Here is a 288,358-nt window from a genome sequence, read left to right on the forward strand (position 1 = left end):
TCCTGCAGCACCGGCATTGTGAGCCCCGTCTCTGCTGCTTTTAGTTATCTGTTAATTGAAAAAATGCTTATTGACGACATGAATCTGATCAAACAGGCTCCTGAAGCCTGAATTTCAGGCTGGGTCAGCATCTAGTGTAAACTGGCATGAAGTTGGTATCATCGCTGGAGGCATATGACAATACCAATGTCACTCCAACACTAATCATTTCGCCTTAAAAAGATTTTGTTATAACTCTCAGGACTCTTTGGTACATAGAAATGTGCACGCCCGAGTGGTAAACAAAAGCTTCTTAGTGACAGTTCTGTTATTTGTTCCAATACCGTATTCCAAACCTCCTCATCCTCTAAAGCCGCTGAGAAGATAATACTGTTTTTTCAAAAACATTGGTCCCAACAGGAGATGCTCTGCAGAAACAACCGGAGAGGAGATGTTTTCAGCAGAGATCGCTATTTGAATTCCTGCATTATGTACGAATGCAACATGTGATGGTTGTTTCATCCTCTATTACACGCAACACAAGGAACCTTTTATCTTCTGTTTACTAGGACGGGAATAAATACAAAGAGTTAATATGTAACCGTCCTTTTGTGGATGCCTTTATTTTTAAGAGAAGAAACACTGGACCAAGGGTCATTTGGGCTTGTGGACTGGCAGCAATGTACTCCCTGGCACTGGTTGCGTGCGCAGTTGCTCTGAGCCACTGTGCTCTTGCAGCGAAAGGTAAGCGTCTTCCACTTTCTAACAACCAATACTATCCTGAAGCGTGAATGAGGGAAGCTGGAGAAAGCAACAGGATTTTAAAGCCTTCGGAAAATTCTGGTCAAGTGTTTTGAAGGGGAACATTCTCTGAAAGCTATTTCCTCTCTTTTCCCCTTCCATTCCTTCCTCTGTCTCTTCCTACGGTGAGGTGAATTGCTGTATACGAAAGTATAAAATGGAGGAAAACAGAAGAAATATTGACAGAAGTGGTGGAAACCAGGTTGCCTGCATGCCGGGGGCATTGCGTGTGCCAGGAGTTAACCTCGCTCCATCCCTCTGCCCAGCTCCCTGCTCACCTCACTTTCCCCTCCGCTGCAGGGGCTGCCTGGCATAGTCCTGCCTTGCTTTTCTCCTCCTTTCCCCCACGCCAAAGGCTCTGGGCACTGTTTCATGTACTCCCTCCCTCTGATTGCCATGCATTTCTACAGCACGAGCTTTGTGTTCCTCTGTTCTCTCCCCACCATCTCAGCAGGAGCCTCTCTCCATGTCCTTTGCAGGAGCGCAGTCTGCACCCTCCATTCCTCCCTCACTGCTCCCCTCCTGTTCGCACTCTCCAGGGGATGGGTTGTTCACGCTGTCAACATGTTAAAGCTGTTTTGGAATCAGAACTGTCTGATGTAACAGTGTGTTTGCCCCACTGAACAGAAAAATTGGGGAAACCAGAGAAAAATAAATTTCATTTAAAAAAGTAATAATCTCATTTCAGGCTGACCCCACCAAACTAATTCAGATTAAAAATGAAATGTATTAGATTGCTTCTAAGTCCCTCTCACCCTCTTTTGTCCAAGATAATTTACCATAATTGACTCACTTTGCAGAATATCTTCATAAATCCATTTTGAAGCAAAAGTAAATTTTAGTAAAAAAAAGTGACACAAAATCTAACTGGGGCCACTGGTAGATCCGCCGAGGAGAAGAGGAAGAACACATTTTTTTCTGGCTAATACTTATAGCAGCCATCAGCTGCCTCAGTAAGTTACGTACCTGTAGATTACAGAAGGACCGTTTAGCTCCGTGCAGGAACATACTATAGTCGAGGATAATACAGAAACCTGTGCTTCCAGTTGAGAAATAAAATCAACTCCAACTTTCTGCCCAATTTCTCGTAAAGCGTCTCCTTTCCTCCAGTCTGTCCCAGGCCACCAGAAGTGCTGTTTGCCACAATTGACGTAAACAAAAGCGTGTATGATGTGGGTGAGGAAATAGAATATACCTGTAGGCCTGGGTTCGTCCCCAATAACGGCCAAAGGAAGTACACCTGCCTCCCGACCGGCAAGTGGCCTCTCAATACGCTGTTGTGCCTACGTGAGTAAAACAAAGTAAATCCTCTTCCTAGACTTTACGCCACCTTGCTGACATGCCATGCACTGACCTGAAAAGGATATTTTGTAGTCCACGTGATTAATCATCTGGTGTATTTAAACTGATATACTTCTGTTTTCCGACTGTTCTTTCCTTACTTGTCGGAAGACAACTGGGTGTGGGGGAGAAGAGGGGCAAGTAACAGGGGAAGGATCTTCCCACACACGTCCCATGCCTTCCCTTAAGCCTCTGCTCCCGGAAGGGGATGGAGATTGGACCCAGACAAGGTGAACCTTAATCTGACTCAGCCCAGCACTGCTTATACTCTAATGATATATGCTGCTTGGTAACACCTGCATTTATCATATCCCTCTTTGTTCATTTTCATCATTTCATTGCATAGAAGTCATTTTCCTCAGACAATCAAGTGTTAAAAACTACTTAATCACAAAAACTTTGAAACTACTATATTTTGGTAGAAATGTAGAATAGTTAGACTTAACGAAATGTAGTACACAGGAGTGGAGAAACATGAAAGACAGCAGGACCCCTTTAAGACCAACTCGTTTCCATTATCCTAGCTTCATGCCTCATGAAATAATATTATCCATTTTTTCTTTAATTAACAGCAAAGAGATGTCCCAGTCCTGGACCCTTGCAGCATGGAAAACTTGATTTTATAGACCACCACTATCAGAGTTCTATAAATTTTTCATGTGAACCAGGGTAAGTGTTCCCTTCCTCATGCTGTTAAATAAATAACTTAAACCACAATATTACGTTCTAGTATCACCTGCTGCAGTATTGCAAGCCAGGGAACTTAGAAAACTGCACGTAAAAGCCCACCTCCACTTCAGAAACTAAAAAAAAAAATTGCATATCTGGTGATCATCCTGTTCAGTCTTGGCTATAACATTCTGGAGCTTTGCTACTCCAAAGCAATGTCTTACAGATATGGAAACCATCAAAATAGCAGAGATTTTATGCAAAGATTTATTCTGGACTGCTTTCCCCTACATTTTAAATCCTCTTATTACATCATGAGATGAAATCCTACAGCAGAGAGAAGATAATCTCCATCTGAGTTGTTATGCTGTTTGGCTCTGGAGACTGAAAATTTTGTTTCTATCCCTTTCCGAGCTCAGTAAATGAAAACCTGAGGTTAATCCTAATTTGGTCCCTGAAGCGAATGCATTTTTACTCAAGGCTACTTGCCAGTTTTAGAAATGGGGATGCATTTAAAGAAAAATAGTTATGGTAAATGCAGGAAAATATTTGATAGTAGCACGCAGTTCATTTTACTTGGGTAATTAATTAATAAACAGTGCTTGCCTGCGAAGGTCATAGGTGAGACATAGCCTAGAGTTCACTGAAAAACATCAACAGCCTCAGCTACCTCCTTCTTCTGCCAAACAGGAGCAAGATAAGGATTAAATAAATTCAACTATGACACCAAATGTAGCAATGGGATTTGATTTAATTTTGCTAATTATAATTTACTGGTTTTCAGCTGTGTGATACTGAAATGATAGATACACAATGAACATTTCTTTAAAACTTGGAGTAAGTGCTGATAATGTAAGTACAGAGGATGGGAGAGAAGATTTAGAGTGCATCTGGAAATTATATTGGGCTATCTTGGCATTAAAATAAAATAATGCACCTCAGTGACTTTAGTTCTAAAGAGCGCCGAGTTCTTTGCAACAGTTTGATCCTAATTGCCATAATTAGCTAGGAACACCTCCCAGGAAACCATAACATTTACATTAGCAATCACAGATCAATGCTCACTACTTACACATATCCACAGTATTAATCACTTGTAGAAATTAATATGTAAGATAGAATGTTATTTGAAGCCTTTTGTCTGGGTACTTGCAATACCTGAATACTAACAATTTTCTACATTTGAACCTAAACTTCCTTTGAGGTCAGTACGTGCTAGAACTCGAGAAGGATTTCAGAACTGGACTCTTAATGGTAACCTTTCTTGCAAAGAACAACTCGATTCTCCTCCGTGTTCGTTAAGCTTTCTGATAACCAGGTCTTCTTGTTTTCAGTTACAACCTTGTTGGGACAAGAACGAGCCAATGCATGGCAGATGGAAAGTGGAGTGGAACTCTTCCACAGTGTCAACGTACGTGTTTAAATACTGAAGAACTACTCTATCCTTATTATAGCAAGATTCCTTTGCATTGCTCAGGATTCCATATACTCTTATTCAGAGGCCTCCTATAGTGCCGTGCAAAAAAATGGTTAGGAACAATCAAGCAGAACCCTGTATGTTTGGTTTTAGATGTGTGGATTCCAGTTTTAGAGAAATAGAGTTTAAAGGTCCGTCCAAAAGGCCAGGATCAGGGATGCTATTTACAGCTGAACGTAAGATGCTTATCCACTCAAATTCATTCTCCCTGTGTATAAAAAGGGGATATTGTCATGCTTTTGCAACTGTTATATGTGGTTTTGCTATAACCTGTCCTGCATAAACACCTTGCTGAAAAAGCAATATACTGCATAATATTCTCTGAAAAATATAGCAAAAATCATGAATTAATTACATACTCTAAGGCTCCTGAGACTTTTAATCTGAACTTTTTGTTTTGTTAGCTACGCTTCCGTAAAGGGCAGTGTGGGTCAATTCGGTTATAAACATGTTGCTCCTGTAATTCTAGTAATAATTTGATCTTCAAGCTTTAATTTCTATGAATGCTGTGCTTTTCTAGCGGTGACTTGTGCACCTCCCTCGCTTCCTGAATTTGGAGTCCTTTCCTACCGCCGCTTAAAACCTGGAAATATTTCTAATTTCCTGGACACGATTACTTTTGAATGTGTACCTCCTCTCGCACTTATTGGGAATGAGACGGCTACCTGCATGGCCAACGGGAACTGGAGCAGCATTCCAGAGTGCAAGGGTAAGTAACTTATTTTTGTCAACACCTAAAAATATTCCTAGAATTGTATATACAAAACTATATGAACAACCTTCGTAATTTATTTTTACAATTGTTATTGCAAACATACAGTAGAATTATTCTGAAAGTCAGACTCGTGAATGCAAGGCGATCGCTAACAAGATTGCACGCAACATGGGATTGACAAAATATTTGCTGCAGGTATAAAGTTTATATAAACAAAACCTGCTAAACGTAGTTCACAGTGGGGAATCAGAGCCTGGCCTCCAGAGCGCTGCGAACATTTTATTCTACTAAGTGCTGGGATTAATCTAATCTAAGAAATAGACAACCTTACCCTTAGTCCTAAGAACTTCACTGGTTTCAGTGAAACTATGCCCCATTTAAGTAGTTTTTGGATATAACCACAGATTGCAATAGATGTATATTTAAAACAAGTAACTTTTATTTATTGTGGTTTTTTAAACTATCTTTCCTCTGGCTATGTTTTTCTGTGCAAGAGGCTGAAATGAACCACCGTGAAAGTTGCATGTATTTTTCAAAGTATATAGTGTGTCTTTCAGAACCGCAACACTGATCAAGCTTTGTTTTCACTTTTGTACCGCAGTTGTCACATGCCCCACTCCAACAGGAATAGAAAATGGATTCATAGAGTTTGCTGTTCGTAGAACATATCACTATAATGAAAGCGTCAGCTTCGGCTGCCAGTCCAGCTACGTGCTGGATGGACCTAAGCATTCCCGATGTGAAAACACTGGAAACTGGTCCACAAAGCCAACCTGTAAAGGTATACATACACTATCTGTTAGAAACCACGTGTCAAATTGAATTTTCCTAAAAGACCGCCACTCTGATTGTTAATGAGATCTTATACCTTTGTGCAAGAGCTGTCCTCAAAAGAAAACCAAAATAGTAATTTCAAGGCCCTGATATGCTAAGACCGCTCCCAACACTGAACGTTGTATGACATGATGTATCTGAATTGACTTCAATAATCAGCCATGTAACTTTATTTGTCTGAGGATTTTCTCTCCTCTTATTTAATATAATTAGAAACTTTACTGAGGCTGGATTTTCACTGGAAACTTTTGACCCTATACTTAGGGGTATACCTAGGGAAGTACCATGTACATGTGGGACGCATTATTTTTCATTCCCAAGTGTCACCTGTACAGATTTCTGATGGGATCTATCTACCCGCTTTTCAAAATAGAGTTCTAATTATCCTTACATGTTGCTTATAACTGGATTGTTTTACAGGACCATGTAAAATACCAGTTAAGAAAGCTGTAGTATTATACAACGGCGAGAAGAAAAGAGTTCAGAACGACCTTAAGGAAGGCATTCAGCATGGTGAAACTATATCCTTCTTCTGCAAGAATAAAGAAAAATCCTGTGCCTACACCGTAGCTGTTCCATGTGTGGATGGCAACCTCACTCTCCCCGCCTGTTTCAAAGGTACGAGCTAGGCTAATCATAAAACAGCTTCTGTTGGTGGAATAACAAGTACTTTAGTGTGGGGGCACTGTCATAATTCATCTTCGAGCCCTATTTGACTGGCTAATTCATCTGCCTTGTACTAAACTTATTGGCTATTTAGGAAGAAATGGCCTGAGAGAAGGAGAGAATGCACAGCAAGACTTTTCTCTTGGGTATGTCAGAGCCCTGCTTTAATCCCCGCTCTGTTCTTAGATGTTATTTAGAGGTGGCCTAGCCCAAACAAAAGGCCATACGTAAAGTATTCCGGGATTTCATGAATCCTCGGATCAACGTCTTCTACAGGGGAAAAGAGCCTGAACGCTGCTGCAGCCTTGAGAACCTGATGTACGCACTCCCATTCTGGTGAAACACTCCCACGTTATGCTGATTGCTAACACACTGGTTCTGACTTTGGGCCAAGAGTGTTAAAAAGCAGCTGACAGCTGTAGTGAGGAATTGATGCTGGAGGAACTCGTTCACAGGCACACAGGTTTTTAGAATAAATAAACAGACTAAATACTGAAGTTTGTTAGCAAGAGGAAATGCTTTGCATTTGTTTTATCAATATCCCTTGCATAGAATATTCCTTGTAAGTTTTGTTTTCATTTGTAAGTGAAGGAACAAACACAGCCTATGCATGATGAAAACATCTTTCCTCATATTTGGCTTGGCTTGTGATGGATGTAGCTTAGCTTTCATTAAAATAGAAATTAAAATAGTGTATTTCTTCTAGCGCTTTTACTATGATGCAAAGATTGATTGCTCACCTAGCAGGGTCCATGAGACTTACTGTTTTCAGCTATCACACGTTTCAAGAATTTAGCCCAAGTTCTTAACTTGTTTTCAACAGAACGTGGCTTTTTTTCAAGTCTTGTGAAAAAGGACCCATCAGACATGAAACCATGTGAAGATCAAGCATGAATCAGAGAATACAGCACTACATCTCTGCCTTACTGAGACAAAACGTTATATACGAAAGGAAAACTTACATTCTGTGAGTGTAAATTTCCAGGTGAACTCCGGACTCTCTGTGAATGTGGTCTCAGCTATTTTCCCAACCACCATCCCTACCAGCCTCTTCCACAAGCTGTCACACATTGTTTCAGCCATTAACTTCCATTCTCTTTTCTCTGCCTTCTTCAAAATCCCCTCAGTACTGCTTCTCTTTCCATATTTCCAACATTTATGCAATTGTAAATGACTTTCTCAACAGCAGTCCCTTTACAATAAAGTAATTTTCAGCCAATAGTGTGTTCTTATTTAATATTACCTAATCATCAATCAAATTATTTAGCTCTTTACTGATTTATACAGAAAGGCCTTCATCATTAGTAATTAGCTGGGTTCTGATTCCATTACCGCTCCCCTGTGACAGGGAGTGGACCTTTAATTATAGATAAACAGAGGGTCATCAGCCTAGGATTTTCCAGAATTTACGTAAGTAGAAAGACTGAGATTTCCAAATGAGTTTAGAAGCCAAGTCTCCAACCATGGTTTAAGTGTCAATAGCATCAGATAAAGGGGTCTTTTACACTTTTAAAAAAAATTCGCTGAAGTTAGTAAGACTATTTATGTTTTTGAGATTCTAACTTCACCTGAAACTGTTGTTTTAAACAACTGTTAATTTTTACCACTGTTTCAATATTACGCAATGTAACAGATTCCTTTTTTAAAAAAAACCAGAAGTGTACACCATTGAGCAACAGTAATGATTTCTGGTCATTAAGTAGCTTTGAAGCAAACTGTACTTTTAATTTGATTTATGATACAGGTAGCTCACTGGTATGATCCAGTCTGGCAAGTTTTGTGCTTATGTCTGTATTTCCATTCAGAAAAAATAAGTATAATTTCAACACACTAGAAAGTGATAGAGAAATTTTTGTTGTACACTTATAATAAATTGTCATGAGTCATACGTGGTTCCCTCTGAAGTACAAAAGCTTTCTCTGTGATTAAAAGCAGTAGACTACACAGCAAGCAAGCTACTGTAGAACTTTTTAAAAGGACCATTTAACATTAAGATCAAACTACTTGTAAGATGCTACAGCTACCGTTAAAAAACTCTGAACGTACTCTAATTATCTTTTTTTTTTTTTTGAAGGCTGCACATGAATATTTTAATAGTATGACTGATATAATTTGTTCTTATACTTCCTATTTTTAAGGAGAGATTGAGGCAGCTATTATTAAGTATTTAATAGTTTGTACTCATCAGCAATTTAATTCTCTAATGTAGAGAGAGACAGACAAATTCACGCTGGCAACTGAAGGGGGTATTTCGTTGGTACAATGTGTGCTGTGTTTTGGTTCCTAACATGTTTAAGTGGGATCCTTGAATGACGTTTGACTTACAGGCCAAGATATTCCTAACTACTTCTAACACATACATAGATCAGCTGGCAGGAACCTGTCTGTTTGGAAATCTAGTCTAAACGTTGTGTGGATACGTCTCTGGGGTCGGGATGTGCAGGACGGCAGCTGAGATACCAAACACAGTTTAATATTAACTTGTCTTTCACAGCAAAACACCGTGAAGTTGGCGTAAGTAAAGTTAGTGTTCACTGCCACAGAAACACTACTTTTCCCTGAAATGATTTGTATTTTGCACAAAAACAGTTGCCCCAGCAATGTTCAGATTTTTCTAAGCAAATTTTCCCAGTTCTACTCACCTGTACAGCAGGATAACAACTGATCACGTCAGCTGGCCCTGCTCCTAGCTGGATATGCAGTATTTGCACAGTTAAAAGAATCACCCTTAGGAGCCAATGTTCATACACTGACCCGGTAAGTCTTTGAAGTACTGAGGTGTTTGTGAATCACAACTTTTCAGACATGAAAGGTTTGCTTGGAAAGTCTGAAAAATAATGTGTTGCAACTAGAGGTGTTCCAAAGGCTGGTACGAGTGAGTGAAACCCGCCTTTTTTTCTTTTTTAAGATGTTTGAAAGAACGCCTTAAGCTGTGCTCATGTTACTTGTGGCAACCTGCTGAGACGGTTACAGAGATAAGAGAACATGGTAAAATGAGATGAAAAAAAAAAAAGTACTGAATGTGTTTTACTTAAATGAAGATATTTTTACAATTCAAATTGGGAGTTTGTTCTGTATTCTGGTTGGGATATCTATGTGTATCTAATTGTGTATCTATAGTGATTGCCTCCGGGGGGTCAGTGCACATCAGTACTCATCATGTCCAGGCTGCAGCTTTGGCTGGGGACGAGACCTCGGTCACTTCTTGAATCCGTAGTTTTTCTTTCTTTTTTTCAAGAAAGCTTCAACCTCTCTGGCCACCCTGCTCTGCGATGGTAAGCAGACCCAGAAACTGGATCTGTTCTCTCAGGAAGTTTGTCCTGGAGTACTGGTTCCAATGTCGTTGGTTCTGCTCTGCCTCATGTTTTTTCACCACATACCAGCAAATTCAGTTTTTCAAAGTATTTTGTGATGAGCACGACAGAGATACATTCAAATCTGAAGGCACTGCACAGATACGTATCAATGAACAACAACATACAAAAAAGTTGGCTCAGAAATTCCAACCCTTTTCGGCCGTCAAAAAGCAGATTTGCAAAGCTGGACAGAAATGCAAACCTCACCGTATCACCCGGCCAATATGGTGCCCTCGAAAAACCTGCCTGGAGAGAGTCATGTTGTTAAGTCCATTCAGCCTCCCATATTCTACCAACTAACAAAACTGTTGTCTGTCTCCTGTGATTTGGACTGACTTGGACAAACTGATTTCATAATGATCACAAAATTCCCATGGCAAATCTGGGTATCTATCTGAAGTGGTGATTCAGAGGTGGAAAGTTCTGCAAGTTCAGCTATTTGAGCAAGTCAGCCAGCCGGTAGTCTTACTGTGTTGCAAGAATCTACCACCACTATTTTAAAACAGATTAAAAGGAGTCTTAACTTCAAAAATATATTAAATGGCAATTATTTTAAATTTGGGATTTAAAGAGAATAAATAATCTTTGTAATCTACTCATGAGATTCTACCATGGATTAAATACTCCATCGCTGATTTTTGCACTGCCTCTATGCAAATGTTGATTTAATGAGCTATGTGCAATCTGAGTAGGCAACCAGTGTAGCTGTCACAGCTATCACCAAATGAGCCCTAACGCAGAATCATTCTGCTGAAGATCAGCTGAGAAATCAAAGAAAACAGACAATTTTCTACCATACATTTAAGAAATTCTTGTTTGATGTATATGTGCATGTGAATCAAGCTTAGAAGAGTTGAAGGGTTTAGTTGTTTGAGATAAAAGCGCTTTAGATGCTATACACACAGTAAGGTCAATGACAGATTTTGGGGAGAGAGAAATAATTAATTGACTCAAAGAAGTCAGATGTTTTATTTGGGATGATACATACTTACAATTATTTCATTGACTCTGGAAGAGGCTGAAGAGCTGAAAGGACTGGAAGATTTCTCTAATTCTTTTGGATTAATAGATGGTTTTCTTGACACGGCTACAAAACAACAAGTGTAACCTATGTCCTTTGTGTAGAAACGTCAGGCACGCGCTTTTAAATTTTTCTATCCCCTCCTATTTTCTGTCCTTGGGATAGAACATAAATAACCCATGAAAAATGAGCAACATTGAGCATATTAAATGTTTTAAAGTGAACTCAAAATCACCCTATTATCTACAAGGCTATACCTGAACAAATTTTGCTTGGGAATACTCAGAAACTGTGGCTAAAATTGGCTCTGCACCTGCAATTTCAGTCTCATATCCGCTGACGTTTCTGACACCCACTATGGAGCTACAAAAACATCGCTCAGGCTCAAAAGCTACTTCTGATTTACTGACCTTTAATTTCAGAGTGGCAAATATTTTTCACTAAGCTTTGAGTGGAAGCATTTTTCCCCCCCCCGATATTGATCATAACGAAGATATAAAAATAGACATAGCCGATATCCAACTAGCAGCAATTAAAACAAATAAACACATCCCAAACAACCCGGAGTTATCTCCCGCTGCTTCGGCACCTTCCCTTTCCTAGGCCAGGCTCTCCTGCGGTGCTGAGGCGCCGGCCCTATCCCCTGCGCGACGAGGACCCCGGCCAACCTCACGAAATTTCTGGCATCTCCCACTTCTCCCTTGGTGCCCCCTCAGGCTCTTGAGGTTTTTAACGCGTGTGCAGGATTGAGCGGATAAATAAGTATTTGTCAGTGTAGGCACATGTATTTTTGGGGGGGGAAGAGCGCTGGGCGTAGCCATGGGCGCAGTTTGGTGCGGTGGGCCCCGCTGCGACAGCCGCTGCTGACGGCGCGCGAGGTGACCTTAATCACTCCGGACAGTGATTAATGATCACAGGCAGCGGCCGCGTTTCCGCGGTGTAACGGCACCGCCTTCACCGCACAGTTTCACTCTCTCAAGCCCAAAGAGGTTTTTTTCCGTACCGGCTTCTGGCCACGAACAACTCCCCAAACTCAACCGCTCCCCCCACACCCCTCAGAGCTCTCCTCACGACCGGCGCCAGGGCGACCGGTCGCCTCAGGCTTCCCGCCTCGGGGCCGCCGCCCGGGGCCGGGCCGGGCCTGCCTGTCACCGGCCGCGTCGCCTGGCAACCGGCGGGCGGCCCGCGGAAACGGAAACGCGCGGGGCCGGCAGCCGGCGGGGGCCGCCGGGAGCGGGGGTGGGGTCGGTTTGAACCGTTGGCCGCTCGGCCGGGCCGGCTCTTGCGCGGGGTGGCCTTTCCCCCGCTGAGGGGGGCCGGGACCCGCCGGCCCGGCTCGGCCCCCCACCCCCCCCCCCCTCCCCGGAGCCAGGCCTGGGAGCTGCGGAGAGCGAGGTAAAGTGGGCGGCGTGTCGCGGGGGGCAGTGGGGGGAGAGGGGCCGGGGTGCCGGGCGACGCTGGCCGGGGGGGGCGTCCCGCCGGGGTGCGGGGCCTGGGGGCGGTTTGTGGCATCAAATCCCGCGAACTTTATCACGGCAGCGGGCGGGAACGGGGTCGGGTCGTTCGCTGTGGTAAATCGCTGCGAATCGGTTCCGGGCGAACGCCGGGCTCCCAGCAAGCGGCTTGATAAAGCACCTGAAGGAAGGGAAGTAGGAAGACACTTGTTTTCGCCCTGCAGGGAAGGCGGCTGAAGCTCGGAGCCGGGCGGTGAGGGGCCCCGCTGCTCGGGGAGAGGGGCGGGGGGTGGTACGGCCGGGCCTCGGCCTGGGGCCGGGGGTACGGCGGGGTTTGTCTGCGGGGAAAGGCCACGACGGCTTCAGCAGGCTGTCTGCTGTGTGCAGCTTAAGTTGGCAAAGAAATGTGCTAATTGCAAGCTCAAATGTCCAAGAAAAGATGCGTACTCCAGCGGGGAAGTTAATGACAGATGACCTTGGATAAGGAGCTCTTGTTTGGCTGTCTTTTCAATACTCCTTCGTTAAAAAAACATTCTGACAACATTTGTTGGTTCTGTTACTTTTAACTCGTAGGTCTAGTTGCTATTTTTCCACCTTTTCTCCCTCCTCTTTAAAAAAAAAAAAAAACAAACTAATTCTAAGGAAGAAAAACTTATGAATGCGGATATGAGACAAATGCCATTAGGTGTTTGATACAAACTGTGTGTAATTGAATACATTTTTGTGTGCTTGACTATTCATTTTCAAATCTAAACAAACACATTCATGTAGATTACACTGAATATCTGTTATTTGCAAAGAATCACTCTTATTTTTGTGTTTACTTGAACAAAACAAAATATTTAGTTTTATTTTCTGTATAGTTCCAAAACATGTCTTTGCATGGCCTAAGATGAACAGAGACTAACGTATAGTGGTATTTGAACTTTTCTACTTCAGTATGAATAATTTTGCAGGTTACTTGGTGTTCTTTCAAAATGAATGGTGAAGAGGAAATATGGGAAAAACTAGATGCAGAATTTGATCACTGTGTTGTGGATATGAAGCCTCATGTTCTAAAACTACAGCATAGGTCAGGTAAATATGGTAAAATGTGCATATAGAGAAACGCTAATAACAAAATTCTAGGTTACTGATAATTATTATGTGTACTTGTATCACTTTCTTTAACCAGATGCTTAATGTCTAATGTTACAAGGCACTGTTTTGAGGGGGGGTTTGTACAACTTCTAAAGCTGGATTTTTTTTTTTAGGTACCTATTGCTATTGTTTGAGCTTATCTGTCTTATCTTGGTGATGTAAATGTGCTTTTGCATAAAGACATTAATGTCTCTATTTTTGAAAGATTACTTCAGTAGAAACTAAAAGCTTCTAAAAGGCATTGTTTTTGAGATGGCACTTACAAAATTGCAAATATTTTTGAGAGATAAGCTTTTTAAAATTTGGCTTAGGAATGTGTAATATAAACATCAATTAATAAATGATGTTTTATAAATTTAATGAGAACAAACTGGTTATTATTAAAGGCACGAACCCTACAAATTAAGACCTTGCTTGTAAACATTTAATCAAATGAATAATTTCATCATCTAGCAAAGCTTGTGTAAATAGAGATTTTTAAAATGAATGAAGATTTATTGTGTATTTAAAATATTAATGCTCATGCAAGCTGTACGTTGTAGTTAAAGGCAGCTCTTGCAGTGAGTTCAGAATTCCTGGCGACTTATGTGTTCTGTACTTATTAGAGGTTGATTCCAAACATAGTATTTCTAGAAATCATGTAAACTTCTGGTAAACATGCTGGACGATGTAAATTTGAACTGTTGCTAAAGACTTATTTTTCATCCAGGTAGTTAACTATATTTTCCTTTTGTTTGGTCATTTGGGTTTTTTTGTTTGTTTTGCTTCAAACTTTTGAATAGAAGGGAAACATCTACAAAATTGGTGACCAGTAATGGCTTCTGTTTTTTCTATGTGTTTGATTTGCTCTGAAAATGTATAGTGATTATGTATATCTATATTTTTAGAACGACAAAGATGTGCACTGTGGATTAAAAAACTATGCGAACCCTCAGGAGCAGGCACAGGAATAGTGGGAAGGAAGAATCGGAACCTATATGCAAAACTTTTGCTCCACATGCTAAAGCGAGGTGTGCTGGAAGGTCCTTTTACACATAAACCAGAACCAGGAATACTGAAAACTTTACCTTCATACATGGTGGGTGCAACTTCTTTATAAGACAAACTTGCTTAAATATATTCTGAAAATACTTTTAAGTCTTCGATTTGGCATAAAGTTGAAAAACAATTCTGAATTCATTGAGTGGAATTGCATGTGGTAAATACAGGCATTTATGTTGCATATCTTGTAATTGGCGTTGGAAAAATCTTTCAATGCGCAAAACCTTTTATGAGACCTTTTTCTTCTTCAAAGTTCAGGTTCTAAGAAGGCTTATAAAAATAGGCCTTCTGAAGAAAGATAACTTTTGTCTAATTCTTTGAAAGGATGTAATAAAAGACCCTTGAGGCTATATTTTGTCTTAATCAGCAGATAGTTCTTCTAAAAGGAAAAATGTGCTTGAATGAGGTGACTTTAGTAGTCTGCCATTCTGGCTTTTGCTACACACTCCAGCTATTTAAACTCTATGAAAGAAAAGATAACAGTATTTCACATAAATATTGTTAAGCTTGCAGTTTGTTTTCTGAAGACCTGGATATACTGTGTCAATCATTGACATCAGCTTTAGTGAGATAACAGTCCTAATTTATGCTAAAATTACCCATACTGAAAGAAGTGAAGTACTGGAAAACATTTACACCATTGCCTGTTGTACTAATTTCCATGGGTTGGGAAGGTAATATTTGCATGCCTCATTGACTTCATTGGAAAAAGAATTTTTATACTGCAGGTATTCCTGCAGGAAACGACAATAGCAGTGTAAAGAATATATTTGTGTAAATATATTCTAGTGTTGATTTTGCATTTATTTTATTTATAGTCAATTTATTTTGATGAACCAAATTCAACGAGAGTTCAGAGTAGTAGCCCAGACTGCTTACCTGACTGGGTAATGGGAGAACTAGGAAACAGTGAATCTAAGCATGAAGAATCATGGAAGAGATCTTCTAAAGAGGAATCATCTTTAGCAACACCACTTACATACGGGTAAGATTTCTGTATTTTCTTTATTCAGTATTTGATTCATATTTAATAGATGTTTGATTTGATAAGCTCTGTATGTTTGAATTTGTATGTATGAGTTTATTACACTTCCTCATGGACTCATCTTGAATATAGCTTTATAGTACTTTATATACAGAAACTCTGGTAATAGCTTCTAATTTAATGATACCTTTTATACTTTTCTATTATTACATTCCTCCATTACATTGTCTTCTCTAGCTTCTGTTAAGTCTTCTTCCATGTCCCATAGCTCTATCCTCTTTCCCTTCCTCTTGTTCTCCTTCCCCTTTAAGTTACAGACCCTTAGCATGGAAAATCAATAGGCCAAACTGATAGTTTGAGAAATTTAGCAGCAACTGAAGAGGGGGCTTCATAGTGATTTGGACTAGTGGTTACCGTGGGGTACTTGTGACTTGTACAAAGAGTGTGTTTTGCTAATGTAGAAATAATCACTCTCCACTTTTTTTCACGTTTTATCTCTCTTCATGTTAATACTCTCTGTAGACTTGGTTACCTCTTCTGTAGACTTCAAAAGTAGATAATAGCTATTGTTCCAACATTCTAAGTATCTATCAAATAAGCTGGTACTCTGGTTATGTTTTTCAGACCTCAGATATTATGGTGGCAAAGCACAGTGGTCACAAGGCAAGAGGCAGAATTCATACAAAATTACTTAACTGGGAGAGGGAAGCACAGACAAATGTGGACAGGCAGTAAGAAAGAAGTGATGTGGTAAAAGACTGTATAGATGCAGAAGACTCTCAGGCCACATTTTTCTTAAAATAGATCAAAACAGTTGCTGTCCCCTTGGAGTTCTTGTACAGTCCTGTTTTCTGCATGCTGATGTATGGAAACTGGAAAGTGGTATTAACTAATGAAGCTGAGGTGGATTAATCTTCACTATTTCTGTACAGTTCAAAATAAAAGGAATGTACAATAAGCAAGTGACAAAAAATGTGGGGAGAGTAAATATAATAAAAAGTTGTAGTCTAAGGTCATAATGCTGAAAAGAGCTCGTATATCAAATAGTTTTTAATGGCTTTTTTCTATAGAGAATAGAAATATAAACAAGCATACAGATGGTAGATTAAGTGATGTTCTATCATTGTTGCTCACAGGTTTTTTTAGAGGAAACAGCATAGTGGCTCCCTGTAGATAAGCAAGTTTTGCTGTTCTGTGACGAAGGAAAGTTAGATGCATATAAAGAAAGAGGGACTTGATCCATCTTTTTGCAAACATGTTAGTTCTTATTAAATACTTACCAGTTTGTCTTGTGTTTTATCATGGTTTCTTTATGAAATAGTAAGATTTCTTTGTATTTCCCATACGCTCCGTGAATCTTGGATTACAGAAGGTCAGACCGGACCAGCTATACTTGTTAAAACTTACGAGGCTAAAAATCAGAGCTGCTGCCTGTGGGATACTCTGCTGTGTTGTTTTGTTCTACTGTGTGTGGAGGATTGTTTGCAGTGACTCCATCCTTGTCTAAACAGTCTCTCTCTGAGTTTGATTTAAAATGTTTTGATTTATATCATGCTGTCTACTACAAATACACGTGCTTTGTTGGTGACTAGCACCCCCTATGCCTAGATCCTGCGTATTTGTCATTAGGATAACTCAAAAATTTCAGTATTGCTTATTTGCAGCTGTACAGCAGAGTCCTGAGTATCTGTAGCGGCATCTTGTTACGGCAATCCATTGGACAGTCTTTCTGTAGCTTTGCAGGAGCCGGTAAGCTTAAGCTGCATCCTTAGTTCCAATCTTAGTACCAGTTGGGTATAAGGTTGTTTACAGAGCAGGTAAAGGGCTTGTTCTCCTGTTGGCTTAGAAAAACGTCCCTGCCATATTGAAGGTGTGCCAAGCTGGTCAGTTGGACACTGTTGAAAATCATAGGCTTTTTCTCCGTCCTATTTTTTGGGAATCTTAGGTAAATTTTGTATTAATCTACATTCTGTTCTTAAATATTTACTTTCTTCTAGTTTTTCTTATGCAGTGCAACTTTGCACTGATTATCAAGATCTATGTTCCTTTTGTTTTTTTAATCTGGCTGCATTGCAGTCATGGATGGAATTGCCTCTTGTTTGCAGTTTAGTTAATGTTTAAACTCTCTGAAGTGAAAAAAGCACTCTTAGAGGTAGGGCGTGCATATTATTCAAAACTCAGTAAGCTCTGTACAAGAGGAAGTAAGTGTTTGCTCTACTTCTATATGAAACTTCTGGTTTAGTTTCATTGCATTATAAATAGGCTCTCAGGTTTTGTTTCAGAAGTCTAATGCTTTTTTACTGTGTTCACTTATTTTTCATAAGTGGTTATCATTAGCTGTTTATTTTTTTAGGCACACTGATATTTATGCTATATATCACAGTGCTGAGTCTTGCATTTTTTAAATTTTTCAGCTGTGATTTGGATAGATGACATAGGCACTCTTGCAAGTTACATCACGTCGATATTGAGTATCTTGAAACTTTTCCTCTTATGTATACATTAACTACATGTAATTCTAACAGTCATTTAAAAAGTTGCTCTTAGGACTGATGCACCTCCTCCTTCTGAGTCCTACAACATTAATACTAAGGGGTCTTCTGGTTGCTTACACTCAAATGCTCTGATATGAACCTGTGGTTTTGATAGCAGACTTGCGGTTTAGGAAACAAAGGTGGAGAATGGAGAAATTGCCAGCTGTGTTACCATATTACTGCTTTAGGCTTGATGATACAAAGAGCCATTGGGAAGAGCTGTCCAAATACCCTCAATTAAAAAAAATTAGGTTTGACCTTATGAAAACAAGGAATGTATTATGCTTTAGAAATGCTTTTTGAGACCTCAGCTAAATCTGTGTGAGATGGCATTGTGCCATGTCAGGATATACCCAGCATAGATCTGATCAGATTGTCTTGGTCGCTGGGAGTAGCATCATCATGATAAAGTATCACTCTGAGTATTAGAAGCAATAAAGCAACATCAGCACAGCTCTCCCCTATTGAGCCCAATCTAGCATATTGATATCTCTACAAGGCCATATGTGCGGCATAAAAATACACCTAATTCCTCTGAATTCCTTCCTTACACTGTCAGCTAGGGTGTTATTGAGTGGGATGAGGCAGCATACTCCTCCCTCTGCATCTAACTGGTGCTTGTCCCCATTTGAGGAAGGCTGAGATACGATTCTACCCACTCTGTCCCTTGTATTATTTGCCATACTTTTTCCTGTCTTCACTACCTGGATTATAGTAGAATATTGGGAATCTGACCCCTTTTCCCATTCAGTATCTGAACCTAAGATCCGGCTTGGTCTGGCAAAGTTCCCTAAGTTGTGGGTGGGGTAGTGAAGCTTTATTTCATTTACTTTTTCTTTTTTGTGCTGTGGTACTGTAGCAGTACCTACATTGGTGATCAACAGATGGTTCCCAAGGCTCTGGTGAGTTCTCTGGAGACCCGTGTTGCATATTATTTCATGCCAGGAGAAGCAAGTAAATGTGATGGAATAAGTTACTGGTTTAAAGAAATCTGGAAGTGAAACTTAGCTGCATAGGCATGGCTCCGCTAATGAGTACTCATACCAGAATGGGCCTGTGTCTAAGGAAATCTGAATTTGTGTTGGCAGTTAGAAATTTTGATAGCTCTGTAGATTACATAAATTAATCTTCTTAGTAATGAGAAACTAATGTAAAATGTATGAGTTATGCAGGAAGAAATACTGAAGGTAAATGTTTCAGCTGTTATGTTTTGTAGAAATAGCTTATTTAATACTTATTTACATGTGTCTATCATAGAATAGTTTGGCTTGGAAGGGACCTCTAAAGTCATCTAGTCCAACCCCCCGCTATATTAAGATGTTAGCTTTACTAAACGTATAGATCCTGCCTTTCTTTGTATTTGCAGTTTTGAACGAGCTATCAGTGCAAGCAAAGATGTAAAGTATTAAATATTTCTGGAAGCTGCAGTTTGTAGAGAGAGCCAGCAGATGGTGATCTTGTTACATTATACTTGTCTCTCTACTCAGAATGTGTATTAGGAAAACTGTACCCATAGGCATGTAATATATGTAGTGGGATGAAGATTTTGCATTCCAACTGTGACTCAGTTCTTACAGATAGTCTACAACATTTTCTCAGGGCAAAATAGATAACGTCAGTGAGAAATTTTTGAGTAATTTTTTGGTGCTTGTTTATCTCAAGATTCCCCCCTTTAAAAGAAGCAAACAAATGGAGAAGGTTCTTTTCGTAGTTATTTTTATCTTGCAATATACGTACTTGTATGTATGAAGATTTTGGCTTTTCTATAAGACGTTGTTTATCATCTGGCTAAATAAAAAAAATAGATAGACAAACCTTACTTGCAAACTAGGGTGTAAATGAATAAGACCAAGCCAGCTGGTGCTAGAAAGGTGCATCTTTATTTTGAAACATGAGAAAATTGTTTTTTGGAATGTGTAGTTTGGTTTGAACAGAAACCTGGTCTTTCTGACTCCATAGGAAAATTCTACTGTATGTTTATAGATTACGCCTGAAAAACATTGTTAAAGGTTAGTGCATAGCTGTGCTGTACCAGGAGGAACCAGTGAGTTTCCCTTACTTTGTTTCTAGTTGGAAATTATTTACTAATCTCCTTTATTAGCAGCAAATTGCTTCCTTCTCCCATGCTAGCTCACTGTTTTGGCTGAAGCAGGAGGTCACAGGGCTGGTGTTAAGACTCTGACCATTCTCCACTCACCTGCCGTGGGAGGAAAAAGAAATAATCTTGTGATTTCTGGAGCCTGACTCATATTAGCAGAAGGCTGGCAAAGGGAGTGAACGGGTAGTAATGCTTGATATGAACAAAATTGCCATCCGTCCTTAACGGTGTTCTCAAATTTTGTTTATAGAATCAAGTAAAGCAACTTCCTTTTCAGTTCCTCTTCAAAATAGCAAATATAGAACTAAGAACATATCTGGACTTTTTTTCCCCATTTTGTCAATTTAAAAATATTACCAGTAACTTGGGTTGGTTTGAATATTTATTGATACTCCTTAATCTCTTAATGATGGGGCATGAATTCTGTTTTCTCTCATTTTAAACAATTGGAACTTTATTGAATTGTTAGGTAACCTGAGTATTGTTCAGAAAAGAAGTCTGATAAAAGTGCAGATTTACTGACAGGCAAAGATTTGTCTCCTTTTAATGAAAGATCATTTCGTCTCAAATGAAATCTTGGTGAGAAACGCATGATTTGGAATGCTAGAGACAGTCGTTGTATTACTATATTTCTTTTAGTCTTTTTTAACCTTTAAGTCTTTGCTTATCTAAGCTATTTACTGCTTTGTAACTGTTATTTTGCATCCATGTATGTTGTTGGTATTTATTGGCGCTGGAAGGGAAGGTATGCTCCCATTTGTTGTATTTCACTGTTCCCTGCTGTTTTAATGAAAGCTGGGGCAGTGTGCTTCATGAAAAGTTTGTCTGTGTTTGTCTTCCTAGAAGTGACTAGTTTACATTGTACATCCAACAGTTGTCTTTCTGTTCATAAACACTTAATTTGTCTCAGTGTCTTTTTGGCATAACTTACTGTCTAATTTGCTGCCGGATGGAAAGAATGAAAGGTATTTTAATGGTCTGCCTTGATTTTAATACAATATAGCTAGTCATAGGAAGGTGAGTGGACTAACAGGAGTTTTTAATTACTTTAATACATGTGGATTTGACATTGGAGTATATGCTGAAGGGTGTTTTGCTACTGTTTTGGATCTTTTGTGATATCAACCTATCTAACAAACTCATAATTTTATTTTATTTTGTTCTAGGCTGTTCTTTTCTTTTACTGTTCTATAGTTGAGAAAGGTCTGTTGACCAGGTGCATCAGTGAAGGCTATCTTCACCTACCTGCTATTCTTAATTTCCTTTTGTTCAAATGCTTTTTTTTAAATGATAAAAGCTTGTCTAAAAAATCCCTGTCCACTTTTTTCTCTACTGGACAGAGTACTTGTTCATGCTGTACTCGTGTCCTGTCTTGTGGGCCTTTCTTTACCATCCCCCCATATATACCACTTTAGTCCATAAAGCAGAGCTGAAATGAAATGCAGCTAATACAGTCTTTATGACTTGTTTCTTTGACATGTTACTCTCCACCCTGGCCTTTCAAGGCATCGCTTTTCTATTGAGCTGTATGCGTAGTTCTTGCCCTTGTCTTTCGGTTTGTATCTTACATGAAGATATACCTTGATCTAACCTCTTTTTTGTTTGTTTGGTTTTTTTGGCCTTCCCAAAGTCTTCTCCCCTATGGTGCAGCCAACCATCACCTTCATTCCTTTTTCTTCTCTGAGTTGCTGGACTTTATCCTATGCTGTCTCGTATGTTTCACGGTTTTGTTTCAAAAACATTCTCTCAGATCAGCCTTCTCAGTTAACTTAGATTTATTATAAAATCTTTTGGGAGATGTTGGGTCACGTAGTAACTGAGAAACGCAAAGAACACCTTTTAATATACTGTGATGTACCCGATATTTCTGGTGGTTTGTTGGTGTGGGGTTTCTGGGCTGTTGTTTTTTTAATGGAATGCTTAAGGCTTTTGTTTGCCTTTAACATGCCTTTAATAAGAAATTTTTCTTTTTTTATTCTGCTATTTTTGATCCTTACATCTTGACAATTATTTTCTCTTGTGTTTTTTAAAAGATTTCATTTTAAGATTAACATCCTTTGTGTGCCATAAGTTGTTGAAAATGAATTCTTCTCTTTCTGCTTACTCTTTTTGTTAACAACAGGGAAAGATTCAAGTACAATGAGAAGCCAGCATTAAGATCACATTCTATGAGTCCTCACCGGACAGATGCAGATAACCTAGCCACACCACTGTCTGTAAGATGCTTCTCCTTTTTTGTCATAAAACTTGCTCTAGTTTTTAATTAATTGTTTTTGTATATCCCCGTAAAGCTGTTATTTCTAATTGCATGAGTCATGATCCCTGTGTACAAGTGCAGATATTTGGGAAGGAGTGATAGGAAAGACTAAAGCTCATCAAAATCTGCCCTCTGCAAGTGCAGGGGGAAAGAATTTCTTGCAGGATGCTCTCAATTCATCCTAATGGTTGACCTCTGTTTAGTGTAGTGTGTTTAATGTCCGCTGCATTGTTTTCCCTAGGCTTGGCAAACTGACTGTATTGACATCATCTTGTATTTTGCAATAGTAGATTAAAGAAAGCTGCATAGATGTCTTTGGCTCTGTTTAATGATGGTTGACCTCTGAAAGAGTGAATTTTGGACAGTTTGTTTTATCGAACTTTCCACAACTAGCATTATGGCTGATGGAAGGACGCTAAACAGACTTCATGTAAACCCCTTTTAGTCCAAAATATTTCATGATATTGTATGTATAATTGCAAGCATTTAAACTGAAAATTAGTCCTGACAAATATATGTTACCAACAAGTATGCTGTTTTTCTTCGTGAATATGTTCTGTAGCCTTGTAGTGCCCAGTCTTTCTTTCTGGAGAGGTCTGTCTCCTATGGTTCCTTCACCATAGCCAGTGCATCTATAATAGCTGTCATTCCTCCATGAAACACTGAATTTGCTGTATGTATGTTGTAGGTCTGCCCACACTTATTTTTTGATTGTATGAGGATCAGTTTAGAAAGATTGCAGCTGGAAGTGGGCTGTTGGCACCCGAGCAATTCATATAGACTGTTCTTACCCTTCTTTACTGGGCACAATCAAGAACTTACGAGGACATGAAGTGAGAGTGGGATAAACTGGAAGCTTGCTTCTGAGGTCTATCTTTCTGGGGAAACTTGTGTTCTGCTGTGCATTTGGAGTAGAGGACTAGCAAGGGGATGCTTTATCATGGCAGGCTACAAATGGTCTGTGGGCAAAAATGTCTCTGCTCTAGGCTCTGGTTGATAATGAATGTACTTACGTGTGCATTGATTGTATCTATACAAATGTAATTTAAAAAAGAAATGCCATAATTAAAAATAAAAAATAAAAACAGATGCTGGATTTACTAAATTTCTCCTTATTGGTTTCCTGTTTGTTTTACTTGAGTTAAGAAATATTTCTTATGGAACAGTTATTGTAAAGAAAAGGATTTCCTTCAGTTGAAACCTGGATTTGGGGCTTTAAAGTTTTTTGTTGTTTTGTTTATTTTTTTGTTCCTGGCTCTGCCACAGGCTTCCAGGGCAATGTTAGACAAATCACTGCACTTCATTGTTCTTCAGCTCCATATACTGGATTCTACTGTGATTACAGCTTTAAAAGGGCCTTTAAGTGAAATAATCCTCTCTTGCTTTGCCAAACAGTTTGATGAATGTTTGGCTGGCTGGAACAAATAGTATCTTGTTCTGTTGTCAGTGACGCACAGATGTTCTGGCATAATTCAGGCCCAGGTAGAGGAACAGGGAGTCTTTTAAGAAACATTAAGAACTGCCTCAACCAAGTGTTGATTAACTGAAGTCCAAGCTCCGTTCCCTGTATGTTCATAATGAATGAGCAGGTTTAAAAAAAGAGGTGCTTGCATGTCAATACACAAACCTCTTGCTAACAAAACTTAATGCGATAAAGTAATTCACGCTTCAATATTCTGTTTTTCTAAATAGTGTTATATCTCGGTTAAGGAAGATTTTCTGTACCAGCTCCCCTATTTGATACATTAAATACAATCAGTAGTTACTGTTATCCTACAGGAGAAACTTTCTTCTGAAAGACATAGCCTTGAGCGACTATAACTACAGTGCTTACTGATTGTTGGAAATTCTTTCTGCAAAGAGGACCCCTAGCCCTGAGCTGGGCAGCAGCTCCTCTGTCCTCTGCTTTTGCAGCTCTGCCCACTATAACTATTCCTGCCTTGCTGTGGTTTCCTTTAAATTTTTTTTTTATTATTATTATTTGGAGGCTGATCAGGTGATCTCTGAATTCTGGATTAGCCCCACAAAAGGTACTGTGGAGATGGATCATTTCTAGAATAAGTATGTTGCCTACAGAATGGAGTATTTTGATTTTTATTTAGTAAACTCACCCTTTGTAAAGGAGGCTGTTGCTTTGGAAATAAGTAAAATAAAGAACAACATTAAAGTGAGGAGGCAGGCTAATTTATCCTCTGAATTCCTTTCTTAGCACAGTATCCTACTGGTAACTGAGCTGTTTAGATTAAAGCTGTCAGAGGTATCATGACACTATTAGGAAGTGCAGTGTAGGCCCAGTCAATGAGAAGCTTTTTTTTTTTTTTTGACTATGTATCTGCCAGCTCTTCTGATATTTTGTTTGACTTTTTTATGTTCCAGGACCATCGTCATAAAAAACCCATTTCTTTGGATGACAGTGACCTTGAAGCACGTCTCAATAGTTGGAATCTTGGGGTAAAATAAACAGAGTACATCACTTATTTATTGACTTGAAATGAAAACTCCTTAGTAATGTAGCCTGCATCTCTGAATTTAGTCAATGAAACTTTATGTAGGAATCAGTCTTTTAGAAATGAATTGATAGAGCTTGGAAAGGTTAATTATGAATACATGTAATCTTGAGAAGAAAATGTTAAAAATACCTCATTTTTAAGCAATAATAATCTTATTGTATTTAATACAGTTACTGATAAATCAAGCAAAATAGTAATACCTGCTGGTCAAAACCTAGTGTCTTACTCTGGTAGAAATTCAGACTGTTTCTTGATATGTCGATAACATTATTTTGAATTTATACTTGTATAAAGGAAAGAAGAGTTTGGCTTTCTATGTTGTTGTTTTTTTTTTAAGGAATACAGAGTTTGCAAGCCATTAATACAACCGAACATTTTTTTTTTTGCCAGAGTTTGCCTCCTTTTGGAAGTGTTCAAGAGGCTTTTCAGTGTGTTAACCTCTTTCCTTCCCTGTTAATAATTAGAATCTTTAGGCCAGCTCTGTGGCTCTTACTCATGGAAAGAATAGTGTGTCTTTGCGAATTTCCTCTGCTGAGGAAGGATCTACCTTTGTGGAAGCTTCTGCAGTGCTTTGGCCTATGTTCTTGTGTGGCCTTGGCTTTATAATGTGTTTGTGAATACGGTACTTTTGCTACGATGCTGAGATTTGTCCTGACTTTGATATATCAAAACTAAAGTATCTGAAAGAGAATCTACTGTGGGGATGGAATAAGGAGGAGTTCTTTCTTGGACAGCTTGACAACTTCAGAACTAGTATTTATTGGATCTCAGCAAAAATGTAGAAGATACCTCCCCAAAGCTTTCAATGTTTACAGCTAGGAAGGCATTAATCTGTATTAAAAATTTTTTTTTTAGACTCTAAACCACTTTTGTAAACACTTCTGTAAAATCAAATCTATTTTCAAGCTGTCATCTTTTCTTTGCATTTGAACACATCCTCTATATTTTTGGGCTGGTGTAGCACAAGAGGTAAATACGGTGAGGCAGTAAATATATTTTTTATAAGGAGAAATGAAAAAATTGCTAGCTAAAATTGATGCAAATATGCGTTACTCTTCTTTGATGTTTGCATGTACAAATTCAGTATGTGCAGCTTGATCTATGTGTTGTTCCTGAGCAGTTAATCAAATATTTTGGACCTAGACATATTAGATGAATTTAAATTTCATTTAAATTTAAGGCTACTGTTATAATAAGACTTTATTCCTGCGGTTGTATTTTCTGTGGTATTAGTCCACGACAATTCTGAGGTCATAGTGAAGTTCCTTCTCTCTGTAGCTATATTCCACTGTATTTTTTCTGTTGTGGTGTTCTGTCTTTTTTTAAACCCTTTCCCCTGTACCACCAAATCTTTAACCTATTTGATTAGGATTAAAAACCTCATAAGAGTTTAATTTTATTCAGATCACTTTTAATAAAGAGGTTTTTTCTTTTGTTTTCCTTTCTCATTTTCTGCTTATTCTCACAGGTTGAAAGCTCACTCAGTTGTGTTTGGAGAGAGGGCAGCTGAATTTAGGAGGGATGAGAGCTAGTTTCTAATGAAATACTTCAGCTTTTTTTTTTTTTTAAATAGTCATGTATTTTCATGTTGTCATTTTAATCAGTTACCAAATAATCCTTATTCTTCCTACATTATTGTCAGTCCAGAGGGATATGACAGGATTTAAAAATCTTGCCTACTATACTCAATGTTTTGCATTGATGGCTAAGTTCTCTTCAGTAAAAACATAAATGATAAGAGAGAATGTTAACTTTTTTGTGTCCTTCTTGATGCTTCTCTTGCTGTTTTGGTGCCTGTTAGCATTCTAAATGCAAATTGCTTCCTTGCTTTACTTCTGAGGGGGAAGGAAGTCTTGGCCCTGAGACAATCCAAGAGCTGCCTGACTGCTTTCTCCAACCTGAAGGTGGAGATTAATGAAAATGTTAGTCTGGGTGCATGGTATTGCTCCTTGGAGCTCCTTGCCTTTTGTAGAGTAACGCAAGATTAATTTCTAGCGCTTCCAGACTTAGACGAATGTATTTTTCAGGAATTGTAGTTTTGTAAAGTGGGGAGAGTGGATCTCCAGAAAGGTTTTCAATAGCAGTCAACTCCAGTTTGCGAAAGCACTATGCAGGTGTCTGAAACAAACGTGCAAGCAGTCACTTGCAGATTTTGGATATTTGGCCTGTATAAATACTTGGATTATATGAACACATAGTTGTAATACCTTGAGCTTTTAAAGCTGCTTTAAGGGGAAAACTTGCTCATGGCCATTTTACAAATTGTTCCAATTGATGCTGACAAAGAATCTCTTTGTATCCAGCATTTTTATATCAGTGTTGATCTGCCTGCTTGCTTATCTCCTTAATTTTATTTGTTTTTTATTTCTTTTTCTAATTGAAATTCCAGTTTGCAATCACGTTGTGTTGATAATGGATGGTTATTAAACTATGATGATCCTCCACTGATATGGGAGCTCTCTTGGATAACAAATTGGCTACCGTGACACATAAATCAGTTTTTCAAGTCTCCTCTCCAGGGATGGTAATTAAACAAGTCGCTAGCGAGAGACTTTGATTGCCTGATAAGACTTGTTGGGAGTTACCTGACAAAGAGGATTTGAGGTTGTAAAAGAGAGGGCTGTAGGTGGTTGCTGTTGAACAGTGTTTCCCTGCTATGGATCACGGCCTCCAATGGGTTCTTAAAGGGTCAGGAAGGTTTAAGTTGAGTTTCCTACTTAAAGAAGAATATGTAATTATGAAAAATAAAAAATGCTTACTAAATGATGGCAGCACTACAGAATCTGTAAGGTTTGAGTGCAAGATGTGACTGCTATTATTTGTAAGCATTTACATTGCCATAGGAGCATCTAGTTATCTTTTAATTGCTAGCCACATTTGCAGACCGTTTGAGAAACTTAGTTTACAAGCGATCCCACCTCAGATACAGAAGACCCTTGACCCAAAAGAATACTTCAGTAGTGGGGGAAAGTTAGGAAAGGAAATCCAGAATGGCTTTCACTTTGAACTGCCTAATATAAAGAACGGTTGTTTTTATAAAGCTTTTCAAAGTTTCCTTGGGTTTTTTTTTCTTTGAGTTTTACTTGTGTGTCAAGGAATAAACGGTGAATCAGGGTTGCTAGACTGGCAAAGAACGTGTGCTTCTATACGTTTTTCTTGCAATGATGAGGACAGAGCCGATCCTGGGAATTTTGGACAAGTCCTTATACAAGGATTTTTCTCAGTAAGAACCCTAGAAATTTTAGGAAGCTATTCTTATTTCAAGCAAGTATATATGGAGAATATGCTTTTATTCAAGAATCTGCAAATATCTAGATAGGTGCTCTACATAAAGGTGAGAAAAGCTTAGCATCTTCCAGCTGTGAGTTGCTGCTAAGCCTTTGCTGTTTCAGTATAGGCTTGTCTGGATTATAATGTCCAGTTATAAACTATTAATTTATTTTTACCCTTATCTTTTGGGCTTCTACTTCTTTGATATATTCTAAATTTCCTCTTCTTCAAAGGTCGTGTATTTTTAAGGTCACATACTGAATGTGTTTTCACTTTTCACGATATGCTTACATCAGTGGCTGAGATTTTTTTATTATTATTATTAAAAATATTGTGAAAAGTTTTGAGAAATAATTTTATGGTTTCTCTACTAAGCAGAGAGGTCAAAGCTTAACAGACTGTAATATGTAGGCTTCAGATATATTTGTTATTAGTAGTAATAACATTTTCTACACGAGAAGTAAGACTGTTGCATTACTTTGCTAATATTGTTGCATCTCATGAGTAATACAAGAATTTTTCCATTTGCCTTGCAGCATTCCTAATTATCTCTATCAAATATTTTATCGTTCAAGTTCTTTAGATTCTAGTCATGCATGGGTAAATGTTTAAAAAAAGTTGAGTTTTGATTGTAATAAATTTGCCTTTCATACAGGGAATACTAATATAAGGTAATTTTAAATACATTATAAAAATGTGTTTTTCTTAGCACTTACTGACTCTTATCTAAAGTGATGTGGGGACTATCCTTTATTAAGTGTTCATGCCTTGAAGTTGCATTTGCAATGTAGAAAAGAAGAAATCCTTTTGTATTGCTGTTTGAAGGGAAAAGTTGCAGAGCCAGGACTTTAGACAAATGCAAGTAATCTTTGGTCATGTTGTTACTTTGAACTTTCTTTGTCATTCTTTAGCTATTTTAGCTGAGGGATTTTTATTATATTCTATCTTATTTTATTAACAGCTGTCAATAAACTTCTACATGTTTTTGCAAACTTAGTACGTTTCATAAATGGAACATCCTTACCTTCCCTTTAGTTATGTCTCAAAATAATTAAATATTGTGAAATATATGTAGTGTCAGGAAAAGAAGCTTGCTGGATAATGGAATTAAATTTGCTCTTTTTTTTTCTTAATTTTTCCTCTTGTAGTTGCTAAGCTTTTTAGATTGTAGACAAACATAATTTTTGGATATAAAATTTAAGTTATGTAAAGGAACAACAATGAATTAAACCACTGCATTTTCTTACCTGACTTGCCTATATATATTTTTTTCATGATGCTTCTGATACAGTTTCATTTGTCACTGAATTGTAGCCAATTTTAGGTGTGACAAAGCAACTCTTTTCAACGTCCCAGGAAATTCAGCACTTCATTTTAGGTAGAAAGCATACAAAGAGATTGTACTCTGGGGAAATAGCAAAGGGTTTTTTAATCAGGCAGAACATAATTTTTCATCACTGGAATTCAGCCAGGACAAGAATTAACTCTAGCTTTTACCAGAAGTGATGTGGGATCTTCAGTACAAAGAACCTGGACACTCAGGTCTTGCCCAGAAGAATTTATCATGGGAAGTGTTATTGCCTAATAAAGGTTTAAGAGGACTTAGACCAAAGAAATTCCGTGGTCAGTGGCTTGCATTAAGTTCTCCTTTCTTGGAGAGATTATATATAACACTGGGTTAAAGTAGAGGCATGCGTAGAGAATTCTTGGGTGGCTACAGCAACAGTGTATGTTATGCCTGTTTTGTGTACTTGGCTCACATCTGCCTGTCTTTCCAGTCTAGTTAAGCTCAACCATTTCTGTACAAACCATTTGATTATCTTTTGTTTGGTTTCTTAGTCTGTCTGCTTACTATAAACATACCTACTGTATATGTTGTGGTGTTGGAGGGCAGCAATGCTGTAAAAACTTTCCCACAGTGAACTCCAAGTGGTGTTGTGACTTCAAAAAATAAATGCAACTTCCATGCTGACAAACAATCTTCATGTGCTTTAATGTCCTTCCACTAAGACTGCAGAAGCAGCATTAAAGTGAACTTCCCTACAAATTATGATGTTAGATAAGAATGTCCTTACTCAAATTTCCTGAAGCTACTCAGCAGTTATTTCTGTAGGGAACATGCTGGCTGGCTGGGTTTGTTAGATTAAAGTAAGAACTTAGGGCAAGGTTCAGTTTAGCTGTTTACCATTTCAAAATCTTAAGTGTTCTTAACTTTCATGTGTGTGTTTTCCATCCTTGTTTTGAAAACAATCACATTTTGTCTTTGAAGAAGCTTAAGGGGGAATGTGCAACAAGCTTGCTGATCCAAATGTGTGTGGGTTGTTCCCCCCCCGGCCCCGAATCTTAATATATACAACATACCTTCTGACTCTGTTACTGAACTGTAATAAGCTACAGTTGTGCGTTATTGAAGATCAGTATACCTCGGTAAATGCCTTCCAAAGAATGAAATGTGACTTCGGAAGGGGTAGAATGAAAGCATAACATAAATGTTGTTGTCATCATGGTATTTACTGTGTCAAAAGAGCAGAAGCTTTGGTATAAGTTTCTGGACTATGACAGATACAGAGCCTGTACGCTGTTTTCATCCTGAGGGGTGAAATGTAGTTGATGTCCTGAGGATGAGTCTTGTGGAAGTACTTAGTGCTCAAAGTTGTGCTTTTTCTGCACTGTCCTTGCTTTTGGGGGAAACCATTTCAGCTCAGTTTACTTATATCAGTGCTTCACTCATGGCTTGCATTGGTAGCTTTAAAATTGTATACTTCAAAAATGTTTGGTTTTACCGCTTTATATAGAAATTGAAAATACTAAAGTTAAAAATTATGGCTAACTTACTTCAAATTCAGTTTTGGAATCTGTCTTTATGCAGATTTCTGCCATACATTTTTCAACTTAGGAGAAGAAGTATATTTTCATAAAGTAGATTATTTCTGTTAAGTAATAGGAATCTCTTAATAGGGATCTGGCCATCCAAAGCCTTCCCAACTCTGGTTTACAAGGACTCAAGTGCTAGAAGGCGACTGCGCCAGTCCTCACAAATTGAAACATGGTTTGTTGTCTGTTTGACTGCCTAATAGAACAGGAGAATCCAAAATCTTTTCTACAAAGAAATTCAAAATGCCATTTTTGTTAAGAAGTGGTATTTACAAATTAGAGTTCAGTTCTAGTTCAAATAAAGATGTCTTTCATGATGACATTTATTTGGTTCATACTCTTAAAAAAGCATGTACTGTTCTCCTTACGGCAGTCCTTCAGTTTCATACATATGTATTTTGGTTTGTCTTTGACCTTTTGCTTATTATTTTTAAATTTGCATGTTTCTCATAAATACAAGCTTTTTTCTTTTTTGGGCATTCTTTATTGTGATATTCCCTCTTTAATGTGGTGTAATTTTGAGAACAAGAAGTTTTGCAGAAGACCAGCATGAAAAGAATGAATGTTGAGACATTAAATGTTTACAGATCAGTTTAAGTGGATATAATCCGCAACAAGTAACAAAGTGGGAACATTTAACTTCAAAGCACATATGGCTGCTGTTACAAAATCAAAAAATGCAAGACTTAGGCCATTCAAAGTATTAGAGACATTTTCCTTCTTTCTCATAAACAAGTAGGATATACCTTAGCTTTTTGGATTGGTTTTGAAATGAAGACTGTAAACAGCTTAATTTCATGGTCAGATAAAGTATCTGAATTAATTGTAAATATTTAGAATAATTTTTAGCTTTAAAAAAGCAAAAGTAAAGGGTGATTGTATTCATTTTGCATGAGAGCGCGAGCTTTTGGAAAATAATTAAGCCTTTGAAATTTGGTTCTGCAGCCTTAGCCTTCTCAAAATTCCACTAGGTATTGGTGAAGGCTTTTGATGTTATCTGCCGCTCAGGTTTCTGAGGAGCCAGGTCAGGGATCTACCTTGAACTTCTGGCAAGCCACCTTCAGTCCTGGGTACCTGTACAGGTGATGATTAGGCATATGGGATGGATGGGGAAGTAGGCAAAATGAGCTAGAAGGAAGAGTATAATACTAGTGAAATTAGAGAGTTTTAGAGAGAAAATACTTTTGCAGGTACAAATGTGTAGGACAAAGAAAATCTTCCTAAATTTTCCTGGTTTAGAATTTCTGTACTTTATATTTCTGTCTCGCTCTCCCCCCCCGCCCCCAGCCCCTGTTATCTGTCTTCTGTAGTTAATGCCCCATGATGTTCTCACTCCTGTATTATTCTCCTCACCAATCTCCTCTTCTTTGTCCAAAATTAATAATTTTTTTTTGCAGTAGGTGCATATGGGATTCCTTTATTCACTAATGTCTACCCATGTTTTTTGCATGCCAATCATTGTGGCATATTTTAAAAAAAAAAGACGCAAAAAAAATCCTGAAATAAAAACAACCCAGGATGCTTTACATGAAAGAAAGTTTAGTGTATCTGTTTTAGTAAACTCATTGACAATAAAGAGAAATAGGTTATTTGTTAAATTATTGTTTTTATATACTTTCAGCTATGGTATTAAAATATTAGATAATACTATTCATTGACATTGAATGTATGTGTTAAACCTGCTAATATCTACAACTACTTCTGGGTGAAATATGACGACTCTTCAACAGCATATAGAAATCCTACATAACCTTTTAGGACAGGAAATGAATAATACTACATCAAATTGAAATTTCGGAGGGATTAAGTCTCTTTTTTCACTGATAAATTCAACACACAAATTTATTTAATAATACTGTAGAAAGTGCAAGCATTTGATATATTTGCCATGCCTTATAGATCAATTTAATCTTTTTGGGGGAGGGTGGGAAGTCTAAATGTTGTAAGATGTGTATTGTAATCACATTCGTATTCCAAATCTCACTGCCACATTTTACAAGATTATACCCTTGAAGGCTTTTCTGGGGTGTTATGCGTTCTCTGTGATGTGATGTTTGAGCCTCATCGTCTGAGAAAATTAAAAAGATAGCTGTCTGATAGAGGAAGTGGGTTGTGAACAATGTTTTATATTCAGTTCTTAAAAATAGTGATTGAAAGAGCTGCTTTAATTATACAGTACTGTTAATGAATTATTTCCTTATGTTTTGTCTCTATGACTTACATATGTGGATATAGTTTCAATGCACTCAGCTGTAGTTTTTCGAAAACACTAGATTAAAATCATTGTAATCTGTAAATTTATTCTAGCTTTACACTGATTTAAATGACAGTTTATCCAATAAAGTTGGAAATCTTTCGTATAAGCTATGTATTTAGCTGCCAAATTCTTTTAAAACATGCATTGATGGAATTTATACAACCACAAGGGTTTGGAAAGAAAAGTGCAATTTTTGATCCATTTGCATTAGGAAACACTAAGATTTTAGAACTTGCTGAGTAGGTCATGTCCAACAAAATGATCTCTTAGGAAGATTTTCTATTTCTGTGACTTGTAAAAGATGGCAGTATTTTATTGGACCTTTGCATTCTGCTAAGTGCTTTTCTTAAGGATCATTGAAATGTTGTAAAGGAGAAAGAATTATGCACAGGAAAATTAATCTGTGTGTTACTTCTAGGTTACAGCTGTGTATCTAGAGACAGTACTGTTTTGATGATTCGCAGATTAATAATCAAATTTTCTAGTGGAAAGCAGTTCTTGAACTCGTGTGTACATCTGAAGGCATGCTTAAATCTGTTCTATTGTTGTTCTTCTGAGTGATGTAGTTACTGTGTTAAGTATACCCTCACTGATACAGATTACCTCTCAAAGTATGCACGCAAAGTTGTCATTGCAAACTTTTTTGAATATTTGGAGATGATACTTACTGTTTGTAAGAAATAATAAGACATTGCTGACATGATTACTTTTTCTCTAACTTGTTTTTCAGTTAGAAAATCCAAGATATTTGCGGGAAAAACCGATGCCAGTGTCTTTAGTAGGTATTTTTATTCCCTTGATATTTTATAAGGGCGAACAAACTTGCTTAATATTTTTCGTTTCTGGTTAGGATTGATTTTACTTGGAGTTACTGCTTTGAACTTAATAAGTTGGTTTGAACTTTTTCTCATTCAATAGATGACACCCAAAATCGGCCTAGGAAAAAGTAGCACTTTTTGTGATGAACAGCTGCTATTTCGAATGCATGAAAAAGAGGTAAGATTCTTTTTAGTCTTTTTAGAAAAAGAAAATTACACCCAAATTAGTAAGGGCATTTTCTTTGGAAATTGGGTATTCACAAAGCAGTTTGTTATAGCAGAAAATCTCATGTAAGACAATTTTTGCTGAAGTGACAGGGCTTTTCATTAAATAGATAATGTATTTTGCAATTGCTTAGGGATTAAAAAAGACTTTCTGAACATGTTTACTGTTCCTTTGAAGGAATTTTTAGTGTAGAAGAGTTTGAATTCTAGGAATTTTCCAAACTACTTTTTAACAGAAGCAATGGAACCCCTGATTTAGTGAGGATTTTTGTTTACTTTCTATATACCTTTAAAAATCTGCAGCTCTAGACCTTATTTCTATTAGGACCTACATTATTTCTATATTTGCCTCATCTAGCTCCAATCCTCTTTTTACTCATATGGGTTTTTGTATTATTTCTTTTGAACATTGTTAATTGGTGAGATTACTGTCAAAGCTTGCCTATCTAATTCTCTCATACCATGTTATTTTGTTTTGAGCATGTACAAAAGTAAAGTTTTGTGGTCATTTTTACCTTTTTCGTAGTTTAAGGAAGTTGTATGCCTATGATATTTTTGTTGTAATCTCAGTTTATTTAAAACATCAGTCATGAGACAAAACTCAAATATACTATGTTTAGCACACAGATATTTCAGATTCTTCTGAAACCATGTAAGCCATTACATATTTTTTTTGGAAAGTCAGTGAATCAATGATCTGGTGGGCCAGACTTCAGGAAAGGAAATTCAACATACTTTAGGAAAACAATTAAAAAAAAAAAAAACCACCAAAAACCCAACACTCTTCTCTCTTTGCCCTTCAAATTTCTGTTTTCAGCCATATGCTCTTGGAAAATTGAGGCATATGCACACAGTTCCCTAGCTATCCACAAGTACTTAGACCTACATAAGACTCCAAATATGTACGAGTTGGAAAGGAAGGGGCATCATCTGCAAACCGTGAAATCGTCCTTCCTTTTACATGGTACGTCGTAAGGACGCTTATGAGTTAGAACTGTCCTAAAGTTACTTTCAAGGACACTTCAGAAGACATCTTTAACTGAGATACAGGGGAGGGTAAATTTGGCTTGCAGATACTTCTATTGTTAATAAAGTAATGGATATGAAAGCCTGCTTTATGTTGATAGCTGGCAGTCTAATTTGATGCTTAAACAAGCAGCCTGATATGGCAGTTGCACAATACATGTGCCTTTCACTTTCTCTGCTCTGGTCTAATATTGACTGTTCTTTTGTATTGACAATATTCAAACCACCATTGCCTCAGGATGAGGCAAGGCAAGGTTTCATAAGATGTGAAAATAGACCAAAAAAATAAATAAATTGAAAGCACAATGTTGTCATTTAAATAATATTTTCAAATTAAATAAACAGGAATGCGTGCCAAGTAGCTGCATAAAATACTCAGCGAATACTTTGCTGGTTCAGTGGAAAAATCCTCTAAACCACACAGTAAAAATCCAGTACTTTTTGCTAATGGTACTCGACTGTGGGCTAGTTTAAACTGGAAAGGTTATAGACAGTATTTCACAATCACCATGTGTGTGCTATTAAGTAGAAGACTTAAATGTGTTTTTGTCTTATTTTGTTTGTGAAGCTCAATTAAGAATAAAGCCTTTTCATTTATAGAATGTAAATGTATTAACAGAAAAATAGTGCTGTACAAAAGAGGTTTGGTAAACCTTTAACTGTTTTCAACCTCTTTGTAGTAGAACGGGAGAACATAAAATAGGATAACTGTGGTTTTTTGCTTTTAACCTTTAGACCTTTGTTCATAAACCAATCCTGCACCTGTTTTGACTCTGTAACGCTAAACACATGGCCATTTGCAATGATAACCACATCACAGATTTATGAAAATGTGAGTATCGTCAGGCAGTGGTTTTTAGTCAGATTTTCCCCAAATACTTCTGACATGGATTAAACCACTTGGGAAACTGTCATTACCAAAAAATCATGGGATCGACCAAGGAAGATGCAACAAAACAGGAATATATCAGTTTTCAGCAGTACAGCAAAACAGAACAAATGGTATGACTGGCTTATCTTGATAAATAGGAAAAAGCCTCCCTTTGAACTTCACCTTCGGTCATCCTGAGTGCCACCCAATACTCCACACAGCAGAGGAGGGGGGAAAGAAAAAGTTCTTATTTGTGATTTTTCAGAAAAACAGAATGGATACCGCTGCTAAGATAAGGGTTTGAGATTCTTCTGGAATTAAAAAACAAATTTAGCTATGTCAATGAAATATGATGTTTTGTTAACCTTTCTCAAACAACTAGTTTATCTGATGTATCCTTTAAAGAAGTTTTGGTGTTTCTTTAAAGAAGTTCTGTTTCTTAATTTTTCATTTTGTCAGTCTTAATTTTTCTTAGCATTTTTCTCAATTTCCTTCTGTTTTATTTCTGTAAGCAAAGATACTTATCTAGACTCAGCAAATGAAACCTAAACAAATTTGAGGCAAGAATATTGGAAATAATTTTCTTTTTTTATTCTTTTAAAATGAAGGTTGTAATTAACATCAGGAGTAAATTTGTACTGAGCTATATACCAACTCTTAAATCACTTTTTCTAGGCAAACTGGCAAGCTCGATGCTTTGTGCAATAACTGTGTTATGAAGCTTCATCTGTCTGGGTTAACTGAGAACGTCGAGTGTTTCCAATGTTTTTGTTGACTTTATCACTGTGCTCCTGTCACTTTTCTGTTTTGACTTTTGGAAATCCAGTGACAGTCTTTGGACACTGGAGCATGGGTGCTTTTCCAGCTTACTGTATACTAAAGCAGTCCGGCAGAAACGGTTGTCTTTCCTACAGTCAGCTGGAGTAGTAGTTAGTGCAGTGCAACTGGAGGGAGGAGCAGTTCTGGGGAAGGCAATGGGTGAATTTTCAAGAGGATACAGAATACCTGCAGGATAATTTCCACCAATTTATCATGTGGAATGAGGACTGAGGAAGAAAGAATACATGCCTAGGGAAAAGGAGAGATGAGCTGGGTAGGGAAAGATAACTTAGAGAGTAGAGAATGGGGAAAAAGACATCTTTATCCCCTGAAAATGCATTTTCATGGATTGAAGACCGAAAGTAAGATGAAAAGGGAGAGAGGGGTTTTTTTTATGTATTCAAGAATTATATCTTTAAGATGCAGCCTTTTTAAAAAAAGCTATTTAGAACCTTTATCTTCATAATCTTTATTTATGTTTTTCTCCTTTTTTTAATGAATGAGCACGCCCATTTGTTGCATGACACAAGATCATCAAGCTACATATATAGTTTTACTGCACCAAAAGTGTTGGGATCTAGTGATATATTTACATTAAGGTAAAACCAGCATGCTGCCATGATGGTGTTATAGTTAAGTCTCAGTCTGGCTAAAAGTGTTCTGAATTTAAGGTGTTGAAAGCAGCAGATTTACTGTGCTTCTCACTTATCTGGCAAGAGATATGTCATGGGACTGGTGATCCTGTTTAGGCTTTTTAAGCTCAGAGGTATTTACTAATAATAGGAGGAGAGTGTTTTGATGGACTTTCTGAAAGCATTTCAGATGCAAAGACATCTGTAGGTGGGCCCAAAACTTGAATCTTACAATGACTGGAGCTTTGTGTGTTGGAATTTTTTTTTCTTCTGATCCCTCTGTTCTTCACATCCATTTGTCTTCTGTTACTGTTCCCCTTCTTTTGTCGTCTTGTTCATCCAGAACTGTCCAAGTCATACTTCTGCTCATAAACTTCTTGCTGTTTTCCAAGGGGTAAAAATTCTTTAGGTTTTTAATTCTGGTGAATGTTCCTGTTAAAATGTAGGAATGCATGTTGAATTATGTTCACACAAGTGTGGCCCATAAGAAGGGGCAAGAAAATGCAAAAAGGCAGATAAGGCATAATTATTGCTTTTATCTTGATTTTTCACTTTTCCATAACTTTTTTTCTTGTGACAACTTGGTTCTGAAGATACTGTTTTATTCCCCTTAAAATTATTCCAAGCAGTGTGTATTGTGACCTTTAATATTCTGTGGTTCATTTGAATTTTCTTCTTTATCCACAAACCTGATGTCTATTTTGAATGCAGTGTCTGATTTATATTGAGAATTCAGTTGTAAACTGATTCTCACCACCAAGTAATCATTCTGAATAGTAATCTGTTAGTTCATGTTTAAAAACGCAGCAATCTTGACTTCTGTTAACATGATTCCTGGCTGATTAATGTCCTGTTCCTAAGAACATATGCAAGTTGTCCATTGTCTTCCGTGTGAGGAAATCACATCCTGTCTTGCTTTGATAACTCTTCAGAATGTAATGTAATAAAACCCAAACCTTATTTTATTGCTAGACTGGTGTGAGACATACAGTGTATGTCAGGATGAGACATGTTTTCATAAACTGACTTGTGATTTATAATTCCTGATACTAATTGGTCTGGTCGTGGAGATATATATGTACATGTACAGTTATTTATTTTTTTTGCAATAGTTTGTGAACTATGTCTTTAATTATTGCACATATGTGCTGGAGACATTGAGAAAGATCAAAGAGGTAGGTTAGCAATTCAAACTAGTGTTTTAACCAGTAGAATGTCCAGATGGTTGCCAAGCAGCTGGGAATTAATCTTTTGCTGCATGATTAATCTCTACCTCAAAGTGTCTCTCTTTTTTTTTTTAAAAAAAAAAAGTTTTTTTTTAACATGTATAGATCCTGGTTTTTAAGGGAGAAAAGACATTGACTAGAAAAAGTAAGTACTATACATTGTTATTGCTACATGTTGCACTTGTGAAATAAAGGTAGGAGTACAGTTTTAATGACTGTTTTAGGAGACCCTGAAATGGGTGTGAAAAGTTCAGTAGCTGCTGAAATACAACATATTAAAAAAAAAAAAAAAAATATTACACTGGGGGGAAAAAGTAAGTGTTGTTGACTCCGTGTATACAGACTCATTTACTCCACTGGACTTGGCACTATGCAGAATTATATGACTTTTCAAGTAGTATCTACTGTTTTGTTATACTCAAATTTTACTAACTCCCTTTGAAATCAGAATGATTTCTGCATGTTCACAAGGCTCAACCGGGTTCAATTTTCAGTGCTGGCAATTGAAGATACAGTTTGTTGCATTTCTGAGCTGTCTTTTATGAAAGTGCATCTAATAAGTTATTGCCATGTATGAGCTTTCACAATTTCTAAACATATTTTGAACTTTTTTTGGTACTTACTGATGTCAGAATCTTTACTACTAGTGGCAGACATATTTGTTACATATGGAAGTGGGACACTTGCCACTCCAAATACAGCTGTTAAGTAATATGATGTGCTGTAGTGCTAATATGCATGTTATGTTTTTTAGCTATATAAAACATCCTTTAGAGTAAAAATATCATTTCAAGTTATTGCAGTTGTTGGGATACAAAGCTGTATGCTTTTCTCCCTATTCCCACCACCCCCAACTTGGAAATCTATGAAAAATACATTGTTCTCTCTTGAAAGAGACTAATAACATTTACATATGAATAAGCACAACTGTCCATTCAGTTATTTTTCTGTATACAGCAAATGTGTATTAATGTTCAGTGTCATTTAAAAAGTCAGACTTTTCTTGATGGGGGAAAGCTGGTATGATTTGATTTCGGACAAAGCCTTTCATTTTTACTGGCTATAAAAATGGGGCGATGTCATATTAATTTTTTACTTAAGCGAATATCTAGTTTCTCTTCAAAGAGTACTCTGTAAAAATATTATAACTGGAAGTAGCAGTTGTAGTGTTTTTAAAGAGTAAAGATACAAAGAAGGTTAGATACGTGGAGAGAAATGTAAATGTTTGTTAGGTCAAATAATGTAGTCCAGATCATAAACATAGACTTTTGTGGAGGGACCTTTGAATCTGGGCAAAATGCCATGTTTATAAAGGGTCTTTTTACATTCTAATTTCTGGCTTGCATTTTTCACTTGTTCGATACTGCTTTTCTTTCGGTCTGTCTCTGGTTTGTCCAGACTGTAAGCTCTTCGCAACAGAGACTTTACAGGACATTTATTTCACCTTAGGCATTGCATCAGATAAAAATGTTGATGATATTCAATGCAGAATTTGGAGTGGTTAATGATCTACTGTTTCAAAATGTAGTTATAAATTTATTTTTTTTTAAATTTCTGTGTTACACTCAGAGGATGAGCACAAACATCAGGAAAAAAGCCCAACGTTAATGTGAATCCCAGATGGAAAACCTGCTTTTATTGTGTGTCATGTTCCACTAGGAAAAATACTATTTATGACTTCCTTTAATTTATAGGATTTGTTCTTAAAGTCTGATAGAGCCTTGGAAATTTCAATCAAGTAAAACCAGCTAGGTGGCAAAAATACACACCACCATCCCCACCCCACCCCCTGGCCCCTCCCAGGACATTTTTGGGAAATGTCTGCATCTGAAACAGTGAGAAACAATGACCCTTGATACTTAAAAGAATCTCCTTTGGATATCATAAAAATTCTTTATGTCAAAGACTCAAAATAGTCCTCCTTTATTTTATAAAATCCCATTTATCAAGGGTACCAAGCTGAACCTCAGGGAGATGCAGCAGGTGCTGCTTCTGTACCTGGAACTCCTCTTGAAATCTTAACCTGTGAAGAAAAGCAAACTTCTCAACAATGTATTTTATTTTTTTTTTTCTCTCAACAAAACATTCATCCTTATACTTTGCTTATTTGTTTGTAAGGAGTTTTAGTAGGGCTGCAAGCTTGTCTGTAGACCTACATTGCTTTACCTTGGCACAGCTTAAATGTTCTCCTTGTTTTAGCCTTCCTGGAATTTTTATGGTGAACTGTTACACACGAGGTCACCCACACCAGGTCTGTCTTGTTTTGTTCAAGTCTTGAGACTTTTTCACCTGTTATCCCTCAGAAAGGTTTATTCTAAGTAGTTTAAGCGAACAACACAGGCTTGAGGGTCTTAACTCTTCCAGAAAATAACTTTTCCTCTTGCCTGTCTCTTAGATTTTGAGTAAAGATCACTAAACTCTCCTGTACAATGTGCTCCTAGCATACCATCTGCACTTGCAAGGAAATCAAATCCATTTGCACTTTTAAGACCTGTGGTCATATTTGATACTTCGGTCGTGGTATGCGCATTTCACTTTGCTATAGACCCAGAACGTCAGTGAGTCTTCTCTCCTAATGTACTTTGCCTGTTTTAATTGTGAAGATTTTCCAACTCTTGGTTGTCATGAGAAGGGAATATGATCACCACATTCATCAATGTGTGAAAGATGAGGTGTATTCTGTATGCATCTTACACATTTTACCCTTCCCGCTTTCTTTTCATGCTATAATGCATTTCTCTCTTCAGTTAAAAACACTTCAAGAATAGATACTGATCTTCAAAGTTGTTTGAGCAAATGGGTAGAGGGTGTTCATTAAATATAAGATGTGATATTAAGTTATATATCATTGACAAGTGTGCTGGTTACAGACATCTGAATGCAATGAAGTTGGAAATGAACAGTATTTTTTCCACATACTGTAAACTCAGTGCAAGTTTTTCAGCAGTTCAGTTTTGAAAATGGAAGATTAGTTCCAATATGATTAAATTTTATATTTACTGTAGAAATTTCTGTTCAAATAAATTGTTATAAAGTATGAATTTGTTTCCTTTTTTTCCCACCAGTGATTTTCTTTTAGATATTTAGGTGGTCATTCTGACTCTTAAATTGCTCTAAATGTTAAAAGTATTAGTATACCTCAAAGCTAAACTTAAAAATTTTTGAGGGTACAATGTAAGATACAGAAATAACACAATGAAAAAAGATAGCTTGTTAATTATGATGTGAGATACACTATTCCAAATTACTTTTGTCTGAAGTCAGCATGTCTTTATGTATAATAAATCTTGAATGTTTTGCAAGTACATTATCTCCTGCCTCGGCCTGCCTATATAGTTTAAAACACTGTATAAATTATTGATATTTATTTTTTTTTAACCCTGGATGCGAAAATTGAGTAAACACGATTCAGTAGAAAGTTCTAGTTGTTTGTTGGTTTTGGTTGGCTTAAGAAACCTTTTTCTTCTATGAAAATATCAAAGCTTTGTGTTGTGCACTGATTTCTTTTAGCAGCTGAATAGCACCAAGACAAATAAGCTTTGTCGTATATTGTAAGATATACAAGTCATTGTTCTACATTGTTAGTTCTTACTTTGAAGTTCTCATTTATTGTTTACATCCTTCTCCCCCTTCCTCACTTCCTCCCTCCCTCCCCCATATATTCATAGACTTGGAAAAAAATCTGGCAAGCAACAAGTACTGTTTTGTCAAATATCCAAAAAAAAAGTCGATGGATGTTAAACCTTCAAGATGCCACCTCTGGCCTAGGGGTGATCCCTCTAATGAAGACAAGTGAACAGTGATCAGTAGTTCAAAGCGCTCTCTCATTAATATTGTTAGTCTGCTTATTGATTTACTTTTAAATCAGGTATTTAAGTATTTCTACAAATTTTTGTAAATGGTGACAAGATGAATGTTTGTTTTCTGTCACGACTGAGATAGCACCTTTTTTTTGCCAAAGATTTATGACAGTTGCAGATTAGACTCTATCGGTTTAAGTTTGACAGTTATTACTTAAATTTTCATAGCACCTAACCTGTGCTATGAAAACATAGGACAGTGATACGATGAAACCCTGTTTTCAGGTAACTATTTGCTGGTTTTGGTGGTGTTTTGTTTTTTTAAATTAGGAAGAAAGTGTGACTAGGCACATAAAAGCAGTTCTGTTGATACCACCCTCCATGGCTTTAAATAACAGGGACAGCACAGATGTTTGACATCAGTAATGTTTACATGGCCTTAGGGTTTAATTGCCTCATACTCTTTGTAAGGAGAATAAACAATGACAGAAATCCAAAGGAATGATGTTCAGGCAACAGCAATGGCTGCATTTCATACATCGTTGCAAACTTCTCAGCTATAGCTATCTATCTACACTTTTTTTTTTTCTGAATGGTAACATGCCATAAATTTCATGTTCTCTGCTGCCTCTTAACTGGTAATAAAAGGTAGTAAAACTGATGAGCATGAGCGCAGTTAATTGCTTTTAACAAGGGGAATGATTTTTCTAAGTTGGTTTTATCTATTTTCTCTAAAACTTATGAAGGTCTTTGATACCGTTGTAGGTTATTTTGTTTCTCAATACGTGTTTAATAAATAAAGTAAAGCTGAAGTGGAAAGGGCGCTTTATAGAAGAGTAGCACGTAAAGTTACAAAGCGCTATTCCACAGGAAATTGAGACTAACTTAGCAAATGAGGTTTGACATTTGGTAGCTACAGATATGTGGTTGACTCAGTTTGGCATGGTTTTAATTTGAAAGATACTCCTTTATTGAAATTAGTATTTAATAACTTGTTTAAACTTTAAAATGGAGGGGGAGAAGTTTCATTCCCAGTTATGAAGTGATGAGCCCATTTGCTTCAACCCCAGCCTTAATGAGATCACTTTTTAAAATGTGTTTACATGACTCAATTTTTTTATCTACATATGCAGTGAGATTGGAAGTCTGCCTTACACAAAGGGTGGGTCAAAAAGCAGATTTATAAATGAAACCAGTATTCCAAGCTTTGCTACATGACACTGTTTTGTTGTCCTTGTGCTTTCTGGCTGTTCCAGCAGTTTACCACAGAAGAAATTGTAAGTGTAGGATTTTTAAACTAATATATCTTTATTTTTACAGCAAATGCTCAAATTAACACTTCCAGAAGTTGTGATGAAGATACATGTGTGTCTTGGAACTATGGACCATTATAAAATTTAAATATTGTTGGAGATTTATTTTATTTTTTACCAGTTACTCATTACAAATACAGTTTTCCTCTTAAGACTAGCCGAAAACTCCACGTGCATGTCAACTGTTGAATTTCAAACACTTCAATATGGGGCTCCTCACATTTATTTACATAGTAGGTCCTGGAGGGACAAAATTATGTAGGTTGTGGACAAAGCAGACAGGGCAGGAAAATGTCTGGGGTGCTGAAATTTCAGAATTTCATTAAGTTTATAGAAGTTGAGGACCTTGAGTGCTTTTGAAGGTATCACCTCTTCAGCCCTCAGCTGATGAGGAGTTGGTCTTTGGGATTTTTCAAGTGAGAGAGGTTTTTTTTAATTCTTTATTTTTAATTATTCAAAGAAAAAGAAAGTAAGTGGCAATGTGTTACTGTGTCGGAGGGGTTCAAGTACGCTACTTTGAACAAACACAAGCAGAAGCAGGAAACGTATTTTAGCAATCAAATTCAGCAGCAATATCCTTAATCCCATTATAAGTAACCTTTAAAAGGAAATGTGTGTATAATGTGAAATCTATGAATAATAGAAAACAAACAAAAATAAACATGCATCTGGGCTAAAGGACATTCTTTGTATAAATGTAACACCTGCCTAAAGAATAAAAGCAGGTTTACCATACTTGGTATATTAACAGAAATATTAAAAGTTTCATTCTTAGGTGTTTATTTAAATAAAGGATGATCGCTTTTTCTGGGCAGTAGCAGTTGTTTTTATTGCCAACTAAAACATCTTACAAATTCATTTTCTAAATAAATATTTTAGGTTGAGATCTTTTGTCACCGTTTTATCAAATAAATATGAAAATACCGAGAAACTGAATATAGGTTTTTTCATAGCAGTTATTTGTTAGTGACTTCCCATTGCCTTCTCAAAGACAACTGAATAATTTAAAAGTTATGCAGAGGTCATTAGTGTAATTTATTCTTTATTTTAATTAAGTTCTATATCTGTTCTATTTTGCTTTTAAAGCTGGACATGAAAATGAAAATAGCGGAAGGTAAATTCCATGAAGAAAAACTTAAATTGCAGCAGAAGCATGATACTGATGTTCAAAAGGTAGGAAGTGTTTGTGTTTTTTTTCCAAAGACTGTATGTAAAACAAAATAATAGAGAATCTGATTATAATAATTTGCAGTTGTACTTTAACTTCTTCACAATGGCAATTAATGTTCCTTTACGATTGTAGGTAATGGTTTGCATAAGCTGAGGGGAATGCAGAATATTCTATGATAACATAAACTTAGGAAGGGAAAAACGCTTGCAGAAAGCAGGTGAAAATACAAGGTGGTTTGTTGGAACAAGGCAACCTATTTTACCAACCTAACAGCTTCTATGGATTCATACGCTGATGAAATCATAAACTCATGTTTTTTCTTTTAGAGAGAAAGCACTCATATTATAGAAAAATGTGAACAAAAATACTTAAAACAAATTTTTATGGACAAAAGGCAAAAAATAACAGTAGGAGAATCTGCAAGTATACCACATATGTTCCTACTAATACAGCAATAGTGCTTGTTCTCATGTCTCTGTTTTGACACTGTATCTTAAAGCATAGGCTGGTCAATAAACAGTTCGTTATTTATGTTATTGCATTGTTAAAGCTATATGTGGCTTTCAATTCTTCACAGCAATAAAATGACACCAGATATACTTCCTTTGGGTTAAGTTGGATTTGTCTTTATTGTGTTGCATAACACCACTTTTGGGAAGATTACAAGAAGACTATCAAAGACCGTACTGTGACTTTTAATACCATGTTTTAAACATGTGGGGTCAAATTCTGCGAGGTCCCAAGTGCCTTCTGAAGCACTCTGATCCCAGGAACGTAATGGGAGTTAAATGCTCAGCGTCAGGATTGTGATGACTTACCCTACTGTAAGCTTTGCATTACTGAGTACCTCTGTTTTGTTTCTTAAGACTGAGTCACAGACTTGGAGGAAGTTAGTTGACACAACACTATGACACATCAAAGCCTCCTGAAAGGATGTTAATATTTGGTCAGGTGCATATTTGGCTCATCTGTTCTCAAACTCTGCAAGCATAACTAGCTAGCAAAGCTGAGAGTCTAAAGGAAACAGCTTTGTGAGAATAAGAAATAGGTTAAATGCTTTCTCATCCCTTGAGTTGTCATCCTTTTCTAACTGATGGTAGAATTCCGTCTTTTGAAGTTGTTTAATAACGCTGGCTATTTTAGAAAAGGTTAAATAGTGTCGTATTAATCTTTAAAGACATAAAACATTTAACGCAGATTGAGTTATATTGTTTTAAGGTGAAAGCTTCTGTTTGAGAGATTTGGGGCACTGTTATAAAATTTCTGTGACTTTAATGTTTATCTTAAACACAAAGTTTAAACTAAAATACTATCTCAAAGTGTGCAAATATTTCAGCATTTTTTTTCCAAAATGAGCGTGTACAGAAATGTGCATGTAGTTACACCTCATATACTTGCTCTATTCTAACCCATTGTTTCCTGGAATACATACAAAGAATTGTAATTGGTGAAGTACAAGAGTATAATGAAGTTCACCAGTGATTTAAGTATTTCTTAAACCTGCTGAGAATTTTAGGGTTTTTTAAAATAGTATTAGGCAACGTAAATATGAAAAGGGAAACAAATCCTTTCTATTTGCAGTAGTAGCACCATGAAACTTCCAAACTCCATAAAAGCAACATTAGATTTGTGCAAGTTTAAAGGAAAACAAAAAGACCCCCCCTAAAACATGAAACTCCTTTTTAATCTACTGCCTGCATTTATCTAAATCAATCCTTTGTTTATGACTTGGCAGTCTTAGCTGTGAAAATTACTTTGATTTAATCACTTAGTCCTGCACGACCTAAGCGCTTCTTCAAGGCAGCTCCTTTGACAGAGATCAGTGTGTATTATTTTGTGCACCGGTTGTAGTTTTGGTTTTTTGGACTTTTGTTAAAGCATTGTGAATTTTCCCTACAGATTTTGGACAGAAAGAATGATGAAATAGAGGTATTGAAGTCCCTTTACAAAAACAAACAAAATGAAGCTGAGGAGACGATTAGAAAATTGGAGAAAAAAGGTGATTTTTGTACTCATGGTTGTTGTTTTCTGCATGGTGGTATTGTACTGCATCCTTCTTGTGGCTATGGGCTTACGTGTTCCTTCTAGGCGTAGATGTCCCTTTCCTCTTCATTTGCAGGTCTTGATCTAATTTTTCCTTTAGACTTTTAGAGGCTTGTCTGGTTGTCTTTGCTGTCCAGTTTCCAAACCAAATTTTCCAAGAAGCAGTGTGATCTTGTTACATAAAAACTTCCAGGTTTTATGAAAGTCACCAAAAAAAGTTTCTTTGATGATACTGAAGTATTGTGACCACTTATTTCAAACTTTTTCGAATCTCTGGCTCGACGTTAATTTATTTATACATTCAGTACATTTTAATCAAATCACAAGGTATTATTTATTTAGGACTGTTGCGGCAAGAAATTTCAAACATGAGTAGTAGTCTTGAATATGTCATAAGTACAAAACTTGACCTGAGTGTGGCTTGTCAGCAGTTTTTGAATGTTAGTTTCTCTGAGAATCCTTGGAGTCCGTTTATACTATGGACTAAACCACAATGTAAAATACGCAAGTGTGGTAACCTACGTACAAAAAAGGAGAGAGTTCCATGTATATTGTTTCCTGCTCCTTGGCAAAGTAAATTGTCCAGCAAGGGATCTGGTGCTTCTGTTGGTGGGCTGGTGGTTGCGCTCAGCTGTAACGGGTTGTGTTCGAGTCACCTACACTCTTGCCAGACAGTGAAAATCATCAGTCACTTTTGAAAAGTGAATACGTACCTGCTTTGTTTTCCACAAAATTTGACAAGACTGTGAATTCTTGATGCAATCACTTGCAATTTAAGTTGGGGAACTTAATTTCTTTCTATATCTTGGGCATTCAACCTTCACAAGAACCTTTTCTCTTAAGGATGCACGTAAAATCAGGTTAAAAATGCCTGTTTTCTTTAGGTTACAGAGTTTTGTTGATGTATATTTTCTGCTTCAGTAAGGAAAACTCATTATGAAATATTTTGTAAATAAAGTAGAGAAGAGAGAACACCTTGTAATATTTTAGTGACACAGAATCTAAGTGCTAAATTTTAAAGAAGCACATGCATTAGGTATTTTTAAGAGCCAAAAAACATCAGAAAGCCATGTCAATTGGAAAACTGATGTAATCTGATTGCCTCTGTTGCCAAAACTGAAAAATCCCAAAGGTATCTCTTGAAAGGTTGTTTATCTTCCTATTTTTGACAGTTCAGACCCTTGTTCGTGAGTCACAAGTTGTCAGAGAAGCAAAAGAGAAGCAGATTGTGGAGTTGAAGAAGATGTGTGAGCAAAGCAGTGATTCTTTGAACAATGAGTGGGAGAAAAGGGTAATGAATAATACTTGCTTTCTTTGAAAGACTCCTACAGTGTATATCTGGGATAATACATTTTGTCACTTAAATATTCCTTATGTGTATTTTTTTTTACTTTTAGTGATATTTTCTTATGCTGATTTTATTTTTTTTTCTGGAGTAATCTCGCAAGACTCTTTGCTGATGCTTGCACACCCACACCCACCCGTACACCCGCCCAGCTGGTCACTCTGTTCCTGGGGTTCATCTGGCCCTCTTGGCAAGTCTCTGGATGTATTAGGGAAGTGTTTATTTCTGGTTGACCTGACATGGAATTTTAATCTCTGTAAACCTGCTGCTACCTGCTGCCACGGTGATTCCTTTGAACTATTATTTTTGCATTGGGTCATGAATTCTTCGATGTATTTTTATTTATTGTTAGACTCGAGACAGCAGCAAAGTAGAGAGAAAAGCGTGTTTATTGCAAGACAGCTTCACCTTTGCCCAGATTATTGTCAGTATTTGTCTTCCTTACCCCTCTCAGGAGAGGGAGGGTCACAAAAAGGGCAAAACCACCTCCCTTCGTAGATGAAGTATGCTGTTTAATTTTATTTTTTTTTTAGCCCTGCATCTGGAAGTGATGTTGGTTTTAATTCTTGTCTTGTAAGAGATAAATCATAAATCTTGTCCTTTGTGCTTAAGACCTTGAGGCTTCAGTGTTAGGTGGTCTTTTTTGGTTTAGAGAAGCATTATTTTCAGCCTGAGGTCATCCCACTTTTTCAGTTACCTAGCAAGTGCTGTTTCTACAGCTGTAACTGTCATCAATGATGCCAGTGTGCAAACAAGAAGGCAAATTAAAATACTAATACTAATTTCAACTTAATGAAATTACAGAAGTGAAATCGGAGCATGTATCTTACGGAAAAACGTGGATAGTGGGAATTATGGCGGAAATATAGTAAAATTTAACAGTACAATATTTTTTATAACTTTATATACTACTTTCTTCTGTGTATTTTTTCCTTTGAATAGATGCAGGTTATTTGAATAGACATTGCTGACAATAATGCAAATATTACTATAGTCTGTTGTACAGGAGGTAGAAACATTCCCAGAATTTTTGCTTTTATTTATATCTTATGCACCTGGAGAGTAAACATTCATTTATTTATTTTCCCAGATTATTTTAAAAGGATCTCAAATTCAGCAAATCTTCTGAACACTGCAGTATATACATAATACTTATAATGATAATTTATTAGTATTCTTATCTTTTGGATGAAAAATTTTATGTAAGTTACTGCACACTGTTGAAGGCTGTTAAATAATGGTCCAGACTCACAGACACCTCCATGATTTTGCTAGTCTATATGTTGGAGAGAAAAATCTGTACTTGTGCAAATTAACCTGATTTTAGCAGTGTGTTTAGAATGATGCTTTTATTTTATGTATTGCAGCTTTCTCCTTCAGCTGTGAAATGGTTTTGTTAGAAACCTGAGGAATACATAATAGCTGTTATATAACCAATATACCATACAAGTTTTGTATGCTGATTTGACATGACATTATTCTTTACTATTGTATAGATAGAAAATTTAGCTTTGAGGCTGCTTAACTAGAAAGGGAGGCCACTGGTGTTTAGAATATAAATTAAGGGTTATTAATGACACAAATAATCCTTTTATTAGACAAGTAGGTAGTCAAGGCTCTCCAGCTTCTTACAAACTGAGAGGCAGATAAACTGGCAGTGTAAGTATCTGGAGAGAGTATTAGTGTTTCTGTAATGGAAATTCATTAATTTTATGCAACAGTCATTGGTGTTCAGTTTAAATATGTAAACAAATAGAATAGCAGAGAATGGCAAAAATATGTATGTGTTTTAGTATTCTGTACGGATAAGTTATGCCCTCTATACATTTTTAAATGACTTCTACTTCTAAATTACCGCTTAATAGAGTCATAGTAGACCTATTTAGTGAGACAATGATCTAGTTTTGTTACAGAAGACAGAAATGTGGCCTGTGCTTCTCAGTTATTCTATTTAAATGCTATAATAATATAATACTTATAAATGCTAGTTATATATGCCATTTATTATTTGGTAATATTTTTGTGATGCAGCTTCACAATGCTGTGGCTGAGATGGAGAAGGAGAAGTTTAATATTCGGAAGAAGCACACAGAAGATATGCAGGAACTGCTTGAGGACACCAATGCTCGTCTTAGCAAAATGGAGGAAGATTATTTGGAACAGATAAAGTCAACTGTAAGTTTTTTGTAAATATGTCATGACAGCAAGTATCTCTTGCAGTATTCAAATTTCATGCATTTGTGCAAAAGTGTACATACTGTTGGGCTGAGAAATATTTTTGATAGTGCAATGCAGTTGTTCTGTCTTGGGAGAGAACAGTGTCCTGGCAGCCAGTCCAACCAAGGATTTTTCCACTGGATAAAATTCATCGAAGTACAGCCCTTCAATGAATACTACGCAGATATATATTTGTATTGAAGGACTGTTTCTAGCATTTCTCATTGTTTTTGATTCAAGTTAGCAGAACTTTTGTCTCTGTAGGCTTGTAGACTATAAAAAAGGATTTATATAGTACATCTATTTTCATAGATACATGTGACTTCTTACTTACCCACCTCCTCTTTGAATGATCAAATGCTTCTGTTAAAGATCAAATAAAAAGGATTTTTAAAATAATTATTATATTATTCTAATTTATTGCATTTCTTTCCTAGAATAATTAGAAGCATGTAAGCAGGTGTAATCTGGAGTTTGTGCCTGCTATATAAATGATGTAAAAAGCAAAAAATTAACAAGCATCCTCAAGAAAGCATCCTGTACTTTTTATCAGGATGAGGTATGAAGAAAATTGAATGAGTGAAAAGACAATGTGAAACAAAATTTATTCCTTTACTAATGAATGTTGAATTTAAAAATTAGCATTCAGATCATGTCATAGGTAACAGTAAATACAGAGAAAAATGGACACAGTCTGTCAGCAAGATTGAATTTAAGAACCATCAAAACTAGACAGATCTTGCTGAGCAGCTTCTGATTTAATAATTAAACAAGGTAGAGTTCAAGGCAGGGCTTAAGATGAAAGACTAGACTGTCACTGGAAATTAGCTTTCTTTTTTTCTCTCTCTCTCTCTCTCTTTTTCTTTCTCTCTCCTGATTCTTGTGGTTTGGGTTTTTTTTGTGTGTTGGTATTTCAGAGTTTCCTTGTTCAGGGTTTCACGTTGTCAAGAATGCCATCGCTGTTAGCAAGTGAAATTGGCTGAACAATTTAACTAATACCATAGAACTGATAAGTAGGATTTTGTGCATTGAACAAGTATTAACTTCCTTGAGGGGTGGGGGGCCAGGGAGGAATTAATGATATTTGGTGACATGTTAAGTACAAATTTTTTTCGTGTTTGTGTGGCGGTGGTGTTTTATAAAAAAAACAAACCAACCAACCAAACCCAAACAAACCCTGCCCCCCGCAACCCATACCCTGCAGCTGGCTTTGTATTGATGGAAAAGTTTGCTGTACTACGTTCAGGAAATGTCTTAAGGCACTTGACAAAGTTCAGGTGACCGTTCTGGCTGTGTGAGGTTCTTGCATTACTCCAGGCTCATTTAACAGTTCTGTGACAGTTGGGGCACTGACTTGAGATGGCAGATGTTTGAGTTTTTTTATTTTACTTTTAACAGAGGGTGAAAATACTCTTCCACTTCCCTCATCTTCGGACCTTTGTTAATATAAAAATAACTATGATACGTACATCCTGGAAGGACAGCTGTGTCTTATTTTTTGACTCCAGCCTCCTGAGGAATTCTTCTCTCATTTCCGTGCATATTAACATAAATTTAGGGAAGAATGGGAGGTAGTAGAGTAGTCTCATGCTACCTGCCTGTTCTCATTCTGCTCATTTTTAAAATAGTTTATATTAGGAGTTGAAGTTGTTGGAAAAAGATATACCTTTTGATAGATATTTGTAATTTCTTGAAAAGAAATCACTGTAATTAAGCAAATGATATGGAGAAGTGGATTAGGGAAAGGTATACCAGCAGAGACTTGAGGAATGCGCTCTCAGTCCTGATATGGATTTGCTATATTTCTGTGCACACCACCTTCCTTCTCTGCGTGTCTCCATTTTCCAGTAATAAAATGAAGATGGTATACTTACCTTACAAGATGATGGTGAATTATTTAGTTAATATTTGTTAATTGATTTGAAACACAACTAGATAGCATTTGCACTGTTGATGTAGCATTTGTATTATAATCATTCTTCTTGTATCCTCCAAATCCATAGCAGATATTACTGTATCTTATTGTTTACAGCCTTAGATGTGGTTTTGCCAAAGTGCACATAGAAGGCAGTTGTTTAAAATCTATAATTCTTTAGCAACCTAAGTGCGTTGCTCCTTGCTTTAGTTTAGAAATTTGAGAGAGAGAGATATATATATAGAGAGATATATTTATGTCAACATACGATGGTCATAAAAGTACTCGGAAGAATATTTCAGCATGAGAAAGCTACAGATTTCACTAGATGCCATATAGTTTAATATGTTTTCTAGCTGACTTTTATAGCTGCTCCTCACCATAATGATCAGTAAAATATTTATATATGTATATATAAAAAAAAATTGTATGTTTTTTTCCCCAAAATACTCTTTCCCACATGAGGTTGTGCATATTGCTAATGATAACACACTTGTTGGTTAATGGAAAGTCTAAAAATGCTTTACGTATATTATCATCCATTACAGTTTTCATAGAAATATCTGTCTTCTCTCCTATTTTAAAAGATTTGTAGTTTAGAAATCAGCTGCACATATTGTTTTGCTTAGGGGAGAAGACACGTCACTTTGGGGGTGTGTGTGGTGTATTAGACATCCATATTTTGAAGATTTATTTTTTGTATACAGCATAGAATTTACTGTCATGATTATTGACAGCTTTGCTATTGTAGCTCTTGTGTCTCTGGACCACCAAAGAACCTTGTTGCTCTAGGCTACTGAATAACAACAGGGGTATACCCTAATTTATTCTGGTTTTCTTAACAACGACCTATTCTTTTAGAACCAGACGGTCAAAAAACTGGAGGCTCGTGTCCAGCAGTTGACTGTTGAAGCTGAAAATAGTAATTTACAGCGTCAAAAATTATCTCAAGAAAAGACTGATGCAGAACAACATTACCAGGCGGTATGCTCTGAACTTCAGGAAATGAAAGCAAGGTAATTAAATAGCTGTTTTTAACATTGAAGAATATGGAATTTCCAAAAGCAAACATTATTAATTTTATTTCAAGAACTCAGTGAACAGTAATTGGCATTAGAAAATTGTCATGAAAATGTATTAATTGATGTAAAACTCATTTTGGAGCTGACCCAAAAGACCATTGTAAGGAGTATGTTATCTTTCCATTATTTATAAGTATTTCATTCTGTTACAATCAGCATGTGGTACAGGCAGACTTGCATACTCCGTAGAATTGATACTGAGCAGGTAAGATGCCAAAATATGAAAGCAATTTCCATATTCTCTTTGCTTACTACTTGTAGGCACAGCTCACTTCAGAAAGACAAGGACCATATTATACAGGAATATGAGGAGAACATTCAGCAACTACAAAGTAAATATGATGTTGATATAAATTTTATAAAGCAGGAACATGCTCTCTCTGCAGCTAAGGTATGCTTCCACGTATAATAGGCATTAAAATGTTTATTTTTTAAGTGGTCTCCTAAATATAAATGTCATGCTTATGAATAAATCCAAGGAACTGTTCAGTTCCCTAAGTTATTCATGTGCATAAGTTTAAAACAAATTGGGATTCAATTTTTCATTCCCAAATTTGACCGAAAAATCATCTGAAGTTGACTGATAATTCTGGGGTGTGTGCATATGTGTACATACAAGTGGTATTTCCATAGCTGATTCAGATAAGGTACAATTAATATGCTGATTTTGTTTGTGCTTCTGTAAAAATTCTGGATACCAGAGGACCTCAGCACACTTAAAGACTTAATGTTTTCATAAGGCCTCTTGAATGAGGGAAAATATTTTTTTCCAGAAATAAACTGTCTCGCAGGCCTCTTAATATGGAATATTATGTTAAATACTTACGTGTTTAAGAAATCATTTTTAAATTCTGCAAGCGTTACATTCCACCCAAAATGTAATAATTCTGGTTTGTTTCTGTAAAAGCATCCATCAGGTTGATATCTACCAATATGCATAGGTAGCTATAGAGTATATATTTAATATAATTTTCAAGCTAAATAATTGTAGAAAAGGCTCATGGTTTAAATACCATCTGCTAATCCTTAGAGCCATAGGACAAATGGGGTCTTTTGCATTTATTTACTGGAATTCTGGGAGCTTTGATACTTTTACTCCATTTAATTTATGAGGTAATTTTCTTTCTTTCAATTGTTAGTGTCAAAGGTTTTTTTATTATTAGTTATTTTTGTGGTTTTGTTTACATTTCTGGGTTCACCAGACGGACAGAAGTGACGTATCCCGAGTTGTAAACTCATACAGGTTTTTTTCCCCAAGTTGATAATTTTTTTTGATTTCCAAGCACCTTTGAGAAATAAATTTAAAAATGCAAAAGATGTAGCTGTAGAGCTAATAAGGAATGCAACACAAAAATTCCTTTTTCTGTTAAATCCCTACAGGCATCTGATGTGATTGAAGAATTACAGCATAGCACGTCTCTATTAAAACAACAGTTACAAGATTCAGAACATCAAAGACAGCAACAGCTGAGGGTGAGCCCTGAACTTCTTACTCAAGAATGACCAGCCCTTTTCACTTGTCCAGTGATTTGAATGTTTAGATAGCCATACTAAAATGCATTTACATGTAACATGCATCTTTGTGTGTATTTTATTCATAGAAATAGATAAAGTGTCACCTTATGCTTAAAGGTTGATTTAAAAAGTATGACTAAAAAAGATCACTGTATGGGTAAGAGCAGAATTTTCACAGGAACTTTTTGACTGTTTGTTGTGATTCGCATGATAAAACAGTATAAACGTGTTTCAGTGGATTAGAGAAGCATGTCAAGGAATTACGAATATCTTTTTTTTTTTCCTAAACTGTAAACATTTTTTAAGTAAGTTTCAAAATTGTTTTTATTTTTGTTGCTATTTAACAGTTCAGTTCAATATTCTGTCTTCCTATAGGCATTTAAATTAGTCCTATCTCAGGATAATGAGTTCCACATCTGCACCATGTATCAATCCTATTTGAGTTTTGGCATCTACTTTTCCTCCTATGTCTTTCATTTCACAGTTGATGTGGTACAGAATGGCATTTTAATAGCTCAGGAAAACATGTTGCTGTTTCTCTTTAGAAAGTGACTAAAATCATGACTTTCGAGATAGTTTTGTTATGTGTGGATATTTTTGCTGTTCATTGAATTTTTTTGTATGTCAAAGAATTTTTTAATGACTATATAAAGTGGATTTTTAATTTTTACAGACTGTTCTATATAACAGCAACTGTTTGTGTGCTTAATGACTGCTTTGAAATGAAAGAAAAATGTGATTTGTTTATTTAGAATACACATCTCTTCCTTTGTAGGATCAAGAATACAAGCTTCAACAGGACAAACTTCACTTGGAGCGTGTATATGAAAAACAGGTAATGTTTTCAGGAAAATATACCATCTTATGCACATTTCCAGTTTTGTTGTATACAGAAGCTAAAGGTTTAAATTCTGAAATCCCTAAAGTAGTAAATTTTGGAATCCAAGCATTTCACATGGGTTGGAAAAATAATTGGACAAATTCAAGGAAGATTTTAATTACAGCTGTTTAGGTACAGAGATATCGCCTCTGATTCTAGGAACCTGTTGCCAAATGATGGAGGCTGGGAGAGCATTACCAAAGAAGTGCCACTGTAAGCCTGTCCTGTTTGTATACGCTTCTTTTGTTGGCATCTGATGTTAACTGCTGTTAGAGAAAAGATAATGGACTAAATTGAACTTAGCCTGACCTGTTGTCAGTGTTCATATGTTCTTCCATACTTCTTTTTCCCCAATATGTCTTTATTCCATACTTCTCCATGATTTGAAAGTGTTCTTTATATATTGTCAACATGCATTGTTTTTACATCAGAAGCTTAAATTAAAAAACGTAATTTTCATCAAAAACACTTCATCTTAAAGCACTTTGTAAATACTGTCTACTCTTTTAGACTTCAAACATCCATAGGTTTCAAATTAAACTTCCATTTTAGTGACGTTATATGTTCAACTCATGCAGTGTTTAGTAAGAGGGTGCGTTAGATGCCTGTTTAATTGAAAGGATGTGTTATTCAAACATGTCATTTCCAAATGTGGTAAATTTATAACATAAAATAATGAATTGTGATCATAGCTACTTGTCACTTGGTAATAGCATTTGTAACATGAATTGTAGTGAGTTTTTGGTTTGAGTTAGTGCCTTCTGCTGACTTGAAGTCAAAGACTTTTTCGTTCCAAGATATGTTTTGGTCTAATCCTAGCCTACATTTGTCTTTTTAGGCAAGTTATGGTTTGTATGAATGTTGGCCTCAGGAATAGCCTAGGATTGGAATAATATTGCAGGTCAAAATAAAAATTAGCATAATTTGGGTATCTTCTGGCTATTGAAGTATAGTGGATATTGGTTTATTGCAGTACATCACTTCCTCTGCAGATAAGTACAGATTAAACGTGGCTGGTAATGTTTCCAGGCACCAAGTCCAAATGCCATCAAAAGGCTCACATCTACACCATTAAACTTTACGATTCTGGACAGTAAGGTGGACGCATCTGTATTACCTTTCTGCAGCGGTGCCTGTCCTGTGTGAATCTTGAATGAGGTTTGAGGATCGCTTGGGAGAATGCTACTTAGCATGGGCTAAGAGCCTGTCAGCAATCACTCTACACCAGTAAGCACAGATATTGAAGTTGTAACTCTGTATCAGTAAACAAGAAAGCAGACCCTTTATTTTTAATAGATAACTTTACAGCAGTTTGCCTATTCATAAATTTTGATGTAACTGTGTTTTTCAAAATCAAATCTTTGAGAAAGAAGGAGAAAAAATAAATGTGAACAATCTATGGATATAAATCCATAAAATAGTATAGATTGGCCCATAAAATACTACAATAAGCTTGCTTTCAAGTAAAGGAATCATGAAGTCTCTGGTGCAATCTGTTCGCTTAAGAACCTACCCATTATCTAATAATCTTTATTAGTCTACAGTGGCTATTGCCTGCTAGGATATTTAAACATCAAACAAATAATAGGTAGTAACCCTAAATGTCACTGTTTGATTAAATGTGCTTATCTGCTGAATCAGGAACCAGTTAGGCTAAATGGTTTTACAAGCAAAGGAAACACCTGCTTTTTATAAATAATCTACCGCTTGTTTTCCAAACATTCAGCTAAGCGTAAGAACAGTGACAGATTATTCCTGAGAGCCATTCTCGAGCCAGCTGTTAAATATATATAATTTTACCACGTTTAGCAATACCTTCTTTGCTCTCTGATAGACAGCCCATCGGTTTGGAGGCTCTTTCAAACCAAGTATTCGGACTTCCATGTAGCGAACACCTACGCGGAACTGCTTACAGTAGTAGAGAATCTCTAAATTTGTTTTTTTTATTGCACTATACTCTTATGCTTCTGACTTATATACTTATTAAGACACGTTTTTCTTTACTGTAGTGACTTAATAGCATGTAACATTGCAAATGGTTGTAGGTGAATAAAGGATTTCCTGTGCTCCCCATCCGGTAAAGAAAAACATGCTTAGTACGTCACATTGCCACATTGTTACTTGAGCAATCCTAAAAGCAAAACAAACTCTTGTACTTAATCTGCCTTTGGCAAAAAAAAAAATTGTGAAAACCCATGGTTTGGACCATGTTGGGGAGGTTGCCAAATTCTGAAGCCGCTCTCCTCTCTTGATCCAGAAGTACCAGAGAAAAGAGTGCTTCATAAAAATGCCTACTCCTGGTTAGTGAATTTAGGAAGTGGGAGTCAGATTTTGTTCAATGCTTTTTGCGACTATATTGCTTTATAGGGAGAGAAGCAATTTCTCAGATTGCTAGGATGTTCCTTGTGTGGTCTTGAAAGTTGCCATTTTCATTCTGCGTTGATTAAATACTAATAGGAATTAAAATAGTATTTCAAATTTAAATGGGAAATAAAATATACTGGGAAAAATACAAACATTTAGAGGAGAATTAAAGGGCCTCAAAGTTTTTTTTTGTAACTGAGTATTTTTAGGATGTTTATGTAGAGGTCTGTTTGTCTCACTTTTGTGTGCAAATGTCTTAAAATATGTGTGTATAGATATTGCCCAGTGTAATGGCAGTTGCATGGAGGAGAATTACTTGGAAATGCAGTTTGCTTGGGGAAATGGAAAGGAAGAGGGATAAGCAGCGTGGCCGAGCGAAGGAAAATGGAGAGAGGTGTTGGACCCTGTGATGTTAGACAGTAGTGATCCTCTGCTGTGTACTGAGGTCACGTTTAGTGATGCGGAAGATTTTTATACTGCAAGATTATTCAAAGTGAACACATACACTAATGCTGATCTAGGTAAGAGATGATGGGGAAGAGATAGGAAGATGACGGGGCAGGTTTTTTTCTGTTGTGCGAGGATGCAGAGGCTTTCGGGTTGCACTAGGATTGATTTCTTGCCACATCCATTGGAGTGACGGATGACCTATTTTTCTGGATTCACACTGTATTATAAGCAGCACATGGTCACAGTTTACTATGGAATAATAATTGTTAGCTAAGATGCTCTATCATTTTAGAGGTGTCTGTGTGCTTTTTGTGGGTTTATTAGTTGTACACTTATACAAGAGTGTATAACCCCCGCATTTCCAAATGGCATTTTTAATATCTGGATGCAAAATGGAAAAATGAAAAGCTTTATATAATGATTCAAGCGCTCCAGCTTGATTTCATTTGAGTTTATTAGTAGTAAACCACTTTGAGGAAAAGTTTTACTTTTTCTTAAGAGTATCTACCCTCAGCTAGTTAATGTTTGAGTATGTATTATTCTAAAGTTATGTTATTTACTGTCATTACGTTTGGTATTTTTATTGTTGTAAGAGTTGATAAAAAGTAGTTCACTTTGGGTATTCACAAATTGCTAAGTAGGAACTCTGTACCATAGAGAATACATGTCATTATTTTAGGCAGACTTCTATATGCTTTCCTGTATTTATCTAAAGAAAAATCCAGTTCCTTTTTATGTAATTACTGATAGTTCTTTATTCTAGAGAATAATATTCATTGTGAGAAGAGAAATAGCTCTATTGGCTATATTCTCATACTTCATCTCTTATTCTTGCATTTTATGTAATTTTAGAAATATATAGATGCTCATCTACATCAGTGCATAAGAAATATGCAAAATAAATAGTTTTTATAATTTAAAATAACTTTTTTTTAATCAGACTTTGTTTTAGCTAAAATATGGTATTTTTTTCCTTCAAATGGTAGATTCATGGCATCCGGAATGATCTTGATAAAGAAAGAGGGGATGCTCAAAAGAAAATTCGCAAACTGGAAGAGACTTTGAAGTAAGTGAATATGGAATAATTGTTGAACCATCCCCAATTTTTTAGTCAAACTTACTAAATAAATTTATGCTTTGTCTCAGCTAACTGTCTTCCTATAATTTTTCTGGGTTATCTTCCCACTGTAAAGCTGCATCTTCAGGGTTCTAGTCAGCCATAAAAATTAAAAAAGTAAAGCAAGAACCAAGCCACCCAAATTTGTTGACTTTCAAGTTCGTAGGAATAAAACAGAATTGAAGTTAGTGATGTCAGCTGGTCTTGCCCTGTCAAATAAATGGAACCGGCTTCAATTTAGAATGGCTACTTAGTAGGCAAATAATCCAAACTAAAGACTAGTTGCTTTGGTCTATTTCAGAGGAAAGGATAAATTTGAAAGATGTATTTATTTAAATTATATTTTCACTTGATTTAGTATATGATGTTTGTGGTTGTTGGGTTTTTTTTAATATCCATAAATTACAACTTTAATGTGGATTTTTCCTCTTTGATACCACACTTTTTTGTGTGAATACTTATTTTTCAAATGTAGCTAAGGCTCGGAAATATGGTCTGCAGCAAACAGAAGACACTTCTCATTAACTAACTTGGAACAGCTTTTATGCTGACCTTGTACATTAAAAAACTAATCAGGACGCAACAAGTTTGATGTTTTCTGAGCAGAGGACTGGTTTATATGCAGCAGATGCACATATGACAAGATCGACTCTTGTTATGCTGCTTCCATTTTTGATTATGTAAAATATTATTTCCATATGTTTATCCAGTTTAAATTCAAAGTTATGGAAACAATTTCTAGGGAAAACAGATTATTCTGAAACAAACCAGAAGTTATTTGCTAAAACTACTCAGTTAAATGTTACAATGTATCTTATCTGGGCTGATAGGGGCATTGTGAAGATACTTTTGTTCAATAAAAGTCACAGGGCTGCAGTCTATATTCCTTTATTTCTATAATCTCTTAGGTATTTGGCATAAATAGAGACTTAAATCTTAAATCACTGCAGACATTAATAAAAACTCTATGCTTTTAATCTTTAAATTCTTTATGCTGACTATTATTTATAATTTTAGGGAGATTGAATTGTTATCAACTAAACTTAATCTTTTAGTATCTCAACGTCTGATTCATTGATAACGTGGTTGCATTAGTTATCTTCCATGGCTTTCAAATAACGTGTCAGTTTGCACTTACTTGTGTTAATAAAATAAGTCTGACTTTACAGTCCACTGGCTGCTCAGAATTTATTCCCCATGTGGGTGCTCTTAGTGCAGAGTAAACATGGTAGTGCTCCACTTCAGGCAAGTATTTGTAGAGTGGGTTGGTGTGCTGTGGATTTTGAACTTACTTTTAATTAACAGCACTGCGCTGAGAAGCTCTTGTAGATAGCTGAGGAGGTCCTCGTTTATTTCAGATATTCCCTAGCTGTAATTAAGCTTAGGTTTAATGTTTGGGTTAGAGTAAGGATTTCAAAGACTAAAGTTTCAAGATCCCAGTTGACTGGTGGATGCTTCAGCGCCCACAAATTAAGATGACGCTGACAGAGGCCAGTCTCAACCTTGTGCTTTGTGTGAGTGGTTCCCTTGGCCAAAACTGAGGACGGGTCAGCCTCTGGGATCCAAGAGCCCTGGAGACTGCATGACAGGTTAAAAGTACGTCTAGACTATTTCCCCTATAGCAAGTGATTAATACCTATTCCCGGTTTTCAAAGTGTCTTCCAATATAAGCTACTTGCATTCATATTGTAGAGTACTTTTCCCAGGTCGCTTCCGTGTCCTCTGGCACTCTGTTTCTGTTATGCCTTTTTTTATTTTATTTTTTTGATTCAGGGTGTTGAAAATAATGTAGTGATTTCTAATATTAAATGATATATCACTCTCCTAATTTAAAATGCAAAATGTTTTAATTTTGGAGATAGCTTATTCTTTAATAATGAATCTATGCTACTGTTCTTTTGGTTGTTTTATACCAGTGATTTGGGGTTAATTTTAAGATTAATGATGGAATTAGTAATGCTACTAAGTAATTATTTTGTAAGTGAATGGAAATAAAAATTAGCTTTCATCCTTGTTTTTGTCTGGATGGAGACAGAAGTTGGCAGAGTCATTGGGGTGGATTTGGGCTCCTAAAGATTGAAAATATTGTGTTTACAGAAATATAGTGCCCTAGTTTAAGCCCAGCATATATTCTGCTGGCTGGTTCTTTTCAGTGCAAAACCTCTGCGTCTTGCATCTGTACATTTCTGTTCATGGATGTGTCAGTGCACGTTAATTTAGCACCAATGTTTCTGGACAGTATTAAGATTTTACATGTATGTGTTATATATGACATGTATGCAAGTAATACATAACAAGCAGTAATATTTTTGTGTCAGAAATGGATGGCTTCCTTATGGCTTTTTTCTGCATTGCTGCAAAAATTAGTCCTTTTAACAGTCTCTTGCTATTAATATGAATCCACAAGACCTAATGTTTTATGTGCAAATGCTTTATTTTTCTGTATTTCTTTGACTATTTGCGGAATCAAATTAAGTAATTACAAGCTAAGGCAGACACAGTAAACCTTTCGAACACAACCTTATCTTCCTCGAGATGGGTGAAAATACAGTTCACCATCTTCAATAGAAACGATGCCTTGTGGAATTGCAGCTCAGAACCCAGTAGGTGCATCAGTGATTTCTCATAAACTACTTTGATCTGAATGCACTTTGATTCTGAAATGGCCACAGGATTATATCTTGAGTAGCTAGTCGGCTGCAAACACATAGAAAGGGAAGCGGCAGGCATCTTAGTGGGGTTTTGTGTTGTTATTATTTTTCCAGTGGTGTGACAGCAAACAGTGCTATTGCAGTTTCAAACGTATCCACACAGATGCATAATGAAAGTGATTTGAGGCATTGTGTGGAATAGCAAAATCCACATTTCTAAAAGTATCCTTCATTTCAAATAAATAGTGTTGCCAGAGTTTTAATACTGAATATGGGTTTACATAGTTTATGGAAGGTCGGGTTTTTTTCTGAAGTTTATGGTAGAAATCTGTCAAAAACAAATCTTTTGCAAAAGAATTGCTTTAATACTCATGACTATTGCTGGTGACTTGTAGATATAAATTTTATTTTTAGTTTAGCAACGCATGTCATAGGCATTGCCTAATAGCAAAAGTGACTATAGGAAGTGCTCCGAGGATTTTTCTAGAATGTCATTTAAACTGCATTTATATAATAACAAAGTATTCTTAAAAAGCTTCTGTGTAATTACTTGGGGGGAAAGGTTGTTTCTCTATTCCCTTTAGTTTGGTTGCATAAAATATGTCATGAGAGTGGGTTACAAATAGGCTAAATCTCTGGTTCTTATCTTTTTTTTATTTTAAGTAGAGGAATAGGAAATAAAGAGGTATAGTTGTATTACAATTTGTCACACTACAGTCTGAGTTGAATACGACAGAAGAAAATTAAGAAAAAAATCTGGATCCATTTGTTGCTGAAGAAATGACATGGAAGAGAAAGAAAAGGTCTTGCTGACTTTATACAACACTGTTATCTAGAGTAGCTCTCAGCATGATCTGTTGTGTCTTGCTCTGTGAAGTTTGGACACCTATTTATTAAAAATATTTATTTTGCCTCTGCTAATATTTTAATATCCAATTATTTCATAATTTTAATTTACTAGGCTGTAGGGAAATATTTCCCATTTTATTGAAGAATTGAAATACAGAAGCTTAGAGACTTGTGGCAATTTAGGGAACTGGAAACAGGCATGGCCTTGATGTCATTTAAAAATGAGGCTGGGACGTGTGTGTTAAAGCCTCTTTGACTGTTTTCACTCATTTCTATTTCAGTGATCATTTTTGAAGCAACTTTACTTATCTGATATGCACTTGAGTAAAGTTCCCAACAGTAGTGTTGCAGGTGGAGGATTTATGCACTTTTCTAAAGACCTAACACAAAGGTATTAAAGACCTCTTTTCCACAATAAATTGTGTTTTAAAAATGTTTAAGTTCCCTTCAGTTTGGACCTGTTCTGCACATTCTCTGTCTGTGAAGACTCTTGCTGTGTCTCTAAGTAGCAGTTTTTAGTAAATACCTGTCCCAATTACTAAACGAAAGCTCTAAAGTTGTATCTAACTTGTTTTCATAAAACGATGCAAGCAGTCTGAGCTGTTAATGCTTTAGTCAGCTTGATGTGTCGATCACAAATATTAAATTATATTTCTTTTCAACAGAAGGTGTACTAAATAATGATCTCTGTTAATATTAGTCCTCAAAGAACAAGATGAACTCTAGCCCTCTCACTATAGAATTGTTGGAAGACATGTTGAAGGTACTATTAAAAAAAAAAACAAAACAATTCCTCTTTTACTGTTTCTTTTGGTTCCAAAATAGCATTGTAAACTACAGACAACAGTCTTCCTAGTCATTGCAAAAATTTCAGAAATAATTATAGTCGTAATTTTGTGAAACACCAGTGAGAATGCATGTTCAATAAGGACCTTGGAGATAAGTGTATATTACATTCACAATTTAAATATTCAAAACTTAATGTTAGCAGGGTAGTCACAGCAATGATCCCGAAGGCTTCCTGTGGAAGTATCACAGTTCCGTGCCAGGTGTTATTTGCAGCCAGCAGAAGTGCATATACTTTAAGGCTGGCCTCATTTATTTGCTGATAAACAGAGAAACTTAGAACATTGTTGCTTAAGATCAGAGGTAAAAATCTCTTTTATGATCCAAAGAAAGAGCAGAATAGTCATGTGCATTACTAGTATGTACAGGAGGAAATGTTTGGTTTGCAGCATTTAGTTTGAAGTTCATTTATATGTTATTAGGACCATAGAATCAGTTAGGTTGGAAAAGACCCTTAATACTGTGTCCAATGGTAAACCGTAAAATATATTAGTAGTAATAATATATAAAAAACCTAAAGATGAAACAGTAAAGAAGGGAGGATTTGATTGTATAAGTAAATAGTTATAGTTACAGGGTTTTTTTAAGTGTGAATACAACATATATTTAGACCACCTCAGTTGTAATGTGGTTTGGTTTTTGCCACTTCCATTCTGGAGTCCGTAATCGCTTTATGACTGCCTAGACGTACAAAGTTTGTCCGTCTTAAGATGGAGATTTTGGACTAAACTATCAACATATGTAAGGGTTGAGGCTGTTACCATCTGTCACCTGCATGGAAGCGCAGACCACCTTCTGCTGCTGGTTCCTCAGGATAATGGTTGTGATGGTTGTCCCATACTAGAAATAATTATGGGATCTGATTTAATGCTTTCTGGTTTGCATGTCTCATACACAAAGTAATATTTCATTATGCTACTGAAATACAGCTTTTCTGAGTTCTAACTCTTCTATTCTGTAGTGTGATTGAAGGAAACAATTTTTAAAAAGTCATGTTAGGAGAAATGAAATGAACTGTTGCCTCTACAGGTGCAGACGTAATTGAAGTGTCAAGGAATGCGTGCACACTATCTACAGTTAAATGCTTTGTAACATTCTTCCTCTCAATCTTTGCCTCTTTTTTTTTTTTTTTAAACCTGCCTGTGGAGCCAAATCTCAGCACTTTGCAAGTGGTGATGATACAGAGCAAATGTTTAGCAGCTGGTTTATTGAAAGTCACTTAATAAAATTGTTTGTTTACATAAGAAACTAGCAACACTTCTTTTCTCCATTGCTTCTCTACCCCTCGTCTGAACATGTATGAAACTCTTCTGGGGAGGAAAGAGGGGCTAAACTTTCCAGAAACCAGCAAAGCTGCTCCTATCTATTAGCAGATTTGTATTTTTACAGCAGTTTCTAAAGCATTTCAAAATACAGTTTTCACAGTATTTTTGTGATTTGGTTCAGACAGCAGACCAAAATGTTTCAAAGTCTTTTCAACCAAAGGCATGGTATGAAGATGATGCATGTAGATGTTCAGTAAAATATAGAAATAAAAGCACTTGTATACATGCATGTATTTTCTCTAGGATCCTTGACATGAGAATCAAGGAAAAGAAGTTGATTTCTCTTTGGGGATGGTGCCGTGGAGTTTCCTCACTGTAGACTTAAAAAGACTTATTTCATTGCTTTTCGTTATTCCCAATATGACAGTTGTGTCAATCCTTTATAGCTCAACATGCTGATGCCGGACTCTACTGTTTCTAGGGACTTTGTCAAGTGTAGTTCAGTGATACTAATATATATTTTAAATTCAAATTTTTGTGTGTAGTACAGTTATTACTACTACAAGGTTTTGTTTCATAGAAAGTATCTGATAAAAATGCATTTGCGCTTGTATTTACTAAAACAAGTGGGGAAAAATGCTGTTTTGGGAAAGAAATAACGATTTTTTCATACCAGTTACTCTTCTTGAAACCTTAGTCATTTCTTTATTCAAAGGGCTTCTACTTGTCATCTCCTAGTATGGTTTGCCAGTCATTTGGTTAATCCCTTCTGAATCATTTGTTCCCTACCTGACATCGCCACAAGATATACGGAGCGGTGGAGCTGGAGCTCTTCTCAGGCTTGTCCTGAGGTTTTAAACTTAGTACTGATACTTGTAAAGGCTTAGGAGAATGGCTTTTATATCACGCTTACTCAAAAGCAGAAGCTACTGTCAGTACATTCTGCAAGAAGAAATCTAATTATAATTGTTCTGCAACTTCAGCCTGAATCCCTGACAAAAGGGGTGCCTGGATTGCAGCTACACGGAGGTTCAGTACGTTCCCATCTGCTCTCGTTTTTACATCCACAGGGCTTCAGTCTGGTTTGGACTATGGTGCAGTGGAGTGATTTCAGTTTACGTGATCCTGTTGTTATGCTGCCCTGAGTATTTGTTTGTTTGTTTGTTCTGAGACTCCTTGGCCGCCTCCAGCAGGCATTCTGTGTGGTGTTTGCTACAGTTCCCCTGTATTGGTGAAATGGGGACAAGACAAAAATGGGAACAGGGAAAGATGGTCCCTTGCAGAAACTCTGTTCTACTTTTTCCTACAGCAGTGGCTGTGTAATGACTCATTTTTCATTGTATAGTTTTCTTTGATATACAAAGAGAAGGCCCAGATTTGTTTGGTCTGAAAGGCTCTTTTTGCTTTGTTCAGAATATGTAAAACTATCAAATTTTAGCACCAGAAGTTTTATGTAAGGGTCTTCTAGTCTTTGAGATTACTAATCTCTTGCAAAATTCCCATGGTGTTTATATAATTTTTCTTTTCTCTGTATTATCGTAAAAGGGACAATGTAAAAGAAATGAGGGTATGTAAATCTGAGAGAAATAAATGGTATACATAATGCTTCTGAGCTAATAAAGAGGGAAACAGATGAAGGCATGAATAAATAAAAACATGAAAATAGATGGCAGAAGGAGATAGAATAAATAGCAGTGAATATAATTTCATTTTGTTTTGCAGGTTAGAGTTGCATAATTTTGCATTTACTGTTATGTTGGATCCTGGTATTTTTAAAAAAGTTGAATTTGGACTTTCAAAATATACAGGAATTGTATTTTTAAAAACCTGTGATTTACAGTGAGTTTTGAGAATTTAATGATACGAAACCGTTTGAGAACTTATTTTTAAACAGCTTCTTCAGAATAGTATTGTATGGATTGTATTGTATGGACTTCCCGTAGGGGTGGATGTCATCAATGCCACTGCACACAGAAAAATACAACTGCATGATAATCGTTAATACGATGATAAATAAAGAAATGGAGTGATAGCTTTAACCGCAAGTTGATTTTTTTTTTCCTTTCTTGCTCCTCAAAGTTGAATCCAGATTCTGAATCATTACTTGTTGTTGTTAATATTTTTAGGATAATTGCCTAAGTGTAGCTGTTTTCTTGTAGTTAATTCCATTTTCCTTGAAAATGAAGTATTTGTGTGTGGAGGAATTCTTGTAGGAATGGAAAAGCTATTACCATTTAAAGCCGGAAATAATTAAAGAAATATGAGAAGGCATTGTCTTTAATTCCAAATGTTGCAATAAAGAACACTAAGAGTTTATACTCATGTTTGTTGTGTTCATCATTCTCTTTTATTAAAACGTTTAGTGTTGTCTTGTTGCAACAGTTGCAGTATGATGAAAAAAGTAAACTTTGTGATTTAAAACCAGTGGTAATGTTAAGTGGCTGAGGAGTTTGGATATAATTTTACTCTTTAAAACAGGGCTGTGTGTTTTGTGGTGTGGTTTTTTTTTTCTCCTCTAAGAATCAGTGGAAAAACAGCCAGCTGTTCTCCACTTGGTGCTCTGTTTGAGCATCTGAAACCTTTTAGAGCAAAACCAGTCAAAGTTTCCAGCATATTGTAAACATTCCTTTAGCCCTAGTGAACATGCTGACATAACCCTCACTCTAGGGGGCACAATGTAAAGTATGAACAGAGGACAAAAAAATGTGGTAGCTTTATTTAATAGTCTCACTTAAAAGAAAAAAATAAAGTGTTCTATTAACTATTTACAGCCTTTCATTTTCTTTCACCAGTTTCTCTGGAGACCTACTGGCAATAATGAAATATGTATTTAAAGGAAAGCTTCAGTTGTACAAAAAAAAAAGTAACAGTTGATTTTTTAATCCTTGTCTATGGGACCGTTATGTCTCTCAAGATGGTTATAGAGATATCATATGACATCTTTTTAACGATATCAACTATGAAAATGCTTCAATATAATATATAGCTGTATGAAATGAAAAGTATTGCCTTGTGAGATGAACAGCATTAGTGTATCATGCTATAACGCTTAGGTTAACTGCTGAAAATTGCTATTCTAATGATTAATGTAGTTAAGGGCTATGAATTTTGATGTCACTAAATGAATATAGAAATAGTTAACACAAATGTCAGCATTGTTCCCTTATTATTCCTAAAGGCTTCCCTTTCACATTAGTGTATCTTTTAGATTCAGTACGGTATATTTCAAGATTATATAGTGCCCAAAACATTGATGAAATGAGAAGAGCCTTCAGTTGGCTAAAGAAAGTCTTACAGATGACTGAATTCAATTACCAATTTTTAATAAGCATGAAATGTTTCAGGCTGTCACCTTTTTTGGGTCAGTTAAAAACTATCTACAAAAATAGTACAAGGAATGACTTTGTTCTTTTGTTGTTGCTAGATGATTATGATTGCTAGACTTAAGATTACCAAGTGTAATTGAAGTTTACTTTTAATTTTATGTACTTCGTACAACTTTCCTCCAGCTTCATCAACAACACAACTAACCTTCATTGAGGAATTAAAGTTAATATTTCAAACAGTACTTTTATTGGAGGAAAAAAAAAAAGTTAAAATCCATGTCCACCATACCCTGCCTCTTAGAAAGAAGACATTGATGAGCTGAGTAGATACTCATCGTTCCTCAGTATTGAGTTACTATATTGTCCATTACAATATGGACATTATTATTCTGAATCCTAAACTATAATAGTACAATTATTTTAGCCATAAAAATAGTTACCTTCATTCTGTCATTCAACATATTTAATACTGTATCCTTGTACCTCCTTGTATAGGTGAGTGATATGCTTGCTTTTTGGATTCTTTACTTGCTTATTCAAAACTGGTATTTGGTGGTGTAGCCATGATTGTCTAAGAGTAGAAGAGAAACAGGAATAGTGGGAAATATTTTATTTTATTAAAGGTTTTTTGACCCAGGGTGTTTTTATCAGCACCTCTTTGAAATAACAAACCTGGCATGCTTTAAGCTGAAGTAATTAATTAAATCTTTCATTTAGAATTCTGTATTGGAAAAAATGGAGACAGTCTTAGTACTGTTATTTCATCCTTGTCGTCTTTGATTTGCCAACCACTGTTGGCTCTGCCACTCATAACACATCTTGGGCTGTTCTTTGTTAGCGTTAAGTGATTCTTCTTGCCTGGCTCTCCTCCTCTGCTCCGTGATCTCTCCCATAGTTTGTCCTTCAAATGGTTTATTTTATTTGCTCTCCAGCTTTCTGTGCCACAGCACTGTTCTCTGATCCCTATCTTCTCCTTCTTTGCACCTCTTCTCTGGGTATCTCATGAATCTATTTACTATCTGTGCTGCTGACTTTCTGGTCCACCTTTTAATTACAGTCTTGTCTCCTTTTATCTAAGCCATTATCTACACCTGTCTCTCTAATTCTCCCCTCCATGTGCTCCTTGTTGAGGTTTAGCTGTCATCTCAGCATGTAAAAGCCATGACTATTAATCTCTGTTCTAATCCTCCTCTCTTGATAACTGAGCCTCTGTGGCCTTTCATATATGTGGTGTATCTAAATCTTGTAGACAGTTTCTGCAGTGTTGAGCAAAATTATAACATTTTCCTTTCCAGCCACATTTACAACACTTGCCCAGCCTTTTAACCCACATCTCATTCATCACTTTGCAGTTGCTGTTTTTATTCTGTTTGCATAGCACCTAGCACAACAGTACCCTGTCATTATTATAATGAGAAATAGTTATAATAATTATTAGTGTGTTTAACCAATGTCTAGTTAATTTGTGAGCCATTAATTTTGAATGCAATGCATTATTATTCTTCTTATTTCACAGAATTGTGATATACACATGTGGAATATTATTTACTCTAAATTCATTAACGGCTCTAAGTAGTGGTTTAGTTTGTTAATGTTATCTCATGATTTATTTAAAACAAGTATATAGTTTAAAATAGTAATTGTATTGTAAACATCATTCATTGTTACAGCTTACTGGAAGGCATGCAGACCAGCTTTTTGATGTTAACATCTCAAATTATGCAAACTGTAAACAATTTATAAGTGGATTCATGCTTTTTCCCATAAAGACAAGCTCATCTTATACTTAAAATCAGGGAATGAAAGATAAAATGGTTCTCTACTTTATTTTTTTGGCTTTATTTCTTTGAAATGATGAAACAAGTTAGAATGCTTTCTAACAACTTCGAAATATTAAAGTGCCCAGGGACAGGATAGGGATGATGTTTTGAAGGCAATAGATATTTCAGCTTCACATTTCAGTCTTTCTTCTTCGTTCCTTTGATCTGGCTTTGGGTTAGTTATCATTCCGCTTGAATGACTTCACACTGTCTTTCTTCCTCTCCACACCAAAAAGAAGTGTTCTGCACATATTCCATATGTTTGGGCACTCATATTGTAGGAGAACCCTCGTTGTTCCTCATTGTTTGATGGTAATAACTGCCTCTACAGTGAGATACTCTAACCACAGCTCAGTGCATTTAGGCCCCATATGGAATTTACACAGAAAGCTGTTCCTTAACTGTCACTGTTTGTTAAAAATAGTAGAGCAGGAGAAGTAAAATTGTTTTTTGTGTATTTCGGAGAATTGTTATTACTACTGAAGCATTTTTCTGTAACAATAAACTAAACCAGTAACCCCTTCTTTCTACAAACATGTGGTACTTTAGGCCTTAATGCATTATTTATGTAGTTGAAGTAGTCTGCGTTCTAGAAATTAAATTAGAGGGGCTGTTGTGTGGAGTGTTTCTTCAATGGTTATCACACCCAGCTAAAAAGTGGTGTCATGGATCTTGCATTTGGCTATAAATCAATAAACTGCTGCGTTCATGTGGAGTCCTGCCAGTATCCGGGCACTTCCGTGTGAGAGTCCCTGAGATCGGGAGCAGGACTATAAGGGGTCACGTATATAAGATTTTGTATACGGAAATATATGTGTCTGTATACTGGATGGGTACTCATGTCTGTACTTTTACCTTAGTATCCTTTGTGTATAATTTCCTGAATTTTGCTTTTGCACGGGCAGATCATACATGTTTTGATGACGGTTATGTTTTTAGCTACTCAGTATGCTGTGCCTTATGTTGTCTAGTGAGTTGTCTTCTCCTTTGGGAACATATGTTTATATAGTCTTTTTGAAATCGCAGTGGGCTATATAAATGGTGGTAACGGATTTTGTTTCAACACAGATTAGTGAGAGAGTCAATTTTTTATTTCTTGTGTCAAGAAATAAAAAGGAAAGCTCTTTAGAAACAAACCCAGCAATATCCTTCTTCAGCTGCCTTCCAGCAAGTGAATAGTTTGCGGTTTGATGGGTAGTGAAGCAATTTTCCCTCAGAAGTATTAATAGTTGGGTAGGAGAGGAAGGAATGGGCAGACTTGTGTAAGTACAGCAAATCTACATACATAGGGTCAGTGCATATATGCAATGCGGGATCATCAGGGTAATCAGCAGGAGAGCCTGGCCTTTCCGAGCAGATCGCCATTTGAAGACCTCGGCTTCATCAGTGGGACTGAAGGCTCAGCCATTACTCTGCTTTTCCATGCCTCGACCTTACAGAGCAAGATTCATTTTTATCTACAGGCATAAACCCAGACTCATACTAACCTGTGATAGACAAGAGATGAAGCCTCTCCGTCTTGTGGAGTCCATCAGAATCTGAGTTTCAGAAGCTTGTTCAGTGGCAAAATGTATCCTTACCATAGAAATTCCTTGCTCTGCTTCTGTGCTCCACTAAACTCGGGAAACAATGGTCTGTTTGGACACGAGTGGGTTTTCGCTGCTGCCAGCAGTATTTAAAAACCTGGCAAAGAATTTGCGTATTCATGAATTAAAGCCTGGTATAATTTTTCTAAGAAAATATCAGGATTTTCACAATCTAGTTATTTTTCACATCAGTGAAAAGCTCTCTAAACTGTGCACAGGGTGCCTGTGTGCGGATTTGCTAATGGGATGTGAAGCTCGCTGTCCACAGAAGTTGTCCACATGTAGCCCATGGAGGTACACATTTTGTACATCTGTATGTTTACATGCTGTCTAAAATGTTTTAATTTGTTGAAGGGGCTGTGACCGAGACAGGTGCATCTTCTGTTCTTGTTTGCTGTTGGTCAGCCCTTGCTTTTGTACAGGGACTGGTGAGAACCCTGCGAGTGACAATACTGGTTCATACCACATTTTCTGGGACATCTTGAGTTTATTTAACCTCTCACGTAAATCACTGGATTGCCCTGTGTTTCATTAACTTGACTTGCAGTGCTGTAATGTCTTACTGTGTTTGGTTGTTACCTCTTGGAAGACATTTTACCAAGCAAGGAAAATATTTATGATTAAGCATGAAGAGGAAGTATGCAAGATGTTTCTGTTTTTCCATTTATCAATACACTTCAGAGTGCTGCTTTCTGAAATTGCAATTCTGGACTTCATAGTCAACTTTCACTGAGATGGTTTGCGCTGTGTAAGATTGCTAATTCTGTTGCCATATCCTTTATATGCTGAAACAAGAGGAATTTGCTGCTTTTTAAATTGGGGCCAAAGAGTAAATTCACCCTACTTTTATATTCAAGCCGGCTCAGCTTTAGGGGATTTAAGTGATGTAATTGTATTGTATTTGGCCCCACAACTAGTCCAACTGAAAAAAAATAATCTTCAAAGTGAATATTTTAGTGCTTCATGCAAGGCACATCGCTCAGTGTCTTGGGAAAAAAAAATAAAGCTTTTCTTATATTTGTGAGCCATGGTCCATTGTTGTACATGCTTTCTAAGCTTCTGTACAAATCTTAACTGCACTAAAAGTAGAGCGCGCTAGCTCCCACACCTTTAAAAAATGAAGTTTTATCCCTGGTTATAATGAGATGTTGTATTTATTCATAAGTCCTTAGAAGAAAGGAAGGTGCATAAAACCAGATTCCTAAAAGTTTACATCATGATATTTCAAAATAAAAATATATTCCTGAGGAACAAGGTGCATAAATTCAGAGGCTCACTAACAGTACAAGGGCTGACATCTTGTCCTTTTACGTCTAGATTTGTTGCTTTTCCATCTGACTGGGCCAAAAATGTTACTCCGATGTCTCTTGACACTTATCAGTGTGTATATGTTTGAATAAGCTTCGGGTTTTGGTTTTGTTGCCAGTGTGGATTGGAAGTATTAGCTGTATTTTGCGGGAAGGGAGATTTGTTACTCGGTGCCCATAACTGAATTAAGGATCTTTGGGAAGAGAAGTTGAGGTTTTCCCCTCTCGGTGTTTCTTCCAAGGTAACAAATGTGGGTAGTGCTCTGCTGGTGAACCGTGCTGCTGCCCGGCTCCCATCTTCTCTTTCAGGGTGTTGAACCATACGTAGGTCTCGGAAGATAGTTCATCCTCTTTCCTGTGAACTGCTGGTAGATGTTGCTGTGGGAGAGGGGAATGATGTACTCACAGTAATTCAGTATCAAGCAGCTATTAACTTAAAAAGGTCTATATTCAGCAACCCCCTAGTACATGGGTTTCAAGGGAATAGTTGAGCCAAATGCCTTTGCAGCTAGAGCTGATGCATAACTAACTCGCCAGACAGTTCATACCATTTTTAGCTCTGGAGGTATCATTGGTGTGCCCATTCTGAGGAATGTCTGAGTATTTTTGTACTTGTAATTTTGATCGTTTGGATCCTCTGTAGTAGAAATTTAAATTCTAAATGCTCTTTTTGCCGGTTGAACTTAGACGGGGAAAAATGTTGCTTTTGGTGTTGGGGTTTTTTTGCTGTGTAATTTTTATTGTCTTGTAAATGAATGGAGAATATGGTAACTTAGATTAATACACAGATATGCTTCCCCCTCAAACGAGTTTAGAAAATGGAATTGCAGGGACAGCAGAAATAAAGGATATCTGCGTAGGTGTGACAGAAGCTCTCTAGCAAATTTGAAGAAAACTTGCACACGTTCTTCTATGAACACAAAATCAAAAATGCTAAACAATTACCACTGAAAATGTGGTACGGGGTTTTGTTCTGTTTTGCTCCAGTTTCTGCTGGGTAAGAACGATATTTTCCTTTTTCGGTAAGGAAAATAGCAGTCTCCTTGTGTCTCAATTACTCCATCAGCTGTGAGTAAGGTACCAGAACCAAATATTTTTTTTTTAAATATGCATAATGAAAAAACTATAAAAGTAAACAGTAATATATTTACTCGGGGCTTGTGGCATTTCTTTGATCTCTTTGCTAATAGAATTACCCTGCTCTCCTACCCTGCAAACGGACACTTTGTGAAGATGTAGGATTATGTTCTTTGTCCCATTGTCAAAGTCTGGTATGAAAACCGCAGAAGAGGATGTGAATACTGTAACTTTGGGATTGGCAGCTTCCTGACCTTTATAAAAGGCTTGCTCAGTGCTGTAATAGCTAGTTCAGTGCTGGCAAGGTGACAGACTAGATGAATTAGCTGGTCTTTCCCATCTCTTATGTGTCAGATTCTTTGTTTTATATGGAAATAATTTCTGTCAAAATGGGAAATTTATCATGAGGTACTTCCTCTGCCTGTAAAATGAAAATGTCAACCACAGGTCTGTTTGAATGTGTCTTCTGTTACAAACCACTGCTGGAGCCAGCTTTGTCCGTTGATACCACTGTTGTGTTCCCCTCTGTTTTAACACAAAGTCAGGCAACTCCAGTAATCTGTGATAATAGAAATGTGTAATAGAAAGTTAATAACGCTGCCTGATTGTTTTCTACATGAGGAATCGCATCAAAATTTCTTAAATATTTACAAGTTATCAGAATTTTTTCTGTGATGTGTCAATATGGTGAATGTGTCTTTTTTAGATGTGTATATATATGTGCATGTACATAAAATGTTACATGTGCATTACTATTGATATACTGTGTTGTCTTAAAAAACCCAAACTGATTTCTATGCATGTATCGACATTAGTGTGTCAAATAGTATAGGCTGTTAATATGAAATGTCTTTGCATAAAGATTTAATATCTGTCATTACTTTAAAGGCTGAATAGTTATTACAGCATTATGGGTTTCTAATAGATTAAGAAGGTATCATATGTCACGCATTACCCTGCTTTGCATTTTGATACGTGTCAAGCAGTGAATAATCCTACATCTTGTCTGAGCAAAGATGGCACTGGGATAATTTTTTTGTTTGTTTTTAATGGGAGAAGATGATCCTGCTAAAAGGAATTCATTTAAATGTTGGGGGAGCAATATACTTTCAAACGTGAGATTCAAAAAAGGGGGTTATACAGCGGGTAGTAAACCATTCAAGTCAATGCAGACTTTGAAGATGGAGGTATTGTCGTAAGCTATGAACACCATGTTTAGGTGTGTGAAATTCAGTAAGAGAAAGCCAAAATAACTGTAGCCTTCTGTTCCCTTCTTCAAAGTATTGCTAAGGGAAGTTTGGCAGAAGCTGGGACAGGAAATTGAAATCTGAATACTATTTTAAACTGATAGGGTTAAAGGCCTCTCTTTTACACTAGCACACTTGTTCTTTTATTTGATACTTGAACTCTGAAAATTTTCTGTGACTTTCTAGGGAGAAGGAGGAGCAGCTGACTCGGGTGACAGAGGTACAGAGGCTGCAGGCCCAGCAGGCAGATGCTGCCCTGGAGGAGTTTAAGCGGCAGGTGGAGCTGAACTCAGAAAAAGTCTATGCTGAAATGAAACAGCAGGTGAGAAGGTCACAATGCCAGCCTTTCTGAAACTCTGTCTCAGTAGGATAGCATATTCTGATCTTATAATGCCAGAAACATGCTTCACTTGAGAGTGCTACATCAAAATCTTTCACAATATAGTGTCTTTGCTAGCAAGTCAAAAAGGGATGTTAGCAGTTGTTTCATCTTTCTAACAAAGCCAGAATTGTCATTGTTATAAAGATATCTGCAGTTATGATACTGATTAGGGATTTTTCAGGAGTGAGAGTATAAAGTGTTAGTTTATACACCCCTATGGAACAACGTTTGTAATTTTCCACTTAAATGTGTGTCTCTTCCTACTCCTTTCGGAACGACTCTGTCTTCCGTTAATGAGGTCTTGTAATCAGTTTAAGCCTAAACAGGGGCAGAGCCATTGTGGCTGCTGGCAGTCATGTGCAGAGGACAGAAAATTCCGTTTTTCTGTCCCTGAAAATTAGTAGCAGGAATTTATGTAAAAAGATTTTAGTGTCTTAAATGCTGTATGGAGCAAACATTAGTTAAACTGTTGTCCCTGGAATTTTACAAATGCAGCGCAATGAGTGAAATAAGGAACAAATGACAGGTGATGAAAAAGAAGGGGAGAGAAGGGAGTATTTCCTTAACTTGCTCATGTGGTCGAAATCTCTCTACGTATTTCAAGCTTGTAATTCTGCCTGACCATATACTCAGTTTTCCAACCTCACCTATCATAACCAAACCTTGCTGTTGACAGTAGGATGCTGCAGTCTGATATTGTAATGGATTTCTAAGGATGCTGGCTTATAATATGACAAATTCTCTTCTTGTTGTTCTCGTGAAGTTTTTTTTCCTGAAAATCTTCAACAAAAGTGAGAAATTAAGTACGGCATTGCTGATATTAAGACCCATGCAGACAGCAAATAATAGCATTTGAAAATAAAAAAGGCAAGAACAAACTTATAAAAGTAAGATTTGTTCTGCAAACTAGCCCCATGAGGGCAATACGATGAATCCTACAATTTTTAATCCGACATTTTCTTTGCTGTGAGAGTTTACTCCAACTTCTTCACGATGACTTAAGATAATATCTTATTTCTGCTCCAAAAGGGATATAGTCTAATTCTAGAAAGACTAATAATGGTTTCATTCACTTAAAAGAACCCAGCAAACAAAACCAATCCAAAACAAAAAAATGTGCAAAAGAATTTGGAAAACTTAGTCAATTGTCATTTAAAAATGACTGCAAGTTTCTTTTAGAATATTGCTGTGTTCTTGGAAATTTTGAAAATAAATTTTGCTGTACTCCAAGAATCAGCCGTGGGTTTATTCTGTCCCTACTTGCATGCTAAAATATAGAAATAGGAAATGGTATTGTACGATTGAGCAGTACTCTTCTACAGGAACCAAAGTTCAAGGAAATACATCAAAGAAACATTACTGAAGCTGTCGTCATAGCTTTGTCCTTTCTCATTCTTCTGCACGCACATGCTCTTTAGATAAATCACCCATTAGGTTGTAACATATTGGAAAATTCTATTTTTTGTGGTTAGATGGAATGTATTACTTATAAACCAAAACCTGTGGTAGCTATAGCAACACTACTTTTAACTACACTAGAAATATTGGGCTTCTAAAACCATTTTTCGGTGTGTGGTAAAGTTAAGTATGGAGATAAGTAGGATAGGGTCTGGCATTTTCAGTTCTTGTAATCAATATTTGATTCATTAGTTTGGCTCTGTGATATTTTTCTGTCATCTGCTTCCTATTTTGTCAAGTTTGTGATTATTGAGTTGTACCACCTGCTGCCCATTGATGGGCGAGTGGTACATTTTTAAGTGTAAGATCTGCGTTTTTTCTAATAGTAACTAGCAAAGAGAGAAACATTACATAGACTATATCATGGCACTTGAGATCTAGTGTTTCCTGGGTTTGGCAAATAATGATCAAGAGCCCTCATTGCACTTGTAGGAAATACATGAATGTGACCTAACGAGTAAAGCACAAAAGCTAGTAGAGTTAAAGCATCTTTGCATATGTTTTTACTATTTCACTCTTTAGAATGTTTTCATTCTCTTAAAAATAAAAATCCTTTAATAAAGTAACAAGATTTTTTATTGTTCTGTTTCTTACTGAGCTAAGTAAAATATGGCTATGGACATGCAATTTGAGTAAGTTTGGAGGCGGAAGAAATTATTCATAAAATATTCACTGAAGTCCCTTTTCTTAATAGCAGATAGTAGCAGTGAGGTTGAAGAGCTACTGGAAGGATAACTTGTTCCTTTCTATTCTATTTTTCCGCTTTCTATCTGGCCAACTATTCCTAGTCCTGTATCTTCCTCTTTTGCTGTAGTATTTTCCAATAAAATGCTTTTCCCACTCCGAGTACTGCCTTTTCTCCTCTTTGCCTGGCTTAGAAGTGATGTCCAGGCCGACTGGCAAAGACATCTGTTGGAGACAGAGCAGTCCCTTAGGCCAAACAGGATTTTTGGCTTGTGCTTCAGGAATTCGTGTGTTTCTTCTTTTGGTACAGCAGATGGGCTTGTGGCAGCACTGGTCCTCCTGACAGCTACACCCCTTTTCTGTCTTTTTTAGGGAGACGGTTTATTCGCTGCTTGTGTTGGGACCTAGGTCTAAAAGTAATTGATGAGTATGCACTGCAGCACAGTACTCTGTGTGTATGTATATACGTATATATATTCCCCAGGAAACATGCCTGATGTACAGCTAACAGTGGTGCTTTTGATACAAAAGCCTTTGTTAATTGGGTTATGAAATTGCTTCCTTGATGCTGTGTGCTGGAATCTGTGGGTCTCATTTTTCATAGGCGATGACTGTCTTCAGAGAACTTTACTTGCAGCCAAATAATTATCTTTTAAGTTATTTTACTGATTTACTGTAAACTTACTTTAAATGTGTAGTTTGTGCACTGACTGACACATGATTTCCCTTGAATTTCCACAGGCAATATATTTTTAAGTGAAATATATTTGAGTCTTAAATATGTCTAGAAAAAATACTCACTTAATTTTGATGGGATGTTCACCACTGTCAGGTGAAAAACTGAGCCAGTATTTTGTAATCGGGGAGTGGCATGGTGTAGGTGATCACTATATCCTTAAGTAACTAATAATCTGGTATTCATTGAATATTAGTTTTCACTCCATACAAATAGTAGTATTATCATTCTCAGCAAGTTATATTCGTGTCTTTGATGGCTTACAAACAACTATAGAAACATCAGGATGTTTCAAGCTATGCCTTTTTAAAAAAAATTAAAATATTCCCTTTCTTTTACCATGTAGATGGAAAAGGTTGAAGCAGATCTAAGCAGATCAAAATCGCTCCGGGAAAAGCAATCCAAAGAATTCTCCTGGCAATTGGAAGAGCTCAAGCAAAGATACGAGCAACAGGTCAGTCAGTTTGCTCCTTCGGGTGGAGGGGAGAAGGGACATCTTTTCATGCAGATGTAGGTCAGTTCCTGTGGCAGGCTTAATCCTGTTCTCGCTGTGCGTTGCTGTTCTTTGTATAAAGACAAAATTTATAGGTATGCAGAGTTTATGCGATGGGGGGTGGAGGGAGAAGAGTCTATATAGAAAATATTTTTGTTTCCACTTTGCAATCCTTTGTACCTCTGACTCTTTCAAATTGTTTCCCAGGCTTACAGGTGGCAACACCTATTTTCATAATGCCCAGATGAAATTATTTAATGTTATCTGGTTTTCTTCTTGTCAAGAAACAGTGTTTTATTCTTTTTTATCATTTTTAACACGGGGAGTGTTCATATGAATGCTTGTTTTGGCCCACTGATTGTGATTTTCATTACTGTAATGTAATTTCAGGGTTGGGAAATGTTCAGGAAACATTTGGGTGGAGACAAGAAAGTTGAGTTCAGAAGCGTTGCAAAGTGTAAAGGGAAAAAACAGAAATGGAATCAGACAAATTATTGCATGATACAGACTTGAGAGCTACGCAGCTGAAACAGCCCATCAAAGGCTTGCATAAGGTGGTGCTTTGTCATGAAACTAAAGTGGTGTCTGTTTGGTAACACCTATTAAAGGATGGAAAAAAAATTTTTAGCAACGATACAGTTAGTCCGTAAGCTTGAAGTTCTCTCTTATCAATGTTTGTGCATGGATATAAGTTTACATTTCCACCAGGGAAATGTGGTTTCATTTCTGTTTATCTTCTGTGCTGGTAAGAGGATGAAATACTGCAGTTGGCTTGTGGTACGAGACCTGCTCTGGTCCGTCTGGAAGGGGCTTTTTCAACTAATAAAGGAACGGGATCACTTTGGTAGGTGTTGAGAGAGACCTTCGCCTGTGCTTGGGGGGAACAATAGTGTGTTTTGTGCACGGCTCTCAGATTTGAAGAGTTTGTTGGTTCGGATCAAAGTATTTTCCTTATCCTCACTCAGAATTGTCAACATTACTAATTGTGTTGTCACCTGACAAAGGGTGAGAAGCTGTCCCCTGTAATAGATACATCTCCACAGGTGTTTTGTTTTACTGGGTGACATGATTTAAGATTCTTCTATTTAAGGTTTCGGGAATAGTCCAGGTTGCAGAGATATTGGGGGGTTTTGTTTCATGGGTTTTGTCTTCCAGATGACCTCATTTGCCAAAAGAACAGTAAGAATTCTACCTCTCTGTCATGATTTAGTATAATCTCTGGAATAAAGGCTAGAAATCACAAATGCAGTCACTACTCTATAATCATGGCAATAGATTTTCTTCAAATTATTTATTCATGTGAAAGCCATTGCGATAATTGCTTGCATTAAAGGTGAGGAAGTTTGACATGTCAATTAAAGGACGTACTGAAGGGAGGACGATGGGAAGTGTTGGGGTTAGTTGGGCGTCCGCCTTAAGGTGAATTTTTTTTGTGGAATCTTATATTCACATCATTTTAGTGATACGGGTGGTTCACTTTTTTCTTTACAGTTCTCATAATTTGTGGTGCATCTTCAAAGTCCAAAGTAAGCATTTATTCAAAGATTTTGTTCTCAGGTTTAGGAACATGATCTACAGAGATAAGTACTAATCTGCAGTTCATCAGATGTTGTGACAACCCTGTTCTTACCTACAAATGGTATTTTTTTTAATTTCAGTGTACATGGCAAAGGCTCCCAAGCCATAGATGCAATCTTCTGCCAAATAACCTGCTGGGTTTGCGCACTAAAGAAAAATGATAATGCCTAGTAGTGTCATGGTTTATTTTTTATTTGTTTTCTTGTATTATTATGCCTATTATATTCAAACCTTCTGAAGACTGGATCAAAAAAACCCAAAAAACAAGAAATGAATGTGATACTTAAAACTTTTTTGGTGAATATTTTTACATTGGTATTCTGTAACAATGTTGATATTGTGGTAAACATCAGTGAAAGCATTTTGCACTAAGAAGAGATGTTTACTGCTTCACTTTTATTTAGGATAACTACTTTTTACTGTAAGAAAGAACAGCTAGACTTTATGAAACATCACTGAAACCTAAGAAAAGGGTTTCAGCACTAAACAGCTAAACAATGAGAGCCTCAGAAGAATTTTCAGAAGAACCCTGTTTATGCCATTTTTTAAAATTTATTTCTCTTCATACATCATTTGGAATGTTGTTTGAAAGCTTGCGAACATGAAAAATATGTGACCCTTCCTGCAGATTGCAATGGGTTATCATTGGAAATGACATTCTTTTTGTATTGTCATTTCTGCAGTAACAAAGCTCCTTCAGCCCAGCCACAGAGCGGTATGAGCTCAGTTCTTCCACTCTTAAAATTTCTTTTCAGTAGTTCCAACTTCTGTTTCTCTGTATTACTCTCTATTTATGCTTCAGAATGTCTAAACCATTTTTAAAGCAGACTTTTACTTGCCTTGTTTTACTGCATATTTATGTGGTGGTTACTTGGTGAGGAATAGATTGATTTAAACCATTTAAATAGAGCAGTAAATTAGAATTGGTGGTGCATTTTAGCAGGGCTCTAGCAGACTTCTAGTCGGGAAATAGACACCCAGCCAAAAACCAGATACTTTAGTTACCTGAGAAATGTAGTAATTGCTTTGAGATGTTCTGCATCAAGTATCTGAATCTAATTGTCAAATGGAGTTTATACACAAAGGGAAAGAAAATTGACTTTCAGATATATTTTGCGTAGGTTGGCATGGTGAGTGGCAGAGGTAGCACTGGCAGCATACTGGACAATTCAGTTGCCCATACATTTAATCAAGTTGGTAATGAAGAACCAAATGAACTGATGGGTTATCCAGTTCTCCAACCTGAGAAACATCTTGGAAGTGTAGGAACTTGAGAGCTGTGGTTTTACCTCTGCTTTACATGAATGGTTGCCTGTGCTTCACAGGGCTCTCCTTGAATTTTGATTTCAAAGAGATTACTGGTATGAACATGGACTGTTAGTTGTGGGGCTGAAAGATTGCTCTGCCTACAGATTAGATATACTGATACATTAGATATTGATATTTATCTGATATTTATATCAACAAATAACCTGGTATATATTGACGTATATAATTTTTTTTGCCTTGAAAAAGAATTAGGAAAAAAACATACCAAACTGTGGCAGTTAATACTTCGTTAACTTTTCAAATGCATTTGAATCCATTAATAAAGCAAAGAAGAAATTTTGGATCTTGCAGTATTTGGTTTCAGCTGTCACGTGTCACTCCTGGTTCCAGCTTCATCTGATTCAGTGCCACTTTCTTTTGAAGTATCCACTGAGAACACTCTTAGAGAGAAACTGGTGGCTTTTTTTCTTTAAATATACTTTAACTCAACTTTGTTCTACTTGCAGCTGTTAGATTTGAAAGTATATTTTGAAGAAAAAAATAACTCCAGCAGCACCACAGTTCCTATCTGCTGGGAGCAGCTGCTTTCGGCACTTCAAAGCCAGTGGACACCACAGCGAAGGCCTCAGCCTTTCCTGCCTTTGAAATGGTTGCAGTATCTATAGTCGGGCTTTATGGCACCGTCAGCACAGGAAAAAAGGTTGTTTGGTTTTTTGCACTGCCTCCCTTTTTTCTTTTTTCTTTCCCCCCCCCCCCTTATTTTCTAATTACATCCTCAGTTTAGCTCAGAATACCTGGGAAGTGTTTCTTCCAAAATCATTTTCCACAAGCCCAAATGTTTGAAAGAGCACGTGCCCAAACTTCGCAGTAACGGATTTTAGGCAGGCAAATTTGACAGAAAAGTTAATGAATTTGGTTTTTTTTCCCATATCCACATCAGCTGGGCATTTTCTGAGAGCATGTCTCTCGGGGCGAGCTGTGGTACCACAGCAGAGCGCTCGTGGTGGAGCAGGGCTTCACGCAGGGTCGTTTCGCAGCAGAGTCAAGTACATACCTTTGTTTCAAGCAGATTTTCATAAATGGTCATGAATGAAACACTTTCAGTGAACTTTTGGAGATCTTAATGTTTAAAAGGCATTAACTTGTCCTTTTTTTTTTTTTTTTAAGAAAATTACAATAATAGATCACTGATCACTGTTACACCCATTTTTTGCTATAAACGGTTGCTGAAGTGCTATGACTGAGTGAGTGTGAAAAAAGTGAGATGCAAGATTAATAAGAGAGCCAAAGTCTATGAAATTTCATTTTCCTGGCAGGGAGAATGCACTATGAAAAAGCTGATGAATTATTGTGATAGCAGGATGGTGTTACTTGCTGAGTTATAGACATACTTTCTGAGATTAGATGCCAACCTGAATGTATAAATAAGCCTTTTGTTTTGGTTCATCTTTTCTTTAATAGTGTTTATTCCATTTTAAAATAATAATGATTCATGCTTCCATAGCAAAGTGGGAAGCTATTACGTGATAGCTGAAGAATCTCCTCATATCTCAGGAAATCCTTTCTTGCGACTTTTATTGTTGAGTTCTGACTTCTGTAAAACTTGCGAAGGAGTAATTAGAGTTGTCGTCTTGTCCTATTTAGCCAAATAGGAAAGAAACAGGACACCTTCAGAAATATTTTACTGGGTATTTAACAAAATCACTTTGCAATCATGTTAAAGATGAGAGAAATAGTCTACACTTTTAAGTTGGGAGCAAGACAAAGATGTGGTTGAGCGTAAATATGCCTTTTTATATTAAAGAAAGAGAGGTAAAGTAGTGCAGAATCATCTGGTTAAAAGTGAAAAAAGCATGGCTGTAATCTTACCTGCCAGCAGCAAGGACAAGTATCCAAGGTAGTGTTGGGAAATCATTCTTATTTTAGCAGTGTGCTGGAGCAGAGGAAAATGTTATTAGGAGGAGAGGAAGAATATTCTTTAGATCTTTCTGTATGTCTTTTCTTTTATAACTTTCTAGTGAGGTTAATTTAAAGAAATGAGTGATGTTATCTCAGGTAAAATATGAATTTTGTAATCACAACCATTGTTTTTATACATAAGTGTATATATTTAAAAACAAACATCTTATTCGGTGCTAGCCTAATGTTAAGGTTCCAAGCACAATCTCATGCTCAGTTGCTAAAAATATTCTAAAGTATTATTTAGATTAACATTTGACAGTTGGGCAGCTCCCCTGATAATTCTTAACCGTTTAACTTTTTGTGCCAAGAGATCTCACCAGTGTTTGGGTTATCAAGGCTGAGATGACGTTGTTTTGCTTTTGCTTAAAATTGTAGTGATAATTCCTTGAAATGCTGGAGGTAGGGTATTTTTGACCTGGGTGTGTTTTATCTGAAGGTAGGGTATGTTTGACCTGGGTGTGTTTTTATATTTTTCCCTTGAAAATCTACTCAAGTGTATTTAGGTAATAAACATTGTTTAATTCAGACGTTCGAGAGTTCAGCAGCTAAATGTTCTGAAGAATCTTACTGAGAATTTCCATGTCCTCTCTGGGAAATGGAGCCAGAACAGTTTGTGTATGAAAGAGTGGTGTAAAGGCTGTGACCTCATGAGAGAGGGGAAAATACAGCATAGGTAAGGAATAGAGCAAAAAGTGGGGATTAAGCATTAAACCAAGAAACTGCTGTTACTTGGGGATGGGACTTGGAAAGGAAGCTCCTCAGGGAAAATAAGTTCTGTCCGTGAAAAGAATTTGTGAGTGGCTGTGAAAAGCCAGCGCAACGGAGCATAGAGCTATTTAGGCTGAGAAATGTCATATAGTCCCGTGGATTGGGAGCACTGGAGAGGCAAGTCCTGCAGAAGGGGTCAGTCAGAGGGGTAGTGTGGGCTGAAGGGTCCATTGAGCATGAGTTGGCTCTTCAGGAGCCAGCATTCCTTACTACCTCCTGCTTTAACCATGGCCGCTCTGCCTTTCTAAGGTAGGAAGCGGGGAGGAGGAAATGCATCTTCTACATTGGATGCCTTGAGTTTACAGTCCTTTCGTGTTTCTTTGGCATATTACTTTTAGCTCAATTCATCTTCCAGCTGGTGGTCTTGTCTTCAGAACTACTACAAAACATCATCAGTCCTATCAGAAGACACAATCACCATATATGCACCTTAAACTCTGATGCCAGTGTCACGCTCAAGCCTTCAGAGACATTCAGCCGGACACACTAATAGAGATAACAAGCTTAACATTCAGCTTGCTTTGTCCCCGTACCTTTTCTCAGTTAAAAGTTCCTGCCACCGCACTTTTGTCCTAGCTTTTCTTCTGGCCTCATTCTTCCTTTTCTGTTTCTTCTAGCTTCTTTTTGACTGATCTGTTACCCGCTCAAGTGAAGAAAACATTTGCAAAGACGTGCTTGAAATATGGTATTCCTCAGACAGACCAATGTTCCAGGCATTTCTTAGCTGTACTTTAAACAGTCCAGTTATATTCAGAGATTCACGATCCATTTTTAGTATGCTGGTTTAGTTATAAGGATGCAGCCTTTGTAAAAAGCTTTGTTCCTCTCCTCTTTGTCTATAGTCTAAGATAATTGAAATACAGTCTGTTCTTGCATGGAGGCCAAATGAGCACGTTAGCAGAGGCTCTAAATTTTTCATGTCATCAGCAACAAGCTGCATAAATTTCATTTAATAAATTAATCTAGGATGCACAAATGTTTCCTTTGAACCGTCCTAACACACAGATGAATGCCATTTGCGCAGAATATCTGAGGCATAGTTTCTTCAATCATCAACATCAACTTTCCACTTTATGATATAGCTAAAACTCACAAATGGGAAAAGGGTATGAATTTAATCTCCAAGTAAAGAGTGGGTGGAAATCTTGCTGTACCATTGCTGTTTACAGAATTGTTAACCAGACAGATGGGTATTTACACTATCTCCTTCAGGCATCTAACCTGTGTGTGATTCAGAGTTAAAAGCCTGAGCTCCCTGTATAGTCAACAGAATCAACTTTGGAGGGAGGAGGGAGAGGAGAGACTATTCCAGGAACATAAATTGGTGCCTGCAGTAAATAGCAAGTCAGGCTGTGAACGCCTGTGAAGTCGGTTCTGTGTTCAAAGAAGGTCCCTGGATAAACTCTGAATCCCTAAACAAAGACTATGTACAGTAAATTCTGTTCCAGAGCCTGCTACAAACAGGCATTTGCAGTGACTCAAGGTACATTAGTTTGAAAGAAATATTTCTGTTTGCAGGCCACATTGGCTTTACTGGAGCAGGCGGGCTGGGGAGGGGAGTGGGACCTCCTGACGTTCATCACAACGCTAAGTGTGGTTTAATCACAGGGATGCAACTTCATTTCCAGTATGTTGGTGATTTAAAAACAAATTTACTCATGGCAGGAGGATTGGGAGGATAGGAGGATTGAAGTGAGGTTTGTGCTGCCCATACTAGAAAAATATTAAAATTCTGGAAGGCCTTTATAAGTAAAAACTTTACAGATCAGGTATATAATTTTATATACATAGTGAGACCATTCAGGTGTATTGTTGTAGCGGGGAGGATAAATCAAACTGCAGTTTGGCTGAGACCAGCTTGTCTCTTTTAGAGAATTTCTTGCAGTGCTTAGTTTGCAGTTGAAATACAGTTATTAGCGGTTGATTACAAGGTGAAGTATAACAGGAAACACAGTTATGCCAATTAAATTATTGCAGCCTGCAATGAAATAGACAGTAAAATGCATTTGCTATGGATGTACATTACCCTATATACATTTGCTGCTTCGGTGGTAATATGTGGTTCTGCACTGATGCATTTTTCACTGTCCCATTTGCCCTTGGCTCATTACAGCCCTTTTATCTTGGGAGTACTTTGTGTTCCAAATTATAGCAAAATCTCAAGAAAATGTGTACTTTTAAAATCCATTTAATTTATCTGCTGCAAAGTAGTTCTGGTATGCTCCCTTGCCTTGCAGTGAAGATTCCTCTTTTCTGCCCAAAGTTATGCTAAGCCAGAGCCCAGCGTGGTTAATACTCGATCCTCCAGCCGGTTATATCAGATTACTTTTAGAAGCAGTGTATTTGCAGAGATGGGTAATCCCCATATCCTCGTGAAACACGCAGGTTTATTTATAGGCTTAGGAGACAGACAACGCTAGATTTTACCAGAGTTATTGTTTGGGGATAGATCATGTGCTGTATCCTGTGCTGGGCAGAGGTTAGGGCTGGTTTTGAGCAGAGTAATGATAATGAAGACACCTGATTTACAAACACTCTTAAATGCTAATAAGATAGAACTGCTGCAGAACAGACGTGCTATATGCATGCTGTATGAGTGAGCTTAGTTCCGTTCTTTGCCATGACGCGTGTAACTTATTGGTGGCTTCTCCAGCCCTCAGAAGTTCAGTCATGCCAAAATAGCGCTAATAAAATCATCCTGCCATGCAAAACTATATTTTATATAGGTGTTACTTACAATATTTCTGGAATTGTGGACATAAATTTACATGAATTTTCATACTTTGGTGTCAAATATTTATTGTAGCAGCTACATTTTTCAAAGAGGTAGTGAGCTAACTAATTTCCTTTCCCTCCTTTGGGGACTATAAAAAGAATTTCAAAGGCATACTTGTTCTTGAGAACAAGTCGAAATTGTTCTAAAATTGAAAAGCCTAAACTTAGTGCGTGATGTAAAAGCAAAAACTGGATAGTAGAAGGTCTTGTCTGTATTAGGGACTTTAAAAAGGTATTTGCTGATGTTGATTATGTTACAAGTATTTGGCTTCTGAAAATATCTTCTGCAATCAGCAGGCTATTTACTGTAGATCTTTGTTCTTTAGATGTACAAACTGAACCAGTGCTAACAGCAGCATGACTTCACTTTTAGTCTTTATTAGATCGTCTCTCGTTTTAGCAGGTTGTTCTAAAGCACCTCCACATTTAGGTGCAGTGGAGTCTGCCTGCGTTAAAGGCCATCGTTCATCAGCAGCTGTGGTAGTCGGTGTCCTGCATAGGATGGGCATGATCTACATTGCCAGATTTGTTTGGCAGTCGTGTGTATGCGTGTATTTATGCTAGTGAATAGTAAAAGATGGTCACAGTTCTTGGATTAACCTGTTTTTAGCTTTTTCTTAAGAATTTTGTCTTCTCTTTTCTCTGCAAGAGAAGTAAATATTGTTAAATTTCAGTTAAAAGCAGAAATTTAAAAATAAATGGGGTAATTCTGGTGATGGCTTAGTAAATCAGCTGTTGGCTATTGCCTTGAATATGGTTCTGTCATGCTGGTGCGGAAAGAATTAAAAAATGAAGAATTCATGTAAGAGGAGATCATAATTTTAAAATACTGGTGTTACTTGGTAATAACAGTGTTTCACGGTAAGAACAGCTATGTCGGGTCAGACAGTCCTGCTTGTTTTAGTGTCCAGGCCACGGCTGGAGACAGGAGCAGATGCGCAGAGAAGAGAATAAGAGATTTTCATCTTTGGGAGGGCAAAATGAGGAAACATCTAAGCCACAATGAATATGATCTGATTATGGTAATAGGGCGCACACTATTATTTAATGAATGTTTCTTTTCAGTGTCGCCCCTAATTCCCATTGTGAATATCGTGTTGCTTGTCTGTCTGAAATGTATAGCACCTAAAACTGTCTCTCTTCTAGACACTTATATGCTGGATTTGAGCGGACATTTTAATGTAATCTGATGAAGTGCTAAGCATCTAGGGGTAGATGCAGAAAGATCTCAACACGATACAATTTTTAAAGGAAGTGGTTTCGTTGTATCATTCATAAGGGCGCTCTCTACCTCAAAGAAGAGACAGAATCCATACTGATTTATGAAGAATTAATATAGTTTTCACGCAGCTCCCTGTGATGAAGAAGTCCTGTTGTTGCTGAAAAACAGCATGGGTTTTTTTTCCTTTTGTTGGTATACATTGATTTTTTTTTTCCTTTAAAAAAACCAACAAACCAACAACAATACAAGAATGAGAGAGGGAGGAGTGGAAGAGAAACCGTGGTGCTTGGCAGCAGTTCTGAGGAGAACAGGAGGTTCAGTGAGTGTTCACCAGTGCAGTCAAATAGCTACTCAGTCACTTCATGTTACTGGTACAGGAAAGCACGTTCTGTTGCTTACAAATGCGGGGTGGTACTTAATATTCATTAGGGAAGATGGGTTTTCTAGGTCTCTGAACTCGAGGGAAGAAAATGCTCTCGTCCCCGTCATTTTTCTCCTCTCCTGTCTCTCCACCTCTGCTCCCTGCCAGAGATCTCTCAAAAGCAAAACAAAAACATCATGGGGAATACTTTGCTTGAAGTGGTGAGGCTTTTTTCTTCAACAAATTTGCCTTTTATAAAGCGCCTCCCCTCACACTGCCATCCTTTCTCTTCCCATGTAGCAGACTGGGGGGAACACCCCTCCTGCATGCAGAAGGACCGGTCCCTTTTAGCTCTTTCCGCCTCTTGAATTCAAAAACGTTGTGCCTATAATATAACTGCTATAGGTGAAGAGATCACTAAATAAAACTGTAATTACTTTGGTTACGTACACGTGTATCGCGTAACTGGTTGAAGAAGCAGGATCTGTCCCTTGCCCCCTTCCAGCACACATACCCTGCCTGCTGCCGTTTCTTGTCTTCAATTATTGAGGTTTTCACTTCAGCTGAAGTTCCCAACAACAGTCTTACCCCAGACCTTACATGGCACAACCAGCTGACAATCCAGTAATTAAGAAAAGGTTTGAATAAAAAGACTTCTCTTGTTGACACAATTTCTTTTTAATCAGGTCTGATTTATGAAAAACCGCTGAACATTTTCTCCCATAACTCAGGCAAAGCCATTACAGTTATCTTAGGGAGGAAGAATTCTTTCGTTTTAGGCACACTAAGGACACCGATAGCATCTGAAAAGAAACCAGTTTTGTACACAAACCTTGGGCAAAAACTGACTTAAAGAACTTTGTGTAAGGATCCCAGGCCCAGTACAGATAATGTATGCCTCCTGGGGGGTTAACTCCTTCAGGGACTTCAGATGTCTGTTAATGAGCTCTTTAGTATTATTAAATAATGTAGATACGTTAAACCGTAGAATATTGCATCTGCTCGACTTGCTCCATTTTCGGAAGGACGCTCCCGGCCGCAGCGCGGATGACATATTTTACTTTTAAACCCAGAAGACGCTGATCCGTAGTTTGAGAAAATGTGTTCTTTTTTACTTCGCTTCAAATTTTAAACCCGAAAGCCACGCAAACAGCTAATATTATTGCAGAATTGAATGCTACAGCTTTAAGATAAGGTGCCGGGGCGCTCTCGGCGCACACACAGCCGGCTCCTCCTGTTCGCTTTTTTTCTCACGCTGAAAATAACCCACCATATTCATGATAAGAGCTTTTTTTTTTTCCCCCCTCCCCCCCCCGGCTCCGAAATCCACCAAAACTGAAGAAAAATCCAAGTGACTGTTCTTAGCAGCTGTGTGGCCCGGAGTTCAGTGGGGAAGCGGCTTCCTGCCGTCCCTATTCATCACCTGCTTCAAAGGCAGCCTGGCTGCTCCAGTGTGCAGGCCAGGTAGGGTGCCATTGTGCGCAGGCGGGGAGGATTAGTATCAAAGCTGCGGCAACCAGGCCCTTGGTCTCGGGCTGCCATTCAGTCTAGCGGGGAGAGGCTAAGACTGGCCAAGGTCACAGCATCCAGTGTGGTGCGGACTGGGAAAGGATCCTGAGAATAGAGGGCTTCTTATGAAATCATGGTGCAGGCTTGCAGCACAGCAGGTGCCCTTCTGGAACACATACATCTGTTTATGTTGGGATAGCGTAGCTGACAACGGGATAATAGAGCTTTGTTTTTTATAATTTTCTTTCTTTTTTTATTAAAAAAAAAAAGACAACTGTATATACGACAGCGTTGAGGAATATTGAAGGAAGAGGTTTCGCTTTGGAAATCATAAAGAAATCTTTAAAAGATTTAATTGCTGGGGTGGGGGGGGTTTGTGTGTATACTTAAGCGAAGGGGAGAGCAGGCTGCCTATTAACCATTTAGGATCCTCAGCCCTGCTGATGAGCGGCAGCAGGATATGGGGGGGACCGTACACAGAATGCGACAATGCTGCTTTTTTTTTTTTGTACACCGACATTTGTACCAACAAATTGGTTAAGGATGCGCTGGATTTGCTCAGTTGTCTCCATTGTTGGAATTGTCTGGAGGAATTCTGTCACAGTAACGGTGGCTTTTTAAAAGGTGAGGTAATAGTGACGTAAAAATAAAATTGCCAACTTGATGAAATTAAGGGGAAAATTAAGCTGTAGACGAGTTGTCATGACGACAAGGATGTTCTATTGATGAACTGTACTCCTCACTGTCCAATCAGATAGTGGAGCTGAAGCTGGAGCATGAACAGGAGAAGACGCACCTATTCCAGCAGCACAACGCAGAGAAGGACTGCCTGGTCCGAGACCATGAACGGGAAATCGAGAAACTGGAAAAACAGCTTCGCGCTGCCATGGCAGAGCACGAGAGTAAAACTCAAGAATGCAGGAAACGAGATGGACAGGTAATGATCAATAACGCTTGAAAGGCGTACGCTTATTAGAAAATGCTAATAATTAGTGTTTCCTGTTTGCCAGCATTGTTGGTGATGCACGCTGTGTGAGCATTTGCGAAACTGGCACATAAACGTGATTTTGTTTTTCTTTTTTCTTTTTTTTTTTCCGCTTCCCCCCCTCCTTTCCCACTGCTGAATAGGGCTTTAACTGCAAAAACCACAGGTAGCCAGATTAAAAATCCCATGGTGCGCTATAACTCGGCCTATTTATAATCTTGTCTCATTTTCTTTCATGATGGATTTGTTTAAGAAAAAAAGGTATCTGTTCTTCTCTTCCCTCCCCCCCTCCCCAAGCCCTCACACTCACCCCTCCTTTTCTCCTTCCTGGACAAATCCATATGAATTATATCTGCTTCAATCGTATGCTTTTTGTGTTTTAAATCTCTGCAGGTAACTCACAAATGGCTTTATTTCATTTTGTTCATGTCTTTTTGTTTCAGTTTTGTATTCTAGATTTGCATTGTGTGTTTGGCTACGTATGTCGGATATTTGATAAGACGATGTGGGTTTGGGGTTGCTTACCATCACGTTTATTTTCCTACACACACACGCACCCCTCCCATCCTCCATCTCTGTGGTCACTGTTGGAAGCCATTTGGCAGAATAACCCCCAGCTGGGGTAGCATTTGACTCTTCAAACTTCTGGATGAAATGCGCACTGTCAGCATGGAAAATGATCTTTATGAGTTTTCAGTTCAAAAACCATCTTAGTGCATTTTTTCAATGTATTTTGTAAGGATGGCATGGTGTATTTTCCTGAGAGCCTATATTAAAAAGGCCTGCAATAGCAAGATTTAAAAATTTAAGGTGATTTTGTAGTTTAAAGAGTATTCAGAAAATAATCTTTACTAATCAGCATTAGAATTACTTATCACGCATGGATTATTTTATACCAAAACTGGACATTTTGGTAAGGCATTTTTAATGACATATGTTTTCCGCGCACCACCACCTTCCTTATGAGATGTAAGACTCTGACATTGAGGCATTTTCACTTTACTTTCCTGTAGACTAGTAGGCTGTGTCTTTTACTGGCAACTATAATGTAGCTAAGTGAAACTGAATATTTAATTTTTAAATTAATTTTTTTTTAACCTTTGGATGACTTAAACTCTATCGAAATCTGGCTTAAGTAAGTCTATTGGAAAACAAACGGCTTGCTGGGGGAGGATGAGGGACATACTGCAGAGCCAGGACTTATTTCTCCATTTCCACCATTATGGTTTTCCAAAGAAAATGAGAGACACTTTTGTGAGAACGCTTGGGAAGAGGACCTTCAGATGGCTTCTGAAAAATTAAACCTTGCCCTTTATTCTCCACTTTCTTGTAAGAGTGAACAAAGACTTGGTTTTTATCTTTGCGTTTTTTTCTTTGGCCCAAGATAGATGCATCTTAACTACAGCTATTTGCGAGTACCTTTTCAAAGTTGTATTGTCCTCTCACCTGCATTCCCGATGTTGTGTTTGCGTACAAAGGCAGAGCTATAGCACTCAGGTTAAAAAACAGCTTTAGAATTATGTATAGAATTATTCTCTCTACACGCCAGCGTTCATTACAAATATTGTGTTGCTCTGTATAACACTGAATACAAAGGTAAAAGGACTATTTTAAGCAAATTCAGACAATCTGGGAGGTGTCTCGTAAGTGTATCTCTATTTAGTTCTATTGTGGGTTATTTCTGGCAAAGATTGGAGCTCAAAGTTTGGTTGTGCTTTCTATTTGCAATGGGATATATAATGCTACTACAGGCGCTATGTAAAAAACCTGGAAATTATCGCAGCTATTAGGAAAATCTGAACAGTCTGAATAGCAAAAACTTTGGCCTTTTTACAGGGCTTTTCTTTGTAGTTTGAATATCCCTGTACAGTCATTTGAACATTGCTGCCATGAGAATGACATGTAAATCAGGCAAGAAAATGTGGTTGCCTTTGACTAGAAGAGCTGTTGTTTATTTAAATTCTAGTAAGAATCTGTCTGCTTTCAAGGACGCATATTTTTTCCATTTTGGAAAATAAATTGTTCTTTGTTCCTTCCTCTGGTCTTTGTATTAGAATTTATTAGAATTCATTTTTGTCTTTACAGTGAGCTCAACAGACAATACTGGTGTTTCTTATGGAATTATGGCACATTTTTAATAAAATTTTTTAATCTTTGCATGTGTTTACTGAAATACGTGTTTTGGACATCTAATGTGACTAATGGCCAGTGTCCTTTATGAAATATTTGGCGGTCTCTTAACAAAGATAATCACAGTGATTTAATGAGTTTATGTAGACATAGCTTTTTAAAAACCTGTTAAAAGTGTACCATGTTTGACAGCAGTAATTTTTAGGACTGCTTTATATTACAGCGAAGGTGCTATGAGACAGGAGAAGAGGCCATTTTGCTTTGCTAAATGAAAAGTAGATTTGCTGGGTATTTCAAAAAATTTAAATAATAATTAGTGTTAATCACTTATGAGTAGCTTGGTTTGAAGGACCTATCTGTTCAATGTTTGGTGACTGATGTGAAAGCACCGTTATTAAAGGTATTCACTGTTCTTCTTTCTTAAATCCTTTTCCATATGAAAGAGTAGCAAATGTTTAAAATACATATTTCTTACTACATTACTAAAGACAGCAATGATTGAGTACTGCGGAACAATTTATTATAGTGTTACTGAAAAGATTAATTTATTTTTTTATTGTATATCCAAGGTCTCTACTTTCACAGAGGTCTTCAGCTACTATAAAAGATAGTATACAACACGGTTAGATTTTGTTCAAATATGAATACACTTATTAATGCTTTACTCAGAACTAAAGTATAAAAATTAAGATTTCAGTGCACTGCCAGATTGTAACTAAATATAAAATAATGTTACTGCTTCTTTGATATATGTTTAATACATTTTCAGGAAAGGAATTTGATTTAAGTGCATCACCTTTTGTATTGCTGATGAATTTTTGGATAACAATTGCATTCCACTTTAGCTTTTGGATTTATCCATTTCTAGGAGGCTTGCTTTGATTTTTTTCGCCTAGGGTTGTAATGCTTGGGGAGGAGTAAATTGACATGTAGGTCAATAAAAGTCAAAGCAGTACAAAGGCTTTTATACCATGCTGTGTTCTTGTAGTCTTTTAAATCCTATACGTTTTCTATGAACTGCCATAATATTGTTATTCTTTAGATAGTAGCTAATAATACAGGAATTTTTTTTTTTAAGAAAAAAGGTACTTTTGAATCACTACTTCTATTTAATTTAGTTTTTTTATATTATCTGGATTATTTTTTTTACAAGCATTTTTCCAAACCATAGTTTCATTGGTCATTCGTTCCCCACCTCCCTAAATAATTTTAGTGCATGCCTTAGTTCACGAAACAGGGAAACTCCTTGGATGATAGAGATCTTCTTGTTTTAATAAAAACAGCCTTGCTACTGAATCGGCGATTTTCTGAAGCAAGACTTCTGATTACAGAGAATAATACATCTGGTTTGCTTCTGTGAAATAAGATCGCAAGGTTAGGAAATTTTAATAACCAATGCCCGATGGGCTGTGGTGGCTGTGGTGCCAGTTGTACTCTTATATTTTCCCTTTATCCTGCGAATGTCACTCTCTCCCCAGCATCTGACACGTGCCCTCAACCAGCTCAAAGATTTTCATGTTCCCGCTGCCATACAAAGTTGGATCATTTTTGTGCTTGTTCTTTGACTGTTGACCTTCGGGCAAGAAGAAGAAGAAAAAATGTACCCCTGTAACTTCAAATATAGCGCTTTACACTAAAGCAAGAGGGGGGGAAAAAAGTTTCCGTGAGGAAACTGAATTCTCTTTCCAGGTTCTGTTATGAGCTAATTGGCGAGTCCACTGTTTTCATCCATTCGTAATTGGGTCAAGAGCAGCTTGAACGCTGAGGCATGTTTTGCCGATATTTGTCACTGATGTCACGGTATTTAATTTTAACATACACTGTTTATGCTCTCAAAAATGAGGCTGCTTTAAGAGAAGATCACTGGTGTTTGGGGGTGTCTTTCAATAAACCATTACTGGTTGGGAAAGAAAAGCCTCGAGCTGTTCTGAAGTCATGCGAACACACAGATTAGGAATGGAAGTTGTTATAAAAAAAGAGCAGGCTGAAGGTGGCGAGAAGAGTTAATAAGGTATTTTCCCATGGCCGAAGTATCCGTTTCCTTTATCTTCTCTTGCTTTTTCACTTCCCATAATCCCCTTGGCCTTTACCATCCCAGTTTGCGTTACCTTCTCAGAAATCAGCAGCTCCTTCCCTGGGGCCCAACGTATAGGGCATCCTTTCCCTTCTCTTCTGGCTTCTCCTCTTTGAAAATTTGCTTCTTCGCACTTGTAAACAGTGATCTTTCTGCAGCTGTTGCTTTGCACCTGGTTTTGTCTGAATGAATTCCGAGCTGTTTGAGCCTGTTGGAAAAAAAGAAACCAGTAATGATCATTATTTTCATTCCAGCAATGATCGCTATTTTCGTTCCAGCAAATCCTTGGTTATATGTTTATGGTTCTGTATAGATAATTACTGTATCAACAAAGTGGGAGGAACAGAAGAGATTTATCTTGCCTCCATATATGTGGTGAGTCTGAAGTGGTACTGTGCTGATATGTTTGTCTGATGGAGAGCTTTATCAACTATTGACAAGAGAAAATACAGAAAAAAAAATATTATATACTTGTTTAATGATAACTAAATACCCCAACACATGCACAATTTCTGTCTGCGTGTAAATATTGCTGTAGCACTAACTTTTCAGTGCTATACTAATACAGAAGGAATTTGGGAGCATTTGTTTCACAATAGGAGACTTTCTTAAACTTTGATCTGAAAGACCCTATTGTTACTGTACAGATAAATCACTGATCAACTCTTCCACTTCATGTAATTTTTCTAATATCTCCAAACACCAGTGTCCACAGAGATATTCTTCTAGTATCTGTGGAAGCAGTTTGCTTGATCGTGTCTGGAGGGTACAGATAGATGTAGCCTGTGAAACATTCAGATGTTGATGGTGCCACTGAAGTCGCTTCTGTATACAATTTTGAGTAAATAAATTCTATGATTCATGTTTTCTTTTACTTCTTTTTTTCTCAATAGAAGATGTCTCTGGCATGAGAAGAAATGCGTTGTTTGCTATGCAGGCTTTCTCTTCAGACAATCTAAATGATGGAGTTGCAATCTAAGTATTTGTTATATTTTACTTGGAGAGTAGCTATTGGGCTGACAGTCAGAATTCTGTAGACAGACAGTCGTTCCCTTTTAGCCTTTCCTAAACAAAAGCTTTTGGCTATATTGCAGCACGTTTAATTTACCACCAATCAACCCAGGATAATGAACATGACTGTTGATGTAAAATATTTAAAGTAGCAAATATTTGTTGCAGCACTTGCATGGTTTTCCTTGGTTGTTATTCATAGTCTGCTGACTCAGGGTTGGGATGGATCCCATTGATGGGGAATATCTACTAAAATCAAGGATCTGATAATGGGTCCTACAGAGACATTCAAACTAGGCTTTAACTAATAGCATTGCTGTGAAGCTGAGAGTTCAGTGAAATGGCCAAATGCACCAGTTTCCTGGGTAAATACTCAAATACTGCCCCATATTATTGGGCTCTGGTAATCAACGCAGCTAGTTTCAACTGTACTTGAGTAAATGCAGAGGAGTTTCAGCTGTGCTTGAGTAAATGCAGAGGAGCTGTGGGAAGAATTTGGGCTGCAGCATAGACATAATCTTTGAGATTAGAGGAAAAAATGAGCCTTTGCTCTAAAACTGAAGCACGCAGTTCAGGCTCAGGGTTCCCTCCATCAAGCACCCCCATCAAGGCGAGGGTCTGGGCCTCCTGCGCACCTTCCCCTTCCCTGCTCAGATGAAGCCACCTTGCCACGTTTGTTGTTTTGCGTCAAGCACTCTGCTTCTGGTCCCCACTTCTAAGCTGCTGCTTCTGTTTGAGATGCCTTTCAAAAGGCTGTTGAACAAGCTATAAACATCTGCCACTTCCTCGCTTAATGGAACCATCAAAGTGTTCTCGTGCTGTAGTGGGTGATCGTCTATGATCTCTTCCACATTTTTCCTTGGCTCTCACTTTTTACGATATGACTGAAATTAGTGAGGAATTTGGTGCAGGAGGTGTGACTTCACTTGCTCCTCGGTCCTTTTATACTTCAGGCAGTTCAGCGTTTGAAATGTTTACTGAAGACATGTTTGGAAGCCATATATAATGGTGCATAAATTATCATTTGCTGATTAAAAATGTTAAGTTAGCTTAGAGAACTGACATTTTGTGCTGTCTACAGTGTATGTAAAAGAGAAAGCAGTTGCCATAGAAACTAGCTCATCACGTAATAAGAACTCTGATTCAGAGATGGAGTTCTTTTCAGCAAAATGGACTTTCTGTTCATATAATATGAAATTGAATATATATGGTAGTTGTTATTACACTGTAATCAACATTTTATATTAAATTTTTTGTTTTAATTTTAAATATTGGCAGCTAAAAAGGTGGAGTATGTAATTTCACTTCTGTAGGGGCAGGGTGTATATCACATGGCAGTAATTTTATTTTATACCAGTACTCCTTGTTTAGAAAAAAAGTGATTATTTCCTGCACAGATGTTAATAAATACAGAATAATTTCTCTGAGAAAAAATGAGGTCAGTCTTGCTCATCTGCAGGGTAAAGGATCTTTATGCCAGTTTTTAACACATACACTAGGTGTGGCTTTGCATATAGGGTTTGCATGTGATGGTTACAATGAATGATTAACACTAATAGACAATAAGCTATATCTAGTGTGAAATTATTTTTAAAATTAAAGTTATATAAAGAAATACTGAAGTAATAAATGATCAAGTACATTAGTAAACACAAAACAGGTGATACTAACTGTAGCATTTGAGATGGTGTAACATAATTTCTAAGCAGAGAGGCAAAAATACTGTGTTACTTTTCTGCAGAAATGGTCAACTTAGAATATGAGCTCTTGATTTTGAAATAAAAGGAGCATGCACTTTCTCTTTGAAGTTCAGTGTATGGCAAAGCCAGACTCTAAAGTTGCTTATTGATATTACTTCCAGTGTAAGAGTCGAAATCTTCTCTTTTGAATGTAGTTTCTGTGATATTAGATTGTTCCAAATATTACTGCTAAACTTGTTGTTTGGTAAATGTTGCTGTACAGAGAAGGGGGTGCTTACTCACAACATTCTTTGTTAATGTTTTTTAGTTCTTTTGAAAATTGCTTTTTAGAGTTATCTTATAATTTGCATGAGAGAGTTGTTGAATAGAAGGGACTTGGTTTCTTCTAATCCATAGAACAAGTACAGCAATTTGGAAAACAGCAGCGATATCTACTTCAAACATTCCACTGAATGGCTGAAGGGACATGCTCTAATGGGAGATCAGGAGTCATATTGAAGTCTTTCACAGCATCATAGAATAATTTTGGTTTGGAAGGACCTCTGGAGGTCATCACGTCCAACCTCCTGCTCAAAGCAGGTCTAACTTCAAAATTACATCATGTTGCTTAGGGCCAAGTCCAACTGAGGTTTGAAAATCTGCAATGACGAATCTCCCTGAGGAACCTGCTACAGTGCTTTGCTAATCTATTGTGAAATTTCTTTTCCTTTATATCCAGTTGGAATGTCTGTTGTTACAATTTGGATCTGTAGCTTCTTGTCCTTTCACCTTCAAGAGTCTGCCTCTGTCTTCTTTACGCTCAGTTGAAGATGGCAATTAGATTCCTCTTTAGTCTTCTGTTCTCCAGGCTGAACAAACCTAGTTTGCTGAATTTCCTGAAGGTCCTAGTGGCCCATTCCTCCAGCTTGCAGAGTTTGAGGTCCCTGTGAATGGCAACCTTGCTCTCCAACGTACTGACCACTTCCCCACAAGAGATGCCATCCACAGTATTGCACAGGGTTCATTGTGTCCTATCATCCGGGTCATTGATGGAGATGTTAAGCTGTATCAGCCCCATTTGACCTCTGAGAAATGCCACTTATAGCTGGTTGCCTGTTGACTCCTAGTCTTCAAACCCAGTGGTGCAGTGAGTTCTCCACTCACATTGTAGTCCACCCATCCAGTCTGTGTCTCTTCAGTTTGACTATACAGACGCTATAAAACTGTATCAAAAGCCTTGCTAAAGTCAAGATAAGACATTGACGGTTCTCCCCTTTCCACAGTCAGTCATTTCACTGTAGAAGACAATCAGTTTGGTCGAGCATGATTTTGCCCTTGGTGTATATCCAGGTTGGCTGTTCCCAGTGACCTTTTTATTCCTCATGTGCCTGGAAATTAATTTCATGGAGTTTTACTCCATAATTTTTCCAGGGATGGAGGTTAAGGTGTCCTGTCTATGACTACCTACTATGGTGCTATGTATTGCAAATTAAGTAGTTAATTTTTTTAGACCATACTTTTTCTCTTGTCCCTGCTTCTAGAGAAAGATAATCCAAAATCAATTTAGTCTCTTCCTTAGGTCAGCAGATGTTAATTCCATTCACTCACTGCCACCATAAATCAAGTTTTGAACAGTAGTCTAGCTGTTAAATGATTTATCTGATAGGAGAGATTTTATGATCCATTCAGTTACTCAATTCAGAGGTATTATAAATACCAAATGAAAGAATGAAACACTAGAAGAGAAATTATGACAATCTGTAGTTTGGAATGTTAACACCACTTGTTTTGGCAGTATTACTGGTCTTAAAACAATAGGATCCATATGGATGCTAATTTTCCCAATTTTGAGTAATAAATACAACCTTTTTATGGTTTAAGTAATGATATTACTCAATACCACTGCAGGGTCCAGTAGACGGTTTCATGATGAGGTAATAAATAGCAATTTTGGAGAGCTGATTATTTGTATTTTTCTTTTATGTGGTTTGTGATGGGGGAAGAAGAAATCACAAAGGCAGTGAAAAGCCTTGCCCTCTCCTGTAGCTGACATACTTTGGCTGAAGATATGTCAGCTGAGAAATATGAGACCATCCATAAAGCTCAACACACTCCCACATTAAAGTATTCTAGAGAAGCCTTCAAGTGGAAAACCAGTAACAAATTGCAGCTGAGATGCTTATGGCGTACTGCACTGTCCTGGGCACCCCACCACTGCTCTGCTTATTCCTCCGTATATTGCTTTACTCGGGAAGAAGAATGGAAGACTTCTCTGGTTTTCCTCTATTTCATAGACAGGAGCTATGAGGGGGGGAAAAAACCCCCAAACCCCGTGATGGGCTATCTGCGGATCTGAAGATGATGTTACTGGCACAGACACCAGGCTGAGTACTTCACTGTTAAACATCTCTGCAGCTGTTTGCCCACTGGCCCGACCCCGGTGTCTGTAGCAACTCTTCGAAGTCTCCATTTCTGCCTCAGTTGTTAAGAATTTGCTAACCCATCAGCTGGAGGGGTAGCCAAGTGCTCTGCACTCTTTCAGCACCACTCCTCATGCCAGTGCCGAGCTCAGTGTGTGCTCCCAACTCCCTCCCCTTGTTTCGGCTCCAGGAAGGAGTTTCTGATCCACCCCTTCCAAGCTGCTAGATCTTTTTTCCTACCAAAACACCAACTCTTGGCACGCCACGCCATACCATGTGCAGTGTAGGCTCGGTTTTGTGTCCTGCCAGTTCTGAGCAGTGAGTAACAAATACGTGCCAGCGCAGGTCTCCTGACCAGGCTCCATGGGATGTGCAAACCAAAGAAATGGGGCAACTCAGCGCAATGCAAGGAATCATGTTGGACCTGGGTGGTGGAGCCTGTCGATCACTAGTCATGTGCTCTGGTCAGACCCGCTGTGACCCATCTCCTCCGGGGAGTCAGCTCAGAAGAGACCGTTGCCTGCCTCCTTTTCTGAACTGGAACTCTGCGTTTGGTCCTCAGGCAGGACCAGCTGCCCTGGCAGAGCCTTGGAGGGCCCATGTAATCTTTTGTGTTGCTCCACATTTCCCATCCTGATTCATTATCTCCTTGTCTTTTCTGCTGCCATTTTGTGTTTCTGTTTTCCCTCAAACCCAGATAAGAGCAAGGATTTTAGGTTCTGCATTCGGGGAAATTCCAGATAGAGAAAGCTTTGTGTGTCCTCAGCTGTAGGGTTTGGACATGTTAGGCATGTATGTTCAAGCTAACAAAACTGTTTATGCCCTTTTTTCAAGTTGTCTTTTTTCTTCTTGGAAACTTACCTTTTTTTTTCCTATTTTATTTCTTTTTTTTTTTTAGAAACAAATTAGAAAGGAAATTCATTATTTTAAAATATAGTATTTTCAATATGAAGTCAGACAGCAGAACTGTTCTTTGGTCAAGTCACCTTTGAAGAAATGATTGTCATCTTTAACATACTGTTTCTTCATTTTGAAAGAGTGGCACAGACTGACAGTGATTTAAGGTCTGTAGTGTTGATTTCATGCGGAAAAAATATTTTTCACAGTATGACTTTAAAGTAGACTTTTTTCCCCCAATTACTCTACATGTTGGCAGCAAATTAGCTTTGAGGAAATATTGTGCACATCATAGTTCTCCGTTGATGTACTGGGGAGTCATTTTTGGATCTTTTAGCTCAGTCAGACCAATGACTGACGTTGTTCATGTCTTCCGCTTCTGTAGATTTGAAAGACTTTCTTTTGACAGGGAAGGTGATGTGGAAAAAAAGAAGCTAAAGTACAAGAAATGATTGGCAAAGTGATGATATCATCAAATGTTCAAAGACTTTGCAAATTGAAGCTTATTAGGCTGACATTTTGTCTTCTATTCTGCACTAATTGGAATCATGCCTGGGTGCATGATGTGGAAGGTACTTAATACCTGAGTGTTTATCATGACAAAATGACAGAAATCGATGTCAAGGATGCTGTAGATTTTTGTTTAATGGAGAAAACAGTATATTTCAAACTGCAATTACATATCTCATGGTAATTTGTACTCATATGTATGAAAGTCCTCCTGAAATATTGCGAATAAGAAAACTTTATTTTTGACCCCTAAAATATTGGCCTGATTGTGAATATTCCATTTTTGGATTTTAAAGTTGTTCTTCAGAGTTCTTAAAAACAACACTGATGTAGTTTTTTTTAAAAAAAAAAAAAAAGACAAAAAAACCTGACACTGTTTTTACTTGAAACAGATCTGAAAATCCCATGAAGAGTGAACTCCGTCTTTCACATGGGTGATACAATTCTTCTAAAGTTGTCTCTGACAGCTTGAATTCTTTTGTAGTCTGTGCTTTCTGCTGTATTGGCATCTGTAAAATGAGTTTAGAAAAGAGAAATAGCGAGGAAAGTGATTTTGGAAAGGCAGCCACTGCAAACACAGAGTACGCTGGAATATTTGAAAATAGCTGCATGTTCTGCTGTATTTGGTATCATTAGGAATTTCTGAGTTCAGGGTGCCTGCCACTTTCAGGGGGCGCATGCGTGCCGTCTGGCATAGCACACATGACCAGTGTTTTATTCTACATCTTCACCTTGGACCTTATGAAATTGAATTCAGATCTTCAGTTAAACCTCTAGCATAATAGTAAATTAAAATTTATTCAACAGTCCACAGAAAGAACTAGCTGTTAGTTGAAATCATTACCTGAATTACTGTTTCTAATGAAATACAGATTGATATTGCAAAGTGATGTATTTAAAAAAAAAAAACAAACCAACCAAACACAAATCAATGTAGTCTGGATGCTCATAGGAATTACTGGTCATTATGTGCATTGTGTGACTAATACAGCTGCCTGTGTATTACTGTAAACTCCAACAATCCCGTAACTAATAAGGTGTTGACAAGCAGTAGTTTTGGGGGCTGATGGTAATTATTTGTATTGCTGGAATCCTCTCAGGTATCTGAGTCTACGTTGTGTTAGTGAAAATATATAACAACAGACAATTCCTGTTGCAGTAAGCTCATAACATAAATGTCCTTATAGGATATTAGAAGCGGGTGCAGCAAGCAGAAGGTTGAGGACCCATGATAAATAATGAAGTTTATCAGTAGCTTGACGTGGTTTGAGCAAGAAAGCAGAAGACACAGAACGCGTGTCTGTGTCTTCCCTCAAGCGGCTCTGCTAATGACATAGTAAAAATGCCTTTCCACGATTTGTCTGTGGCATTAAGAGACATCTAAAGTATATTGGATACTTGCCATGTCTGCAGTTGCTGCTGTTATCAAAGATTTCTTATGTGACTGAATAGAAAAGGAAAAGTGTTTGACTGTAGGTGGGAGATGAACACATGAAGAACGTTTTTGTCTGTTCAAAGTCTGGGAACCCTTATAAAGATTTACGTGCTTATATAAATGCTAGTTGTTCAATCTATTCAAGCTACATTTAGTAACAACTAACTGTAAACCTTCTAAAACTATGTATTGTATTGATTTCCTTGTAGGAAAGCAAATTTAAAGAATAATTTGTTATTGTAACTTTTGATCTGTTGGATACTGTTGTTGGGGAGTGGAGAGGGAGAGAATGGAATAGCACCCAAGCTGTCAATATACCATTGGTAATATTAGAGAGAAAATACTAGTTTTCCTGCCGAAGTCAGTTGGGGGTGTGTGAGAGAGTGTGTGTGTTTGTATGTATATATGTATGAGTATGTGTGTGTATGTATTATTGCCCTCTAATGGATAGAATCTGAATGGCTCAGCTTTGCATGCTTATATGGGTTTCTGTAGCAAAACATTTTCAGGGTGTCTGGTATTTCCCATTTTCAAAGAATCTTGTAATGTTTATTCATAAGTCTGATACATCTTTTGCGGATAACGTTCCTTTAGTTTGTAAAATTAATTTGAAATTCGGCAGAAATTCCCACAGCTTAAAGAAGTGCCTTTTCTTCATTCTCTGAAGTTTTAATTCAGCTAAATTATAACTGCTTAAAATTTGCCGTTTTCTTTTCCTATTTTTACCATAATGCTAAAATAATAACTGAATATGAACAGAAAGTACCACATCCCTGTAGAAGGGCAACATCAACGGCCTTTGGAGAGAAATAGATGAGTAGAGCTCACTCCCCTTGCTTTATTACATCCAGAGCGTGGCCCTGTCTCGTAATGCTCCTGCTGAGAGCCCCACGTAACCGGGATCTGCCAAGCTCCTGAGCTGTGGGTGGAAGAGGGAGCGAGATCTTCATCTCGCTTCTCTGTTCGACACCCTGGCTGTAGCGGGTGTTCCCTGTGGCCGCTTCCACCCCGTCCTGCTGAGCAGATTCCTGGCTGCTCGCTCGTGTAGTTTGTTTTCTAGGAAAAGTGGTGAAAGTGCGTAATGTAACGTTCGTAGATTGCGGTTTCAAATCTTGATGAGATTCATGATAAAGTCAAGTATTCTAGTGATACACGACAGATCAGGTTTTGTTTTGCTTTAAAAATAAAACTGTCTTTGAAAGTAACTTTAGAATAACACGAGAAAGAAGACTGCAGGTTAGTTGGAAATTGGATTTACAGTTGTTTGTACCGAAAGTAGTCCACTTCTACATGTTCTTTATAGTGCAGTCCTAAGATAGTCGTGTTTTTTCCTAGCAGGACTCTGTTTTCATTCAATAAATGCCTTTGGGAGAATTAAATTTCAGAATTACATTTCTTCTCTCTGCAGACGTAGACTTTTCCTTTTCAAAATTTCCAGCACTTGCTTTTGCAGTTGGGTAACTATACAGTGTTTTGAACACATAGCAGAACATTTGTTGCTAACAGCTTTCTTCATCTCCAGTTGTAGATGCATGCGATTTCAGAGTAGCAGTGAGTATCCAACAGTTATCTTCCTCCCCTCGAGGAGGTTATTGACGGTGGTGGTAGGCAGCATGGTTATTACAAAGAGGTTCCTGATGGATATGGGTTGCAACAAGCCAAATAATCATACCTATGAAATCGTCTAAATGTTCTGGGGAGACCAGCAACTGATTTCACAAAGCTCTGCTAAGGTCCCTCCAACCTCTCTGTACATTGTTTTAGCTGAGTCCATCATATTTCTATTTATGATCCAATTAACGAGCTGAATCTAGGTTGGAAGAGCAGAAAGAACGGTACGTTAATCAAATTCCCTTGTAATGACTGTGTTTTCGTATGAGTGACTTCTCTAAGGTGTGATACAATGCAAGGCCTGCAGTACTGGCTTTTCCTGTCCCTCCCCAGGGCTGGGGTGCTTCCCTGTGCTCTGCCTGCTCGGCTTGGCAGGCACACTTCCACAAAAGACTGTTGTAGTGATCCGAGAGCTTACTCCTGGGAGCAAAAGAAATTGTCCCTGGGTTTTGGGCTACTACATTTTTCCATTCATGGTGAAAATAGAAAAAAATTGCATATCTTAACAGAGAGATGAAGGATATTGCAGGAGCATCTTCTCAGCCCAAGATGGGGACTTTATCTGCATTTATAAATATTGGTGTTTTTCTTCTGAACATGATGTTTCCTAGCAATATGTTTTTTTCTGAGAAAAGTTATTTTCCACTTACAATACATTGGCAGCCATTGTTTGTATTGTTCAGGATCAACTGAGGAATTTTTCTAAATGTTATTTTGATTTGATGACTTTGTTCATCAGTGAATTATGAAAGCTCTGATTGTTTAGTGCACAAGAAGGGTACAATACATTACTGGGTCACATGCTCGCTTAATGCATGCACGTTGTGATGGCAGTAGTAATAGCACCATTAAAGAACAAAAGGTAGCAACACATAGTAACTCTGTATCTGGCCAATCCCCTCAAATTACCATAAATATTTGAGCAATCTGAATAGTTTTGGACTCTGTAGTAAAGCTTTCCTGTTCTTATCTGGCACTGAAGGAATGTGGAATAAAGTATTCATTTAACAAAGTATAAAAATATGTATGCTATGCAGTTATAATCATGTGTCATTAATCAGAAAATACTGCAGAAACTCTGACAAATTAAAAACACAAGGATGTGTCTGCAAGGGCTTTTTCAGTCATTAAAAAGCTGCTTCACCTCTCAGGCAAACTATTTAATGGCAACTTCTTGCTCAGTGTACTGACATCTTCAAAGGCTCTGACATCTGTCGGCCTTTGAACTACCATTAAAAAATATTATCCCATTTCCATTCTTTTATGCCCATTTTTTTAATTATAGCCCTTCTTTCAAGTTAGGAACATGGTTGGTTTAAATGATGCTGTCCTTTCGTTTTCAGCCACCCAGCTGCGGTTTGAATAAATTGATGTAGAATCAAAGGCGGGACTTTAAAGGGAAAAGGTTTGATGGACTTGGACTCCGAACCAGATGAGGTTTTATGATGAAAAGGGTTTAATCCCAGCACAGGCATCGCTTCTATCAGTCGAGCAGTACAAAGCGATTCATATATATAGGTTCATGAGAAATGATCTATTTTTTTTTTAAACAGCAAAGATCTCTTCAGGACTTGCAAATGTGGCATTAGCTAATATTCAGAGAGCTGATTTCCTTTCATCCACCAGAAGCTTATGATTATAGTACAGTTCTCGAATTGGAAATGAGAGCTGCAACACAGATTTAAAGCTATGCTGTCTGATTTGTATTCAATATACATGTCACTGCGGGACAAGCTAGTCTAGGCCGAGCTGGTTCAATAAAGGGAAAAACAGTTTCAGCATCTGAAATTCTGGGGGAGGAAAGGTACCAATTAATTCTTACCTGCTCTACCTGAGTATTGTGTCGGATACTTGGTAGATTACTATCATTTCTAAAGCTGTGCAAACAACCCTCATGATAACGTTTCTTTGGCATCTTTTGCATCAGAGGCTGAGAGAAAATACGCGGCATTAATCAGTAACGGCTTCTAATGTAGTCATTTATATGGAAGGCAATGTTTGTTTTTCTGTGCATGCGATTCAAGGAGGTTTAGCAGAGACAGCCTTGCTATTCCTTTATAGCAATAGCCTTCATTAATGTGGTAATTAGGCATGCATATGGACAAAATTGAAATGTCTGTCTCAACAAATGCGTCAGATGCCATTTGTCAAAAATACCACCTCATGGTATTCAAGAAATAATCTTACTAATAGTTCCCTGATCTTTGTGCTTCATGTTAGTAGAAATGTGGTACGTAGTCATGACTTCTTATTTTCACATAATACGATTGTGTCCTTCCAAACAGTGATGCTTTCCAGAAAAGTAAAAGCAGTAGATTTCAAAAGTCTGCAAATTATGTCTTCTAAGAAGACTATGCTTCATTGTTGTACAGAAATGAGACTGTTCCATTTGGTGCTCTGCCTCCAGTCAACAGTTTCTCCTTCAAGCCCTTCCCACAACCGTTGTTCCCTGCCAGAGTATTCAGTTTAGGAGTAATGCATTGTTCCTGATCTCTTAATGCAATTTTGAGGGTTGGTTGGGCTTTTTTGTTGGTTTGGGGTTTTTTTTGGGGGGAGGGGGGGTAGTAAATATAAACGTGGACCTGTATAAATGGATATATTTAATCGGTTATTTTATTTTACTGGTATTTCATAGAATTTGCATGTTTAGAATGTATTTAGATTTTACATTTAAACTATATATTAATATTTATTCCAAGTACGGTAGATTCAAAACAGTTGCATAAATAAATCTGAAGAAATTCCTGCCCCAGGATGCAGTGGCCTATTTGTCATTCAGAAAATGAAGTGGCATCAAGTGAATTCAAGGACAAACTGGGTAGGATGAAAAGGATAGAGATCAATGTAAAGGTGCCAGAGGAAGATACTGAGCCAAAAATACTCTCGATTCCAAGAAAAGAAATATTATGCAGACAGTTTTCATTTATTTTGTACAGATCATCCTGTGATTGATCTTGTCTTTCTGAACTGGTAGCTGTGGAGCATGATGCTTCCAAAAGGTCTCTGAACTCAGAGGAGCCACTGTCGAGATGATGGGAATAGTGCAACCAGCACTTGAGGATGAAGGTGCAGAGAGGGAGACTAGAAATGGTGTCAGCTGTATGTAGTGCACAAAATACACAATAGGTACCGTCAGCTGATGCCTTTGACTCCAACCTAACACCTAGGTTGCAGTAAAGAGTTCCTTCTCTAGGACTTTCATCCTTAGAAGGAGGTGACAAATGTATCTGTTTGATATAAGGATTGACACTAGTCAACTAGAATATGCTTCTTCCAATTAGGAGTTGATTTCAAAAAAGAGAAAGTCAAAAGCTGCACATGTGTGTAATTCTGCATCTTATTTGTGTAAGCAGCTAATGTACAAATAAGAATTTACCACAACTCATTAACAGAAATACTGCAACCATTGTTACTGGACAGAAATGAGGGGTTTTTTGAACGTTAGAAGCTGATTATTGCTTTAAAGTCTAAACCTGTAAGTGACACAATTTTTATTTCTGAAGCTGCTGGATTTCAGGATTTCTGCGCACACATATTGCCATTCACGAGACCGAGAATGAGGACTTCATGCTTTGTTAAAGACTGTCATCTTCAATATAGCAGCATGACATCAGTAATGAGAGAGTTTCCTGGTGTATTAGGTTCTGTAGTAGAGCAGAATATTACACATAGGCTGGTGCATTTAAGTCATCTTTAGTCATCGGCCCAGAGAATAACAGCGTTAGGTTCCTTAGTTGGCTTCCTGTAATTATGCTGGCGTTTTGAAAAATTTATCTTTTTCACCTTGATTAACAGTCAGGGCAGAGCTTGGACAGTAGCATGAACTTCAAGTCCTCCTTGAGTCCCTCAACTGCCTGTTGAGGAGATAGTCATGGCAGATGAGCTGAATGGGAGTTAGTGTCCAAATTTGCATTTCTACAAGTATTAACTTCAGAAGTTGAAGATGGGAGATATCTTGTGCATGAACAGCTTATTACTTAGGCTTTGTATCTGCATCTTGTCTTATGTTTGTCCTGTCAAGTTTTGCAACCGATGCCATTTCCGTAACAGTCACCATAAAACCTTTACGGGATGCATGGGGTAAAATTTCTGGAATACTCAAAAGATGTATGTTTCAAGCAGTAATTTAAACAAATGCATCCAAGAGAGAAGTGTGTGATGCTTTTCTGGGTGGTTTTTTTTTTGGGGGGGTGGGATTGTTTTGTTTTTTTTTTACTTACAGTGAAGTCTTTTCATTAGTTGACGGGGCAAAGACATTTCTCATTGACAATACAGCCTGTACCTCTTCTGGGGACAAATTAAGATTTATAATACGTTTCATTTTGCTGCCTCATAGAGATGACTGTCTGTAGTAATCCTTAAATCTGTATACATCATGTCTGCATTTAAATCAGAATTACATGTTGTTCAGGAAATGCTAATGCTGTTAAATTTAATACGTGGAAAATTTAAATGTAATTGTTTTTTAAAAGCTTTGATTTAGAGGATGCTGGACACAGAAATACTCTTATCAGATTGAGGGGTCCAGTCCACTGCAGAGATCTTCAGCCTCCATTTCTGTTTTCCATTGCAGGGAAGTCCTATCCTTCCTTAAATATCAGTAGCTTTTCTTCACTTTCAGAACAAGCTTTGCTCCAATGTTATTTCAGAACTAATATATCTTTAACATTCATCTGAAAGGAATATTTTCCTTTCACATGCTGAAATAGAAAAAACAAAGCTTTGTATTTTTTCACAAAGGAAAATAGGGAAGACTAAACATGTTTGGTGTAATTTTCATCAATCATTGTTTAGGGATAGGTTGTTATGGTTTGTGTGATGCAGCAAACCTGGTATTAGATACACACTTTTATTTTTTTTAGCCACTCTATTTTCTCTATATTCTGCTCTCACAAGTCATTTTAGGGGATCACTGCATTAAGCAGCTATCTATGGCTGATTTTTTTTTTTGCATCTCCATCATACTTAAATTACATTAATGCAGTTATGTAGATTACTAGGTGCCCAGTTGAGTGTCTCCGTTAAATTTCTTAGAAAGACAGAAGGAAATGAGTCCTCCAACTAGTCCTTTCCAGGTAGGTCTCTTAGTAGTCTTATTCAAATCGTTTTGTTTGTACAAAGAAAAATACAAATGTAAACATTTCTTTCATCAGGTAAAAAGAGAGGAGAACGAAGGCTGGATGTTTTAATTTTTGACTCGCTAATCTATTTCAAAGCAAATACAGTAAATCAGGTAATAAGAAACTGTTCCGGATCTGTCTTCCAGGCAAGAGGGCCAAGTCTTTTCCAGGTCTTAAACTGTTAAATGGAAAACTTATTTACATTTATCTCAATTTCAACTTAGTAAGTAGTCCTTTCACTCACCAGTGCACTGTATTGTTTAGTTACACGTGTAGGTTTGAGGTTCTTCCATTTGACTAAAAATCATTTTATTGGGAAGGCAGTGACAATAACCAACCTGTATGAAGTTCTGCTTTCTAGCTGCTGTTAACTAAATTAGAATCAAATGTACTTATGTAAATTAAGAAATCAAAATAAGCGCCAGTAATTTTAAGCTCTTTGTGGAGCTGTTCAAATGGATGCCTGATTTTCTTTCTCTCTGCCCCCCCCCCTTTTTAAAAAAAAAAAAAAAAAGCCCAGTAGTTTGTAGCTTAAGTGCCATTTACATTAACTGGGATTTAGGCAGTTAACTGGCCTCTTTAAAAGTCCAGATCTATTTCAGTGCACTCCTTTTGGAAAAAAATATCAAAATTTGTGTTTTGCTTAATACCATGTCACAGCAGACCTTGAGAATTTGCTACCCCTTTCTCACATGTAGTCGTAGATACAGAAACAAGAATGGTGCTGATACTCTCAGTGTAATTTTTCCTACTGGCATTTTGATACCTGGGTCTTGCATATTTCTTTTAAGCCTTCGGAAATACATGGCAAAGTTAGTGAACACTTTGTGGTTTAGATTACCTATGCAAATGTTGCCTAAGCATGTTTCTCTATAGCAATGACATGGATAGACTCTTTTTTTCATTAATTTTATTGAAAATGGAGCTCAGCAGAAGGTAACTTCTCTTTATTGTTCTTCATGAGTCAACACTTCCACCGTGTTTCAGGAAAATGCTTAAGCTATAGAACAAGAGTAGACAAGATACAGCAAATGCATTACTAAGAAATAAAATTTAAAGGGCGCTGGGCTTTTTGGGGGACTATGTTAAGTGCAGGGGAAAAAATGAAGTCTGCTGTGGTTTGAGTATGAAGAAGAGAGTGATGTTTAGCCTCCAGCACCACTGTACAGGTAGGGTGGTGTTAAACCTGCCCCTGCCCTTAACTATTACATACAAAATAAGCAAGGTTGGTAGGAATATACTTCTGTCAGATTCATAAATGTTGAGAGGTGTTTTTCAGAGCACGCACAATGCTGAAACAGTCCAAGTAAAGAATCTTACAGAGGAGGTTTGACGTTCAAAAGCAGCTTAATGCTGTTAAAATTAATAGAATAAATATGTGAGTTAGCAGCTCAACACCTCACTTTACAAGTCCTAGTGGATTTTTTCAAGAGATGTCAGAGGTACATTTGCAAAGGTGAGAAAAGCTGGGGTTGTGTTGAGGTGGAGTTGATATTCCTTTGCATAAGCCCTGTAATATGGGGATTCAGATTTTACACTTCTGAACAGCAAACATTTTACCATTAGTACTGTAGTTGCCATCTGCACTGCTCTTATGTAAGTTTTTTTGACACCGAACATTTATCTGTTTGGGCCTAGAGAACTGCCACTCGTTGTATGTAGGGCAGGTTAGTGAGTACATCTTTGGTTTGTGTAACGGTTTTCCTACAAGAGTATACCTAAACTGCTAGAATACCTAACTAAATACAGCCTGATTTATAAACTGTGAACATTTGATTAATGAACGTATTAATAACTTCACCCCATCACTGCAGTGTAGTCTTATATAGGATAAAGATGTTCTGTAGTTAACAAGTTGTGCAATAGCACCAACAGTATGGACGGCATTTTCTCCCTCAAGAACGAGGACACTAAGTATGCACAAAATACTATATAAGCATGTAATAAAATGCATCTCTTTTGAGTATTGAAGTTTTAGCTTTGCTGATATTTTAATGTTTCCAGGAAGTACTAGACTACTGATAATTCTGGTAGCGCTAGCAGAGCTCCAGCGCTCCCGTGATTTCCTCTGGAAGAGCTTGCACAGCCCCATGCTTTTTGGAAAATTCGATCAGCGCTCTTAGGAGGCGAGACCAACCTGTTGGTCACTGCACTGTTGTTCATTTTCACTTCATTTCACACCATTTCATTTATCTGCTCCCTTAATTAACATATTTGTGGGCCTGTGTGTTCTTACCCAAAAGGCATTTAAACTCGACAGTGTAATAGATTGCACTGTGAAAGCTAAATAGCTGTTTATTACTTATCCCTGTTAATTTACGCTCTGCCATATCATTACCCATGTGATAATGTGCGTGACGTTTGCGGAAGTAGTGTTCTTTGCAAATCAAATCTATCTTTTTAAGGATTTATAATATTGACAAATTGTTGATTTTACCAGTCACAAGAAAAATTGGATAATACATTCTTAACATATTCTAATTGAAATTGCTATGGTATAGAAAATATTTTCAATATAGCTGGTTAAAATGGAGATAGTTGCGTTAATTACAAAGGTTTATTTCGAAGATGAGATTGAAAAGTTGAGTTACTAGATTTTAATGACTCTTGCTAGTTCAAAATTCTTTTAAAGTGTCGGTTTTGATTTGATATCTCTCCAGATTTAGATTGTCGCTTCAACAAAAAGATGGCTTTTTTCAGCACTGCTGTGTACCCTTTGTATCATTGTCATGTTACAAAGGAGCCACAAATAGAGCTGCCAGCTGGCTGAACTGGCCACTTGAAATTCATCTGGCATGGAGAAAAGCAGAGGTATACTGGGACCAGCGAGTCTGACTCAGTAGGATGCTTTGTGGACAAAAAGATCAGAGAGCCCTTAGGACTGTGCCTGGCCCTCGGTACTGCACTTGGTTGCCGAACTCTTTTATCTCTTGGGGGTAAAAATCATGGGGATAGTTCCCTAAAACCAGAATGAGAACAAGTGTAAGGCCGATTGTTGTGACTTGCTGAAACTGCAGTAGTAAGACTCATTAATATAAACCAATTTTGTTTTAAACACAAACCAACATTACACATCTTTGAAGTTTTTACAGCTATATTTTTTCCAAGCTTAGAACTGCAAACAAATAGTATTTGTTTACTTTTTTAGCATTCTTTTATGTTAGATGCATTGCTTATTTTTGCAATGGTAGAGAAACTTGTCTTATCTGTTTCTCAGCAATTCATAAAGCTTTGTTTATTAATAAGAAAGCTAAAGTAGTTCAGATTCCCACTTTCAACAGATAGTCCCTTCTAAGGTTCTTTACACTAAATATGTCACCAGTTGCTGCATGACTGGGATGGGATACTTCACCCACCTCTTCTGGGACGTTGCACTGATTGTGGGTAAAAAGGCAGTCATTGTCACCATTGAATCACTGGGTGTTTCTACTTTGTTCCTTATTTTCCTTTTAATTCTTCTTCATCATCAAAGTGAGATTTGTTTTTACTACAGACTTCCTTTCCCTTGACTGGACTGATCTCCTTTCAAAAATAATCCACTACCCGATAACAAATGTTATGTATACCTCATCCATCTCTGTCACATCGCGCCAGCGTAACAAGACACAAAGAAACAAATCTCCCTTTCAGAAGGGTTCAGCTGATGGTTTCTCAGAGCGCACTGTTCAAATGCATGCACTAATTTTAACGTTCTTCCAGGTGAGAAAATGCTGAGAAAGTATTGGCGCACACAGAGGCAGAAGCTGCATATTGGTGGTTCAAATAGGGCTGTTTCTTCTGGGCTAATATTTTGGGTTATAATCCTAGAAAGGATCATTGTGATCATGTAGCCTAACAGTTCATGTCTAAGCTAAGTCCATGGAACTACTCAGAGGTTTTTGGGGTTTTTGTTGTTTTTTTTAAAATGTTACATGCAGGCAAAATTAAACACAGCAAATTGAGACCTATGCAGTCATCTGCAACTGAAGCCAAGTTAGCCCAATGCGGAAAACTTGTGAAACTCAGTTTCAAGAGTTGTCATGATCCATTTGAGAAACGCAGCGGTCTTTAAAAGTGATACTCTCTTTCACCAGCTTGGGTACACTCAGCAATGAAGAGCAACGAAGGGTTATTGCAACTTCATCTGCTGGGAGATGTTAGTCACTTACTGTAAAAACGGCTGAAGCAACACCGAAATCACTCTAGATCTGAGCCTCAGGGAATAAGTTAAGAGTGGATTTGATCTTAACTCTGCATTGCCTTGTTTTTGTGAGTTTAAAATGCCCTCAACACTATTTGAAGCTAAGTATTGTGATGGGGTGGATGTGGTTTGGTGTGTAATACATTGAGAGAGACAGTGAAGTCCGTGTGTTCCATCGCTGTGAGTATAAAAGATGCGGTCATGCTCCAGCTTCTTCCTTAGAAACTGATCCAAGTAAATGCTTCATGGGGTTGAAGTAGGAGCTCCTGAACAATAAAGGGAATATATCTTTTTTTTTTTAATTAGACTGTAGTCATTTGGTCCATTTCTCATCTCTCTTGCATGTAACTAGCAAAGCTTCAGACATCAGCAACAGATTTTAATTTAAACTTTTTGCCAGCTTTATATTTTCTTATGCAATTTACTTTTTAAAATTAAGAGCACATGTTTTCCTTCCAAATAACATGCAGAACATTTATTGGCATTTTAAATAGGCCAAAGTGAGTGAGCAACCTTCTTTTTTTCTTTCAAGTCTATTTTTTCCCTACAGGCAAATTGCTGTAGGCTTATGACCCACCCTTTTTATGACACTATTTCAGCACAGATATTCTTAGTTAGAATTCTAAGTTATTCCTTTGAAACAGGAATAGAAATCACCATCTCAGCTAGCAGTTTCTTCAGCTATAGGATTGTCATTCGTGCATACACATATGTACAAGTATGCCATATAAATTCATATGAAATCTCTACCCTGTCGCACAGTTTACTTTACATAATTGTATTTTTATTCCATTTGGGATAATCTGTAAGCTAGTGTTTTTTTTCTATTTGTTTTTCTTTATGTGGATTAATAGCCATTTTACAAAATGCTTTCTTGTTTGGGGCATGCTGCTGTGGCATGGCCATCCTGTGGAATTGCTATGAACTTCTGTATTCTTTGTAAAAAAGATACAGATCTCTTTTATTTAATTTACTCATACCCACACAACTGAAATAAAGACTATAACATTTTGATCCAAAAAAAAAGGCAGCAAGTAGCAATAAAATTTTGGATCTATTAATACCATGAAGTCTATTTCTTATGTTTAAGCCTTATGTTAAGCACAAGAATAATTTGCTCTGGTGGAGTGTTTAAGATGTGTATTTCTCGCAGCAGCTCTTGTACCCAAGTTATTGTTTGGGCCATGCAAACAATTCAGTAAGCATGGTTCACAAACATAGATTTGAGCAGCTAGAAGGAGAATTTAAGAAACCAATACTGAGAAAGAGGATTCAGTTTTAGAAACAAACCAAGCAAGCATCATGACTTCGGATCTCAGGCATGAGAAGTGAGACTTTGTAATTGCATCTCTTGTTTTTCCACAGAATTGTTAAGAAAAGACTTGCTCTAAAGTTTTATATTTCATGGATTTTTTACAACTGAAAATTATGTCATCTTGTTTGTGTGTGTTTTTTTTTCCTAGTAGTACTAATGTGCCTACATTTAAGTCTAATAATAGTTTATTAAACCTGGCATGTGGAATAGCAGAATCTTAGTGATGGAAAGTTTGGGATTCAATTCCTTTAGCAGTTTGAAGATATCCGTGTCACACAAAGTTGTCTTATGCGACAAGTTGTTCGGTTGTAAGCTGCTTCTGCCAGTGACTTTGTTTATAGGAAAAAATAATCTGGCTGTGAGAACTAGACTTATTTTAAAGTAATTGACAAGAACTGTGTTTGTGATCCCCAATATAAGCTTTTTCCAGTCACTTTGGAGAGATTAGATGTCTCTTAACATCATCTTACTAGCAGTGAAGTTGCTCCAAAAGGACTTCTTTAATCATATTAGTTTCGCTGCCACCAACCCGTCTTCAGATTCTTTCTTCTTTCCTAATAGAACCAAATCTGCTTTTGCCATCTATTAGGTCCAACATTAATGCTCCTTTGCATATTAATTACTATTACTTTACCTATAACATCCAGCCCACTATCTTTTGGCTCCCCAGTTTTGAATCGGAATGCTTGGAGCTGTTACTTTTTCCATGTGGCAGTAGAAAACACTATATTGTGCTATTTGATTTTCTAATGGCTTTGTATGAGAATTATTGAATATATAACGAAGTAAAGCAGAAACACATAACAGCTGAGTCAGGAATTCACCCAGTCTCTGTTTTGGCTTGTAGTATGATTTATGAATGAATTTTCCCTGTATTATAATAAGTTAGCCTTGGCTTCTTATCCTAAATATTTTATCAAACTTTTTAGGAAACTTCTGAGCAATATAACATCTTAGTTTCACTTACGGGGGCGGGGGGAAGTTTAAGGAAGTTTTTTGTTTTAAAAAAGAAGGGGAAAAAAAAAAGTGGTAGTAGAGCGGGAATGAGCTCCCAAAAAGAGCTCTCACAGATTAAAAGATAAGTGTTACTATTCCAGACAGGATTTGCATTGGAACGGCTATTAAAAAACCCAAATGCTACATATGTCAGTTTAGAACTCAGACCATATCATCCTATAGAAATTGTAGCTCTGTAGCATTTCTTTGGTTAAGTAAAAGCCAGTTAGGCTAACATTTTGTTGTTATCTGGAGGTGAAATTATTTTCCGAAAGAATTGCAAAAGTATATTGTAGATCATAATTATTAAAATGTATTTTGCATTTTAGTCTATATAATTATATACTAAAATGTACTTTACATTTTTAGTCTGTATACAGATTTAAGAAAAAATTAAACGTGTGGAGGAAAAGATCAGGAAAGGAAGGAAAGGATCTAGTGCAGATTACACTATATGAAACATATGTTTGAGATAATGCTGATAGAGCTGAAGTATGTGGGCTGTGTTATAATTCCGTATACAAATGCTGTGCTCATTCCATCTCTACGCATACACACACAAAATTTTACCTTTGACATAGTAGGGAATAATGCCAATGAGTAATTAAGAAAGCATGGAAGCAAAAGTCAGTCTTGTATTAAAAAATATTAACCATCTCGGAAATTTATCATGTTACAGCTGTGCTAGTCAAAGGACACAATTGAAGGTTTGAGGGGAGATGACATGTCTTTTATTACACCGTATAGTTCAAATAGTTTGGAAAAAAATAGGCTAACTTTCAAGCCTCGATTTTTTTTCTCTCTCAGATCACAGTATTTATAACAATCTGTCTTGGGATATTAATGTACAAGGCAATGTTTCTGATAGTCATTCATTTCCCAACTTTGGTCAGAAATGAATGTTTCTTTTTCAAAGATTTGTAGTAATGTGGTTCTCCGAGACTGCAAATAGATGGTTTAGCTGAATACAGACAGTGCATTAAAAATGTCTAAAGAAGAAAAATAGTAGTTGGAGAGAGAGATCAGTTCAGAGCTCTAGAAGCAGTAACTGGTGTTCCAGGGCAATGGGTTCTTTAACTACACAGTAATTTTCATCAGATTTTCTAATGAAACCTTTAATAAGCTTGAGCTGAGTCACCTACATCTGTTTGGTAGAACATCAATTTCTCATCTCAATATTATCACATCCTCTGTGAAAGAATTCCAGGGAACTGCACAGTTACTTGTGAAGCAGGGAGGGAAAAGGGGGAAATACTGTGTGAGGTTTTTAGTGAAAATGCTAATCTTTAGGATTGTATTTACAAATGAAAACATATGTGCTTGCAACACCATACATTGCAATTAGTTGTAAGGACAATGGTTTTATGTCACAGACACGATGCTCCTATAGTTCATTTAAGAAGCTACAGAAGAAATCCAGTTGGAAAAGTAACTAATGAGAGTTATATGCAAGTGTAAATCTAAAATAATAAATGTATACTCCACTACTACTGTAAAATAGCAATGTATATTCTGTATGCTTTAGGAATTACACAGATTTACCACATATAACTTTCATTCCTTACCCTTTCAAGTTCCCCCGTTGAAGGCAGGCAGTGAGCCGACTCCCCGCTGTTCTGCTGCTGCACTGTAGTCCCCCGCTTCTGATGCCACTGTTGTGCGTCGCACAATGTGTTTTGCTCCCGAGGACTGAAGGATAATCTGTGATCACATAAGAGAGTTGTGGATTCTGTAGTCTGCCTTGCATTCTGAAGGTCGTGTATCTTATCTGTACTGTTTGCAGAGTCTTAAGGGTTCTCTGCATTGGCCTGTGTCATCCTCTCTCGGCGTGCTCTAGTTCCCTCGCCCAGAAGAGGATGTTCTTTGATACATTCCTGGTGCATGTTAGCACATGATGATGAAATACAATCTATAATCTGTAGCAGTGATTGATAAATGGTTGATGATACACTGATATCATTAGAAGGCGGCAGGTTATTTCTTAAGGCGGGGGGCAGAAAAAGGCATGGACATTATACATAGTGATTATATGCCACAAACTACATTTCTTCACCTATGGGGGAGAGATTTACCTCCAAAAAGGTAAATCTTGCTCCATCCATGCTTTGGACAGGGGGGAGCTGTATTTATCTGCATATATGAAGAGAGGAGGAAGAGCAATAAGAGAGGCCAAGAAAAAGGGATAGAGAATCCTTTGAGTCTCCTTCCTACCCCAGCTAACAGCCTGTCTGAGAAAATCAAGTGTTTTATGTTTTGGGGTTTTTTTTTTACTTTGTTTGTTCTTTATTTCAGGTTATCTGTGATATGGAGAACCAAATCCACAAGCTGAGGGAAGAGCTTATTCAGGTAAACGCTCAGCGGAAGCAACAGCTGCTGGAGCTGAGCCATCAGTGGGAAGAAGAGAAGCAGAGGGCAGCTCGAGACCATGAGGCAGCGGTGAACAAGCTGAAAGTGGAGGCAGAAAAAATGACATTAGACCTGAAAAAGATACATGTGGCAGAAACAGAGAAGGCCTTGGACAAGGTAGGAGGTTCACATAGGGCTGCTGCTTGTGGCATGGCAAAAGGGGAGCAATTGCCCCAAAAGTCAGATAAGCAAAGTTTCACTGAGGAAAAATGTTTAGGGTCACTTGAGTTGAAAAAACAGATGTATGCTGTAGATCTGACATTGGATGCCGCAGTCGCGGCACGAGTATGGAAAGTTTTGTGGTTCTATAATGAAAGACGACTTCTCTTTGAACACGCAGTGGCAGTGGTCGCTGCTGTAGCTGTTCTCCCCGAGAGCGGTGCTGGGGCAGCACCTTCCAGCCTTGGGGACTGTGGAACAGGGACAAGCGTGCAGTGCTCGGGAGCTGACGGGACTTTAAAAATCCAGATGATTTCAAAGGCAAAGCCGGCCAAGGACTAAGCTAATCACTTTTCCTTTGCTGGAATAGATAGAGTAGAAAGGGTGGTTCTATCTCACCAAGCTTTTTCTCCCTTAAAAAGAGGGAAAGTTCTTAAGGAGAAAAAAGTTCAGGCTAAAACTGCAAGGAAATTGGGTCTAGTTGCTAACAATGGCTGGTCTACTTTTGCCTGTGTGCATTGGGTGAGCAAGTACTGTGTGAAAGGCTTGAAAATAGAAATTAATGTTTCAGATATATCAAGGCTTCCCTCCCCATTCTGTTCAGTGGGGTCACTGACTGCGCATCAGTGCTTGCTGAGCATCCCCTTGTACCGGCATCTTGAAATCAAGTGTTTCACCACATTAGGGATGACATGAGCTAAAACATGTGAGTTTATTTCAAAAGCTGAACTAAAAATACCCTACTTAATATTTATGGTAGACGCTGCGTATATGTAAGCAGGTAGTTGTTGAAGTATCTTTTATATGCGTTAATGTAATAAATCATACATTTTATTGCAAAGTGATGTACCGTGGCACAAATTAACAATCTGCATATACTGTTTGAACAGCCTTTGTGAAAGTGACATTTCATTTACCTGCGTCAGGTTCTCGGCCTGTAATTTTAAACAGCATTTGGAGGATTATGTTGGAAATCAGCCAGCCTGAAGCCATTAAAATGGCTGTGATCAACAATTCAGAATCTTTTCTGAATGTAAGGAAAGCTCCGCTTGGCATAATTATTTAAAGCCAAGGTCACAGAAAGTATTTAAACCTTTGAAATTCATCGTTAAAGGATTAATTTTAACTCAGGAAGACATTGTCATTTTTGCTTAAAAATGGAATTTGAATCTCAATTCTTTTCTTTCTTTGATCTTTTTTTACATGTGTAGTATAGCAAAAGAAAAGTTAACTTCTTTACATCCTCAAATTAAAGTTACAAATAATCCTTCATAGGGCAATAGTCTTGAATTGTCATTTCTGTCAGAAATACTATTTTTTTAATTTGTTGGATTTTTTCTATTTAAAAAAAATTGCTAATTTTAAGCTATATTAACTGCTATTGAAAATTTTTTTTATTTAACCGACTTCCCTATTTTTATTTCTAATCAGAAGAGCATATGTTGAGTAAAAGATGGGGGGGGGAAAGTATCTCTGTTGGAAAGTCTTTCACAGACATGTGAAAATACCTTGCGTTACCTTCAAATCTCCCTTTACCATTCTGCTTCGTTTCTGTCTTTCAAATGCAGAGCTGCGGAAATTGGCCACAAAGTCCAAAAGTCAAAGTAGCTTAGAGGGCAAACTCCATTTAAAGCTCAAAAGTTACAGTTTCAGCTAACTTAGTTCAAATCTTGATCCTATTAAAGTCCACAGAACTTTGATGAAGGAGATTTTATCCAAGGGGGGAAAAAAGTGCATCTTAATTGCAGCATGAGTCTTGAAACTTGTTTTTAAAAGCCTTTTTATTTTTCTAGCAAATCTTGTTACCTTGAAACTTAGGACAATATGGGAGAAAAACTTGTCCTCTAAATCTACTTTTTTCTGCCAATTCTGTAAAGATTGCTTAAAAATCCAAGGGGAAGTTGAATTTCACTATTTAGGCTTGGAACATCTGACTGTCCAGATTTTCTGAAGGTCAGTCCGTTCCCAAGTGAAGCATCTCATTCCTCTGTGGTCTATTTTGTGAGTAATACTGATTTCTGTGTGAATTGCTTTGTGTATCTGTGGACTGTTGTTCACGTGAACATGATGAAATACAAAAGAAATGGCTAATGCTTATGTGAAAAGAAAAACTGAAGTAAAAATGGGTAGAAGGAGATACAGGATTGATATGGTATTGCCTTCCCCATAGCCCTGCTGCAGCGGGGATGGGAAGGAGGAGAGTCGGGGGCAGAGATAGAGGAACAGTTTTCATTGCAAGCGCACTGGACATTTAAATATTTGTTGGTATTTGTAGACAGCTTTTCAATATTTAGGGACACATAATTTAGAGGTCTTTAATTTTCTGTTGCTTCAAAATCTCAATTTTAAAGATAGTACGTAGTTTATTGTAATACTTTATTTGATTCATGTTGTTCGTGATTACAGCATACGATGCCAGAAAGTTGCTCAATAAACGTAGTACGGTAATATTTTTGAACCTGTGATTCTAAAAGCAAGTATCTTTTGACAGTTACTGCGTCTCCCAGTAACTAGGGAATGATAAGTGGGAAAATATTTAACAGGTTGCCACTGTGTAACCTGCACTATAGGAAAAATAAACATAGCATCTGTTGTTGTGGAAATAATAATAAAGGGAAAAGTCCATAATTTTCCAGTGACCTTCCTTGTTGCAGGTATTATTTTCAATTAAACACTGCTTTCTTACAAAGTGAGCTATAGCTGACCTAAACATGCACATTATGAGTAGTGTTGAACCTGTTGTGGGTAAGTTGGGCACCTCTGAGACTTCGCTGCGCTGAGTGCTGCCCCCGAGCTGCAGGAGCGCTGGAGAAAGTGATGGGGGCTCTACCTGAACTGCAGTCAGAAGACTTCTGTAAGCGAGGTCCTTATCACCAGCCTGGTACGTAGAAACAGAGCTGAGGTGGTACAGGAGCAGCTCGGCGTGTGCTGGGCTAATGCGATGCAGAGGTAGCTGTTCTTGCTGGGGCAGTGCAGTGATTCATCTTTAGCCTTGCGTTTTGCTAGATCAGGTGCCACAGCCCGATCGCGCATAATCACCTTATTGCTCACCTTTTAAGATGTAACATGGCAGTTATATTTGAACACAGAACCACCTTATCAGATAAGGATAACAAATTTTAATGTCCTTAAGGTTAGATAAGCCATGCTGGACATAAATCAGACAAAAATTCAAGACGATAGCATGGAGAATTTCAAACAGTACTTATCATGTTCTTAGGACTTCAGTACTTTCATAATATGTTATCTGTCTCTAACATAAAAATGACTTGAGAATATCTCCAAATTATTTCTTGTCTATTAGTTAAGGAATCTTAAATACCGTTTCAGAAGAACACTTGTATTCAGTCATAATGATTTTGATTTACTTTTAAAGTATAGATTTAGTTTGCTTGCATTTCATTATAGGAAGCGATTACAGCATTTTCTGATGTGGTGGTAGTTTTATTTTTTTTTATTTGAAGTCATACCTCATTATGATGAAATGAAACATAAACTGTTGAAGAAATAAACATATTAGACATAGTACTGTAGTTAGGCTCCACTAATGACTAATTTTAGCAGGGAAACAAGTGTGTTGCAGGTTGTATCAGCAGCACTTACAGCATGGACACTAATCAGCCAGGTGTAACGGACTGTACAAAGCTTATGAGCATTTTCAGGTTTGCCAGAAATTACTAAAAGCAAGAGACAAACTGCATTTCTAAGTGCGTGCAGATGTGAAGCTTGGCTAACGCAACTGTTTGTAACATTCATCTGTGGTATTTTCTTGGCAAAGAAAATGAGCATTCAGAAAGCATGACCCGAGCAGATCAGTAGACATGCTAACAATGCTCAAAGGAAGCAACCTTGGAACTGAAAATATCTCATAAAAAAAGCTCTCTTTGAGCAGCGCACATGAGTAAATTGGAGTGGGAGAAAAAGTTTGGTGGTTTTTTCCCCCCTCTAAATAATTTTCAATATTTAGCTTGTTATTGATTTCTCTTTTATATTTAAATAGATATTTTGACTCATCCTGTTAAATCTTTATGCAGGTTCCAGGAACGCTAATTCTTTTTCAGTGCTGCTTTTCTTGTGGAGAAGTAATTTACATTTTTGTGTATTGACTGTACTGAACGCACATCATAGTTGATTACAGGTTGAAGCTGTAGTCAAAAAAAAAAAGAAAAAAGGAGAGTAAAACATTGTAGTTTCTGGACTGCATTTCTTCTGATTTCAGTACAGTTGCGAAATGGTTCACTCTGGATAGATGGGACTCCAAGATGGCATGCAACATGGCCAGAGCTGTGCAAATCGTGCTTGTAGGTTTTAATGATGTAGCAGTTAGTTATGCTCTGAGATTTCTGTTATTTTAAATAAAAATTGACATTTACAGTGTTTTCTAGTCTATACCTGTTATGATCACTCCATCTATGTCTGGTGGGAAGTCCACATAAGACTAAAATGCCCAGGAAATTCAAAGTTAAGGTTAAAATTTAAAAAAATATAAATCAGTTAAAAGTATCGTACTCGGTATAAGTGACCGCTTCCCTAATTAAGAATAACTATTTTATATAATAATTGTTGTAATATAGTGTTTTTGTTACGGGGCCTTTTTCAAAAATCTGCAGTGTCCTATAATTGGATGCTTGATTTTTGAACAACTTCTACCTGCATATAGTTTGCAAATAAGGTACTGATAATGTGCCCTAGAGAGCATTGCAGTCCTCCCTTTATTATCAAGCTTTGATGCTGGATTAATTAACTAGCAAGTACAGCCCTAGGATGCAGTCCAGTTGGACATGCTCGTTGGGCATACTTTCATACTGCATATGTAGGAATATCTTTAATTTTCAATATCTGTTCTGGCACTATTGTCAGTACTCATACAGATGATGTCATACTGTTCAGCACTGGCAAAGAAATAGAAGATGAAGAGAAAGAATATGACATCTTCAGAGATTAAAGAGGGACTTCAAGAGATACTCTGTTAAAAGTATTGAGTTGCCCCTAAGCAGTTAAGTTACTTCTGCTCATAAAGAATAAGCATTGCATGCTTTCCATTAGCTTACGCTGTTGAATACTATCTCTCTAGCTGTTGTTGTTCTCTGCCAACTCTACATTTCATTAACTACCAAAAACGGTTCCATCTTTGTATCTAAGACCTTCTGGGAACCGGACCATCTCTGCAGCAATTCTGTAGGTGCCTGCTTAGACGACTTAGCATAATGAAGTCTTTGATCTGAGTGACACCTTTCACTTCATTAGCTTGAACGCTAATAGCCGTAGTATAGCTACCTTCATTTAGGTGAGCATCCAGATGAACTATTTTCACACTCATTGCAGCGATACCCTGGTTATTTACATGGGGGCAAATAGGTCAACCATAAAATATGGACATGTATTCTTCCTGAGTATAATGATATCATTAAATTGGTATCTAATTATAATGTAGATGTATGTTTATCTCCTTGCTGAATGCATTCAGGATCTCCACCAGTTGTATATGTGCCCTTTTTTTAGATGAAAATTTTTAAATGTGTGTTTGAATCTATTACATAGGTTCTTTTGTTTAGGGCTTAGCTGTGAATGATCTAAAGAGCTTCTAATTCTTACCAAGAAGAGTTGGATATTCCCGAGTCTCTTAATTTTTTTCATTATAATCTGAGAACTATTGTCTATGATATTATCTCTCTATTCCAAGGTAGTAATAGTTTTGTTGTTTTTGTGTTGTTGAGTCTATGTACATTTACTTACATATGGTTCTTGAACATTTCTGACACTGTGTTAGTGATTCACCAACTAATATTAAAAATGAGCATAGTACTTTGGCTCTGTTGGAAAAAAATTGCCAAAAGCCTAGAAGATCAAGAAAAAAGAAAGGTATTTCAAAAAGAGAGAAGATTTGTATAGCAAAGTTAGCGTATGTTAGCACAAGATGTGCAGATTATTTAATTCGTCTTTATAGTACTTTTACAGCAACTCTTGCAATAAAATTTTGCTCACAGATGAGGGGAGAAAACCAATTTCCTCTCTAGTGTGTCCCCTTTTGTACTGCTCCTTCTTATTCCTCCAAAGAAAAAAAAAGATGATAGTGGACCAGGAACATGGTCACAGGAATTGCATCATCCCTTAGGGGAGCCATTTGGAAGAGTCTTCAATCAACAGAGCCAAGCATGAAGAAAAATACGGTAGAATAGTCTCAGGGATATTTCACTCAAATGAGACTAAACAGAATTTATGGCTGTGTCCCTACAGGAGATATTTCAAAGCAATAGTCTCAGTTATTCACAGAGAGTTACTCTGCTTCTACCTCCTTTAAAAAACAAAACAAAACACAAAAAAACCTCAGAAAAACAAAACAGAAAATAGGTAAGATTTCTGCCCATCTATTGTATTTATAAACCTGGTTCCAGAGGTAACCGAGAGTAGCTGGTGTAACTGTCACTGTGGGGGAAAATATGCACCCATGAGCATTAGGCTTGCTTTTTAACACCTTCATTAACGTTTGGAGAGGAGATCAAGCACCACATTATTTGCATTCACAAATAACACCATAGGGTTAAAAATGAAAGCGACTGACGCAATACTGTTAAGAAATGGGAACCAGACAAGAAGCAGCATAATTGAGCTAAATGATAAATTATGACACAATATGGAAACAGAAAGATATCTTTCAACAGGGCAAGGACTGATATAATTAAAACTACAGCTCTATCATATGGCCTGTCTTTCAGTGCACTTTATTCACTCCCTATCATATCAATTATAGTCGGTTAGTTGTTTGAGAAGTTTGGGGTTTTTTTTTAACCAACTGGTATTAATCTAAGGCATTTATCTAAGAAGTATTCACAGGTGGGTTTTTTTTGTTTTCTCTGTCTCCTATTTCTTTTCAAGTCTGTGTCCAAACACCACTTCTAGTTCTGCCTCACCAGGGCACTCTCTGCTTTTTCTCAATGCTGTAACTTCCAGGTTGTAGCCTTTGGTGTATATTCATAAGACTGAGACTCACAAAATCATGAAGATGGTGGATAAGGTGGATGCTGAATTGTTATTTACTGCCCAAGAACTTGGGCGTAGTTGCTGGAAACTAATAAGAGATTGATTTAAAACTGGTGAAAGAAGGTTCTTCTCTAAACAACAGATTTGATTTCCATGGAGGTTGTGAAGGCAGATATTATTAGCAGGTGCAAAAAAGGATTGAACAGTTTTACAAGCAGCATGTTCGCAACCAGTCACTAAGGGGAATAAGCAGGGATTTAACTTCTAACTTCCCTGATACAGGAGTTGTGGGTGCTGGGGGAATACGAGGGGTACGAACTGCAGAAGGGGGCCAGGCTTCTGCAGGCTCTGCAAGCAGCATCTCCCGCGCCTCTGGAGAGGACATTGGGTTGGGTGGCCCATGAGCCTGTCTCTGGAGGACATACCTGATGTTTTTAGTACAACTGATATTTCAGCCTTAACTTTCCTGGTTACGAAGTGCAGGAGGCTTTTCCAGTGGCAGAATGACCGTTCTAATTATTTTTTCAATAGTTTCCTGAGCCTTTCTTCACTGTCCAAACAAACTGTAACGCACCAACCTTATCTTGTAATACACAATTGCTTATTATTTTAACCTTATTAAATATTTTTTAAAGCCCAATTGAATTATTACCTCATTCTCTCCTTTCTTTTTTTTCCCCCAATACTACGTGTCTTGGAGAAGGCTGATTGCTTGTAGGTACAGTTTTCTCTAATTTACCAGTTCTACTTATCTTTACATTCCAGGGTACACTGGCTATTCTCCAGTACGGTACCTTATTGTAATGTGAGATAACTGGTTTGTTTGGGGTGGTTTGTTTTTTTTTTTTTTTAACAACTCGGCCAATTCATTCTTAGATTCTTTCAGAATTATTGAATGAATACCATCTGGTCTGGGTGCCTAGGCAGGGGCGAGAGGACAGGTCCTACGACCGATGCCCTGTTACTGGATCCCGGTACCTGCAGCGATCGCTGCTGATTTCACTGGGGCTCGTTTATGGTTTTGTTTATGCAAACAACGGCAACTGGTGTTTGTTACCTGGAATTAGTAAATACTAAGTGGAAATTTCTCCTGCATCCCATGCCACGTGCTCCACATTCTTACTTTTCTTGGAAGTTTCTGGGGTAATGCATCCTTTACGCAAAGACTTTCTCAGGTCCCCCAAACCTGAGGGTCGGCACAAGCCAAAACGAAAGCTGCCCCACAGAACATGTCCATCACATCCCTGCTTAGGTCAGTGTTTGGATATTTAAATTTGTCACTATAGCTTTATTTTAGAGAAAATGCTCGGTTATCAACACCAAACTAATGTAAAACATCTTTATTGCATATTTAAATTCTGGCACAATTTGAAGACATTGTTTACAGTAATTTGCTCTTCCTTCGTATCGGTGGCTGCTTTTTTTCCTTTTTGGAGGGGAAGGAGTGTTTGGGAAATAGGGAAGGGGTAAAACAATGTTATTAGTCCTTCAGTCTTTAGTGTGAAGAAACAAAAGTGTTCCAAAATGACTTGCTTACAACTGCAGAACATGTCATGGAATAAAACCCACCTTCATTAAATGGGTGAGAAAGAATTCTAATTGTTTTGAAGTTCTCATGATCAGTCTGCATATGCTTCATTGTAATGTGATACTAAAGTGCCTCAATTATGATTTGTATATTTTGGTGCCAGAAGGTTTTTTTCTTATGCTAAATTATTAAGTTCTGTCAGCTGCTGGGCTGTCATATAGAGATACAGTAAATCACATTATATTTTGTCATGGATTACACAGAGCAATAAATTTGGGAACAGAGATCAAAGTAGTTTCACAATCACATCTGAGTGTAGGAGGGGTGTTTAACTTGTAGAAAATCTGATTTAGGTGAAACTGTTGCAGTTCTTGTGTGAATTTGAAATTAATTTGGATGTTTGCTTGAAAATGAAAAAGGTACAAATCCCCAAAAGAGTTCTCCTGTATTTAGTTCAGAGGAGTTAATTCTGACCTACAGCTGCAGGACGGAGGACGGATAAATAATTAAACATTGGGAATGTTAAGAGTCTCGCAATGTCTTATTTATGTTTTTAATTGCTTTCACGATTGAGCAATATATTCCATTCTCTTTTTAATCGGGACTTTGCTGGACTTGTACCGATGAGTAACCATGCACAGTAACGCTTCCTGGCTCTGTGAAGTTGTCGTCCTTTTCGGGAAGCTTCGTTGTATTTAAAGCTACAAAAAGTAATCCAGTATAATCTTGCTAAGAAACACTGATTGCTTCAGATCATAGATTTGTTAGGGGATTTTGTCGTATTTTCAATGTTTGTCTTTCCAACTGTAGGAGCTTAACTTTTGTTGGGCTCTCATCTGATGACGTAATTTAGTAATACCAAGTTAACTTAGTAATACCGAGTCTGTCCTTTTGTCTCCAGTTTTCCTTCTATTTAATAAAAAAGGTTCTTTCTCAAAATGATACATATGTAGGATTCTTTTCTAGTCATTATCTTCTTAACATTTGCTTGTTATTGCCACAAAATTCAACTTAAAACAGCAATGGAGAATCTAAAAAATAAAAATCACATTCTTATCCCTTTATAGTCCTTTCAGGAGCCTTACAGTCTCTGCCTGGCAAAAATCAAGGTGTGTAAACTTAGCTGATACATAATGATAAAGTGCACGGGTCTCAGAAATCTCCGATTTCTGAAAGAATCGTGTATTGTAAAGCTCATATTAAGTAACCTTTTAACTGAGTCAAATCACGGGTCAGTGTCACATCTTGGTACCGTTGCCTTCTACTTGCGGAAGAAACATTAGCTTTGGCTTGCATCTTCAAAGATGTTTAGCAGCCTATCCCTTCGTGATTTTACTGGGTGTCAGCTGTTTGGGTACCAGAAACATCTGGGCCTGAGTGATACAAACTATTCTGTAAACTTCTTTATTTTAGAGTGGGAGAGAGAGACAGAGTGCACGTGGGCAAGTGCGGAGCCTGTATAGCAGAGGTGCCCAGTATTTCTGATTAATAAAGGCAGCTTGTAAAAGCTCAAATAATTCCCGTTGGGTGCATGTTTTATTTGTTAAGGCTCTGAAGAAGAAAATGCCACCACTTTTGATATCATGTCTTAAACCCACTTTAAATAACCATCTTAATTTAGTTGGACAGAACAGAAGAAAAGCAGGAAATATGAAAAATCGTAATCCAGGAATGTATTTGTGCTGTACCAGATTTAGTCATGTGGCTGTGGGAAAACTAAGCTTCAGTACCCGAATGTGGAGAGTGTTACAGTCTCAACATCTTCACTAGGTTTACTCAGTTCATCTTACTTGAATGTTGAGCAAAAGAAGGAATCGTGCCATAATGTAAAAGCCACCTGCCTCCGAACTGTTTTGGCAAAATGTCACAGTACATCTTCAGATTAAACTATAATTCGCTGCCTGCCCTTTTAAATGCCTGATGCATGTATCAGTACTGTCTTGCATAAAGTATCTTTAAGGTATTGAAAAATTTTGTGTGGCAAAACCTAGACTGCTAATCTGGTGTTAAAACCTTGTATTGTATACAAGGCTTGTACGTTAGGCCAAATCGTGCAGTTGGTTTTAAATAAGGTGCCTGGCTCACTGCAACATTGAATAGAAATCAGTATTAGTGAACCTGGGAAACATTTAGATGCTCAGTAAATCCATGTAGATGAAGCTAGTAATTGCATACTAGTGCAAGGATGGTATAACTTTGGGATCAGACGCCATGCAGTTGGAGTCTCACAGAAGAATTTTTGGAAGAGTTAAATGTGTGCATTTAATTTCTCTACGTAATTTCAGGATGATTAGAAATACGCTGTTAGTTTAAATGAAAGGACTGGAAATCAGAGCCTTTCCTAAGGCACAAATTGCACAAACAGTTTTTCAGTAGGCCCCATTAAGCACGGAATTGCAATATACTGCAGAAAGGCAATTCTCCATACAGGTAGAGTGTCAAATTCATTTCTATTCATTCTTGGTTTTTTCCCAATGAAAAGTACTTAGCACATGAATGAGAGGGTTTTTTTCTCCTAAAGATGTATGTTTAAAATTAAAAAAAGAAAAAGCTTTATAGACCTACAAAAGTGGAATATAAAATAGAATATTAATAGGATTTGTGGGTGTGACAGATTGGGATTTCTATCATTCATTTTCAAAACCCTCGAAGTCATTTGGTACTGGACTAATTTTTCTGTTAACATCATTTTGGATATTGAACTATTTTTAATGGTCTTTTGGGTGGCTCAAATTGCATATTTGAACTGGTATGCTATTTTCACTGTTACACAGAGATTCGGCTTTCCATTTGGTATCTGATTGGTGGGGAGAGCAGTAGAAAGAGCAAGAGTATTGGCGTAGGAAGTCACCCGCTGTCGGTATTACAGGCACATAAGGAAAATATATGTTTCGGGCTTTGAGGTCGAAATGAAATTTTTATGTATGATCCGATGAACTTAAAAGGTGATCTGCTAACCTCTGAAGTTTAAACAGATACTGTACAGAGTGTTTTAACATACTTAATAACAAAAATTGCTAGTTAGCCATTCTGAAGGTCATTTTCTTTTGACGTCTGTCAAATTACACAATCTTGAATTTTGGTACAAAGCATAATGCTGTCAAACTTAAATAGAAATATTCCAGAATGTGGAGTGGTGTGTTGTTTTTTAAGGTAAATGGGCCCCATTTACATTAGTTCTTTGATGTTAAAGTCTTTGCTGCACATCAGAGAACAGTTGCTTCTTCCCCGAAGCAAGTTTTCTTTCTTCTCCTTCCCCCACCCTTTGATTTTTTTCCTCCTTTTTTTTTTTTCCAGTTTGCTTACACTTTTATCTAACTAATTATGGAGGATCAGCTTATGTATGGCCTTCATTTAGCTAGTTGCAGGCATTTTGAAAAATGGTTATTTCATAGCTAGTACCCTAAACAGATTCCTTAAATCTGCTTTTCTGTTAGTGAATATGGGTGTGTATATATAACTGCCTAGTTTGAGAGTTATATTTGTGGGGGTTTTGTTGTTTGTTTGTGTTTTGGGGAGATTGAAATAAAATTGAAACACTACTGAATCAGTCACAAAACTGTAATTCATATATAGGTGAACAGGATTTCACTATGCACCCTTACCTCTTACAGATCTACCCACGTTTGGGTTGCAGGAGTTAGTTTTCATATTAATTTTATAGGGTAATTGAAATCTAACTTTCCATCTGAAAATCACCATTCCAAAGCTGGAAGATATAGAATCATAGAATCATTTAGGTTGGAAAAGACTTTTAAGATCATCCAGTCCAACTGTAAACCTAACACTGCCAAGTCCACCACTAAACCATGTCCCTGTGCACAGATTTGTACTGTTCCAAAAAATTCTTAACAGCTGCATTTTTCATAAACATTCCAGACGTCCTAAACGCCTTCATGGATGTTGATGGAAGATGAAGTTGTCCATGTACCTGCCAACCCCATAGTGCAGCTAGAGCTACTGTTGACACTGGAGGTGGCCGTACCGGTGAGCAGCCCCCGGGGCTGTTTAGTGCATGTGTTTCATCGAGTGGAACTAGAACTAAAAGTCCTTTCTAATAGATCTTACACCTTAAAAATAGCATATAAAAACTGTGTAATTAGGGTAGGGCATGGTATGCTTTTGCGGTGTGGTCCCATCATAGATCCTTTGCTCTTTTATTCTTAGTAATGCTGTTCTGTTTCATGAAAGGAAAAAATGAAAATCAGACTGTGTTAGAATAGCATCCATTAATTCCGATACCACATCTGTAGTGCTAATACCATTTTTAATTTTTACGTGAGATGTTTTGTTGAAGTCGGTGCAGTTTTGCTCAGCAACCACAATATGATGCTTTAAGGCTTGTTATAGAATTATAGTTGGTTTTTAAAACCAATTAACTGTAACAAGGACATAATCTTTTTAATGCAAAAGTCTTCACTCTGTAATATAAAATAACTGCATGTAAAATTGTCATAATCAGATAATTTTAGCTAAAATATGTATTAACTGTGTGAAACTAAACAGAAGTTAATTTTTGAATCAGTGGGATTCCTCTGTGGCTTATCCAATTTAAACCGTTTTATTATAAAAATGGATATTACAATTGATATTTCTGACAGGTTTTTGCCAAGTGTGAATTTCAGCAGCTGCCTCTTGCACACAGAAAACTAGTTTAAGACCATTAACTATATTTGCAGTGCTGCCCGTTGCTATAAAAAGAGTTAGACTTTAATGAATACTGGCTGACCCTCCAAATGTTCACCTTCCAGTTGGATTCTTACTCATTATGTTTCTGAAATAGCATGTAACCTGAAAGCAAGGGAATGCCCTTAAAATAATACAGAAGCAGCTTACGCTTCATACAATGCATGAGCCGAGCAGCCTGTTACAGAAGAAGGAGCCCAGGAAAATGCTGCTTGTGTACACCATGCCATTTTTAACCTTCTCGTTGTCAAGATAAATGTAATGTAAATCTTCCGTGGTGTTCAATGTACGCAGCTATGTGTATTTACTTTGCAGTAAGCTATTTCTTACCACCAAAAAAAAAGTGAAAAGGTGCTTTTTTTTGTGTGTAGCAGTGCTACATGAGCCCCAGGGGAGCAGGTTTATGCCTCCCTAGGCTGCAAAGCAACAGCCTATAGTCGAGGTATTAAATTAGTTGCAGGTTTTAAAAAGGGAAAAGTTTTATATTTCTGCAGTAAAAGAAGATAAGGGAAAAGAGGGTTCCTGTGCATCACCATGAATTAGATCTTTTCAGCTGACCAGTGTGATACAACTTGTAGAAACTGCCTTCTGCAGAGCTTTGCGGGTGCTACCTCTGCAGTTTGTAATGATACAAGACCTGTGCGGTGTTACAGATCTAGAGAGAAAAGCTGAAGTCGGCAGGTGTCCATAGTTTTTAGTGCCACAGGGTCTAGATAGCCAGTTTTAGACAGCTAGAGCCAGTCTAAATGTGTTTTTGCCATCTCCAGTGGAAGTTTGGTAGCTCAGTACTTCTGAAAATCAGACCCCTCAAATAAAGATGTTTGGGACTGCAAGTAAACGCAAGAATCTGTGATTTGTTGATGACTAGGAGATAATTATAAATATTTTGCTAATTGGAATTTGTTAAAGCCGTTATAAAATAAAATGTAATTGCCTTTAAATAAGCTGATAGGATATACTTTCTTTGCCTTCGGTTAGCAATAAAACACTGAAATTCAGCATATCTTTCTTTTGGATCGCCTCTGTCATGTCTATCAGAGGTCATCCTGGTTCTACTCAGTGTGAACAAACAAGTTCTAATTTGTTTATGAACGTTATGGGTGTTTTTTCTTATTATTTATTGGGATTTATTCTATGGGTTCAGGAGGTTATAAAACTGCTTCTATGAAAGATGAAGACTTTTACCCCAGGCAAGTTGAGTGAGAGCAGCTGTAATGTGATCTTCTTTGCAGTGCCTTGCTGACTAGTGTATCTCCCTTTCTGAGAGTAACAGTAATTTATACTATTACTGTAATTTATTTTTTACTTTTTTTCCTTAAAGATAAACTGGCAGTTTCAGTCACTTTATGATGTGCAGTGGTGGTAAAACGTTATCTGAAACTAGATGACAATACAGTGGAAAGAGTGTTAACATGGGTCAGCCTGAGTACAAAGAGAAATTTAGCATGCACAGAGCTGTCTGGCATAACTGCTTCTGTGTTACTGCTCTCTTTTTATTTATGCAGCCCCACAATATGCCCTTACAGTGTTTGTGGCACACTTTAAATGATAAATGTAGAAGAAGTGGAATTTAATTTGTCTGGTGCTCCAGAATTCTTGTATACGCTCTCTTAAACCAATATGTAGTGCCATTATCTCTGTTTATAACAAAAAACCACCAAAACATATGTTCTCAAAAATTATGCTCATATTTGATAATTGGTTTTGATTAACTTTTTTTAGTAGATGTCTTAGTACCTACCAACAGATGAAATCTAGAGACCTCCATATGTTTCGTAATTTTGGAATTTGAAGGGATTCAAGATCTTAAATTGCAGTATCATGTAAACTTTAAGATTATTTTTAACTGGCTGTAATATATTAAGCTGCACCATACATAACTGCCTGGATTGTACAAGATGATTTGAGCCCTATCATGCTTGGTGGTGATTCGCAAACACTGTCTGCAACTTTAAGCTCCTAAATTTATAGTCCAGTAAAATCAATAAGACTATTTGCTTGACTGAAATCCCTGGTGTTTGCAGAACTGGAGTTTCAGTCTTGCAACTGGATCCAAGCAGGGTTCAGAGGCTTCAGGGGGCCCCCGTGGCTTCTGTGGTCCCCCAAAACAGGCGCTGGCACACAGGCAGCTGAAGGAGCATGTGTGTTTGTGTGCTGGATGCTGTGCCATAAAACTACGGACGACAGATCAAAGATTTGAACACGAGGTCAGATAGATTTTTTGAAAACTTAATCAGCTTAAGTTTGCTTCAGAACTCAGCTTCGTAATATTCTGTCCCCCTAAGAAAATATTTTTCTTAGACACCTGTCCTCAAGTTTTAGAGCCAAGAACACGAGAGCGCTTAGCAGTTCATTTGAGGACAGCCGTTTGAGGTATTATCAATATAATACTGTGGCACTTGGCAAGAAAAATACAAATCATAATTGTGTCCTGAAATTAAATTGAATTTATTTTTTAGTTATTATTGAATTATTTCTGAAATTAAATTATTTGAAGAAAAACCCTTAAGAGCTATTTTTCCCCAGAACTATAGAAAAATATCTTAGAGTTGTGAAAAAAAAATGCTAGGAGGAGGAGAGAGCTGTACGTCTAAGAGCTCTCAGTTGGTTCAGCTGCACGTTGGGTCGATTTTCAGTGTAATCGCCACCTTTAAAACAGAAGGGACGTGCAGTGGGACAGAAGGCAGATGCAGACACCAAGCTGAGACACGAAGTCGTGTCCTCCATGCCGCACTGCACCCTTGCAGCCTGTGCCTGGGACTTTCTCCTTTCCCTCTGTTCAGAAACGAAGTCACCCTCATAAACTCGTGTGTGTGTTGCCTCCCTCTCCCTGCCACACACACACTCTCGCTCTTTCTCTTTTTTTTTTAAATCCGCAGAAGTCTTTATGTTTTTCTAATAATTGGCAGCAGAGGTACAATTTCTCCCCTCTTTTAAGTGATGAATAGTTGGCCCGAGATCAAAGGCAAGCCCTTGTGGTTTTTTGGCTGCCACAAAAGGGCGTTGGAGTTGGCGCGGGTCCCAGCCGCTCAGCGATAGGCATGTGGATGAGGTGCCAAGCAGAGGGGTCGGTGGCAAAGTGTCTGTACACGTTCTTCATCTGAGCTAATCTGGTTGCCTTTTGTGTGTATTTCAGGCAAACAGCCGGCTGAAGCAGACTGAGAAGGAGTACAGTCAGAAGCTGGCTAAATCCTCGCAGGTAGGTAGCGAGAAGGCAGGAACCTCACATGAATCCATTTGATTTGGAAACTTGATGAAAAGCATAATTACTTCTGCTCTTAAGTGTAGGTCTTGACGACCAAGAGAAGCCATACCTGTTTCCCAAATCAGACATCCAATGTCTTTCTTGCAGATTTTAACCTTTCAAAAAACACAGAGCATTAAGCTGACTAGAAAAAATGGGTGGGGTTTTTTGAGTTCTAAAGTTCATCTTTTTCTTCTCTCTGTGTCCCTGCCCACAGCAGGGGCATTGGAAATAGATGATCTTTAAAGGTCCCTTCCAACCCAAACCATTCTGTGTTTCTATGTTTACTTTTTCCTCTCCTGAGGACCCAAGAGGACCGAGTCCTCCATCAGTCGGTGGGAAGGGAAGGCGAGGTGTCCCGTCAGTGAGCACATCTCATAAAATCAGGAACAGTTGCACAACCAGGACTTGCATTTCGTGTCACAAGGTGGTGTTTGCCCGCGCAGCCGATGGCAGGGCGGCAGTCCCAACTGTGCCATCTTGATGTTTGTCGTTGCTCCTAGCCAGTTCAGCATTTTTGCTCAAAATAACACTTTGAAGAATGTCAGCGTCCTGAAAGCAAACTGGTTTTGACTTGAGCTTTTGTTCTTCAGAGTAGTCTTTTGAACATGGAAGATGAAAATGTGTGTTGAATTTACATATATGCTTAAAAATGATAAGACAGGATGTTTTTTAAGTATTTCAGCTTTCAGTTTGATTGACAGGTAGTACTGAAGTGTAAAAAATGATGGAGATGCAGCCAGAAGTTAAGCTTTTAATAATAAGAAAATTGCCATGACGATTTATGTGGAGGTGTCATTCTTCTCATTCTTCCTAACCACAGCAGAACGCCTGCCTTTTACTTACAAAGTGTGTTTTCAGCAATAGTAATAATAGTCTAATAATACTCTTATTAAAATCAATAAAAACACTACAAAGAATGGTTTAGAAGCCTCGAACTAGGCAGAGGTGATCAGTGAGAGAATGACAAGAAATTGCAAACTTTACTCTTTTACAAACACTTTAAAATATTTTAAAAGTCCTGATTTCAGCTTTTCAGCTACCTTTGAGTCTCATTCTCATGTAACACTTGTCCAAAATTTTGGCTTTAGTTGTTTCAATGAAATTTATTGGGCTATCACTTTTTCAAACTACATTTTTTGAGCCTGCATTTATCAGAATCATTGGTAAATATGCTTTTGCATTATATTTCTAAAACCCAATGTGTGTTTTCTGCACATTTATTTGCATACAGAGAGGTTGTGGGGTGTCCATCCTTGGAGATACTCAAAACCTGACTGGACATGATCCTGAGCAACCAGCTCTGGGTGATCCTGCTTTGAGCTGGTCCCTTCCACCCTCAGCAATTCCATGATGATGCGATAAATCAGAGAGAATGCTCTCCTCCTAAATGCCTTTTTAGTCATGTATTGAGAGCCTTATTTATAAAGAAAGAAAGAAACAACAACAAAAAAAAAACCCTATCTTTTTTACCGTGCCATCTGAACCTGAATAGCAGAAAATTGATAAAGCTCAAAAAGTAACATTTAATGCATGCCAGACCTTAAGGAGGAGATCCTCTTCACTGCTAACTCTGTGTTACCTTTTGGCATTGTCACTTTTATGCTATTGTCATGCCTAGCGAGTGGAATCAAAAGTCAGCCTCTCTATGCCAGGCAAAGTTTACTGTCAGAACGAAAATGGGTCTGGGTCCGTTCATTAAAGGCAGATGGAATAATTTAAGCATCTCTCAATTTTTAAACAAGGGGTGAGGGAAATTGCTTTAATTGTTACAGTGGGAACACCTAGGTAGTGTAGTGCAAGGTAATAACCATTTAACCTCAATGTCACAATAAATTTTGTCAGACTGAAATTTATTGGCCTGTAGAATAGTCTCAAAATGGAAAAATTTTGCGACCTGGGGTTTTTTTTAAGCTAGGCATTGCTGTAGCTAAGACACTGTTCTCTTTATTGGGGAGCGATGGACCCACTGACCAGAACCGGCATTCCTCTGCGCTTTCTGTGGCAGACACAACACGTACATCATATGTCAGGGCTATTTGGCACAATAGAGGAGTTTCACCCTGATGTCTGAATTTCTTTACTTTTGTGGGTTTGAATCAAATCCCTGAAGTTACTTGAACGTAGGGTTTTTTTGTAGCTCAGAATTAATAATAGGTCAATTGCAACTTTTCTTGTGGTCATGTTGCTGACAACATCTGTCTAATCTTACTCTCTGTGGCCTCTTGGAACATTCACTTTTAACACCCACACAGAGGAGATATTTCAAGAAATTTCCTCTGAAGTTTATACAAAGTAAACATTTTTTTTTCTCTGAAAAGTACTGCACAAAGCAGATCTTTCTCCATCAATTCATGCTGAAATTTCCTTGCATGCATTTCAGAACTCTTATCCTAGTCCAGAGTCTTAACCCAGTAAAAGCTTTAAATTTCACTTTTATGTTATATTAAAGGGTTTGTTGTTTTGTTTTCTTTTTTAAAAGTGACAAAATGGAACATCCACAAAGTGGTATAGGTTTGCATGGCCTCAAGTTGTTATCTTAATAATTCCTATGATCCATCGATTTCTCCTGCTTTCTCACCGTGTGTGTTACACACCTAGCAAAGCCAAATTTGTGCAAATTGTGTGTCATCTAAATCGTGATCTAAATTGCAAACCCGGTGATACTGCTTAATTCTGCCTAAAGAGTTACACCTATCCAGGTAATCTCTAAACTTTGGCCCATCGATCTCATTAAGAGCAAATAGCCTTCCTTTTATCGGTATATTATCTTTTTTAATATTTGTTTTTAGAAAAGAAATACAGAAATATCCATGTAGGTTTTACTCATAATCTTTGTTACTCTCTGGGGTTTTCAGGTAGTAAAACAGATAAATACATTTACAGTAGAGTTTTAATCGGTCCTTTTTCCCCTTCCCCAGTGACTCTAGTACTTTCATTTGTAGAGTATTTCGTATTACGTTAGTCCTATATCCTGTTAGTAGTTCTAAAAAACCCCATTTTTTTTTTTCCTAAATAACTGTGACCTTAGTATAGTTAAATGTTTCTCTACCAATGAGGAGGCCTTGCAAACATAAAAGTCTGAGCACTCTGGCAGTCTCTCCCTGAACTGCCTGTGTGCTGAAGTGTTTTTAGAATTAGACTATATTATGCTGCTACAACAGCTTAACCTTAAGCTTGAATATATCCATTAAAGTCAGTGACTCTCCCACATGTTTAAGTGCTTTGCTGGGTGATGACTTACATGTCACCATAAAATTCTGTAAATATGCCTGAAGGATCAGCTTTAGTTATGACTTTCCACAGTGATAAAAAAGGTGAAACAAGTACATTTCAACAAATCATGAATGAATCATGTAAAAGGTCTAGTTTAAGGGTCCTGGACATTGAATCAGGTCCCCGCTGTATTGCTAGGCAGAGTATGCTCCTTTCAGCAGCTCAGAAATTTCACTATCGAGTTTAAATTTCAGTCCGGTATGTAAATTTAGGGTTTTTTCTTCTCTGCAGTATCAAACTATAAAGTATCCTTCTAGAAAACGACCACCACCATCACGATGTAAATTTGCAGTACTGGTTTCAGTGCAGTGGAAGACGGGAAACATGCTCTATTTTGAAGATCACAGATGTGCTTTGTTCTCATGAGTAAATATTTTGGAATGTTGTAGTGGAAAACCCTTCCAAATATTTTGTGTTCAGCAATTTTTGTCATTTGCAACCTTATTATATTCCTTTTTCTCTGTGTGGAATTTCATGCTTGCTAGTGTGTAATATGTTAATTTAAAATATTTAGCTTGCACAGCAGAGTATGCCAATGCCATGCTTGTACTGAGCATAAAAACATGCAAAATACATGCCTTTTACTGAAGAGAGATTTAGCATGCTGTTTTCTTTTTAGATCATAGCTGAACTTAAGACAACCATTTCCTCTCTGACAGAGGAGAACAGCCGGCAGCAGCTTGCCGCAGAGCAGCGGCTCCAGGAAGTTGTACAAAAGTTTGAAGATAAGAAGCAGCAGCTGATTACAGATAATGACAGAGCAATCAAGGTAATCTGGGGATTTTAGTCACTGATGCTACTGGCTGTTTGAGTGTAATTAAAAGTTCTGCAGTGGGCAGATGAATGCAGGTATCGTTCCTGTTCACACAGCGCTCACTAATTCCATTCACTGGACCTTGACTTTGATGTAGCTGATGACTCAGGCTCTCTTTCCTCTAGCTGATCACATGCCTGCATAAAACATTTGGGTTTGGCGAGTCTAATCCATCCACTTCAGTCAAATAGTTGAAATTTTCCCGTTCTCTTCCTTTTAATATTGACTCAGGTATTTTATCATATTTTCAGCACCTTTATACAGTGCTTTCAGTACTTGGAAAAAAAAAAAAGGTGAAAAATAGGAGAGTCGAGTTGCACCCCTGAAGAGCCAGCAGTGTGGCACGGGCTTTAGCTTGGTTTTCACCAGGCGATCTCACCTTTCATGTTTAAGGCTGCAGTGAAGGAAAGTATGTTCTTAGGTTCCACTGAAAACAAAGTCTCTGCTAAATATGGGTGGAATAAAACATTTGTTATTTGTAACTTTTTTTCATTAGATTTCTACATATTTTGCATCGGAGTTGCATTCTCTGGTCATTTTCAAAGACACTTTAAAACATTACAGGTTCCGAATATTTGGACTCTTTTTCTTGCTGCTTTGACACCCTGATTCAAAGCAGCTGCAGAGAATCCCACCTGCAGAAGCAAGTAGAATTACTTTTTAGACATTTTTCATTTCGGAGTAGTAAAGAGCAATGGAAGGTTTTTGAAACTATGTAATCTGCTAGGGTTGACAACCAAAACACTTCATTAAAAGTTGTATAGAGGAAGGAATTTCCTTTTTTTCTTTGTAAAGACATTTACTAGTACCAAACAAAGAATTCCGTTACATCTAGAAACTCATGAAAAAATGAACTCCTACAGTTTTTCTAACTTTTTGTGCTGAAAAGAAACCATGGGAGTTTTTACATGTTGGAACTATCTGATGTTCAGTTACGGTACAGTTAATGTTGTCCTCTACTTCTGAATGATTTGCATAAGGAAATTAAGTTAACATTACTGTCTCATCATCTGCAGAGTGTTCTTTGCTTAATGATTTTTTTTTTTTTCCTTTAAGGAAAATATCTGTCTTTATTTGTGTGTGTGTGTGTGTTGAGGAACAGAATTTTCTTTCTGATCAATCTTTAGTCTCTTCTGTCAAAGGTATAACCTTATAGATGTTGGCTATAATCTGTTATCCAAACTGAATCACTAGCGGTAGCTTTTGTCACTAGGATCTGCAGATAGTTATATCATGTTATTTTGTGGTACAGGTGGATTTTTGCCAATTAGGAAAATGTGCTATTTGTAGTTCTCCACTTTTCCAGTGGCCACCAAGATATACAGAAACCCTGTGACAGTGGAATAGTCTTCCATGTAGTCAGAAATATGCTGTAATTCAACAGTTATCATGCATTATACCTTCTTGAGTTATATATTTGAAATACGTATTTTAGACTGTTTAGCAGCTTTTTTTCTTAGCACCTGGTGCAAGTGTTACTGTTGAATTTATGGATGCACCTAGACTAAATTACATTCAGTGGAAATAACTCAGCTGTTGGTAACAAGAGTTTCTGAACACTAATGATGATAGGTTGTATGAAATCCTTCTCCATGTAAATCTGTGTTTGGCTATTATAAACTTAATTTTGACATTATTACCTCAAAATGTAATGAAATACATAAAAACCAAAGGGGAATTCTGCACTGGGTTTCTGAACAGTGTCCCAGAGAGATTTTAGCACTGGTGCTGTGAGTGTGTTTTATAAGATTTGGTCAACTTGTGGAAGAAATTGCAGGAGCTGTTATGAACTTTGTTTAGTATCACTAATATTGTACTTTTAAAAAAAAATCTTCCTTTGAAACCACTGATTTAATGGAAATTTACTGAAAGCCAGATACACAAACAGAAAATTCTTAGGAAGGTAAACTGCTGTGTATGCTTGTGGAACCAGAAAGAGGTGTTTTTAATATTCGATCACTTAGTATTTTTAAAAACTACACATACTTCTAGACAAGCATATGCAGAAATACTTTGCTTTTTATTAGCCTGGGGCAGAAAAAATTGGTCTTGAAAGTGGAATCCTAGATGTCCTAGACATGGGGAACAACATCTAACCTAGGGCAAGCTGAAGACCTTGAAGGATGATTAGAGAAACATTCTAAAGACAAAGCAATTCTTAATATAGCATAAGCCTTTGAGAAGACTTAATATAATATAAGCTATCGAAAAGGCTACTGTTAAGAAAACGGGCATTTGCTAAATATAACATTGATTTAAACTAACATTGAGGAACAGATTGCAATTTCCTTTATATGGTATTGGGTTGACTTCCTGTAAGACCTTCCAATTATTATTTCCTTTCAAAGGGAGAAATACATTTTTACGGAAACCAACTGGCTCTCAGAGAAGTTTTGGATTTAGTCAGTGAAGTGATATCCAGATGTGGATGCCATAATACATGATTTTGATGTTAATTCAAATTCCTGACTCTTTGCTAGTTAAAGATTCTAAGATACAATTGTGGAATAATAACAACTATCTCCTTAATCTTTTTTTTTAAAGTAGTATCTTAAACATTAGTGAAAAAGAATAAATGAAACTTTTAAGAACATTTCACTTCTTTTGACAACCTAAAAACCGAATCTGAGCAACCTTTTTTGGCTTCAGATGGCCTCAGTTTGGGTCAGTTTGAGACAAATGCTTAAAGAACTTGGCATTCTGTATTACACTGTGATTTGTCTGGCCTAAGGGCAAGTTAAAGTTTGTGCTGTCAGAGTCATAAAATCAGGATAAAATTTTGGCTCTTCACATTCCTTTCTTGTGGCTTATAAAGTAACCAGTTTGGATGCCATCGAGTTGCAATGTCTAATAGCAAAGACCTAAGAAGCAATGGTCCGACAAGGCGTTGAACAACTGAGCGACTCCTGTCGCTGCCTTTTCGCCACTGTTGAGTTGGAGCCTGTTGGGATTACGACAGTGTTGACACAGAGGGCAATCCCAAAAGCACAGCTCGCCGTTCAGTGCTGCGTGGATATCTTTGCTTTGAACTTACCAGGACTTGCATTCTTTGGAGCAGAGTACAAGGACACTGCAGTTGGCCTGGCATGGGGCAAATCCAGCAAAGCTCACCTGGTCTCTGTGCCATGCCTCTCCTGTAACGTGCTTACACTTCAAAGATCAGGAACCATTGGTTTAGCCCATAGGATTAGTTGAGAGCACAATTATATTAATGCCCTGCAGATGCTTGGAAAAGTTGCTTAAATTGCCGTGTCTGTTAACTCATTTGTGATGCTTTAGACTGGGATTTTGGAAGGCACCCTCCAGTAAGGGTTTGGGTGCTGAACTCTTGAGAATGTCTATGCAGGAGCTATGTTAGTCATTGAAGTGTAGTGTAAACTTATTAAGGCTAAATTTAAACTAGCTTTCTTGCATCCCGATAGCAATCTAGCCACAACAACCCGGAGCTCAATACAGTCAAACGGTCAGAGCATTTACCTAACTCTGCTGCTGCTTTTGGCAGTGGTTACTGGCCGGACTCAGCAGTAGCATGAAGTTGATTGCATTGTAGAGCTACCTGGAGGTTATTTATGAAATCTCAGCCTTAGGTTTTTTTATGAAATCCTTTTGGATCCTGGGACTGAAAGTGCAAAACAGTCCTGGGATTGGAACTGCAAAACATGTTCAGAGTGTTTTAATGTAGAATTTGATGGCCAAGTGGGGACTCCATGTCAAAAAGTAGATTCTGGAAAGAAATGGATGATGGAGAGCATGCAGTGACAAACCCACAACAGAAAAGGGAGAAAATGATGCTTTTTTGCCAGAGGAACCACATTTGTTGTTTGGCTCATATTACAGATTCTAGGATTCTGTTATATCCCCTGAATTAACACCAAAATTTCATTAGCAAAACATGGTTTGAAGATGACATGTTTCAACACTTTGTGTGTCAGCCAGCTTATGATCAGATTAATTCTGTAAATAAATAAGACTTAAAAGATTTCTAGGAAAGAATGGCATATAATAATGTTCCCCTTCATGTGAAAAATTTTGAAACAGTTGTCTGTCTTTGTTATGTTTAAAAATGTTGAGAGGGAAAAAAATTAAAAGTGTATTTTATAGCCATAGCAGAACAAAGGAGAAAACTTCTGCTTTTAAATTATCTAGACCTATGTGGGCATTGCGTATTCTCAACATCACCATATATTTGTTAGATGCTGTCGTATCTTGGAGCAAAAAGACAATTTCCTCTATGCAAAGGTTGGACTGAGGGTTTTATCAAGACGGTGAAACTTCTCAGTGCAACCATAACAGGATACTTACTCTGCTGTAGTTATGCTTGAGTCAGTCCTTGTGTGGGGTACTCTGTTTCCTTTTATTCTGGAATACTGTTTCCACGGGGGGTGGGTTTACACTGATCTCACTCTATTTTGGCGTGTTGTGCCAGCAAATTGCCCCATAAAGAGAGTGCGTGGTCACCTGGGCTTGGTGCTCAGAGCACTCATCTGCTGCCCAGCCCACCCCTCCGGTCTGCCTGCGTCCTGCTGTGCCAGGGCGACATGCCTGGCCGCATGTCCTTCTTGTTTGATTTGCATAATCCCCCCTCCCTTTCATGTTTGGTTCCTGCTAAAAGCAAAACAAATTATTTTAAACCTTGGGATGTTTTAAAGCATTCAGAACATTTCTTTAAGGGCACCCGATATCTTTGTTTCCAGAAAGTAGTTGTCAAAATATACTGATGGTATTTACAAACATTTCTAAAATGCAGTGTATCAGAAAAACTGTGGTGTTAAAAATTCTGTGAACAAGCTAATTTTGCGTGTAGTTATATTTCATTATCAACCATGTTTATTAGCAAATTCCACTTGTAATTACAAATAATATTTTGTATTAAAAGAAAAAGCATGTCAGAGTTATGGGAACATTGACTGAGTGACTAGTCCTGCAGAAGTATTTAGTCTATTGTCCTCAAAATACCTCTTGGAATACCACCATTGTACTCTGCAATAGCCAATGTTGGGTTTAGTAAGAAATAAATAATTCTAATTTGTGGGTTTAAAAGTCCCGAGCAAAGCTAACTCTCAGTGTTTTAGATGTCCTTATTAGTGCTTATTAAGGGAGGAGAGGCATCAGAGAGCATACAACCTAAATTGACCTGATCTAGAGTACAGAGAAGAAGCATTTTTAGTCCTATCTTACAAAAGAGACGTTGGAGGGTAGAGCCTTGACTTTGTCCAAGGTTTGTGGCAAAGATGGAGATTAACTCCGGACTCCTGAGCTCTGGATCCATGCGTCAGTCAGCGCATCAGCCCTTCTGTGAGAACAGTTTCAGGATCCAAACAGTAACAAAACTGTAGAGTGGTTTTGGAAATGAGATCGCCCAGTGTTAAAGCTGCGTCTAACAAGGGCATTGCAGTCTTGTCAGACTCTTTTGAGAAAGCTGGGCCAGTTCAGTTCTTTACCTTTTTGTTAAGGCTGCTGACAAGTTTCCAAGCCGTGGCAAATAAAGGGGGAACAATTTACATGTTCAGCATTTTCTTTGTATTTACAGCAGAAAGACTGTAATGACTGGTTGTTGGGAAGGCTGTGAGCATGTGTAACTGATAGCACTGAGGACGTAAATTAGGAAAAAGAACCTGTAAGCTTAGTGTAAACTAAAAACGAAAACCTAAAACTTAGGGTAAAGTGAAGACGTATTATTTCAAGGACTTTAAGTGAGTCTTGACTTTCTCTCCTCTCCAGCATACGTTGATGCAGTAGGGTTAGCTGTTATAATCTAGACTACTGTTGAATAGCTGTGTAATAAACTTTTTCTAATAAGATCCACATTATTTATAAGCTTCTTTAATATTTTATTGTATTTTTTATTTAAACTCGGCTGAAGGTGTTTGGGGTTTTTTAGCTAACAGTGCCTGTGAAAAGGAGGTCAGTGTTTCACTGTTGAAGCTGACACTGACTCATGTCTTATAAGACATCTGGTCAGAACATGCATTACTGTTTGTGATGGTTCGATGGCCACAGACATGCCAAATTCTGTCAGTCATTGAAGATCTTCAGAGATGTGTATGTCACAAAGTTCTCCAGAGGGATCTCAAATCCATCTAATTGGTTTTGTGGCTAAGCATTACCATGATAAACTATTTGGCATGGTGAAATAAAAAGTTTTAAGGGACCCTCTTGATGTTAAATACATGGAGTGATTTTTCATGGATCTCTATTTCTTTGTCGCTGACTTTAGTCTATAATAATACTAATAACTCTGCAGTGTCTTTTATTAGCGGGGAATTACAAGGCACCAACATTTGTACCTTAGCATTGTAAAGCAGTCATTAAAATTTACTAGGCAAATAACATTATCTTGCTCATAATTTCCTATATTCTGTTTGATCAGCAGAGGAAATAGTGTCTTCCAAAAGGATAGGTAAATGAAATCTGCAGGGCTTTGATGGTTTTGCTTTCTCTTTTACCTGGGGTCCAAACTCTGAGGCACCTTTCACAGTCTTTGTTTATATGAATACCAGTTTCACCCAAATTCAGTCTGTTAGAGAAATGAGGGTTTAGCCCCAAGCTTATCGACTGTTGTTCATGCTCTGTCTCTTGATTCCATTACATGGTTATCTTTGAAAGGCTATATTGACACATTCATTATAAATGGTAATAAAAATAGGCTTATTTTTGTGTCAAGGTTAAACAGTTGTTAATCACAACTGAAATTCTGATTTTAAGAAGTTCTCTCTCCTTTTCATAATCATATCTCTCTTTCTGTTGCCACAGAAATTATTTCATTGTCTGAAGCATAGTACCTTCTCTGCAAAATTACAGGGTTTCAGATGTTTGGCCAATCAGGCAATCCGAGTGGCTGAGCATCTGTAAGTACTTTATAATATCTTTGACATGCTTTGTGAGACAAAGAATTGAGTCATCTTTTTTTCCTGCAGCAAGCTTTGCACTCTGGCATTTTTCTTGACTTTTCATGTTTCAACACATTGAAGAACTTACCATGGCCAACAGCAAAATCATACTTACAAGTTTTATAAAAGACTAGAACTAGTGCTTGCCTAGTCCTCTGAACTGCAGTCCGGTTTTATCCGGCAGGTTTAAAAGTTTGTGGTTTTACTTTTTTTCCTACGTTATCATTGCTGTCCTCAGTGTTTTGCTTTCCCTCCAGAAGGCACTTTGCTGCATGAAGTCCTTTTTATTCTTTTTTAGCCCTGGAAGGGATGCCACCTTACATCTACCAGTCTCCAAATTATGGAATTAAAGATTTCACAAATGCATAACAAAATATAAAGTCTTATATAGCTAAGCTATCAGTTTCTTGTAATGAGGTGGACTATACTAATTTTGCACTGGAAAAATGGTGACAAGGAATTAAAAACAAGCCATAAAATTCACTGCTTTTAACTGACAAGACAGGAGTAATAACACTGAATGGGGTCCTAGGCGATTAGAAAGGTAGAGAAAACACTTTTATTAGCATGTTAAGTAATACTGACATAAGCCTACGCAGCTGATAAAGGCAGACAATGCTTATAACTATGATATAAGAAAATGAAAATTAGCTGTTTTAAGGCTGCTCTGATGGTTACAGTTTACTGTTGCATTTCAAAGACGTTTTATTCTCCAAAGAGCACAGGGACTTTTATGTGGAGGAGAAAGTGGTGCTTAGAAAGACAGGGTTGGGGAGATACCCAGAAGTTACGAGGCAGACTGCCTGGGGGGAAGAGCCTGTGCTCAAAAGTCTGCACCTTTACTGGAGAGAAGAAAAAAAAAAAGATAAAGATAAAAACAAGTGTCTAATGTCCTCCAAACACAGGGCATCTGTAAAACAGTCTGTGCATAGGACTGTGTAGACTTTCCAAGGGCTGTTCTTTGTTCCAGTTCCAGTGAGTTCCTGGAACGCAGCCTCCTTCCCTGGTCCTGGAACAGCCTTGACTGCAGGGCTTCTCCAGCGTGTAGGTGGAAACACAATATGTGTGAACTATATATTCAACCAACAAAAGGTTGCTGGAGAAAATGACATCTTCAAAGCAAACCTTCCGTAGTCCACAAACATTTATTACTCTGTAGTAAAGATTTTTAAAGCCTGGCACAGTAACACAAGTTGCAGGGTTTGGCAAATAGAGATTTGGGGATGTGGACCTGGTCTACTTATCAACTTACATTTCCCTTAGATATCTTTCTCATGGTGTGGCTGATCCCAGGAGTGAGCCACAACAGCACCAGATTGCATTGGCCGATTCCAGCATGCCTACGCTATTTCCAGTATTTGCGTAAACATTTTTTGCAAAACTGTATGTTCTAATATAGGTTGCTTTTGGTTTTGTACTAATCATGGTGCTGGCTGCTCCAGAGAGCAGCATCTCCAGCAGGAGAGAGTCACCGAGGATTTCAGCTTTATACATTAAAATACTCTTGCCAAAATTTGTGTTGACTTTAGAAATCTTCAGATTCCATTTAGAATTTTCTGCTGGCTCTCCAGCCTTACATGTAACTAAAACTCAAGCAGATCAAATATCAGAGTGTTTTTTTAAAAAATGACAGACGAACACTTTTGAATGGCAGATCACAGTGAAATAGAAATATCTTTGTTAAACTTACCAAGTTTTTTCATAATAGTTGGGCTTTTCTTAAGCGTAACAGAGAAACCTGATGAATCCGATACCTGTACAGGGTAACTATTTACCAATATTTGAAGACAGGGTAGCAGTAGAATCAAGTGGTCAGTAGCACTCTTCCAATTTTTGGAAGGCATTGCCTTTATTTTCTATAACGAGAGTGTTTTTTTCCATACAAAATGAAATACCTATTGTTTCCTTAGCATTAAAGGATTAGTTACAAAGACCTACTAAAGGAAAGCAGCCAAAGCTGCTGTATTTCTGCCACTTTCTTGCATCAGTGGAGTTGAGAATAAAGGAACTTTCCAAGTTACAGTACTGTACTTGAAAAGGAAAAAAGTATGCGGCAACTTTTATCTGTGTATTCAGTAGATCAGATGGCAAACTCACCCAGACAGCCTAGCAGGGGAGCAGCTTCTGCTTTTCTCAGTAAGCCCTGAGTGGTGTAAAGCAGCACCAAATACAACATCAAAAGATACAAATATGCATCGAGTGTAAAGTTTGGGTTTTTCAAAACATCTGTCTAACTAGCACAACTTACATATTTGCGAGTTCTAGCTCTGGCTTTCTCATAGTTTCGTGCTCAGCAGAAGTGGCTCTTTCATCTAACAAGTTTGTGTAAGAGGTTAAACCTACACACTGTCACCAACCTGATCCTTCGGATCTTTGATATAAACCTATCCTGTTTCCTTCTAGCATCAATCGCCCTATTGTGCCCAGTGAGAAAATGTGAGATGTAGCTGTTAGCCAAATTTTTTCTAGAAGAACGAGATCATTTTAATTGAATGTTATTATCAGCCAGTTCTTGTGGTTTGACATGGATTCAAAATGAAGCAGTTCATCTGCTTAAAGAATGCATAGGCACTAATATAATAACCTCGGTAAGTTTTCGGATGCCTCCATCCTAAGGGAAATTGGTTTGACTTGCCCTTCAGTGGAAATTTTGTGTATTATTGGCAGCCAAAATAGCACTAGAGTCCAGAAACAGAATAAAATTCTATTCCTGTATATTGTACTTTGCTCCTTTTCCCATTAAAATTTGTATTGTAAACATTTTCAGTTAGGCCCTGTTCATCTTGTTGCTTTGCAGTTCAGGGAAACTGTCTCTATGTGTTTATATGGTACATGTGTATACAAGAAGGTGAAAAACGAAGTTTTATTGAAAATATACATTATTCTTTGAGCCTTTTGCACATGGATTCTGCACTTAATGTGCATACTCCATCTTGCATTGGAGTTTGGGATGTCCTAGGAGTGGCTTATGGTTGCTGATTCAGGCACCATCTACCCTGTGTTGATTCTCTTCGTTGATGAACAGGATTTGATATAGTAAATATTTTATTTGTTGACCCTCGAAAACATGCGTGAAGAAGACTGGGGACTTGAGGCTGAAGCTCATAGAGAAGACTGGGAACCTCAAGGCTGAAGCTTTTTCTTAAGCTCTTCTGTGCAGGCATCAATAGTTTTGTATCTTTGGCCTCTTCAGAAAGCCTGAGGTCTTCCAGTGAGGAGACTATTTTATGGAGCAAAAAGAGTTCACCTGTTTTCTTCTTCAGGGGTCTGTCTATTAAATTTATTCTTAGGAAAATGAAATAAGTGTTGCCTACAGGATAAAATTTAGGACTCTAAATGAGCTTCTTGGCAATGTCCCGTTTGAAACTGCCAGATAACAGAGGACTGGAAGAGCAGTAAAGCAGAGATTAGTCAAGCACAACAAAAGACTCGCTCCCCTGACACAACCACTTTTTAACTTCTTCTGTTACTAAAACTGTCTGCTTATTTTTAGTTCAAGCTTTCACAGCACTGAAGTCAATAACTTCAATTAAGTCAATATGTTAATAATTATGAAAGCAAATCCTTCAGCGCTGATGCATGTTCATGTATGAATCTAGTCCCTGATACAACACAGTTATCTGCAGTAGTGGTGAAGATACCTGTTGGAACTGCCTTCACCAGCTCGGCCAACCAACCAGGAGACCCCAAATTTGTATTTCTAATTTTGAATACGTCTCCTGCATTTGGCATCTCAAGAGAAATATATCTTCAGTGAAAACCCCAGATTGCCAATTATGAAGAATTCATTAAGATCTGCTGAAGTTCAAAGCAAAAAGGCCAGTTCCTCGCAGGTCAGGGCAGCTTTTTTTAATGGTTCTGCTGTGCCTCCAGCAGCAGCTCATCTCCAGAACCTGTTTATTTTTCTGCCAGGACTGCTGGCAGGTGAATAGAGTCACATCAGATCACCTCATGAGTATTTTTATGCTGGAAGCCTATGCCCTGAATATGTCACTTTCCTGGCCCATCGTGGCATGAGATCATGGGTTTCAAACCTGTCCGTGTTGGCCTTAGAAGACAAAACACGCAATGCACCATCCACTTCCTTTTTGGGATCTGCGGTAAAGTCACAACGGAGTTTTGCACTGGGGTTTGCTCTCTTACAGTTTAGACCATCGCAAAGGAATAACGCTTGCTGTGTGGGGAGGAAGGAGAGCATCACTCAATCATGTCCTGAAAACAAATTGGATCATTTGTGAAACAAAAATGAATGAATGCAAGTTCTTCTAGAACCAGATCAGGAGAAAACAAAACAGTCCCTTTTCCTGGGAAATAATTAGTTAGGACATGTCAGCACCAAAGCTTCACGCAGATATACTGTGGTTTAGGAAAGCATAGCATTTGCCCTCCTGCCAAATGGGCAGCAGTGCTAGTCCAGAATTCATCTGGCCTCCTGAGAGCCACTGTCTCTGGAGTGCAACGTTTTAATTTCAATAGAAGGTCATACTAGCTCTCTGTATTAGAACTGTGGAAAAGATGTTAAAGTCTGAAGTGCTGTAACATTTTGCTTTGTATTTTCTACATGACTGCTCAGGGACTGCCACGGGTGCCCATATGTGGTACCATGGCCCAGCTTGGCCCTTTTACTCCTGTTGCCAGTGTGACTCCCGTCTCACCCAGCATCCACCCTTCCACCACCAGGATCTAAACTGGAGGAGACACAGGAAGAGGATGCGCTTATTCAGGGAGGGATGATGTCTGCAGGCGAGTCCCTGATCTGTTGCACGCCTGTTAGGAGCCCCGGGCGCTCTCCATGTTCCTGCTCTCTTCCAAGTTTTTTATGTAAGAGAGGGTGAAAGTACAAACGAGAGAAAACTAAACATGGAAAGTGAGTTTGCTTGCTTACTGAGAAGCTTGGGAGTGGCAGAATGAAACTGTATAAATAAAAATTCAGGCTACCAAACGTTAGATACCTGCAGGAATACCTGCACAATTGGACCAAGCCAGAACTCTGCAGGCAGCTTGAAGGAGAAATTGAAGACGTGTATTGGCTCTCTCTGGCTTCAGAAAAAAGCATTGCTTTTCTTGATATGGCTATATTTAAATTCCTTATATTTTTGTTCCTAATGTTAATATCATTCCTATCCTTTACAGTTTTGCACTTGTAATTCAGTAAGGTAAAACAGCAATTACTGAAGATTATGTAACAATTTGAATCATATCAGTGGATTTTAATTGTCTGCATACCTGGAAACACCTTTGACCACAGCTGTGCTCTAAGCTCCAAGGAGCAACTCATACCTGATGTATCATTTTCTTCCTCTTACCAGGATAACACATCACTTCTACTTACATTTGTGTGGATCCGAAAAGCATGGAGGACACAGGAAAATGTGAAGTGATTGATGGGCAGAGAATACAGTGAGGTCTTTGTCCTCACTGTTAACATTTATACTTGCCCTAAGTGTTTACATGCTGCTTTTTCCTTTCTACTGTCCCCTAGCAGGTCTCCCCTCCGTCCTGAATCGTATGGAAATGTGCATTTGCAAGTCAAGTTTGGCATTGCTGTGGACTCATTTGCTAGCACCTGTCTCTAATAATCCAGCCTTCGTGGCGCATGTGAGAAGGCTGATGTCCCTTCTCCCTCTTTAACTTGCTGTTTGCGAAACCTGCCTCTGCAGAGGACAAGCTTATTTGTGCTTCCTTATCAGATCCTGAAACTAGATCAAGATTTATGCAACTTTAACAATACTGGAATTCTTAGTTCTTTCATACCGCACCATATATTGTTTTTCCTGCAGTTTATGTCTCATTTGTGATAAGGAAAAGTTTCTGAGTGTGCATAAAGTAGCTGGAAAGCTCTGCTCTTTGTGCTGCGCAGGTCTAATGAGAGACGTTAGTATGTAGCTGCACAAATGAGAAACCGGTGGCGCTTTAGAACTTGATCTGTTTTCTGTTATTTTTAATGCTTTTGCATTTTAAAAATGTCATCCATATAAGAATATTTGGAACTACTTACATATAAAAAAAAATAAGAGAAAATGAAAAGAGCCTGCCTTGCTTTTAGATGTGCCAAACAGGTTTGGCAGTCATTCGCTTAGCATTGATCAAGTGTTGCTCACCCAGACAAACTCTTGTAGCATTTTCTACCTGCGCAGAAACATCCTCACCAAGCATTTCTGAAACCAGAAGACACCACTTTGGTTATTTTTCCTGTTCAGAGCATTTTGGGTGATGACTGAAGTGTATTGTGGATACCAAGGTTTGGCACTTGTTCAAAATCCTGAAAGTCCTGTAGAAGATAAACTGCAAAGATTGTTTTGGCTCAAGGAAAATAGAAGCGGCTGTGCTGGGTCAAACTGGAGTCCATCTGTCTCCGTTTTCTGGGATATGGTATCTGATAACAGATGCCCAGGAAAGAGTATAAGAACAGGCTGAAGACTTAGGGACATTTCCTCGATGCACTTTCATCACTCATGACGGTCTGAGGCAAAACATCCCCACTGTACAGTTTCTGGGCTTGGTGTACCTCTTGGGAGTATTTTAACTGCCTTGTTGTGATCCTGTGGGAGTTCCTTGGAAGAAGCAGCAGAGGGATATCTTGGGGATGCTGGTTAGGTTCACAAGTAACTCAACAAAAACTTCTGCTCTGTGGCACTGAGGTCCTCTCCTATCTGTGCGTTTCCGCCTAAGACTTTTCTGCCACAGCAGAAAGATCTGCTAACCGAGTTAGCACAGCCTTTCAGCCATCATTCAGCTCAAAACTGCATCAAAAGACTTAACAACAAAAAAAAAAAATCAGAACTCCATTGAAATCAGATCTGCTTTGTCACAACTGTGATAAGAGCTCTTGACATTCCACTAAAACTGTACCTGAGACACAGCAATAGCTTTGGCAAGTGTTTTTCCCCTTTTCATCCTCTCCCTAGTTCGCCTGTATATAAATTACACCTAATTTGTTACCTGTATTGATGAAATTATCAGCGTCAAAAGATCAAATGTAGGGTGTTTGTTTTAAGTGCAGCCAAGCAGTTGCCTGTTGCGGTGATGCTCGTATCAGGGGTCTCTACCTGGGAATCCTCAGTCTGATCTTACCAGGGCTGGCTTGGAGGGGCACAGACCCGCTGGAAGTTTGCAGACCAAAATCGTCCAACATGCATTGTTACTCAGCTGTGCAACAAGTGTGGCTTTTAAGGGAAGCTTGGCCAATAAATTTAAGCTAGATAAATGCTTAATTTTTTTAATTGATGATTCTGGTTCAGCAAAAAAGATTACTTTAGAACTAAAGAAATAGGGTGGTGTGTACTCCCAGAAACAAGTTGTGCAGGAATTGGAGTGAAATGTTTTGAATAAAAAGCTAGCAGAAGCATTTAAATAGGTTGTGGAGCCCGACATTGTTCTTTGCTACATGTGTATATGTAGCATGTATATGTCTGTCTAAAATATTCTGTACTAGTATTCTAGAGCTCTAAAATGGAAGGAGAAACTTCTTTAGAAGTTGAAATAGATCTTACCCATGTCTAATTTTGAAAAAAAAAAAAAAGAACTTAAAGGCTTTTAGAAATGTTTAGAAACGTTGGCATTATGACAGCAAGTATCTCTGTCATAACGTCATACGATTAACTAGATCAGAAACATTCTGGGATGTTCTGATCAGTTATGTTAATGCGTCTTTTAAAAAGTATAAAGCCAATGCTCTATAAAATAGATACTTGAAAAACAGTTTTCGTTTTCCTCAGGCTAGTGAGATTAGAGTTTCATAATCTGTTTGACCAGCTGCGGAGGACGTTCTTTTTCATTTTTTCTTTTTAACTAAATGAGCTTCATCTCAACATGATTAAAAAAAAAAAAAGAATCAAGCTTCAAAAATGCTCGGTTTTCACACATACTTTTAAATGGGAGCAATTGCATTATGATGTCTTGTTGCAAATGTAATTGGGTTGGAGGTCATTAAAGACTTTGAATAAAAGAATTTCTAAGTTTCCAAGTGTGCATCCTTCCCTGTCAAGAATCATCCCATTTTTGGCTTACAGACGTAATTTTAGAAGATCTTACTTTGCTGCCTCTCACATCTTACGTGTTTTGAGTGTGCAGGCACCGTTGAGTCAAGCTCGCTGTTGTTCAGTTCAAAAAGCAGTGGTTTGCCTTGTGAATTAATATTGTTGATTAAGGTTACTTTGAAAGGTATAAAGACGTTATTAGATTTCTTTTTGTCTGTGTGTGTAAGAGAATGTGTGTTATTTTAGGTAATAGGGAGAATTCCAGCAATATTGGGCAGTCTTGCTAGTTCATTGCACAAAATTAATAGCTTTTCTTTTGTTCTTACTGGGAATCAGATTAGCCTATTGATTAGAAATTTCTGAGCCTTTCATATTTACTTTTTAAAAGAGCACAGCAAAATAAGATGTTTTGTAAAGCCTGTTAGAAATGTTTATATTTCCAGGTCTTCATGCATCTGTGACAAGGAATGCATTTTAAGGAGACATTTGTAGAGCACCAGGGGTCTACTGGAACCGCTGGTCTGTCTCCAGGTGTAAAGTTTCTGAACACCCACTTAAAGTGGCAGTTTGGTGATAAACTTAGTTGGGAATGAAGCCCCCGGCGGTGAGAGGATTGCCTTGTTCAGCAAGTGATCGATAAATATGCTTTATCATGAGTCAGATGTTCTCTAAATCATTGCAGGAAATTCTGCTCGAACCCCTGATGTTTGTTTTTGCAGAGCTGTTGGTAAGAATACAGCAAGCAGCAAAACCAGATGTTTTACTAATTAATTTGTATTCACAATAGCAGTTTGTCACTAGCACAGCATATCCACTGACGTGATGTTTTAGACATTCTTATGACATAGCATCAAAAATTCAAGAAGTTGTCTGAAAACATTGAAGCCAACATCAGGTCTTCTCAGGAAACCTGCTCCGAGAATGGCAGACTCCTTGCCGTTCCCTTTGATTGCAAAGTGTTTAATAAAAAGCAAATTAGGAAATGAAAATTGTCTCGTGGATCAGTCAGGTGCAGCAGTTACGCCTGTTCAGCATTATCTGTCAGACATTAGCCTGATTGGGAATGTTTTATTTTGTATAATAGTCTCAAAATCAGACTGAAAGGTTGACTTAAAAAATACCTGATGTATTTTGTGTGTGCTCTGAGGCTGATAACAAACTCTGCAGTTCAAGTTTTAATAACTAGGGGGGAGCTAGGAAACTTCAAAAGGTTCGTGATAAATGTTTTTGACAATGCGTCAGCTGAACATTAGGCAGAATCTTGGTAAATCCTCTCGTAAGTAGTTTAAAATGGAGTTTTGAACTTTTCCTTCATAAGTGTATGTTTAAGATGTCATGGTATCTTTGGGTTTAAAAGATTCATTTTATCTGGTTTATGTGAACCATTGGTGTTTCTGTCTACACCTCTGAGAGTGAAAGGGGGAAAAAGTTCAGCAGTTTTCTCCTTTCAGCAACCTCTGCCCCTGCTCTTGACCATGAGACTCGTGGAGGGTGGAAAAAAGGAAAGGCCAGTTTTAAAGCATACTAACAAAATACTCCAGGTAAATATTGCAGTGAAACTTCTGAGCTGACAAACTTTCCGATGACTTCATCGTGACAACCCTAAAATGTCCTGGTAATAGACAAAGCAATGCTTGCACATGGCAGCTGCTTGTTGGCTTTTGTGGTTCATTGAGAAAAGCAGATGAAAGCAAGTTTATTACTGCTCTTTGAACCTTGCCTCCCTCCCCCTCTCCTATCACCTGAGCCACTAAAAACAAAGCAAAAGCAATTCCTTCCTTGGTTCCCCCTGGAAAAAATGCCTAACTTTACAATTAATACTGCTTTGTTCTTTGAATTTTTATCTTTGCAGGACTTGCTCTGACTTATGGCATCCTTTGTGTTTCAAAAGATTTGAGTTTATAGTGCCATGCAGTGAAGCCCTGACTCAGCAAAATGCTTAGGCCCTTGCCTAATTTTAAGCCTATGAACAGCTCTGCTGGTGCTATCAAGGTCTTCTAGGGATATATGGCTAAAGACTTTGCAGAAAAATGGTCCTAAAACTTTGGTCAGCTCAACTAGATATTTACAGAAAATGCCGAAAACACACCGATATTTTATAGGAGCAAAGCAGGAAAAAACATGCATGTTGACAAGCCTAACAGTACTCAGGGGATCTCCAAAAGACACCAATGCAGATGAAGTCTGATGTGAAATAGTGTTAAGGGACTGCTCAGGAACTAATGCTGATGATCCACTCAAGAGCCAAAGCATATAATATACTGCCAATCAGTCTCTTGCCTATGAATTGCAAAAAATGAAAATAGTGTAGCATTAGAGCCTACCACACTGGAAAAATGTTTGCATATATGTTTCTTTTATGTTAAGTGACCTATTTTTAAAATTTTTCACTACTACTAGAGAGACTTAATTTTGTTTCTACAGTCAAATTATTCCCTTCCTTCCTGAACCCCTTTCTTTCTGCCCTCACTCCCTTTAGGGAAGAAATTCTTGTACTTCACAACGGCATCTCCTACTGGCAAATCTCAGAAGCAATATAGACTGGCGCAAAAAGGAGCTGCTTGACTTGCTTGAATGAGCGAAGCCCGCAGCTTGGGTAGTTTTGCAAGGTCTCCACTCCAATTTTGAAATGTCGGCAAAGTGGGCCAGATTTCCAAATGTGCCCAGTATATGGGAGATCACATTATTTCAAGTGGGAGTTGATTAATTCTGTACCTTTGAAAATTACCCCTTTTCTCTGATTCCTGGCTGAAGAAACCTTTTCATAATGATAGTAGAAAATGGGTAACCAGCTCTTTTAGGGACACATTTAAAAAGGTATTACCATTTGCATTTTCATTCCGTGTTGTAATTCATGTTACTATTCATGAAATAATATTTAATGGTTAAAATCATATATTAGGCATGAAGATTCCTAAATTTGCCGTTCTGTCATTGCGTAGTAGGACACCGTGCAGATTAGTCTTTGCAGGACTTCTCTTTTCGCCCACCCATACGTAGTTGTTAGCAACTTCACCCAGGCAATGAAGTTGAACTGATGGTAAAAGGCTGGGAGGACAGTGGAAAGAAAGTGTTCGAGAGATGTAAAATACTGCTTAAGGTGTTCTAATTTCTGTTCCTGAGGAGCAATAAAGCATAAATTTTCTGTACAGTCATAATAGTAATTGTAATGTTACCTATAGGATGGAAGAATAATTTGTGTTATTAAACACCGTAACTATTTTCAGTACAAATAATAGAGAGATTTTCTTTTCTATTGCAGTAATGTTGGCTCTTGCATATAGGTTGTGGAAAACTTTGTTTGCAAAAACAAAGCTATTGTTTTAACAAAAACCACAGAAATTTCGCCTTTCATATTGAATCAGTAGCATAATGAGTAGTGGAGCAATAGTTCAACATCAAAGGAGACTTCTTGGATATATAGTGTGTTGCAACAACAGCGAAAAAGTTCCCACCAGAAAGGAATTTTGCCATATGTGAACAGCAAACATATGTATTAGGTTAAAACCATAAGATTTCCTTTGCTTTACACCAAAACCAAGAGAGAACTTAAGTACAGAGGTTTTCAAACAGTCATGCGCTGGAATGCAGCATGGAGAACGAGCAGTGTTTGAGGTTCAGAGCAGTATCAGTGGTCAAAAGCTCTGTGAAAACCCAAAAAGCACTGAGGATGCACCAACAATTTGGCTCAAACATCAGTATTTCACTTTTTAAAAATACATGTGTTTTGCTCTGACCCATGGCATTACATCAGTGATCTTCATAGATATAGTTTCCCAATTTATTTATAGTAGTAATAAACCCAGACAAATTTACATAGCTCCATAAAATATTTTAGCAAAAATAACAATTACTTTAAAAATTCTGAGATTAATTTTGATGGGATACTTGGCCTGCTTTCTTTGAATAGAGTTGCATTTGACTTTAAATTCTGAGACCACCTAGTATAAAGGAGAAGTTTTTGCCCAGACAGCCCATGCTTCCAGCTTCATGGTGAGATAAAGGTACTCAAGATTGAGCGTTTTAATGACAAAATTTTAAAGCATCTCCATTTATATTTCTGGAACAAAATTTGCTTCAATTTTTGTTAACATTCACATGGATTTTCTTTAAAGTTCCAGAGCTACGTTTTCTTCTCATGAATGGGGAGAGAAAACACATCAATGGATGTAATTTGAATGTAGAAGGCACTTAGAGGGGCCTGTATTCAGAATTATTGTTGGCACATGTTTTGAGGATGCAAAGTAGAAGCCGCCTTCTGTGGGCATTAGTAAGGAGATAATTAAAACTACAGTAGGTAATTATGGTAGCTTTTATTACTGCATCTTTCATTAACTAATTATATTAATTTGGTAATGTTTGAAAAATTCTTTGAAGATGAAAAGTGCTAACTGTTACTACCTTTAATTTTAGTATTAGTCTGCACTGGTCATAAATATTGAGGTCTTTTCTCGATACAGATGCACATCCATGTGTGCGGAGTTGCTGGTACAGCTAATAAGAATTACAGATGTATAGCAAAAAAAGACTCTGCCATTATCTGGCATAATCTGATCAGGATGAGCAGTGACTTTCCTCCTGACACTTTTTGTTTCAAAGTGAAAATACATTGGTATTTAACATTTTCTAGAAGATTTTCCTTTCCTTGTAAGTGTCACTTATTTATTCAACCCTCAGTACCAGAGAGAGAAATTGTTGTGATCCCACACTTGCCATGGATGTGATGGCAGCAGGAAACAAGCTGTGCCTACTCCCAGGAACACACCGAAAGTAGGAAATTATTTGAGGTTGAAGAAGCAAAACGTCACACCTTTGTAAATACAGTATCTTCACAGTAATAATAAATACCAACTAATTAAAAATAATAATTATTTCAGTTTATGTAATTCTTCCAGAACTGAATTTTCTTTCAGGGAATCCAACATTTCTTTTTTAAAATATCCTGTGGTTAAAGGATAATGAAATCAGTTTTCATATATTAAAGACTAAATCCTTCATATATTCCCATTTCATACTTGTTCATGTGATTCTTAGAACTCTTTCTTTTACCAGCTTTTAGTTGATTTAGATTAAGCCCTGTAATTAATGCCAAAAATTTATTCCTGCCTTGAAATGGGATTTTGTAATGCTGGCATCGTACCTTTTTGTCTCTCTATGGCTCCTTGTCAAAACTATATGCTTTACAAGTGGTTTTGTTGTTTGGTTTTTTTTTTTTAAAAAAACCAAACTCTTTTGCAGCCTCAGTCTGGCACCCAGAAGTCAGGCTGAATTCCTCCGGTCTCATGCATCATCCCAACATCTCTGCGAGCCACACAGGCCAAACTCTGCACCAACTCCACATGTGCTACTCTGTTGTCTCCAAAGTGCTCCAAGTTACCGTGACCAGAGTTGGGTTTGAAATAAACTCCATTAAACATTTTGCTGGTGATAATCAAGCCACAATAGAATGATAGGGAAAAAAGTGCCTACCCAGAAATGCAGTTCAGATGTTCCTTTCTCCTTTCCTATCAGCCAGTACCCAAACGTTTCAGGTATCACAGCGACAATGAGGGACTCATCCACCAGCTCCGCTTGAGGTCCCAAAATCTGACCGTAATATTTCAGCGGCGTAGTCCCAAAGCCATTACTTTTCCCTTCCATCCTTCTTGTGTCTCTCAATGTTGTATGCGACCACAACATTTACAATATGATTTTATTTTAGGATCCTTTCCATTTTTATAAATAAATCAAATGAATGTTCCTTTTATACAGCTGTAATTCACCCACATTGTTGCAGTAGAGCTTATTATCTCATTTACATTTTTAAGTGCTTTTCAAAGTGTAGGATATCTGGGCTGGAAAGCAAAACATTTCATTTCTTTGTTCTCAGGCCAACACAAAGCACTTCCAAGGTCAGGTATGGTGTAGACTTTCAACAGCAAACATGTTTACATGGCATTTGAAAGCCGGTTTAACTGAAAAAAAAAAAAATACTGTCTTTGTAACAGTGATGTAAGTCAACTTAGCAAAGCTGAGGGACGGGGATTAATTCTGTACCTGGAAAAATTTAACTAAATAAGTTAGGCTTTGTTTTCCGTTCAGGGAAAAAAGCCTCTGACACTTAAAAATTGGCCTGTTTTTTTAAATTTTTTTATCCCTTTTTCTTCATCTCAGCAGTTATTAAACATAAGCTCTGTTACTCTTTGGGCAAAATCTGACACTTTGAAGCTGTAGAATAAAAATTGTATTTCTGAACAAAACAAAACAAAAAACATTGTTTAATTTTACAAAAGAGATGTTCTGTGGTGTACCTGGGGTAAGTTGTCTGCTGTTTTTAAGAGCATTCTACGTGACAAAAGCTGCTCTGTCAGATACAGGAAAAGATTTGAGGGTACTGGGTAACTTCAGAAACAGCTATCAGCATTCAGGCTCTGGCCACTGTGTTTGAAGCTTTTTGACAATAGAGAGAATTTTCAGTGTGCATTATTCATGACATCCATCATGAGTCCTCCTAGAAAATTAAAATCATGGGCAACAAACTTGCTTGCTTCTAATTACTATTTTCAGAGCTAATCATATGCAGGAATCTACAGCAACCATGAGATTTTGATGTTACTTTTTTTTTTTTGGCATGGCTTTGATCAAATACTGATCTTTCGGCTTTGCTTTTTTGTCCTTGTGCTGATAGGAAAGCTGAAATACCCAAATGAACATTAATTACTCATGGAACATCCTTTATACACAAAACTAGATTCTACAAAGTGACCGGTAGGAGAGCTGGTATGCAACACAGCAGTAGTCCAAAAATGGTCAAGTTTGAGGTATTCATGGTTGATCAGAGGAGTTAGTCTTTTTTTTCTGCCATTCCAATACAAAACGTACCAACAGCCAGTTATGATGTGATTGGAAAAGTCTGTAAACTCATGCAGTATATTCTGGTTTGGACAACTGGTGAATGGATAATTATAAGACTTGATAGTTTGCTATGCTTATATGCTATAGTAAAAATACCTTATTTCTAAATTGTACTTGTTTAAGACGTTGTCTGCTCTCATAATGAAACAAAATACGTGCGCTCCATGCTGGCAAACACTATCTAGAGTAGGTGGACCTAACAAAGACTGTGCTATCTGAATTTCCCAAATTAAATTTCTTTAAGATGCATTGCAAACCCTCAGATTTAAAGGAACCTCTCATTTTATGCTCTGCAAAATATGTTTGTCTGTTATAAATAAGAAAAGTAAAAATGGAGAAATTAAGGAAGGAGACAGCAGCGCACCCATTCTCTTCTTTGCCACCATGTGGTTGCTGTCTTTACCAGGAACAATTTGAGATGCTGTTTTGTATTTAGTACCTGCAGAGTTGTGTGATGGAGTGTGATACAAATCTGTTCTCTGAGACAAATACGTACATATATACACATATACTTTCGTACATATACATGACTCTTGACCATCTTCAAAGTCCTGTGAAAGAGTGAAACTTGCTCTTGAGCACAAGGAGGGAGTCCAGGTAGGACGACTGATGTGTAGCGAGGTTTCCTCCCTCCTTATTTTTCACCAAGCTATTTGGACTGTCTAAGCTGATCACGTGGAAATAGCAGGAGAAGACGGGTCATACTTTGTAGTTTATCCAAAATGTGCTCTGTGAATCTTCCTGAGAGTCGTCCTGTACTGGTTACGTCTGGACACTTTGGAGTTACGGCAGGACTTTTGTCAAATTAATTGGGTCTTTGGTGATCTTTCTGATACGTGGAACGGCCCTGCTCCTTATTACATTTCTACATTGCATGACCTGATCATGTTAGTTTTTAAATCAAAGTATGCTTGTTTGTATTTTACCTTACAAAATTAGATGTACAAAAAGAAAACAAAAAGCCTACAATTCACACATATATTTCATTATATTAACGCAAATTCCTGGTACTGCAAGACTTGTTGAGTATTGAAGACCAGTTATATATTCAAAGCCTGGATTTCAACATTTCTCAGAAATGGTGATAGCATAAAAGTCCCTGAGCAGATTTGAAGTTCATGCTTGGGTCTGGTTAAATTTTTTGGCATCAGAACATGTAATAGTCTTATAGCTATAAGACTTTAAAGTTAACGCCTGGCATCACTTCAAAACAATGTGCAAGATCTATCATAAGTAGTCCTCTTATCTTATCTCAATAGCAATTTTATCCTGTAAATGATTTGAGAGTACAGTATTTCAGTGCTGTGGAAAAGAGCAAGGGTTTTTTCTGTTAAATCTTTGCACTGCTAGTACTTTTAATGATCCTGGTTTATGTATGGGTATTCTACTTGGAGGAAGCAAATGTTAACCGTACTGCATGTTCTGCAAAGTGCACTAAGAGTCCATGGACTGGTTGGTCTCTCCTTTCCAGGGCACTCTGCAGAAGGTCTCTGTGCAGCTCAGCTTTTCAAAAAAGCAACACTGGAGGCACCTTCAGTGTCATTTATAGCGTATCTCCAGTGCGAGTCCCTTCCCAGGTCCAGTCCTGACTCTGCGCCACGCTTTTCAGCTGATGGGTAGCAGTGCCCTGATTTCCTGGCATACAAAAGATAACTCAAAATATTCCCTTTCTGCTGCCACAGCCGCCTCTGTGTTGATGTCAATCTAACATCCACATTGTGCGCTTTGCTTCAAGTCAGCACTTGCAGTTAACAATGCCTTTATTCAAGCTGACAACATCACTAAGCTTTTAGTAAATGTGTAAGTAAATGTTAAGTGTGTATTCAAACATTCAACAATGACTAGGAAACTTTAAAAAAAAAATCTTTGAAACTTTGTATTGTTTGTTTTGTGTGTATCTGTTAGAAATAACAGACTATCAGTTCCTTGGGGCATGACTGTTCTTTTGTTAAGCATGTAACAAAAAGATCAAGGCTCTGAGGGACTGCCGTAATAAAAATAAATATATAAGCAGAACAATAATGACAAAATAAATTTGTCAATGCATTTTATGAGCCCGGTTTAGAAGTGATTATTTCTGAACTAAATAAAGACTGGCTAGTTGTGGTAAAATGACATGATCATAATATTTCTTTTATTTATTGCCATTTATACTTCATTTGTAGATCACATGCTAGACTTTATTACGGGGCGGGAGGGGAGCCCCTCATCTCGGCGAGCATCCTGTTTCAATAATATGGAATACATTTTCACTGCAAATTCCAGACATGGTTTTCCAGAGGGAGGATTATTCTTCTGGCTTAAAGGAGAAGTTATTGGTACACTACAAAAGTGTTCCTAGGAAGCCCAGGTTGTACAAATAAGTCGATAACAAAAATCTGAGACATTTGCAATTGCAAATGCAATTGTTGCAATTGCAACATTTCCATATCCCTTTCAATCTTTGAGGATATTTATTACATTTTTAGTATGACTACTTGTAGCCTATAATAAGATAGAACTACTAAGATTTAACTGCTCCTGTTCAGTCAGTGGTCCTACCTGTGCAGAATAACTTTACTCGGTAAGGGTGGCCAAACTGGGTCTGTCACGTCTTAGCAGCTATCATGTACGGCTGGAAGCAGCTGTAGCTGAAGAGCTGTACTGATACCGCACCGTTTTCTCAATCAGCTTGTTGAACGACATTACCTGTGAGTTCCTCTGCCATCCCGTGTTTCTCACCCGTTGGTATTGTTTCAGGTCTTAGAAGATGAAGTGGAAAGTTACCGCGTTCAGGCGCGGGCTGCAGAGAAGAAGCTGCAACGCAGGGAGCTGGAGACCCACGAGCAGGTACCGGCTGCTGTCCCCCCTAGTCCCCTTCCCTTGGGCAAGGAGGTTCGATGTTTAAAAATAATATCTTGCTTCAAAGCAAAAGCACATATTTTCCTGCAAAATTTTCAGCTAGCTTTGTTTTCTGTTTTTTTGGTAATAAAAGAAAATTAAACTGTCTGAACCCTACAGGCAAATACTTATCTCATGCTCTCTATTTCAAGTTGGTATTTCAACTATTCTAGCTGTTAAATGATGCATTTATTTTGAACTGACTATACTGTTTTAATAGAGGTTTCTGAGACTATTCTAACCTGTTGTTTAATGGCTTGTATGAAGAGAATTATAACTGGACAATAACTGAGCTAAAAATAATCTTTATTCCTGATCGTACGCATTCATTGTCCTAGCATGTTGTCTGTAAACAGTTCCATAGTGCTACAATTATTCTGGACACTTTCAGTGAAATCAGAGATTTAGTGTGCTTCAAGCGAAATAGTGTATGTAGTTTACAGACTAGTATTGAAACGGAAAGTCAATGATCTGCATTCAAACCAGTTTAAATTGAAGTATTCAGGAAAATATACAGGTGGTGGATATTAGAATCACATATGAATTTATTATTTCTAGAATAGAATTTAGATTTCTAATACAAATCCGTTTTTGCAGCATTTGAGCACTTTGGTGCTGAGTAAACAGTATCCGTAACACGTCCTATATAAAGCATTTTGAAATCTATACCTGCAAGCATAGTAAGTTGGGGTGGTTGTAGAAGAGTAATAATCATTAATTTCAAATGTTTTTTCCCCAGTTGTTGTCATCCTACTTGCACATGGGAAGCCTCATTCACCCTTGGTGTTTACGTTCATGTATTTCCTCTCAGGAGAGTCGGTGATAAGCTATTCTGCTCTCTTCCCTCTCTGCCTCCCAAATCTAGATGTTGGGCCAGGTTCACCCTCAGCTGCAATGCTTGCAGCATTGGAGGAATTTGGTGTCATGAGTGTGTTGGCCTACAAGCATTGCACTTTGGCTTCAGAGAGTGTCCTGGGAAGGAAGAAGGAAAATTAGCTATTTGGTGCATGGTTGTCCCTCCCAGGGAACAGCACTGGCCTGCACGCTGTGAGAGTCCTCTTCCAAATCTCTTTTTTTTTTCTTTTTTCTTTAATCTGTGTCACTGCCATTTTGCTTTTTTCCTGACTCATTTTGAAAGAGGATCCAGAAGAAGAAACAGCAGATGACTTGTGAAATACAGAGGTAAAAGGCTAGACATGCAGATTCACAAGATGGTCCCCCCTTTCTGCCTTCAGGGTTCTCTCTTACATGAGCACCTGGTCCAAACCAACCTACAGGACTGTCCTGTCCACACTAAGTTAATGAAGGACTAGCTCAGCTGGTAATGTCCCATTCCCCAGTGTAAATGGAACAGAAATGCTATTTAAATGACACTGCACTACCCAGCTCAGAGCTTCTCCTGCAAGGTGGTAACTTGTGGTGACACTCATATCTGAGTTCGTCAACGGTCTTGTCTTTGCCATTCATCTGCTGGGAGTTTCTGAAGAAGCTGGAGCCATTGAGGATGTGTTTGTTTACGTGGCTTTGGTCTATTTTGCAGACAAACATTTTGAAAGTTTTTAGTGTGTCTTCTCTGTGACTGGTTAATCCATTTTCCAGAAGAAAAATGCAAAAATGACATCTCTGACATATTTCCAGTTAGTATGTCTTGGCCAGGCTACCTGTAAACATGTTCAGCAAGTATTAACAGTAGCTAACAACTCATCAGCCGATGAGGGAGTTGAAATATTTAAGTCAGTAACTTAGAACTTGCTTTCTGCTTTTACCAAATATTGTCTGAATCGGAATTGCATAAAACATCAAAATTTGCACTGGCGCTATTACAAAGGCCACTTTTCTGAGCTTTTACATGTCTAAATAAGGAGGCGAGAGGGTTAAACAGCTTCTGTTTTTCATTAAAAGGAAAAATCTTGTGTTTTGATTCTATAACAACAACAAACAAATGAATGAGACATGAAAAAACATTTTGTTGTGCTTTTAATTAAAAATAAAAAGCTGTTTCTCATTATGGCTTGTTGGGTGGTATCTTAGTGCTCCGTGTTTGTCTTTTTTTCAGTGCAATGTCCTTATAACTCTTCAGTCTCTAAGAGTGACTGACAGATCCACGAAGCTTAACTCTTTGTTACAATAACCCTCTGGTGATCTCACAGAGTTAACCTTTCTTTATTATAATTATCCAGAGGAACAGAGACAAACTATCCTATAAATAAAGGGGGGAAGTATGTTAGAAGGACTCTGATGGCAAGCCCTGAGCTGTCTAGAGGCGAGCGTGGCGCTGCACTTGAAGATGAGCTGTTGTTTTTATGGAGCTTTTTCATTCCAGTACTTCATGTTCTTGTATGAACTTGTGTTTACTCCTGTTTACTTTTTTTGATCCTCTTTACAGCGTGAGTAGATGCAATCGGGTTATATCTCTGTTGTTTCATCAGTGGTGCGGTATGGCAACGTTATCTGAATGATGCGTTCCAATGCAGATGAACGTACATTTGTCAAAAGTGCCTGGGAACTACTCCCACTTTGACTAACCTGAATAATTTATCTTTTCCATAAAGGTTGTCCTGTCTCTGCTAAGCATGGTTTTCTAGGACGATGGTCCATGTGTTCAGTAATATTACTTCTAGATTGGAGTCTCAGAACTTCATCTTGAAATGCTGGAAGTTTCCTTCAAAAATCAGATGTCCAACTTCTTGAGACATACGTAATTTATTCATGGAAAGTGGCAAACTAGCAGTAAATAAAGTGTAACTCGCACTTGTTATATAGTTTTTTATATATAGGTTTCTTGATATATAGTCCCAAGACAGTTAAAGCAGCCTGGGAAGGTTCCTAGGAAATTTGGGTGCGTCCAAACCTTTTCCTTGCAAAGCAATGCTGAAGTTTCTTGTATCTCAGTAATAACGTAACTGTGGGAACCGGCTTCCCATCAACTAATCCCATTTAGGTTATGTTCCCCTATCGTATACTCTTGTGGTGTATCACTTGGTTGTCTCTGATACGTGCCTAGATCTAATGTAAGGCAAGATTTCTGCCAGAAAGATCTTTCATTCTACTGAAAATGTTTCTCTTCCTTGAGTCATGTGGCTTTGTGCAGTTGTCAGTCATAGTTAAAAAATCTAAATTGTTCATACAGCAGACTTTACATCCTGTGAATGTGTAATTAAAAATGACGCACATCACTGAGAGCTTAAGCGTGTGCCTTAATGAGTCCGGGAATTTAGGCATGTGCAACAAATTTTGCTGAATTGGGGCCTGTATAAGAATTAACGGTAGTGATCTTCTTGCTTTATTACCTAGATTTCTTTAGAATACCTCATTTCATGTCAAATTCCTTTTTGTAAGGGTAATCACCCCAACTCAGTATACTAAAAAGCTCCGAGAATCTCTCTTTTGAGAATTCCATGCAAGAATTTTTTCAGGAAAAAAACCCTATTCTTTTTATTCCTTGTTCTAATGTTTTTAACTGTAGGGGTGGATTGAGTATGATGTAAAATTTCTAATTGGGGATAATAGAGGGGAAAAAGTTCCTCATGTTTGCAAACAACTGAAGTAGCATCACTATAGATCCTCAAACCATAGGAATACTCCTCCAAGCAGTCAAGTCACAAATAGAGTCTTAAAGGAGAGAGATTCTCTGAAGACAGAAAATCAATTATGTTCAATTCATGAATATTACTGAGGAAATGAAGGAGAATACCAACGTAGATTTCCAGCCCTTTAATTTCTTTTTTCTCAAATAGAGTATAAAAAAGGGAGAAAGGAGTTATCTGAATAAGGATGTTGTAGAAGTATTTGGAATAAAATGGAACAGCTTAGTTTGTTAAGTGGATTTCACTCATGTTCAAATGAAAACAGGAGTGATAATTGTAAAAGAGCTATGATTCAAAAGCATTCAGCGAGTTTTCATTTTTAACGTTTATTATTCTGACTTGCTCAATTTTTTATGACTGCTGGATATTTACCACATTCAGCCTAACTTACTGTTTCCATGCCAACTAAATATATTTGTTCTCAGATGAATGCTGTGATGCATCGTTCAGAAATTTTAGTTGCTGTGTAGCATGGAGAACTTCTAACATTTGCCACACCTTCTCCTTGATGGGAATAGTGCTACTGCCTGCAGATTTGTGGAGCTGTGAGTAAAGAAACAGTAAGACAGAGATAAGCAATGTATGCCTATGTCCAAGGTACGAGTCCCAAATAGTTCTTAATACAACGATGGCTGTAAGACTTGAGTAATATTAATATCCCTTTAGTTCAGGGCTGTCGGTCCATATTTCTTTTCAGATTGATTTTTAAAGATATCACAGAGTTTTAAATGCAATCAGATAAATTCACAGAAAATCTTTGCCCTCGCTTCCATCATCCTGCCCTGCTATATATGCTCTGGAAAAATCACGTGGAAGCGGTGGAGTTTCCTCCATCTGGAGGTGGGTGAACCACTGCAGGAAGTTTGGTACAAACCCAGCCTCTCTCCTGTGACAGGGCTTTTAGCTCACGTGCCCCAGATAATTGCGAAAGCCAGGCAGTGCTTCTGGGGCCCCTGCCTTGAATTTCCAGACTTTCTCAAAGGGTTGTCTTTCTCAGAACATGTTAGAGTCGTCTAAAACCAGGCTAATAAGCACTAGGTTAGGTATTTAAAAATAAAAGTTTGCTTTGTGGCCAGCTGCAGGTGAGGAGGATTTAGGCAGCCTGTGTTTTGCAGAGCCGACGAGCACTTTGGAAACTGAGAAACAGTCAGCACGCGCTGGAGGTAGTGATGAAATTCTGCCATTTGCTCTGGTTGCTTCAACCCATGTCACTGAAACGCTTCCAGAATTTTCCCCCAGAGACCCATTTCTGCTCCCACAGAAATGGGAAGCTTAGTCTAGATTTGAATGATCTTAGCCACAGAAGTGATTCACAGAGAGCAGCCCTTGCACTGTCACTGCCTGCGGACCAGGCGATTAACCCCTTGGGCCGGCAGCGCTGGCACCAGGGCTCAGCAGCCTCCGGTGCGATGGGGAAGAAAGTGAGAATCCGAAAGAAGTTTCCACTGTGACTTTCAAGAACAGCAACACCAAATATTGTCACATTAAAATAGTTCCTGCAGTTTCTGTATGCAACCAGCACGGACCGGAGAGGCTGCAGCTGAAGAGCATTTGTTTTTCTGCAGTTCTGCGAGGCTGAGGAGGGTCCTTCCCTCCTTGCCCATTCGCTTCTGTCCATCCATTGCTCTGCCGACACCCCAGGCACTGGGGTCAGGAGGGTACTGCGTACTTCGGCTGTTTTCCTCCCATAAAGCATTTCTTATGTGTATATATATTGTGAAAAATGTAGGAGGCAAACAGCCAGAGGGGTGTAGATCCCGCAGGCTGGCACCTGAAAATCTGCTGGTTCAATGTCAGCAGACAGCACATAGAAGATTTCTTTTCTAACTACTTATCGTGAACAAATTTCAAGTTTAAAATGTTTTTATTGGAAAGAAGATGTTGGAGAGCCACATACAAGCAGTGAAGAATCTGACGTAAGCGAGAGCACGCTGGTCAGGCTGTTTGGTGTACACAGACCAAGACATCCATTTCTTAGTATGTTGTTCTCTTTTCAGACTTCCCAGTAGAGGCTGTTGGGGCAGCATCAGACTGATTCTGGTTATATCTGTATAAGGGACCTTTCACGGATATAGGTGCCCCTATAGGTGTATGGCAATGTCGATGAAGGTTCCATAAAATGACTACTGAGCCCAATTCTACCACTTTCATGTTGGTTAGTGTCTACCATACATGGAATTCCATTGATATGTTCATTAATCACTTTGATACAAAGGTGCCCCCCCAATTTTTAATTAAGATTAGAGATTGTTAGAATAAATCATAACTTTGCATTTGACATATTTTATATTTTGTATAGCATTTTCTTTAACGGCCTACTATGAAAGGAATGCGGAATTAAACAATATAGTAAGTTATACTGTATAGCATGAAGTTTCAGATTAGCAGAAGGAGATAGAAGCTGAGATTCAAGCACAGAAAAACAGATTTGCAGGTGGGATTTGAAAGGAGCTGGAAATCAATGGAGTTGAAAGTTCCCAGGAGCTCCATATGGCAGGAACTGCGGGAGAGGAGGCTCTCACCAACTGTGCAACTGTCAAAGGGAAAAGAGGTAGATGATGATGATGTACGTGTGGAAGTCAATGATCAAATGTTAGCTTTGGTAATCAGACACAACTGGAAAATACACAAGTATATACCTACTTCATAGGACAGAATGAATTATTGGAATGAAGTGGCCAGCTGGAGAAAGACCTTAAAACAGAAACTACAGAACAAATAGTTAAAAGGAAAAAGAGAATTTTTACCAAAAAAGAATAGGCGCATATGTCGACGTGCAGGAATTAGAGAGTATTTTAAAATGTCAGTTTTCTAGCTCTTCGTCTTAAATAGTAGTGAATGAGAAAGAGATCTTTCTTTTAAGAGAGCAGTACATCATATTAGACCGTCTGTGGTTTGCTTGCACATTATCAATGAAGAGAATTTTGTTCTTTCAGAAGTGTTTAAAGTAGGACTACAAAGGACAATGGTGCTGGTATTTAATGCAGGGAATTAAAAAAAAAAGAAGAAATGTCAATGCACGGAAGAGCCAGTCGGATGACAGAAGAGAAGAGCAGAGACACCTCATCTTCAGTGCGGGCTCTCAGCGATGTGTGCTCAATTAGTGAACTGTCCCATCCATTTTTTCTAGGTGATAAGGTGCCTGGATGGAGCTAAAAAGGACTGAGAAGGGCCAGTTTTATGCTGATCTTTAACATAATTTAAATTCTAAAGTGTTATTTTGTTTGCAATTTAATCAGCACAAAATGCCATCGATCAGATGTCCATCTGGGAAGCGCAGCAGTGGCTGTCTCCTGCACTACCCATCCTCACCCATGCCCAAAGCTGAGCAGACTCTTACCAGCCGTGATGCTTTGTAAACCTGGCAGCTTGTTTTCCAGTTGAGATGCTGATTAGATTTTTGTTCTTGAAAGAGGGGAAATGGTGATAGTAAAAGTAGCTGCTGATTATTATCTACAAAGATTTGCTTGTTCACACAGTCAGTGTGAAAATACTGAGCCTAATCCTGCATGCTGCTGAGCTTGTCAGCTCTCCCTGTCGTTCGCGAGCACTCAGCACCTCTGTGTATCAGACACTGAAACCTTGACTTGCTGAACCACCCCAGGATGGAAAGGATTATATAGAAGGTAACACATGCTGGAATGTAAAACTGAAATACATAAATACATTCCAGCGGTGGTGTCAAAGATGCTTATGGCTTTATTTCAGACTTAATTATCTTGGTAGCGTATTAGGAATCGACAGAGCCAGAAATGAACACCATGTGTTTTCGGCTTTGGCCCAGCAGCGCTGGTTAGTGGTTCCTCCAGGTTCCTCCAGGTCAGGGGGTGTGAGCCGTGTCTGAGTCCCCTTCGCCCTGCGGAGGGGAGGACCACTCCTGGCGCACTAATGGCCTCTCCGGCCGATGGAAGGACGGCATTGACGAGAGCTGAAAGAAATAGTGCTCGGGGACAAAGATGGCATCTGCGATGAGTCATTCGGAAGGAGGGGAAAAGAAGTCGGGGATCCTCCAAATCCCAGCTGGAACAATAGAGGAGCCCTGGAGAGGGGGAGGTTGAGAGAACAGCGCGAATTTCTAGCCACAACATTCCTGGTTGTTCTATGGTGTTGACAGTGAAAGCTTTTATTCCTCTCCAACTCGCGTAATCCCAAGAATGCTGTTCTTGCCATATGCAGCCCACTGGTGGTTTTTTTTTAAAAGTTTTGCCTGCCTTCCCTTCCTTTGCAGCTATGAATTATATAGACTCATATTGCTTAACTACAAACAGAGGATTTTCCAGGTGGGAGATCTTGGTTAAGAAAAGAAAGATATCGAAATACAAGCCACTGAAGTAATAAGGCTTCTTGGATGCAGGTTGGAAAAAAAAAAAGACTTAGAGCAGAAAGCTCAGTGTGCAGCGAGCGGCTCGGCATAACTGGGGGTCCGCGTGGGTTAATAAAACAAGAAGGCAAAAATGTTTTGGACGCTCAGATGGTTTACTAGCTAAAGACAGAAAAACAAAGAGGACAGCTATGGCACCAATTTATGTTTTATTGAAACTGTCACAACAGAGGAGGTTCTCCGGCAGTATTTTTTCAGTGGAGAACAACATGGTATACACTTGACAAAATAACTTGCTCAGCTGATCTTGCTTGGTTACTGTTTTCAGCTGAGCCAAATTCATGCAATTTATAGCATCCGTTACTTCTCTTAAGAACTTGAGAACATTTGTGTCAAATCGCATTCTATTTCTCTAAATCTGGAAGAACTAGATTTCAACGTATGTTTCACAGTAAGAGTAGAAATTCCCACTGCCTGAACTAAGAGAGGACGTGGACTAAAAAGCAGCGGATATTCGTGTTTGATTATACTGCGAAAAGACAAATGTTCAGGCCTTGTTCTTTATTGAAAAAATGGATACATCATTTGACTCTTCATTAGGAAAAATTGTTGGAGAAGATTTCAAGCTCCAATTAAAATATTCTCTTACGACAGAACACTGAGATACCTGAAGTTTAAGGAAATTTCAGATTTTGGTAGATTTGGTTCCTCGGTTATAGACATTGCTCAGCGTCCCCTGGGCCAGCTGATGGAGGCAGGGGCCCATATAGACTCGTAGCAGTTTTGTGGGAGTAGAGCTACGCTCACTTAGAGTTTAGGAGTGCTGAGAAGCAGAGGAGGAGTCGCTGCAATTAGGGAGAACACAAACAAGCAGTGATTAATCATTACTTTGACATTCTTTGGGTTGTTGTTCGGTTTTGTGGTTTTTTGTTGATTGGGGTTTTTTTTAATTGGGATGGCATCATAGTAATTTGTCCTTCGCTTGCCCTTTTCAAAGTACTTCCAGAAAATTACTTCAGCAGTCTTCACTTCACCTGAATGAAGTTGACCTATGCAATATTATTATTATTACCCTCATTTAGAAGGATGAGACTTTATTCTGAGATTAAATGATTTGCCTAAGGCTGAAGGAGTTATTTTTAACTTTTTGGTACCCTAACCTGTCTCCAGATTTATTACAGCAGCTCTTTCACGTCTTCTTTCGGAGATGTGTATTGCAGAACAGATGTATAACCTTTTTAAAAATATTTCTCTTTTAAACAGCATTGTAACATACCATTGTTTAAATAATGCAGGAAAGGATTTGAGAGAGACAGGAGATTATTTTTCTCATCTTACTCCCCCTGAAATGTGGAGAAAATTTGATAATAATTAAATGATCCTAATTATGCCTTTTGCTCACTATCCTAGTATTTCCTGGCACACGTGGAATTATTATCCTTCACAAATATTACAAACAGGCAGAAATTAAGATACTAAAAAAACCACAACACCTTAGTTAAGTGAACTGCCTTTTGATTCTTATCTGGCATAAACAAAATATTAACTTCATGCCCTTCAAGACAAGATTTATTTTTTTTAAAGGAACTTGAACAGCTCTTCTGTGGTCCCTTCATTTGCTTTGGCAATGTATACTTCAGTGTCTCATTTGCGTTTTCCTTATGCTCCTCTGGTTCAAATCAAGTAATTTACAATTGGGAGCTCTGGAGAAGATTGCAATTGTTTGGGAGTTTTTTTAATTTATTTATTTATTTTTTTAATGAGAAGGGGATTTTGCACCAGGGCCAGTGTGTTCTGGATGATGAACTCAGCATCACAGACCTCTCGAAAGTAAGAAGGGGAGAGCTCGTTATTGTAAACCTGAATAAGATATGGCCTGGTTGTGGCTGTATAGCAAAGCATAGAAGAGAAGCAGAATATCCTCTACTTTGCGGGCTGTTCTTAGCACATGGATGAAAATGCATCTGGTCATCTTGAAGATGCTGTATTTCTCCTGAATGTGCTTAAATTGTTTCTTTGAAAAAGGAAGGAGAGTGACTACAGCGCACCTAGGTGCCAATGGGACTTGTTCCTGATCAGTCCTGTGCTCCCTTCTGCTTCTAGCCCGGCCCCACAAACATCCTTCGGAAGCTTTTAGAAATAAGGAGTAGCTGCAAAACTGAATTGTGCCACTTGAAGACTCCTTGAAGTAGTAAAATTGAAACTCATCTTATGCTACTGAAAAGCATTGGGCCAGGCCTGGCTGCTTGGTTTGGAAAGCTCCATTTCAGATCTTTCTCTTCTGGGCATCAAAACCAACTTTTCTCTCTTTTGAGAATAGTCAATGCCCAACTATGACAAGATGTCATTGTAGTCTATGAAATTATAACTTCCCTGCTTTTTGCATCACTTTGTATAATTGTGTGAACATTTGTCTCTTCTTTTTTTTCTAATTTATCGTGTGACTAAGCATACATGAGCTATGTGTGGCAACTTCAGCTTTCAGTTGTTTCTACTGACACCAGAGATGATTGATGGTAAAACTTTAAACCTCATATGTTAGCCACCAACCTGAATAAACAAAGACCAGTGTGGCAGCTTAATATTAAAAGCTATAAAACCTTCCTGGGGGTTCACGGATTAAATTAACTCACCAAAATGAATTTTCAAAAAAAGCTTTCTCAGGACTGAAGAAAAACGAACACAACAGTAAATGAAATAGAGCTATCCTCATCCAGCAGACTAAAGCCCTCCTGAGGGCTGAAGAATTGCAATTTTAAACATCTCTCAAGAGTGCAAGAGGAGACACAGTATTTGTGGATCCTAGGGAGGCAGCTTGAGGCTATAAAAGAACAAAAAGCCTTTAAGGCACACACACAAAAAAAATTTTAAAAAAGATCCCTGCAGACATAGCTTTCATTGGTCAAAAATAAGTGTTAAAAAATAAAAACCTTACCCCATTCAAATTAGTATACATTAGCCCACTATATGTTATTTTTCAGTTATAAGAAGTGATTCAGATTTTTGCCATGCACTATTTTAATCTCTTGGGTCAATAAACCTTGATAGTAACTTCAGCCAAAAGTATCAGCATGTTGTTTATGCTAATATGACAGGAAACAGCTGGGATCTTATTTTCATCTTATTGTGATGCAATTATTAGTAAGCACAGTTGAAAGTAACATATTTTGTCTTAGCAAACAAACAAATTGCAGTTGCATCCCAAAGAACAGTTTTCACTGCAAAAAAAGCGTGTGTCTTTTCTCTGAAATAGAGTAAGAAATTAGCCCCAAGCAATATTTCAGCTACCAGGGCTTGTTTCTCATTTTCCTTCTCCATTTTCAGCCGACCCAGTAATAGATCTCCCTACTTTAAAGCACAGTACCTATTTCTTTCTGACTTTCCAAGAAACACCTTCGTCAAAAGGGAACAATCTCCCTGCTCCTTTGCAGAGTTAATAGCAAACATTAACAGCGTTGTGAAAGCATGTATTTAGAGGACACTTGCAGATTAAACTATTAAAACCAGTGACCTGGTTGAAAGAAGACTGTTGCACAATTAGAACATTATTATTTCACTCACAGAGCTGTATTAAAATTTTTGTTGCATCTACTTACAATGAAACTTTCCTGACTTTCCTCTAGGAAAAATTATAATAAGCAGCTCTTGCTGTGTGCCTGGCACCTGAGGAAGCTGGTGTGAGTCCTAGATGCTCTGTAGGCATGGCTAGATCATGGTGTAGTGAGTTGTATCAGAGTCCAGGCTCAGCGCCTGACATCTGCATCGCCTGTAAATGGAGAGCTTGAGAGCGAGTCAGGCCCCTGCGATGGAGTTTCTGTGCTGGTTGGGTCACCCCGACGTATTGGGCAAGGTGATTGATAGTCCAAATCCTCCTAATCGTGAAATAGATCTTCACTATTCAAAATTTAGGAAGTAAAAGCATTTTGCTGTTCTAACTGCCTGTTTCTGCTCCTGTTTCACCAAGAACAAATGTAACATGTTCAATTAACTGGAATATATGTTTCTGCTCTATCAAGGTCCCCGCCCAAATGAGCGGTTGGCTCAGAAAATATTTATCCTGGCAAAGCACCTATGCATAGCTTTGTAAGCTTTTATAGAAGTAGTAGCATAAATTTATCGGAGTAACTTTCAAAAAACATAAATTTTGATCACTGGCTTATATACAAGCAGAGTTCAAACAAGGTTTCCCGTCTCACCATTTTTTTTTCTTTAGATTTGCATAGTGGCATCACTTACTTGCAGCTCACAAGGAAAGCCTCTAATTGCCTATTTGCATAGAGATTTGGAGATTTCTTCTGCATGTCGGAATGACTCATAGAAAGAATTTTCCTAAAGTTTCATCAGATTGTTTTATTCCTTTTGTATTGATAATTGTATTATGCATAATGCGTATTTTGGCATGACCTGCTTTTTCCGAAAGGTGGTAATTGGCACATCTTGCAGTGAACTTTGTGTTCGGTTCTCACGTGTTGAAGCGTGTGCGCTCCTTGCAAGCTAGGAGCTGGAAGTTATAACTCATGGCTTCTTCAGATGTAAGACTGAAGTTTTGATTTGCGGTTGCAATGGTAGATTTAAGCAATTTGGTAACTAAAGCAAAATTAGCACAAAATGGCGTTGGTGTGTAAATCATTGAGGAAAAAAGATTCAATTTGAAAGTTCAAAGATATTTTGTAAGTTAATCTGATATTGAATCCCTTTTATCCTTTATTTACATATTCAGCTGCTAATCCAGAAAAACACCTAAGTACTTGCTTAATTTGAATTAAGCGGTTAATCCTATTGGAAGTTAAGTACAGATGTGAGGCCCTGATTCAGCCAAGTAATAAAGTGTGCGAGCAGTCCTGTGCGACTCGATGGACAGAGCTGAACCAGACTCTCTGTACCTTTTCCTGGGTCAAGATTCAGCCAATACAACCCCACCAGAGAGATACAAAGCGCAATCCTTCCAGCTGATCTGTCTTCATTTCACGTTGCTTTGTAACTGCACCGTTTACTCAGCATCTGTTGAATAAGGTTATGGACTAAAATGTCCTCCTTTAGAAGTAAACATTTTGGTGTGAACATCTGATCTCATAACGTCTAAGATACTCAAAGCTATTTGTTGGAAGTCCCATAGCATCAATGAAGTTGAGGAAGACACAAAGTGCAATGAGAAACAGTTGCACAATAAATAAAAAAAGGCCTTAAAAGCACCTAGAAGTTGAGAAATTTTGTAAAAAAATCTTGGGAAACGGTAATTCACCTTGTCTAAGGGAGTAAGGGGCAAATATCACTCGACTGAACTGGTTCAGATCCCACCAAAGACAAAAAGAAAACTTCTGACTATCAATTTGCAAAGTTATGTCTGTATAAATGCTCTATTGAGATAGATTTAGGAATGATGATTGCTTCTTCAGACCATGTCCCAACAAATGCTTTACTGTTTCCTTTTCATTATTTTTTCCTCCTCTCCATATATTTTTTATTCTTATGTTTTCTTTTTCCTTTCTTCTTCTTTTTTACCTCTTTTGCTCTTTACAGGTCTGTGCTGATCTTTCTTCTCTCTCCTTCCCTTTCCCTTGATATCCCAATTCTGAGTTTACTTGGACTCCAAATTGGGCAAAAGAAGCAAAAAAGTTACTCTCTGGCTTCCAAGAGTAGCCGTCTATATAAAAATTTCTCTTTGTTCTGTTACAGATGACCCATATACGACAAGAATATGAAACCACACTCAAAGGTCTGATGCCAGCATCTTTGAGACAGGAACTTGAAGACACCATTGTATCTTTAAAATCTCAGGTAAATTTTTACTATTCATCTTCAACTTTTTGGACTGGATAAAAACTATCTCTTCTAGACAAGAAATTATGGCCATCTAAAATTTGGCCAAAAATACTGAATAAGTCTCAAAAACAAATCATGGCAGCACTTGCGTGCTTCTCACTCAGTCATCTTTCACAAGGCTTTTCTCCTCCAGTTTCCTCACCTTGAGAACTACCACACTGTATCTTTTGATCCCAGATTTTGCTTCAGCTGGCAATTGAAAGTAGAAATTATGCTGTATTCAGTATTAGGGGTTTTTTTGTCAGCCTTTCAAATACAGCACACAGTTCTCTCTCATCTTCCTTACCCTGTTTCTCCTGAAGGAATCATTTAAAGGATGCATGTAAAGGGTGCAGAAGAGAATGAGAAATCATTTTGTTTTCTTTCAGCCTATATAATAAAGCAAATGGGATATTTCTTTTAAGATAGTGGTCCAAATGATCATTGTGTTATTTCTACATTTTCCAGTACAAAGAGGCTCTAATAGACTTCTGTAACTGCTTTGTTTTTAATATTGCAAAACACTAGCTCATCTACAATAATACAGAAGCAATATTATTTATATGCAATAGACTATAAAACTGGCTAATAGAAACATCAAAATGTCATTGTAAATAGGGAATTACTAATGAATTGGGTGTGTTTCTTGTACGTGGTTTCCACAGAAGTTATTTGATGCTGTCCTATTCGGTATATTAGGAGCTGGAAGAAAACAAAATGTCATCGTTGCCTGAACTCACATGAGGAAGGATAAATAGCAATAAAGAGGAATGATCGTAGATGTGGAATAATGGTTATCCAAAGAGAACGCTGTCAGTGTTCGCATATGGCCCAGTGCAGGACTGCGCATTTAAACGTGTCGGGAAGGACTGGGATCTGTCCTGGGCTGAAGGGAAGAAATGAGAGAAAGACAGGGCAATGCTGGTGACTCAGAGCTGCCCATGAGCTCTGGGAAGAGCAAAAGCCCTGAGGACACGGCATACAAGTTTAGGCTTGGTACCAGCACATGTCTTATACCAATTTTCAGGACCGTTTTTCAAGCAATTACAGATCTACAAACTCTCCATTTCTCTTTCTTACGCAATCTCTCTCTATGGAGATGGTTGGTAATTTAATGTATTTGCTTTTTTTTCTTTTTTTTTTCCTTCTACACAATGCATAAGCATTTTTTGCTATGCGTGAGACACTTCGCCCGACAAAGTGTGCCTTTAATAGAAGTAGGAAATTTTCATAGGGGGAAACTTTCATATTCCTATGTGCTAGTAGTGACACAACTTCAATACTATGGTTGTAAACACTCTGCTTACATGTCAAGGGATTCCTAATGGAAGTGATGCTCTTTCTCATATAAATAGTTGTGGGAAATAAAGAGTTAAGGCTCTACTGGGGAAATCTATTTCCAGTTGATAGTAAAAACCTATTTTTAAAGTGTGGTTGACTATTAGCGCTGTCTGGTAGGAAGCGTTACTCTAGAGCCTAATATAAGAATACCACACCTTTTAACGAGTTAAAAAAAATGTAGAATCTGATATCCACCTGCAGGGCTTCTGTGAGCAGCAGCAGCATTTCAAAAGAGTAAAAGTAACCACACACACTAAAACCTTGGTGCTATCCCAGAAATACATAGCTGCCGGCTGTATTTCCAGCGGTACGCTGTGGTCGCAGACCACTCAGTAAGCAGGGCTCTTTCTGAAGCACAGGTGTCCTGGTCTTTGAAAATTGTTGAAATTCCTGTTTGAAAACATCAGACAAGAAGAGCAGTGGAATCTCTGCACCTGTCAGGATTATTTATTGTTGGAAGAGGATGAAGAGGATAGGCTGAGTAAAAGCACCGAGCAGTGATAAAAATAAACAAACAAAAAGAAACCACTTGAGGCTTGGGCAAAGTTTTCTAAAAACGTTGCTAAACATAAAGTATGCTGCCCAATTGTCTGCTCTTGGTGAGTCGTCCAAAAGTGGCCACAGTGTATTAATAAACTAATTTTCATACACTTCAAGAACAGGTGAGTGCCTTCATCACAAGAGCGAAAGCGCAGGGATCAGAGCACAGGCATCATACGGGAGTTGGGAGTAGAACTGGAGTTCCCAAGCCCTTGCATAACCCCTATGGTACCACCAGCTGAGTTTAAAAACTGACTCTGTTCCTAAAGGAGTAGATAGTGTGCAGCTGGAGCGGGGCCAGGGAAGCCATGCTAACAATCTTCTATCAAGTATTAATTCTAGTATGCAGCTAAAGTGTTACTGCATTTTATTTAGGCAGGATAGACGAGAAAAACACCCTTTATGAAATGAGGGCAAATTTATTAATTAGAATTTTGTACACCATTTTCATGTGGGATGTATTTTACAGGTAAATATTCTGCAGAAAAGAGTCTCTGTCCTCCAGGAAGAGCTGAACGCCTACCACGCCAGAAGGTACGTGATTATCTTTGATCAATTTGTACCATTTCACACCTGTGGATCCCAGTTACTGAAGTTTTACGGCTTAATTAAAACACTCAAATACGGTTGCAGTTTTAAAAGATCCTTATTTTCAGTAAACAAGCGTCTGAGAATTTTCCCAGTGCTTAGTCAGTACTATTAGAGCAAGATTAGAGAACTTGCAGGTGCATTACAAGTCTGGGCTTTGCCTCGACATTCATGATGAGACAGTGGCTCGGTGCACAGCTGCAGCTCTGCGGTGATGCCACCTCCTTTTAAGATAGAAAACAATGATGCAATGCGTAATATTACAGATCACATCTTCAAAGTACCGGATCTTCATGAGCCTGAGCTTTTTTCAGACGTTTACACCCTCCAATATAAATTATGGCAAGTGCTGCAGCAATAAAAAGCCTTGCTGTGCCTTTAGAGTAAGTGATTCACGTGGAGAGGTGAGTAAAAGGAAACTTCCTAGGAAAGCCACTCCATCTTTTTTATATTTATAGACTTTGATGCTACTTGCATATCTCACATGAGGATTTCTGCAAATAAGAATGTGTGCTGTAAGAATTTGTCAGATATTTAAACATTTGTAAAAATGTTAACAGTGTGAAAGTTGTCTGAAAATATTAATCCTAAACTATTTGTTAACGAGAATTAGCTAAAGCTAATTGGAAACTGAAAATGTCATAGATTCTTGGTAACGTGTCCAGCACAGGTAACGTTGTTAGATAAATATAAATCTGTAATGCAGTCTCTAGACTCTCTCCAATGGCAGCAGTAGCATTACCAAGGGATGCATTTTATCTCAAACTTATTCTGAATTAGTGTCTTCACAGTTAGGAAAATAGCTCTTTAAAAAGATGAATAATCACGTACCATTAAGTCAGGCCAGGCCACAGATGACTGAAACGCTGGGGGTGGAAGGAGCCCCAGCCACGTCCTGACGGAGAGGAGGAGCAGGGACAGAGCCAGCACGGCACACAGCAGCTCCTCCTTGGCACGGCTGCCGCGGCGTTCGCTCATAGACTTGGAGAAGCTTTTGTGCTGCTTCTGTTCAGGGAAATTTTCTTCCTGACCAGATCTTTTTCCAAGACTACATTCACACTAAATTTTGTATTAGCATTTACCTGACCCTCATTCACTGAAATACTGCTTTTTGCTGCTTTAACGCGTATGCGTGCCCGTGGCTGCGGATGTGATGTAGCGCCGCCGTGGCACGCTCCCCCGCGTGCTCCTGAACGCCTGGCACAGCATTGGTCGTGGCCGTATCCAGGCCCGCTGCCGACCGGACCCAGCCCTGGCTTCAGTCTGTTACGTTTTTATAGTAAGAATAAGATATAACTAATGAGGATCTCTTCATTTTCAGGTAGCTGCTGGAGCTGTTGGATTTCTTCGATTGCCAAATGGACTGCTTTGAATAGGTTTGAAGATTTGGCTCTTGTAAATTAAAATGCAAAGATCAGTGGCTGTTTTGTTAGCACATAAAATGTAATGAAGTTCATGAAAACACATCCATTGCTTGTGCCAGCATGTTTTTAGTTGTATCTTCCTTCCATTTTTTTTTATCATTATGTTATTACAGACTTATGCTTTCAATATACTGTATGTTTGCCTCCGTGCTGAGCTTGCTTACCGAGCGAGTAGAATTTCCTCTACTAATATTTTTGTTATTACTTCCCAGTACCATTCTTTTCACTTTTATACATGAAGAAAATCCCATTTTCTATTATTATTGTCCAAGATATTTTAACATATTTTGACATTGTTTTGTGTCCATGTGTTTACATAATATTAAAATATTATTATTTTGTACTATTTTGTTTTGACATTATTGTCCTGTTTGGGCATCTCACTCACCTAAGTAGCCACAGTGCATATGAGAGTTTTGTATGGCTTTGTTAACTGGGAAAATATTTCATGCTGTGTTTCAAAGAAAAATCTTGTAGCAAGAATGAAAACACCATGATGACAAATGCAGCCACCGTTGCCAGTTAATAGCATATATATCAATCATTGGGGTTGCGTAGGCTGGTCACAGGAAAGCCCTTCGTCACTTACTGATAACACAGTTATGGGGCGTTATTGAAAAAGAGTCATAACCGATGCGACCTTGATTCTGCATGAGCGTACGCAGGCTCTCTTGGATCCTGGTAAATCTAAGCGGATTCCCGAGGGTTTGCAGGGATGAGGTTTGAGCAGCGGTGGAAAGCTGAAGGACCTGGACGGGGAGTCCTCCTCGTAGCTGGCTCTGCCTCCCAGGCATAGCAAGGCTTCCTTATCTCTTGGCCATCCCTGAGCCAGAGTGTACATTAGTACATTTGTAATCTGTAAATTTAGATATGCCCAATACAAGAATAGCTTTTTTTTTTCCCTAGGCACCATCCTGCCGGCAGCGTTTGTATCAAGGCACAGTTAATGGTCTGAGTGCTTGAGAGGGGGCCAGAAATTCCTGTCTTCTAAGTCCAGCTGTAGCACTGGCAGCAGCAGCGAGACCCTTTGTATCGCTGCTGACGAGGATGGCCGCTTGTCCTCCCTCACCCCGGTGGCACCGGCGCTCAATGTGCCGCGGTCCGGGCAGAATTCGGAGGGTCCTGACCGCTTGAGCGCCCGTGGCTGGACGTGGCTGTCCCGCCGAGTCCCAGCTCGCCAGCTGCGCTCTTATCTCCACCTGGCATGGAGATCAATGAGGAGAGGCTTTGGCAGGCTGGGCTCCATCCACCCCCGCCTCCTGGCAGCGCCGGCAGGGAGCTCCTTGCCAAATACAGGCTCCAACTTCGCTGGGTGCTTTGCTGATTGTCAGTCTGGTCTGGGCCTGGGCAGGTTTTCCACCTTCCTTGAATCAACAAGTGATTCTTCTAATTATAGATAAGGGGTTGTCATGGCTCTGATAAGTGAGGAGGTGCTGCAGCAGGTGCCACAAAGCCTCGCCTGGGGCAAACATGAGTTTTAGTAGGAGGAATTTGTTAGGATGCATTTAGTTAATTGTGGGCAGTAAAATGAAATGTATTTACTCAGAGAGGTGCACGTCAGCGATGGTTGGGCTCTTCGGGAGAAGCACCGAGAGCTCACACAGCTGCAGGCTGAGCACGCTGGGATTTACCCGTTGGATATTGCCCTGTGTCCAAATGGCAGACGCTGGGATAGTGAAATCTCCTTTCTCATGCATGAAGGAAACGAGGCATTTTTGATTCTGCTGTTCTGCTTGCGTTTTTGCGTGATATCTGAGTGGTTATAGTGCTTTTGAAAGCGGTAAGGGGGGGTACATCCATAAAGAAACACACAGACCTTCTTCTAGCTAGTTGAATTCAGGCCTCAATTTCCTTCTTTTTGATGGAATTGGGTTGCTGATGTCATTGATGATCAAAAAGCAGCTTGAGAAAAGTAGATCTTGGTCAATCTGGGAGTTTTAAAACTCTGGGACACTCTCTCCAGCATTAAATACAGTGTGAAGACCATTTTGAAGTTGCTTATAAACCTGATAAGAAATTAAATTCAAGGTTGCTTGGAGTTCTCTTGTAGTTGTTAACATTTCTTTGATCATTTTTGTAACGAGCAAGAGTTAGAGTCTAAATTGCAGGATTAGAAATGTTTTCATACATATTACTTGCTCTCTACCTCTCTTTTCACCCGCTAGGTAAGGAGTTGCCAGCTGCCAGTAGTTGGCTTCATTGCCCATAAAACAAGCTCTGGTGAAACCAGCTTGAGTATAGTTAGAGCTTTATTTGTACTTTTTATTTATTTAATTTTACTGATTTTTGCTGTGGGAGAGAAGATTGTTTCACTCTATATAAAAAGCCACAAGAAAAAGGCATCATAACATTTTTCACCAGTGTCAAGGGAGGTGACCCTTATCACGGTGACACTTTATTCCAGTGCCACTCACAGTTCTTGTGTTACACGTAACAAATATGCTCATTTCTGGTGCGGTTGGAAGAAAAGGGATACAACCTTCCTCCTTCTCCCAGCCCTCTGCTTTCTTCTGCAACAGTGCTTTAATTGTACTGGTGACAGCAGATACTCCTGTTACTTGCCCAAATCTCTACCGACTGTGGTTTCAAACTCAGACATGAGTTTTCTGCACAGAAAAAGATTTTATTGTGACTAGAAGAAAATATTTGCGATCGCTAGAATATCTTAGGGTGTTTTATTGAATTTTCTGACACACATGCACAGCTTTGATTCTAACGACAAGCAGTCTTGATAGAGAGTGTATATGGGATTTTTTTTAATTATCTTAATGCACTGCAAGTCCTTCGCAAATCACAAAATGTACTGGAGGCACCACACTACTAAATTATACTTGGTCTCGTTCTGAGGGTACAAAGGAAAAGTAAGACGTCAGATATTGTATGAAAAAGTTTCAGAACACAAGGTCATTTTAATTCAGACTTTTTTTCAGGGAACTATCTTTTCTAAGCTTTGATATTTTGTTCAGAAAGGTCATTTCTTTTAAGCCTTTGTCATTAAAGAAGACTTGTTCTTTAAAGTGCACTATCAAAGAGCGCAGAAATTGCAAGTTACTGAAACTAAAATGCATGATCAATTTTAAGTCTGCCAACTAAAGCCCACTTAAAATTAGATGTGCTCTGGTACTGGTGGCTTCTTTGATAAAGCCAGTGGAAGATACGCAGTTGGTCAATTCAAACCAAAAAGAAGAAGATAATTAAATAAAACTTTTCCTCCCTAAATTAGAAATGATTTTTTGTGAAAAAGCATTGAAAGAACTGAATAAGGATCTGATCCTGCAAAAATGTGAGAGAGGAGGAGTGTGTCTGTGTGTGTGCTGCGTTTGGGAGCAGTTTGTAACACTTTTACATAGCAATTATGCAGCTCTCTTTCATGTTATCTGACATTTGTAATAATGTAAATAAGTCAAGCCCCTGGACAATGTATAAATTATTTACCATTTGCTATGACGAGATGATCTCTCCTTCACTGACAGACAAACATGGTAACAGAAAAGAGTGAAGACCTTGTGTCATGCCCTTGCTTTGCAGTCCCTGATCCTGATCTCTGCTGATCCAGCCTTTATCCCATGACCCTGACCGTGGGTTACAGGCCGTTAAGTGCTGTGCTTGCTTCAAGGCCTTTGGAGAAGAGACGTTTTCTTTCCTGATGGTTCTCCTAAGCTGTTGCTAGCAGCGGTGAACTTAGTTATCGTTTTAATCCAGATATATCCAATATTCAAGGTAGTATTTTTGGAAGAGCCTTGGGAAGCTGGGCACGCAGCTTACCTTCACACAAGGAGGATTTAGAGCTGCGACCTCCTTTGAGCAGCTCTCTAAAACAATTTTATCTGCACAGCTGGGTCCCAACAGCCTGTTTTGTCTCACATGCTGCATGAACATGCAGCTTAGTGGAAAGGGAGATGTGCATTATATATGTCAGCGCATGTATCAGCCTTAGTCTCAGTACTTAGGACTGAAAACAAGGAAATGTGTGTCTGTAAAAGGAGCAAAGTAAAGGATAAACTGTCCTTTATCTCAGCTGGACAGTTAAGTTATAACACAATACTTCCAACTTCATAACATCTATTCACCAGATTGATACTTTAGGAATCTTGTTCTTCTCCCATTTGAAGCCTGGTATCAAAGTTTAAAACCAGGCAGATTTGGCCATCGTTTCAAATGAAGGTTGTGGGTCCGAACTCTGCAGTTGTCTTATCCCAGCCAAACTAATGCTGAGGTTAACTTTGTCCAGTTCTGCCCAAGGAAAGGCTTCAAGGAATTTATTAAAATTCTGGACGTAGAATCCATAAGAAATCTGTCGGTCAAAGTGATCTTGAGCTGAAACCGACGGCTCTATAGTATCACCCTTGTCTCTTCACTGAGGACCAATGCAGTAGTGCTGAGAACTCCTGGAGGGTGCAGGACATGTTTAATGAGATTTGGTTGACAGTCTATATGACCCGAGAGGTAACAGCTACCCTATAACACACAATACTGATGCAGTTGTTGACCCGCTGGTTTCCTTCCTGCTGAACTCCACCATTAGCTGTAGCACAGACACGGCACTGAAGATGCGGCTGGTCAATCTAGGGAGTTTGTCTGCAATGGCCTGTGGATTCACAGTTGACCACTCTTCCAGAGCAAGCATTTTTAGAAAGGGCTTCCTCAGAAATGGCTCTTTCTCTTTAAATTCAGAGCCTACCTAAATCTCAGTGAGTTTTTATACAGTCAGGCTCTCATTCTGCATCTAAGGGTGGTGGAAAAACATACCTAAGAAGGCTAATGACTCCATATGGATTTCATGAACAGTCAGAGCCTGGATGTTTGTAAGGCTGTGTTTAATTGTGCTCAGGAATGATGTTACGTCTTCTGAGATTTATCGACACTTGCTTGTCATCTTCTTGTTTGTTCATCTCTGTTGGATGAGGTCATTGGCTGACTAATTTCAGTACAGATTTGAATCTAGAATGAAAACTCTGAATGAAAACTCTGATTTTAATCAACTCTTCCCTCTCCCTCATCTTCCCTGGGCTGTAGGAGATGAAATGTCGCTTGTCCCAGGTTCCTGCTGGAGGACAGCGCAGTGGGGCAGTGAAGGGATGGGGAATCGGCACCGGCAGACAGGAGCTGCTCCTGGCTGTGCTGCACGCTGTCGCTGTGGCAGGGTACGTTGTGTAGCGCACTAACAGAAGGTGCTCACAGCCTCTTCGAAGAGGTGCTGAAGCTCATGTTTGTAAAGCTCAGTTGGATGAAACCTCAAAGTGCCAACTCGGCTGCATATGTAATCGATGCTCACAGACCATACAGGGTATCTTGAATGCTCTATTTACTATTTCCATTTGACCTCACCAGCAGCCTGAGAACACCTCCAGCCCACGAAGCCTGTGTTTTCCTTTCCCCAGTCAGCCGCACCTCCAGGAAAGCGAGCGCTGATGGCACGTGAGTCCCAGTGAGCCCTCCACCAAAAACACCCGGCCCATGGCTCACACCGCCTGAACGAACCTTCCTGTTCGTATCAGCAATAAATGTATTTGCATCAAAACCGCTGTGCGGAAGTTTGCAGGCAGAGGAGGAAAAGATACTTCCCCTCTTCCTTTTCCCCGGTTGCTTCCTTTGAGAGAAATTCAGAGCTCAAATAGCAGAGCAGCTGGATCTGTGTGAAGATGCTTCGGCAAAGCGGAGTGAGGAGATTTGAGTTATATCTCTTCAGTCCTCTGTTTAACCCAGATTTTTAGCCTACTTGTGTAAGATTTATGCATCCATCAGGGTGCCAGCCTTGGACTTAGGGGAACCGGTGCGCAGTTTGCTGTCCTGCCACAAATCTGGTAACACTGGGTGTAACATAAAGCTCCTCAGGCATTCAGATACCTGAAACATACTGTTTTCATAAATTCCAGGCTAGCACTGTATGAAATTTAAATACCTCTCCAAAGTCTGTAGCTGAGTATTTCAGCAAAATGCCTACATTGGGGTGCTCTGAGCACCAGAAAGGGCGAGTCTCCCCAGCGCTTGTTTACGGAGCCCACGGTGCATTTATGGCACTAAGAACCTGTTTAGCAGATGATTTAGCCACTGGGCATCCAGGCCTCATCCAGGCACAGATCTGGAGCGGAGCAAACATTCAATGACTTCATTTACCGTTAATTACTGCTCCTAATAGAGCTGAATATTACAGCTGAAATTGTGAGTGATCTGTGCTGAGGAGATCATGTTTTGTTGGTTTTTCCCTGTTTATAGAGCAGCATGGGCACTCCAGTTAAAGGTGGTTATGGAAAAATTTCTAAAAGTCCTAAAATTAGGTTGCGTGAATTTATCCACACGCCATATATATTTCAAATGCAAGTGGAAATAACACAAAATCAAGTGCTTTGCACTTGAAATAATTGGAGAAAGATCTTCCATTTTATTAGATGTTAGATCAATACAGGCAATGTGCTCTGACCGAGCAATATCCCTCACCAGGTCCTGTAATTCTTCGTAAATCAGGAGGGAAGAAAACCTGCCACCCACTAGGAGACAGACAGTCCTAATGGTTTAGTGGCAAGCTGAAGTTGCCAAAATAAAAAATGAACAGCCTCCCCCCCAGGTTTCAGTGTAATGAGGTGATAAACCCATCAGTAACAGGGATTCAGCTCCCGAAGAGAGACACTGGCTCCTCCTCAGGTAATTCTCTCCCTTTCTTTAAAGGCTGTTTATCGAAGTGATGGTGCCAGGTGGGTCACCACCGTGGAGCTCCTGCAAGAGGGAAGGGAGCCTGGCTCACTGCCAGAAGTCTTCTGGACCCCCCTAAAATTATTCTGCAATTTCAACCTTTCCTCACTGATTGTAGCAAAACACCTGGAGAAACCAACTGAATCAACCATTTTTTCCAAAGTAACCCACGGGATTGATTGATTTGCAGAGAAAAGGAATGCAAAGGTGTTTTTAATGCAGGCGTCTCATAGCTAAAGTGACGGAGAAGCTGCAGAGCAGGCAGGGTTAGGTAGAGGCAATAGGCAAGTCACAAGGCTAGCCACAATCCAACCACCTACTTTGCCTCTTTCTGAAGGTTTTGAGTAACGCACCATAAGTGACAGTCTCCATTTTCTCCCCTGACTTCATAATGGAGACCCAGTTTTGTCACAGTATTTGCTATCCTCATGTTTAAACCTTTCCTCTTTACATGCCTTTACTCTTACCTTTTCCATGCCTTTACAGCCATGAAGCTGGGCCTAATCCAAACCCTTTAAACTCAAAGAGAAACTTTCAGGAGACTGCAGCTGGCTCTAGACCAAGCCCTGTAGGTTCACTCCGGAGGACCACCTGTGTTACTGACATCTCCTGCGGAGGGTACAGCAAGCGGGGCAGTTCACTGCTGCTCCGCCCGGGAAACCCTGGGAGCTGCAGGACCGAGCTGGTGTGGTTTTGGAGACTTGGAGTTGCTCTCGGCTTCTCCTCTCTTGGCACATGAGCATCGAGCGGTTTTGTAAGATGTGGCTGCCACATACGTGAGGTGGACACGTCCTTCTGCTGGAGGCAGACACAGAAGTGCACGTACCCGTTTTGCTGCTCTGAGCACAGCTGGAAGGACACCCGTTTGTGGCTGCATCTGAACAAGTGCAAAGCAGTAAGACCTACCATGAAACAGTGAACAGTGGGCCCTCTGGGTTGTCATCTGCCGGTTGGTCCAGCTCCTGGGGCTTCTGTCACACAACTGATCCAAGTTCACCTTCCTGTTGCTGGAGCATTTAGCATAGAGAAAGGGGATTTCAGCCTCCCGTGGGCACAGAGATGGGGCACGTGGGGCTTCACGTGTTGCATTTCCCCCAGCTTGCTCCTGAGCAAGGAGCGGTGAGACCCACAACTTCTCGCCTAGAGCCAACTTCAATCTCCTGAAAGTTTCTCTTAGAGCTTACAGGGTTTGGACGAGGCCCAGCTTCCTTGCTGTAAAGGCAGAAGTTGTTAAATAAGAGGACAGCAAACACATGGATCCCCCTTTCTGCAGCAGCACACACACAGAGCAGACAACCAGAGGAGCATCTCCTGCCAACCCTGTCCCCAGATGGTGGCCCCAGCGATGTTTCAGTGCCTTTTTTCAGACCTTTGCCATGGTTCCTCCTGCCAGCGCTATGGGTGCCATAAACCACTGGGCTACTATGCTACAGTTTGAAATATAAATACCGGGTGTAGTAAAAAAGTAACCAGGCACCTGCAGACAGGCTCCGGTTAGAGCAACGGGGTCCAGCTGCCACCCCAGGCCCTGCCCCAACAACAACAGGGCCGGAGCGCTTGCAGATCATGGACAAAAAGTAGCAGGACCGACCAGCCAGTTCCCAGCGGGGCACTTCCCACCTGAACCTTTGGCCCTAATTCAATAAAGCACATGTGCAAACACTTAACCCTAAGCCTGCACTTAAGTCCAGGCCCATCCCCACGCTTGGATGCGCTGATGAATAGGGACCTTCTGGGGGCATCAGACCTACAGCCGGGTTTGATGGTTAGCCTCTGCCTTTAGTGCAGGTTATACCTGAGCTGGTTTATGGTCCCAAATGTCTTCCTCAAAGCTGAGGCAGCCCTTCTCTGAACAGCAGTATTGTACACATCTCTACCTTCTTTCTGCCCAGAAAAATCCTTCGGCGCCCCACGAGCTGCGTGCACAGCCCTCTGCGTCAGCAGCTCCACCTTTGCTGTCGGGTGACTGTAGAAAGGCTCATGTGAACATCTTGTCTGCAAAGGACAACTGAAGGTCTTGCCCTGCGGTAAGTTGGCAGGGTTTCACACTGGTGGAAGCAGCTTCCCATGTGGAGTGGGTTTGTGCATCAGTAGTACTTTGTGATATGTTGGTGGAATCAAGTTATTTAACCTTTCTGATGGATCTAATAAGGGCTGCGGACTATTTTCTTTCACATATTTCTGGTGGGGGTTGATCCTTTCTCTCCAGGCAATGCTAAACCGTATTTTAGGATAGATGCAAGAGCTTTGTTCTCAGGAGCGAGCCCACGCCGTTGTGAGTAAGCGGTACTAAGCTGGCCTGCGATGCTGAGCCTCGCGCAGGATCCAGCCCGCTCGTGACTTGGCGTGATGCCACCTCGACAGATGGGCCTGAGCATCCAGAGATGCGTGTGAGCGCCGGGGACTGGGCCGCCCCGGCTCCCCCTGCGGGGAATGCCCCCGCCGGGAGTGCGGCTGAGCCCTCCCCAGTTCATCGCTCCGCCTCGCTTTTACCTCTGCAGAGGGCCCTTTGCAGAGGAAGAGGGGGGCATTGCTCGGGTTGAGCCTCTGCAACGTGCACGTGTGTTTTTTTGAAGATTATGGCCACTGTCACATTAAGCTATAGGATGGGAAGCGCTCGGTGGAGGAGGGACTGGTGGCCCTTCGCCTCCAAGTGCTGCTGTTACAGAAGGTGCTGGGTTTTGGCCAGGTAGTCATTGTGAGGTACGTAGTCATTGTAAGGAAGAGGGTGAGAAATGCCAAGCTTAAACTGAAATAATATTTTGGAATTCATGCGACTACTAGAAGCTTTCTAATGGATATGTGCAGATCTCTCTGGATCTACAGACCTTTATTTCTCTTTTTTTCATATGACAGCTATTTCCAAGTAAATGTACATATACGAGTGCTAAGCTGCGAAATAGCTGCATGGGTGCTTAGAAGCTTGTATTTAGAGATCTAAAGACCAAAAGGGACTCAGGAATGGCCTAGGGACACCATCCCTAAAACTTCCCTGAATTAATGTTCTGCTTCAAATCCAGTGGGTTTGGCTGAAATAGAACAACTCTGTTAGAAAAAGAACTACTACCCAAATGCTGTCGAAATCCTCTTCTACGTTCTTACTGACTGTGATCAGATCCTCTCTGACTAAATCTGTTTAAGCAGAACAGAGCAAGTTCCCTCAATCTCACAACAGGTTGTAATTTCCTATCTTTTAGTTATCCGTTTCTTCTCTAAAATACCATGAAAAATAATACCAAGTTAATTCAATAGGACGTTATTAAATAGACCGGCATTAATTATAATGCGTTCTTTTAAATCTTTATTTATTGAGCATCAATCTCTTATCCCATTTGGAATTAAACTCAGGGCTTACGTCAATAATAACGTGGAACATCCCACGTGTCTTTAAAGACTGACACAACATAGCTGTCTTCTGTGGTCCCCCAGACCTTCCCCTCCGAGCAGGACGTCTTACAGAGCATGGCAGTGGCCTGCCAAGCTGCGAGACCAGCTTTTGAAAAAGTCTTAGGCAGCTTTGCTGATAGTCATGTTTTGCTGTAGGATATATAATATATTCTTATGTTATCTTTTGCAATAGAAGGGTTCCATCTCCATTCTAATAGCTTATCTGGCTCTTTTCCCAAACACAGAACACTTTTGACTTTGCACCATTAGTCTTTCACTTTGATCTACTAGTGGACACATCATGCAAAGCATCTTTCATTGCAACATTTTCTTAAAAATCACTGTCCTTTGAACTGTCTTCAGTTCTGCTAGTTAGAGATTTTACCATGTCCTTTTTCTTGATTTGTAATCTCTTCCCTGAATTTGGTGTATATTAATTACTTTGTCTTTTTAATTTGTGAATTTTACTTTTTGCTGCTTTCAATCCCTCTTTGCACACTTTACTTGCCTGCAATACTGTTCCATCATTATAAAAAAACATAATTATATATTATACATTGGTTTGGTCTAGCTAAAAATATATTCAGGGGTTGCAATTATCAGTCACAATTCTTTGACAACAGTTTCTTCCTAAGTTGACTTTTCTTCTAATTGTTTCCAAGCTGGTGAAGAACAATGCTGTAAAATGCATCTCTCAAGTGCAGCCTCAGAGCGACATTGCATGGGCACGAAAGACGAGGCTTGGGAGAACAACAGAGAAAATACAGTGTAGAGGAAACACCTCCCTCGCTTGCCTGTGGCATGATGAGTACTTCCAGTGTTTGGATGAAGGCTGTGGTTAAAGCCTTGCTGAAATCACCCTCCATTGAGTCCTGGGACTCCCTGGAGGCTCCTGCAGATGTTTGTACCCCCGAGGTCGCAGCCTTTGCCCTTGCACGCAGCTGGCTTTGTAGCAGGGAGCCCTTCCAGGGCGTGTTATTTACTGGGCAGGCGGGTTCAAGCCTTTCCCCTCCACAGCATGCATTTGAAGCTGTGTTTTCAAAACAGCGATGGGTTTTGATGCTTGCCTTGATTTGAATGCCCTAAGGGCTTTTTGAGTGAGGCTCTTCACAACCTAATGTTCTCCAAGAAACCCAAACACCCTCAGTAATTAACAATGTGCAATTATGGATGGTTTTATTTGTATCCCGACCTGTCATCTGGGCTGCGTTTATCGGTTGGAAGACTAGAGAGGAGACTGGGCTCGGGAGTGGGTCTGGATCCTCCTCCGGGGATGGGACTTTCAGGGGGGCTCAGGCCACGGCTGAGCTTCGGGAGGGGACGGAGCAGGGGGAGAAGGTGCCGAGGCCCAGTCAAATTCACGTTTTACATCTGCAGTCACGTTTGGTTTTAACCTTTTCTTGCCCATGGAGAGATGAAGACTGCGTCCTGGCAGGGTCTCCCTTTAAGCACTCGGCGTCTGTTATTTTTCCTCCCCAGGCAGAGAGGTATCAGGGTTTACGGTGAGCAGCTGTAGCTCCAGAGAAAGCGCTGAAGAGACAGAGCATTACAGGGAGGACGTAAGGGCTGATGTATTTACAGCAACGCTGCTTCCTCGATGTTCCTAAGACGCAGATGAAAGTAAAACTGGCAGCTGCTCCACGCGATGCAAATCGTGTGCCGCTGCAGCAGCGGCCCCGCGGAGGTATGCCATGTTTAACCGTGGTTATGCAAGACGCCGCTGCCAAACCATGTTTTCCTCCGTATGTGGCTTGACAGAACATGGTGTTTAACCTCAGACTAGATGGGATAAAACACGGTTCTCTGTCAGGACTACAAATTCATGTTGCTGTCTGCACCTAAACTCTGTCTTCCAGTCTTAACTGTGGCTATTTCCATCGTGTAGACAGGTGGGATATTTTCAAGGGGACATAGGAGCTTAAAATCTTGATCCTTTTAATCTGAATTAAGTTTCTAACTCAAGCGACAGCTTTGAACTTATGCACCTAAACCATTTAAACACTTTAAAAAAAAAAAGTGCCGTCCGGTCCCTAAAGGAAAGCCCTTGCAGTGGTTTGCTGATCAGCTTGGCCCACATCTGCTCGTACCCCGATGTTGCCCCAGCTAAAAGCAGACTCCGTTTGCTACCAAGTGTTACATACATGTTCAAAACGTTTTGTAGAGCCCTGCGCGGGGGTTAATGTGTAACAGGGCTCTCGGCTCAGCATCTCTGAAAGATGTCCAAGGCAAGCCCATCCCCAGCCCGTGGCTTTCCCATATGGAGAAGGAGAATGGGGACCCAGCTCCATCCTGTGCGGTCCATGTATGGAAAAACTCGAGCGCTGATGGTCTATAGCACAGCTCCCCAATATAACGGTGTAATAATTAACAACAGCCTCTGTGGTTATATGGCACCTTCCATCTGAGAGTCTCACAGCACTTTACAAGCCTGTTTCCCTCAGATATGCGATGCTGGGTCCAAGAGCCCCATCCTGATAGATGATCTCCTCAGGGAGGATTTGTGGCATGGAAGATTTGTTGCTCGTGCTTTGACACGTCTGTCTGAGAAATCAGATCCGCGTTTCCGCTAGGTGCCAAGAGGCAGGAGCTGTTGAGAGGGCTGCTGCAGATCTCGCAGTGCATGGGCCAAGGCTTGAGCAATGCTTTGTCTGCATCTCTATTGTCGACTCTGAATCTGGCCCCGCTCAGCTGCTGTAGGAAAGAGCCCGCGATAGATAACGCGATCTACCTGCTCTCAGCCTGATGAATAATTAGCCGTTCGTACATGGAGCCAAGCGGGATGCCTTCTTCTGGCTGCAGCCTTCTTGAGGTGGTTTGATTTCAGGGCTCCTCCAGGACAGCACAGAGCAACCCCCAAGCGTCCTAACGAACCCCCTAATGAGCTTTGTTCGGGGGCTGCAAGCGCAGCTGCCGTGGGGACAGCTGGGAGACGCACGGAGCTCCTGGGCCCTCCATATGGATGCTCTTGACCTCTGAGGCCTCCGAAACTCCATGTGGCTGCTGAGGACACTGGAAAGGGTCAACCCCCTCTCTACACCCCCAACAAAAGGAGGTTTTTGGTAGACATGGCCAGGACCAAGCGGTGAAGGGGTCTTAAAGGGAGACGGGCCGGGGGGGAAGCGCAGCGCTGGTTTTCAAGGGGCATGGATTTGCAGCACAACAAAATTCGCTTGTAAATGCAGGTTGAAAAAAGCCAGTTACCACATTTGCAGCCCTCGCCGGGTGCCCGGTAAATGGGGCCAGACGGATCGAACGGGGCTTGGATCCGGCTGCCGCCGTCCTGGCGAAAGGCTCTTGCAGCTCGCCCAGGCGGCGCGGGGGCGCGGGGTGACTTTGAACCCCCTCCCTGTCCCCGGCAGCTTTGTTATCGGTGCTATTGTGGGGCCAGCGGAGCCAATCCCCGCCAGCCCCGATTCAAAGTCCAGGTGCCAACCAACTTGAACTCTCCAGCATCCCCGCCGTGAAGCAATTATTCCCTCAGACACATTCATTGTTCTCATTACACCATAAATTGTGAATGAATTAAACATGCACTTACCACTATGCACCACAGCTGTCAAGGAAAATAACACACAAATATCGCATGGGGCTGGATCCTGCTCCCACTCCTCTCCCAGGAAGGTTTGCTGCTCGCAGGGAAGGAGGCGGCAGCCAAGCTCGCTGGAGCTGGTATTTTCTTTATGGCGAGGCCAAATCTCTGTTCTCACTTACAGCAGTGCAGGGCAGGCCTATCTCCACTGGATTTGATGTTTTAATTGTGTTTTTTTTTTCTTTTGGCCGCATTTATACCACTGTTGCGCAGAGGGAAGACTGGCCCCTGTGCTTTCTGAGATCCCAGTTTGACCATGTCTCACTTGGGGCGCAAAGTCCTGCCGTGGGTGGAAGAGGACAAATCAGGTATCCCTTTGGGCTGGCAGGGATAAAACCACTCAAAGCCCCTGTGCCACCAGCAGCACGGTGCCTGGCCCAGAGCCCCCCCCCCCCCCCCCAGCCCCGGCGCAGGGGTGCTGGGCTCGCCGCCGCGAGCATCCCAGCCCACACTGGGGGTTTTCATTGTATGTGACCGATAGCTGGCGAGGGAAGCTGTAAAAGAAAGGTAATTCAGAGTGCCCGACTTCATCTCACAGTGCTATATACATTTATATACTTTCCCAACAAGAAGCATGGGCGTTTGTTTATTTTCTAATCTTCGCTCCATGTCCGTGGAGCTTACAGAGCCGGGAACAATCTCCTAGCGTGTCGGCAGATAAATTCCCCGACTGTCTCTGCTCCGAAGAGGGGACCTGGAACTCGCGGCTACCTTGGGGTACAATGTCGGGATTCACCAGACAGGATTACAGAGGGGGCTTTTCTTCTGGGTGCGGGAGCTGGAAGTTTGTCTGCATTTCTCTTCTTGCACCGCATCTCCAAGGAGGTTTTCACTTTCTAAGAAGGATGTTACCCACTGAGCTATTCATAGTAGTTAAATGAGAAAAGGGGTTAATAAAATACATGGTAGAAAAAAGAAAATAAGATTAGAAGGACTGATGTTTTGGCTGTGAGGCCTTCTGTGGGCTGCGGAGAGAGGGGGAAAAAAGGAACAAGATTATTATTTTCTTTTCTCTAGCTCAAAGAACTTCATGGCCAGAATGGCACCACTAATCCAATTTTCTTTCTAACAAGTATTTTATCAACACCTCTTTCTTCCCCGCCCCCCTTCTCCTTCCCCCAGTCTCTACACTGACATATGATTAGTTGTATTAAAATTAAAGTTTCGACTCCATGGTGTCTCTGCTCTGCAGAAGCATTAGAGGGGCTCGCAGGAGCTGGAGACCCCCGAGACTCTGTGCACATCTCCCCCCCGCACACGCATGCCCACGCACACGCAGTCATTGCACTTTTGGGCACCTGGTTTTCTCTCGCCAACCACAGAAAAGTATCTTTTACAGCCATTCAGCGCCGTTTGGCAGAGGATCAGATAGCAGCTTCACTGAAAGCAAACAGCCGCCTTTCCGAGGGAGTAAATATTTCGCAACGTGTTACTTCAGTGTTATTTATTATGAACATATTTCCCTTTTTATCCGGGGATTTGCCAACTCTTCGGAGTCACAAAACCTCACCGCGGCCTCGCAAAGGGCGGCTGTGCCTCTCCTCCCCGCCTGCCATTTCAGGGGGGACCCAGCGAGGTTTCACCCAGCCCCGGCTCCCCTCCGGGAGAGGAGGATGTTTTGCAGGAGCCTGGGATCACCCCCTGCTCTTTTAAAGGCAAGGGACACCTGAGATGGTGTCGGTTTAAGCGGAGGTGGTGGGTCATGTATCAGGGTAAGGAGAAGTTGCAATAGGACCAGTCTGCCCCAGTATGCACACGGCACAGCGTCCCGGGGGGCTTTTGGGGCAATACATTAGAGGAATGGGTAAAACATGGGGAGGGGAGTTGCTCTCTTTGTTATCTGCCTTCTCTCTTAAACCTGATGGAGGGAGAAAAAGGGAAGAGCTCATGTAGTGGAAGGTGCTGAAGGAGGAGGGAGGGAACCATCAAGATGAGACCCAGGAGAGGTCCATTTATCTTGGGTGGGGGAGAAAATGAATTAAACCCTTAGAAGAACCCGATTGATCTTCACTAGCCCGTGACTCCTGTCTGGCTGTGGGAAACTGCTGCTACACTGAGCCCCCGCTTCGTGGAGGTGTGATGGGGCTGGGATGGAGAGAGGTCCTGCAGCTCCAGGCACTACTCCTCTGAATATGTGGTCTTTTGGTGGCACTGTTTTTTCCCCTTTCTCAAGGATTAAGGCAGCTGGTCCCCTCCCTGCAAGGTTTGCCTGGGTCTGGGGGAGGACCCGAGCTAGGGCTTGTCTGCCTGCGAGCGCAGCAGCAGCTCCTCTCAGGGGTGCAGGCACCGGTGCAGCCTTTGCCCGGGTCAGTCCCAGCCCCCTGGGAGGAAAAAAACCCCGTGCATTTATCGGGGGCTTGGTGCAGGGAGCAGAGCGGCACAGCGGTGTGTGCTTGGCCACCTCCACCGCTTTGCAGAGGGATCGGGACATTTTAGAGCAAAGCGATCTTCTCGACGGTATTTGACTCCATTCTTCAATATAATGAGCTGGGAAAAAAAAAAAATTAAGTAATAATTGTAGTGCAAGAGGGTACGTTGCTGCAGCCAGCCCCGTCCTATGGGATGGGGCTCAGCCCTCCACGGGATGAGCCCCTGCTCCCCACGACACAGCTGGCTGGGATTTCCAGCGGCCGAGGAGGCTCCCCAAGGGCTGGGCTGTGCCCCGACCGTCTCTGGGCAGGCTGTCCAGCAGAAGCGTTATTACAGAAGCAATGAGAACTTGAAAGCGTTTCTTCCTTCTTACACTACCTCCCTCTTGCCTGAGTATGCAGATGCTGATAATTGGCCAAACATCAGAGCAGCTGGAGCAGGAGCGAGTGGCTCAGCCCCGGCCTTGCCACCACAATTCGGGATTTCTGTTTAGCCAGGAATTAGCTGGGACGGGAGTCGGTCCTCCTGGGTTCACACGTGAAGGGCTCTGGGGGTAGAGGAGCAATGACCCACGGTGGCTCGGTGTATGAGGAAGCCATCTCAGGGTGTTCCCATTTGTTTCTAATCCTCCTTGGCACTTGTCTTCGCTAGAAAATTAGACTGTGTTGGAACATGACTTTGCTTCAGCATATTAATTACTAGGATGATTAAGATAGGTCAGCAGTTAAGTGTAGACAGGCATGGTCATGCTCAATGTAACGTCAGATGCTGGGAGTTAATCCTGCAATTCCAATAAGATTCATTCAGGACCAGATGGCGTCATTACGACCAACTGAAATTTTTTAGCCAAATTTGGATTTTGGTGGGAAATCAAATTTTCTACAAACAGAGAGGAGTTTCTAATTCAGGCTTTTTTCCCCCTCCATGGCAAAGCTGAAACTCCAGGGCCAATTTCAGCCAAAACCCAGAATGTGTGAATTCTGAAATGCAGCAGTGATCCGTAGCGGACGTCGCTGTGTGGGATGTCTGACGCTGCCATTTCCCAGCCACACGTGTGCTCCTCTGCTCCCCCCTGCTCTCCTTGCCCAGGCACGAAGCCCAGCCTTTCGTGGGAAATGCAGTCTAGGTCTATGGAAAAGCACAGAGCATGAGACATAGAAACTACAGCTCCCGTGTTTTATTGCAATTAAAAAAAAGCAGCTATTTGGTTGCAATATAGGGTTGATCAGGATTTTTTTAAAAGTCAGCTCAGTTTTCTTTGGAAAATCCTTCCTGCCAGTCCTTTTTCAACTGGTTCGATGCACAAAGACCAGCAGGACCCCATTTAACCAGCAAGTGACCACCTGGTCCGGGCTGCGGCAGCACGAGCATCCTCCCAGGGTGCATCGTCAGCCAGCCATGCCCTCCCTCGCTCCGCAAGGCTCAGCGATCCACGTCTCGCTGCGCTGCTCTTGCAGGTTTCCTCATGCCAGACATGGCATTTGACGTCCCTGGCTTGTGTCACCTCTTTCACCAGACCTCCTGGTCCACAGCCGCCCCTCTCAGGGCAAGGCTCCCACGGGCGCGCTCCTTTGCATCCTGTGGAGGCTGTCATTAGCGTTTCTCAATCAACGCTTCCTCGTTAGTGACTGGGGCCAGTGGGAGCTTTGAATGAAGGTGGAGCCAAGCCAGAAAAAGATCCTCTCCTGAAAAATTATAATGAGAGCAATAATGGTTGGGTCCTTGAGCAACGCCTGCGTATGACAATCGTTGTCTGGAGGCTACCTTAATTACGAAACAGTGTTCTCGGCCTCAGGCTTCATGGTCTCAGTGCCTTTACTCTCTCTTGAGCAATGTTTTATTGCTATTGTACTCAACCTATTTCATATTAAGTTCAGAGTATCTGAAAGTTATATGAAATATATGTTTGTTTTCTATTCTATTTGCACACATTTCTTGTAATTTTTCTTTTTTATCAGTATCTGAAAGCCTAAAGCTGGGATTATCTAAAGGATTATAGGAGAATTAGGCACCCAAAACCAATTGATTTTCCACTGTGAATTAGCTAAGTGCATTTGGAGGGCCGGAGACTTTGGTCTGCGCTCATGGTTTCAGGTCCACCTTGTACCTTCTCGGTAAAGAGAACCCAGCATCTCTTGGATGGCCTTAAAAAGGCGCTGAAGCAGGAGCAGTCAGTAAGAAACTGCAGGTACAAGGAGGTAGACATGGCCCTGAGATATTAAACTGCCTTTGAAAATCTCCTTCTGACTCCCTTAGGCTCTTTTGAAAATGCCACTCTAAGTTACCATCAATTTTGATAATTAAGCACTGATTTAATTTTAGAGTAACAATAATTGTCAACATTTTCCAACCCAAGCACCTTAAATTAGACACGCAGATCCAAACGTTGGCACCAGATCAAAGCGAAGCGGTGCGATTTTCGGAGATGCTGAGCACACGCAGCTCTCGCTTGACGGTGTTGTAGGTTGTGCTCGGGACTTCAGAAAACCAGGCCATTTGGACTTGATCCCCTGCCAAACTCGGTGTGCTCAACATGCGTTTCAACACCTTGCTTTGGGCACCTCGGATTAAAATAAATTAAAAAAAAAAAAAATTGGCCGGGAGTATTACACCAATTTTCCCCTGACGGAGTGAAAGCGGAGGTTGGCTGCCTTTCCACGGGGAAAGTGCTGGGTCGCACGCTGGAGTCCTCACGGGGTGTGACAAGGGGTGTCGCCAGCATCCTCGCCGACAGCGAGCGGGCAAGACCAAGACAGCAGCCAGGTTAATTCTCTGAGCCCCTTTCCCTGGGCCTGCCTTCCTCCAAGAAGGGACTCCTGCATCCCGCGGCGGCTTTGTGGTGGGTTTTGGGAACCGAGGGGGGTGTGTGTGGTGGCCGAGGACCTTCTGGGGGCCAGGGAGGTGCAGGTGGCAGAGATGCTGCTGCTCCCGGGCAAGGGCAGAGACCCCCTTGCTGGGGCATCCTACGGGCTGGGAAGGAATCACCTGTAGCCTGCTGTACAGCTCCTGGTGCCAACGCTTGGCCCAGGGACCACTTGCTTTGGGGTGGGGGGGTCATTGCTGAGGAGGGCAGCGGGACCCGGGTGCGGGGGACCCGTCCCGTCTCCATCCCTGCTGAGGCTCGGCAGGGTGAGGTGCCATGGTGGACATCAAAGCCGTGATTAAGCCACTACTTTAATCGAATCTCCGTGCCTCATTACTCGTCCCACGCCTTTGATGAGGGCTTCACCTCCCCGTACTCTCCCCACTCCCAGCCCCACCCTGAATTAGTGCTTTTGCTTTATTTTTAGCAGTGATTTGGAAATTGCTGGGGCTCCTTTTTTCTTTCTTTCGTTCCCCCCTTTTTTCCTCTCTTTCTTTCCTCCTTTTTTTCTTTTTCTTCTTTTTTTTTTAAGGATCACGTCAGAGCTCAGTGTCCCTCCCAGCCCCTCCAAACCCGTTAAGGGAACATTCACACCTATTTTCCTTGCCTTGTCTCCCCTTTATTCTTATGAAGCTCTCATTGATTATTGCCCTTAAATTCCTCAGTCCGGTCATAGATAAAAGGATAACCACTTCAAAGCAAAGTGTTAAGAGTTTAACCTCGAGCTAAAAGAGTGGACAACAAGGTAATTGAGGGTAATAACTGATCACAGACCTACTTTCAAAGGCACATGCGAGCCTCACTTTCAGATGGCTTTAATTTTATTAACATTTGTAGCAGCTCTAGATGCTTTTGAATCATTACAAACTTCAAAGCTTGAAGTAACACTCCAAATGGAGAACCTGACACCAGGTTTTTTGTTCAGACCCACATCATATTGATAGTCTCTGTTGCAAGCATGTAACATCTCTTCTCAAACTATAAAAACCTAGATGAAAAAAATATTGCCAATAGAGAAGATCAAAGCCTGAACCTCCCTTTGAATGATCCCAAAGAAGTCAAAACAGAAAACAACATGGGAAAAAATGTATCTATGTTATTACAACTATCTTTATCCATATTTAAACTTGTCTGCTGAGGTGGATGGATAATTCTCCCTGCGTTTTATCAAACTATTTGGCTAATCATCTGTTTCTCTTTGGGCATTTGGAGCTGGCCCTTTTGCTGTCCGTGTATGAGGCATTTAAACCCAGGAATTTGGAACTGGCACATAAAGGAACAGCCTGGACTCAGCTGGGAGGGGAGCCACCTGAGGTAAACGTAAAAAATACATTTATAAACGGAAAACACAAGAACTAAAATCAAAATTATAAAAGCACACGAGGGTCCTCCCATCTCCAACCCCTGGTAGTTACAGGAAAAACAGTCGCCTGTAGATGTCAAGCTGTTTTACAGCTAAACGGGCGCCGTCCCCCCGTGTCAGCGGGATGTGCCCGTGGTCACCCCGCGTGGGGTTTGCCGGGGCAGGCGCAGCCGTGCGGCCCCTCGTGCCTTGCCCCAGTGCAACCGCTCCTGGGCCGCACGGTGAATCAGCCCGAGGAATTGATCCAGCCTATAAATAGCCTTTTTCTTTGTCTATTTTTTGTGCGGGGGAGGGTTATTTTTAACTGGCTGAGTTCCCTGAGCTAATGCACGAAGCATTCACAATGAAGGGGGTGGCCCAAGGAATCGGGCTTTCCCCGCTGCCAAAAAATACATCCCGGCTCCCCTCTGCAGAAAGGCTGCTGCCACTTCAGGCTGGTGTCGAGGCTCCATGCAACTTCAAGTAGCCAGGGAGAACCTCCCCAGCTGCTTCGGCCTCCGTCAAGTCATCAAGAGAAGAAAAATCACCTGGACTTTTTTTTTTTTCTTACTGGTTTATAGTGGTGTACAGCAGGTTTCATACTGGTGTGAGCCTTTCCTCCCGATTTGCACCAGTGTAACAGCAGAGAGAAGTGTTAGGCAGGTTATTTTTTTAGTGCACGCCAGGACAAAGGGCTGGGTTTGGGTCCAGGATATTTAACAGTGTCTCAGCTGCTGAACGGGGCTGTTCCAGCGGTCCTCCCACGACAGCCCACCCTCGCTCAAAACTCCCCGACTGCTCCTGCTTGGAAATGCAGAGCCAAACCGCCAGTGGCTCTGAAGCACAGTGGCTTTATTGAAACTGCTGAAGCCAAGGGCTCGATGCTGATTAACCCCAGGTACCTGGCCCACAGGTTTTTGTCATTTTACTTGCAGCCGCGCATGACAGATCAACATTTCCAGTGTTGTCTGGTGTCAGGTGTATCACATAAGAGTCTCATTATCTGTGCTCACTGCACTAGCAGATGTGAACCTGTATAAGCTTGTGGGACCTGCATACTTTTAAATGTATTAAATAACTTGGGTTTTTAGCCTGCACTGATATTACATTCTTTATGAACCGAAATCAATTTAATATAAGCTGTTCTCTCTGTTCTCGTGTTAGGTACGTGCCTGTGTAATGAAAGGACAATGGTATATTGGTTAAATCTATGGAATTTATGTTATTGTCTAAAGTTATGGCTAGAATAATAAGCAGTTATTTCAGCATTTCTGTTGTGCTTTTAATGAGTCTGTTATCAGTTGCACAGACGGGGTGGATAAATGGGACCCAGCGCTTAAACATATGTTACAAATGCCCAAGGCAAGCCCTGGTTTGCAGATCTGGATCTGTACAAACCATGCTCAGAAATCGCTGCCTCTGTTGCCAGCTTGTTTCTGCCTCTGCCCACTGGAGCTGCCGCCCATGCCATGCCATGCCGGGGACGGGCATCCCACCAGTACGTCCCCCACGCCTGGCCGGAGCGTGGAGCAGGAGGTGCCCCGTTTTCCTGAGAGCTGACCATCATCCCCAACTCACTTCAGCGGGAGAGACGTATCACGGCAGTGCTCTCGTTTAATTTAACGAACCAGGCATGCGACTGGGGATCACAGCCATCTCCACTGTTGCAAAGCTCTATTTCCATAATGCCATTTCCAAGCAAAACCCTTCATGCATGATTAAGACGATAGGAGTGCTCTCCTTTCAGCTTGCGAGGTGCTTGGGTGGAATTTACATTAAAGGGAGTTACGTGCACAGAGGTAAATAGACCTATAAATATATTGCTATCAAAATCATCAGAACCAGTATTTTTTATAGATCTGAAATACAGCAGCAGCGTAGGTGTCCTGCAGCCCTCACAACCTGACTCTGCATTAGCCACGGGAGGATTTCAGCTTTTACTGCTTTCTAGGAGTTTTTAGAGCTTCCCCCAGGTGGAAATGTTCCCATTACAAAACAAACTCATCTCAAGAAGAAGCAGCTGGGACTTAGGAGGTGACAGCAACCTCCTGCTCCCCTCGGTGCTTCCTGCCATGGCCACCATCCCTATCAGGGGCTCCCGCTGCATCATCACTAATGAGCTGATCTGCATGTTTTCTTAGAAGACCTTAGAAGGAGACACGGGACACGTGGGAGGGGAATGTGCCGGCCTTTTCCAGTGTAATAATAGCAAGCTAGGAACTCCTTCAGTCCCCAGAGGACCCTCATGGGGATGGGTTACGTCTTGTACAACCCCATGAACTGGACGGGCTCTTGGAAGAACCGGAGGACCGTGGGGAATGGTCAACCCGACAAATGCAAATGCTACGAAAAAGGAGGGGGGGAGCTGTCAGTGGTGATGTGAAAGGGCCAGGAATATGCTCTCAAGATAACGGGAGACTCACATTAGATTTATTTTCAAAGGAAAGAAAAAAAAAGGTGTCTTAATTTCAGCCACGTTGGGAAGAGAGGGAGAAGCCCAGAACCTGGTTTCAGTGACTATAGCTGGGGACTGCAGAAGTGGGGATGTGGTCTAATAGCACTGCGGTTTCTCCCTGTTTTCAGTGCTACAATGAGGTTCCCAGTTCCCCCAGTTTCTTATGGGGAGAACGGACACTGGGTGATTTCCAGGCTTCTACGAAAGGATTAGGAAGCATAACTAGCAAAAGGAGGAAAGATATTAAAGATAAAGATATTAATAAAGATATTAAGATATTAAAATAATATTTTGATGGTGTCTCCCACAGCATGATGATTTTTACTAAAAGGAAAAAAATCATCAGTGAGTCTTGATGAAACATATGTCCGAACAGGCATTTTTTGGGTCTAGTCTGGAGAGAGATTGACCTCACACTTAGCGAGCTTCCCCTACATTTAATGAAAAGGGGAAACAAAGACGCCAATATTAATTGTTTAGCCTTTCTTGAAAGGATTACGGTGGAGGTTCCCACAGTGGAAGAAAACACCTTTTCATACGATCAATAGAGCTTTGGCAGAGGAAGATATGATCTACTTAAAAAAAAAAGTAGATAAATCGGGAGAAGGGGGAGCAATGCAATCTGATACTAGATGAAATGGTACCAAAAATTTGCACTTTGTGCTCCTTGGGCAGAAAGGGCTCGGCAGACCCAGTGCCACGACGCCCAGGCAAAACTCTCCCAAGCACCATCCAGGTATTTGCTTGAGAGCAGAATGGCCCCACAGTAATAAATGTGTTTCTGGGTGTTGCTGCCCCTCTGGAGAACAAGGGCTGGCAGCTGGGTGTATGTTGTGCCCCAAAAGCACAATGAATTTTTTCTGGTTCTAGTTCTAGAAAATTATGTCAAGAATTGTGTGAATGCTCCTGATGTGGAGGGTCAGGTCCTACAGCACAAATCCTGATGGCCACTTGATTGCTGGTTTGAACAAAGGTGTACATGAGGGGCAACCTTTAGGGCTTTTCCTTCGGTTCAAAGCAATGAGGTAGAGCTTAGTACTCAGCCTGTCTCCATCAACCTGCCAGTGGTGGCTTTTGTGAAGGAAAAATCCAACCAAAGGGCCTTTGTCGCCTTTTGGGGGACTGTGCTGATTTTCCCTACGTGATGGGAAGTCCCATGCCAGGTGTAGGTTCTTTTTTTGGTTTTATGGTTTTTTTAGAATTAGCTATGCACTGTTTCCTCTTTTAACTAAAGAAGTCTGCCTTCTGGTTCCTCTCCGGTTATTGTCCCCTCTGTCTGACAGATACTGGGGATATTCTTCTCAGTGCTGTGTCCAGCATCAAAGGGGCTCAGATACGGGACTCGGTTGTGCAACCTTTTGTGCACAGGAGACTCCAGTGACTTTGGGGGCCAGGTCTGCATCTGAGGACCCAGTGGGTGACGTGGGGATGAGGCTTTCTCCGTGCAAAGTCTCCTCTCTCCAGCCTGCATGTCACACCTGGAAACACAGGCATCCTTAACAAAAAAAAAAACGTTTCTTGTGCAGCCTCAGTACTGGTCCAGCTTGTGAGAGGCAGGGTGGAGGCATCATCCAGCTCCTGACAGCACCGCGAGGGCTGGAGTCTCGTACCCTGCACTAGCCTCCTTGATACTGAGAATTGAATCGACAGGCAGAAACAAACCAAAACAGGCATAATTTTAGGGTACTCAACTTTGACAGCGCACCTAAAAATAACTGTGCATAAAGGGTTTGGGTTTTTTTCCCCCTGGAAGTGAAGAGTTCTATTTGACTTTGTGATCTAAAAGTTTTCCACTAGTCAGGGAAGCCTATTCGCTCGTAACTGTTGTCTCTCCTCCTGCTTTTTCCATTATCATCACCCTTTAAGGGCTGTGTGAATCGGGATATTCAGGGTCCTGCTGTATGTGTGGGATGCCCAGCAGCAGGCAGGGGTCAAAACGCGCCGGGCCAGCCGGGCAAGCACCCTGCTGCATAGGAAGGGTTAAATTTCATGCTGCAGCTGCAAAGCCCAATTTCTTTATTTCCTGTTAATGACATTATTGCCTACATAAAACCATCGAAACATGTTTCTTTCATTTGTTTAATTTCAAATTCTGAGCACACTAGCTGGAAACTATGTTTAATAGTTAAACTCAAAACATTTGGATTTCCTTTCCTCACTGCGATTTGCAGTGAGTACACTTCATACTTAGTTGAGTTTTTAAGTAACCATTTTTACACAGCTATAGAAGCCAGCCAGAAAACAAAAAGGATTATATTGCAGAATCAAATCACATCAGTTCAGGCTAGTAACACATCAAATATTTCACTTCCTCCGCAGTCGTGCCAAGATACCATCAGACCTGACTCGTTACCAAGCTGGCCATGTTCTCTTCCAGGAGCGTCCAGCCTTTGCAGAACGAGAGCCAACACACCCCGCTTGCTCTGTGCATGCAGAAGAAGGACTTCCCTGAGCATGCATGGAAAAAATGTTCCTGTCTCCACGAAAAAATAGGATGGCCTTGCTACCACTGACGCTCCCAACACCTCCCCATGTTTCTCCTATGCCCTCCTGCTGAACCTCACGTGCCAGGTTCTTGCTGCCGAGTGCCCTCTGGGCAAGGGCGAAGTGGGAGCGCAGGATGAGTGCACGTGTAGGTGGATCCGAACCATCTCAAATTTGAAGGGAAGTCCTTAAATCTGAACCCATTTGGCAGATAAAGATCCAAGCTGCCAGAGACATGTTATCTGTTGATGCTTTTAGCAAACTGCCACAAACTCTGCAAGGAGCAGGGGGGATTTAGCCCTCTCGGAGTGATGGACACCTACAAGCAGTTGTTTAAAGCTTGACTGCTTGTGTGGTGGAGTGTCTAAAAGTCACTTCATAAGCACTCGTGGGATTAGTGCATGGAGAACCCCAGTGAAAGCTGGGCTTTAAACCACTTTAGATTCAGATTCTCCTTGGCACGTGTATACTATATATGAAGCAAACCCGGAATCAATACTATGCCTAGCAGAAGCAGTGAGCAGAGATGGAGCAAGGAGGAATGTGGCCCTGAACGGGACTCTTTAAGGAGTTATCACCTGGTCCTGACAAGAGGACCACACGCAGTGCCTCTGCCATGGAATCATGGATATGTCCCCAGCAGCCACAGCAGTGCTCAATCAGAAAATCCGTATTTCGACTAAAAAATTTCAGTAGGACTTAAGTGTTACCTTCAAGGGCGAAATTTGGGCTCCGTGTTGCCTGTGAAGAGCTCTGCTGCTAGGACTAGAGAGTACATAGCACGGCTGCATACCCTAGCCGTGGTGTTTGCACCCCTTACTCCCATCCCAGTGGCACGCATCCAGGCAAGCAGTTGCCCATCAGAAGTCTTGTAGACCTGGTCTCCTACCGGTTACTCAAACAAGAAGCTAGCAGAGAAAGCAATGTCTTGTTCGTGCATAGTGAGGAAGGGGTTGTGGAAAAAATAAGTCGTGGGAAGTTGGTCATAAATATCCTCATTTGCCTCTTTTGCCCCCACCCTCTTTTCAATCACTATTGCGTGCAGGTGAAGGAAGCAGTTCAGAAATGTTAATAGATAGCAAAGTGCTTATGTGTGTTTTATCAGCTCTCGTAGAACGGTTAATGCTGATACGGTGCCCCTTTTAAGTCTGAAAAATCTGGCCAAGCGTGTGCAGATAGCAGGGAGTGCGCTGAACAAAACATCAAGGAAAAAAGTCTGTGGGGGGGAATGGAAATGTTAAAAGGATTATAGGAAGAGAAAATGTATCGGACTTATCTGGCAATACTCGGTAACAAAAGTATGTTGGTTTATGAAATGAACTTCAAATCCCATAAAACTAATAGTGTGTTTTCTTGTCTTATTTTTGAGTATCTCTGGCAGTGCTTTTTCCCCCCACTGCAAAAGCGTGTCTGCATGTGGATAATGCTCTGTGTTGGCAGTATATAGAGAGATTATACAGCCGATCAGTTTTATACCTCTTAAACTAATGATGTTAAACTAGTTTATAAAAAAAAAAAAAAAAGAAGAATAACTTCAAAGGTTCACATGTGGGTTGCAAACCTCTCATGCCTTCTGTATACAGGGCCTTCCTCTTATTTTGATCAAGACTGTTCCCAGCACTTCTGTTGAAATACGCGCAAGCCTTTGATCTTGTTATCAACATGACCACCAGTGAGAGCACCGCCGCTTGCTGAGCGTATGACAGAGCAGATGACGTCAGTCACCGTCTCTGACTAACACTGCTTTTGGGTTTAGAACGTACTGTCGCGCGGGTCCTCCTTGGGCTGCGCTTATCGCAGGGGAGTCTTCCTGCCGGGAAAATGATTTCTATCCCGAGACCTCAGCCCACCATGGCTATGCATTTCGCCAAGGTGGGAAGAGTAAATAGCGCTGCTCGCCCTCCTCTTGCTTGGCCAGGGAAGGGGAGGCAAAGGGACGGAGCAGGGAGCAGGGAGGGGAGAGGTTGGAGGGTCTTGGGGGGGATTTGGCCCCAAGTAGGGGGCCGGTGAGAGGTGTGCATGGAGAGGAAGGAGCTCAGCATGCTCATTTCATCTTCCCTCCGTATTTTCCATTTATGTCTTTGTGATCTTACCGTAGTTTTAGCAGAGGAAGCACTTTTGAGTTGCATTAGTAAAATCAGTGTCAGGCAGCAGGAGCGTACTCTGGCCTGAGCGGCGGGGGCTGGCCAGGGTTTGGGTGGCACCTCTTGGCTTCGTCACTGCCTTGTTGTTGTCCATAAGGAAGGCGCTTCCCTGGCCCTCGGTGTCTCCCTGTGCACAGTCATGGACATTTACTTTGACCTCCAGTACAGGACTTGTAGTTCATGAAAAGCGCAATCTAAAACTTAGGCATTACTGTTCTTATTATTTGCCGAGGCTGTTAGATTGGATTATGCTTCTCGTACCGCTGTCATCTCCACAAAGCTGCATATAGGGAAGAACAGAACAGCCCTGGTGTAGTCCTCAGAGCCTTAACATTCCTGGCGTTTCACCTAGTTTTCCGCAGGAAGACAACAACCTGGAGACATCTCTTTTGGAGCAAGACACCAGCAAAATATCTGCCTTGTGGGCAGAGAAGGCAGTGATGGAGCCACGCTAGTTGGGTGCAGTTAGGACAAGACGGGGTGTTGCGTTATGAGCGATGCTCTTAGACCAGCACTCAAGTCCTTAATGGCTCCCACGGCTTTTTTCTTTCCTGCATTTTTTTTTACTACCTGCTCTAAAAAAGCTCTCCCCTCCCCCCTCCAAAAAATTCATTTCTCTTTATTGTGTAGCTTCACTGTGAACTGACTCTTTTCGTCTAAAATTATTCCTTTTTGGTGCCACAATCTGACTTCAAGCTTCTTTGCACTGCCTGTGAACGTGATATACAGCAGCAGCCAGCAAGGAGAGGACGCGTCCGGCCTTTGCAGCGGCACCACAAGGGCAGTAGCACGGCTGGGTCACGCTACTTTATACAGCTTTTTGCAGTCATTTTCTCACATGTTTACTGAATTTTTATCTAAAATGCAGAAGGGCTAACAAATAAAATATAGTTAATTTTCCTCCTCTTCAGCCTGGGAATTCAGATTCAAGTTTAGACTGGAAAATCAGAAGGAAATTCAAACGTACTCTGCTTTCTTGACGACTGCAGCTGCTACCTGAACATAGAGATTCCCTGTAGATCTACGAGCAAGGACTTCCAGAAACTGATAAAGCTGAAGAAAACTGGGGAAGACCTTCTTGTACCTGCCACCGCCTGCCTAGTTCATCGGATTACTTTCAAATCTCAGGCACTACGTGACTCTTCCCCGTTGACAGGAGGAGAAAATAGACTCCCTGACTGGACATGCAGAAAATGAACGGGGCCACCGCAGCTTTGGGGAGGACAAGCTGCTCCACGGGCACTTCCACACAAAGCCATGTCCCCAGGGGCTTGCCCTCCTCTAATTTTGTTCCCAAAGCATCCCTTTTTGGTGACTGTCATAAAGAGGACGGTGGGCTAGACAGGTCTTTGGGGGGGCTGCTCTTATGCACGTGCGATCCCAAATAATGCAGTAAATTTAGAACCTGGCTGAGTTACTCGATTGCTTGGTGCACGCCCAGGGCATCGGTGCAGGGCAGTATTGTTGCACAATGGGACTTGGAGAAAACTAGTTGGTTAAATGATATTTTTATGAAATATAATGAATGATACTTAACGAGATTTTCTTCCAAAGTGGAAAAGTCCAAGGTTTTCAGCCTCCATTATAATGGCTTAATTTTCTGTGCTATAGTAGTAAATGGGACTCAGAGAGCTTTTTATGCCAACACCGTTTCAAAGCAAGTTCCAGATGTAAGTAGCAGGAGGTGATCAATTAGCTTCTGGCGGTTGGAGGTCCTGGGCTGGAGGTGTTCTCACTGTCACCATCGCAAGGGGCCCAGGGGACACAGGCTGTTCATTCTCCCGGGAAAGGATCATTTTGTATGGCTCAGTAGCATCTGGCATAGTGGCATGTCGATACTTGGCATCAGCAGCAGCAAAAATATTAGTAATTCTAATAATTTGTAACTGCTTGTTGTGCCTAGAAATGGCTTTTACTGCTCGGCTCGTGGGTTTGGCAGAAAGTTTGCTTTCCGTGCCCAATGGTAGCCGCTCCCAGGCCTGAAAAATGTGTAATTGGGCAGCAACAACAAATTCAGTCACATGTTATTTCATATTATTAGCCCAGGTTGTCCAGTCCAGGCACCCAGTAACATGCATGGTTAGCTCCTCGCTGCTGTGCATGGCTCTCGGATGGATTCAGCCATCCCAGAGCTGATGAAACTGCAGCTTCGAAGGATGCCACGTCCAGGGCCACCACGACACATGGCCTCTTTGGTGTTTTGCTGGTTATCTTGGTGGAGACGGTGGTTTGAGCAGGGCCTAGAGGAGAGGAAGAAACGGGGAGCTCTTCAGCGCGGGGTGAAGCCAAGCACCCCGTTTAGCGATGTTGCAAACCAGTTGCTTTTTCAACGGCGCATATAGAGACGGCAGCTTGGGTGGGAAGGGAGAGGCATGGGTTTGTGACCACAACTCTGGTTTCTGTCCTCCCATTTAGGATCAGGTTAAGCCCCTGGGACTGGAGTTGGAGTTTCCCCGGCGTGCCCGCTGCTGGCGTCCCGTGTGCCTCGTTGTTCCCTTGGGGTTTCACCGCGGGGTCTCCCCTCGCTGCGGAGACGCGGGGGGTTGGCAGGGCAGGAGGGAGCTGGGCGAGGCTGATGGGGCTGAACCTCAGTGGTGGGAGCAGGGCCCGTCTCGGCTCCATTTCTTGGGGCTGTGGGTGTTTTTGCTGGCTGGCATGGGCAGCTCTGGACTCTGTGCCAGAGGTGGGCTGGGGGCACAGGGCAGTGCGTGTGCCCCCACGGCGTGTGGGCATGGGGAGAAGGGCTGGTCCGATGATGGGCTGCACTTTGCTGTTGCATTTCCCAGAAGATGCCATAAACGATGTTCAGGCACACCAAAAAATGGAAGGCGCCTTTTTTTTCACCAGAGGCATTGCCCTGTGCGCTGCCTGCCCTGCCCTGCCCGCACTGCCCAGCCCTGCCCAGCTGCCATCACCTTCCTGGCCCCGTACGCACGCGTGCAGCAGGCCCAGCAATCGAGGGGAAGCGGGGAAGCTTTTCCGAAGCTTTTTCCTAGGAAAAGGGGGATCATGGGGTGCTGAGCCCAGCTGCAAGCCTAGGTGCAGGGAGTCGTGGGTCTCTTTAGGCCCCTGCCCAGGGGCTTTGAGGAGTGGGGGACCGGCACATGGGGTCTTCTGCTTACGTGTAGAAGTGCTTTCAAGAGTGGGGCTTGATCCCAAAGTCTTTGCTCAAGGATATGGTAGAGAGAATCCATTTGGGGCCTCTAGAAGGACTTGCAATCTAGGAATTAATAATGATAATGATGACAAAAATAAAGCAGAGCTTAACTTCAGAAGCTTGCCCTACTGTGGCATGACCCTCCATCCTGCTCTGCCACCCCATTTTGAGCTCTGTGCCTGCACACCAAGCCCGGGCGCGTTTGCTGCACTCCAGGACGAGGGAAACGGAGCTGCAGGGCCGGGGTGGGCCATGACAAGGCAGAGGACAGAGCCCAGCCACAGCTCTGCCGGCCGGGGCCAAGGTGGGCTCCTGCCGGCCGGGCCAGCTCCAGCCGGGAGGGAACGGCCGAGCCCCCACGTCCAGCCTCGGAGCAGGATGGTGAGGAGGGCAGGAGGCATCTTGGATCTGGAGGACAGGTTTGGGGGCCAGCCCCTAATTAAAACCTTTTGTATGAAGTTAAAAAAAACCCATTCCGTGTCTGTTTAATATTTAACAGATGGGGGGGGGGGGGGAGGAAGATGTGAACACAACTGCAGACAGAGTTTTGCTGATGTGCCAGTTATATTGCAATCAGATCTTGTTTAATTAGTATGCAGAGCGAAAACATGCCTTCGGATTATTTATTTAAAAAAAAAAATGGGGACCCGCCCCATTTTCTCCCGGAGATGAAAACTTTTCGCAAAGTTTTTATGCCTGGGAGTAACCTCCCGCCCTGCAGTACTCCGGCTGGCCAGGGGAAGAGGCAGCGAGGTGCCGTTGCCGCCGCGGCCCGCGGAAAGGTGCGCGGAAGGGGGCGGAAGGGTGCGCCTGCGCCTTTAAGGCGGCGGCGGCGCGGGGGGCGGCGGAGCGGCGGCTGCCGATCGCTTCCCTTTGATAAGGTCCTGGCAACTCCGTAGCCGCTCCGGGATGCCGAGAGAAGGTGGCAAAAAATAAATTAAATCCTCCCCAAAAAATATAATTATTTTATTTTCCTCGCGGATGGTGAAACCTCCCCCCCCCCTCCCCCGCCCCGGGCAGAAGCTCCCCCCCGCGCACGCCTCGCACCGGGGATGCCCGGGGGCGGGAGTACCGGGTGGGGCAGGGGGTGCTCCCCCCGCTTCTTCTGCTTCATTTTTTAATTTTTTTAATTTTGGGGGCCTGTTTTTCCCTCTTTTTTTGTGTGTGCGAGCGTGGCGGGCGGAGCGGAGCCGCGCTACCGCCCTTGCAGGACCGCTCCGCCGGCCTCCGCTTTGATGCGCGCAGCGCTGGCGGGGAGAGCCCGGGGGCGCGGGGGGGCGGGGAGGGGCGGGGGGACGGGAGGAGGGAGGGGGAGGGGGAGGAGGCGGGGGAGGGACCAGCGCTTTTGTATTTAAAATAAATAAAATAAATAACCAGGGGAGGGAGAGGAGGGAGGCGCGGATCGCGGTGGGCTCCTTCCCTCGCAGCCCCCCCCCCCCCCCCCCCCCCCCCCCCCCCTTCCCGATGCTCTCCGATGCGGTTGCACCGCCGGGGAGGAGAGGAGGAGGAGGAGGAAGAAGAAGAAGAAGAAGAAGAAGAAGAAGAAGAAGAAGGAGGACGACAGCGGGGGGAGCGGGGCCAGCCTGCGCGCTGCCGGCGGCGGAGAGCGGCGGGGCCGCGGGCGCGCAGCGAGCTCCGGCTCCGCGGTGAGTGGCAACTTCGGGGGCAGCGGGCCGCGCTCCCGGCAGCTTATTTTTTTTTTTTTTTAAATACTGATTTTTTTTTTTTTTTTTTAATTATTTTTGGTGTGCGCGCCTTGCGGTGCCCGCGCTGCGTGGGCGCGGTGCCTCCGCGGGCGTGGCCGGCCCGGCGGGGCCGGGGGTCGGCTGTTGCACAGGGCTCGGAGGATCCAAGTCGCTCCGGACTTTCCCCCCCCCCCCCCCCCCAGCTCCGGCTCCGACCTCTCTCCTCCCAGCCCGTCGCCATTTCTGGAGCAGGTTTTTATTATTATTATTTATTATTATTATTATTTTGCACGCCGGCCCAGCGCCGGGAAGCCCGGCCGGCTGGGGTCGGCGCCGCCCGGAGGCTGGCCGTCCCCCTCCCCCGGTGCTCCTTTCTATTTATTTTCCTCATCCCGGAGCCGGGGTTGATGGCTCCGGGCTCCGGGCTCCGGGGGGGGGGGGGGCGCGGGGCCGCCCGCCCGGCCCGGGATGCCCCGCTGCGCCCAGGTACGGCCGCCGCGCCCGGCCGCGCCTTACCCCCCCCCCCCCCCGCCCCCGCCCCCCGATCTTTTTTTTTGGGGGGTGTCCCTGCTCCAGCATCTGGTTTCCGCAGAGAAGCGCCCCAAAAAAGCCTTTCGTCCGGGCGGGTGCGCCCCGTCGGGGCGGGGGGGGACGACACGGGCCCGGCCGCCTCCGGCTGCGCGGTGCTGCTGGGGCGCGCAACGTGCGCGCTGGAGGAGGGAGAGGGGGTATTGGGGGGGGGTGTATGTGCAAAATGGAAACCAGATGCCGCGGCTGGGACGCCGTGGGCTGCCGGGGGGACCGCGTTGTGCCCCCCCCTCCGCGGCCCCGCTAAAAGTGCGCCGGGAGTTCAGCGGAGCGGATCCGATAGTCGCGATCGGGCTGGCGATAGAGCCGCGCTCCCTCTGCCCTGCCTTTCTCTCTCTTCTCCCCCCCCCCCCTTTTTTTTTTTTGAATGTGGAGAGTTGAAAAGCCTGTTTACTTTTTGTCTTTGATGTTGGGAGGATCTGGTTTTGATTAGATCAATACTCCTTTTTTCTCTCCCCCCCCCCCCCCCCCCCTTTTTTTTCCCTTTGCAGAGAGGAGGCTCAGAGGATCCCCTGCTGACTCCAGGCAGAGGAAGGCAGAGGCGCAGGCAGCTCCTGGAGGAACTGGCAGCCCCTCTCCCCATCGGGCTCCGGAGCCATGAGCAGCGCTGTGGTCCTCGCCCACCTCCCAGACCCCAGCAGCAGCTTCAGGGAAGACGCCCCCCGACCCCCTGTCCCGGGGGAGGAAGGAGAAGCACCATGCCCGCAACTCGCCAGCTCGTTTCTCCCCAAAAGCCAAAGCTTCAAGGCCATGCCGGTGCCTCCTGCCCCGCGGAGGAATGAGAACGGACTTGGGGAGCCGGAAGGCAGCGCATCTCCAGACTCCCCTCTGGCCAGATGGACCAAATCCTTGCATTCCTTGTTGGGAGATCAAGACGGTGCCTATCTTTTTCGGACCTTCCTGGAAAGGGAAAAATGTGTGGATACCTTAGACTTCTGGTTTGCCTGCAACGGCTTCAGGCAGATGGACCTTAAGGATACCAAAACTTTAAGAGTAGCCAAAGCTATATACAAAAGGTACATCGAGAACAACAGTATCGTCTCCAAGCAGCTCAAGCCTGCTACCAAGACCTACATAAGGGATAGCATCAAGAAGCAGCAGATAGATTCTATCATGTTTGATCAGGCACAGACTGAGATTCAGACTGTGATGGAGGAAAATGCTTACCAGATGTTTTTAACTTCTGATATATACCTCGAATATGTAAGGAGTGGAGGAGAGAATCCTGCTTACATGAACAGCAATGGACTGGGGAGCTTAAAAGTTGTCTGTGGCTATCTCCCGACCTTGAATGAAGAAGAGGAATGGAGCTGTGCAGACTTTAAAAACAAAATCTTGCCTTCGGTAGTTGGACTATCCAGCAAGACGTTGAGGGTTACAGCGAATGTCAGAGCTACGGAAACGATCGAGAATGGATACAGGTAAGGGAACCCCTGGAAATTGTGCTTTGTTTTAACTTTAAGGACTTTGAGACTGAGTTTCAGAAGGCTGTTGGGGAGGCGTGCTGGGGAGCTAGCAGGGAGCCAGGGGAGGCTGGGCGTCCGTGGGGCTGAGAGCACGTGTGCTTCCCTGCACCTCCGAACACTGGAATTTGGGGGGTGTTGGCTGGGTTTGGGTTTTTTTTTCCCCCCCTCTGTACAGAGGAAAACGAGATACTGTGCTCTTAAGCCCTATTGGCTCTTTCAGTTCTCTTATAGATCAAAAACTTCATAGCAACTATGTCCTCCGGACATACGTTAATTATTGGTTCAACTTTCAAACCTATTAAGAGCAGTAGTAGAGTGGATCATATAGACGCATGAATAATGTAACCTACTAGTTCCCCAACTCCACCATCAACCAGTGTTTAACTATGTTGGTTATGTGGGAAGCAATTGTGTGGTCATGGAGGAGGAAATGCATGCACTTACAACATCAAACTCTGCAACTTGCACAAAATCTGCTTTTATTTTGACCATGTGTGTGTGATCTGCAGCCTCTCCCATCGCGTTGGGTGTTGGTATCGTGTCAAAGCCATTTAGGGTGGCTTTGAGCCAATGCATACAGGAAGATACTTAAAATTGAGTACTTAAGGTAACAGAGACATTCCAGGTATAGAGTAATAGTAGATCTTTGGTGCTCTTCTGTAGATCTTTGGTGCTCTTCTGTTGGCTGTGTGCTCAAAGTTAAACTCATTAAAACGTGGTTGTGTCTAATGGCAGCTCACGAGGATGCGGGGAGTGTTGTGTGGTGGCAGGGTCGTCTTGTGCCCTTGTCTTGGGGTGCATCTCTATTGCCGAACCCTTCTCTTTTGTTGGAAATGTTGATGGCACAGCAGTGTCAGGGTGAAGAAAGTAAGAGCCATCTCGAAGTGAAGGGGGGGATGGGAAAGAGAGACTCTGATGAGCAAATGATGAGTTGTATAATCCTCTGAAAATGTATTCTTTCCTCTCCCCACCCTTGCCATAAATGTGGATTGTTGAATCAGGGCTGAGAGGAGAGGGCTCTGCTGGCAGATGTGCGCTCTCCTCTGCTGGCCCAGGAGGTTGGGGTTTGGTATGGTGAGTGTTTGACATCTCGTTTACAGGAATTTTGAGAGCGTGTCTGTGATTCATGGACATCAAAGGGCACCAGCCTTCTCCTGGGGAGGCTTTGCTGGAGCGCGCCCTCCTCTCCCGCCCTGTGGAGAGCTTCCAGCTGTGCCGGGCTTCCCGGTGCTGAGCTGCCGGGAGCTGGGAGGGTCCTCTTGCCCGCGAGGGTGCTGCGGAGCCTGAGGCCTCTTTGGTCCTCTCCTGGAGGCCCTCCCTGCCAGCGGAGGGGTGATGGGCGTGGGTGCAGACAGGAGGGATGCGCTTCATCCCGGCGTGGCCTCTGGACCTCTCCTGCTGCGGGGCTGTGCGGGGAGGTGGAGGGGTGGGGGGGTGGGGGGGCAGCACTCGCTGGCAGCTGGTCTATGGAGGACTTGGGTTTTGGGATCCTCATCTCATGCCTGAATGTTACTGTCTGAGCATCTGCTGTTCTCCAGAACTTGGTTTGAACTGCTGCCCTTCGCTTGCTTTCCAGGAGGGGGACGTTTGATGCTTTTATCTCTCAGCCTTTGTTGGTATTCAGTGCTGGAAGGGCTTGGCTGTAATGTTCTACCAGAGCTGCAGGCCCTGCTAAAAACCCACATGTGCCTTGTCCAGGAGAGCTCTCGCAGAACGGTGGCTGCTTGCCTGATTAGTGCTAGGTTTTTTTTCTTTCTTTCCTTTTTTGTCCAGGGATTAATGCAGCTTGCTCCTCACATGTCAGATCTACCCTCCTAGGACATTAGGTAGTGCATTTTGCTTTGATCACCTTCTGTTGAATTTCCAGGAGCTTTTGCTCTCCATGGGGCCAAGAGATCTCAATGCAAAGAGAGGGAGGTCAAGCTGCGATGCTTCTCAGTTCCTCCCCGAGCTATCCGTTTGTGAAGCCACTTGTGCGTGCATGTGCTAGGAGCTGATGAGCATACGGATGGGTTATCTCTCATCACTCAGCATTTAGGATTGCGTTTAGGATTGGAGCTGAAGCTTGCACAAAGTCTTTCCTGGTGAGTGGCCAAACCACACCTCCCTCCTCGTGTGTGTGATGGAATTAAAGAATTTCTGCTCAGTGCGTTATGGTTTTGAAGTGCTGTGCAGGCTCTTGCCATTCGCTTCGGTGGGTTTCAATGTGATTATACCAGTGAAAGCTGGGAGCGCTGGGCTGAGCCCACCTGATGATGGGAGCAGAGCAATCTTGGGCCAGCCTGGTATTTGGACGGGAGACCACCTGGAAATCCCAGGGCACGGAGTCACGGCCAAAAACACGGCAAATGGGAGACCACAGAAACCGTACAAGTTGGAAAGACTTTGTTTGGCCCCAGCATCAGTGATGGACAGGAACAGGAGAAGTCAAGTGAAAACACAGTGTTTGCGCCTGGCTGCAAAACAGGCGTATGCATGCAAACTGCCGGTTGTATATTTGGAGCCCTAATACAGGGAATGTTTTAAACGTAGAACCTTCCTCTTGTACTTCAAAGCAACTCCCCTCCCCTGTAGGTTGTGGTGTGGTTAAAACTGGCCTCCCCACGCTGCGCTGGACCTGGCCCCGTGCTCCAGGAATTCCAGCTATTATTTATATGCATTTCTAAATTTATCACGCACGAGTTTGTGTACACAGAGTGCTTCTTCCTTTGCAGTGCCGCCGTGTAACGTGGTTTTGTTCAGTCCAAGGTGGACTCATCTGCCTCTCATTAAGCTCTAACATCAGTGGGACTGGCCTTGCTTTGAGAAGGCTGGGGCTTGCAGATGGCCTTCTGCCGGCTCCCAGTGCTTCCTGGCCTTTGAAAGGACCCGCCGGTGGAGCTCCTTGTGTGTGAAGTTATTGGAACCAAGTTTGGCTTCAATTATCAAAGTAAATGATGCCATTGTAAAGCTATGCTCGAAGCAGTGTTCTACAGTTAGAGAGCATGGAAGCTGTGATTAACATAGTTTTGTTAAAATATACTTTTTTTTTTTCCCCAGGTTTGTGCATGTGTGTGTTTTTTCCTTTTTTGCCTTTAAACCCATGATTGCCCAGTGATGTTTGTCCCAAGAAAATACTTATTGCGATTCAGTTTTGCCTCAAAATGCTCCTTGTAGATTTTTTTTTTTCCTCTCTCGTATAAATCTGTGGTTTGAACTGCCAGAGTGCTTTTATTTCTCAGAAGCAGAGTTTGACAGTAAGAAACCCCGCACTCTGAAATTGCACCCTCATAACAGGGGATATAACCAAGAGCCCCGGAAATTTTCATGGCATTATAATACCTCTGATATGCCCATTGCCTCACATAGCATATAGAGAGTTCCATGCTGTGTGTCATCGCATCAAGATAAGAATAGGCTGAGAAACATCAGACATTCTCCTTGAAGCTCCAGAGCAACTGCTACCTGACAGCTGAAAACACTTTGCATATTGAGTTTGGAGCTGGGGTGTGTTTGTGTGTGCAGCATCTGTGGCAGGAGACCACCGCTTTCCACTGGAATTTAAAACCCTCGCAGGCAACTTGATGCATCTGGGTGCAATTACTGTAGTAAGGTGGTCAAATTAAAAAAAAAAAAAAATAAAAAAATAAAAAATTAAACATAGCAAAACAGCCCCCATTGGTTTTCTTAAAGGAAAAATTTCTGTGGGGATTTCTGTGGGGCAATGTGGTGGAGGTGGAATGTGGGGGCTCACTTTAAAAATATGTAAACACCGTGAGGTGTTGGTAGGTGAATTGGTGCTGCAGTCTGGTACTGATGGGAAGATGAGTTAGTTCTGGCCACTTTCTCTAATTATATCTTTCCAAACGCTGTGTTTGGACACACCTCCTCTCCCTGTACCGTATTCATACGGACCCGCTGCCTCCGCCCCCCACCCCAGCCTCTCCAGCAATCATGTCTGCTGGAAGAACATGGCAAATCAGCCCTCCTGGGTGCAACCAGGGATGACAGACATCTCCCAGCAAGGTGGTGGCCCTGTGCTGGGGAGCATGCTGCACCCCTGAACCTCATGGAGCATCCTGCACCCCTGTGCCTCGTGGTCCTCTGGTGTGCTCTCAAGACCTGAGATGGTTTCAAATCACATAGTTATAAGAGCTGCATCCCTTACACAGTCGATCCAAAAGCCCACCAAGGACCTAGGAAAGGTCACTTGGACTGCACATCCCCCTAAATCAGAGTAGAAGACTACATGGTTTTTAGAGGAACTTTTTTCTAGTAGTAGTAGGATAACTTAGCTTTCACCCACATGTGGAATTAATTTATCTTTGAAGATTTAACTTCTTTCCTGTGGCATTCCTTACTATCTCTTCCCCCCCCCCCCCCCCTTCCTTCCCAGATATATATTTTTTAACATCTTGATCTCCCCATCAGAAATGCCTTGGCCTCCTTCGGAAAGGAATGCAGCCCCGGCTGGGCTGAATACCTGCCTGCAGCCAGCCCCACGCCTCTCATACCAGAGAGGCCTATCTTCCCCACCATGCTTCCCCCTCCTTCCCGCCCCCCCCCCCTTTTTTTTTTTTTTTTAAAACTTAAGCCTTTGTGGAGGCTCCTGTTTTTGGTTCTGGCGGAGCAGGAATGCAGTGGCGACGGGGGGGGGGGCGTGGGGTGCCTGGTTGTTTGTGAGGGATGGAGAGCGGGGTGGTGGGAGGACATTGCTGCTCACTTAAACCCAGCTGGTCCCCTCCAACCCCCGTGGGGGCAGGGAGGTGGAAAGCCCATTAAAAAAAAAACCTGCCGAGCCTGCTGGCACATTCCTTAGGCCCCCAAGTCCTGGGTAAGTGGCCCTAATTATTAAAATCAGCAGTCCTTATCAGATGACAAGGCCTTTTGCTTTGATATACAAAGGCAGAAGCTTAACAACCCCATCTTTCCTTGGAAGAGGAACAAAATGTGCACCTTAACATGCAGCTTTCAAACCTCCTTGCATAATCCCCTTATCACCTGCCGAAGATATGTATATTGATCCCGGCTGGGAAGTTGGAGTAATGAGAGGCAGCGGGCAGGGGGACACCCGGGTCCTGTCCCTGCCCCCCCATGCGGTGACCCTGCCATGGTGACCCTGCCACGCTCAGTCACAGCCCATGTCACTGCCCGTGAATTTTTCACGCGACCGCTCTTGGGTACTCAACTCGAACATCCAGGCTGGGCTTTGGGTTTGCTTCTCCAAGTGAAGCCAAAGGTGTTGGTATGGCTAACTCACATGCCCTTTAATACACCCTGCTGCTCCTGTCCTCACATCCCACATCCTCCTCTTCCCCACCCAACTCTATGCACAAAACCACGAGTTGAACTAGTAGTAGGTTCTCCTAAAAACTGGGCCTTTTTATCGTGTGTTTTTATAATGCCAGGAAGATGCTACCCGTCTTTGTGAGGCCAAGCCTGAGACAGCAGATTTCAGCCCCGTCCATGTCTCCTCTGACGCATGGTGGTCCTGCTCCAGTAGTTCAGGCAGTTCTCTTGTTTCAGGCAACACAGATACCGTAACTTGTATTCCCAAAGGGGCCCTAACTCCTGTCTTCAGAGTAGACTTAAGCATTTATTAGCTGATGCCTCAGTGGCTTTCAGTGGGACTTGAGCTGTGAACTTCTTGATCTTTTGCCTGCTGATGCCAACAGCAAAGCTCCTGCTGACCTCAGAGTGCGGCATCAAGCTTTAAGGACCGAGTTTTTGAAGGTATCAAAGTATGCAGAGGTGCTTCCTGGGATTTTCTAAAGCACATTTCCAATGCTAAAAGCAAGATCTTTAAAGTCAGACCTTGGGTGTGTTTAGACAGAGTGTGTCCTGGTTGCTGCTGGTCTGAGCAATGGATGGTTAGGTGCTTCTAAAGAGGTTGAGCAGCCAGTGTGCATGGTTCCCATAAGGAGAGTGCTACTATGAGACTTGTATGTTTTTCTCTAGCCCAAGACTGGCTGGTAACTAGATTCCTGTTTTGCTTGTCCCCAGGTCCTTCAAGAGGAACGATCCCGTTAACCCATACCATGTGAATTCTGGCTATGTTTTTGCCCCAGCAACCAGCGCGAATGATAGTGAAATATCTAGTGATGCCCTGACAGACGACTCCATGTCAATGACGGACAGCAGCGTGTAAGTATCTTGTGTTGGCTGGGTCCTTTTGGGATGCGTCATCTGTGAATCAGCTGCACCGATGCACCATGGGGGCTTATGGGAGTGATGGGTCCAGGGTCACCACCCTGCTTCTGCTAGCCGTTGACTAGGGGCTGCCGAAACTGAGGTGTGCGCCCAAACCGAGAGGTGTAGCAGAGCATGGTAGCCTCATTCTTCGTGCAGTCGCCGGAGGTATCGGATGGAGTAAAATAATGAAGCCCTCTATTGCCATTTTGCAGCTGCAGCTGAGCAAACATGTTTTCCCCTATGCTAATGGTGCTGCCTGACTAACCCAAGGAGTGTATCTCCCTGAGCCTTTGTCTTAAGGCCAGGCTTCCTTAACTAGTTATCAGTCATCAAAGAGGAGGAGATTACTTCCTGTAGGAAGTACTTTCTGTAATTAAGGTTCGTCATTAATGTCAGAATGTACATTAATAGGGCCAGTGACCTGAAGGGGCAAATAGCTGCTCAGCTAGTGTGGCTGGGGCAGTCTTCAAAGAGCCATTTGAATGGAACTGCATGGATCAGGTCTGGGTGTTTCAGGAGTGTAGGGATGAGAGATGATGCTGTGGCTGAGCCCAGGAGTTGCAGGATCTGTCTTTTCCTCCTGACTCTGCTGAGAAGTGTGCAACTAGGAGCAAGTCGTTTGACCGTTCTTCCTCAGTTTGCTTTCCCCAGCAGGAGAGAAATGGTGCTTTTGTGTCTGGGGGTAGAGGAGGCAGTAAGACTCACTTAGTGCTCCGCAGGGCCATTTTCTTCAACTGGGCAGAAGGCAGATGTTGCCGTTTGTGTTTCATGATCTTCACTTAAGTACCAGTGCTCTAGAAAAGCCCACCTGTAAACAGAGTGCTGCGTTCTTGGTCTTCATCTCCTAGGTGAAACTTCTCCAGTGTCTCTGTCAGACATGTCCAGTGATTACTGTGTACTCCTTGGAGAGGTTTGCATGCTGGGTTTTTAAAGTCAACAGTGCTGTGTGATGATGCAAAACAGAAAACAGGATTTACCAAAAATCCTTGATGTGTAAACAAAAGCTTTTTTTTTTTTTTTAATGCACATGTGTATTTTGAACTGATATTATGGAAAAAAATAGTTTGTTGTCCCACCAGATTCCCTTATTGAACAATATTGGCATTAAATAAAAGAGCTGAATCATAGGGTGACTTCTTTATTTCTTCTTACTGGCTCTGGTTGTATGTGATCATGTGTCAACAGAGCATTCATTGGGTTAGTCATTTCTGGACCAGTGTAGGGTCACTTGGGATTCACAGGGCTAGGATTATACCCTCTCTTCACAGCAATGCCAATTGTAGGCCTTATACAGATGAGAGCACTGAGTGAGAAATAAAGTGCATGGTGGATGAAAGGCTTAACTGAATCGCTTTCAGCCCATTGTTAGTCCAGGGGAGCTTAGCGGGGATGAGAGGGCAGCAGCCCGCTTTGAAATTTGCTTGAACAAGTGAATAGGAGCTCCCCATAAAGCAGTGCGTGAAAGGAGCCTGCCTGTTTTTTCCTGCCGTAACAATAGCCCGCGCAGGCTGTGAGAGTTTGGGGAAGCTTGGCTGATTAAACTGCCCGCAGCTCCAGGTTGGGGGGCGGTGGGGAGGGCTGGGGGGGGGGGGGGAGAGGGACGGCAGAGGTTGGAGGAATATTTCCTGCTGCAGAACCGGTCCCCCCGGGCATCCCCGGAGCCACGCTCCGTCCGCGGGGCCGGGAGCAGGCAGGCACGCCGGGATGTTGGGTGTTTTTGGAAGTAGGAGAGGTAAATTGGCAGTTTTGGAGGCTGGGCTTAAAGTTAAGGCGGATGTAAGACTTCCTTCGCAGAGGCGACGGGCTGCTGCCAAGATTGCAGTAAAACATGTGGGATTCGCAGCCTCTCCTGGCACCTGGCTCTGCTGGTTGCTGAAGATGCTGTAAGGGTGTTTGGGACACACACCCGCCGTGCTTTCACAGGCTGAGCCCAGGTGCTCTTCTGCCTGCAAGGTTTTACCCCCCTTTTACAGAGGACCTGGGTTTATTCTGTTTCGTCAGTGCGAATGCAAATTAGTTCTTTTGGCTTATATTGGTATCAACTGAAGAGGAAAAACTTGTTCTGGAAAAGTCTGTCAGGCATAGCAGTAAAGTGAGTTGTTTTTTTTTTTTTTAAATAAATCTAAATCTGAACTGTACTGGAATTAGGAGAAGTCTCCAAATAATGAACAATCTGCCTTTTTTTTTTAATTATAGATGGCAGGGATCAGTCTGTCCGTATGTATTTTGTAATGGCCACAAAGCATCATGCAAATTTATATTTCCATTTCTTGATTGGGGGGGAGAGGAAAGGGGATTTTTTTTTTTTTTTATTTGCTTATATCTTATTTATGGATTTACTTTGGACACAGGGGAATGCTGCTGAGCAAACTTCAAATATTACCTTATCTTACAAACCAGGCTTTTGATGTTGGCAAGATCAGAGGCTTGTTTCAGAGCCGTTGCCAAATGAAGATGGGAGTGAATGCATATGCGCATGAGTCTGATATTTCAAAGCAGCAGTAAAACTACATTCAGGTTAGGTCAGGCACATCTGAGTCAAAAGGCTAAGATAATTGGCTCAGCTTAAATGGCAGCTGACTGGGTAGAAGACTTCAAACTAGTGTTTCCCCCAGAAACAGATTGGCTTAGCCCCAGCCTGGTTAGCTGAAATGTTTATAATTAAACTCTACTGTTTAGTGCCTAAACTCTGTAGCTCTTCAGCCCGCAGCTTTTAGTAGCCAAGAAAGTGAGTGCAAATAAATGTTTGCTGCTGGAGGAGGGGGAGAGGTGGCACCTGGAGAGCTGGGGGTAACCCTTGTCCTGCCCCGAAACCTCTGGCTAAGCTCAGCCTTTTCATTTCAAAGGCACTTTCTCCTGGTCTGGGGGGTCTGCTTCAGCATCAGGGTTCCCCCTGCCCCCCATATCTCTTGCTGTACTGAGCCTGGCTCCAGCTCCATCCGTCTGTCCCTCCGGCAGTCGGGGATCACCCGTTGGTCACCCCTTCAACCCTGGTGTTGTCTGTTTTCCCCCTGTTTTATATGGAAGGCCTAGGTTTAGACAGCACTCATCAAAGTGGCTGTAAAAGTCCCTCCCCATTCCCCAGGCTGACTTCCCGAGCTGCTCCACAGCCTTCCCATCCCAGTGAAATACCTCTTTTTTTTTTCTTTTTTTTTTTTTTTTAAATCTTCTTTTAATTCTGCATGTTGTTACAAGTTGTAAAGCTCTTCTGGCAAGGCAGGGCTGTAGAAGCAGGGAGCAGGAGATTTGCTGTGGGGCTCTCTGGTGCAACCGGAGGAGTTTTAGGGGGAAGGAGCAGCCTTCGTACTGACCTGAATGAGGGCAAATCTTAAATAAAGTGAGGAGCCGTGCTGTTGGGTCAGTGTTGCTTTTCCTCCTCCTTTTGGAGCCACCCTGCCTGGGAACGGTGGGAATCCCCGCTCCTGCTCCATAGCCTGTCCCAGGACTGTCCCTTTGGGCAGAGAACAGTCCACCAGAGCTGGGAGTATGGGGACACCCCACAAGGAGATGTGCTCCCAACTCGGCGGCCGCAGCAGAGGGGTTGGGGATGGCATCTCGTGCTTGCAGACCTGGAGGGAGGTGGAGAGTGCAGGAGGGCTGCAGGGCTCACCGTTGTCCCTTGGTCGTGTCCTCGGGTGCCTCATGTTGAATTCACAGACCTTCAGCTGCTTCCCCACTCTTCCCCATCTGGCCTCTTGGACTGCCATTTATAGAGGACACCTCCTCTTTCTTTCATTGAATATATTAATGGGATTAGTCCCCTATGTATGTATGCATGTAACATGCTCATGCTGGCATTTTTACTTACCTTTAAAATGCCTATTTTACTGGTTATTCCCTGTATTGAAGGTCTCCCTAAGAGACCCTTATGTCAGTAAGCCTCAGTTAGCAAATGCTTCTCTGAAGGTACAGGTGATTTGGTTTTCACCTTAGATTTGCTTTTCTCCCATCCTCCCCCAAAGCTAAGGCGTGTCACGTGCCTCAAGCCCTGTTGCCCCATGGGTTCGTGGAGCAGAAATGCTTGGTGGCCACCAGCGGCTGCGGTCGGTGGCCGTGACCGTCTGTGATGGCCGGTGTGTGCTGAGCTGCTTCCCCAGAAAGCGCTCCAGAGCCCTGTGTTGTGCAATGGGGACATTAGGACAATTAGCTCCTTTCACTTGTAACGTAACGTGCATTCATGGACCGTGTCTAGAGGAGGCTGATGTTCATCTTGTGGCATCAATGACTTTCTCTGCAGTCCCAGCGTGCTCTCTTCTATTGTAAAGCTTTTCCAAGTTTATTAGGGTGAAATTGTTCCGATCTCTCACTCCAGGCTTTGCAGCTTAATCTTGCTCATTAAAACAATTTAACGGCAACTGAACACTTTGGCCAAGATCTTCACAAAGGCCTGCGATAGCGTGCTTCAAACCTTGAGCGTGGAGTGATGGCATCTAATAATGCTTCTCAAGAGAAGGGACCTGGCGACTCCGGGAAGACATTCCCTTGCGCCTTGTCTCTGGCTGCGTGTCCAAAACATGTCGGTGTGTGCCCACCGCTGCCGTGGCCGCGGGAGGTCAGGGACGCCATGCCATGTCGGCTCCTCTGGCAGCAGTGCGGGGCCGCTGCTGCCTGCTCAGCAGCCGCCGCTCCTCTTTGGGCAGGAGCTATTTTCTTCGCTCAGGAGATGAGTCAGGTGTGGGGGCAGGTGGATGAAAGGGATGGGACCGGAGATCAAGGTTATTCAGCCAGTCTGAGGGAAGGGGTGGAATTAGACATTCAGGATCTCCAGGCATGCTCTTCCGGCTGTCCCCGCTGTCTGTAGAAGGCCCTTTAATCCTAACTGAGGCAATTTTTTGTGTGGCCGGGTGAAAACACCCGCGTTGCCTCGAGCGGGCTGTGCAGGGGGCTGTTCCCACTAGTGCTCCTCGCCTCGTCTCTTCTCATGGCTCCCTGGCCATGAGCTGGCGTAGCCGAGGGGAGCAACGTCGTGCCTGGAGGGTACGGCCCGGCTTTGCTCATGCCTAGCGGTGGCCTGCCTGTGCCGGCCAGCCTCAGGGCAGGAGAAACATCCCAGGTCTTAAGTAGGGTTAGAGATGGCGAGCGGCCTTTTGGTGGCTATCCATCTTCAGCCTCTTCCTTCTTGTTTCCACTGTGCCAATGCTCCATGGGGTGTTTCAGAGCTTGAGGAAAGTTGTGGTCTTAGAGAGCGTACTTCGGTGGTGAAAAAGCAACAAAAATGAAGGGCAGCAGCAGAAACCTAGCATTGGAAAGGCCTTTCTGTAAGATGCCTCGGAAGTGAAGCTGATGGGATCTTTGAGTGTCTTCCCGTGCGGAGTTGCTTTCAGCTTGCTTTTCAGCTTTTGCTTAATTACTGCACATCCATGTAGATGGTGACACAGGAACTTCCCAAGCCGCCAGATGTTTGAGGCTTCAGGTGATGTCCAGAGGGCTCAGCACCTCTGGGAACATGGGCCTGTGGCGTGCCTGGGTGGTTTCAGAGGTGATGGAGAAGCGTCTTGGTTAGAGCATAGGGAGAGCCCCAACTGATGGTGACCTCTTTTCCATGTGCAGAGATGGGATCCCCCCGTACAGAATTGGGAGCAAGAAGCAGCTCCAGCGGGAAATGCATCGGAGCGTCAAGGCCAATGGTCAAGTTTCTCTACCTCATTTTCCGGTAAGTTCAGGTGGGAGCTGCAGGGTTTGGGTTGGCCATGGGAAATGCTGGGACTGGGAATGGGCACACGTGGAGGGAAGGGGAGAAGAGCGTTTCCATCCCTACGTGATGCCAGAAAAGAGATGCTGCTTGGTGTTGGGCAGGAGCCATGTGCTCTCAGCATCCTTGCAAAAACCTGCTTGTGTACAGTCACATTTTGGTCCTTCCCTGAAAGCCAGGTGCTAGTTAGGGCTTTTCAGTGGCACTGAATTTGTCCTCCTGGTCTAAATCCAAGCAGAGATACCCCGGTCGGGTCTAGCGAGAGCCTTGGCTCTGGCCACCACCCTGACACCTCCGCCAGTGCCAAGCAGACCGGGGCTTGGCCTCATGCGCATCGCCGGCGGCCTTCGAAAGCACACTGTCTGTAAGCTGGAGGGAAGCAGGATCTCCCAAAAGAGAGACATTTGCAGCAGATACCTGCCTTGCTTTGAGGGGATCCGATTCGCAGTGTTGCCGTGCTCTCAAAAATTAACTCGCTGACTTGCTAACTCAGTTGACTTGCAGACTCCCGATTCCTGCGGTGAATAAACTGTTTACACAGACAAATATAAACTTATCTTGTCTTGAGATTAATACGCTAAAATTCCTCTTTCTGCTGTCTTAAGCAGCAAGAAATCATAGATGATATTTCTGGTGGAAGGGGGGGGTGGTTTATGTGGTTTTTCTTTTTGGTATTTTTTTTTTCCCCTTCCTCCCTAAAGAAAGTTCTATAGCCTGAGCTTGTAAATTAGATTATTTTGTCCCAGGGCGTGCAAATCGACTTTCTCTGTAAGGCAGTGCTTTGATCAGGGACTGAATAGAGCCAGCTTGTGTAAGAGTGACAATTTCCAGCAGAGTGGCCTTTTTCTACCCTCACATCATTTCTGGAGCTAAGTGGTTGCCGGAGAGAGGCCCCACCTCATCTGGTGGGTAGTATGTGAAAGAGTTGGCAGTTCAGCTTTCTGCTTTCAGGGGGAAAAAAAAAAGAGGGAGAGTGGGGGCGAGGAGTGGGGTGCGTGGGGGTGGCAGGAGGGAGGGCAGAGTCGGGTGGGTGGTTTCTCTTTCCTCTTTTTTTTTTCTCCCCTTTTCCTGCCATGTTTGCTTCTTTTGGCAGAAATTCACATTTTGCCTTTTTATATTCTGCACTTGATTTGGAGATGTTCCCTTTTTCCCTTGATAGATCTGCTTGAGGCAGCCAAGCTCAGCAGTGTAGCACTGCTAGCCTGCAGCAGCTTTCTTCATTTTCTGTACAAAGAGATGGAGGGGGGGGGAAGAGATCTAGGACACTGTTGAGACAACACTACCTCAAAGGTGCCCAGTGTGTAGCCAGGAAATAAATTACCAGCACTTCTCTGATCTGCAACCGTTTGACTTCTTTTTTTTTTTTTTTTTTCCCTCCTTTCCCTTTTTCTCCCCCGTCTTATTTTTTTTAAATTTCCAACTCCTTTCTGTTTATACTCACTTTATTCCTTGAGTTAAAGTCTCTCCCTCCCACCTCAGAGGGGTTTTTTTTTTTTTTTTTGATGTTTGACAACAGTCTTTGAAGATTTTCTACTTCAGAGTAGCTACTGATGGGCTGGTTGTACTACAGAGGGAACAAGCGGGGTTCCTCAGAGTGCGACCAACTGCTCCTGCCGAAGGCAAACGCTGGTGGGGAGGATGTCACTCCATGAGGCCACAGCACTAGCTCATAAAAATCCAGTGCAGACCATGCCTAGTTGCGGTCGTCTTTTCATCCAAACATGGAGACACAACAAGCGTAGCAGGGCCGGCGATGCCGCTCCGGCTAAGCGCCCACGCCCCGCGCTGCCCGCTAAACATGCCTTGTGCCTTCTGTCCCCGCTCCTTGTAGAGGACCCACCGTCTTCCCAAGGAGATGACCCCGGTGGAGCCGGCTGCCTTCGCCGCGGAGCTCATTTCCCGGCTGGAGAAGCTGAAGCAGGAGCAGGAAACCATGGACAGTCTGGAAGAGAGGCTGCAGCAAATCAAGGAGGTAGGAGGATTAACCCTCCCGGGGCCGGGCAGAGCTCGCTGCGTGCTGCCCGTCTTGGTGGGGGTGGGAGGGGGCCGTATCTTGCCCACAGGGAGGAATGCGTTTTGCAGTTTGCGAGCCCACGGGGGGGACATCCCGGTGCATGCCTCGCTGGCTCCCCGTCCTCTTGCATTTATTCCTCGCCATTGCTTGGCCGGCAGGACGAAGAGAAGGAGGGCTTGGAGCTCCCCGCCAGCCTGCAGAGCAGTCGGGAGATGGTGAACCCCCAGCATCCGCAGCACCCGCTCTCGCTCCTGCCCTCCGGCAGCTACGAGGAGGACCCCCAGGCCATCCTGGACGAGCATCTCTCCCGCGTGCTGAAGACCCCCGGCTGCCAGTCGCCCGGCATGGGCCGGCACAGTCCCCGCGCCCGCTCCCCCGACCGCCTGCTGATGGGCAAGCTGCAGCCTGGTGCGGCCTCGCCGGCAGCGTGCGCCTTGGTGGGTAAGGGATTCATCACCAAGCAGACCACCAAGCACGTCCACCACCACTACATCCACCACCACACCGTGCCCAAGACGAAGGAGCAGATTGAAGCGGAGGCGGCTCAGCGGGTGCAGTGCTGCTGCCCGGCGGGCAGTGACTACTACTGCTACCCCAAGTGCAAAGGCCACCCGAAAAGCATGGACCCCCCTCTCCCTCCGCTGGAGCCCTTTGGGTAAGTCACGAGCATCCCTCTCCATTGCACGCACCCCAAACTATCACCCCATCATCCCCCTGCGATGGGGCTGATCGGGACAGCCCCGCAGGAGTGCAGGGGGGCTAACGGCGGGCTCGTGTCCCTTTCTCGCCATCAGCAGGACGGGGACGCTGCCGAAGAGGCCGGGCAGAGGAGTGGAGAGCGTCGCCCTGCCGGCTGGAGACGGGGGGCTGCCCGGCCCCGGCGGGGTGCAGCTACCGGGGGGTGAGGCGGACCGGGCACAGAACGTCTGGCAGTGGATGCTGGAGAGCGAGAGACAAAATAAGCACAAGCCCCATAGGTAAATACGCAGCTGTCTACAGCAATATCGCTCCCGGTAAATATTTATATATTACATGGGCTGTCTATTTTTACAATCGCTGAAAACAAATGAGACTCTTTGCTCCTCCGGTTTAATATAAAAGCTGTTCCGCAGAACCAGAAAAACCACAAAAATGTCATGTTTTTGGCAATAAACCTCCTTTCATGTTATGACAGACTTTTGAGAGGGAGCGAGCAGAATAGGAGCTGCTATTAAAGTCATATTTTCCAGCTTTTCTAACCCGACTTCTTCCCCTCCCCAAGCACACAAAGCACAAAGAAGGCCTACAGCTCCGACTTCGCCAAGGGGGCCCCCGGCCGCCACCACCCGTGGGGGATCGGCAGCCACCCGCGCGGGGCGCAGCCTGCCCACCCCTTCGTCCAGGACCCCGCCATGCCCCCGCTCACCCCACCCAACACCCTGGCGCAGCTGGAGGAAGCGTGCCGCCGGCTCGCCGAGGTCTCCAAGCCGCAGAAGCAACGGTAATGGCCATGGGAGGGATGGTCCTGGTCCCGCGGTGGGGTTTGGGGAGCAGCGGGGGTAGGAGGGGTTTGCTGGGTGCTGATTGTGCTCATCTTCAGCCAGCGCTTGGGCTGATGGCGGGCAAGGCGGTGGGTGAATGTGGACGGTGTCCTCCCCGTCTAGGTAGAGGATCAGCCATGGGGCCAGACCGTGGGGATGCGTGACGGCACGGCTTGGCCGAGCCCCAAGGATGAGCCTCCTTATTCCAACCCCACCCTACCCCAGTGCAAATAGTTTGAATCCTAGACTATTACTTCCACTCTTTTGATGGCTGTAATTTGCCCATTTTTCCTCTGGGACGGACTCCAGCTACATACCAAGTGGAGAATTGGACTGGTTATCATTCATTTGGGTATGGAAGGATAAATTAGCCCACAGCATTTTTAATTCTTCCTTTGATTGTTTACAACATGTGAGGGTTGATACAAAGAGCGAACTTAACGACCCACAGGAGACTTCAATTAAGAAGATTGTATTTCAACAATTTTTTTTAAAAGTCTTTTTTTTTTTTCTTCTTCTTCTTCCCCACTTGCCCTCCCCCTCTCCACTTCAGATGTTCAACCTCAAATCAGCAGAGGGATCGAAACCACTCCGCTGCCGTTCAGGGGGGAAACACCCCTTTCTGCAATGCAAGTCTAACGACAGAAGAGTGAGTATTGCACACGCGTGAAAGGATTGGGAAATATATATATAATAATTATATTTTCATTAAATGGATTGCGCTTTGAAAAGAGAGGAAATTCTTATATCTGAAATTTTGTCTTTCAAACATTCTTCTTAAAGAAAGAAGAAAACATTTTCAAATCTTGTCTCTGGCTCTTTTTAACTTGCATTCCTGTAAAGTGGACAAAGATTGGATTAGTCTAATTACAGGATGGTTCTTTTAACAAGAAATCTGCTACAGAGAGGTCTAAAATGGCCTAAATAATTAAAGTTTTCTTTCTTACCCTCTTCATCTTAAGCAATGAGTAATGTTTGAAGTCCAGACTGAGCCACCTGACTAGAGCCTTTCATTTTTAATTGGTTGACCTTAAGTCCACCAGCTGTCTTTGCTAGCAGCTTTTTTTCTGAAGCCACTCTACAAAGACTTAGAACAAATTAGGAAGACTAAATTACTGCGGACTAACACTTTGTGACCTTTTGACATGCCAAGTGTACATTGCCTCAGAAGCAGTTGTAGATTTGGCTGCATGGTATTCACTAGAGCGTTGCCATTTTGCTGGGTAATATTGTTTTAATTATTCTTTAAGAAGGGTTTCTTGGTGCAGATGGCAAGATCCAGTTAATTTTATCCTCACCGGGAAAATTAAGATTACCTGTGTACTTCAGGTGAAGAATCTTGCGGTGGTTTTGCTCCGTTAGCTGTTGGAGGTGGCAGGTAGTTTTATGCATGAGAAGAAAGCTTGGCAGCTGCTTTGTATGAAGGCAGATGAAATGAGCCTTTTAAAATCAGATGCGTACAATACTGGGGCTCGCTAGGTTAGCCCACGGTGAGCCCTACGCACGCTCACCTGGCCCGCGGTCCTGCTCTGATGCTTCCAGCAAGCATCTAACCTCCATCCCTCAGTCCTCCTGTCCATAAAATGGTATGAGGTCTCTGCTGCCCGTGGCTGGGCGCTTTGCGATGCTGCGATTCCCACCCTCACAGCGAGCAGGAGCTGTTGCGGGAGCCCAGCGAAGGGCTGTGCAAACGCAGCATGACAGATTCACAGCGGGTACGGGCATATCTGACTTTTTGGGTCACACCCAGGATATTTCTGACCAGTGTCACATGTGGCAGAAACACTGCTGGGTTGAGTGCGGTGAAACGGCTTGTTCTCAAATGGAAAAATAGAGGCTTTTGTGTGTGTTTTCTGTTTTTCAGTCACAAAGAGCCAAAGAAACTGCCAGTTGTTCACACCTCTCAGTCGAGTGAGTTGGTTGTCACCTATTTTTTTTGCGGAGAAGAAATTCCCTACAGGAGGATGTTAAAGGCCCAGAGCCTGACACTTGGGCACTTTAAAGAACAGCTGAGCAAAAAGGGAAATTACAGGTAAGACTCTGTGATGTGTTTGTTCTTTAGTATATTCTAATAAGTCAAAAGAATCAGCAGATATTTTGCAGGCCTACCCGCAATGACACATTTACCTCGCTTTTCAGAGGCTGTAGATCTTATTCTCTTCCCACTCAAACCAAGAGCAACTTGGGAGATGGAGAAAGGGGCCCTGAGCTGCAGCTTGGCTGCGGGGCCACCTCCTCTCCATCTCCCTCCCCAGCCTCCTCCCCCAGTTGCAAAAGGATGCAGGCTGGCAGCCTTCGTGCTCCAACCCTTGTCCAAAAAGCTCGAATACCAGGAAAAGCTGCGATGGCCTTGTGGCGAAGGCGTGGAGTGGTGGGGTTCGGTTTCCAAACTGGGGTCAGCATTCATCTTGGTGCCGGCCTCCTGCTTTGCCTACTCATTTAATTTTTTCATTTTCAATTTTTTTTTTTTTTTTTGCAATGATTTGGCTGTAAATGCGGTCGGTGAAAGGTGGGGATGTTGCGTCTGAGTGGACGTGTAGCCGAGATGCAGCGAGCTCGCTTTTCTCTTCGTTAGGGGAAAAAAACCTCTGCCCTGCAGGGAAAGCTCCGCCAGCGATACCGAGTTCCTCCTCAGAAACACCAACAAACCCTTGCCCGTCTGGTTTCCAGGGCCCAGCTCCCAGTTTAATCAGTTTGCTGCTTCCCCTGCTCTTAAAGTTCCCATGGCAGTAGCTTCACGTTGGCTATTTTTGCTGTACTGCCCCAGTGGATCTGGGCGCTAGTGGGATCACCTGTTGGCCGCTTCTCCTGCAGGGTGAGCAGGAGAGGGAAGTTCCAGCTTTAAGTTTTGAATTTGCACGGAATTTGGTGGTGCTTCAAAGAGGCAGAAGGCTTGCCCTGCAACTGGCAGCCTCTGATTTAACCTCCAGATGGTCATTTGGGTTTGATACGAGGACTTTCCGGCTGGTGCTCCATCACTGGCGTGTCTTTAGCTTTGGAAGGTCCACCTGTGCAGATCAGAGGTAGGTCACCCAAGGGTGCCCTCAGGCTGGGGGATGCCGAGCTGGGGTCTGGCTATGGCTGTTGCCCAGTGGGGCTGGGCCTTGAAATACTGCCAATCCTTCCCCAAAACCATCTTTGCAGCCCGCCCAGCTGCCATCAGATGGCAGCAACCTGCAAGTACACCCAACGTGGACAACCTCCAGGCAGAGGTTGCTGCGCTTCTTGCACCGTTGCGCCATTTTCCAGCCCCTAAAGCCTCTCCCGGCCCGCTGTGCTCCTCCTCCGGCTGATGCAGCCTCGCGCCCCAGTTGCAGACCAGTCTCCTTGACCGTGCCACTGGTCTGTCACTGCTCCAGTGGCTGTGTAGTCCCCCCCCCCCCCCCCCAAAAAAAAAATCCTTTTGTTTGTTTGTTTGTTTGTTTGTTTTCTATGACATTTTTTTGTTGATGCCTGAGTGCAGAAATAGACTCCTAAAACCTCTGTGGCCTGAAAGCCCCTCCAGGTGCAATTATTTGTGCCTTGTCAGACTGTAATTACTTTAGAAAATGTTTTTAAGTGACTGACAAGGATGAAACAACGTTTTGCTTAGATCTCACCCCTTTACACCTGGGTAAAGACAATACAGAAATTTATAAAAGGAACTTGGGTATGTGCCCAGTATTTTATCTTGCACAGACACAAGGTGAAACTAATTACACAAATGTGTGTACCTCCAGGGAATCATTTTGATCTAAGCTTTGACTTTTGGCTGGACTTTGAGTGAAACTGCGGGTGACCTTCAGGGAAGAGGTCCGCAGTGCCTGGAGTAGCGTGTGTGTTACGGGGAGGCTCTAACTAGGCTGCTTTGGTCACATCTGGCATTGATTTCTTTTTAAGGCACATTTAATAAGCATGTCTTTGAAGCCATTGCCTTTCATTTAATGCACAAAGACATGCAGAAATGCTCCGCTCTCCAAATTCTTTATTGATTGGATCAGTTTGCGAGGCGGGTACCTCGGGCTCCCGCGATGCCAGAGCCGCGCGGCCGGCCCTGCCGTGGGGCAGCCGCTGGGAAATTGCTGCTTTGCTTTCCTCCCCCCCCCCCCCGCCCCCCAAAAAAAGAAGGAATTAAGCAGTGATTTAATACTGATGGCGTTAACAAAAAACAAACATACACGCACAGAAAAACTGGGTGGTGTCGGGTAATCTGAAGATGGCAGCGGTTCAAAACAGAGCTGTAACGCCAGGCCTGCTCGCCTCGATTGGTGCCAGATGTCCCAAAAAATAAAAAAAATAAAAAGAGTAAAGCTTGCCACATAAAATATGTTTCAATGGAAAGCCCATTTCTGAGCAAATAAGAGCAGAGTGACTTGTTTGAAGATGTTGTGGGGGAGGATTTTTTTTTTTTTTTGCTTTGCCTCCTATTTTTCTTTTTTTTTTTCCCCTTTTCTCTGTGAAATAAGGTTGTAATTATGTAAAAGGTCATAGCATGTTTTCTCAAATAAAAATTTTGTAAACACAGCCAGCGCTTGGGCTTGTGGAGGAAGTTACTGGGAAGAGCGGCTGTTATCTGGAGAGGGGCGGAGAAGGGGAAAGGGAAGAGAAAGTTCTTTGTAATTCATTCAAACTTTCCTTGGGTTTTTTTGGTTTTGTTTCAAGGCTGCCGGCCTGGGGAATTGTGGCCTTGACCTGCAGCGTGCAAGTTGGTGGGAGTTGGGCCATTGACTTCAATGAGTGCAGGCTCTGAAGGACTTAAATAAGATGTTTTTCCTTGCTGAGCCATTAAAGATGCAACATGTGTCAGCTTGGAATGACTTTACAAAAATAAATCCTAACCATACCTTGACTAAATGGAGCTGGTTTCATCTCTTTGACTGAAAAGCCAGCTTTTATCCCCCTACCAAAATAATTTTAATGTACCCTAAAAATAAATAGATTTGCGGGCCGTTGTTACTGAGTATTTTAAAAATGTGTAATAGAACAGTCACTAAAAAAAAAAAAAAAAAAAAGAAACAAATTCTAAGACCCTGCCATGGCTCTTTCAGTTTTAATAGTAGAAATGAGCTTAATTTGATCTCCTTTCCCATCCTAAAAAAATAATAATTGCAAAACCCTTTCCCCTAACAAACATCTGCCACCCCCAGTTGTCTGGAAACTACAGGGGAGGGGTGTGGGAGGGGTTAATTTTTTTTTATATTTTTCTTTGTAATCCATCTGATGAAGGTTTTTCCATCCCTGCCGATGGGATGGCAAAGCACTTTTCCAAGGGAGCAGGCATGTCCGAGGAGGTGTGCGGCGGCAGACGGACAGGCTCCCTAAATGCTACCCCTCTGAATGGAAGCCCTTCATTTGTGCATATGCAATTAAGCAGCCTTAGAAGGAAGAAAGCTCCAAATGGGATAAAAGGAACCTTTAATCAAGAAGCTGAACGGTCTAATTCAGGATAATAGAGGGGTCCTTACTGTTTGACACAGGAGGGGTGGGGGTGCTTTTTGTCTCTGGGAACGTTGGCTTCATGATCTAACGACCCGGAGCAAAAGAGCAGGAATGCAGGACACTGCTACTTGACCTCCCCGTGTCACGTCCCGCAGGCTGGACCAGGGCTGCTCTGCGCCTCTGACTGCTAGGGAGCATCGGGAAACAAATACAGGAGTTTCTGTCACTTAAAATGGATACGTGAATTAGGCATTTGGTTGTTTTGAATGTGAGGCTCCCGTTTTGGGTTTTCTTTTCCAGTAGGAGTGCCGCAGAGTTTCAGCTTTGGCGTTGCAGGAAGCTGGGATGGTTTTCTTTTAATCCATCCGTATGCCTAAAAAGCCTCTCCTTTTAATAACAGTTGCTAATTTGAATGCTGGGCTTCAGCTTTGAAACAAGAAAACACATGAAAGAAAGAAGGTGGGGAGAGAGGGGAACCTTAAGAACGCTTTGCTTTGAAATTCTATTTATTTATTTTTTAAACAAGATACTTGACCAGAAATCACTGCGCTTTCTAATTTTCTTTACGGCTGAGGATGCCCACTGCCAACGTGTGTAATTTACTCACTGTAGAAGCTGTTGTCACCGCTGAGGAGCGTGCACAACCCTGCTCCCTCCCTCCCATCACCATCCCCGCAGCCCCAGGGATGCTCTCATGTTGCTGGACCTGAGCAGCCCTGAGGTTTTCCTGGCCGTGCTGGGCACTGGAGGAGCATCCTGGGAGGGAGAGATTGGAAATGTTGTGGTTAAAAGAACTGCCAAAGCATCCTTTGCTTTACCTTTTGATTTTTAACCGTGTTTTAATTCTCACCACAGATACTACTTCAAAAAAGCAAGCGACGAGTTCGACTGCGGTGCGGTGTTTGAAGAGATTTGGGAAGACGAAACCATCCTGCCGATGTACGAAGGAAGGATTCTTGGGAAAGTAGAAAGGATCGATTGATGGCATCTGTGTTTCTTAAGAAAAGTTAAGCTAGAAAAGTCTTTGGACACACAACAGTAGTGATGACAAGGAGAAAAAAAAACCTGAAGGAAAGTTTTGAACCAATGAAGAAAAAAAGTAAAGTCTATGAAGACTTTGCTGAATTAGCCTTAGAGGAAAAAAAATGGCATTATTATTCATGAGTTGGGTACTGAGATGATAAAAACCCTGAACTATTTATTAAAAACATGACCACTGTTGGCTATTGGAGATGCAGACCGTGTTTGAGAGACTTCCATACATAATATATGATTTCCTGGGGATCTGAAATCTATGGACTAAGAGAAACTGTGTATAGCTTACCTTAACAGTAATCCTTATTGATATTTATTGAACAGTCTGTTTTCCCTTAAGTCCAGTTTTTGGATATGCTGCTTTAACAATGGAGAAGAGAGGGGCTGGGAAGTGGGGTGATGGGAGGAAGGATTATTTTATTTTTTTATTTTGTTCCCACTATCTAAAATTTAGAAGTTTGGCTACGAGCACATTCATGATTTCTTTTTTTCAAGGGGAAGGAGGGAAGGAGTGATGTTGTGCCCAGTATTTCTCCAAGTGAAGATAAAACTTTTCTAAAGAAATAATAATAATAAAAACCGAAATAAAAATACTGTCCTACCATTCATCTAGAGACCGGTGCATTTTAATCTATGCTGCTCTAATTCGAAATAAAGGTCTTAAGCGTTAAATATGTTAGATGCAATATAACAACAGCAACTTGTTATTTCGTCCATGGATTTCTGCGGTGTGAGGTTTTTGCTTTGCTGCTGTCAGTGGTGAGGGTGCCATGCGGTGTCCAGCGCCTCTCTCGTTAAGGCAAGGTAGAGCAAAACCCTGAGCCTGGGAGAGCTGTAGAAGAAGCCATCCAGTTCCCGTTTCCATACTTAGCACACCAAAAGGACACGCTGCAAAAGCCAGATTAAAAAAACCCGTATGTATTCCACATAGCTAGCTAATTTTTTTTAGCCATTCTACTTCAATGTTCGCGCAGCTTGTATTTCAACAGCATGTAACTACGATGGGGCATATTTTCAGATCGGTGTGGAGCGCGTGATTCGTTGTGTGGTGGGTTTTGGTTGGGTTAGATTTTTTTTTTTTCTTCCCTTTGGCCTTACCTTCACAACGCCCATGTGAGCCCGTGGGAGATGTGGGCGAAGGCTCTCTGCAACCCTTGGCAGAGCTTCGCGTGTGCGTGTGCGTGGGTGCTGGGACGGAGCGACCCTTTCCCGAGAAAGACCTTGCATTTCTACAGTTGGGTTTTGTGTTGATTAAGTTAATCTGTGCATTCTGTTTGCCATTGCTACTTTGTGTAAGTCTGTATATATTGTAGAAAATGTATGGTGAAAATATTAATACACTATCTCTAGTGTTTTTAAAATTTAATCAGTACAGTACCTGTGCCTGCATGGTGTTACGAGACCATGTGTCGCCCTATATTCAGGGTTCAAGCTTTCCCTTGTTTGTTTAAGGGGTTTATGTATAAATATATTTTATGCCTTTTATTACAAGTCCTGTACTCATGACTTTTGCCATGGCATTTTTGTTCTACTTATACTGTAAATTATGCATTATAAAGAGTTTCATTTAAAAAAAAAAAATTACTTGGTACAATAATTATTGTAATTAAGAGATGTAGCCTTTATTAAAATTTTATATTTTTCAAATTAATATTGTCTGACTTTTTTTTTTGCCCTTAATGCCTTAAAAGGTTTCTTCTCCTGTATGGCGGTAGCTGGAAACGGTAGCTGAGCCTTGGCGGGAGCTATTCCTGCTGGGAAGGGGTTGCAGCTCAAGTAGGCAAGGCAAGGGCTGGGGCTGCACTTCAGTGCAATGACTGAATCATTTACAGCTCGTTCAGGTAACTCAGCTACAAATCTGGCGTAGTCTGACTGCAGCGCCAAGCCTACCTGGTGGGGAGAGACCAGGCCGACGGAGGAGTGGGGGCTTTCTCTTGCTCTGTAAGGTGGGATAATGAAGCCAGGGTGTGATGTTCAAATGGGACATGGCGGTCCCCGTGCTGGAGCTCTCCTGCAGGGCCATGGCACATCAGAGGGCTTCATCGTTAGGCGACGGAGGGTGGGCGCAGCCTTACTCGGGTGCGACTGAGCTGGGACTGCTCACCTGCATCACCTGCCGGAGCAAAACCCAGCTTTGTCAAGTCCTGGCTAATGCGGCTGCTTTGGCCGAGATGACCTGGGGAGAGATTCGATGGAAGCAGCCGAGCAGGACAAACGCCGGGGTGCTCTTACCCGTGTGCCTTCCCTCTCACTGGTATTTATGGTACAAAACCTATTTTATAGCTGAACGAGCTTAATTTGTTCCTGAGGGAAGCTGCCCATACCAGGGATGGATTTGTCTCCCAGCTGTCGCCCAGACCTTCCCCGGCTCGAGCAAGTAACCCTGGGAAAGCAATTGTGGAAATGCTTTTGGTCTGTCCTGTTCGTAACCAAAGCCAGCCTCTTTTCTTTCGCTAGACCAATGGCACCAACTAGGGTTTTTTTTTTTTTTTCCCCCTCTCTCCACCCTATTTTTTCTATGAGGTTTCAAATTATCTGGGTTATTTTGTGTGTATGAGAAGACTTCATTTAAAACATCAATAAAACTTCTATCAAAGGGCTCAACTTCACACCGAGTACACAGAGCTCAGGACTGAATCCTGCAGTTCAAGGGAGCTGCAGGCAGTTTTACACATTTAAATGGATGGTGCCTTGTTTTAAAAAAACCATCTGAAGTTCATGGGGTTCATCTTAATTGATAAGCTGGACATAACGGATGGGTGTAGGGAGACTTCAACAACATAAGGGAAGAAAGATATTTTTTTTTTTTCCCCTCGCTCTTTTTTTAGTCTACCATCAAAGGTTGGGAACTTAGCACTACATCGTAGTATTATTTTTCTTCTGCTATTAAAATGAATCACACTGTGCCTAATTCTTCTTGGGAAGATGAATGTGTTTGAGGCAGCTTGAAGCCATTCAGTGCCTTACAAGCCTTTGCATCTTTCTATCAATGTTCCAAAATACTCACCTCTGTTTTTTGGATGTCTGTAGAAACAAAATATAAAATGGCTTCAAATACATGGCAAGCTGTTTAGCGGAGATGAAAGGGTATTTGAATAGTCTTTTAAAAATGAATGAAAAGTGAATACTCTCTTCTGTTTCAATTATAAGTGGGACATGGAGCTCGTTAGACACCACCTTAATATGTGACACTCTGAAAATGTTCACCTACCTTCAGCGTTTCAGAAACATTTTGTTTTTTAGCTTGTCTTGGGATAAAGATCGTGATTACAGGCCTGGATTGTCAGCTGCTAAATGGAGAGGCAGCGTGGGAAAGTTCTACTGTTACAGCTTAAGAAGTGTAACATCCAACCACTATTTTTTAAAAAGGTACAGAAGATGGGGAGGGAGCAAGAATCTCATTTTGACCCAAGTGGGGTTTTTTTTTAGTTTAGCTTAAGTTTATCAGGTTTAATGAAACTCATGGTGAAAAACAAGTGCCCACAGAGCCGCTTGCAGCATTACGGTACCTGCCAAAATATCCCGGCTTGGGTCCTTCCAGAGGAGGGACATCAATAGCAAGAGCAGGCTCTGCAAAAGCAAACCCGAGCAGGGCTCAAGCGCTGCAGGAAGGACAGCGTGAGCGAGACCTAACCGCTCCACATGCTTAAATCACACTAATACTTAACACTTACTTAGAGCATTTTTCATCTTCAAAGCATGCTGGAAACATTCATTAAACCCCACAACACCCACGGAGGTAGGTAAACCTGCCCACGTTAGACCGTAGCACGGTGGATAATTGGCAGCGCGGACAGGGCAAGCGGCAGCCGGGGGAGCTTCAAAGCCGCGTGTCTGCTCTGCAGGCTGGGTCACGGTCCAACAAAAACACCAGCCCTCGTACTGCACAATTAAAACGCCTTGACGGACCTTTAACGGTCCTCAGGAGCATTGGGCCATGGAGCCTGGAGGGAGCAGCAGGCTGGGAATCATGGGCATGCATCACCTAGAGACCTTTTTGGGGAAAAAAAGCCACTTTCCCAAGTGTTCCACAGCTGGGATTTGTTGGGGGTGCGTGGCGATGAGCAATGGTCTTGCTCGGTCCCAAATAAAGGCTTGAAGCGGTGGGGAGTGGGGCTGTGCTGTGCTGGGGAGGGGGCAGCCATGGGGTCAGTTCTCCTCTCTGAGATGAGTGGGGACAAGGACTCTGGAAACATGTGTTTTGCTTCCCTCAGCGAAAAATAGGCTGTATTTGGATGCAAAAAGCATCCCAGCCCTTACTCGCAGGCCTCTCCACTGGCCCCGCACTGGCGGGTAGGTCACAGCAGATACGAGTGACATATTTTATTCTTCTCTCTCTAGCCTGAACGTTTGGCATTGCCTGGCTCAAAGGGTGCAAAACGTCCGAGTCAGCGTCCAAAAAATGCACGAGGCTGTCCCCAAAAATCATGAGCTTAGAATAAAATAAAATAATATTATCAACCCCCTCAAGTAATGATACCCATCTCTGATTTTTCAATTCCCAGCATTTGGTGCGAGAGCAGGAGGCAATTACAGTGTCAGGGCTGGTGACTGAGGGCACTGATTCACACGCGCCGGCACGTCCTCGTGGGGCAGTTGGAAGAGGTTTGTGCCTTGGGAAGACGTGCCCCAGCCTTGGGAAGACATGCCCCAGCCCCGCAGCGGGGCAGACACGCATCCCTGATACATGAGCCTACATCCAACGGTGGTCTCAGTTGGTAAAACCAACTCAAACCTCCGAAATTCCTGGCAGCCCCCCTGGAAACAAGGGATGGAGGAGGGATGCTGTCTGCCTCCTGCAGCACTGAGGACCGGCAGTGGATACAGGGGCCAGGCAGCAATAATTTGGGGATCCTTTCTCCAGGAAACCAACGCACAGACTAAGTGACCTGCCACCATCCCACAGCCCCTCTGCACCATCAGAGGGGACGGGAGGCTCCCATCCTTCACAACACACCATTTATAGCATCCCAAGGCACATCAACTCTGTCCATACCTTTCCAGTGCCCTTCTGCAAAGCCATTTCTCAGACAGTAAAACAAAGACCCCAAAACAGTGACAAAATCCCCTCTCCCTTCATGAACATAGACTATATGTTATTTTTAATGGTGCCAGTATTGGGGAGGGGACTTTGCGTGGGTGAAGTCCCATGAAAACTCCCTCCTTTTCCCAGGTGCCGGGACTAGCAGCACTGCCGGCTCCCCCCAGCTTTTCCCAAGTCTCCCTGAGGTTGTTTTCTCCCCTCCACCTAGGGAGTTTATCCCCTCTAAACCCATGAGTCAGTCATGCACCGGCTGGGCTGGAGCATCTGCTGGTTCACACTCTGCTTGGCTCGTATTGGCAATTTTATTCCCTCCTCTTTCACCTTCCATTAACCTCGTGTTCCTCAAACACCTTCATCCAACTACTCCACTCCAGTAGCAACCTCAGATGAATTAAAAAGGAAAAAAGAAAGGAACGCTCGGTCTTTAAACAAGGTTCCTATCCCATTGCTTTCAAATGCTCTCTTTTAATCACAGGGCCCAGAAAACACCCACACAGAGGAGGCTGGAGAATTATTTAAGGCAAATCATCTTCCTTCCCCTTCTGAAAAAAGATCAGACTAGTTCTGGATGGTGAAAGCAGCTCTGGTTCAGGTCCTTTCCGTTCTTCCCAGCAACATCCCTGATTCCTGCCTGCAGCCTTGCCCAGCCTCCTCGCACAGCCCTGCATACACACTCCTTTCCCCCTTGCCTTCATTAGCATATTACTAATCATAATGAAGAGTCCCAAGATGAATTTTTCTAACATTTAAACCATGGCATGCCATATGTTTTAGCCTCTCTTTTAAATTAAATGAGCGTTGTGATGCGTTTAATCTTCAGGGAGCATTGAACCCTCATAGCGAGAGAGGAGGCTAATTTTGGACATCAGATCTAGGTGATAGCATAATTTCAGACAATTTTGGCTGACCTCCCTGGGCAATGCCCTTCATCTCTTTCATGAGAAGATCTATTTTTAGGGAAGAAAGTCCATTAAGTCTTGCCTTCCTTAATGCAGCGCTTCACTTGATAAGATTTGACAGGTAGATCTTTTTTTTTTTTTAATTATTTTTTAAAAAGAAAACAGAAAGACCCTCTGGGAATTCTGGCTTTCAACATTTGTCTTGGGCCCTGCAGGAGTCTGGAACATCTCTGAACCCTACAGTTTGTACTGCTTTGAAACAACTGCCTCGTCATTCCTAATGCACATCGCCAGCTCTGCCTCCTCATCTGCAGTCGCAGCACTCCCGGCTCCCTGCTCCCGCTCCCACCAGCATGGCAGCTCTCCTCGCCTTCCCCTTCTTCTCGCCTTCTGCTGTGGTGGCTCAAAGCGAGCTCTCATTCCCCCCAAAATCCTTCAAAAGTCAAAGGATAAATGGGATGCATCGCCGGGATGCTCCTACCTCGGCTCTTCCCTTTCCCCCCGCTTGCAGAGCTGCTTCCCGGAGAAGCGCTACAACCTCAGCATCTCCCCTGCGAGGGAGACCAGTGGAACCCTCAAGGTCTCATCCAGCCCTAAAATATGAACAGCAAGGAGTCCAGCAAAAACTCTCCACCCCTTCAAAGTATTTGCAGGTGGCTGCAGCAGCCTGGCAGAGCTTCGAGCAAAAGGCTTGTGCCTTTTCCAAAGTTCTTGTTTCCTAAAATCCTTACATCTCTAGAGGTTTTTGGTAGCCCTACAAACACAACATCCTTTCCAAACGTTTCGCAGCAAGTTGCTAACCAAAGCGTCTCTCCTCTACAGGTACAAACGTTAAAGGATTACACGGCAGGTAAGGGGTCTTTGCCTTCAGAGGCCAACCAACCAACCAACCACCAGCCCCAGCAGGACGGAGGTGAAGGGCAGGGTTTGGGGACCGGACACCGCTCCTGGGACAGATGCTGTAAAACCAGCTGGTGTCCAAAGATGATTAGGGAATAACGAGGGGGCAGCTGATGGAGCGCATAGGTGGGGAGCCCGCTCCAGCCGGAACGGCTGGGGAGGGGTTAAACCCTGCCCCGTGTTGTTGCCATGCAAAAACCAGGCAAAGCACCAGAGTTTTGCATTGAGATTCAAATGCCCAGATCAAAGCAGAGCTCCAGGAAGGAAGGGCCAATTTAGGTTGGAACCAGAGAAAACTTTCTCGGCTAACTTCTGGGAAGTGAAACAACCAGGTTTCAGAAAGCTTCCATCAAAAGGGTACCTCGAAGGGAGACGAGGTTCTGCAGAAGCGGAGGAGGTGGCCCTTTCCCTCTCCTCCCAGCCAGGGAATTATTATTGGACACCGGATCGCAACGCACCCCATTACAATACCCGCCCCGCTCTTTCGAAGCTGTCACCAAAATGCCCTTGTTCTTCCACAGCCTTCCAGAAAAGGGTGAGCTTGAGTCCTGCCAAGCACAGCCCAGCGCTGGTGTCCCCGTGCCACCCGGCGCGGGTGGCATTCACGTCCCAGCGTTCCCGAGAGCCGCCGCGCTGCACCGAGCCAAACGCCCAAAGCCTTCAGAGACAGCTCGTGTCCAAATTGGGCTTCATGGCCTTTTGGGATGGCCGCCGGCCCATAATTCAACATTTGATGAAGTAGCCAAAATACTATTTCCAACTTTTTCTTCCTTACTGTTTATTCCAAAGCAAACAAACAAATGAAAAAAAAAAAAATGTTTGAGAGTTTAGCTTTGCTAATTTATGACTCTCCGCTCTGTCCTTTCTCCTTCGGGATTCACTGCCCTGACCTTGGTTAAGCCGGGAAGAGGAGGGCAAGCTCTTACCTTGCTTGTGTGACAGGTTGCCAAAGTAGGGAGAAAGTGTCTACTCACTTATTCTAGTAGCATGTAGTGCTTTTGTGTTTCAAGTCTTTGTAGATTTGCAATGCCTTTAAAAACCCTTGCAACTGTCCAACATGGGGTGTTTAATTACCAGGTAAAAGAATTTTTTTAGACTCCATTTAATTATTTGATTGCACAGTAACCAAAGAGTGTAAGAGGGCTGTAGCCAGAAGGCACTTCAAAGCAATGCCTTGATGTTTCTTAGTGGGCATTAATGGTTTCTGAAGGCAGGAGATTGTTTAAAAAAAAATATTAAAACCCTCCTCATGATCCCGCCAGCAATCTCAAAAAAATGCATAAACACTGGAATCCTCTGCCAGGGAGGAAAAAAAGAGTTCAAAGGGATCTGAGAGTTTTCATGTAAAGTTTAGAGTTTAAGGCGTGACTGTTGGCTACGGAGCCCCACTGTTTGAACTCTTGTTTATTAAAAACAGTTTCCCAGCATTTCACAGGGTTCAGAAAGACAACAGTAAAGTGCAGCCTTTTTCACAGCGCAGTGTTTAAAGGCTCCATTGATTTCTACCTATATGTTTTATCTTTTCTTTTTTTTGATCAAATGCTGAAGTTTAGCACAATATCCAAGAGAAGGCTTGTGCTGGGTCTGTGGAGGAGAGAACCGCTCTGGAATAAGGGTTTGACTTTATTTTTGAAATACTTTTCAACAGTTCACTCCAGGCTCTTCAGTGCCCCAGAAGGCTGGATGACAGCAGCAGCAGTATTAGGAAATGACAACTTGGCTGGCCCCAAACTCCGACTGCCTTTATCTGAGCCCTAGTTCTCAACCGACATCCAGCCAAACAATCGGCCACTGGGAAAAGAAAAGTCTTTTTTTTTTTTCTCAGGGTAGGAGATAATCTTTCAGCCTGTCTTGTCTGGGCATGCATCTTATTTTTGATGAGCCCACCACCACACCAAGAGTGCTCTCATTCTTTTCTGTGCTTATACGTCTCTCTTTCCTGTGGCTTCAGCCAGCCTCATCTGCTTGAAAAATCCTGCTTTTTAAAGTCAAGGGTTTTTATCCAGCAACGAAGTGAGAGGGAATCTGCAGCATGTTGCAGCTTGGTCCTGCTGGCCACGGCTGGGTAAGAGGTGGGCTTTGAAGGGGGCAGCAGCTGGACCTGCCGTACGGTTTGCAGTGAGATGCAATGATTCCTGCAAGGGCAGGCAGAGGAGCACAGACACACAGGAGCACTGGGAAAATCCTGTGCTGTCCTGGGAAAAAAAGCTTACAGCTGAGTGTTTTAGCAAGTTCTTAAGTCTAACTGGAGAGATCTGAAGATAACACAGCTCAGAGCCGCCCCAGTTTTACCTTTAACAACAGAGGCTATCATCCATCCAGCGCAGGTCTAGAAGTATTGCCAGAAGACATTATAAAAGGCACATTAGGAGCAGAATTAAAGTAAACATAAACCAAAACAAACAGAAACATCTGCTGAGCAGGTAGCCTGAGAATAAACTCCTTATTAAAGCTGTTCTCCAGGCTGAATCCTCAGCTCCAAGTCACCAGGGCGCTGCCAGGTGACACCGGCCGAGGTTCTGACGCAGGAGAGAAAGAGCTAATAATAGTGTCGTGCCAAAGCCCGGCTCTGCCTTGCACAAACACAGGAGAGGGAAGGGAAAACAGAACGTGCAGGAAACAAACAGGGTTTTGTTTGAGTCTCTGAGCTCGGTCCTGCCAGACTCCTCTGCAAACGTGGCTGGGAGCTAACGAGACACCATTGTTGCTCCGGAGAACGTCTCCGTGCTTGGAGGGCTGCAGCTGGAGCAGGATGGGGGAGGAGGGAGAAAGGATTTCTAGTATTCCCTCGAGGGAAATGGGTGTGTGCAATGGAGTAAGGCAGGTTGAAGTGAGATCAGACCCTGGGCATTTAAGTTACGCTCAGGATTTTGCACCAGAGGAGTTGTGTCCAAACCTGAGGACAAGAAACACTGTCCTCCTGAATGAGGAGATGCCTGCTAAGAGGGACTGCATGTGAAAATGTCTCACGTGCTTTATAGTTATGGAGATAAACCCAGATTTTAAATGCAGCAGGGAGAGAAACAGAAGAAAAAAAAACCCACAGAAAAGTCTAAAAAAGAAGGAAGGACAGAGCACCAAATTTCTTGCTCCAAGCAGCTAATGGCAGAGTGCTGCTCCAAAGATGCTCCTGCCTTGCTGCGACCGACGGCCAAGCGCAGCGATAGCGGCAGAGCTGAGGTTATTCTCCTGCCAGCCCGACTCACAGTAAAAATCTCCTCTTTCCAAACTCCAGGGATTGATGGAAAATATGAACTTAATTTTGGGTTCTGTTTTCCTTAAATCGGCGCAGTTCCAGTAAAATCAGATTAAAATACCTCCAGTTCCTGATGTTTGGGGATATTTAAAGTCAGATCAAAGCACTTTTAACCAGTCCTTTTGGTAGCACATTTGATGAGAAACACAGGTGCACTAATATATGAAGCTAGCAGCCGGGCTGATTTAAATGCTGCCTCGCAATTCTGCTTCTGATCTCCTTAATATCAGCTGGGGGCGGGGGGAAGGAGTGGATGGGTGATGTTTTAATAGAAGACTACTTTTTTTTTTTTCTGGATGCAATTTGAGCTGCTTCACTTTCTGCATGAAAACTTTAACTTGCTCTTTTTTTTTTTTTTTCTTTTCTTTAATAATTACAAGGAGAAAGAGACTGTCAGACAACAGAGAGCCATAGAAAGGTGGAGGGTAAAGTGATTTACAGGCCATAATCTTTCAAGCGCAAGATGTTGGCCTGTGCTTGCAAGGAACCAAGCACAAGCTCCACATCTCATGCACAGAGCCCAAGCGCAGAGACCTGAAGGCCTAACCCTGACACGCAGGTGAATTTTTTATTGTTTTCATGCATGCACGCAGAATTAGCTGGCTCTGGTGGCACTGCGGGGTTGAATCCTGCCGCGTGGGTCTGGGCAGGTGAGAAACCGGGATCGGGGTGGGCTCAGCCCCTCGGCCGCGCTCCCACGTCGGATGGGGAATGCTCTCCAAACCCCACAGAGCTTCGCAGTGGAGTTTTTCAGGGATTTCCCCGGAGGCATTTAGCCGGGAATTTTTGGTTTTGGAGATTAGAGAACAAAACCAAACCCAACCGTACTCGGAAAATGGGAAGGGGTTTTAGATAATTCTCTGCAGAGTTAACCCAAACCCAAGCAGTGCTGGTGGTGTAGGGGGCAGGACGCAAAGCGGAGCTGTTGCAGGGCCATGGATACTCCCCTTGGTATTTTGGGTACCAGCATTTGTCAGGGATTTTGAGATGACACATTTTGGAAGAAGGCTTGGTGCTCTCGGGGCTTTCTTGTCCTGCCTCCAAACAATACCTTCTCTGTTGAAAACACACCCTGTTACCCCAAAATGAAGGCGGGTTAAATTTAACTGTTTGACAACACCAATTAAAAGTTGTTACTGTTATACTTCAGGAAAATCAGTGTGTTTCTTACAAAGGGTTCAGCCCTGTTTGTTGACAAACAACGTGACCCCAGCAATTCGCCCCCACTGGGACAGGATGGGAAGTTCTATAGGATTTTCTCTGCTGGGAGCTTTCAAGTTTTATTGTGTGCAATTAAAATGCAGATCAATAAGATAGTAAAATAATAAAATGCTCCTCATAAAAGTGCCCCAGTGAAACAAAACTGTCAAAACACAAGGAGGAAAAAAAAAACAACAAAAGAGCAAACATTGTTTCCTCTCAAAAAATCATGAAAGTTTAAACAAACTCATTGTTATCAGGCGGTAGCAAAGTCGGCGGTTTAGTTTTCCCAGCTTCCCACCTGCTCGTCTACGGTTCCCCGAGAAGGCGGCTGGGGCTCGCAGCGGTGTGTGCCCCACAGCCCTGCAAAAGATGGGCTGCCAGGTCCCCAGCCCCACGTTGCCCCTGGGGCATCTCAGCCCCAGCCCGGCTGCACACCGCTGTCCCCACTGCCGTCCTCACCTTCACACCCCGGTGGCACTGCCTTGTGTTGGAGAGAAGCACAGAGACACCATCCTGCCCCAAATCAAGAGCCGGCTTGGACTAACTGCTTTTGCTAGTGTGCGATTACAAACGGCCCCTAAGGTTCTGATTTGTGAACTTTTTGTCCCTTTTGCAGCAAAATGACATGAAAAATGCAATCGAAAACCTGCTGGCACTGCATGATTAGGGAATTGCTGCATTTGTGTAAGATAAACAGTTTTAACCGAGCTACTGTCAATTTATTAAATAAGAGGCATTAAAAAAGCCAGGCTTAGACTGTCAACTCGAGTGCTGGGAAGTCAGAAGATGCCAGATTTGTGATTTCAGATTTAAACTGAACGTGCGCACAGAGGAGAATGAAGTCAGGACGCCGGCTGCGATACAGCCCGGGCTGGATGCGGCCATGGGGCGGGTGGTGCAATGCCTGGCACACAGTGGGGACACTCTCCTGCCAGCATCACTGCCGGGTCCCCCCCCAGCAAATCCTCTCCTGCAGATCCATCCGTTGTTCCCCCAAACTCTACCTGGACTTTTACGTGAACAGGTTTCACCCCTGTGGTTTAAGGCACTGTAAAACCCTAATAATAAAAAAAAAAAGAGCAATGTTTCTCTTGTGATAAGTTGTGGGGCTGAACAACAAACAAGGCCAATAACAGAGAAGAAAAATAAACAAGAAGCACAGCCCGGACTTCAAGAAATAAATCAGATATTAAAGCTGAGTGGCAGCAGCTGCTTTGCAGCGCTCTCCTGGTGGCTTTGAGTCTTACAGCTGAGCGCTGCTCCAAGAAACCCAGGCACAATTTGGATAATGTACCTGTGCTTTGCATTTAAGGTAGCTGATCCAGCAGTGAAGTAAAGAAAAACCCTGAATTGAGAGCGCTTGAAGGTGATATGCTGCTGGGAGGTAAAAGGTTACTCCAGTCTGTGTTTGAATACTCTCAGTAGATGCTATGGCGTATTTTGGGTAGGTATTGGAGATTAGATGATCGCCACTACTAGATTTTATCTTGCACTAGCTTCATCCCTGGGGCTCAGAGCTGCCCCGGTGCAGCTTATCAGAGCAGGTCCCAATTCTGCACATAATTAACCATTAACACCGGGACACAGGCAGCTATCGGCCATGGCCTTGCACTAAACCCCAGGACTGGCGATTGCTCCTCTGTCTCATACACCATTAAGGGAGCTGGAAACATGAACTCTGAGCAGTGGCACGGGCACAATCCATGGCTGAGTCAAGGGCACCAAGACGTCCCTTAACATCCCCAAGGGCAGCGAGACACCCCATAATATCTTTTGCTCAACACAGCCAGTTTGCAACCCTATTTCTGCTTTAACTCCCCTATCACATCAGCCGCTGTCACCTGCCATTCCCAAACCCCAGAGGCAGCTCTCCTGATTTACACCACTTGAGGATTTGTTCCATTTGGAACATTTCAGAGCAGCTCCCGTCTTCCTCAGTGGCTCCTGCACTTACAGTTGTGATTTTTCCCCTCTTTCATACGGTCATTGAACTCCTGTTATCTCCCTGAATTAATATTAATGGCTTCCTTTAAGCTTCTCCTTTAGCTCTCACTCTTTCCAACAACTTTTTGATGATGTTGATTCTCCCAGACTCCTTTCTTCCCCCATCCTCACGCTGCTTGTCTGCCTCTAATCCGCAGCGTTTCCCCGAGATAGCAACGGTGACACTTGCTGCCATGGGTCACCGTGGGTGACCCGTACGGGCTGCGCGCAGGGGACACGGAGCATGGCAGGTTTGGGTGATGCCTTCAGGACTGCGGGTGGGATGAAGGGTTGGGAGTGATGCGGGGACAACACTGGGGCCATGTCAGGGCACCCACCAAAGACACAAGGAGCGGTTCTGAAGCCAAATTGGCCAAGTCACATCTGCCCAGGATTTGGCCCTACACAGCTAAATAGAGGGAGATTAAATTGCTTGACAGATAAAAACAAGCCTAGATAGTCTGGTTAATGTGGAAGATGTGGTGTTTCACTTTAAAGCTGGGGGGGGAGAGGAGGAGAAAGTCTTTTATCTGCATTTCTTAATAGGCAAGACAAGTATGAAAAGCCAAACGGAGCTCATCCCACATGGTGCCGGCCATCAGGACATCAGAGTTTGAAACTGAACATCACACAAGAGAAAGGGCAGGAGGAACCGCTGACGAAAAGCCCAGCTTTCCCCCCCGAGACCTTTCCCTACTGCCACATCTCATGGTATTGCTTCTTCCACGATCTCTGGGTCTGAGGGTGAGAAGGCCACTCATGGACGGGGACGAGGGAAGTGATGAACACCTTTTCATGGCAGCTTTTCTCGACTTTTAGCAAATGAAGATAAACCCAAGTGTATGTTTCTTGGAGGCGGTTGCAATGAAACACCAAAGCTGCTACTTTTGCACAGGGGGTAGGAGCTGCTGCCACAGGAGGGGACAAGTGATGGAGGTTGTTCCCTTTCCCTCTGTCCCTCCCAAATACTGAAAAAAATATTGCAATCAGATGGGGAAATCATCTTAAGCAGGTTGTTCTGCCCCATAATAAAGTCGGTAGAGGCCTTTCCAATTACCGGGGGGTCTCTGTGTTGCACCGACCTTGCCTGCAACTCTCAGCAGCCCCAGAGGTACATGGAGAAAGATGCTGTGGTGGGACCTGACGTGCTCCTGAATTCAGCCCTTCCCATCTCCCCCAAAATGTGCTCATCCCATGGACCCCTTACTCAGCATCTCACGGAGAGCAGCTGCTACCCCAATCCCAGTGGGCAGCCAGTTTGGGGATGCCTGGGGGCTCCCTCACCACTCCAAAGGCAGCTCACATTAGGCACTGCCAAGCTCTCGGGTGACCAAACTAGGCTCTGAATTTTGTCCAAGACGACACAGAAACAGATTTATTCTTTTTCTTTCTCTCTTTTTTTTTTTTTTTTGGAGGGGGGTGGGGGGGTGGGGGAGCATTGAGCAATACCCAAGCACGTGCAAATCAGGACTTTTGCAAGACACTGCCTCGCACCAACTTTCTGGGATGGAAACCGAGGATGCTGACATGTTTGGTCCCCATTTACTAGGCTTAGCAATGCTTTTAACCCTCCACCCCTGCCCGAGCTGCAGCCTGCTCAGCCTTTCACCCTGCCTCCCGCCAAGGGCTCTCTGCAGATGCTGCTGCACGAAAATGCCAAAACAGGGGCCACACAAACAGGCTCTGGGGAGGTTTCCAGACACTGCTCTCCCCTTGCACAGCCCAAGAGGGACGAGGCGATGCCCGTCCAGGTTATTACATTAGTCTAAATCCATCCTTTCACCGCTCTAAAACGTTTGCTTAAGGCAGAGCCTTCTCTGGGGTCCAGGATCTCTTTCTTGCATTTTATGAGGTTTTTTTCCTAATTATGGAATCTCTTTCAATCTAGACCTCCTTTGATCATGGCTGGTCCCAGAGAGAAGTCGTCTTGTCTGGATCAACTGAGAAAAGAAAGAGATGATAGGCAGAAGTGACCTGCCCGGGATGACTAAGAAAATATGCGGCAAAACAAAGATTTGAACACAAGCTTTGCACAGCCACAGCTTTAGAGAAACCGCAGGACAAACCGTCCTCCCAGCTTGTGATCAATCACCACATCCTTCCAGGTAAACCACATTTCAAATGGGAACTAGAGGTGAGCAATCAGCACTTCTGCAGCTATTTTGCTCCCCTGGTACAGGCGGGATGAGAAAGGACCATTTCTGGTGCAATTTGAGCATCCAAAGGGAATTTCTGAGCCAGGATGCGTTACTGGTGCAGGAGAAAGCCATCCTGGTTAACCAGCGCAGAGGGGACCCCACTCCGATTCAGCTGATGGATCACAAAGGGCTTCCTATAAAACTCGGTTAAATGAGATTTCTTCAGAAAAAGGCTATTTTCAGTGCCACTCTGATTATTTGCCCTCTGTTGTCTTCCATAAAGGATACTGTGAAGTTAATGATCCAGCCGTGGAATTTTAAATAGCTGCTTCATGACTAACAACATGTGCTCCGGATCAGCTCGAGCCTGTATTTACATATTTCCCATGATAAGTCAACATATGGTTCTTGTTTGTAACGTGGAGTTGCTCTCTTCATATTATTTCCATTTTTTTTCCCCCCCTTTTCACAATTACAGGGGAAAAACCTCTTCTTATAATTATTGTTAGAAACAGCACTGTGCAAATATGAAGCTATTAGGGTAACTAGAAGCCTGCTAATTGCTTTATTTTGATTCCCACTCAATCCTGAGCTGGTTTGTCATGCAGGGACTTGGGGCTGCGTTCATGAGCGCCGTTGGATGCGCAAGGTCAGCTCTCTCCCCATCACGCCACGGGACGAGGTTTCACAACCCTCCTTGACAGCTTGGCAACGTCACTCTTTGGGAAACTCGCGCTAATGGTTTGAATTTCTTCCCTTTTGAATTTGCAGTTTTAAGTATGTAGATAATTTGTACAATTGTTGGGGCTTTTTTTTTTTTCCCTCTTGCCCCTCTATTTCCCTTCCCACATCAAAGCATCAGTTAATGGCTGGATATAAACATCCTAACTGCTCTCATGGCATGGCTGGAATCACAGGAATTGGCGTTTTCCAAACTTCCGTGTTGTTTTCCCCCGTGCTCCGCTCCCCGGACTCCCTCTAACAATTCAAGTCCTGAGGCTTCAGCTATTTCCTTTGGGAGATTAGTCCACATGGAAATGGGCTCTAACCAAGAAGAATTTTTCCTTCAATCCAGTCACAAAGATCATTTCCTTTATTTAATCTTATTACTCCCACTTGAACCAGGCTAAATAATTCCCATCCTCCCTGGCTATTTACACCCCTTTCATACTTGCAGACAGATACCGTATCCCACTCTTAGTCATCATTTTGCCAAGCTAAACATATGTAACTCTTTTAATCCTTCCTCATAAATCAGTCCAGCCCTTTAATCGTTTTTATTGCTCTTCTCTGAATCCCGTCCAATTTGTTGACATTGTTCTGCTCTTTAGGTGCTCGGAGGATGGATATTCCAGGTGAAATTTCACTGGTCACACGTTACAAGCTTCATTAACACAACCTTCCTCTCTGATTACCTGCACGCAGTTCGCAGGACCAAGGATTGATGCTGCAACCTCTACTGACAGGAAAAAGGGCCCACTGATATCACTCAGGCTAATGAACGAGTGATCCCGGGATCAAGCCCCCGTAAACCTCAGTTATAACCTGTTTGAGGAGGTTTAGTGCTCGTTTCATCCCACAGAGGTCACACATGTGACATGGCTGTTGGAGGGTGATCCTGCAGACGGGGCTGCGTTAGGGGATGGGTTTTGCTCAGCAATATTTGATGCTCCAGAGAGGCCAGGCAAGAATTTGCCACCCCCCCCTTTGAAAACCCTCCTAAACCCTACTGGGGGCAGGCCTGGGTGGTGCAAGCGTGTGCAGGGCCAGTCCCATCCCATCCCATCCACCGGCAAGTCCTGCACATCTCACACAATGATGCTGCCATGGAGCTGGCAAGAGCAAATGTGCAACCACATTACAGCTCACAGCTGCAAGCAGGGCATTGAGAAAAAACCAGTATTCCCATAAAAACACACTGTAAACTCAATGCAACAAAGCAAAGCATGCACTCGTGCCTGTGCCACGTACTGAGAGCTGAGGGGCCCATCTGCCTAAATCAGGGAGCGACTGTGGCATTTTGGGGCCAAATGAAAGGAGCGATGAGCCCCACACGGCTTCGGTGTGAACCAGGGGAGACGTTGGGCTGACACGTGGGTCACTCCGGATTCACACTGGTTTAACTGGCATTTAGTAATTAGTCTGTTCAAAGCACGAGTCTCCTCTGGAAGGAAGTGTTAGCGCAGCTCAAACCCCTCTGAGATCCATACGGTGTTTCATGTTATTTATGGGTTACTCGTATTCCATTAACAGCGACTTTGGGGTTTGGCACGGGACATCGCCTCTGGGGCAGAGGCTTCCCTTGGGTGAGGGGAGGCAGCCCAAGAGCCTCCGTTTTTTTCCTCTTCCCCGGCCACGCAGCCGGCATCCCCGCTCTCCTCTCCTGCTGACCCCCAGCAGTGGCTCCTGGTGAGGCTGGTTGGGGACGGCTTTGTCCCCCTTCCACCCTGCAGACCTCACTGGCGCAGAGCGGCGGGTGCCTGCTCCCCAGCTGCGATTGCCCCAATGCCAGTCTCATACACTCATCACCCTCGGGGTGTTTTGTGTCTCTTCCCCCCAAAACCTGCTGCACGGGGTAGGAAAGGGCTTGTGCAGAGAAGGGGCAAAGCACCCCCCACCCCAGCGATCCCCGGGGAGACCTTTGCTCTGTGCTCAGCCCTTAACAGCCAGCGCATCCGAAGGTGAACCCGGCCAATGCTCCTTTTACTGAGGGTTGGGGACATGCTGAAAGGAGGTGGTGCCTCTGTGTGAAACCAGGGAACAGGGGAAAATCAGTTCACCGCTGGTGGCTCAGAGACGCTGGTTTTTTAAAAGAGTCCGTGCTAGGTTTGGCACCAAAACCTAATTTGCTGATTAAACCTTTGCAAGGGCTCAGGCAGAGGCGCGTCATTGGGAAGCCCCATCCCTCTGACATGCCGTTGGGAGATGCGATCCTGCCCGGTTTATGGTCCTGTTGCTTTTCAGCCCCCTGACGAGGGCCTGCACCCAAGGCCCTTCATGCTACAAAGCCCCAAGGCTTTCTGCTATAAAGTTAGCCGCCTTCAGTATCAGGTTAATTCTCCTTGGTTCTCAACGATGCCACCATTCATAACAAACAGTCCATGATAATAAATACCTCGGTGAGATCAAAAGATCCTTAAACAGCCTTAATAGAAAAAAAAAAAAAAAAATCAGGGTAGTGCAATTTGGTTCTGTTCTTCACCACTTTTCTTCTCTCCTCTTTGCAGAAGGTGACAGCTACGTAACTTTTACATTTCAAAGATCCACATCTCATTGTATGTAGAGAGGCAGGCTGAGTGCTTTGTGTTTTCCATAGTTTTGTCCAGCGGTTGTCCCGCTAACCAGCCTCCTGCCAACGGAAAGGGATTTCTCCCTTCGCCTGCTGACAGCATTTTCACTTTGAAAGCGAGAGTTGACTGCTTCTTAATTAGTGCTGTCATGAGCTGGTCACTAAGGGTTGGGAGTCTCGTGAAGGAGCGCAGCTATTCACTCCTGCTCGCGGCTGGCGCATCCTGGGGATGTGAATCCAGCACAGGCTCAGCTGCCACTGCCGGCAGCTCCTGGGGATTCTCCTAATGGCCCAATTTATACCATGAAACACGTCTCAGAAGCCTTGCAAATAAACGCAGTGCACTTTATAAAAAGCACAGAGATTGATATGTTAGAAAAGAGAGTTTCCTTTCAGACCCCAGGTATCCCGAGGTGCTTTACAAAATAATGTTAGGGGCCTGCCAGTTCGGATTTTGCTGTTGCGATTCTGCTCGCGAAGCCGCTCGCCCAAATACTGCTCAACCACGCGCACACAAATAAAATCATTAAACTCTGAAGAATATATGCCACCTATTTAGAGAGGAACATGTGAAATTATTACTGTCAACTAGTATTTGTGTTTATTACAAAAGCACCTAAAAAAAGAGTCCCAGGCCAGGTGGTGCACTGCAGTGTGTGCTACACAGACCAGAGCAAATGATGGGACCATAAAATGACAGCAGTGTCACCTCCAGCCCCACGCTCCATCACTGTCCTGTTTCACCCATAAAGTACAATAAAAGCGATTCCACCAGCCAGAGCACCTTTCCCAACCAGACAAGTGGATGCGCATAATGCTTCATAAAATTCCCACTTTTTTTTTTGCTTAAACAATATTTTATCTTGGAAGTATTAGCAGCAAACTAAAGATGGAGACTTTTTGACCAGACTACGTCGCAGTCAGCATCTCTCCATCTCCCATAGTGCAGATTCCCATCTGACTGCTGGGCTTACAAACATGCTTATTTTCCTTTGTGTGCTGGTTTGAATCCACACAAAATACAGGATAAATTTCCTTTGAAGAAAGTGGGAAAGCAGTATGGCAGCAAGCCTAGGTGGGTATTGAGTTACTTTCTGTAATTCATATTTTCTCTAATGAGAGGCTTGCAAGAAAGATACTCCTCTGGTCGCTCTTCAAGTCAGACAGGTATAACAACAAGAACACCAGACAGGTACACGTAATCGAGAGATGGCTTTGAACCAGCTCCCAGGATACGAGCACTCATGAACTTTAAAGGTATTTAGATCCAAATCTGGATCTGTGCTTTGTGGTTGACCATTTATCCCACTCCCCCACCACATTATGTATACGGTTTTTTTTTTCTTTCCAACAACGGCCCAGATCAAAACATGAGATGTTAACAACTTTCGACTTCAAGGCAGTTGTTGGCATCTCAGCTTTCTGACTTACATTTGTAAAAATGAGAGGACTTACACAAATGTGCCTAGCATATGACTTGCAGCATTTTCCTGAAAATATTACTCCATTTTGCAGATTAGCCCAGCTCAAAACAGTTAGAAAATAAAATACAGGAATACAGTAGGAACACATGTAATAGATGCAATAGCTTGTGTGATTCCTGTGCCAGAGCACTTTATCAAATCCTTTTTTTTTTTTTTCCTGCTAGGATCGTGCTGATCTTCCTAGTAACTTCCTAGTGCTTGAGACTACCTCCAATATGAGACTGGAGACGAGACAAGGATCCTGAACAAATACAGGATTCCCTGACATTAGCTTGATACCTTCCTGGGAAAATCAGAATTTCAATGAATTTATCAAGAGGTTTTCAGGCCAGGAGGGAGGGTAATAACGATACAGAGTTCATGCCAAAGCAGCTCCCCGAATACAGTCCAATAACTTGCAGATCTCAGATAAGAACAATTCTTTTAATCTTTTAACGGCATTTCAAATTTATTACTCTACAGAGTGACTGCAGATACTTTGGGTAGGTTCTGCCTGCGTAGCTACACCTGCCTGCGCTGGCCATGTCACGGGTTTCTGCTCCTTGGCTGAATAAGCTTGCAAATGTCCCGCCCTGAACATTTCTATGAATTAAAACAATTAGTTCCCATGAATTCATCGTGGATGCAACTTTGAAGTTCTCCTTTTGTGAGTATCAGGGTCATTAAGTCATTTGTTGCAGCGACTGCGGGAAAGGAGTTGGGATTCGGAGGGGCAAGGACAGCTAAGGAATCAAGGTGTAATTTGTAAACCTGATAATCGGCTTAGAAGAAAGTGTCCCACAGGATTTCGTGACATCACTTGTGATGTTTTCACAATGGGTATGCATTACAAGAGTGGACAATGGATCTCTCAAATCTTTTAGGTCTTTTATCTCTACAATTACATTTTCAATAGGCTTTAAAAATACAAGACCTTTCATTAATTTTCTCTCTCAATGAGAGAAGCACCCATGAAACTACAAGCTAAATTTGGCCCTGGAGCTAAATGTGGTGGCTTTCACAACCTGGAAAGCCTAGGCTGTGCTAACAGGGGAAAAAAAAATTCTTGGAAGAGGAACTTTTCCTTCTTTTGAAGTCAGAATGGATTTGCAAGGGTCTTATGTGATGAGGGGACAGTTTTAAGTAGAGGGGATACGTGTATAATTTTAACCATGTAAATAGTCCTTAGCAGCCTGGGAATCTTCAGAGTTTTCAAGGCTTTAAGAAGTTGGCACTGCATACTTGTTAAAATCAGTTTAACCACTTGCCAAGAGGTTTAAAGAAAGATGACACCTATTTTGCATGAATAGTAATATTACTCTGATGAATTTAGTTATACTAATGGGAGAGCTTAAAGAAGATGTTCCTGCCCATGTTGGATTTTTTAAGGCAAATAATAAGGTTCTGGAGGGTGTAACCTAAAATAGACATTTCATAAAAGATTCATCCTTGAACAAAAATGTCATGAAAGCATGAAATGAAAAATAGACAATAATCAGAATTTCTCTTGAAGTGCTTTGTAGTAATTATTTAAAAAAAAAATCCTCACAAAAGACTCTTTTCAATTGCAGAATAGCAAGTGAGGTCTGTATGGTTCAAGGCCAAATAATTTCTGCAATGGAAAAAACAGCTTCAGTTCTTCAGTTCTGAGGTAAGGTATTTTAAATGGGCATGAGCTTCAATTATTGCTTTCTTTTCCCCAGCTTCTGTAGGACATGAACTGCCCACAGATAAACCCCCTGCTCCGCAAAGTGATGACCAACATCATTTGCAGCTGTAATCTTCTTGATTCCACAGTGACATCGAGTATCACAGCCTTCAGGTAAGGATCGGGGGCTTGAGGCACCACATATGGGGCTGGAGACCCTTCTTTGCCAGTCCCCAGCTGGTCCAGTCATACTGGTGGATGGAGCCTGCTCCTGGGCGACTTAGAGCAGGCCAGGTTGGGAAGGTTGGACCCTTTCCTCTCTCCTGCCTCCTTTGTGCCCCACAGACCCCACAACCAGCTCATTGCTCTTCCAGCACATTGCTGGAGGGTGAGAGGGGGCTGCAGAGCAGGGGAAGTGCTCCACTTCCAGCCCTTGTGCTCCTCGTTGCTGCAAGGAGGCCGTGAAAGCAGCATCTCCCCAGCTCTGGAGAGGGGCGTCATGGAGAGAAAGATGGGACCGGCACAGATGCTTAAGAACCAGGCACAGACAGCTGGGTACAAGGATAGTGCTTAGCCATCGCTATCAGATGAGCATCTAATGACAGCACTACTGATACCACCTTTAGATATCACCTTAAATGACTGCCATAGTGGAAGCACATCACCACCACCATGGTGACAGGTCTGCTCTGGATGAAGATATTTTCCTATGATGGTTTTGCACCTTTAAGTCACTCAAATCATACAGTCTGGAAAGCATCAGCAACTGGAAAACCAGCCAGGATTCGTCCCATATCAAAGCAATACTGCTGATCCATACCACCATGAGGCAGGTACACACCGCTTTCCTACCTCAGGTCTTAGCGGTGACCCAAGTGGAAGCTGGTGGGAGCGATACACGTACGAGATAACCTTCAAGTATCTCCAAAAACCCAACTGCCAGCTGAGCCTACTGCACTTGCCCTTGGAAACAGGCCCCTTCCTGCCCGTTTGGGTTTTTTTGTAGTGATGCCCAAGAAGCACACATGGCTGAGAATCAGTCAGCAGCCCGCTGGCACGCTGGTGAGCGCTCACTGTGCCTCGACATGCAGGGTCCTGCTCAGCAGGGAACGACAGCAAAGGGCAGAGCGAGCCAGGCTTGGCTGCCGACATCTCCCACCCATCCTTCCCTATCACCCAGGGCTATTTCACACTGTCTGAGCTCACCACGCTTTCATCTCTTTATTTTCCCTTCTCGTGTCCCGTGCAGGAAAAGGCATTTCCCGAGCTGCCAAAACCCAGCCTTGCTCCGCCAGCGGGTGCTGGATGAGACCTCTGCACCGCAGGGAGCGAGCACGGACCTTGGGTGCAGCTGCGCTTTCCCAGCTCCTCAGCAGGGAAGAGCTGCTTGCGCATCCACGGCATGACCGGTTCCCATCCCGGAGCACGTCCATGCCTCCGCTGAGCACCGAGATGTGCCAGCCGCCGGCAAGTGGCCGTTCCCCTCTGTTTGGGGGGTCGCTCAGCAGTGCAGGATTGGTCCTCGGGGAGAAGAGGAGCGGGCAGGGCAAGACAAAGGGTTGACACTGCTTATTGTATGTACAAATGTTGGTGTTTTTTAATGTATACAGCTTCACTCCAAGACTACACTGTGCCTGCCTCGCCCAGAGGAGCCAGACTTAACGCCCCAGCATCCCCGAAACACGGGGGACAGGGGCGTCATTCTTTGCTCAAACAATAGCGACTTGTTCACAGCTCGAAACCAGGCTGGTAAAACTCTGAATTTTCAAGTGTGTTTGAGTTGGGGCTTAGCTAAACAAAATTCGTTTTCTAAGGCAGGCCGAGGGATTCTCACAAGCAGTACGCCTCTATGGCCCCAACTCAGACCTGCTCCCCGCCACCCTTTCCCCCAGCATCCTTTCCCCTCTCTCTTCTCGTTTATGTTGTTCGCCCCTTTGGCGATTCTAATTTTGCACTGAAAAATCCTCCTGGTCCTTCTTAAACCTAGGGCTGACCCGCGTTTAAGACTGCAGTGTTTGAAGCAGAACCTTTTCCCCACCAGAAGATTTTAATTTTAAGCTAACTGCTGCACTTTGTTTCCAAATATTTTATTTAAAATTGCTTCAATGTGTAGCTTTCTGAAAAATTATTTTCCCTTTTCTGAGGCTTTTCTGGCTTTGGATTTTTCCCTTCCGATTTTTAGGACTTTTTCTTCTTTCCTGAGGAAATACTACCCCCCGAACCAGATCTCCTGCAAACTGCCTCTGGACTTTCCCGCAGATGCGTAACCTCTCCGTGCCTCAGTTTACATAGGTGTAAAAACCCAGGGAACATCATTTCCCTGCCTCAAAGAAGTACGGTGAAACTTACTTAAACTGACTAATGCCTACAAAGGGATCCTGTATCCTCAGGTGGACAAGCCATATGGAAAACGCGCTTCTAAGAGAGCGCTATAAGCGCTTCAAGATGAAGCTATAACAACAGGAGGCCACAGGGACTTGGCTGCGCTCCTCCTCCTCCAGCACCAGCACCGTCTGTGCTTCCGTCTCCCCCGGAGGGACTTGTTCAGAGCCCGCGGAGGGAGAGCACCGAGGGGAGCCGGGCGCCCGCTCTCATCCCCCCCGGGATGCTCTCTGACAGGGGACGTGGGACCAAGCAATGGTGGCAGCACCTGCGTGCAAGGTCTGCGCTTGGCGTCGGTGGAACTCCTGGGCTGGTGCTGGAGGGCACAAACAGGTGGTGCAGCAAATGCCAGGTCTCCTCTTCCTCCAAAGCCCCTTCAAAGACCTTGGAAATGAATGAAATGCAGCACTCCTGTGATGTGACAGCACGAGGAGAAGCACTTACGATCAAGGAGGAGCAAGAGCTGGTGAAAGCAGCAAGGTGCTCAGCCTGGGTTTAACGCAGCTCCTGTCCTGAGGCGGCAAGGGGAACTGAGAGACGGTGCAAGTCCCGGAGAGGGACCAGGGACCGTGCTGGAGGCTGAACCCCACGAGCCTCCAGGGAAGAAGAGGTGACCCAACCTGCCGCTGCCGGCGGGCAGGGCCATGCCGCGTGGTACAAGCCTTGCCTGGGGGCTGTGCTGCACCCATATCCCAGTGCACCCGAGCACCCATGGGGAGCCACGGCACCACCGCCGGGCCCCAGGGCAGAGCGGCTGTGCTGTCACCAGCGCCTCAGTCTGCACTGAGCATCACGGCAGGGGATAGTCTGACAGAGAACGAGCCGGGGTGCAGCGCGGGGCCGTGCACACATACGCTGTTGGGTGTTTAAGGGTTTGTTGCAATGGGTTTTTGGAGAAGCCTGCTGTGCCTTGCTCCATGGCACTCTGATCTGTTGGGTACCGCTGCCCTCCTCCTCCTCCTCCTGATGCATCAGGTAACTCTTCCCAGGGGAAGTTAACTATGTTAATACGTATGAACACAACCCAAAAGCAAAAAAAAAAAGTTATATTTTCTGAGAGACAACAACATACCTGCCACTCTCTCTAAGCAAACCTATGCTGCCTGCATGATAAACACAAGCCCGTGACTCTTTGCAAGTACAAGTAAATGCATATTTCATTACAACGACATTCCAGCCACCTATGACAAAAATAATTAATGACTGCCTAATGGCCCCAACGGGGTTTTTTTATTGAAGCATATGAATAGATTAAACTTTATTCCCAGTGAAAAGGAAAAGCTATAGGTCATTTTGAGCTGGAACAAATAGATATTATATTATTCACTGTTATGTATTTATCTAAGTCAGTAATTTCTGAATGACCAAAATAACCTTAACAAGTGCTGTATTTTTCCTCAGTGTTTCCAGAAACACTGTTCTACATTCTTCAGGCAGAAGAAAATGCTATTTTTGGTTTAAAACAGTTTCACAAGATGCCAGTGGAAAAGGAAGCTAATACAACCCCAGGTGACAGGAGCTGTCTGTGGCCATCACCACGCAGCAGTTATCAGCATCCACCAGTACCTGCAGTAACCCCATTCCTGAACAGCCAGATCCGTGGCAAGAGTGGCTGGGATGCCACGGGATGAAGAAAATGTTGTAGATGCAAAACACCATATTTACAGTTGGGCGGGAATATTGCATGTGCTGCACGTAGTATTGCATTCCTCTCTCAAAGGAGATCATTGCCGACAGAGAGGCTTTGCCATGGCTGCTGAAGTCCACGGCTGTAAGCGCATTTTTTTGGCACCGTTAAGCCAGCAGTGGTGCATCCCACCTTTGGCCAAAGCTGAGCCGTCTGCCCCATGCAAGCCCAGGACACCACTGAGGAGCACGTTCCAGCTAGTTGCACATCCTGAGCCATCTGCCTGCAAACTCGCGCAGCTTCGATGCTGCTGAGCTCACCCGTGGTTCGGAAGGACTCGCTCTGTGCTCCCCGGCAAGCATCGTGATACCTGCCTGCAGGGCCAGAGCCAACACGAGCATCATCGGCATGAAGGAACTGCCCGTTCCTCACCAATTCAGTGCTGCCTAGAACTAGGATTAGAGATAAAAACCAAAACACAGCACAAGCAGTTAGAGACTGACCAAAATGAGCGCAGGAATAGGAGCAGCCCTGTGTCCAGGCACCCCTCGTGCTTTCCTCCCTCTCCAAGCCAAGTGCCCACCATGAACCAGTAATGAAGCTAGGCAGCAAAGCCAAACAGTGCAAGCTGTTGAAGGAGGAGCAGCAGGACCACTGCCACATCTAAGCACTCAGGAAACCATTGCCATACAAAAAGGATTGCTTTGTAAAAAGCTTGAAGGAGTTCAATTTGTTTCCTGGGTTCAGAAACCTCAGGTTTCCCATGCTGGAGCTTTACTCTGCCACGGCACCCTCCATTCAACACTTCCCACTGTCCTCGAGAGACAGTAAAACCCTTAGAGCCACTGGCCTCCCTCGCTGGCTTTTTAGGAGGAGCACCAACAAGAGTTTTCCCACGTCCCTTGGACGCTAGTGTTTTCTTTCTTAATTTTTCAGTCCTTCTCGTGTGATTTAAGCAAAAGCTGGGCCAGCCGCATGGAAGAGTTCAAGAAATCCCTGCGTCTCTGTGCCAGGCGAGCACAGCCCTAGTGATTGGGGATCAGAGGTAATTAGAAATATCTGAGGTGCACTGGTTCTTGTTATGTGCTGCAGGTTTATTGCCAAGCTACAATATTTATGAAGTAGTTTGCATTCCTGTGCTAGACTGACACATTTTGAGAAGTCATAAACAAATCATCTTTTCAAGTGGAATTTAAAGCTGTTTTGCAGCATTGTGTTCTCTAACAGCCCCATCGCTTTTAAGGCAGAAACATTCAAAGTTCAAGTCCTGCAAGTGCATTTAGTACTCCGTTACTACCATCAGCAGCCGTGTTACTCAGCTGGAGAACAGGTCTAGATCCCATCTCACCGCCGGTACCACATCCATCCAGCCTTTTCACAACCTCTGGTTTTAAACTAGGCTGTATTTCTCCTGACTGGCTCTATTTGGGAAGGTGTTTCAGGACCTTACTTCCCTGAAGGCTACAAACACATTCTACATTTCATCCTACATTTGCAAAGTGAATTTGTGCATTTTCCCTACCAATTTCTGGAGCATTTCAAGGCAAAGACAGCCAGTGCACGAATGCCTGGGATGAGCTGTGCTCTCCGAGCACATCCTAACCTCTCCTTATCGATTTTCACACTGCCTGCTCTTTCGATGTGCATTTTCCTCAATTTACTGCTCTGCCCCCAATTCCACTCTTCCCTTTGGTTCCTACTAAGCAGGATGGAGACCTGGTGATGCTTTGCTAATTTTCAGCTGGCTCCAAAACTGGACATAAGAAACACACGTACGGGTTCAAGCACCATTGAGCAATCTCGGCGCTTAGCTCCAAATACAAGATGAATTTCACTGGAAAGTTAAAGCTAGCAAGCAGCTCTTAAAAGGCATTTAAAAAGTAAATACAAACTTCAAACAGTCACCATGGGGATAAAATTTTCAAGTGACAGTTTAAACTGTCAAACATTAACATATGACAGTATTTATTGCCTTCCATGGGTGACGTGCTGAAGGTAGCCAATCACACTAATGGCCGTCCTGTTATTAAACATGGATTTCATGGTCATTAACTTGAGTTCAGCAAGTCACAGATTACTTTATTAGGCATGACTTTGATAATCACCATTTTAATTGCACAAGCTGTCCTCTATGCCCACCCTGAACGCAAGCGTCGAAGCAGTATTATCCTTTCTATTGCGCAGCTCAGCGTGCCATCACACAGGACGCTTTGCCAGCAAAAGAAACTAAATAAAATAATTCAGGGTAAGAGCTTACCCATTTTTGTGCTGCTTTGAGGTACACGCCACATCTGATAAGGCAGAAGCGAGACCACAAGAACCACGTTCTGCTCAAAGTTTTATTAAAAGACTAATGGAGAAAGGAGGGGAGATGGGGCTCAGTCGACAGACTGGATCAGGCTCATGGCCACCAAGTCCAACAGCCGGTCAGCAACAGAGAACAGACCTGTCTGCTTCAAAAAAATACAGAAAAAAAGCCTTTTACAAGCAATTGTGTAGCAAGTGGCTGTGCTGAGCCTACAGAGGTATCGCAAGCAGGTTGCATCAGGAGCAAACACCACGCCGACATCGCTAAACCATAAACTGTCCTGCTGCAAATTCCCCCCTCCTTACACCATTACAGACCCCCAAGCTGCTGTGTCCAAGGTGGGCAAATCAACCCTCTTGGCTGGGTCTGACAGGAGAGAAGTGATCCTCTCTTTCAAAGAGAACGCGGTTTAAAACTAAAACTGAAGTGAGAGCTATGCTAGTCATGCGCTTGGCCATCAGCTTTGGAGCTGGCCTAGGCTTCAAGTGCAAAGCGTCATCTCCCTGTGTGTTATCATCACTAACAGAGCACAACTGTTCTTATCGCTCAGCCTCTCCGGGTAAGAGGTTCCCTCCCCATTACCAGATCAGCTCTCCGAACACCAACCCCTTACAGACCTGGATTTCCATGCAAATAGGTGACCTGTAGCAAAAGACACCCCCCAGCACTCTGCCCTCATTCTTTGTCTGCACTGGAGATAGTGTGACTTGTTTCGGATATCAAAATTACAAAACCAAAAAAATCCATCCCCAAAACCAAAATTTAAACAAACAAACAAAACACCCCCAAACAAAACAGACAAAAATAGTTCTGAAAGTTCATCTTTTTCCTACTTCACTGTGACCAACGCGGAATATGATTTTTGTGAAACTTCACATTTTGAAGTGTAAGAAAAAGTGGATAAATATCCACCAAACTGAATTCCTTACCAAGCTAGGCTGTATGACCGGCACGGACAAATTCATTTCTGCATGAACTGCGTTAAAGCATATTCACATCCTCAGGGCATGCAAATGTGAGGTTACCACGCTGCAGCTGACACAAGCCTTGATATAATCCTCAGCTCTCAAAAAAAAAAAAAAAAAAAAGTCTCCCAACAACTAAAGCACAGCCTTCCCGGGTCAACAGATCTTTCCACAGGCACAGGAACTCTTCATGGATATACTACAGGACCGCAGCCTTAGATCTCCCGTTCTATCACAGATGTATCACTTCTGCATTTTATATAGACCCTTCCTGATAACTTTTATTGCACAGTTTAAGAACATAATATAGCATGTGATAAATAATTGTGTTCGCTCTGCACACATGAATGGCTTTAACTTGCAGCTTATACTTAGTAATGAATGTGAAAGTATGTGTTAATAAAAAATTAAGTCACCGTAGTGTGGGGTCAGGATACATACTTTTGTAGCCTAACGCTGTTAAGTTTTCATGTCATGTGAACTGTAATATACAGTAGCAATGAACAGACATTCCTCTTCCCTTTGGATTGTACAGATGTTTTGTGCTCCCAGAGAATATTCTAAAGAGAGACGTACGCTCTTAGTATGTATCTATTATAACATTATTAGCCACACTCCTAATTAATCCTTAGGAATTCCAGGCATTTTTCATTTACTTCTTAGCAAAGGAAAGGGAAAAAAAAAGGTGCCTTAACAACTATTTGCGTCGTAGAGTTCATAAATGAGCCCATCACCCTATACCAGAACTGCTATAATTTTATTGGAATGAAAACCATTCTCTTTGATCTCCTCCAGTTCTTAAATCCAGCAGTTGTGTATTCAAACATCAATGGAAATGTGGTTTCAAGCTTCCTCTTTCATTATCTTTCTCAAAGATAAAAAAGAGCAAAAGAAAAAAAAAGTTCTGAGCTTTAGAGATGAGGCAATATTTTTACAGTAATTTCTTTATCTGATTTCATCCTGTTTACAGAAGCTGCTGTTTGGAAGACTCCCTCCCCCCCCCCCCCCCATTTTCAAGATGGCTTTTCTTTAAATAAACGTATATTAAAAAATAGAACAGAAAACAGAGTCAGCTTCCTGCTTGCTCTTTACTGTAAAGGAGATAAGGTTGCTAAACGTTACGCTATCTGACTTTGGTTCAGTGCGTGACCTACATGGATCAGGATGGAGATTAAACTTAACTCCTTTATCTTCAGCAAAGGGGGGGAGGAAAGAGTACCCAAACAAACTACTTATGTTCTGGCATGATAGAATTACAGTTCAACACAATAATTAACTATCTGACACATTCCTGCGAGGCTGCAGATGTCATTAATGTCTCCGAAATGTCCCCTCTCTGTTGTCATAACCCAGAGCTCTTCCCAGCAGCCAAAACAAGCACGTACTCTAAAGAGGGTCACGGTTAGCAAAACGCATTTCATCCCTTCTCAGCGGATTCATACAGACCACAGGTGTGTTTCGTGGTTCATATACCACTGATAGACAAATTTAGGAGCAAATTCCATTAAAACAAAACAGGTCCTTAATCTACCAAACCCGCAAAAGCATTTTAATCTCTTCCGTCCGAGGCCCTGGACTCCAATCTCTCTGCTAGCTTCTTTACAGCTCTCGAAACGTACCTTGATCTCTCACACCCAGACAACACAGCCCGTTTCGCTGACTGTTACGCATCCAGCGTCTCTGAACAAACTAGGAGAAGGCATAGCTCTCTAGGTGGTTCCCAGGCTGCTCCTCCTGCACCCTATCAAGCCCACTGCAAGTAGATCCTAAAAGTCTTGAATTAATCTGCTACAATACAAACTTCAAAAGGGCTGGCACTTTAGTTTTGATGGGTAGTAAAAACTACACGTACTTACGCATGCAACCCTCATGCAAGAAAAAAATAGACTGACAATGCATCCCAAACCCAAGCAAACTCAAAGTCCAACCTGGGTTCACCATAGGGCCTCCTGAGTTTTGTAAGTGTACAGATCAAACTGCGGACACTGGCAGTGGTTTTTATTTTTGCATGAAAGCCACATGACATGCAGCAAGTTTAACGAAGTTTGCTCTTAGCGTTATTTCAAACCTCCAGGGCTGCTGTCACCCACGTGGATCAAAACAGCAGGATTTATTTGCGTCAGCTCCCACTGGAAACAAAAAGCAGCAGCCATCAGCCCCAGCTTCTGCAACGTCCAGAAAAGCAACAAGCTCCCTGTACCTCCAATACCAAAAAGATGAGGATTACATCAAGAGCAGAACTCACTCTCCACCCCGGAGCACCAAAGTTCATTCAAAGAAAGAACAAATTTAGGATCTTACCTTCCAAAAATCCCTGCAGAGCTGCAAGACCAGCTATTTCAGACGCCAGAGGAGTTTCCCTGCCAGGAGCCCCCAGCAACACTCCTTACCTGCCCAGCTGCGGGCATTTACCTTAGTTAATGGACCCACAGGGAGCCGAGAGAAGCTTTTCTGCCCCCCGCCCCTCCCAAGGTGTTAGCACAGAACTGGCTGCCCCTAGTCAGAAGGGGTTGATCAGTATTAAGAGGTCCGTAAGAAAACTGGTTTTGCCCTGCTACCCGCTCTGTGCTGGAGTGGGGTGGGAAGAGCAGTCGTTCTCGTGCTACGCTGCTGGGTGGCTCTTCCATTTTCTGATAAGCAGCTTTGATGAAGACTGAAGTCAATTTTATCACTTCCCAGAGCGCTTTTCTCCCATCTTTAATGGCCTTCCTATGTTCCCCACCTCCCTTTGACCACGTAATAGTATAACATCCCAAAAGTTTGACTAGGAAACCTAATGCCAGCTTAATCCTATAGACCGTTCCTGGCTAAAAGTGCTGGAAGGAAGCAGCCTGCAAACGCAACGCTCGCCCCTCGTCAGGGGAGAAGAATTTCATCCTGGAATGCCACGAATGCTGTCACAGCCAGAAACCGAGCTGCTTCCAGAAGATGCTCTTTAGTACGAGGGGAGATGCTGCAGCGGCGGCTTTCAGGCAGCTCTTCAGTTACGTTATGTTGGCCTCTGCATCGCCTGGTATTAGATCATTGTCCTTCTTGTTAGCACTGGAAAGTTTGTAGCTTTAGATTCCTACGGACAACCATCACAGCTTGACATTTTAGTGCTAAGGAATCAATTAGCTAGTGATGGGAAACCAGATTTTGGTACTAAAAAAAAAAAGATGGGCCAACGCTCACTGATTAGCCCTATTGCTCCCATGTCTTTCTAAAGAAGTGTGGGAAGAAGAGCGGATTTAGGGGAATAGCCTGGATGGAGAGATGCTGTAATGAGCTAAAGCTGTCTTGGACTGAGGGATGGGAAGTTAAGAGGATGCCCGAGTCAAACTTCAGGGACTAGTTTACGAGTCATATATGGAGTAGCAAACATGAACGACCCTGGTATTTGGGGACACCTGGTCTTGAAGCTGATTCAGTTTCTAAACTTTGTTATAAAGCTTCTTAAAAATTGAAGCATGAGGCATTTGGCAGGGGTGAGCCAGAAGATGGTAGATTTTTCCAGCCTTGTGGAAAGAAAATCAGAAATACTTCCATGCTGCCACATGAACCATGTTGCTTGTCACACTGATAGATTGGGGATGTTGCATGAAATAAAATAGAAAACAATTAAACGGCACGTGACTCCGGGAGGGGGTAGGTTTACTTTGCAGGATTTGCATCAACATTTTCTTTGGCTTCGATCCAGGCGGCTCAGCACCCCTTTGAGTCACTTAAACAAGCCCAACTTTGAAAGCAAAATTCTGTCAGAACTTCTGAGTCTCACCCAGCTTCACGTTTGCACCAGGGGAATGGTAAATGGCACGCGAGGTGGTGGCAAGGGCCACAAATCTTCTCTGAAGGTCTCTGCTCTTTTCACACACATGAAAAAATTCATAGCAGTCTTCATGTGGTTTTTAAGCTTTGTGATGAAGATTCAGCACAGCCCCGTACAATCTAATGCCAAGCTTTCTGGTCAGGGTTGTAATGGAGCAATAAAGCTCAGCTCCACCTTCAATTCTTTGCTAAGTTTAAAGGAGGTGGTCAGATCGGGGATTTCGTTCAGCACACTCTAGAAGAAGGGTGTAGGGGGATCTAATGTTGGGTCCAGATGTGCCCCCCTTTCCCTGATGCCGAGCAGTCGATGGATGATCCAGGGCTTGACTTCAGACTCACCAGTGACGGAAGTTTTGGTGCACAGATAATAAGCAACCTGGTGCATATTAAAAAACAGCTATAGGTTTGTTCCAGCAGATAGATATGATTTGTCTATTTTATGGCGAGGTTTGCAAGTGCAGAGCAAACTTTTTGTTCTGTAAAGTTCGGAGCAAGCTGCTGGCTCACACTAATAACGATATTTGGGGCCTTGTGATTATTTTATTTAGAGCTTTTTTGCAATTAACCTCGGCCCTAAAAGTCTTTCTGTTTTGAAGAGGTTATTTTCATATGGTGCAAGTTGAAAGGGGGCTGAGACAGCCATGCATATGTATTATAATCATATTTGAGCCATTTTTGTTCTTCATCTGTTTAATGTCATCTGCGCTGCCAAAGTAGCTAAGCTCCTTCAGGGCGAAACTGCGTAATGGGAACTGACTTTCCTGATGTACTGTCTCTGTATGCAGCTATGTAAGTGAGGCATTGCTGGATCGGTCTGAGCTCTTCTATCCTTATTACTCAATTACCGTTACTTTTACAACTGAACGTTAACCTTATGATAACCATTAACTGTTGTCAGTTGTTGCATGTACACAACAGTCTCTGTAGCTGTTTAGACAGAACTAAATTGGAATTTGGTTCTGATTTAAAATCCAGACTTGGATTTACCCAGCACTTCGGAAGAGCTATGAGGCCATAAGCAAAAAGGTTTAATCTGGTAAGTAATTGGGGTGAGGAAGAGTTTGCATGGAGGCAGGTCCTTCCTCGCTGCTGGACTTAAACCCTTTCTTGGGACATGGAGGCAGACACCGCTCTCATACTGCTGCTGCTCCAACCTAAAGTTTTCAAGTCTGGATCCCTTTCACACATATGTGATCAAGCTGTGAATGTGGAGTTAGCTCCAGCCTCCTGGAAAAGATGCATGGGGGGTGTGTAGAGGGCAAGTTTGCATCATATGTTCTGCTTTAGACTTTTTCGCTTGTCAATTAATAAACAAATGTAAAAATCTGCCTCCAGAAGTGCCTATGCCCCGAAGTCGCAAGTGACGGACAACAAGAGGCTGGAGTTACAGGATGTTGGTGTCTTGAGACAGATGGGTCTCTTCTTGCTGTCCTGCTTCATGAAGCCATCCAGAAACCTGCTTCATCCTGAAGCTGCTTGGGGGAAAAAAGTTCTGGAGTGGGAGAGGGGAAAGGTTATTTTTGCCCCCTGACCCGTGCGAAAGAGCTGCATTCACCCCCGACGGCACCACGAGCTCCTTCCTCATCGTCTCTGCACTCCCCTCCGCCTCCTTTGCTGCTAAGGGAGCATTGACAATACGCTGTCATACTTCAAAAACATGTAACAAAAATTCATTTCTTAGGTCCTTCTCATTTTCTTTCATGTTCCCTGAGTACATACAGACATTTAACAACCTAGAACTGTAATTGAAGCAATTACTTTAATACAGAGGCAAACGCAGGTTCTAGCACCTTCCCAGAGAGGCTCTTAGTGCATTTGCTTAATGCTTTTAGTTACAGCTGTTAATATGACAGATTGATAAGATGTTTGACAGCTTCTGTTTAGGTTGGGATGTTCTGGTACTCAGCAAATGCTCCAGAGATGCTTGGAAGAAGCAGCCTGCACAGGAAGCAGTGTTACTGAGTCAAAACCATATCCCAGGGCATTGTATCAAATTAAAATGATTTTTTCTTCTCTTTTCAATAGGGAGTTTTTCCTCCTTCACCTCCCAGCATGGCTGTGGATGTATGAGCAATGAACAGCAATGGGAAAGGAAATGCAGAGAAACCACACAACGATTTACTGGGGCTTTAGCAAAATATTATCATTCTTAATGTTTGTCGGCATGTGACAATTTTCTTTGAACCAGGGATAGTTCAAATTCCTTCTTGCTTTGAAGACTTAATTTTCTCCCATAAAGATTATGGAGACTGTCTTGGATAATTTTAGGACTTAGGCACACTATTTGCTGAGCTCAGGCATGTTTTGCACCATATATATTTTATTTGCCACCTGCCGGCTAGCCTCCACATTTTCCCAAAGTCTAGGGTTCATGGACAAATCCTGAGCAAAGCCATTTGCTATGGCCCACACCCTGCGTTGGATGTGCACGGCCTGAGCGCCCGGCACGCACGCAGACACAGCTCAGCACCACTTGTTAGATAACATTTCCAGGCATGGTGAAAGTCCCAGCCTTGCACACAGTGACACCTGCAAGTAACTTTGCAGAGGGCCACGTGCCAGACACACGCGTGCCTGACAAGGTGTCTGTTCTGCTGATGATGCAGAACCCCTCCAAGCTCAGTGAGTCAGGGTTGATAAGCAAGCGAGGTATGAACGTAAAGAAATGTCTCGGTTACTCTGAATACAGCTGGGCCAGGACTTCGCCCACTCTCTGGTTTGGCCAACGCAGCACGGCAAGAAACATTTGGAGGTGACATGAGAAATCACTATGCCACAGCCCTGGGCACAGTTACTAAGTAGAGGATGGGGATGAGGCGTGAAGAAAGCATGTCAGTGTAAAATATACAGCTCTTTGGTTAGGAGGGGAACACACTGAAAAGGACTAATAGATGAAACCCGAGGCAGACAAATTCAAAATAAAGCCTGTAGACATAGCAGTCATTGTAGAGTATTTCTGAACGACTGTTGTGCCTATGTTTGTGTCTGCAGATGGTTAAGTAGAAAAAGAATGTTGTCTTTACTCGCACACATTCCCTTGCCCTGAGTTAACTTCCTTGGGCAGAAGAGTGCCCAGAAATAAACTGTCATAACCACTGAGTTAAACTGCCAAGGGGTGGTGAAGTGTCCAGCTCCGATGTCTTCAATCAAGACCGGTTTCCTTCTTTGAAGATATGCTTTTGCCAAGCACAAGTTGTACCTCAGTCAGACACCAGTTATTGGACTTGATACGGATGAAATCTAATGGCCCATGAAATAAAGGTCAGCAGAAAAAAGATTATTGAATGGTTTTTTCTGGCTTCAAGTATATGAATCTGCAAACGGTTGGCAACTCGTACCCAGCGTCATGGTGTTTTTCATGGTATCCTTTGATAACGGGATTAGGAAGTACCAATATTGGTTCAAAAAAGCTGCTGAAAAGTCTCTGACATTTGGTCATTACCAGCCTTCAGTGACTATTGATTGGTGTCTGCACTGGAGTCGGTAATCCAGCGCAGGGAGGGATCCGCGGCAGCTGCAGATACATCGAAGACTGATACGGAGGCTGGCCAACGGGATGCTGCTTGGCGCTACTCTCTCCGGTGCTCGTGATGGGAGCCTAATGCTCCCATGGGAGCCTAAAATGCCCTACGCTGTGGGTATTTTAATAAGCTAGTCCTGTTTTTCGTTTTTTAGCAGATTATTCTGCCAAGCAGTTTGGCAGCATTCTCATTTCTCAAAACAGAGGAATCACCATTTCTCTTCTCCTGAAACATTTACTATCGGAAGCAACCACCCTGCATGGAAAAGCGTTCCTGGAGCATGAATATTTCATGGGACTGGTTTTGGGAAGATTACTTATGGTTGAGTTTTCATGGCCAATAACTAGATTTTTTTGACTATCAGCACTTCTTTGGTAATTTAAAATTTACTTGCAAAGAAAAAGAAGCAAACTGAGGCTGTATGGGTACAACCAAGGTCTTGCGCTCTTACAAATACCACGATAAAAGTATATGGGTTCATAAGAATACTTTGAAATATTTAAGAGAGCATCAGCAGGAAATATATACACATGTATATGTATAAAACCAGCATTTTGTGAAGTGTGTGGGAAGGAGAACATTTGGGAGTCAGCACATTTCTTACCAACCATATTAAGTGCACCCAAGGGTGAATTTTTTATTTATTTGGATTTTTCTTTAGAACGACCCCCTGCGGTGCTTTGGATTTCTGGACATGAAAAAGAACAACAAGCTTTACAAACATACAAGTCACAAAACCGCTGTCGACACAAAGAAGGCGCTGAGCTTGCGCGGCTGCCGTTGCCCTGCCAGCCCCTTCCTCTGGACACAGCTGGGGGAAGGCTGGTCCCGAAGAGCTGGGATCTCGCCTCGAAAGAGTCAGACCTGCCTGGACCTGATGGCTGGGACAGTTGGAGGCTTTTTCTGCTGCTTCCAGGAGCCGTCCCACCGAGCCTCTCCCGTGGTCTGCCCCCAGTGAGAGGTATTTATGTCTGAATTTTCAAGGCGAGAGTTCATATTTAATGGGAAGTATCATCTTTCTGTGAAAATCAGTTTGAAACATCCCTGGGCTTGAGTGGTGCAGAAAGCTTTGACAAAATATTTGAACTATGTTTAGTTCCTTGGATGTATCAGTCTTGCCAGAAACATAACAATTTTGATAAAGCTCTTATTTGGAGAAATTTCTCAGCTCCCCGTTTGCTCCCCAAACAGAATACTTAATAAACCAGGAATACAGAAGACTACACTGGCATCCCAAACAAGCGCTCTCCCTTGCTATGAGAGGGTAGCTTCTCTCAGTCTCTCCTGTTCAGATCATTCCACTTTCAGAAATCATCAAATAGCCATTTTTTTCAGGAACTTGAATCAGATCCGGCCTGAAAGGTCAACCAAGGAATCAGTCACAAAACAAGGGGAAAAAGATCTGCAGGTTTTGTCCTAGGGTAGGACAGTCAAATAGCAATTTTCTCTCTTTCTCAGTCACGCACCGGCGGTGCCAGCAGAGCTACTCCTGGTGGCCGCGGCTGAGAAGTGTCATGAAAACAGCCGGTCTGGCTTCTTCTGCCTTGCCTCGGCAGCAAGCCAAGCTCAAGCTACTATTTTTTTCCCTCCGTCTCTCACTTCCAGGGTATTTTGCCTCCACATTAACTAGTCAATGGCCTGGGCCCATCTTGGCCAGGTGTGTCTCCACTCCTTGCATCATATTTGGGGATGGGAACCCCTGCCTCGGCGTCATGGTCTACCAAAAGCTTGCAGAAGTGACCCTGAGATCTTCCTGACCCTTGCTGCATTTGCTCATTTCCTTCTCAGCTCTCTTTCTATTGCTTTTCAAATTAAGGTGCATAGGAAACCAGAGCAGTTTCTGATCTCTCCTCCACCTAAAAAATTAGAACATCAAAACCAGTTTTACCAGCAATAAACGAAGCTACTTTGAAAAGTGAGGCAAAGGATCTATCTGGAGTCAGTAAGACATTGTTAGGATCTCTTTGATCGGGAGCCTTAAATGAAAATTATCAAATGGCGCTTTAAAACATACACCCTTTTGTTTGATTAGCCTGCTGCAGATAACCTTTATTAAACCTGATCTAAAATTACAGCCATGCACTGGTGGTTCTTTGATGCCTTGGCTGTTTCATTTCCTGTTTATACTATGATACACGTTGCACTAGGAGATAAAGCACTTCTGAAGGATATTAAGACATGAAAGTCCCTTGGCTATTTGCTGGCACTGTTTTGATGTTTTCTTGCTCTCTAGAAATTAGCATATCCTTTTCAAAGACTGCCTCTGATGAGAGTAATCCTTTGCCATGATGTATTTGCTAAAAGTCATAAATGATAGTATATTGTGTAAAGAAATGACACATAAAAGGGACGATGCTAGATTATTGATAATGAGGCAACTTGTGCAACTCTGCTTTTGGCTTTTATAAAACACATTTTTGACACCATAAATACATTAAGCTTATATTAATGAGGATTTAATACTTCTGAGATTTTAGAAACTTGCTTAGAACAACTTTTCAAAAGAAGGGTTTTTTGGGAAGTTTAATGTTTTCGCTAATTTTGATAAGATAGTCTGTTAAGCACGTTTTGCTGCCTTCACAATGAGGAATGATGGAAAGGTTTTTAGCATGGCTTCGCCAGAATTAAACTGTGCTGGAATATTTATTTTATTAATTTGTATAGTGTCTATTGCCATAGAAACAAGGTGGCTTAATTATAGAAATTTGCAACAAAATGTTACCTTTCAGAAAAAAAGAACCTTGACACACATAAAAGCAAAACATAAGGATCTGATATCTGAAGGTGTAAATAAGTATTGCTCCACTGAAGCTTTGAAGTGACATTGATTTACATCACCAAAAGATCTGTCTCCTGCTGTCACTGACAAATGACCTGAGCATTTTCACAGAAGAGAAAGCCATGCCTGGATGACCTAGAAAATAAGGACCAGGGTGTTGGGATGATAGCGGGATGAGGAAGAGCAGCAAGGGCTTGGAAATCTTAACCAGTCTTTTTTCAAAGGCACTTTTCCAGGACTTTTCAAAGTGCTTTGGACGACACGGTCTAAGTTAGACTATAAAATTCCTGTATCTGCATGAAAATCATCATAATATTTACCGAGTTTCATTTGCACAAACACTCTTCCATCACTCTCACTAGCCAGACGCGTGGTAGCACAAGAAGATCTGGACTCTGACGGAGGTGATGTGGGTCAGGCACGGTGGCATTGCTGGCTCCACGCAGTGCGGTGACTTCGGTGGAGTGTGATAAAGATTTACGCTTCGCTTTACATAAAGTGCTTTCTGTAGACAGACGCAGAGAGCTGAATTTTGTATTTTTCAAACTGGGTGACCTGAGTTACATACCTGAGGCTGTGTGTAACACACCTGAGGATGAGGATTTTGGTACCTAAGTTAGTAAACAGAATTTGCAGCAACCCTGAATACCTGAACTCACCCTTCTAAAAATCCAGTCCCTTATCTATACGCCTTTATGTGGAGCTGAGCCCTCACCTTAGATATCCCGGGTTGATAATCCTGCCCTCAGGAACAGAAGATCTCATCTGATAGCCACTGAAATCAATGGAACAATTGACTGTGGGTGGCTGCTCCAAGGAGCCCTGAAGGGAATAAAGGTCACAGCCAGCCTTTCAAAGCGGAGGTACAGCTCTGCTGTCACCAGTACCTTTCCCACTGTTTCCTTTCCAGTAGGCACCAGCACGGACCATTCAGAGTTGCAACCGTGCTAATCAGCACAGGGCATTATTCTTCATCTCTGTGCATCTCACTAGCTTGGGGCAGGAGCTGGATTTTTATTAGTTCAGGTAAACTGCAGCGGGAGATGAGAGGAAGAGGGGAAGGAGCAATGGGAAAGCCAGAGACAAATTATACCTCCAGTGATGAAAGCCACCTTGACTGCAGTGAGGCTAAGACGTTGCCAAGATGATTGCCAGTTAAGCATGTATTAAGCAAATATCTCTCCTTCCTTCCAGCTAGGCCTCCAGTGGAATTGCCTTCTCTTACAATTTACTGGATTGAAAGCACAGAGACTGACAAAATTACTCTTTTAACGGCTGCAAAAAAATCAGAAACAGTTGACAATTCAAGAGAAAAAGACTTTTAAAAAATTGATAGTGTTTTTTCTGTATCCTTATCAGAAAGTCTTTCCACTTCCCTCTTGGAAAGCAAAGACATGAAGAAGGTGCCGGGAAAAGGATTTCTGCATGGGCACCTGCTGTTATTACTGCAAGCAGTGCCAGGGAGCAAAGCCATTTAGGATTAGTCCCTAAGAAATGGTGATTATTAAGACTTCTTTCTGCAGGACCTTTGCTCATTGGCCTACATGCCAGCCGGTAACAGGATTTGCATGACTCCAGCCAGCTGCTTGGAGAATATGTCCCATTCTAGTGCTTTACCATACGCCATACAGTATTCACGGCAATGAGCATGACTCATAAGATCAGCTCATGCCTATATAAGGTTTTCTGCAAATTTGGGGTGATTTAACTAAAAGTAATACATGCAAGGCTTATGCTGAGCTGATATTCTAACCAAAATAAAAAGGGGTGAAGAAAGGCAATGAGCAGAAAGCATGCAACGTCCTCAAAGCCAAAGGACTTGGTCTCTCTTGGAGGTTCTTGACAGACTCCTGCCGTTGTCCGCTGAACCATCCACAGGTCTCCATGGGTCCAAGCCAAAGGAACCAGGCGCTGCTCTGGAATCCATCCCTGCCCCGCTCAGCCGGCCTGAAAGGCAGCTGTGAGTGAGGCCGGACACTCCCTGCAATAACGGCTCCTTCCAAGTGCCTCTCGGCCCCGCCAGCACGCGAGAGGCGGCCAAGTGCTCTCGACTGCCAGGATGTCACAAGACTGGTGAGTCACGGGAGGATCACAAAGTGTTGTTCTCATAATGGAGCTTAATAACAGCCGGTGTCAAGGCAAAAGCACCTGTAAATGAGACGGTACATAACTTTACAGCCTTGCAATAACACTGCTGGGCAACTCAAGCTCGCAGGTCTCTGCACTCGGTTCATCCGTGTTTGGTCTTGTTCTCTGCAGCGGCTTTGGACTTGATGTGTCATTGCCACAAGGACGGGCCGTTTGTAGGACAGTGCTGCCTGGACTCTGATATCCAGGCAGATAACGCCCTCCCTCCTCTCCTTGAAGTGCAAGCTGTGAGCCCCGTGCGTGACAGCAAACGTTGCCAGCAAGGAAGCACAGCTTTTCTGCCCAGACCATCAGCAGCAAAACCACTGTAACCTGGACTGCTGCAGAGCGATGTGTCCACAGGATGCATCTGGCACAGCAGTGATCCATCTGAAATTCATAGCCCTAATGGAGATAAGCTATGTGATGGACCACAGCTGGCAGCTCTGAATGGAGACTGCTCAGTCCTGATGGCCGGGAAGGGAGGATACCTCGGTGCCCCCCGGCACGCCGCGTTTGGTGGGGTGAGGAAGAGGATGCAGCTTGTGCTGCAGTCACTTATGGTCCCCTCTTGGCCTGCCAGACGTTAAGTTGCATGTTGACTCCAAAACGTCAGATTCCACTTTCCACTGGTGGCCTCAGAGACCATGGGCTTTCCCGGGTCTCCAGCACTTCCGTATCTACTCTCCCAGGCTGCTGCTTTCACTCCAGACCCCATGCAGGCTGTCCCCTGGCCAGCTGCACTTCTACACGGCAAAACTCCTTCCTTCCTTCTGTCAGCAAATCCCTCTGTCCTCCCTATTCTACAACTTCAGGGAAATTCCCCTTCTCTTTCCTGACATCCAGGTAACTCACCCAAGCACTGCCACTTTTACCTCTACCCTGCCAGCCAGGCAGGAGGTCCATAAGCAGCAAGACCTCACCAAGTAACACCGTCTCTAAAACTGCCCGTTAAAGTGCCTGGGGGAGGACATCTGCTCACCTGCAGATTTTCCTGCCCATTTGCTGCAGCCGAGAATGCCCCTCCCTCCTCCCTGGCATGCTTAAGGCTGCATCCCAGGCATCCAGACACTGTCCATGAGATTTGGTCCAAAAGGTGACCTTTCCCCTTGGAGTTCCTCCAAACACACACCCAACATACGCCCTCTCCCTTTGTTTGTCTCCTGAGCATCATTACCATTTGATAATGATCTCAGAGGTGCTAAGCTGATAATCATCTACCTCAGCTACTCTGCACACTTTGTCAGGCACGTTGGTAATGAAAACATAAAGTGTAAAGATATCCCCTTTCCAAAGTAATGGAAAACCTGAGTGGAGATTGACATTAGAAACAAGATAGGTGGACGGAGAAGCCAAGTAAAAAGGAGTAACATCTGGTTCCGTTTTTCTTTGTGAAATTATCTCACACTGACCAAGCAGTACCTTCTCTGAAGTATATAAATGCTGAAGACACACACACATGGTTGTTATCAAATGGTATTGTGCAAAATTAAATTGGCTACTTTATGGTGAAATGGAGAAGGAAAGCAGGCATTTCAAACACATGCGTGTCTCTCAGCGAGGTCTGGAAGCGATCATGATGCAAGGATGGCTACTTTAAAATATCTACAAATAGTTAGGGCCATTCTGTGAGATGAATAAGCTGGGGCTGAATTTAATAAAGTTATCAAGCCCATAATAATACAGGGGCCAGGGCCTGAAACTAATAAGTGGTTTGGTGAGCATGAGATAGTTCATATGTGCAAAGCATTCCTCCAACGCTGACTTGCAAAGGTAAAACACCATGCCAAATTCCTCTGACTTCACCGAGATGTGCTGAATGTCTGCCCTTTGGCCAGGCTTAGCCGGACTGGAGGGGACATTCAGCACACTTTTGTCTAAGGGGTAGTCACAAGCTTGGCACGTCCTTCGCTGAATATAGCTGGTAAGTCCCCTACAGCAGGCACGTGTTTGTCCTTAACACCTGTGCTCTCCATGCCAGTCGGTAGTACGTTTGTGGTTTAAGAAAAGAATCAAAAAAGTCTTCACCAGAAACAATCTGTTACGTCAAATTTTTATCTAATGTTTTTCATCAGTAGCTTCAGGGCAGGTTCCTCAGGGCTCCAGCCTCGCCACCCCCCCCCCCAGCCAGAGCCGTGGGACCTCGCTGGTCCCTGGAGCTGGGCAGGACATGGGGACACCACGCCGGCAGCTGAACGTGGGTGTGGAGGAACGTTCTCCTTTGCGTTCTCCAAAAATGAAATTTTCCATTTGTGGAAAATTCCACATCTTTGATTTTTTCCCCCCCCCCCCCAATTCAGAGGAATATTTTCGATATGAGAAATTTTGTCTGGACTGGAAATTCCCGTTACCGCCCATGTTGAGAGGAAAGTGTTCAGTTTTTCCAGCAGACCGGTGGCAGAGCAGGAAAGAGGGCTTGATTTTCCTGAATTCAACTCCAGAGCTCTGTTCATCGAGCCACACAGCCACTGCAAGACTTTTGTTTGGATAAACCTACCTTTCCCACAGAGCTGCAAACCTGGGCAAAGGGTGAAGTAGCAACCCTACTTATTTTATATTTTTTTTTAATTTCAGCTTCAGAAGCAGAGACCCAAGAGCAGTGTCAGGGCTGGCTTCGGGGAATGCAATTCTCATTCCTTTGAAAATTCTCGTTCTGCCGGTTGGGAGTTTTGTTCAGCATTTCCCTTCCCAGTTGGTATTGTGGGGCTGAACTTTCTCAAGGTGTTGACTGTACGGAAAGAAGAAAAAAGAAGGGCAGATTTCATCTAGCTTGGATTTACCCGGGGAGTGATTTTCATCCAGAGATCCTAATCTGAAACCACTTCTTCCCGCTCCCCCCGTAGTAGTTTACAATCTCTGACGTACGCAGAGATGGACTGTGAATCTGTTAGCACCAATGGGGCTGGCCAAGTACGCGGGGAAGAGATGGATTGGCATTTTGGCTCACAATATTGAGAATCAAGTTTATTACAGCTATGGCTATGCCTCAGCACCGTGCTGGGCATTGCACTCTACCCTGAAAATCATAGCATTTATGTAAAAAACAGTTAGGCAGGATTTACTCATATATCACCAATTTTGCCAGGGTAGAGGAGTCTAGCTGAGCTTCTGGACATCTGCTGGAGCTGGTTCTGTTGCAATTAACTTTAAAACTCTCCACTACAGCTCCGCGAAAAGGTAGGAGAGGCGGCTGCAGACACGTCCTTCGGAGGGAACGGTTACTGAAAAGATTTGCAAATTGCCTTGGGAAACATAAATCTGAGTCCCAAGTTTCAATGGAAATGCAGTAAAGAAAGCCTCAAAAAGCAAACTACAAGCTCCTCTCCCAGATTTCCTTTTCCTTTCATGGCTCAAATTAGAGAATACAAACTTAGTGGAATTGCAAGCATCTAAGAATAGCTTTGATTTTCCTAAACATTTACAATTCTGTTTTATGTACATCGTCAGAAAAAGAGCAAGGAAATACAAAATGTAAATCTTTAAATGAACCTGAATACCAAGGAGACTTTACATATCTGCTTGTAACAAATGGGATGTTGCAGCTAAATCTCAAACAGGGGAATCAGAGAGCTTCAATAGCCATGGATGCATGGAGTATAATCAGACACGGGATGTCTTGTGTAGGGTCCTTCTTTCCCTCCCTCCCCTCCCTTGCAGGTTAAGGAAACTATTGTGACTTGCTATAGATTTTGCCGCCTGCCATTCAGTTTGGTTTCACGGCTCCCAGAGCCAGAATCCGATCTCCATTTCAGAGAGCAGCAACAATGTGCTAAGCTAGACGTCAGAATCATCCCTGGCAAAGGTGCTGAAGGGTCACCCTCGCCTCTCTGGGATGCGCAATGGATAGTGTCCCCATTAAACAAGTAGCATGCAAGGTCTAACGAACCCAGAAGCCATGGATCTGAAACCACCTCCAGACATGGAAGATTTGCAGGAATTCTGGAGAGCCTGTTGGGCATCTTTGATAAAAAGTCACATTTACGACAGGGATATTGTCCTCTGTTGTACAGCAATGCTGAGAGAAAAGTTGAATTTAGGAGAAGATATAAGCCCTTTCCTCAGCAGGACAGCCCTGATAGAGCAGAAAGCATTAAGAAAGCAATTTAAAAAACATAATGCTCAGGAAGCACCTAATTTTACTACCAGCTGGGTGTTAAATTAATTGTGTGCAAGCTGAATGTGGCACAAGATGGAAAAATCAGGCTTTAAAGTGTGTGTGCTTTTCTAAGAGTGATGTTGTTCCTTGGTTGAAAGCAAGGAGTGTATCTCATGGAAAGCATCAGGTGATTGGCAGAATTATATCATGATGGATTAGCCCGGCACATACTTGCCTGGAAATGCTCGGTTGCTAGAGGTCAGGAGCAGGTTATAACTCTCTCCAACACTGAGTTATGAGGATGTGTGTCCATTGGTCTGTAAGGAGAGGTTGCTTTTTGGAGCGGGAAGGAGGCTGCCTACAGATGGGTAGGATGATGATTCACTTGTCTCAGCAGACTGAGGAAACACATATTAGTGAAATCTTGGATACCGCAGGGGCTGATAAGTGCTACCACTCCCATTTTCTCACTAGGTAAACTGAGGTCAGAGATGCTTTTTAACTTGCCCAAGGTCATGCATTAAATCAGTGGTAGATCCAGAAACAAGACCTAAAAGACCCCTCTTCCTTTCATTGCCACAGTGTTTTCAATTGCAGATGCAGAAATGTTGCAGGCCTGTTGTTCAAAAAGAACCCATTACCCGTCCGCAGGACTTGTATCAACCTCAAGAGAGATCAAATAGCCCCATGGTGAAAAGGCGTCCAAGAACAGCTGCCTGCCTGCTAACTGGTTTTTAGGCTGTGATTTCTTCAGTAGCATCGCTCCTGGTTCCCACTGAACACTCTTAATTTAGATTGATGGAGCCATTCTGCAAAGCAATAAACTTTCACTTACAGATATGCAACTTCTATACTTGTTCAAAACAGCCAGAAATGTTATTTATACCAAATTTACAGCTCAAAGCTAACAGCTGTTAAAGCCCCTCCCTGCCTGTTCCTTCCATCTTTTTTCCTTCTTTTTTTTTTTTTTTTTCTGGTCAGGATCTTGTTTTGGAAATACCCCAGATTGTAATAGTTTTACTTGTACTCTATTACTTGGCTTTGTTCATCTACTGATGAAGTGCCAGCCCTGAAGTACTGCCAGATGAAAGTAGGCATCTTATAGCACTGACGGGAACTTTCCTGAGATTATTTATTAGTCGAGTCACCGTGCAAGTGTTCTGAACACACAGCAGGTCTCTGCCCAAATGAGCTTACAGTGGGAAGGTGCACGATGGTCTGATGTGTGGCATCCATCAAAACCCAGGGCTGGACCTGCTCTGGCCGAGCGTCTGAGCAAATGAGCAGCAGCAAAATTTCAGGGGAACCCAACCACTTCAGTCCCCATGGCTTATGTTTGGGGTGACTCGGGTCCTCAAGCAAGTCCATCCGCCGTGTGAAGCAGCAATGCAGCCCGGGAACGGGAGAAATCCAGCCACCATCTACTCAGCACTTCATCCCGCTCCAGACAACACTTGCCTCACAGCTAATTTGAAGTCCAAACTAGGGTTAGTTCAATTCTCAGGCTCAGATTCACTACAAAGATCTGAGTCTTGATGAGTCTTGATGAACATTTTAACTAACTTGGCCCAAATTCCAAGTTCATAACAGAACACAAATCCAGGCACTTTCATGTGGTCTGAGGTTTTGTAAAGAAAGATTCATTTGGCTCTCAAGTTGACTTTGGGTTTGGCTGTGTCTCCTGGGTCACTCCAGCCTGCGAGGGCTGATGCGGGCTGGCCCAAGCCCTGCCATCGCTGTCTCAGCTGGGGAGAGATCAGCCTTTGTCACTGCAAATGGTAGAGAAGCAAGAAACTAGTGGGCTGCTGATACAATTAACTCTTTGCAGGCTGCATGGCAGTCTGCTGCAAGTCCTTCCAGAAATTTAATCCTGTGATCACCTTCTACAAACAGACTGCACCCCTACAATTTAAACAAGCAGTTCATTTGCATGCTCTTCTCAGTTTCAAGCGATTTTAACAGTTTAACTTGCATCTTGGTAAGACTATGATCTACTGAACTATTACTTAAAAAAATCTTACTGCCAGCGCTTTCTCTCATTATCTTCCCTTGCACAGATTTCAAGGTGTAGGTGCAATACCTTAGCAAAGAAGAAGGAATTTTTTTCCTGGGTAAACATGATGGACAGCTAACGAAAGTGAGCTCCTGGCAAGGGAAGTCCTTCGGGTACTTGTGCATGTCACCGTAGTGGCACGCCAGCTTGCTGACCAGTAATTAGCTTGGTTGAAGTCTGGCTCAGCAGATCAAACTACAAAGGCATGCATTTTTGAGGGACTTCTTTCTTGCAGAATATCTAAGATCGTCTACTGTGATCTCACACAGTAGACCTAAAAAGTAGATTAAGAAAAGTAATAAGCTGAAGGAAAAAAACACAGTGCTTTGCTCATTTATTTTATATATTAAGGGGAACACTGACCTTTGAGATCTCTCTTCTCCCTAGTATTCGTGGTGATGAATAGAATGTATTCTGACTTTAAATGAAACAGAGCGCTTTGAAAAGACAGAAAATTAGCAACATATGGGCCAAAGGACCCAAAGAGATGAGAAAAAAGGAGGGGGAAGAAAATGACTGGAAGAAAGTTTCAGATGCCGCTGTGATCCTGCAGCAGAATATTTTAATGTTACTGCCGTCAGAGGACGTCAGGCCCCCTTTGGACATTCCCCTTGCATCACACGTGACGAGACCTTTCTGTGTGCAGTGCAAAGCAGGAATTACCCTTCCTTCACTGCAAATGCTCCTTGCTCTACCGGAACAGCGGATGCCACAGAGGAAAAGGACAGCAGGATTTTACAAACAAGGTTATTTTTCTCTTCCCTATCCCCTCGCTGCTGTGAACCAGAGGTGCTCTATAATATAAGATACAATCTTCCCTTCCAGACTCCCAGGCAGCCCTGGAGTCCTTTGATTTTGGTCCCTGGTACTTACCCTCAGGCTCACCTCTGCTCTGCCCGGGGGAGGACTCAGGCGTGAGGCAGAACGCCTTGCGTGCTGCCCCTGGGTGTCCCTGGACGTCTGCAGAGCAGCCACCAGGTCACCACAAGCTTCCCCAACAAGTAGCCGTACCAGATCATACCCCAAAAGTGCAACAACTGTCCTACCAGCTGGCCACCACCATTGTTTCCAGCTGCTTTTTCCACAGTCAAACACCTCCTCATATGCTTTACCCTGTCCACAACGCACCTGCAACCTGCACCAGAGACAGGGCTTTCCTTGGACTCACCACTGCACTGACACAAGCGTATTCTTATTTTTATGAAATAAAATCAATAACAACAAAAAATTTGTATTGCCATTTATATTCCTACCATAACTTTTCCTTAACTTTTTTTTTTCCTTGGTTTTCTCTAAATTATATCTGAAAAGTTCCATTTCTAAAGGAGGAGGGAGTGCCCTTGGTAAGGGGTGGGTGGTTAAAAATAGTATATGCCACAGACAAACACTAATTACTTAAGCCTTTTTGATGGCTGGGAATCTTCATCAAATCAGGAATTAGCTAAAGCAGAAGTCAAAGTATCAAACTGTTCACAGCTAACTTTGTGTAATCATTTAAGTATCTTATTGATTCAATATTCTTAATTAAATTCCCAAATACTCCCATTTTAATTAAGGTCTGATGCAAGCCAACCAGAGCAAGGAAACTTGCAGTTAAGACTCCCAGCTTCACCCCTAACTCTATTGCAGCATTTGTGTTTAGAGAGGCCACGTGCTGATATGAAATATCTCCAGCGGAGGGGTAATTAGAGCAGACGAAGCTGACCTGGCCATGGCTGTCAATTCTGCAGTGACATTGGGAAGCGCCGCATTTATACATTACGCAGACAGCTCTGAGAGACAAAGTGTTGTTATTTTCCCCAAGTGAAACCAAATCTG

The 288,358-nt window shown here is 41.4% G+C and overlaps 3 protein-coding genes across 11 annotated transcripts; all 3 read left to right on the forward strand.

Moving 5' to 3' along the window:
• Positions 1-626: 626 nt before the first annotated feature.
• APOH (apolipoprotein H) lies at positions 627-7,701 on the forward strand. Of its 2 annotated transcripts, XM_076353776.1 has the most exons (8): positions 627-723; positions 1,891-2,067; positions 2,694-2,790; positions 4,125-4,201; positions 4,788-4,976; positions 5,584-5,763; positions 6,237-6,434; positions 7,306-7,701. In XM_076353776.1, exons 1-8 carry the CDS (start codon positions 660-662, stop codon positions 7,374-7,376), a joined length of 1,053 nt encoding a protein of 350 aa, XP_076209891.1. In that variant the 5' UTR covers positions 627-659; the 3' UTR covers positions 7,377-7,701. The 2 variants fall into 2 exon arrangements, with proteins under 2 accessions (XP_076209891.1, XP_076209892.1); XM_076353777.1 differs by lacking the exon at positions 1,891-2,067.
• A 4,412-nt stretch (positions 7,702-12,113) lies between these two features.
• On the forward strand, positions 12,114-209,498 carry CEP112 (centrosomal protein 112). 5 transcript variants are annotated; one of them, XR_012996650.1, is made up of 28 exons: positions 12,114-12,254; positions 13,270-13,390; positions 14,341-14,531; positions 15,313-15,479; positions 22,234-22,327; positions 24,745-24,819; positions 34,010-34,057; positions 34,198-34,275; positions 45,096-45,182; positions 47,080-47,179; positions 48,396-48,514; positions 50,600-50,743; positions 53,562-53,716; positions 54,044-54,173; positions 55,163-55,255; positions 56,073-56,132; positions 59,978-60,057; positions 76,269-76,404; positions 79,689-79,796; positions 92,034-92,216; positions 119,935-120,165; positions 136,539-136,601; positions 140,542-140,691; positions 165,239-165,328; positions 178,964-179,065; positions 181,440-181,504; positions 182,880-182,934; positions 207,998-209,498. XR_012996650.1 is itself a non-coding variant. In XM_076354005.1 (27 exons), exons 2-27 carry the CDS (start codon positions 13,291-13,293, stop codon positions 182,881-182,883), a joined length of 2,853 nt encoding a protein of 950 aa, XP_076210120.1. In that variant the 5' UTR covers positions 12,114-12,254; positions 13,270-13,290; the 3' UTR covers positions 182,884-183,325. The 5 variants fall into 5 exon arrangements, 3 of the variants coding, with proteins under 3 accessions (XP_076210120.1, XP_076210121.1, XP_076210123.1); XR_012996651.1 differs by lacking the exon at positions 207,998-209,498 and adding an exon at positions 187,999-188,014; XM_076354005.1 differs by lacking the exon at positions 207,998-209,498 and having other exon boundaries at positions 182,880-183,325.
• On the forward strand, positions 191,680-240,703 carry AXIN2 (axin 2). Of its 4 annotated transcripts, none has more exons than XM_076354010.1 (11): positions 191,680-191,699; positions 216,228-217,157; positions 223,185-223,325; positions 228,924-229,026; positions 230,897-231,037; positions 231,238-231,734; positions 231,874-232,056; positions 232,341-232,559; positions 233,153-233,248; positions 234,464-234,631; positions 238,873-240,703. In XM_076354010.1, exons 2-11 carry the CDS (start codon positions 216,334-216,336, stop codon positions 238,997-238,999), a joined length of 2,499 nt encoding a protein of 832 aa, XP_076210125.1. In that variant the 5' UTR covers positions 191,680-191,699; positions 216,228-216,333; the 3' UTR covers positions 239,000-240,703. The 4 variants fall into 4 exon arrangements, with proteins under 4 accessions (XP_076210125.1, XP_076210124.1, XP_076210127.1 ...); XM_076354009.1 differs by lacking the exon at positions 191,680-191,699 and adding an exon at positions 214,929-215,109; XM_076354012.1 differs by lacking the exon at positions 191,680-191,699 and adding an exon at positions 214,929-215,109 and having other exon boundaries at positions 231,877-232,056.
• Positions 240,704-288,358: the final 47,655 nt, after the last annotated feature.

The sequence above is a fragment of the Aptenodytes patagonicus genome, chromosome 16, assembly GCF_965638725.1.
Source record: "Aptenodytes patagonicus chromosome 16, bAptPat1.pri.cur, whole genome shotgun sequence".
Classification (NCBI taxonomy): domain Eukaryota; kingdom Metazoa; phylum Chordata; class Aves; order Sphenisciformes; family Spheniscidae; genus Aptenodytes; species Aptenodytes patagonicus.

Excerpts from the sequence above, each read along its gene's own strand:
- APOH (XM_076353776.1), top strand. The coding sequence starts at position 660 with ATGTACTCCCTGGCACTGGTTGCGTGCGCAGTTGCTCTGAGCCACTGT. Across the intron at positions 2,791-4,124 it reads AATTTTTCATGTGAACCAGG|TTACAACCTTGTTGGGACAA; the intron begins GTAAGTGTTCCC and ends TCTTGTTTTCAG. Across the intron at positions 4,977-5,583 it reads CAGCATTCCAGAGTGCAAGG|TTGTCACATGCCCCACTCCA; the intron begins GTAAGTAACTTA and ends TTTGTACCGCAG.
- CEP112 (XM_076354005.1), top strand. The coding sequence starts at position 13,291 with ATGAATGGTGAAGAGGAAATATGGGAAAAACTAGATGCAGAATTTGAT. Across the intron at positions 22,328-24,744 it reads ACCTAGCCACACCACTGTCT|GACCATCGTCATAAAAAACC; the intron begins GTAAGATGCTTC and ends TTTATGTTCCAG. Across the intron at positions 92,217-119,934 it reads GCAGGAAACGAGATGGACAG|GTTATCTGTGATATGGAGAA; the intron begins GTAATGATCAAT and ends TCTTTATTTCAG.
- AXIN2 (XM_076354010.1), top strand. The coding sequence starts at position 216,334 with ATGAGCAGCGCTGTGGTCCTCGCCCACCTCCCAGACCCCAGCAGCAGC. Across the intron at positions 231,735-231,873 it reads CCTCCGCTGGAGCCCTTTGG|CAGGACGGGGACGCTGCCGA; the intron begins GTAAGTCACGAG and ends TCTCGCCATCAG. Across the intron at positions 232,057-232,340 it reads AATAAGCACAAGCCCCATAG|CACACAAAGCACAAAGAAGG; the intron begins GTAAATACGCAG and ends CCCCTCCCCAAG.